Consider the following 288358-nt stretch of genomic DNA (forward strand, 5'->3'; position numbering starts at 1 on the left):
CCAGGTTTTCTAGGATTTTTCAATCTCGCTGCGAAGATGTGTCCTGCCGTTGAAAAAAAAACATTAAGTTGATATGAAATTAGTGCAAAATCTATTGCAGCCTAACAATTTTAGATAAAATATTTCTGGTCTTTCGTTAGTTAAACGTACCATTTTCGTCTACAGGTACAAACGCCTGATTTCATTACTCGCACGGCGTTCAAACCAAATCAAAGCTTTGTACTCTTCACCTCAGTTACATTCTTGCGTTCTTTTCTCAGTATAAATTGCGCAACGTTTTAGATTACTTTAGACAAGCTCATTGGCTGAGTGGTTATCGCCTTCGGCTCTGGGCTGGTAAATTTGAAATCGATTCCAGGTCGGGTCATACCGAAGACTTAAAAGCAGAGATGTACGTATACGCCGCAAATTCTACGCCGTAGACATGTGGCGTAGACTTTTTGTTTACGCTAACGCTTAATAAGGCCACATTTTTGGATAGTTGTCGCTTGAGGCTACGCCGTAAAGTTTTCGCGGTTTCTTAGCATATAGCGTCAACGCAAACTTTTTGTCTTAGCTGTTGTTTGCATTTTTAATGTTTTTTTCGCTACAATGTCAATACGCCAATCTTCCAGCGCTGCAGTTAAAAGAATGTTTTCAATTGGCAAAGACATATTGAAACCAAAACGCAGCAAAATGTCAGATGAACACTTTCAGATGCTTGTATTTCTTCGTGGAAATTCAAAATAAAACTTGTTTGTTTCGAGTGGTTTATACCGTGTGAATGTTTGACACTTAGCAAACAAAATGAGTTTACGCTAGTGTATGCGCTGACGCTGACGCCGCCAACTTTTTTTACAAGTTACCTTGACGCATACGGCGTATGGTTTTTCGAACGTTTGCGTTTACGCTGACGGCGTCAATATTTTTTGTATGCCCGTACATCACCGCTTAAAAGTGGTACCGATTGTGTTCTTTCTTGCATAACGCAGTGAGGATAAGCCGGGTAATAATGTGATGACATCGTAAACCTGATATAAAATTAAAAATGAGCCCTGTTCTCTAAAAGACCTCAGCAGTTGTAGAGCGACAGTAAATAAACAGGTATATCTCAGCAACAACACGACATTTAATATTGTAACACAAAAAATAAAACGAACGTTTTCGACAATACATATAGTTCTTTTCATCGCCAATAAATAAAACCATAATATTATTATTACATCACTTTAGGTGAGACTACTACTGAAGTGCAATCGACTACAATAACACACTTCGGCTTATTTTACCTGTTTTTGACTTATTCTGTCTTTTGTTAAATGCAATTGTAGTAAAAATACAATAAAGATAAAAACACCGTTTAAGCTACCACGTGGTTTAACATTGACAATTTCATACTCGTGACAAATTTTTCCAAAAATTGCTTGGTCACAATCTTAGAAATATAAAATCCGATAGCTTGATATTTATAGATATACATATTTTCTGATCTTTTCTTTAATTGGTAAAGCCTTAACTATTGTTTCATAAGTGTATCTACCCTAAGAAAGGATTAAATTTATCCACCCCTCTCAAAACATATTATAAAACATCAAATCTTAAATTATTTCTCTTACCTTGTAAAACAGTGAAAGTGAATCTATGATTTTCCCTTGGACCAAGGTTGATCTTATTTAAGTTTCCGGTGTTTGGGTCGATAACAAATATTGTCAGGGGTCTGCCGTGGTAGAAGTGCCATGTTTCGTCTGATTTGATGACGTGAAAGGCGGAAAAACTACTTTCCTAAAAAATCAAGTAAGCTAAGCCTATAAAAATACTAAATTATACTGTATTTTAGCAATCATTTTCATCATGGTCTAAACTAAATAAATATGAAGCTATAGGCTTACTTAGAACTGAGATGGACTGTTTATCATTTACCTTCATAAATCATCGGAGCCACGAGTTTAAAAACTTTTACAAAAAAACTTAAAATTCATTTTATGATTGAACTTTATCTGTGACTGTTTCTATTGCCACAGCATGGACGACTTGTTTCGCAATTTGTTTTGAAGTGAACATTGTTGCTTCTACTGCTGTATATTATGTAGGCTGTCATTTTATTGACTGTATTTAAGTAGGTTTATAAACTTATTGAGTGATTGTGTTAACAGTTAGAGCATGAAGTCATACACTATGATTAGGTCTAATTTTGGTGTTTTGCTCTGTCCCTTTATGCTAGCAGTTAACAGTTATTTTTTTTTTTACATAGGTACTTTTTTCTCATCCACTACTTTTGCAGAACATGATATTTTTTGATACTCAAATAAAACCATTGGACTTCACTTAACTATCGCAGTAAAAAAGTAAAGGGGGTCCCATACTTGATTCAAGTGTCGGGTATGAGAAGATAGGGTTCTCATTGTACTAAGCCTTCGGCACTATGGAGAGTAGGGTGGCCAGTTCCTTTCTCTCGGCCGCCTTTACTTCAGCAACTACGCCCACCCAATTTATTACACCCTGGGTAGAGGTGAGCGGTGTTTTCAACAACCAGCTGAAACCGGGAGTCGAACCAGGTTTGCATAATTGGAAAGCCAACGCCTTATCCGTTGCGCCATCCCACCGCTTGCGCCATCCCACCGCAGTAAACAACCTTATTTTTACTTTTACTAAACATCAGCTTATTTTTGTTTTAACGTAATTTACAGATGCTTGCTATTTTTTACAAAAGACACGGGCACTGGACGACTGATATGATGTTTCGCTGCTTCCTGTCTGTTGTCGAATCTAGATTGTTACGGTGCTATTTTATTCGTGTTGTTTATAATTATTGTATCGTACTATTCTCGCAACAGACGAAATAAAAGTTTTCTCTCTCTTATCATGACAACAACATTTATCAATATGAAATAACATTTAGACCTTACCGTGAGTAAAAAGTAAATAGCAGTCCCAAACGTTCTAGTTGTATTTCCAAATCTATCTGGAAGATCTCGAGTTGTTTCGCTGCTTCTATAAACTTCAGTAAAAAATCCGCCTTCCTCGTGACCGACCAAACCCAAGTGATCTTTCCAATAAGTAGCATTCTAGAATAGGTACATAAGACAATAGAATTTGTAAGAACAAATTTTTATTGGTTTGAATTTTAATTATATTTTATTGTGCCAACAGAATCTCTCAAAACTTGAACACTATTTTATTTCGTAAAAGCACGTTTTCTCTGTAGAACTTCTGTAAAACCTTCAGCGCAATTGTTTTTAATTTTGTGATCCCTGGTCTTTTATTCACCTTTTTTCCAACCAAAACGATCAAAGGTGGGTAGTAACTTGTTACAAAAGTAAAAAGGAAAAAAGTCCCAGAAGCAAAATATTTGAACCAAAAAAACAGCTATCCGGCTGATTTCTATTTTCAGCACAACATACTGTTGTGAGTCATCTTATTTCGTGATAAAATTTGTAAAGTCAAATATCGTTCAGTTTTGACAAATCAACACATGAAGGAACTGCTTCGAACTGCTTTAACATCATATCAGCCTAATTTCAAACATCTTACAGCCCAGGTGGAGACTCATAGTATCACCATACAGCACTAATATTAATCAATAGCTACACTTCGTTGTGAGTGAATAAATCGTATTTTTAATTGTGTTTGTGTTATGGCTCTCTATTAAAACTGAATTTTGTTACATGAGGATCGAACATGAAGCAGGTCTGGCCACCCCTGTTATAATCTATACTTTATTTTTCAAATATAAGTTGATATAAGTTGTTAAGTTCGACTACAGGCTAGACTTTCAAAAGCTGTAGGCTATTGTTTGCGATAGGTTTACTTCTAGTCAATATAATTATTTACACACGGTCCTTCAGCACAAGCGAGAACATATAAAGCCAGCGAAAGAATGGGAACTCCAATTTGACCGAAACCCAAGGGGCTTTCAGCCATTATTGTAGCCAGGGTCGTTGAGAGGCTATATTGGGCCCATGCTAATGAAATCGTTGAGCCCCAAGTCAAGACATTTATAAGAAAACTGCACTGTATCCAAAGAATACGTTGTGGTATCTTCATGTCTCCAGGCCCTTTGAAAAGGTTTGAAAAGGTTCTTTGAAAAGGTTCCCTAATATTGTCCCGGGTCCAAAAGTACCCCTTAGATCCCCCTGTCAAAGCTACTGATTGTAACCTATAGGTTTCAGTTTTTGCAAAAAAGACGACTGAGTAGGTATAGACTAAAGGTGATCTTAAACTCAGTGACTGAGTTTCGGGGAATGAGAAGATAATGTTATCATACAAGCATTCGGCACTTAGGCTGCGAGATCAGAGTGGCCAGTTCCTTTTTTGGGCACTTTTCCTTTAGCAACTTTCTCACCCATTTTAATACGTCTAAGGCACAGAGGCGTGGACGTCGTAGAGGTGAGCGGTGTTTATCAATGATCAAATTAATGCGCGTAGCGAACTAGGGTTGCATTATATTGGAAAGCCAACGGCTTACTTGCTACGGATAGGACTACGACAGTTTATCGAACGACAGTTTATCGAACGACAGTTTATCGAAACGACAGTTTATCGAACAACAATTAATCGAACGACAGTTTATCGAAACGACAGTTAATCAAACGACAATTTATCGAACGACAATTTATCGAACGACAGTTAATCGAAAACCTAACCCCTAACCTAAAACCTAACCCTAACCCTTAACCCTAACCCTTAACCCTAACCCCTAACCCCTAGCCCATAACCCCTAACCATTATCCCCTTGCCCCTAACCCTTAACCCCTAACCCCTGAGTATTCCATTGCATATGTGCTTCGTCGTTCGATAAACTGTCGTTTCGATAAACAGTCGTTCGATGAACTGTCGTTTCGATAAACTGTCGTTTCGATGAACTGTCGTTTCGATGAATTGTCGTTCGATGAACTGTCTTTCGATAAACTGTCTTTCGATAAATTGTCGCGTCACGCTTGCTACGCCATCCAAGATAGAACATAGCCTATTCGCAACTCGCAAGCCAATGCTAGCAGAAAATGGCGAAAAATATTAGGCCTGTCGTACTAGGGTGGCCCCTTTTGAGGCAATTTTTTTATTTCAACTTGCCTGGGTGATAAATTTTTGCCTTAGCCCAAAATATTATTAATTTCAAAATTTTTTTGAAATCTGACCTCGTTTAGATCCTGCCCCAACAGCATTTTTAAATTGAGCCCCTTAAATCACGTTTTTAATGATAAAATTAGTACTATTAGAGCTAGGTGTATGTTGTTGGTATTCATTTTTATTGCCTTTCGGAAAGGAAGACACTTGCATGCCTCAATTCAAGATTTGAACAACTTTTTATAAATTCATTTTATAGTATCAATGTAAATGCTTCTTAAATTGACCGATGAAGTGATATGACATCTTTCTGAGAGTTAGGCAAAAGACAAAGTGATAAAAGCAATAATAATTTATTAACCAAGAAGTAACAGCACATCGCATTTCATACGATAGAATCTATGTTTGCTTGGATTTTCTGGTGACACGATACTTTTTCCCCATCCTTGGCTTTTTTCTTTTATGGTGCACAAAGCTTCACCAATTTGTCGTTTTTGCCTGGCTATCCGTCCAGATGCTGCAGTTGTCAGTTTAACTCCACGTTCTACAGATTGAGTGTGACCTGGATAATTTAGATGAAGAAGATATTCCTCAAATTGCTTAACGTTAATGCATGATTTGGTCACGAAAGGTTTGTTTTTTTTGTCGTATCAGGCTTCCACTCGGTGGTTGAACATTTAGATCAAGTGGACGGGAAGGCAAGGAAGACAATCTTTGTGTCCACTTTCAGGCATGCCTTTAAGTGTCCTGCCAGAGACACAGCCGCATGCTCTTGAGCGGTGTCGAACCGGCGCCCTTCGTTTGCCATTCCAGGGCTCGCACCACTCGGCTATGAAGCCGACAGGGGTGGTTCCTTCAAGGGATAAATTCCTTTTTTGTTTGAGAGGTAGGATATTGTGGAGCACCCACTGCCATATGTGGTTATCATTTCTGTATAAGATGTTGCCTTAAAATTTAATTTGGGAAGGAGAAACTCTCGCACTGAAAAATTTTGTCATTGACCTTTATCATTGGTGGTGCGCCTAATTTTAGAGATTAGTTTGACTGCATCAGCACTGATGGTTTTGCTATCATCGTCCAGCATTGCCAAAAGCACATTTTCGGGATTTTTTTTGTAAGGTACATTTAATATATTTTATCCATGGATATGTAAACCCTTAGAACTTGTCATCCCAAACTCAGCCAGCGAGAATGGCACAGTGGACCAATTTTGTTATTAACTGTTAACTCCAGAGATGATCATGAAAGCTCTGAATTTGTTTATAACAAAATTGGTCCACTGTGTCATTCTCGCTGGCTGAGTTTGGGATGACAAGTTCTAATAGTTTACATATCCATGGATACCAAATGCACCTTACAAAAAAAATCAGCTTTCTCGGAAAATATGTTGTTGGCGTTTATTGGAAAAGTTACATTCAAGCTAAATATAAAAGTACTATCATGGATAAGCCAAAGAATCTTTTTCAAGAAGTGCATTGCAAAAGAATCTATTTAATGGCAATGAAGTGCTCCTAGTCATTCAACAGAGTGTTCAACAAAATTGCTTTTTTGCTCATCCCGAAAATGTGCTTTTGGCAATGCTGGGCGATGATAACAAAACCATCAATGCTAATACAGTCAAACTAATCTATAACATTTGGTGCACCACCAATGATGAAAGTCAATCGTAAAATTCTTCAGTGAGAGAGTTTCACTTTCCCAAATTAAATTTTGAGGCAACATCTTATACAAAAATGATAACCAAATATGGCAGTTGGTGCTCCACAATATCTTACCTCCTAAACAAAAAACTAATCCTTCCCTCAAACGAACCTCCCCTGGCCAAATCATGCATTAAAGTTAAGCAACTTGAGGAACATCTTCTTTATCTGATTTATCCAGGTCACACTCAATCTGTAGGACATGGAGTTAAACAGACAACAACAGCAACTGGGCGGATAGCCGGGCAAAAACGACAATTTGGTGAAGCTTTGTGCACCATAAAAGAAAAAAGCCAAGGATGGAGAAAAGTATCGTGTCACCAGAAAATCCAAGCAAACATAGATTCTATTGTGTGAAATGCGATGTGCTGTTACTTCTTGGTTAATAAATTAGTAGTGCTTTCATTACTTTGGCTTTTGCCTAACTCTCAAAAAAAAAATCATATCACTTCATCGGTTAATTTAAGAAGCATTTATACATTGATACTATCAAATGAATTTATAAAAAGTTGTTCAAATCTTGAATTGAGGCATGCAAGTGTCTTCCTTTCCAAAAAGCAATAAAAATGAATACCAATAACATATACCTAGCTCTAATAGTACTAATTTTATCATTAAAAACGTGATTTAAGGGGCTCGATTTAAAAATGCTGTTGGGGCAGGGTCTAAACGAGGTCAGATTTCAAAAATTTTTTGGATTTATTAATATTTTGGGCTAAGGCAAAAATTTATCACCCAGGCAAGTTGAAATGAAAAAATTGCCTCAAAAGGGGCCACCCTACTCTCGTACAGGTAGGTAAAATTTGTAACCGCTTTAGTTTATAAATGAATGCTTTTAAAAATGCTTAGACTGGCACAAGAGCAGAAATTGTCATATAGAACTTAAAGTGCTTACTAGCTTTTGAGGAGCTCTTCTCTTGTTGATAAATTTTTGCTTCCAACCGTTTAAATTGACACCTTGTCCATCGTTTGCAAAGAAGCAAAAGAGTAACACAAATTGCAAAACAACACTTTTGTTCATGATGTGTAGGGAACACGGTATGCTCTCGAAAAATTTTAATGATAGGCTACAGACTTTAGATTTGAATGATCGACCAAGCAGACTACCAATAACAGCTTATGTAGGTACACCTACTAAATGAGAGAACAAGCGATTTTATATCCTTTTATGTATTGCACGTTATTTGTTTGGGCGTTGAGCCGTAGATCTACTCTATTGCTTGAAAAAGATAAACTGCTATGAGTAGTTCTTTTTCTGTCGTTACTTTGTTTTATTTGACTTAACCCACGGACAAAGATTTACAAAAATTTCTTATAATGCCTGTTTATTCTTTTTTTACAACTAAAAATGTTAAATGGCTACAGGGCTCGACGATTGCTGTGACTCAAGAAGAGTGATAGAACAATCGTGAAAAAGCGCACGTTTGCGAATAGTCGCAGTGATGTTCAGTTGTGTTCACAACACGAACAGGCTTAGATGACCTCAGAGAAATGTTTTTTCAATGTAAATGTATTTTTGTATTGTACACTGTAGATATTTATACGTATTGAAACTGCTGTGTTGATCTAATACATTGTAAACTTTTATTGACCGGTACGGAATAGTTCAATGGTTGTCAAATGTTTTTCAGTACGATGCATTGGAAACGTTTAGTTGACCTTATGACCTTCCCACGGCATTTACATGTTCTTTATGCTAATTGCTGAATGCATACAGTAGCTTTGAAAGCTCGAAATGTCAACCTGTGCCAACAGATAGGTTACCGTAGCTAGTCTGGAGTGGAAGTTTGAGCATCTTTCTTTTTTGTGTGAAAGATATAGGCCTGGTTGGTTTTGAATCTTTATCGTCAGACTGACAAAGATTTTGATAGATAGTACTTTCGCATACTTGTGGAGACTTTTGACGCAGGGCCGGTTACCGAGATTGGCAGAGTGGAGTTTTCAAGTTGTTGTTGAAGTGTTGTTGCCGGGGAATTATTCATACACGATGTGCTACTAAATGGAGAGCAGTTCTGAAATGCGTTGCAAAAGCACACACCCCGAGAACTGAACCTGCGTCGGGTGATCATGAGTAGGACGCTTAACCATATGCTAGAAATGAGCTAACGGGGCGCTTAACCACCAAGTTATTTTAGGTGAATTGTCAAACTGTCATTGCTTAATAGTTCCAAAATAATCGCAACACGTATTACAAACAGTAGCCGCTTTAACGTAGGCTAACAATTTTTGTAAGAGCTTGTAAAGCATGAACCAATTAGAACATCTTCAACTGGCTACCGTCCAATTGTGACTCTTCCAGCCAAAGAGTTGATCAGTGTTTTAAACGTTGCTGGCAGGGATACCAGACTAGGAAATTTTCGACTAAAACGGAAAATTCACGTGATGTGCCAAAAAAAATGATCGTTTGCTGCGAGGCGCGTTTTTATCTGCTTTTTACAAAGAAATGAAGGCACAGCGTGGTATGCATTACACAAATAGTACTAACAAAATAACTAATTTGGCAGACGGCAGTTTTATTACAGCTTTAGAATATGTCTATAAAAAGTATATATGACTCAGCTAGCATAGACGGATGACGCTCAGGCTACAGCCAGTAACCCCACGCTTCAACTTACATCAGTCTAGTGAAATTGAATTATTCTTCAAAATGAAATTAATGATCGCTGTTTCCCAATATTTTTGTGATGTTGCACAAAAGTAATGTCAGATAGCCTACTTAATCTTGATTTTAAGGACATCACTGTAATAGCACATTACTTTTAAAAAAGTTGCAATCATGTTGAACACATGTTCTGTACCGGCATGCAAACCTGGCAACAAATCTACCAAGAAAAATGGCAAATATTCGATGTTCAATTTCCTAAAAATGAAATTTTGAAGCAAAAATGGGTTCGAGCAATTCCTCGTAAAACTAAAAATAAATTAAAAAATAAAACAATCAATCTCTAGTTATCAACAAACAGAACAACATGATGCACTGGAATCACAAGACCTCAAGCATAAAAGATTGTTGCCAATCCCTCGACCCTCTTTGATTGATTTATTGATTGCATTTTTATTCTAGGACTGGAAAAACTTCTTGCTCTTTTTTTATATGTAAGATGATGATTTACTATCCATACATGATAATCTACTATGTAAGTGGGTCCATTGTCAGTGCTGACTTTGTTTTTTATCATTCTCTTGAAGTAGATTAAGTATAAAATACAATTTAACATATATATTAATCTTTTAAATAACATTAACAATACTCAAATATGAATCTCTTTTTCTGCACTTAGCCTACTTACATGAAACATAGGCTACTTATAAACTAACATTCAATTTGTGTAAAATAACCACATAAAATAGCTCTCATTTGTTTATTTTTGGGACAGAGAAAAATATTTGCTGACATGTGTGGTGGAAAACTGAAACACAGCATTGATCATCCCACGAGGCCCTGCGAACACCTTTTTCTGATATTTGATTTTATACATTCCTTCAAAAACATTTTCAACAACTTTTTAAATAAAGAACGTTTGCAAGTACCAACAGCTGGTTATGAAGATATTACTGGAATGCTTGCAAAGGACATTTATCACATAGCCTATCAAGCACTTGTATGCCCTGGAGGAACATAAAACCTTAACCCTATCTGTAGCGATACGGGGCTTTATGAGGACGCCCCACTCTAGTAGTGAAATATTTCACAGAAGAAAATATGCTAGAAATTTTAAATTTCTTGGTTTTTAGGTTTTATTCTTTGCCAATTTTCTAAACCTATAGGCTACACTGGTCATTTTTCTACCTTCCTGCCCTTCACAAGAAGCATTTCATCTCAGATGGCTAGACATTTTCATGAAACTGCCTACATTATAGCTAGTGCTATAATGTAGTGCATTATAGCAATTATTGTTAGTTCAATTACTTTGAAATGTAAAAATGCCTTATATTTATGAGCAAAAGTAATTTTTTGTTTACTTTAGCATTACTCTTATAGGGGTTCCTAACCGGGGGACCGGGGTACTCGTACCCCTTGGAGGTACGAGATTAAACATCAAGGGGTACGAAAATCCTTGGGCCACAGAGCAGCTTTTCAAACAGATTTCACAGTACAGTTTTATTTTGGAATTGCAAATGATATCATGCCATTACGGTCTTTACTTTAAAAAAAATATCTACAAAATTTAATACATGTTGTTATTTAGTAGACTAAGAAGTCTCATTGTCTCATAACAATGTGTTTTTTACTTGCTGCTGCTGGAAATAAAACCCTTGCTAATTTTCCTTGTCTTGATCAAATTGCAAATAACTCTTTTTACAAAACGTCAAAAATGAAATTATTTCCCACTTAACGATGCTGGTTGATTCTGTCGATGGTTACTTTTTTGCTGGTGAATTGAATTATTTTCAGCATTGGATTATAAATCCATTTCTTTTTGATTTAACAAAAATGTCGGATGTGGACAAATTGAATCCATCGCTCTCCGTACGAACCAAATTTCAGCACTGTTGATCTTCTTTTCTATCTGCGGGCATATAGCCTACAGTAGTACAGGATTCACAGCCATATAGCAGAACTGACCAAACGTAGCCTACACATGTAAAATTCTTATTCTATAGTGTTTAGAGAGGTTGAGTTAGATTTCAGTATTTTGGCCATTTTGACGAAAGCTTGTTTAGATTATGTAATTCTTGAATTTACATCGTACTAGCATCGACCATTCGAAGTAACTATAGAACCAGATAGTTGAAACTATTTACATGTGAGACCACCGACCGGTGTATTCTGTATTTTGACTGTGCAGTGTGCATACCGCAGTTATTTCCTTTGATGAGATTGCCGAATGCAGAAGTCAGTCATGCAGAAGGTTTTCATCGACATTAAACAGGTTGTTTATTTATTGGAAACTAAACAAATCAAATTTCAGAAGGATAAGATCAAATCTGGACTGCTCGTTGAACGTGTTACAACCCCATTTTTGTTTAATTTTGTCTTGTCTTATTAATTTGTAGTTCTGCACAATAGACTACTGGGGTCATCACTTGTCATCTTGGTCAAAGACTAACTTAATTTTTTCTCCTAATTTTTATATTTTATGACGTAATAACAATTTTGAAACCTTGACCTTTCGCTAACATTACTGTAGGCCTACTATTGTGCATTTTTTCTCTTGTTTATTCAATTCGTTATCAGGCTTTGATTTACATTTAAACTAAGCTACGCCTACGTGAATATATCCTATCCATTTACCGCGCCAGTCCTAATTTTCTTTTCAAGCTGCATAATTTTCATCACCAGGTATTATTTTAACTCAATTCATTTGTTTTTATAGGCTACCACAGTTTTCACGAAAAGAAATAAGGTATATCAGGCACAGTACAGCCTAACGACATGCTAACTATCAGTAATTGTTAACAACACACAGTGGGAAATAGAATTTCTCCAAAGTCAAGGCAGGTTACCTGCGGAGTTCCCCAAAGACCACCATTAGGACCTCTCCTTTTTTTACTTCATATAAATGACGTACCAAATTCAACAAAAATGAATGTTAAGCTATTTGCAGATGACACCGACCTTACTATGAGCGACAAAATTAATGTGAATGTGCAAAAATTTAATGTGAAATGTGAATTCATTCACATTTAATGTTTCAGCACAATGTCAATAGGCTTCTGAAATGAAAAAAAGTTTACAACTGGATGAAGCATCGATAAATTTCTCAAAAAAGAAATTCATGCTAATAACAAAAAAAATAATAACAAAGTTTAACTTTAACATTGGTAACACATGCATTACCGTACTCAAAACGATCAAATAAACTATCTTGGCGTTTTCATTGATAACAAATTAACTTGGAAATATCACGTAAACAAAACAGCAATGCCGAAAAGTTGCAAAAGGTTCATGGGCGTTACTAAAACTCTGTCGGCTGCATAGCCGAGTGGTGAGAGCACTGGAACGGCAATCGAAAGAGCGCCGGTTTGACACCACTCAAGAGCATGCGGCCGTGTCTTTGGCAAGACACTTAAAGGCATGCCTGAAGGTGGATATGAAGATTGGCTTCCTTGCCTTCCCGTCCACTTAATCTAAATCTTCAACCACCGAGTGTAAGCCTGGATACGACGAACAAAACTAACACTCAGAAATTATGTGGATACAGACACTCTGAAAGCTGCTTATTATGCTTTAATTTATTCACACTTACAGCATTGTATATCAAGTTTGGAAAGACCTGTGACAGTGTCATGGATCCTTTGATAAAATTGCAAAAAAGTTATCAGAATAATCACTAAAAAATCACATTATGCTCACACTAACCCTTTATTTTTCAAATTGAACATTTTGAATCTAAATGACATATACATTATACAACATTGAAATAAAAAAACATATAGTACCGTACAAAGTTTATACGAATCAGTATCCCCCCACGTATTGTGATTTATTTTTTCAAATGCTTCGTCTATTCATCAGCATAGCACAAGATATCAGATCAGCTGTAACTATTTAATAAATAGATCAAGCACAGAATTTGGAAAAAAATCCATGCAGGTACTGGGACCAATTTTCTGGTAAGATGTTCCAAGCAGCTTAAAAAAATTATCTTTTCATTATTTAAAAAAAAGTTGAAAGCCCAAATTTCACAAAAGCTATGGAGAATCGTAAATTGTATGTTTTGGAAATTTAATCTCTGCTTATTTTTTGTAATTTTTGTAAACGTTATTTAAAATAAATGTTTGTTTTCCTTTTGGTGCGTAATTTAAAGCGAGGGAACATTGCATTTTTCTGTTACATTTTTTTTTATGTCTGAAGTAACAAAATTATCCTTTCTGTAGGGTGGCAGTTGACTAGTAGACCGTATGGTCTTTTCGTTGTCTCCCTGTCAGTATGGAAACTCGTACCACTTTTGCAATATATTGGCTATACAACTTGCATGTTTCGGTCACGTAGGCTACCCTACTGTTCCCGTTTCTAGCAAATAAACTATTGATTGATTGATTAGGCTACTCCTATGTTTCTGCACATTGTTGTCGAAAAGTACCGTCGACCCACCGTACACTGCAGCTAAACACCGAGGGCATCACGGTCAGCAAGCTCAACTTTTTCGAGCACCTGGCCACCAAGCATCAAGCCCTCATCATCCTCCTCCAGGAGACCCACCACTGGACAGTGCACATTTGTGGATAAGTTGGTACTAACCAACTTCACACTCGCAGGCACAACCTGTAGGACAAACACGGCCTCGCCACATTTGTCCATGACCGGCTGAGCTGGTCCTTAGTTGATCAATCCCAAGCTCAATCGGAGATCGAGTGGTTTTGTGCAAATGTAGCAGTCTACAACATCGTCAATGTCTAAAAGCCCCCACCTTCGCGGCTAGCATCAACAGCCATCCCAGTGTTCCCCCACCCCAGCCTCTACGCTGGCAATTTTAACTGCCACCACACTGACTGGGGCTACAACTCCATCAACAACGACGGAAAAAGTCTGGCCGCTTGGGAAACCAACAACAACCTCGCCCTCTTATACGATCCTAAGGGCGCAGCGAGCTTCCTCGCCTGTCGTTGGAGCACTGGAACGAACCCAGACCTGGCTTTCGCAAGTGATGACCCCGATTATTGCCAGCCGGACAGACGTGTGCTAGAGAAGCTCCCAAGGTCTCAACATCGACCCTCGCTTATCACGTCCCCTTGGCTCACCACACCTATTCCGAGCAATCATGTCAAGCGATGGAACTTCAGAAAGCCGATTGGGAACACTACAGCTTCCTCACAAACAAAGCTACGCAGTACCTCCCAATCCTCCCATCCCCACACACCATCAAAGTGGACGAATTCTACCAGGACTTCTGTGATGCAATCATATCTGCGGCAAAAAACTCAATCTCGCAAGGTCGACGGAAAAACTACATACCTTGCTGGGATGTGGAGTGCGACATGCTCTACCGCGACTTCTTTCGTTCCTCCCAGGGCACCGCCACCACCAACTCAGCAACAGCCCTGATGACAAGATTGGATTCAAAGAAGAAGGTGCGCTGGACAGAAATCATCGACTCAATCGACTTCACGCACTCGAGCCACACAGCATGGAGTACACTCAACAACCTGACTGGCAGATCACGTGCCTCTCGTCGCCAAAGCCCCATTTCAGCAAATGCCATCGCCTCACAATTTGTGAAAAATGGAGTGCACAACGAGAGATCGTAAATCAGACAAGTCCGTCCTCAAGGAAATGACGGACCTCTGGAAGGTCCCAACACCTGTCGAGGGCAACATCCCTGGTAAGTTTACCCCAGAGGAATTTGCCTTCGCCCTCCAGCACCTAAAGCCAGGCAAACCCCCGGGCCTTGACCACCTATGCCCGGAACGAATACTCCAACCTGCCCCCACTATGAGGTCCTGGTTAAAAGACTTTCTTTTCTGCTGCTTGTGTCACCTGCGCATCCCAAGAATCTGGAGAAGAGCCCTAGTGGTTGCAGTCCCAAAGCCGAAGAAGCCCCCAGGGGATCCGAAGAGCTACCTTTTCATCTCTCTGCTCTATATCCCTTTTAAGATACTCGAGAGACTTATCTACGCCCGTGTCGAACCGATAATAGACCCTCAGCTCCCTCGGGAACAAGCCGGCTTTTGCCACAGAAGATCAGCCGTAGACCAGATCACTCTGATGAACCAAGACATCGAGGACAGCTTCTCGGCAAAAAAGAAAGCTGGCGCCTTGTTTGTCGATCTCACGGATGCCTACGACACTGTATGGCACAGCGGCCTTACCTGCAAACTACTCCGTCTCCTTCCTGACAGGGACATGGCCCATATGATTATGGAACTTGTGCAAAACCGCAGCTTTTCTTATTCCACCGGTAGCGGCCGTCGAAGTAGACTACGTCGACTCAGGAACGGCGTCCCACAGGGCTCTGTCCTGGCTCCCCTCCTCTTTAACACTTACATCTATGACCTGCCTGACACCATCTTCAGGAAGAATGCTTACGCAGACGATCTGGCTCTCCTACATCCAGCCAGATATTGGCGGTCAATGGAGAGGAACCTAAGCCAGGACATGTCAACTATATCAACATATCTCCAGAAATGGACGCTACAGCTCAGCAAGGCAAAGACAATGTCGGCAGCCTTCCATCTAAACAACAAAGAAGCAAAACGTGAGATCAACATTACCACCGATAACGAACACCTGCCCTACTGCGTCGAACCTACCTACCTCGGCGTAACCCTGGACAGGTCACTCAAGTACCGACAACACCTGGAGTCACTGCGCAAAAAACTATCTGCGCGCGTTGCACTTTTCAGGCGGCTGGCGGGTTCCGCTGAGGAGCTGACGCGAAAACCCTTCGCACAGCTACCTTGGCCTTCGTCCATTCTACCGCCGAGTACTGCGCATCAGTGTGGTGCCTCCGTTCTCACACCAGCCACATTGACACCGCCATCAATGACGCACTACGCACTGTGACTGGATGCCTGCGTCCCACTCCAACGGACTACCTTCCCATCCTGCAGGCATCCAACCTGCTGAGCTTCGCCGTAAAGGAGCCATGATTTCCCTTGCTCGTTGCGCACTGGACCCCAACCACCTCCTCCACAGTACATTCCAGCGCCTACCTGCAGAACAGCAGCGACTGAAATCAAAAACGCCCATTTGTGCCCGCCGCACGACAGCTTTTGAACAACGTTGAAAATCTGGGAATAAGTGCGGCAACCTGGACGAACTACACATGGAACACGCAAAACAACACCTCCCGATTCCGTGATTTCCTACCCTACGTCGATCCCCACCCTCAGGGAATGTCCCTCGAAAGACTTGCGTGTGTCCGGCCCGCCTACAAACCGGCGTAGGTCGCTTTCGCTCAGATATGTGCAGATGGGGCCTGGCTCCCTCACCGACATGCGAGTGTGGTTCCACAGACCAGACAGTAGACCATGTCGTTCATGACTGCCCAATCCACCAACCATCACATGGAACGCTTGGATTGAAGGCCCTGGATGACGAGACTGTCAAGTGGCTGATGACTTCATGCCCAAACATAGTCTGGAAGAAGACAGCTCATGCGACGAAAAAGATTGGACTTCTTTGAGTTAGAAGAAATGTGATCTTTAAACATTGCATGTGTAAATAGAGTAGCCTACACTGCATATTGACTAATAGGATCAGTGGCGGCTCGTCCCCAAAAACTGCAAAACTGCAGCACCCTTGCACATTTCAGTATTTATTTTTTTATAATTTTACTTTTTTTCTTATTTTCTCTATAGATCTCTATAGATCCTATCGACTAGCAGTTTCATAATTTCTGGACTTTAAAAAGTTTTATGATTTTTTAAGTTTTATATTAGGAAACCCTGAACTGCAAGCTCTGCAGTTGCGATGTTATAAAAGAAGAACAGAGAGAAATTGTCACGTCACATTTTGGCTGAAGCTGCTTTAAAATTCCACAATTCCAAACTGCAAACTCTGCAGTTGCTGGTCAGACTAGCTACTGTTGCAAGTTACTAATTGCTTTGTTTTGATGATACTCACAGTCAGGGCCGGATTAAGGGTACTGTAGGCCTATGGCTGTTTACTAGAGAAGGGCCTAATTTTGCAAACCAAGCTACAAAAAGTAATAAGAATACATACATGAAGAATTGAAATTATTTAGTGCAAGATAACATAAACATAACAGAATAATGGCTAATGATGGCGTCTAATTGGTTTTAGAAACAAACGCAATTTTTTGTGTCAAATTTGAAGCAGATGGAAAAGATTTTGAAATGAAAGAAATGGATAGTAAGTACCTATGGTAATACTCTACCTAATGGCACTTTAGTCTAAACTACAGCTTTTCAACCTTGTATCCCACCACGACCTCCTCAGAGCAATCAATGTAGTCTCGCGATCCCCCATAAAAGTATTCAACAAAAGCACATTTAATGCAAAGTTTAATCAAATTTGATTCATGCCGACATCCAGTTATGTTTAGTTTTGCTGTTCCAACGTAAACTTTCGAAACGAAACATGATTTTTGCGATGTTATTACGGCTTTTGCCTACATTTCCTCCGATTGTTATTTTCATTTTCTATCAACCTTAGCTAGATAATAGGAGAAAAAATAATGAGAATAATCTACGCTTTCGCACCTTCACTGGTTGAATTTATTGCAATCTTTTATGGATTTATTTAAATCAATTTCAGGGAGATGGTTGGTGCTGCATATTTTTAACTATCAAGTTTGTCAATGCGTGCACCTGCTGCTGAATGAACTTTCAAACAAAATAGCCGACACTAATTTTTTTCAATGCCATTGACAACAATAGGCTACGGTACTGAGGAATCCATATTTTGCATAGGATTCTACATAATTTTGCTTTTTTACCATAGCGTGGTTGCTAGTTTCTTTAGTCTGAATAAGGCAGCGTACAAGGGTAAAAGATATCGAATGCTTTCCTATAGTTGTTCCAGACAATTGTTCACCTAATCAAACGTCATATAAAAACCGTTCAAGTCTACTGAATATTACGTCATGGAAGTTGCTAGAAAATGTGCCAAAATTGCACATCGTTCATAAGAATTGTGTCAAACCTGTTTAGGCCTGTTTCAGTTTGAAACCTGTTTAAACAGGAAACATTGGATTACCAGCTTTGAACACCTGTTTTGAATTGCGTGACAATGTTTGTCACTATTGCGTCACAGTACTGCATACGTGAATTTGAGATATTGATATCTATTCTGGTCATTCGTGAAATGGTTGCTTAAGAGTTAGTCGCACATTTAACTGTTTGCTTAGTGCTTGCTAGCTGGACAAAAATTCCGTCTTTAACTAAGTAGTTTGTTCTGTAGTGACAGTTTTTTAGAGGTGTACGGCGTTGCATCTCGATTTCGATAGCCGCGGGCTAATTTTACAGGAATACACTTTTTGAAAAGACGTTTCAAAAGAGTATTGTTTTTTCGGTATTACATTCAGACGAACGGATTCGGGAATCTTACGTTACAATTTTCCTACAAAGATATTATGGTTTACCGCTGTGACCAATAGTAAAAGCCTTTTGCAACGTCTGAAAGCTTAAACGATATAATAACCTCAAGTAGAGGAATGGTCGATTGCGAAAAAAACACAGTTTTTAATCTTATCTGGCAAAAATTTTAATCTTTTTTTTCTTCTCGCGACTCTCTGAAACACGGCTCGCGACCCCGAGGTTGAAAACCCCTGCTCTAAACTCAATTTCGGTGAAAGTGGCGCCTACATGGTTTTGGAAATGGGCTCTTCATATGTATTGACTCAACTCGGTCATTCGTTTTTAAGCAAAAACTGTACTGTAGCCTACTGGATCTGTATCATTATCAGCCTTACAAAACTTTAACCTTAAAAAAAATTGAAGGCCGAATTTTTCCAGGGCCTAAGGCTATAGCCTTATTAGCCTAATGGTTAATCCGGCCCTGCTCACAGCCATGCTTTGAAAATGTGAGTAGATAAATGACAATGCCTCCAAATAGATTTGACCAAACTGCGCATAAGCGATAGACCCTCTTTCTGCCCACGCTCTAGCGAGCTACGCATCCGTTTGTTTGTTTCAGGGTAATTACGGAGAAAGAAAAAGTTATGACAGGGGTGGGAATCAAACCCACGTCATCGAAAAGCATTCTTTAGCCCTAAACTTTATAAAAATATGCATACCCGGCTACACAGGAGCAGTTAGCAGCTATCACTTCTTTGGAGCCAACATTTACTTTAGTTTCAACATCATGTGGCTTTTCATGTCTTCTTTAGCTTCAGCAATATGCTACCTTGCATAAAACTCTCCATTTCCATTCACTTTTGTTGATAGACTACACCTTTTAAGTACTCCTGTATAAACAATTTATATCCACGGTTGAGGGCTTCTTGAAGAAGGTCCAATCCAGTTTGATAGGCTATATCTCCAACATTAAATGAAGGTCAAGATTCTAAGCAATTTGTCCAACAATCCATTTTGCACATTAATGTTTGTCACAATCAAGGTGCAATGCCTCGCGATGGCTTGCTTTGTATCTTCAACGAGCGTGTTGTTTTGGTTGTAGAATTCTGGTGCGATGTGTTATTATCGGTTATGACCTGAAGTAACCTCTGATTACGAAATCTGTATTATGTAAAGTGTATTTTCTGGAATCATTTTCCCTACGTGATGATCTAGAGACTTCTGTTGTTTACATTTAAATGCTGCTTGATAGAACAATGGTTCGTTATGATGTAACCTTACGTAACCTTCTCGAAGTTACTATACCGAGAACCCTTCTATAAATAGTGGTGTAGTTTGTGTAATAATTATTATGATGATTATTATGAGTTGATTATGAGAGTTGTGTTATGAGTTGTGGATTGGTAGTTGATGCAGAAATTATTGGTGATTGAGACTTGAAGTAATTGAATACAAGTAGATGAGAGTTGGTGCTGATATAAATTGTGTTTGAAATTAGAGTTATTTGAGAAGCCGTTCGTTAAAGTTCTTCAAGAAGTCAGATTATCATTTCACTAGTAGAATTAGTCAACATTTAATTGACTGCTTTTCGGTTTGACCCAACTACGTCATTGAACCTTTCCAAGTCTTTTTCCTGTTAAGAGATAGAAAGAAATCGTGACAATGTTAAAAAGTATACAAGTTTGTAGCCTAAAAGTTGTATTTGTTTACAAACCATATTAATCGGGTTAATTAATATTTAGTGCAAGTATAGCCTACAAGCGACACGATGTTTTCAGAAATACTGTGTAAGCAGAAAAATAATGTACAAACATTAGTCCTCTTATTGTAGTAATAAATAAGACAATAATTCTCACTTATCCTTAGCCTACTAAGATAGTAATGTAGGATGTAAATATTAATACAAAGTCTTTTAACTTAACCCATACATTATCTGCTTATAATCAACTCATTGAACGTCTTAACACTGCTAGTTTTTTAGGCATTTTACTGAATGAAAATTTGTCGTGGAAATCTCAGATGATTCACTTGCTGCAAAAAGTGCGACGAAATTTCGAAATAATCTGCAAGATTAAACCTTACTTAAACACCACAAACTTGATTTCTCTCTATCATTCACTTATTGAAAGCAATCTAAGATATTACATTAGTGCTTGAAAGCATGGTCATGTTGCCATTGTAAATAAACTGCAAAAAATTGCAACAATTTCATAAAAAATGATCACTAAGCATGAACCACAATACAATGTTGACAGTTTTTTCACAATTGATGACTTTTACACTATTGAAACTGACAAATTCATGTTTAGGCTAAACTGAAACATAATCAACTGCCAAAAAACTTTAATTCACTATTTCAACTTAACAGCAACTTGCATCACATATCAAACAGAAAAGCAATCGATTTTTTCTTCCCTATTAGGCTTACTCCAAAAAGTTAACCCAACAATCCATCCAATTCAGTGGAGTTAAAGTCTGGAACGATCTTCCCAAAAACGTTACTGAAATCGAAACATTTTCATTATTCTGCAGCAAACTGAAAACCCATCTGAGAACTGAAATTCAAGCTGATTAGCATGCGTCAACTTTTGTATATTTAATCTTTCAAGTACTACTGTTTGACACCAAGTATCTGCTTAGCTTATTTCAGCAGTCACTGTCGTGCGTCTGCCACCACCGCCTAAAATTATTCAATTTCAATAGCCTGCTATTTGATGTTAATATGTTACAACGCTTTAATATGTTACCAACGCAATACGCCCTTAATTAGCCGAACTACGTATATTGTAACTTACTTGTTCAAAGCTCTCTGTTACTTTGTTGTGTAGATTTGTTGTCAAGAACACGGTATTTCAACAATGAAGCTTCATCATTCTCCAGAAGTTTAGTTGGAAATTCATTTGAAAAACGCCAAGAAACTCCATCCCTCTCCAATACCGAAGTCACCCGCATGCCATCAAGACCATTTTCATATCTTCTTCACTACATTTTTCATCATTTATGATCATCACTTTAATATCATGTTCAAACAATAATCAACTTAGTGTAGGCTATATTCCTGAACACATCAGTTATCGATTCCTATTTTTAAACTGCACCATAGTCGTTTCTGCGAACACTTCATTTTATTTGAAAACGAGGCACTGTTGCAACTAATTTATCTATTTTAAACTGTTAGGTTTGGTGGCCGTGCTTAAATTTACTTTCATCGACGTATCCTTTAAATTTACATTGCAGACGCATGCACGTTTTAAACTTCCTTGGTTTTGCCGCCGTTTCCTTTTGTTGGTTTTATTCCCGTAAACTGTTGATAACTTTATCATTGCTGTTGTTTTCCGACAAAGAAAAACAAATTGAATTGAATTGAATTAGGCTACTTGTAAATCTATCGGAATTCTAAATCAACAGCATTTAGCTTACAACCCAACACACTATCAGCAGTATTTTCATTGCCTGAGTATGTGCAATTAGAAAGCTCATTATCATAATGTCACTTGGCCTGTTTTACTTATAAAAATAATATAAATGAAATATAACAGACAGTTCGTTGTTTTTCAACGTTGGTTCCACGTTTTTACGAAACCTTTGTTAGCCGTTTACCATCTATTTAAAATAGAATTTTTATGCGTGTTGATAATATCGGAGTTTACTTTATTTTACGTATTTTGCAAATTTTCTTTTTTACATGTGCTAGCTGAAGATGTTATTACTATAGCGAAATCGATTCTTTAAATCACACTGAGAGGCAGGGCCTTTGAGAGAAATTTTCACCAGGGGTACGAAGAGTCTTTCCGGGCCACCCTCTCACTCCGAGCCCCCTTTGTCATGGGCAAAACGCCTGATGTGCGTATTGCACACCATACAACATTTTGCTGCAGAGTTGGACATCTTTGCGAAATAATAGTATCAAGCTGCAATAAAATTATTATTTAGTGTTTTGTGCATATCATGTGATCTGTCCCAAGCCAATTTGTGTAGGCCTATCTTGCATTGAATTTGTGTGTCAGTATTGTTGTTGATGGTGCTGTTGAGATGTGTCGCTTGCACAGCTTTAATGAAAATGTTTCAAATTCATTTATTTATTTCTCTTAGATGTAGCCTACAATTGGATCGGAGTGTGTAGCCTCTACTTAGATGTAGCCTTTACGAAATCGGAGTGTAGGGAGCTGACTTTGTTCAGCTTCCATCTCTATGGAGATGCCTCAACACGGTGTAGACTAGAGGTGAACCCAGGCTAAAAACTAGGCTCATTTCTAGCAACTCCTGAGGCTAATAGACACACGTAAAAGTCCCCAACGGCAATCTCTTTTCGGCGGAAGAGGGCAGTGCATTATGGGAAGGCACTGTGTAAGGCAGGCCTCGATAAACAGAGCACCCGGCAGCCCGTTGCAACCAGTTCCCCTGAAGCTGCACGTTTCGATCTTATTGGACCGCAGTAAACATGGAGCTGGCCAAGAGTGTGTGCGTAGCCCTCGTGTAGTCACGACCATCTTAAACAACCGCACAAGCGAATGGCCTTTGTCTCAATTTGGACCTGGACCAAACAAATCCCAATGGCGATGATATCACGGGTAACGGGGGCAGGCTTGATAGAGTTGGAAGCCCCCAGCAGGGATATCTAGAGAAGGGGATACGAAGGCTTTTATTACGTCTGACAATAGAAGGGCTTCTGTTTATCTTGAATAATCTCTGTTTATGATAAAATGACAATTGGCACATATAGTAATTTAATGAACTTTGTCATGACAACCTACATTGCGCTATAAGCATCAGGCCTGGATATTCAATGAATGCTCATAATTACTTGTTAATTCAACTACCCGTATACTTGCTTTACACCTAGCCAACTGTAAAGGTTTTGTCAAGAAAACCGCTTACTGGTAACCTTTCAACTGTCTATTCCAGGGGTGGGCGCAGTTGTTCAAAGAAAGAGCCGCTTGCAGATAAACCATAAATACCAGTGAGCCGCAAAATCAGTTGACACAAAATAACATATAAGCAATAAAAATACAATGATTACTGATCCATATCAGTTTTGTACTTGACTTGCTAATCTCTAAAAATTTGGACGATAAGTTGTTAATGCTGTGCAAATTAAATCTTCCAAGTGTTCATTTGTCAAGGTTGCACGATGTTTTGATTTTACAAAGTTTATTACAAAGAATAAAGATTCACAACAATAAGTCGTAGATAAAATAGAAATGAGTCGTACAGTAGTCTTTTTTAGTTCTGGATTTTATTCTCTGGAACCTGTGGTAGAACTCAATGATAGAGTTGCACTGACTGAAATTTTTTAGAGCCACATCTTCTTGCATGTCAGTCAGTTCCATTTCTACAGCGGACATGTAAATGGCGAAAGGTTGGCGAATTGGACAGCCATCCTTGACTACATTAACGTTTAATGGATTGTTGAGACGGAGCGATCTTCCTGGCGTCAGCACTACCTGACTATACTCACTAGAACAGCGAGCCTTGTGTTTCGCTAACCATACCCGTGTAGCCTCCACACTAGCCATCAAGACTTTTCCCAAAAACATGTAGATGAGCCCAGCCTCATGGGCAAAACACGTGTCTATCGCTAAGTTCTTGCTACACTTGACTGCCGAGAAACACATGTTTTTGGAAAAAGCCTTGATGTTGAATTTTTTGAGTGTTGAATTTTTTTGCTATTTGTTTTTTAGGTTTTGTGGCCGTGCTAACTAATAACTATTGATCTACTACATGATTTTCCATTCAGGCATGTTTTAAACCTTTCAAGGTTTTGCCACCTTTTCCCATTCATTAACGTGCCGATAGGTCTAGGCTACATCGATTTTTGTAGTTAGGCCTATTATCTTTTTCGTCCCGGACGCGTTAATGACGAAAAATAAAATGATGATGATGATGAAAGGATTTACCAGGAATGCAATGCACGGCTTTAGCTCATGTAAATTTGCATCGTCACAATTCTATTGTTTAACAATGGCTACAGTAAAAGAAAGACTCCTTTTTGATCTTTGTAGCCTATTGTATTGGGCGCAAATTAGATTTTGAAAAAAGTGTCACAAATTTTAATTTTTACCAACCGATTTTTTACCAACCGATTTGCATTTATCGATTATCCTTTGGCATTGCACAACATTCTAACCTCTCAGCAAGGCCTATGAGAGAGGGGTACGGAAGGTACGGCGTATTCTTGAGGGCCCAGGCCTGTGTTTGTTGGGGGCCCGAAATTGTGATTTTATAGTTTACGCGCAAAAATGTTTGGTTAAAACCATCCTAAACGAACAGTTGAAGAAAAAAATCTTCTCACACCCTATGTTGGATTTATTTTTCTTGCAAAATGAAGTCATTTTGTTTCAGCAATTGGCCCGTGTGTAGGCTACCTTATACCACAGTTCAAAATTATGGCTTTGAATGTGTATTATGATGCAAGGCAAACGGCAGATTTATTAGCAACCGAAGATGAAAGAGATGCAAATTTTTTGTTGAATTGCCTTTATCTGATGGTGAAGGTGGTCTGCTAACATCTGACAAGAGTAGCGAAGATGATGTTGTGACCGTGAGACATAGGCAGTCCCAACGTCGTAGGAGCCATGCCGTCAATTCATTACATAGCGCCTTGGATGAGCAAAATTACCATACATTGCCTGACCAGGAAGAGGAGCGAATTTCGGTGGTTGTTGACCAAAGAAGTAGAGAAAAAGTTGTTTGGAGTACCAAGCAACCATCAATAAGAGGAAGACAAAATTCTGCTAATTTGGTGCACAGTTTACCAGGAGTAAAGCGCGATTATCAATATGCAACGACGTCGTATGATGCATGGCATTTCTTATTTACAGCAGAGATGATCTACATCATTGTTTCAAGCACCAGCACATGTATACGAGAGAGACGATCGCGAATATCGGAGGCTCAACAAACATCTTGGCATGCTTCACATTTTCAGCAAACTGATATCACGGAACTAGAAGCATTCATTGAATTGTGGTATATTAGAGGACTACTCAAGCGAACGTTTCACCGAATTAACATTGCTTTGAAATCCCATTTATATGGACTATGGACTTCCTATATTTAGTGCGACAATGTCGTTGAACCGATTCAAATTTCTGTCTGCAAATATTCGTTTTGATGATAAAGGCACAAGGGTCGATCGCTGGCAAAGTGGCCGATTTACAGCAATCAGAGAACTTTTCCAATATTTTACAGGAAATTGTGAAAAGATTTTAATACCAGAAGACTTCCTTTCACTGGATGAGGCTTTGTTTCCATCCCGCGTTGGTGTGTCCTTCAGGCAATAGGCTTCAGGCAAAAAATAAGCCTGCTAATATGATTTGTTGCTAAGAAGCATAAATAGTGCGCGTATGTCATTCACCTATATACCGCCATAGCTTATGCGGGTAAGCCAGTAGGTGAACCAGGACCACACTATCTGACTTCTATTATGGAATATGTGGAAACGTTGGTACACAATTTGGACAGAGTTTCTTCACTTCAAGGACGAAACATATCCCTTGATCGATGTTACACTCCACTTGATTAAGCAGAATGGCTTCGGAACAAAAACATAACTTTAGTTGGAACATGGCAAAGCAATAGAAAAGGGGTTGGCGAGTTAAAATTTTTCACTGATCGGGAAGTCTTCAATACCAAAATTTACTGGGAGGAGTCGAGAACCCACATTGCCGTTACGTCGTAAGTAGTAGAGTATGATCCTCTCGTTGTCCGCTGGCAGTGCTAAAAAGCAGTGCTCCGGCAGTGCTAAAAAGCAGAGTCTTGGCAGAGCAGTCTGGCAGAGTCTTAGCCTCTCTCCTGGCAGTACTTCTTGTTTGTTTATTTTATGAGAAAAGCAGTGCTCTGGCACTGCCCTGGTAGTTGTCTTGTTTGTTTATTTTATGAGGAAAACAGCCCCCTTACAATGCTATGTCTGCCAGTACAGAGCAAGAAGCAGTGTGGCAAAGCAGTGAAAACTGGGTATTATTTCTTGTTTGTTTATTTTATGTGAAGTTGCTATTATTTCTTGTTTGTTTTATTTAATGCGAAATTGTTATTATTTATTTCTTGTTTGTTTATTTTATGAGGAACACAAACCCCTTACAATGCTACGACTGGCACTACAAAGCAAGAAGTAGTGTGACAAAGCAGTGAAAGCTGAGTATTGTTTCTTGTTTGTTTATTTAATGTGAAGTTGGTATTATTTCTTGTTTGTTTTATTTTATGCGAAATTGTTATTATTTATTTCTTGTTTGTTTATTTTATGAGGAAAACAGTCCCCTTACAATGGTAGCCTACATCTGCCAGTACAGAGCAAGAAGCAGTGTGAAAAAACAGTGAAAGCTGGGTATCATTTCTTGTTTGTTTATTTTATGTGAAATTGATATTAATTCTTATTTGTTTATATGATGAGACAAGCTGAGTCCTAACAGAGCAAGAGTCCTGACAATGTCCTTAGCGTCTGGTAGCAGTGTAGAAAAGTAGTAAAAGCTGAGTATTATTTCTTGTTTGTGTATTTTATGTGAAATTGAAATGATTTATATCTTGTTTGTTTTATTTTGTGAGAAAGACAGTCACCATACAGTGCTACGTCTGGTAGCACACAGCAAGAAGCAGGGTAACTAAACAGAGCAGTGTAGCCAAACAGAGCAGTGTAGCCAAACAAAGCAGTGTCTTAAAAGCTGAGCAATGACATTATATTAGTTCCACCGCGTCATCGTTCATCGGTGTCACAACCGTTGCGTAATCTTAATTCGTCTGGAAAATTAAAAAAGAAGTCGGTACTTTCCCTACTCATAATTTTGTAGGAAATTTGTTGTTAATTACTTCCTTGCCTAGGTATGTTCACAGTTGCCACAAATTATATTACAATACTGATTTTAATTCATACTCTTTAACCTTAGAAGATTAGTTGAACTAAAGTTCTATTTTAGTTTTATAAAAAAATTATCATCTAAGGTACATTTGTTAGGTAACAGCTTTTTGGTTGGTTTAAGTTTATTGTAATCCAAGGTTTTAAAGGGTTCCTTAGTCACTTATCATTTAGTTTTGGGATTCATTATTATCTGTAACCTTTCGCAGTTGCCTCAAACTATATTGCAACTCTGATATTAATTCATACTCTAATTTTTATCCCTCTATGTCCAACAGTTTAACTCTTTCATATCTGGGCTTTTTGAGACGATGTTTTTCTGGGCAGGGGCACAAAGTGCCTTAAAGTTTAACCGCTTATAACTTCTTTCAGTTATGAACTAGAATCTTTTACTGCTGGAAAAACAATCGCAAGGCCTTTGAGCGTTGAATGATATTAACATGTTTGTAATACATATTATTAAAGTTTGTTAATAAACGTGTTTATGAACGCGGGTCAAATTTGAAAGCTGCCTGATTTTTATCATAAAGAAACAAATCTTCGTTTTTCCCACTCTCGTACATTGTACATGCATCGGATTCAGTATTAAATTACCTTTCCAGGGATGTGCATCAATAGACTGTTCCTACCATAGCATTATTGTTAGGTGGTTTAAAAGTTTATTTTCGTTACCGCTTGTCTTTTCAGATTATTGTGTGAAATTTTGAAGTAGGTTAATCGGGATGTTACAGGTCAATAAGCAGGGTAAATACATAGACTCTTGCTAGCAACAATATTAAATTAGTATAGGGTAGCAAAGGTCTACGAAATACGATACAAAACGACTGACTGTAGGCTATATGGTTATCAAAGTTTATCTTATCCAGCTATAAACAACCAACAGGGCTAGAAGAAGTTTGGCTTTTTATAACAGTGCAATGGAAAACAGTTCTGATAATTCAACCGTCGAGTATCTTGTGGAAATAATCGAAGATGAAGAATTTCAAAGTATTCCCATTTCAACGAGCGCGTCTACAGTGCAACGTGAATTTGGGTAAGAAAGCGTTTCAAAGGACCTCGCACCTCTAATTAAATTGTGCAGTTGTGTGTTGAAAGCTGAATAAAATTGTTTGGATACCTATTATCCGGTATTTTTGCAGATGTCACTTATTATGTCCGAAAACTTACAAAACCAACGGGGGATTGCGTTTTCATGTCAAGTCAAAGCACGCTGGAAACACATGCAATAACACCAGAAAATACTACAGTTCCGCATATTACCTGCCTGTAGACCGGCAAGACAACTTTATAGCCTGAATCGTCCATTTACACATTGTTTCTACGTCTGGCGACGACGGATCAACGTTAAAATCTGACTGCAGTCAGCCACTTGTGTGTAACAATTGCTGTGGTAGGCATATCCAGTCTGCCAAATTAAAACATATCACAAATATTGCATCTATTCAACACCTGCCTACGTCGAATCGACGTAAAAAGGGGAAATTGTTAGACCACATTCCAGACGTCAAAATAGCAAAATGAGGCTCCTAATTTCTTGAAACGGAGGCCCATACCCCTTCAGGTTGCAACTAAGACATCATATATCGCGTTTTCGTTTGTAGAGGGGCCATTGGTCCCCCTGACCCCCCTCTCTGGAGCCCTGATTCTACTGAATAGCGTCATTACACCAATATATAATGGAAACATAAGCTACCGGGACGCATCTTTTGAAAATGTACCATTACATAGGTGTATAGAGGGAATGGACCAATCAGAGGGTTAGGGAAAAGGATAGTAATAATAGGCTATAGTTGCTAAGATCGAGTTTTCGACCAACCAACATGGCGTAGAGAGTATGCTATTGGCCAGAAGACTGGAGGTCGTTGGTTTGAATCCTCTATTTTGGTTAAGATGTCTTTGATTTGGGAATTTGTAGACAAGTTTCCTTTTAGGAAACGTATTGTGGTACACTTTGAAAAGGTGCTACCGGGACATCCGCCACTACATGTAGTATTCATTACACACTTTGTATTTTTTTAGTGTCTGAATCATCAGTACAGAAGATGTGGTTACAAATTGGTGGTTCACTTGATAACTTCACTGATGCAGCTCTTCAATATTACATTCGTGCATTCGAATCCACCACAAATGGGAGCGAACTTTTTCACAAGTTTAGCTGTGATGCAATTGAAGTGATCCCAAGTTTATTTCACGGAAAACTTCAACGTATGGAAGCAGTGGAGCAAACAAGAAAATTGTTTGATGTGTTTCTGAGGTAAAAACCAAACATATAGTGGCATTTTCATTCTATACCGATGCTATAGCTTGTTTAACCAATGTAGCTTATCAACAGTGATTTACATTTATTTCAATCATGTCTGGTACGACGAACGACAGTTCTGCCAGATTTCAGAAACTGCCTTCAATGATTAATATGCTTATCCAGTGATCTCGTGGGATTGCTGTTGACTGAGCCAATCCCAATCTCTCCGTCTTATCTTCAAGTACGAAACTAGTCTTAATTCAGTCTGTATTTATTGGTCGATATCCAAAAACTTCATATAAAGTCGCCAAATAGATAACGCAATTGTCTATACCAGCCAGTAAATGAGACATAGGCTACTCAAGATGCATAAAACGGGGCAAGATGCATATTTTAACTTTGCCTACATTACCGTAAAAAATAGCACGAATTTACGATTTGTATACCATTAAATACTCTTGCCAGCATCTATGTTCAATACACAAACATTAACGTTTTGAAATTTACATTTCAGAGATGAAAATAGCAAAGTTTCACAACAACAACAAACGACTAATACGGTGCTTACAACTGATGAAATACACATAATAGAATATATTGGGGGATACGTGTTACGAAAATTGAAGCGCAGTACCACAGATGAACAACAAGGCATTTTGTCCAGTGTTGTACGTTGACGCCGTCAATTTGACGGCGTCACTTGACGGCGTCAACTTTTTGTTGACGCTGAAGCTAGCGCCGTCAATTTATTTTTCAGTTGACGGAAGTGATAGCGCCGTCAACTATTTTGCTAATTTTAAGCGTCAAGCGCTAAGCGTCATTTTTTGTTTTCATGGAAAATCTCGTTTCACAATAAGAGTTTCACAATGTATTCGGGCCAGCGCGACTCATCCGAATTACCGGCTTTTGCGTTGGTTGGAATGGTTCCCTGGAATACATACGGAAGAAGTTCGCCAAATGGTGATCACCCATGTATTGAAAACCAGGGATCAGAGACAGAAAGCGAAAAATCCATGAATGGCATCGCGGACGTTGAATATACTTTATTTCAAGAGCTCTATGCCCCTGAAAAGAGCGATGTTGGTGCAGTGGACCTCGTTAAAAGATTTATACATGCTAAACTATCACAGCACGCTTGGAACAGTGATACCTTTCCGACTAAACGTTTTCAACTTGTTTTTGAAATACAACACACCAACACCAACCATGCAGCGCTGCTGTGGAACGCATGTTTTCACTTGGAAAGGGCAATATGCGTAGGGGCGCCGGAAGCGGGGGGGAGCAGGGGGAGCGGATGCCCCCTGCCCTCAAGTTTCTGTGGATGGGGAAGGAAGAGGGGGCAATGGTGCCCTTTTAAGGTCATGTAAGCTACTGCATACTTTGCAATATAACAATGTATCCTATTCGCATTTAGCCTACTTATAATGTTCTATTTTTGTCTCAAAATAATATTCAGGACACAAAATTCTCCATCACAGTAAGTTATATTACATCATTATAAAATAGCATGATGCCCTTCCGTGCCATTGTTCTTTGTATAGCGGACACTTGTATCATTACTCGACAATGAGCTGATAGATGAGCATTATCGCTATATCCTATTTTTAAAAAAAAATTGGCTTTTCAGCAACAAAAGTGCCTTTTTTTCATACTCCTGCCCATCCAGTCAAAAATCGCTCCGGCGCCCCTGAATATGCGTCCCAAACGCAGCAGATCACGTTGTTACATCCAGGCGCAGTCTTCTGATGAGGCATGAAGTACCTCAGTCCACTGTGTTTTTAGACTTTTATGCATGTCTTGTCGTAGCTGTGAATTGTGCATGGGTGGTGCATTTTCCATTCGAATAAATGTATTTTTCAACAACTTTACGTTTGTTTACATCATTGACTTAAATTTGCTCAGTACAAGAAGGTGGTCATCGTATTGGCATATGGATCATCAGGACAGTGTCAACTTGAAATTGCAGGTTAAGTTTAACCAACGTTGCTCATCTACAACGATTAGTGCAAAATATGTATGGCCAACTGCGACGAAAAGTGCAAAGTGCGTTTGGCCAGCGTAGGTACCAACGATGAACTACGTTGGCAGTAGAGTTGGGATTACGTAGGCCCAAAGATTTTAAAATAAGTCGGCTCAACTGCGACGAATGGTGCAAAATACGTTGGGCCATCGTAGGGTACCGACGATGAACTACGTTGGGTGCAGAGTTGGGATAACGTTGGCCCAAACATTTTAAAGAAGTTGTCCCAACTGCGATGAATGGTGCAAAATACGTTGGGCCATCGTAGGGTACCAACGATGAACTACGTTGGGTGCAGAGTTGGGATAACGTTGGCCCAAACATTTTAAAGAAGTTGTCCCAACTGCGATGAATGGTGCAAAATACGTTGGGCCATCGTAGGGTACCAACGATGAACTACGTTGGGTGCAGAGTTGGGATAACGTTGGCCCAAACATTTTAAAGAAGTTGTCCCAACTGCGACGAATGGTGCAAGATACGTTGGGTCAACTTCGGCCACAACGTAGTGCCAACGGAGGAGCATTATTTTACCAACTGTCACACTACGTTGGGCCGAAGTACAATGTTTGCTGGGTTACCATTGACAGATTAAAACCTGCTTATATGGACACTTCCCCTGATGAGGATTTTTCAAGTCATGCCGAAACGTCACTGCCGTTTCGAGACGATACGTTCTTAACTTCTTCGACTTCTTCTATGCAGTACGTTCGTTCCCAGGATGATCCTAGGGTTTCCGATGAGCTCCCTGTCTCATCGACCGCTTCACACTACGTGACACGTACCGGCAGAGAAGTCAGGTTACCTACTCGTTTCCGGAAGTGATGAACCCTTGCCTTTACCGTACCTTTCTGCTGTACACAGTTCCTTTTTTTTACCTTACCTTGAGTCTAGGGATTCTGTGTTCGTGTCCCTTCGTTTCTCTGGTGAGTCTTGAACATCTTTGAGTATGAGTGTGATTCAAAATTTTTGACTTACTTTAGACACCTTCCTTATGAAGGACTCTTACTGCCTTGTATATACTTTGTAGATATTCACCTCCAACACTGCTGTAGACTGGGTGACACAACTTTGAAAGATCAGAAGAAATCTAAGGACTGATTGGACAATTACGGACATTATGTCATCGCGAGCAGGAATACTCTGCATGTCGATCGCTCACGCGATACTGCGGCCGTTCCGCGGGATTTTTATCACATCCGGATCGCTACTCGGAATGACCGTCATGCTAGAAGAACAACGATCATTCTTCTACGCCTGCTTCATGCCGTAACAACGACCATCAGCCGATTCACCCAGAACTACCAATATTTTGTCATTTTGTTTTGTATTCTTGTCGTGTGTTCGCATAACTTCGTACCCACTTAGAGGGGGAGCTATGTCGCGGTACTCCCCTCCATGGAACCCAAATAATAATGTGTTTTGTGCATCACTGGAGAGACAAGCTCGTAGTAGCACGTGATTGGTCCTCTATTCCACAGTTCTGGAATGTGACGTTAGATTTAGTGAGAGCGCAGTGTTTGTTTCTTCGTTATGAGAGATGCGCTCCTCTCTTGTAAGAAGCCATTTTTATTTCTGAAACTTGAAAAAGAAAGTTAGTTCGTTTTGGACGTCTGCTTAACGGTCGCTTATTACAGTCAAGCACTGGATATATGTTTAAATGCATAATCGATTTATTTCGGATCTTGTATCAAAGTAATGATTATATATTGGAGATACAACCCTCAACCTTTGGATGTACAGTAACGTGGAATAAACTACTGGACGCAGTGAACAGTGAACACGGTAATAAGTAGGCTACACAGTTATTGTTATACAGCTACACGGTCGCGTCGCCGAAGCGACTTCCATCACAGTTGCTTCGTAGACCGTGTGGCGCTTAGCAAAGGGCTAAGCTGGTGACCCCAACCCATCCATAAGCGGAAAGGCGACATCCTGAATAAAAAATATTTTAGATTATTTTAATCATGGCAGTCTTCAATAAAGGTCTCAATAATACATTGTGCAACCTTTCAATTTGATTTAAGGCAGACTTGTTTAATGATTATGCTTTATGACAGACTGTTACGAAAGTAAGGTGTTTGTTTAAGTTGTACTGTAGTTGAAAAGCACATTCTTTGAATATATTTTTTGTATAATACTATTGTGCTACATTTTTGCCACCGGCAACACGCAAAATGTTAACTTTAATGTTAACTAAATTTTTGTAATCGAGCTGAAATTCATGAGACGACTTGTAAACACTGGTGTGGTGTATGTCAAAAGTTTTGCAATTTCTTGAAAAGTAAACCAAAAGTTGGTATATATTATATATACACACTATGTTTGATCAATTTTGCTTATCATTGTATGCCAAGACTAGCATCTTATTAACAAAATATGAAGGCATACGGTAACTCATTTAAGTTTTAAGAAGTCCTTTGAAAAAATGATGTCTGCAAAAGCTGTAAGCTTCTTCGCGTTGCCAATGACTTCATCAGCCATAGTTTTGCAATTTACTCCATACTGTCTCGTAGTCAAGTTCTAAAACAAGGGTTGGCATTGGGCATCCTACGTGCAGCTTTTGTGAGGCCTATGACAACATTCAAAACTTAAAGAGAAGATTGTCTAGTCTTATATTATTGAATAAGCATTGTTGCGTTCATAGGCGTCGAAATAGGGTGGGCCGGATGGGCGGCGCCCACCATACAGTGAAACGAGGGTGGGCAAAATATGTTTTGCCCACCCTGTTTTCATGACACTTATGAAGTGTTTGTTTCAATTATTTATGTTTTTGTTAAACGCTCAATTATCTAACCAACTGCAGCGTAACTTCTTGTTTTACTCTATGTCTCTCGCTAGGTATGCAACAGAACAAAGCAATTCCGCAAAACCGCTGCGTTAAAAAAATGCGGTACTCACTGCACTGTTGTTAGTACGACAACTGCCACACGATGGCAATTCCTGGTGAGAGAAAGCCACGTTTGATCTTTTGTACAATTGGTCTCACTTTCGTTACGTCACAATCAAACTTCAGTTTCGGTTCAGCGTAAGGGAATATGACATCATAATGAACATGACAATAAAATAACCAATACAAACTAAAGACGTACTGAGACAATAGCTTTTTAAAAATCTTTCCTCACAAACTTGTTGCTGGGTATAAATTGGGGCACCGGCACTGCGCGATGTTGTCATTTCATTATTTAAAAGTTAAACATAAAGCAAAGTCAAACATCTATTTGCGCTTTCTTAAAACCAGCTTCCAAAAGGCATCGAGATGATAACGCTGAAGAAGCCACGTCCAGCACGAATGAACGTAGAGATGACATTAAATGAAGAAATGTTGTCTTTCTATATGTCATTCATTTGTTCTTGGGCTTTCTATTAGTGCTTTCGAGTATGTGCGCCTATTTCCAACAGGTTACATTTCTTTCCGTCTTGGTTTCGTTTGCTTTTTTGTATAATGTCACGCTGCATCATGTTTTCATTTCGGAAGTTCTGAATACATTTTCGCTAATCGTACAGTAAGCTAAGTAGCGTCATCAACTGAAAAATTATTTTGAATCTGAAAAAGTTGGTCGAATAAACCTTTTTCTGTTCAGGACTACTTTTTTGCTTTTTTGTATAATGTCACGCTGCATCTTGTTTCCATTTCGGAAGTTCTGAATACATTTTCGCCAATTGTACAGTAGGCTAAGTAGCGTGATCACTGATCAATTGAAAAATTATTTTGAATCTGAAAAAGTTGGTCAAATAAACCTTTTTCTGTTCAGGACTACTTTACAACTGAACTTGTGCTGAATGACCACATTGTATGTAAGCTTGGCGCGGTACAAAACTGCAATATCCGCACAGTCACCTGTCGGAACATTTTGCGGCAAATCCTAAGGCACCACTTTAAAGATAACAAGTCACTCGCTTCTTAAGTCACAAATAAAAACATAAAAGAAGTTTGTTTGTTTTAGCAGCGCTCATAAGATCGTAAGGCGCAAGAAAGCGAACATCAAACCTATTAAAGCTTAATTGCTGCAGCGATGCTAAACGCAGTCTTTGTGAGAAAGACTAACCATTGCGAATTTGTGAACATATACATTCAATGAAATCTTTTTGAAAACTCTCGCCCACCCAGAATTCCTCTCTTCTGAGAAAAAATCGTCGCCTATGGTTGCGTTCAGCTGCATTATCACTACTTCATTTGGCCCGCTCCTGTAAAATGGTTGCACATCCCTGTTCCAGGCCTCGAAATTCGTTTTTGTTTACGGCAGACAAACGTGTCCACGTCCGGTCTGAGCAGCTATCTCGGCAGACAAATTAAGTCTCACGGCGGACACACCAGTTTTAGCGTGGATCATCATGCTTAATCACTTTATCTCGATAATTCTTCACCATTTGAGAACTATAGCTACGCTTTAGAAGGCTTTTTAAAATTTCAGTGAAATCACTCTGAAAGGCTTTTATCAGACCAACGACGTGCGCTTGAAGAGTCAAAGCGCCATGTAGCTGCTCAGTGCTCAATACGCCGCATAACTGATTAACTTCTACCTACGAGGTCGTGTGGCATCTTGCGTCACAATGCTCTGGGCACGAGTTGGAAAACTTCTACACTAACGCTACTATTTTCTACTAAGTATATTTCTGCGTGTCATGTGAGCAAAAGTAAATTTTCTCTGGGCCATTTCTCTCTTACTGTAATACCAAAACTTAACAAATTTGCTGCATCTTGCTGTAATAGTCTACTCGTATAATCTAATTTGTAACCAACCTTGCCTTATCAATATTACTCGGAGATGAAAGCCAGACGTTGGGACGTAAAACTTGAACTAAGTTGCGTGTGATTAGTGTAGAAGTATCCATACTCCCATCGAGTCTTAGCGAAGAATTCACCTTTGTTACGGTGATTCAATGTCGTCAATGGATGAAGCAACGTAAAAATCGAAAGTTTTACTGTTTGAATAGAAGCTAAGGGATACAGTATTCACATTTTCTAGATGCGCGGGAAATTATATTGTCGCAACAAAAGTTGTTTGTGTTATGCAATGACGATTTGTATCGCTAGTTCCTGTGCTAATGTGCTATTTCTTGGCGGACAAATATGACCCATCTAGATGGTACTTCCCGCGGACATCACATGCTGTGACGGCGGATTGTCCGCCGTGAATTGTGTGGCCTGCTGTTCTTAAATATGCAAAAAAAAATTCAATTGCATAAATTTCAATCTATTTGCAAATTTTCTTTAACCATTTTTGAAACAGCATACCCACTTACACTAGTCAGTAACTTTTAGACTGCTACTACAGAGTTGTAGTCCAAAAGTTACAAGGGCAGCCAGATGCGTACCGTACTTAAACAATACTAGTACAGCTAAAATTTTGAAACTAGGTTTAATTAACTTGTTGCTCTCTAATTAATGCATAATTTTTCAGTCAAAATTAAACAATGGCTAATGTTTGCTGTGACTTGTTGTTGTTCCGAGTATAGCAACACAGAGGTTAGAACAAAAAAAGTACATATTCAAAAAAATCATTTTACAAAGCAATATTAAATAAAATAAACTGTTGTATTTTGACTATTCGACAGGAGCAATAGCGAAGTACCATAGACTACTTTTAATATATATCTATGAATTTTATTTCTGAACTTCTTTTGAAGGCTAATCAAAGTTTCAGCCAGAAACTTTATCAAAAAGCTGAAGCTGAATATACTTTCTTGATAGAAAAATGTAAAGACCTCGAGAGTGATGGGAAAATAAAAAGGTACAGTACAGCCTATGTCAAAGTAGGAAATACATCCAGTCCATAACTGGTGTAATAGTCCAGGAGTTACTGCGGTCCAGAAATTACTGCCAGACCAGAAATAACAAAATAAAGGTTAAAAATGATTGATTGGTTTATTTTGTTCCGAGAAAAAAGTACATATTCAGAAAAATCATTTTACAAAGCAATATTATATTGTATATATATATATATATATATAAAATAAACTGTTCTCTAGAATGCTTGGATATTGCAACAAACGGCTGGGAAGTCTTTGACTCAAGCAGCCACTTTCAGCTATGTTGAAAAAAAGTAAATTAAACATGAAAGAAGCGTGATTGTGAGCAGTGAGGTATCCCTGTCCCCGTGCTGATTGTGCGACCAGGCATGAAGAAAGCAAACAGATCCAATGTGGTACAAAGTTGATAAAAATGAAACATCAGTTTACAGTAGTTGCTTCAATGAAAGCAATTTGAGTCAGCTGAAAGGTTTCACTAGAATGTTGACAAATATGCAATATTGCATAGTATCACGTTAAACAGATACCCATTAAGAAATATATATAATGTGTAATGCCATCACCATTAGCATAATTAATACAATAGCATAACTTTTCCAAAAAAAACTTAATCAAATGTTTGGCAACCCTGATAACTTCTTGACCGCTGCACCGACATATTTGCATGAATGTACCAAGGATATATTGAAAGTTTTGTGGTACAATTTTATGCTTAATAATAGCACCGGTAATCATTTTATTTCGTGTTGTTAAGAAATAATAGTCTTATTTTTTGTGTCTTATTGAGTCTATTTTTTCTGCCTCATTAGCTCAGTGGTTAAGAGCCTGACTCAAGATCAAGCGGTGCTAGTTTGGTTTTTGGTGTGGGTGCTTGAGCAATACATATATTTAAGGACTGCTCTCCATTCAGCTGCACTAAGTACATGGAATATGGGAATAATTCCCTGGCAACAGCACTTCAACGACTATCGAAACCTTCACTCCGTCAAACGCGATGACTGTCCTTGCATCAATGGTTTTTTGGTTTAAAGCTTGCAGACTTGATGACCAGTTCGGTCCTTCTGCCACTCCCATCATCGTCAGCAAACATTAAAACAACCTAGTTCACATTGTAATCTTGTATTGTTTTTTCCACATGTGCTGTTGATGCAAATAAAAGAACTTCTCTCTCTCTTCTTTGACAAGTATGTGAAACTGCCTGGAATAACCTATCAGAGACTTTGTCAGTCTGAGGATAGAGATTCAAAACCAACCATGAAGCAAATCAGCAAAGTGTAAATCACATATATACTACATGTGACATGTCATAGCCTACACATGACCACAGCAGGCAGCTAGAAGAAGCAAACGCACTCATTTTTTGATAGCCTATACTGTTAAATGCCTTGTTCAATAATCATGGTCATGAACACTTACATAGTTGATCCAGAAACATGTGCCGTATTTATGATTGTTGTCCAAAATGTCAACTGTTGCGCTTGCACCCTCCGGCATTTCTTTGTTTCCTTGCATCTAATTGCCGTTGTGAAATCTGTGTTTGTTAGGAATTTGAAATGCTGGCTAGAATTTGAGCGTTTCCTTAGAATTTGTACCACTTATTAGCCTAGGGTTCGATATACATATATAGTTATATAAAACAATGAAAACTATCAATACTACAAAAAAGTGCTCAATGCTAAGCAAAAAAGCAAAGCAGAGCAAATTAAATCAAATATAGTTATTACTATCTGAAGCCTTTCCTTCTGATGATCTGTTAGGTGAAACAATTTGTAAAGGCTTCAGATAGTAATAACTATATTTGATTTATATAGTTATATACGTAGTTTTACGTTTCAGCGTTGTGCATCTGCCACATGCTGCACTGCTTGAAGCATTGTGATCACACTGAGCTTCCTTTAAATCAACCGCTTAGTGTTAAACAAACGTCAGTATGGTTTTTGTCAGTCAATTGGGTGATGGGTTGTTTTAGTCAGTTCACATTGGATTCTTTTCTTGGAAGTTCGGTGTCAGTTTAGTTGTGGGTATAGTTTCATTTTTATGTGTTGAATCGGTTCAATTCATTCTATTTGTAATCAAGGCATTATTTGGCTGCAACATTTTCGATCGGGTTGCTCGTTTCTTTCCTTGCAATAAATTCTTACTTGCAGAGAACCAAGGTATCTTTTCAAGATCATCCCCACAACCAAGTTGGTACTCGGGATATTGCTGACGTCAGAAGCATGCCTATTTTGGCTGTTTTCGTGATTAATTACATTGTATCAGCAATTTATTGATCACAAAGTTTGTTTCTTTTGCAAAAAAATAGAAGAATTACATATATATACTATCACGTCAAACTCAACAAAAATTAACTAAGAAAGTTATTTAACCAATAAATTAAACTTAATTTTACTTGCAGTTAATAATTTGATGAAACTAGAAATCTTTCTCACAAACTAAAAAGTTATTATATATGATATATTTGACCAATATATTAAACTTAGCTTTACATGCACTTAATAATTTCTGGAAACTAGAAATATTTTTCATCTTTTACTATTGCTTCTGGACTATATTATATGCAAATATCTTGATGGTTATATTTAGTAGCCTACCCACAAGTATAGAGCATTTTTGTCACACATTTAACACAGTGATCGCATTGTTGTACATGGTATTTGCATGCACCAAGCAAATTGACACTTGAGGCTTTGCCTCTCGTTTTCATTTTTCCACACTCAGTCAGTGGAGAGAGAAATTAGATCATGACTAAAGCTTGCACACTGCAGAGGTGGCAGGTTACAAGGCAAGGGGTGGTTACTCGGGGTCTGCTACTATTCGGTGAGTCCGATTCGATGAGTTCCTAACCTCGAACCCCTAACCCTAAAACGGCAATGATAATTAGGCTACGGTACCCGATAATATAAAAAAAATTGAAAAAATCCCACGTTAGGGGATCGGACTCACCGAAACGGGCCATTCCGGGTTACTCGAGGCAGGGACAAAAAATTGACATAAAAAGTCAGTAGGGAAGCTTATTTTTAATGCAAAATTTGGCCAGACGTTTATTTTACCCATGGTACAGTAGAACTGGGATAACTCGTCTTCGGAAAACTCGTCAGTTTGCCTAAGTCGTCAATGATTGCCAGGTCCCGGCAGAAAGCCTATCTTTTGTACACAATCAAGTTCAGTTAAGTGGTCATCGCATAATTCGTCAATTCGATTATGTCGTCAAGTTGTTTTCTTCCCCTGGGACGTAAAATTCGTTTAAGTTGTCATCCACCCAAATGCTGACGTGGCATTTACAGACTCTTTCGAGAAGAAATTACTGCGCTAAGACGTGTGCACGCACACACTCTATCGGGCCAGACGCACATGCATGGAGTATGTTGGTCTGGTCGATTGTGGGTGTGCGCGCACGTGCGTGGTTCATTTGCGACAATATACTGTTTCGTGTACCGTAAACAAAAGTTGCAGCAATGCAGGATGTCGAAGATTAAATTCTTTTCTCCCTTTCCTCTTTGTCTCACTTTACCACTATCGCATTTAATTAGGTCGCGGAGCACCATGAAATTAATACGAAGCGAAACAATGGCAAAATTTAGCTGTTTGCATTGGTCGTCAGTTCGCTTAAGTCGTCACTTTTTCTGTTCCCCCTGGGGTGACGAGTTATGCAAGTTCTACTGTAGTAACAATGCACTAAGTCTTCATCAAAGCAAAATTGTAAATTCATTGCCCCCTAACCACCAGTGTACCACTGGGTTTTAGTTTTCAAACTTTTTAATGCTGATTTTCTGTAGATGTTTAGCAGAAGCTTACAACAATCGTGGTCAAATCAAATATCTCCGTGTAGATTTCAGCGAAGCGATTGAAGATTACAATGAGGCATTACTTCATGCTGATGGAATGGAAGCAATATTATATAATAGAGGACTTATTCATTATCGATTAGGTAATCTTTTTCATCCATAAAACCAGGCAAATCTAGCCTACAACTGGAAGTAAGATAATATCACAATACAAGAATGAGATATTGTGATTGAACAAAACTGTTTGGATGTCATAACCCAATCTAACATGAAGGGGTTTGTGTTGAAATAAAAATTAGTTTTGTTTTGAACATCACTTCCATTACTTTTCAACAGTTTCTCAGTAATCTTCATACTCCCAGCGAACAGCATCTCATTGCACCAACACATCGCATCATAGGTTAATGTTATTTATCATACCGGTAGCTTGTTAAACATATATACAAATTAGAAATCTCAGGATAGAACGAAAAAGTTCACAATGCTCACCAAGTTGCTAGAAATGGTTGTCGAGTGGTAAGCCCCTCACTGGCCTTATTTTTAACAAGATGAAAACAGACTTGCGACATCAACCACTGCTTTGAATTTATGTTTAATGTTGGAAGCTTTTATCTAATTTAACGTGGAAAGTATCCGCTCACACATTTTTGGCCTAACTTTAAAATAATATGTGTTTCATTTTTTCTTGTCTTTAACCGCACTGCAGTATATATATTATATAACTTTGTAAATTTTATTTTGCATGTTATTTGCTCTGAGGATGCGCATTGTCATGGTGCGCAAAACGTCAGTGAAGCAATAAATCAATCTGTTTGTTGTTGAAAGTTGAACTTTACTTTCACTTTCATCAGATGAACGTTGCAACCAGTGCTAGAAACGATAATTGTCCTGATGAGCACCCAAGCTTTTCAGTATTCAAGTATCCATCTGATGCTTAGACAGTGGGTGTGCACTAGGGTGCATCATCTGCCCCTCATTTTTTTGTTTGGTTTTCTGCAGTGGATTAAAATGTTCCTTTTTATGATTGTTGAAGATGTGCAACTTTTCAAAAGAATTCATTAACATCTAGGGGTACCACAATTGGATTAAGTTATGTCATTTTTTGTTATTTTGGGGTCATTTCATGGCTACTGGTACGGTTGTGGAAGCATATGTCGCAGATTTCTATGAAATTTCATATGTAGAATCTGCGTGCAATTCTGAGAAAAGTAATACCAATTTTACCAAAATGGGTCCAGTACTTTTTGAGATATCGGCGTTTGAAATTTGGCCCTTTTTGTAATCGCTCATGCGTAAAAATTAGCTGCAAATTTTGTTTGACCTATTATGAAGGTGTTTCAAATGGTAACTTGAAAATTCCAATGCATATGAGTTATCCAAAGTAAGGAGATTCTGAAAAGATATATTTTTTGTTTGTTTTTATATCACTACAGGCCACCAAGTGGATAGTTTCACACATGACTATTAGTGATCAGTCATGCATGACGAAACTTTGATCGCTTATAGCAAAAAACGCTCTACTTCGATTTTTCTGCAACTTGGCTTAAATGAAAGGTAATCTTCTTCGCTTTTTAGCTTCCAAATATGAAGTGGGATATTTGAGAAGAAATGAGGTAGTTTGCTGCAGTAAGTGAACCATGTATTTTTGAAAGTGAAGGAAAGATGGGTAGCACAGTTTAAACAACTGACTGAGGGCTGACGTTAAAACCAATTCCGTGACCGGTTACAACGTCTTATACAACGTTACATTGGGATTCTCATGAATTAAACAAACAAAAACTGTATGGGTTCCAGAAGCTCCTGCCAAAACGCACCATTTTGGCCTTAATGTGCAAAATTTTGACAAACCGATCTTCATATCTAGTTGTCTCTTTTTAAACTCCTGATACAACTCATTTAGTGTCACCAAAACCAATCTTCCAAAACCTCAACCACGTCAACAAAGGGCTTTTCCTCAAGAGATTATTGATTCTGTGTTGAAGTTCTATGAAGATGATGAATTCAGTATAGGTTGCTTCCAGGTCAAAAGGATAAAGTGTCTGTGGGCAAAAAATGCTATCGACAAAAAAGATTGGTTTTGGTGACACTAAATGAGTTTTATTAGGAGTTTAAAAAGAGACAACCAGATAGGAAGATTGGTTTGTCAAAATTTTGCACATTAAGGCCAAAATGGTGCGTATTGACAGGAGCTTCCAGAACCCATCCAGTTTGTGTTTGTCTAATTCATGAGAATCCCAAGAACTTACTGATAGAGGCGGGAAACGTGGCAGAATATTACAGACTTGCTTTCTTTAATGGTCTGTGGTATTACCTCAAGAGAATGCATGTTTTGCAAGTGTGACCAATGTCCATCTTCAGAAGTTTTGAGAAGCCACCTTTACTCGCTGTTTGAGGATCATGATGAAGACATCACTTTTAAACAGTGGACGACAGTTGATAGAGCAGAAATTGTTACGATGATCACGAGTGTTTCAGATTTCATAGAAACCTTGATTGAGAAGCTGGTCTAACTTCTTCCACATAGTTATGTGTCCAAAGCACAATCAAATTATTACAAGTCCAGAAAAGAAAATTTGTAAGAAGGTGAAGTTTTGATTGAAATGGACTTTTCAGAGCATTATTCCTTTCATGTGCAAAATGAAATCCTGGGCTTTTACTGGATACACGCCCAAGCAACCGTGCATCCAGTACTTTGCTGTTACAAAAACACCGACTCTAACATGGTTGAACACTTATCCCTTTGCTTTCTATCAGACAGACGTGCAAATGGTGTATTACATTCAAATTGCAAAGTTTAAACGTCTTGTCAAATTTATCTTGTCATGCTATGGCTGGTACTGGTTTTTAGCACTGTGCCAAGTCAATGCACCAACAAACGACTTGCGCTTTATTGAAGTCTTACACCAGTCAAAGTCTTACACCAATACACCAATGAAGTCTTACACCATTGAAGTCTTACACTCAACAAAGAAGAAGACAAGCTGGTAGCAGAGGTAGCGCTCAAGGAATTCATGCTACACACATGGTACTTGTCTGGGGAACTTGCTCCCTTTGCCCTTTTCAACACCAAGACACTGCCAACTGAGAAAGCAGCAATGTCAAGAGCAATACTAAAGAAAATGAAAAGTTTCAGATAGCCATTAAAAAGATTTGTAGAAGGTATTGGAAAACCAAGGTTGATTCCAGTGTTGCCAGCCACCAAGTTGGCTGATCTAATCAATGAAGATTCCTGGTTCCTTTTTGCAGCAATAAAGCTTGGCCATTGTACAAGTTTCATGGATGAAGATGTTCTTCAGTGAGACAGTTGTCCTCCATATGCAGCTTGCTGCACAGCTGTAAGGCAGGATGCAGCTGAACGGGGCGTCAAGCTTGGATGCGACTATCTTTCATCGTCAAAGTCTAAACAGAGATTCCAAACTGTTCTGCAGACTGTTGAAGGCAGCTATCGGCAGTGTCCGAATTTACGGAAGAAGGAAATGAACAACAACGTTCAATGGATACTGCATATTTAGTTGAGCAGGAAACTTGTGCCTTTTCTAACTGTGTTATTTCAATTCGGAAAATACAGAATTTTGCAAATTCGGCAAAACCATGTGCATTTATTGGTGTTTTGTGACCGAAACAGTGAATGTTACAGTTTAGAGAGAAAAACCCTAAAACGAATGATTTAATGCTTTTGGACTAACTGTACATATGTGTACCACAGACATGCCATCTAAAACTAGGCTTTTTGCATTATTCGCTCGATGTCTATATGTCAAAAATTCATTCGCGATGTGGTACCCCTAGATCCAAATCATTTCGCATAAAACTTCACAGGTGTGTTTACTTTGATAAAAGAAACACTTCTGACAACTGCAAAACAAAATTTAAACGAAAAAGGGCAGATGATGCACCCTAGTGTGCACAAGTATTCATGTCAAAACGTAGAATTGATAAAAGCAACAAATCCTTAGCTTAAATCCAGTGCGTATAATATACAAAAACTTTAGTTTCAAATACTCACTAGTATGCCATCTGTTGCTATTCGGCGAGTTCCCTATTCGGCGACAGCCTTTTTCGGCGAGTTCCCTATTTGGCGATTTTTTGAAAATCCATTGACGCCTTCTGTAAATCCAACGATTGAATATTACATATTCAATATTCAGACATTGAATCAATGTAAATACGAATTGTTACGCTAATTGGGTTCTTTGAATAAATCGAATGGCTTTTGTAAATGTTTCTCAGGTACAACCTACACTCTCAGGTACAACAGTACATCCACCTTCTTTGCGTCATGTTTATGCCATTCGTCATGTCATTCATTTTTTAAATAAGCTATGTGTTGATTTTATATGATACCGTATTTCAAATATATTTTACATAAAAACGACCTTTTTCACAAAACGATGCTGTAACTCAAAACAGTCAAATAATTTTCAGTCCTCGAAATTAGCGGCGGCACACGGCAATTGCCGTGGTAAATGCCGCCGCAAACGTCATAATGGCCATTCTGCTACGGCAATAAAAATGCCGTCGCAAAATAAATCAGCATTTAATTCGGACAAAAATTGTTCAAAATTTTTTCCTGTTCGATTTACTCGCAGCGTGAGTTTAATCAGCAGAAACATCGCACCAAGACCTCACCTCGGACTATTTTACTTGCTGTGAGCACTCACGCAGTCTTCGAAATTAGGATATTTTTACTTCGCAAAAACGCTGACGAGGCCAAACGGCAAAAGTTGAAATTGCCTCGGCAATTGCTGTGAACGTTTATTTGTACCAAAACAATTAATTTGTACCGAAAAAATTGTACCAAAACATGTAAAACAAGAAGAGAAAAAAAATATTCGAATAGTCTATCACGACCGCACTGTTTGATTTGTTGTGATGTAATACAGTAATACCAAAAGTAGCGATAAAGCGAACAACGCGATACGCACGCTGTTACGGTGATTCGCGTTAAATAAGTCACAGGGGGGGAGGAAGTAAGTTAACTTTGGGTTGGTTCAACGTTCGAGTCAGCACAAATCGATTTAATTTTGCCAGTGGATTATAATGCGTAACAACAATGCCCAATAAGAAATTTATGTTTGTTTTACATTAATTCGACATCTAGCGACGTTGAACTATCATAAAATAACGTTGATTGCTCAATCAGGTACTGGTAACAAATCAATAGCTCCCTGCGAGAAGATTGCCTCAATTTACGTATACACTCACATATTTTCGGCACAATTAGGATACTGCGAGCAACACAAAGTCTGTTGGATAAAGAACTAGTCAGAGTCGAAATCATCGGAGGATGAGGTTGTCGCGTCGTCACTGAAATACTTGAAGACGCAAAACTGCCCTTTCATGAACGCGATGCCATATCATCGGAAGCATTACTTTTCTTTACTGCCAAAGAACCATTTATTCGATGAAAGAGTAACTTTTGCATAACAATTAAGCCAGTATTTGTAAGGTTGCAAACTTTTTACAGTTCACAAGAGCATTGTCAGCGCATAAAATACAGTAGCTTGCGTAATACTCTGGGCTACCGCCGTGTGACACGATGAAGTGCATGAAATTTCGTTTGATTAAAGCATACGGCAGTTGCCGCCGCAATTCAAGGTTTGTTGATTTGGCGACGGCAATGTTTTTGCCGTCGTAGATGGAAGCTAATTTCGAGGGCTGAATTTTAGATGTCACTACAACTTTTAAATGTAATGTAAAGGCAATTACATCGTTTTAATGTCGCCAGACGTTGAAAACGTGTACAAAAGGGAACTTTTGCTCACCAGGTACAAGTTGAACCCAATTCAAATAACCCAATTAGCCTAACAAGTTCGTATTTACATTGATTCAATTTCTGAATATTGAATAATATTCAATCGTTGGATTTTCAAAAAATCGCTGAATAGGTAACTCGCTGAAACGGGCCATTCCGCTCTGGGAACATGACAGCAAAACACAACTTGCTTTTATATTGTACAAGTTAAATAAAGCAGATTTGACACCTGGTTGATTTGCAGGGCGATACACAACTGCCATCCAAGATTTCACCGCATCATTGAAAATAAACCCAAACTTTCAGGACTCGATTCAAGGTTTAAAAGTGGCACACTTGGAACACAATCAAAAAGGAAATCGCTTTGATTGACGTATTGCAGGAAAATTTCACAAGTTTTGTACTTCAAATCTTATTTCATGTTATTACAGAACTCGGAATTAAACTATTTGTTAATTTCAAATGCCTTGCTAAAGACTTTTTAGTTGATTTTATGATGAGTATCGTATATTGCTTGTTCATTGCGATAGACTACATTTTATAAATTCAATAATTTTTAAATCACTGATTTTAGATATCTCAAGTTGTTGATTGAAATTAGGCTATTTGCCAGGGATCTTCATTGCATTGAACAATAATAATTGTTCTGCATTGTGTATTGTATCATAAAACAAAATAGCATAAATGTTCAATCGCAGTATCCCATTCACGTTTGCTATATGTACCGGTACTGTATGATACAAGTTTGTGTTTTTTTGTGCTACAATACAGCTATCTACTGTATTTAGCAAACTGGCTGATTCTTGCGCTTACGTTTTCATAAGTTTCTTGCATTCAACCAGTGTAATATTCCAATTTTTATCAGTCAACACATGGATATGATTTAAATACGTTTGTAGTAAGTCTATTGGTTTGTAGTACGAACTATATACATGTTCTAATGTTCTTTGTCGTTGAAACGATTTGTGCAATATGCACTACAGTACAAAAGCCTATACTTTTCAGAACTGTACATTTTCATTGTTCACTTTTGGAAGATTGAAATACATTTTTGAGAAATGAAGATTACGTTTCACTGACGATTACGTTCAACTCTCGAAGTTGGTTTTCATCAAATGATTTTAGTTTGTCTTATCACATATATATATAAATTTTATTTTGTAACAGTGGTGTTTAAACGTAGAGTGTGTTTTCACAACGTTAAATTGCAACGTTGACTACTTAATTTTACCGGGGATTTGGCACTTTGACTGCCTCTTGTAATCATGTCTATGTAATATTGATTGATATATAACAATAATATGAATGTGCTTTTGAGATTACATACTGTTGTTTTACAGAAGCACCCTTGATCGTTCAAATCTTGTTCAAATTAATTTTTAAGATATGCCATGAGGTCAGTGTCTTTTATTAATCACCTGTTAGTTAAGTTGCGTGGAAAGGTGACGCACAACTGCATTGCACTGGGAGACATCGACGATGATTCTTGCAATGAGCTTTTGGTTGCTACGTCAGGTGATCCTAAGATGTTCCTTGCAGTGGATAAAACTTCTTCAAATGTTAAAAATGTTTTGTACTTGATATCAAATCTTTACTTAACTTACATTTTTATTAGCACACGACTTAACATATTTACTTATAGCTTTGGTAGAGAGATACTTTTTGAATACCACAGACATATAATTGATAACAGGTTAACAGCTTTATAAGATTGAAATGCATAATTCAAAAAATAATACATAAAATAAAATAGCTACATAACTTCAAACGTTTTTGGCAAAACTTTCTGCCCTCGTCAGGAAAATACCTTAATTCATCTAAACAAAAACAAATATTCGTGAAATGTTAATTATAATAAATGACTGAAAAATAAAACTGCACTGACCTGCGTACATTTCGTACAACCAACAACTCACGGACAAACACAAAAGGTGGTAACAAGCTGTCATAAACTATGCGGGAGTGTGGTCATGTGACAAGATAGTGAGCGGAACAACATAAAGACTATTTATATATATAATACTATTTACTTGTTTCTAGCGATCCAAGAGGGGAAGTCTTGGAAACACTTCAGTTGGGTAACAATAAACTTTTCATGTTTTTGAAGGTGGGTATGTGCAAATCTTTAAAGGACAGTCCTTAAATCCGTGGTGGGAATTAAATGGAATGGGTGACGTTTCCTGTGTGAGCGTTGGTGATATTTGCAATCAAAGAAGAGATTCTATACTTGTTTTTACAAGGGATGGCCATTGTTCTATAATTGATATTTTTTCAAACACATCAAGGTACACCTTTCAGTCTTCATCTTTTCTCGCACTAATATTGTCGTAAAAATTCTTGACCACCGCTTACACAAGCCGTTTGCCTTTAAACCTTAATTGTATGAAAACAACTTGAAACATTTCTAAAGTAGCTTTTCATTTAACGACACTGTGCCATTTTTTTGTTACACCGTTTAAAAGTTAAACAGGGCAACAAAAAACTTTGCAAAAAACATAACATATTTAAACTTTAAATATTGCATGCTTTGTAAGTTCAAACATATTCGCTCATTCATTAAAGATGCAGAGGTAGCATGTAAAATTGACCATGCTCTTGTACATTTTTAAATAATGTACCGCATTTATTTTCAGTGCGCCAACTCACAACTTGAGATCGTCAGTTTTGATTGGAAACATTGATAGTGTGCTAATTGGAGATATCGACAATGATGGAAAACTAGAACTTGTTGTTTGCCATTCTGACGCTGCTGTAACAGCATATAGGTAGCCAACTGGTCGTATGTATGATGCTGCCAACTTGAGATGGAACTGATTAAATCACTCACTGCTTGTACAATACCAAGCTGTAATGACATTTAAAATTTTATTATTTTTTTTTTCAATTTTTCGATGAGGTACCAAATTGTTTGCCTGTCGAGTCTCTATCTTCTGATAGGCTTCTCTGCCTCTATTAATTGTTATCATATGCTCTGTTGAACTTCATATTCTCTTGTCAAAGCTTCTGCTCATGTAGCTCTATCTATTCTACAGCTTCTCAACCACGTTAATAAGGAGATCAAATACTTGATTAAAACTTTAAGACTTTGGCCCACAACTGTTTTCAGTATTCACCTGGCCTGGCACATTTGTAACAGGTTTGTTGTTTTCTAAAGGTGGAGTGATAAGAATAAAGGGTTTGATCTTCTACAGCGCTGGAAGCTACATCATCTCGCTGGAAACGCAACTCTCCATGTCAGTAAGGAAGGCCAGCGGCCGTTGCTGACAGTTTCACAGCCGGGCTGTTCATACGCTGTTCTTATGGTGATTCATAATTTTGTTGTTGAATATAATAATTTTCGATTGTTTGCTATCATGACAGTTGCAACCCGTCGCTGCTTACGACTTGATAGTGCTATCACACTTGTTGATTTTGATTTATGTACTATTTTATTATAGCTAAATGAAGATATTAAAAGCGATGAAGATGACTCTTCTGATTATGACAATGTTGACTACACCCAATTATCAAGGTAAGAGAATCGACTTTCACTTTATGTAATTACTGAACAAGTAAAACCGACTGGTTGTACCATCTACACTTGTTGGTGGAATTAAATTTATGGTTGTGGAAACATTTTGTTGACTTTATAAATGCATCCATTTGATTCTGTAATTAATGAAAGTTCAGCATTTACATTGTCGGCTACTTCAAAAGAGAAACATTGCTATGCTTACATCTTCTGGTTGGTTTTTCTTAACTTTCGGAATAAGGCCATCTGCAAACCTTGTTAGCTGTATGCTTGCGAACGTATGGTTCCTCAGCTGGATTTATCATGATTTAGTCCAGTCAAATTAGGTTTTGACCCAGAAAAAAATAGTACAAAGCTGAAATTTTGCCACAAGCATCAGTGCATGGTCTGAAACAAAATATCAAAAATCCGCAAAAATCCACCTTGGGCAAAACAAATTATGGCAATTTTGAAAAAACAAGGAAATTTATAAAAAAAATTATCAAAAATGACCGAATGGCAACATAGGCATGTGACATATCCACTATTTTTTACTGCTAATCCTGTTTCATTGATTCTAGGTTTCTCTTTCAATAAGATTGTTTTGAATAAGAGTAAGTTGAGTAATATTCTATTTGAGGTTTGATCTGTTAAATGTATACTGGAACTGCCAAGATTACGTCGCTAGAAGCTACAGGATCATCGTCTTGTCTTAGAATCACTGCAGTTACTGCTTCACTTGTCGCAACAAGGTACATCTTTAGACCAAAGCCACTTCACCTACAGTATAAAAAATTATTGTAAAGCACACGTCTTGAAGTTGTGCTTGTGCTTTTAAACCAGTTAAAACTTGTAAGTAGGCCTATGCCGTAATTTATAGAGAGTGCTCAAAAATGTTATTATATAGGCCTAACTATACACTACTTGAAATCTTTTCTTTTATGCAGGCTGTGATATGGCAGGCGCAATAAAGCAGAATGAGAAATGCATCATCTGTTTTCAAGGATTTGAGGAAGAGTGCCAAGAATATGGAAAACGGCAGCAAGTTGGAGATAAGGGTAAAAGGACCATGTTACATTTCGCTCATCTCCGCTGTGATGACAGAATGGTCGAAGAATTAGAGATAGAAACCGGTGTTCTTGTGCATGATAAATGCCGTCGAAACTACACTGACAGGAAAAGGATTAGAAGAATGACTGCATCTGATGAAGGAGGAACTTCCAAGAAATGGAGACGATCGCATACGTCTGGTTTTGATTGGAAGCGTGATTGCTTCTTTGGAAAAAGTGCTAACTACGATCGGAAGCATCCAGATCGTAACACTCAAGTTCATGAGGTAACAACTATTCCTTTTCGAAAGAGAATCCTTGAAGCATGTGAAAAGCGATCTGACCCATGGGCAGCAGAAGTTCAAATTCGCCTACATGATTGTTTAGATTTGGTTGCAGTAGAAGCCATTTACCATAATAATTGTCAGTTGAAGTTTTCTTGTGGAAAATCACCAGATGCAGCTTTTCAGTCACCTTCAGGTCGTCCAACTGATGTTGTAATGGTTGAGCACTTCAACGCTTTGTGTAACTGGCTTGAAAATTATGGGGATTCAGAACTATACACATTGGCAGAATTACGTGACAAAATGATTGAACTGGCGGGAAGCTCCAATGTGTATTCGGTTAAAAGACTCAAACAAAAATTTGAAGTACACTTCGGTAATCACATTTATTTTGCTGAGCTGGATGGAAAGGAAAATGTTGTTTGTTTTCGCAACATGGCCAATTACATCTTGCACCGTTCCTGGTATTCCGAGCAAAAGGAGAATATTGAAGATGGTGCAAGAAGAATTGTTAAAGCAGCTGCCAAATTAATTCGAGCACAACTTCAGAATACCACATATTATGCAGACATGTATCCAAGTGATGATGACATTCAGAACACTGAAAAGGGCTTGAAGCTACTTCCACCTCTGCTATTACTTACGCTGCAGGCCCTGGTTCCTAATGTCAAACAACAGATCAGTATAGGTCAGTGTATCATAAAAGCTGCAAAACCACGGTCATTTTTACCTCCTGTACTGTTTGGACTTGGTGTGGAGGCGGATCATATGTTTGGCTCCAGGTGGCTCATTGACGAACTCTTCAGACTGGGATTCTCCGTATCGTACAGTGAAGTTAACCGTTTCAAGCAAGCAGTTGTTCAAAGTGAGAACATTGAACAGCTATTACCTGAGGCATTTCCAGGAAGCTTCTCTCAGTGGGTGGCAGATAATGTTGACCATAATCTTGCTACGATTGATGGCTGCGGTTCCTTCCATGGAATGGGAGTCATGGTCATTTCAACTCCCACAAAAAATAGTACCGGCAGTGTGACCAGCCAAAAACCCATTAAAAGATTAACGACTGTCGGATCTAAGGATCTTACTGTAAATAAAGGAATTCCTATTAAATTTTACCAAGCCGGCTTGAAACCTGCTCTTTCCAGTTGTGTCATAAAACCAGCAGTGGAGCTTCAGATACCGTATACACTGACAGGGAAAGTGATCTCTGAAGATATTTGGCACTCCATTGCTGTGTTCGATGATTTGTCCCCAAGAAGACCATGTTGGTCTGGATTCATGCAGAGTTTGTCAGCCGGGAGTGACTTTTATAAATCTGAACCACTCTTCCTACCTCTCATTGACCTTAAGTCAACCGATGGAACGTGTATATATTCCACATTATCATTTGTCGAGGATCAAGCAAAGAAGTTGAATATAATAACACCATGTATCACGTTTGACCAACCATTGTGGGTAAAGGCAGTTGAAATTGTCCTTTCGAAAAACATGAATATTCTTTGCCGTCTTGGAGGTTTCCACACAGTAATGAGTTTTTTGGGTAGCGTTGGCAAACCGATGTCTATCTGGATCAGGTCTGTCTGAACTTTTGGAAACATGCTACGGCACTAATTCAGTCATTCAAATGATGAGTGGAAGAGCAGTTGCAAGAGCTCTTCGAGGGTACATACTTGTTGAATCTGCTTTAATGACTCAACTTCTACAAGCGATTGTTCCACAAAGCGTCAAAGATACTGATAATAATTTACAAACGGCATATTTATATGAAGACCCCGCTGCTCGGTGTTTGAAACAAGAAAATACTTCTCAATTTTTGAAATATGAGGACATTGAAATCATACACGAATGTTTGCAAAAACTTATGGAGGGTACGATCAGCATTGATGACGCTATTATGTGCATTGTGCACGTCATTCGACCGCTTGCAAAATGGAATTGAACTTTACAAGCAATATTTGTCAAATGTTTCGCGCACAGCTAAACTGTGGTTGCAATATTTGCAGTACATTTCCGTTTTGAAATTGTTTATTAGAGCAGAAAGAACTGGCGACTGGAACATGCACCTTGTAGCTACTACACAAATGATAAATCTGTTTGCAGCGACAGGCCACAGCAATTATGCCAAATCTAGTCGACTGTATCTACAACTAATGCACGATCTTCCTAAAAGTCATCCATGGCTGTACAATCAATTCATAGCTCATGGACATCATACTGTTAGAAGGTCTGACAAATTTTGGTGTGGCATCTCCACAGACCTTGCGATAGAACAGATCTTGATGAGAACCCTAAAAAGCCGAGGTGGACTGACACGGGGACGTGGATTTACAGAAGCGGTTAGGATTTTATGGATCTATAGTATGCACCGGTGTGCTGGAATCCATCATTCCATGAGCGATTTCACTGAACTGCACGTGGCCACCAGTGAACAACACGCCGAAATGGGAGTCAGCAGAATTAAACGTGATTCTGAAGACATTAGCAAAATGATCACGTGGTTACAGAATCACAACCCATTCGATGCCACTGACCCGGCTCTACGATCCTTGTCATCTGCACAAGCATCAGATGAGAAAGACGGCATTAATTGCGACATTGTGGAAGACGTTGGAATCATGATGCAGAAGAAAATGGACAACAAGTCTTACACGGAAATGTCCTTTAAGCGAGCTGACCAAGTAATGACTCTGGAGAATCTTCGAAAAGGAACAAAAATTGCAGATGACACCATACACATAGATCCGATGCTGCTATTTTCCAGATTGTTGATTCAAGTTGAAAGGATTGACAATATTAAGTCCCTTTTTGCTTATGAGTTAGCTCCTATACCAACTTCTCTGTTCAAGGATGACATGATGAGAAAAGGAAAGAAATCATCACTTGCCTCCGTTCTAAAAGAGGGTGTGCCACCAGTGGAGCTTTCCGAGATAACAGATGCCAAATTTGTTATAGATGGAGGCGCATTATTGCATCGTGTCTATTGGAAAGCAGCTTCTTCATACAAGGAAGTTGTAAGTCAGTATGTGGGATATATGAAAAATAATTATGGAGGGGGTTCTACTGTTGTCTTTGATGGATACGCAGCTTCAACGAAGGATCACGAGCACAGCTGTAGAGAAGGTGGACGAACAGCTGCTTACACAAAGATTGCAGAACATCTCATCGTTCCAGATAACCAGCAGGCTTTTCTAAAAAATGACTCAAACAAGACTCAGTTCATAGCAATGTTGATGAAAGGTCTGGAACAAGATGGTCATGATGTGTACCAAAGTGATAATGATGCAGACACCATGATAGCGAAACAAGCATTAACACTCTCTACTGCCGGACATAACACAGTAGTTGTTTCAGATGACACTGACATTCTTGTATTGCTCATTCACCACTGGGATGTGCAGGATATACTACATGATATATATTTTTTCTCACACGCAACAAAAAAGTCGAAGGTTGGTTTACAGATGTTCCGAATTCGTGACATTGCGGAAAGCATAGGTCAACAAATAGTAAAAAACATCTTATTTCTGCATGCATGGAGCGGTTGTGACACCACCTCGGCTACATTTGGACATGGCAAAGTGGCACTCCTGAAACATCTAAAAAGTAAAGAGGAAATCAGATCAATAAGCCAGCTTTTCTATTCAACAAACGCTAACGTAGAAGAAATTTCAACTGCAGGTCAGAAGTTGTTTGTCTTAATGTATGGTGGTAAGGACGAGAAACTCTGTGAGCTACGATACAATCGCTACATGTCTGCAGTCGCATCTTCAACTGTTGGTGTTCGTCCAGAGAAGTTACCGCCAACAGAATGTGCTGCCAAGTATCATGCACAGCGGGTGCATCTACAGGTCTTGCAATGGAGGCATCCTATCCCTGCTACGGTCATCAATCCTGAAAACTGGGGGTGGAAGATTGTATGTGGAAAATACTTTCCTATCATGACGGACATGGAACCAGCACCTCCAGAGTTGTTGAACATTATTAGGTGTAAATGCAAGAAAGGGTGCAATGCAGCATGTTCCTGCAAGAGGAATGGACTGAAGTGTGTTTCAGCCTGTACCTTTTGCACAGGAATGTGTAAAAATGTTGAGCCTCTTTCACTTGAATCAGAAGAATGCGAAAACACTACTACTCGTGTTGAAATACACAGAAATATATTTGATATCTTTAATGTGTAAGACGAAAATATTTGCTGGCCTATTAGTTTAATGCAGGGGTCACCAAACTACGGCCCGCGGGCCGAACCGGCCTGCGAACTGATTTCATCTGGCCCGCCACGTGCTGCGGAAACAACAGCTGCACTACAACTGTTAAGGTAAAAAGTTACCAAATTTTTTGTAAAGGACTAACGTTGCTGTTTATCATTAGGCCACCACAAATGGGGACAGCCTAGGCCAAATTTGGAAAGATGTAATGTTTTTTCAAGAGCACGATGCCCTGTAGTGTATCGCAGCAGGGGATAACTTTTCCAGCAACCTTTCGATTTTCATCACAACTTTGCTATTCCACCGCTGACTTTGTTATTTATTGTACTCAATTCAAGTCAATGGAGATTCTAAATAGTTGTATATCTTTTCGCAATTTGCATCCGGCCCGCAGTTGTTAATCTCGCAACAATCCGGCCCTCAGAGAAAAAAGTTTGGTAACCCCTGGTTTAATGTATAGGCTTTTTATGTTGAAAGGACCATAACTCGTTGAAATAACTTCATTTTGACCTAAATTTATCCGTATTGTATTTGCCTCATCATTAGCTTCAATTTCATATATCACTTGCCTATATTGTCATTCAGTCATTTTTGATAATTTTTTTTATAAATTTCGATTTTTTAAAAATTCCATAACTTTTTTTGCCCAAGGTGGATTTTTGCGGATTTTTGATATTTTGTTTCAGACCATGCACTGATGCTTGTGGCAAAATTTTAGCTTTGTACTATTTTTTTCCGGGTTTTCCAGTTTTTTTGGTTAATTTGACTGGACTATTAGGATCGAACATTCATATGTTGTGGTAATATGGTCTTGTTGTCTGTGACATGCTTTGTTGTCTTCAATGCATTAAAACCTACTTTTTGCTGTTAGCATTTTAGACTTTTTTCTAAGAATGGAATTGTTTGGGGCAAAATGATTATAAATTATATAAAAATTTTAAACCTTTGTTGTCACTTAAATATTATATGTAGAATTTTATACGTAGTCTACACAAGTTTGGCAAAAAAAGTGTTTTTATTAATCTCGTCTGTGTCTTTTCCAAGAGTGTGCTCATTGTGAACAGCCTACACTACCTTTTTTGCAGTTTATCAAGGCTGCAAAACCCTGATATTTTATGCAAAGTTTTGGGAAATATTACAAAAACTGGCGTTGAAACCTCCGGATACTTTGCATTGTGCACTCTAGATGGCACTTTGAAGCTGATTGAAGAAAATAAGATTTTATGGTCAGTTCAGGTAAGTAAGTTTTGGTTTTATTTCTTGAGCTGGGCTATTCATTTCGCTGCATCCGTTTTTTTATACTGTGTATATATGTAAATTTTCAAGGTTAAAACTTTAAAAAATTGTGCTCATGTACTTACAACAAGTTTAATTATGATGATATTGTTGTGTTCTTAAAAGTATTTTTCTAATCCCAGGTGTCGTGTAACAAGCATCAACTTTAAGGCTTTACTATATATAATTAGCTAGAAACTCATGTTACATCACCATGACCATTGACCAGTGTCTTAATTTTACTTTAGTATTCTACAATTGTGACTAAAATTTCAATAAAATAACAAAACAATTTTGTGTCATCACTACTCACTAGAGATGTGAGGTCGTTTTTTTGTGCTCGTTTTTTCAAAAAAAAGCTGTTACAAAAAAACGAATTGTTTTTTGCTCTAACAATCTGTCTAAAAATGAAATGTTATACAACGTTTGTACTTTTGCTTCTCTGAAATGGTTGTTCTGAAATAATCAAGACATTGATAAGTTTAAAGTTTATTAAATTTAAATTGAAAGAACTTAAATTTGTTAATGTAGTGTGGTACTGTCTACATTTTTATCGATAAGTTAACCTATATTAGTCGACTGGACTGTGGAAGTGGATTCACCAATTAGACTTTAAAGAACATCATAATATTTCATGTAGTGCTCATAGCAGGCTATATGCAATGAAAAAAATGACAGGAATAAAATAAATAAATAAACTAAAAAAAGAAATTAAGACAAGTAACAAAGGAGGTTGACTGTTAACATGGTCAGTTGGTCACCAGTTGGGACCGAGCAGTCCTCATCCTCATGATCTCATTATTGGTAGCACTTGAAGTTGGGTGGTTTTTTGGTACCATTTGCTGAGCATGCGGCCACACTTCTGGACTTACAGCTAACTTAGTTAAAACTGCAGCAAACTAGTAATATAAGAAGTTATTCAACAGGCAACAGCTATAATTCAACACTTTCTTTTATAGTTCTTTGTTATGATACAGTAAATTACAACAGTTGCTACTTCAAAAAATGTATAAAACGATTGGAAATAGTATAAAAAAAGAAAAAAAAATGAATAAACAAAAAAAAACGATTAAAACATATTTTTAACCATCCCTAGTCATCACCGATTTAAACACATGCAAAACGCTCCAATGCGCCACCTATTTACACCTGTAAAAACAGCTTGTGACATTATTCGAAGTCATAAAGATCACTTTTTATTTTGCACCAATTTCGACCACATCATGAAATTACAATTTTATACTAGGCTACCTATCAGTAGTCACAGATAGGATTAGGAATGACCTGTTTCAGAGAATACGATTGGGAGACATCTCAATTCGGAGACAGCCTTTTTCGCAGAAAACCAATTCGGTGGTGTCTTGAAAATCTAGCAACGGTTCTGTTTATCTAGAAAATTTGTAGGGATCATGTAGGTAGGCGTTCTTTTTTTGTTTACTTTTCAATACCCATGCAAAGCCCATGTAAACGAGACAGTTGATGTTGCAGTCCTAGGTAGAATTATCTTTTGTAAGTATTATATATATGGATTGGATATGAAACACTGTTTGAGTACTGTTTTTTTCTCTGAGACTCATTTTGCGACTTTGCGTAGAGGCTTTATTTGATTAACCTCTATTATGAGCTAATTCTTTTGAATAAACAAATGCCGCAGTGGGATGTTAGAAGTTTCCGAAAAAGGCGTACTCCGAATTATAATATCTCCGAATTGGCGTCTCCAAATAGTGGCATACCGGTAACAGGTGCAACACAATGAGACAGCTGGCGTCTTAGCAAATCATTCCTTGTTAAATCAATACCGGTACCACAAGAGGCCTGATTTGTTTGCTGGGTTGAAGCAGCGAAGTGCTCGAGTCAGCTGATTCCAGTTATTTTGATGTGACTCTTGCACTCTTAGTGTCTTGTTGCTGAGACACAACCCCGTGCTCTGGAGCAGCATCGAACCGATGTCCTTGCGAGTGTCGCGACAGCATTTGTACCGTTCAGTCATACACTATACAATTTACTAATAGCATAAAAATATTCCTCCAAGGTTGATCATCAATTATTTGCCATGAACAAGCTGGATGTGCTCGGAGACGGCCGCGAAGAAGTAATCGTGTGCGCATGGGACGGGATGACGTACATCGTGGACCATGACCACAACGTGGTGCGGTACCACTTCCAAGATAATGTCCAGGCATGTGCAATTGTGCATTTTGAACAGGCAATGTATTGGAGCTCGCTTATGTATTTATTGCCTGCGGACTGCGATAATGGAGATGGGTACTTTTATGTTGATTGTTTCAAAGGTAATGGTTGACTCACATATGACACATGAGTGGATTTACTCAATATAGGGAATTGTATTGTTCATTATTATTCATTATTAATAATGTATTAATGTTTATAGAGCGCTGGAAGCGCTTTACAAAGCAAACAGTGTCGGTAACTATCAGTGTTACTACTCTCTTTTTACGATATTCAGTTAATTATGTTAATTATGAAAACACATAAATTAACTGAACTTTTTTCTTTTCTGTTATCGTCTACCATCCTACGTAAGTCCTGAGAGAAGAGTTGTGTTGGTTCAAAAAGATTAGTTTTACCTCTGTGATAAGAATTATATTTTGTTGGCAGGCATTTCACGCAGGGAAATATTCGATCGACGAAAAAAACAATGTACCATGTTTAGTATACGTCGATTTCTACAACAAGCTTACACTCTATTATGACGTCAAGTTGCCTTTTCTGCGATCTACTGACCTTGTTACTTTAGCCGATTCCGATGACTATTTCGGAGAGGAATTCAGAAAGCAAGGTTTCACGACAATGGAGGTAATGAGCAAATATTCTAAAATTGTCGAGTTTAAGTTCAATAATTACAAACTCGAAAATACCTGCGACAATAGTTATATCCACAGTTAAGTGTGATTTGACCAAGCGAAAATAGTAGGGCTGTTTATCAATGAAAAAGCATGAACGGGTCCATGTGGTAGAACTTGAAATGATAATATGACGGGATTGTGATAACCTATTTGCATATACGTGATAATCATCATCAACCAATTTCGGTTATACAGGCCATGATTCTCATGTTGAGAGTGTGGCCTGTCGATGTAAATGTTTAATATCTAGTTCTAGTCTAGTCCCTTCGACGACTAAGCCACCAGGTTTCTTCAGTCGATTTGGAACTTGATAGATACAGCACATAACTAATCTTCAAGATGATGTTTCAAAAGAGTATTATCCGAGGGTGATCTTTCCTTTGTTAAATCCAACTCGTGTAAACCTATGTTGGTTTTGCACTTGCAGGTTATGACAAAATTCATTGTAAGAAATTTATCCTTGGGCTTGTAATAATTCTTTGAGAGCTTAACCCTGGCTGTTTCGCATACTTGTAGAATGTAGATGCTTTCAACCACTCGTCATCGTCGTGTGAGCGACGATGCCCAGTCACGAGAAAGCCGAGAACCACTGACGTAGGCCCAGTCACCGAGATTGTCAGAATAATGTTTCCACTTCTTGTTAAAGTGTTTTTGAAAATCAACCCTCTTCTGGATATGTTTTTGTAGGAAAAGGGAAAATTTCTACGAAGCTGTCTTGATGGTTCGTATGCAAACTAAGCATTTGAAAAAAAGAGAACGTGGTTATTTGAAGCAAACTGAGTATTGTACCACAAAGCCTCACAAGGAAAGTGAATGATCAGGAAAATACCATTTACGAAATGGTTGCCGGAATTCTCCAATAGAAGTCTTCACAGCGGAGAACTTTGAAGAAGCTTAGACGCTTCATTTCACCGTGTTTGCGAAAGTGTTTGAAGTGGATGCAATCAAAATCCATCGACTTTCATTAGAGATTCTACCAAGAGAAACAATCGGTGCTGTTCAAAGCGATCTCAATTACATTCATTCTGTGGTGATATCGCCAGCAAATAAGTAGCTAGCCGCCTTTAATAGTCGCATTAAGTACGGTATTCAATGTCTCCTTCTGCAGAGACATTCTATCTTCAATGTTGCGATGTTTTTCTTTGTGTTTGTGCAATATGTTGTCATCTATTGTACATGTTCTGTGTTTCAACACAATAATCTACACTGATAAAGCATCAATCATGCAAGGTGGAAGCTGATTTATAGACCGTATGGTCGTTTGTCTTTTCGGATACACTGAGATTGATATATAATTGTTTTCTCGGTTATTATTTTTCAGTATTTATATTTCTCAATCGAGATTGATTGATAACACTGGTCAACACAACTTTTCTTGCATGGAGTTTTTCAATGGATTTAGGGTAATTTTGGGGTGCTGAAACCGAATCTGACCTCAGATTTATATCAGGTTTGTGAGATATGATAACAGCAAATTGTTACTTTTGTCAAAAGTGGAAGATTTGACGTTGCGTTTCACATTGTGCTATATCCAGAAATCCAGGCCATGTAGTACATAAGTAGCTGAAATACACCCACCAACTATAATTTTGATACCAATTTGTTTTCTAAGCAACATTATTAACCATGCAGTAGTAACAAGCTAAAAGGGAGGCTAAAAGTATAACCGACCCCCGTCAACGTTTTGCATGAAACCACAAAGATTTAAACAGGTCTATGGCAATGCTTGTACAGTAACCTTATTTAAGCTGTTTTGGCCTGTCTAACACTAACCTTTCGTTATAGCACTGCATATGTTGGTGTTAAACGCAACGCCAAATCTTCCACTTTTGACAAAAGTAGCAATTTGCTGTTATCATATCTCACAAACCTGACGTGGTAGGATAAATCTGAGGTCAAATTCGGATTCAGCACCCCAAAGTTACCCTAAATCAGTTCTCAAAGCCCATGCAAGAAAAAAAAAAATTTTTTGTTGACCAGTGTAATATATCAATACAGGACTGACACATTTAGTTGTAGCATTGTAACATATTTAGTTATCTTATTGGTATTTTTAGTGATGTTGAATGATTTAAAGCAAGGGTCTCAAACTCAAATTGCTCTGAGAGCCAAATGAACACTTGTACATTAACCCAAGGCCGCAATACACAATAAGAAGGCAATAAACAAAATAACACAGTTAAAACGCTATAGAAAAGGTAGTAAGCACACGCCAAGAACGTCAGATCGCAAATGAAACGACGGACTCTAGCAATCAACTTTTCAAAGCACGGACAAGCTAAATCCTTTAAGAACTGGCTTCGGCAAATGCCAAGGTTACTATTGCGATAAGGACACAGTAAATGTTAGTAAATGTAATGTAACAATACGAGTTTCTCGCGCGCAATGACATGGCTGGACCAGTAAACGACATCTGGGCGAAACCCTCTTGGGTGAGACCATGTGGGCGATGATAGCGGCGTCTGCTACTATTCGGCTAGTCCGTTTCGGTTAGTTCCCTATTTGGCTACAGTCCGATTCGGCTAGTTCCCTATTCGGCTACAGTTTTGAATTGTATTTTGTATTTTATTCCACAATATCGTTTCTGGGGGATGTTTCCGGTGTCATAAATATGATTTAAGATCTCAGTGGTTAGGTCTAAACCCCACTCATCTAACCTCTTTACCAAAATTGTATTACCAAAATTGTACCACTCATCTAAAGCTTCGATAATTTCAACTATAAAAGAAACGATATTGTGGAATAAAATACAACATTTTCTAAATAAACAGAAGGCGTCGTTGGATTTGGAATTTTGTAGTAGTTGAGGATTCTAATATATTCTAAGTTTGCATACAGACGGTGACATAAGATACATGTCGATTTTATGTGAGCAAACATTTCAATTTAATAGTTCAAACATTTTGCGCTAAATTTCATTTCAATTTATTTGTCGGAATGCAAAAGAAACGATATTGTGGAATAAAATACAATTCAAAACTGTAGCCGAATAGGGAACTAGCCGAATCGGACCAGCCGAAACCGGCCATTCCGATGGTAGCGAAAGTTTAGCCATTCGGGATGGTGGTGACCTACATAATTTATCTAGTTGCTTTACGGCATCACGGCTTATCGTGAAGCTTTTATCGTTAACGTTCAGTAGCAGAGGACACAGCTTGTTGTACTAACCACACGCAAATCAGTAGCTACTTCTGCAGTAAATGATTTTATTTTAACTACCCACGTTAAAATTATGACGTCAACTACTGAATGTCAACTGATATTTTTTTAATTCGAATGCTCTAGTCTAGACGCTGCGTAAGCGCATCAGCAGTTTACAGAACATGTTGTGACGGACAGTCATTACATTTTAAGACTTGAAGTCACACGGAATCAGAACTTTTTTTGTTTGTTTGTTTGTTTGTTTTATTATCTTTATCCTGCATTGCGGGAAAGCGGACTTGAGCGCTATGCATCGGTGTACCCCTTCCGAGGTACACCTGACCCACGCTGCAGCCGACGGCAATGTCTGTTTCCGGTTGTCTACTCTACTTATGACTTAAATTTGGTACTACCCATTACTCGAAATCGATCACTGGGTAGAGGCAATTATCGTAAAGTTTCTTGCCCAGAGAAACAACAGCAAGTGCGGGTGGCTGGAGTCGAAGTGGTGGTGGCCGGATGATTCTGCTGCCTGTCGCTTGTACCGAAAAATGTTTCAACAGAATGCACCATCAGCATCGGTATTGCGACTGACAAGTTTCGATAACGGTTAGGGAGCGTTTATAACTGACATCAACCACTGTTTGGCCCTTCCTCTTTGGAGGTCTTCGTTTGTCTCTTTTCTGAGGAGTTTCTCTTCACGATAAACCGTGACTCCCCAAAGCAACTAGATAAATTATATAGATCACCACCGTCTTTTCGCTACCGTCGCCCAGATGGTCTCGCCCAAGAGGGTTTCGCCCAGATGTCGTGTACCGTGGCTGGACAGTAGTGCTAAAAAGTTTTGTGAAGTTTGATAGGCATCTTCAGATTGTTTGAGCAATTTTACAGTGCATTTTATCTTTATAAATTTATAAAAATATGTAGCCTACTGTGATTGTTACTTATTTCAAAGTTTATAAATGCATCGCGGGCCGCAATGTCCGCGATGCATTTTGAAAGTCTTCATGGGCTGCGTGTTTGAGACCCTTGAATTAAAGATACTTTTGTTTCCATTAAGTTAAGATTGTTTTTTTCACCTGATGTGCAAATTTTGTGAGAATCTGCCAGCACTGGTGTGGGTATCTGGGTTGCCAAATTAACAGTTGTCTTGTCAAATTCAACAAATCTGTCAGTTGTTCGCCTGTTAGGCAACTAAAACAACGGTTTGCCTGTATTTAAATTTTGAAAATCTGTTTATTATGTTTATTTCCAGGCTTGGCAATAGTTTCTATGAGCAAGTTTTGAATATTTTTTTAAATGTTGGTAAGGACAACGAAATCGCTCACAAGATAGGGTCATATCTAAATATCCTGTTTTTTTTTTGGCAGAATTTAGCAAATTTACTAGAGAGAAAAGTAGAAATAATTTTAAAACACTGGTCGGCAGTTGTTTGAACATGTAGTTGACAGTTTTTTGGATATGAATACTGTTTTGGCAGTAATTTAATCTGTTTTCTTGCAAACCTCATCGTGGTTGGTGTTAGTAGCCGAGCGGCTTTATGTAATGTTGGCCATAGTTTGTACGTGGTCTTTGAAGTGAAACGACTCAATGGAATTCATTGTTTTACTTTTGTCCAATATTACTAGCTTATTTTTCATGCTTTTCAGAACTATCTGAATACCTCACTAAGGGTGAAACAACTATTAAAGTCACAGAACAGTAGTCATTGTGATTTAATTTACTTCATTAGTACAATTGCGTCAGCAGAGTTTTGCTATAAAATTTACTTTGTTTGCTGAAAGATGGCTTATTATGGACAACAACAAGTAATATTATGAACTAGGTTATACAATATTACCTTTTGGATAGCCCACATTTCTTACAACTTTCTGAATACTTCTCCAGCATTACAGTACTTACGACTAAATCACTTGTCAATTATCACCTCACTTTTATTATTACAGTTAAAATGATAATTTTATTTTACAAAAATTAATTTTCTTGTATTTTTCACATTTTTAACTGCACTTACAAACTCCGGGTGACATGGAATGTTCTTGCATCAGTGATATTTGTTACAGATCAATATTGTCCAATACAAAGATGTCCATTCCAAATCATCCAGACTTATTACTTTTCAATCTGAACACTGAAAAGTTTGAGTTTTCATCAGGATAATTATCGTTTCTGGCAGTAGTGAACCTTTTAATTAAGTTTCCATCCATTTTGTGTACAGTATATTGTTGTTGTAGCCTGGTTTTGGAGCACCTCAAATTGACCCAGCTGTTGTAGCGTGGTTTCATTCGGTGGATGCAGACCGAAGTGGACAGATTTCAGCTCATGAACTACAGCAAGCTTTGACAAACAATGATTGGTCAAGATTCAAATTAGCGACATGTTATCAAATGATTGGTAAGTTATTGTGGTATGCAGATCACACTATGCAACAAAATAGTTTTATGTATTGGTTAGTACGCTTCCTGGGTAACTTTTCGCCGTTGATTCGGAGTCTGCATTTTTTTCTTTGTTTCTTTTTTCAGGAGCTTTTAAGATATTTTCTGTATGAAGTTTTTTGGAGACTGCCTTTTCATTACGGAAATTACTCCTATAATGCGTTGATGCTAAATAATAATAAAAGTTTAGAAAACGTTAGTTTTGTCAAAAAGCTTCTATGTAAAAGTGTCTTTCCCTTATGCCTGTGGAAGTATTGTATGGAGAAAAACGACTTATGTGAGAACGTTTTGCTCAAAAAAGCCTATTATCGTGCAATCTGTTAACCATGACTACCTTTATTTTCGTTGTGCTGTTGCTGATCGCCTCACTGGGATACATTTGAGCTGTTGAATTAGATTAGATTGTAACTCTTCAGAATGACGCTTGTTTGCAAATAGTTCAGCTAAAAGATAAGCCGTGTTGCTCCACAATGGCGACGAGCTTCCATAAGATTATGATGTGAAGGAAATGGAAAGAAAGAATATGTTGTCCAATGTCCACTTCTTTCACCAATAACTACTTTAGTTTGTGCCTTGTTACAATAAACTTAACACACTGGACACAGCCCACCGGTGGAAGATTTTACAAGTACGCATGCTTTTGCAGTATATTATTCTAATGCATTTCCTTTTATCAGCATTGTTCGATCGAGACTATTCTGGCACGATCAACATCAACGAATTCAGCTCACTTTGGAATTACATCAATCAATGGAGAAATGTATTTTCAGCATATGATCAAGACAGGTCTGGTGCTATTAATGAGCAAGAACTCCACACCGGTAAGTATAAATTTTAAGCATATTTGAGTGGTATGACTTTGTCACAACTTGAATTTTGCAGGTGTCTTCTAGTTTTCTGATTCGAAATAGATCCAGTAATTATTTATGTACGGTATTTCAATAAATTATTATTATAACACAAAGATAGTAATAATAGGGTGGGTTTGTATTGCGAAAGAGGTTTCCCTCAATTGTAACACGTCATTGAATGGCATTGGCTTCAATGTGTCATATAGTGAAAATACTTAATTAATGCTGATGAAGATATGACGTCGCTTCCAGGGCGTTGGGTTTACGTTGTTGTCGCGTGTAGCCCGCGGACCCAAGCTTTGCCCGCTTTAAAATCGACTCTGCAGTCTACTCTACAGTATTGACGGTTGGATAGTTATATAGTTAGCGTTTAAATCATGAGGCATGCATTGTCAAAATTCAACCATAAACCTTATTTTGGTTGCTAATATTTACTAGTGAGAACTTCAGTCCTTACTTTTAGCTTGCCAAGGAGAGGTTTAGGCTTTCCTCTAGTTCTGGAATTTTACTGGTGGACATCTTTTCCAAATAGAATAACTTTTTTAGTTGAGATGATTGTGAGGAAACAATCAATTTCTCAATACTTCGTTGTTTCTATCTGTCTTGTACTTGGGTTGAACTGTCTGACTCACATAAAAAACACTATTTACGATTCTAATATACACATGCACGGCAATGACAAAACATACCCTGTCATTTTGCATCAAGAGTGTAAAACTTGCTAGAATGAAAGGCTAAATTGCAAAATCTCCAGTTTTAAGAAAAATCTAGGTTTGAATTCATCACCCAAAAATGAGGCAGAAGCATGTGTCGGACTGTTGGTATCCATGCAACAAAACATGGGTTGCATTTACCAGTTTGAACTCACCAATCGAAAATTGTTATTTTTCAGCTTTTTCCCGAATGGGTTTCAATGTTTCACCGAATTTTGTCCGGACCGCAGTTTGGCGATACGATGTCACTGGTCGAAGGCAACTAACTTTTGAAGATTTTATCAACTGCTCTTTGGTTATGCAATCTTTAACCGCTACATTCAAGCAGAGAGATACTCAAATGAAAGGCAATGCACAAATTGGTTATGAAGATTTTATGAGTCTTGCTGTAGCAAGCGTCAAGCCTTGAATCTGAAAAACTTCGGGCTGTTGCTTTGACGATATTTTTTTCTTTTTGTATTTGGATTGTGACACACGAAGAAACAATGTTTCTTATAACTATTTAGATTGTTTCTTTTGCTTATATAATATACAATCAACATGATTGGAACTGTCATTATCTAATGCTAAAGTTTGAACACAATAACATTTTTTTGCAACTTGATGAGAAGCAACTATTTATTGTTGAATGGAATGATGATTGTGAGCTTCGTAAAGTGTCTTCTTGAAGAGGAAACGTAATTTCTGTTGCAGTAAAAAATATACCTAGATGCTTAAATTAAATTTGTTGAAGTGTTAGCAATATAATTAAGCTCCAGTTAACTTTAATTGACTTGTTAATGGGTTCGGTTCCTAGTCATGCAATCAATCGAAGAATATCAAACCACTTATATCATTGTTAGAAGTAAGTTAATAACCTAAGCAATAAACACGTTCAAAGATACAACATTGGTTGTAAAGCTGCGTAGGCCTACCTCTCAGCATACTGCTGCTACGAACATTAAGTTCATATCTAACATTGCTCGTTATTCTTTTCTTTTTTGCGAAATATAAAAATGGCTTTGCAAAGTTAAGGTGTTAAATGTGTTCATTTTGTTGGTTTCAACTTGCATGTTTTACTATTTGTCCATTGTGCATGAATCATAATGTGGTCAGTTGGATGTTCCGTCAAATTATTTGAATTACTTAATGCTTTAATAGTGAAAGACTGAATGGATAGCAGGACTTCTGATCTTCTGTGTTGACAGTATTTTAACGGCTGTTGTAGTAATTTTATCAAAAATCATGTAGTATTTTCGATGGTTATAAGTAAATTGTTCGTAAAACAATATTGTTCGTAAGCAGTTGTTCGTAAAATTAAATCCCTAAAACAATTCTTCGTAAAGCATTTCTTGGTATACATCAATTCTCAATTGCATGCACGAAGAAATGCTTTATGAAGAATTGTTTTCCGAAGAATTAATTTTACGAACAACTGTTTACGAAAAAACGTCGGACACCATTTTCGATTTGTTATTTCTTGACCATTCCACGTTTGGCTGCTGTTATGTTGCGAGTTTTTGTGGAAAGAGACGTGAAACGAAATACATTATCATCGGAAAATCACTGACCAAACTTGATGAGACTTTTAATTGACTTTTGTAAGACACATATCACATCAACTGTGGCTTAATGCAGTGGTTGCCACTAATTGCTTTGCACAGTAGGCAGCGAGTTCTAAAAGAATGCCTCGAGAAAGTCAATTCTAAAGTGATGTTGATGTTATTGATTTTTAAGATCACACAAAAAAGTTATTCTAACAAGGTTCGGCAACCTGCGGCTCCGGAACTGCATGCGGCTATATTTAGCTCCTCTGAAGCGGCTCTCTTAAGATTGGACAAACCTTGAATTTAAATTTGCGTTTACTTTTTATTATAATGGAAAATAAAACGGTCTCAAAGCCCTGTTGACTACTTCTGCAAGATAATGAAACAATGAACTCTCAGTGAGTGATACTCTTTCAGAAAATAATATGCTACATTTTTTTTTACAATTTTTACTATTCAAGTTTTGACTTAATCCGGTGAGTTTAAAGCTTTCTATCGGTAGCTCTACACAAATCAATAAAGAAAGGTTTTAGGCGAAAACGGAAGATTCAATCAGCATGGACAAATGAAGTTGCTTTGCATTTACCGTAATGCAAGTGATGTTGGCATCAGTTCAGTTTGTTTTTATTTCTGACCATCACAACGAAAAAACAATGTATGACATAGCAGTGCCGGTCTTTGGGGTGTGCAAAGCGTGCGATCGCACAGGGCCCGCAATTTACGTAGAAAATGCAGTAATTTTGTCATTTCCAATGGAAAAATTCAACAAAAGATATAGTAACAAGAAAACATAGAGACTCAACGGGTGCAACCTATTTCGTCCCCTGAAAAGATCGAGAAAACAAACAACAGAGCCGAAGTCGCTGATCGGAGTTGCCGTAAACATTTCAAAATTTCTCTCGAATTTTTCAGGGGACGAAATGGTCGAAATTCGATTTTGTTGACAGCGGACAGCACCATTTTACAGTAATCTTCATACCCCAATTTTTGTTGAACATGCTCTCAGAATGCCCCAAATTCACAGTAATTGTTCAAAATGTTCTGGGGGAAGTCACCTTAGACCCCCGCCGCTGGGTGTCACCTTCGGCGAACACGCCATCAGGCATCGCCCGCCGACCGTCAAACCACCCCCTCCCCTTTCAAAATACTTAGCTACGCTATTGAATTGGATCATTGTCATTGGGGCCCGCAAAGTATATTCCGCACAGGGCCCGAAATACCCTAAGACCGGCACTGGACATAGTAGCCTAGCTACCTATATGGTTAACATATGACGTCCGAAGACATTTTCAGAACAGGTATGGAGCATTTGCTTCAAGATAGGCTTAATCTATCAATAGGAGATGAGCGAAAGAAACCAGTATTGGAACTGATGTAAAAATGGAGCAGAGTAAGGAATCTTTTAATCAATGTAGGCTATGCTACTGTATGAAAGCCTCATGCCACACCAGTGCTGCTAGTTTTGTGGCAGCTCAAGAGATTCGGATGTGTGGAAAGCCGTTCACATGCAGAGATTACGGTAGGCCTGTATGAAAGAAGCGTTCCTTGAGGTGGGCTAGTAGATAAACTGTGTTCTGATCTATATTTACAGAAACGTACAATCAGCTTGACATCACATATTACAAAAATTTTACTACGCATTGTCATGAACCGAATCAAGAACAAAATCAACGATGAAATTGCTGAAGAACAGTACGGATTCATGCCAGACCGCGGCACAAGAAATGCTGTATTTGTATTAAAAAATATCGCTCAAAGATCAATTGAAATGAAGAAAGATCTGTACATCGCATTCATTGATTATAAGAAAGCTTTCGACCGAGTAAAACATACCAAATTACTGGAGATGCTAGATAACATTGGAATTGATGACAAGGATCTACGTATTATTCAAAACCTTTACTTTGATCAAATTGCAGCAATAAAGATAAATCACAATATCAGCGATTGGATATCCATCAAGAGAGGAGTTAGACAGGGATGCGTGCTCTCTCCAAGCCTTTTTTCATTATACAGTGAGATCATTCTCCGATGTCTTGATGATGAAGCTGGCGTAAATGTTGGGGGAAGTAACTTTAATAACCTGAGGTATGCTGATGACACTGTCTTGGTGGCTGATTCGGAAGCAAAACTACAAAATTTGTTGAACAAAGTAAATGAAAGAAGTAAAGAATTTGGAATGGAAATGAATGAAAAGAAAACGGAAACGATGGTAATCACAAAGAAAAAAGAAAATGAAATTCCAATTTGTCAAATTAAAATGAACGGAACAACTATAAAACAAGTAAAAAGCTTTCGATATCTTGGAACAACAATAAACTGGGACGCCAAAGATGATAAAGAGTTCAATATACGTATTGCTCAAGCAAAAGCCTCTTTCCAGCAAATGAAAACAATATTATGCAACAAGAACATATCTTTCGCAACCAGATTCAGAGTATTGAAGTGCTACATTTATCCAATTTTTAAATATAATTCAGAAACCTGGACAATTACCAAATCAATTAATAAAAGAATAAATGGGTTTGAAATGTGGGCATTCCGAAAAATGCAGAGGATTTCCTGGACTGACAGAAAAAGCAACCAAACTGTTTTAAATCAAGTCAAACAAACAAACAATCTTCTAAAAAATATCAAAGAAAAACAACTTCAATTTTTAGGACACGTACTGCGAAAAGGAAAGTTAGAACATCTCTCTCTCACAGGCAAAATTGAAGGGAAGCGTGCCCAAGGCAGACAAAGATTAACATACTTAAACCAACAAACCGACAAAACTAACACCAACATACACCTAATACACAAAGCAAACAACAGAGAATCCTGGAAACTTTTCATACACGAGGCAGTCAATGCTTGGAATCAAGTGCGACAATAAAAGAAGAAGAAGGCTATCTATCTAGCCTATAGGCTATTATGTTTTGTGGTTCTTTACTGATCATAATTCCATCGCGCTCATCATTCCCAATAAAGAGTCGTCAATCACAGGGAGCTATACCTCGCAGTAGCGGTAGCCAGGGCCTCCAAGAGCCCTGCCGGGCCCCGGTGCAGATGTTGCTGCTGGGCCCCCAGCGCGACATGTCGCGTGATATCTCACCAATCACAAGCAAAATTTGCAGTGCGCGTTCTTACAAAGGATAAATTAGGTTAAAGTATTAACACTCCATTATTTCACAAACAATGCAGTATGCAAATATAACTTTAAATTTACAGATACACACTAGTTATATACAAAAATAAAATGCTGTAAAATGACAAAACACTACATAGTGTAAATATGGCCTCAATAGCGTTGTCAGATATGGAATTCTGCCCTAATTTGAGGAAGAGTTTATAGCTGTTGAAAACAAAAACTTGTACAGAATTTTGGATATTTTTTTTAGTCCTGGGCAAAGATCAAAACCCTAACTTTTCCTAACTCTAACCGTTCCTAACTCTGGCAACACCTGATTGTAAAAATGGCATCTAGTGGGTAAAATCAGCCATTTCGAAGATAAAAATTGCAATACTATCCGACATGGCTGACATAGCATTGCATATGTGTGTTTCCAGCTTTACATTAACCATAGACTCATTAACATACAATACCATTTCTCACCTTGAAATCTGCAGAGACTAGAGCAGCAAACTTAGGACGAATGCATTGCTATTGTTCATGACATTAAGAAATACCAACTTCAATATAAGAAATACCAACTTCATATAAGAAATACCAACTTCAAAATATTAAAAATTTTTTATGCAAAATTGACCTTAACACGCAAATTTAAACATTTTATTGGCCCCCTGAATGCAAAAAAATGAAAATATTGTTGTTCTAAAAAAGGGCATACCCATGAGGGGACCCATTCAAAATACAAAACTAATATTCATATAAAAAACAATATTTTATGCAAAATCGACCTGAGCACGCAAATTTAAACATTTTGTCGGGCCCACCTAATCTCAAAAAATTAAAAATTCTGTAATTTTAAAAAAGGGCATAGCCTAGGCTACACATAAGGGGTCCCATTCTACATACGGAACTAATATAAAAACAATATTTTATGCATAATCGTTGAAATCAATTTTTTTATCGCGTGAATTTAGACATTTTGTCGGGCCCCCTTGAACTCATCGGGCCCCGGTGCAATGCACCGGTTGTCCCCCCCTCTTGTGGGCCCTGGCGGTAGCCTACTAGCCACCCTCCCCCCTACTAACACGGCTGTCCATCGTTTATTGGACATTATTCTGCAATATCTAGGCCTACATTTCACGCAGTATTTTTAAACATTACAATAATAGGCTACATGATATTGCTTTATCGTCTCGTTTTGTTCGTTAGTACATTGAGAGGAGACGCACGTGCAAAGATATTCGGCTTGGTAAGACAAGCACGCACGATAAGGCTTTATTTTGAGATTAGCCTACTCACAGCGGTCAAGTTTTTCAGCTTGCAGAAGCCGTCGCAAGACAGCTTCAAAACAAGAATATCTCTGCTTCTTCAGCTTAAGAATCCATCACCATTCTCCGCCAACGGATCAAAAATCTCAGAAAAGATGAATCCGTTTCCAACCTTATGGAAGCAGCGAACGTCTTTGCGTCTGCCAATAACCTAAAGACGCCAAAGGACCCCGAGTGTACAAAACTCCAGCAAGATTTCGAAATAGAGAGGAATCAGTAATCGAAATTTAAATTCAAGGTTTGTCCAATCTTCAGGGAGCCGCTTTGTCGTCTGCGGGAGAAGGAGAGTGGAAACGGCAATAGGCCTACCGGTAGGCCTACATCAAAACCCTTGATTTTGTTCAAGCTGAGCTTGATTGAAGATTCAACCAGGCGGATCTGCTTACAACAGCCAACAGAGAGAAGGCCTTTCTGAGCTGTGCAAACGGCAAGGAAAGATCTGATACTGAGATCAGCTTACCCGATGTCATCAGAAAAGATCGCCTAAAAACGGAACTTACCTTGCTCAGCAATGTTGTAAGTGGAAAAACCGCAAACTTCGTTCAAAGGTTGCTGAGATACTATCGCAACTAAACCCTCAAACACTAGATCTTTTCAAAGAAACGCAGAAATTCGTGGAGAAATTCTTTGTCTCCCAGTTTCAGTTAGATCACCAGAACGTTCTTTTTCTGCTCTAGTCTATGACGCCTGAAAACGTGGTTGAGAAGCTCAATGACACAAAAAATACTTAGCTTAGCCTACTCATCTTGCATTGATGCATGCCATCAAAACATTTTGGACACTGTCGATGTCACAATGAACTTATGACACAGTTCATAGAGAAAAGCAATCTTCGGAAGCGTGTCAGAACTCATTTCACTAAACTGTCGTTTTCATATCACTTTCTGATTTGTTTGTTTTCATTTAATTTCCTGAACAACTGCTTTGTTGTTGCTGTTCTTCATTTGTTTCAATTTACAATGTGTGTTTGCTTGGCGTCGTATTTTTTACTCAGGGAGAGGGATCGAATGCTTACTGCCAGTTTTAAATGCTCTCCCAAACAATGGGGGTCTGGGGGGCGAAGCCCCCCAGAAGGTGACAACACTACGGCAGCCAAGGCCTATAAGAGGGGGGTACGGAGGGTACGACGTACCCTTGAGGGCCCAGGCCTGTGTTTGTTGGGGGGCCCGAAATTGTGGTTTTATAGTTCACGCGCAAAAATGTTTGGTTAAAACCGTCCTAAACGACTGATTTCAAGCATAAAAGTTGTTATTCTTTAGTCCTGGGGGGCCCGTAATCTAGCAAAAGGGCCCAGAAAGATAATCGAGTGCTTTGCGAGCAAATTAGGGGCCCAAAGTGGTAATTTGATGCTTTAAGTGCAAAAATGTTCTGTTAAAAGCACCCTAAATTTAATCATAAAAGTTAGTTATTCTCCTGTCCTGGGGGGGGGAGGGGCATAGTGTAGCAAAAACAGGTTTGAGAAAAACCCGGGCTAAAAGCCCGGGTGTTTTTTTGTTTTTTAAAAACTATTTGACAAAGGTAGTTTCACGCTTATTTCACTTTAAAATGAATTTCGGAGTTAGAGCAGGAACCGGAGAATACTTTTGGAGCCGGAGTCAAAAAAAAGTCACTTCTCTCGTTCACCTCTGCTAGTGCTGGGCATGTGGTGAATGCAAAAGTTAATGAAGAAAGGTTAGGATTGGTCAGATGATTAACTTGATTATGTTTTAACAAGATGTTATGTTTGAGCCTTGGTAGAGAGCTTGGCTTGTACCAGATAGTCAGATACATATAACACTCAGTAACGTTATCGGATTTAACATTAAACACACAAAAAAAACACAAAAAAACTACTAAATCCAACGTTTTCGACACCACATAATGTCTTCTTCAGAAATAATTATAAGTTACATCTAAGGGAAATAAAAAAATGAATTTAAAAATTTTACATTAAAGATGTAGCCTACAATAAGCGACACCTCTCAACAGCACCATCAACAACTGACACACGAATTCAATGCAGGATACACAAATTGGCGAGGGACAGATCACATGATATGCACAACACAAAATAATAGTTTTATTGCAGCCTGATACTATTATTGCGCACAGATGTCCAATTCTGCAGTAAAATGTTGTGTGGTGTGCAATACGCCTAAGCAAACATCACACTTTTTGCCCAAGACAAAGGGGGCCCGGATTGAGAGGGGGGCCCGGAATGACTCTTTGTACCCCTAGTGAAAATTTCTCTCAGAGGCCCTGACGGCAGCTTCAGCCCCCACTAGAGAAAAGTAGTTCCCGCGCCACTGAATCAACTGCTACAGCATGATGTGTTACAGTGTGTGCTTCATAGCAATGAAATGTAGTGAAACTGTGTATAATAATCAGATAATTGTAGGCTACCTGCGGACAGACAAAAGAAACAAAAGGCAAGATTCAGTGATTCAGTCAAGATAATGCTTTCTCTGGATGAACAGCTCTCAAACAATCGTCAGAATGGAGTATGGCTTGTATACTCGAAAATAATGGAAGAAAACATTGTGGAAGGGAGATCTTGATGCCTATTGAGGATCTTAGTAGGCTACTCTCCAAACGTCGAATGGTAGGCTATTCCGGATGTACCAAAAAACACCACAGACATGCAGAGTGGTAGGCTACAATGCTCAAGTGGACTACATGAGTGAGTACAACAGAGGACATAATGATACCATCACTACGAATGGTTGCATGTATTGTGTGCACCGTCAAAGGCTTTAGGAAAGTTAGCCTATATGCAGTGGTGGGCACTAGTTACTTTCAAAGTAACTGAGTTACAGTTACAGTTACTTCGCTCAAAAAGTAACTAGTTTCAGTTACAGTTACCGTTTTTTAAAAAGTAACTAGTTACAGTTACAGTTACTAGTTACAGTTACTTTTCAAAGAAAATGGTTGCATATGAGTACTGATCTACAACTACTCTTCTTTGCATGAAGTATAATACAAGTTGAAAAATACATGATAAAGGGCAAAATGATACTTTGTTCGTAGCTGTTGCCTAACTACAAAACAGCGACCACTCTTCTAGCTGTCCACATAGGCTACTATACGGTAATGCTTCTAAGATTCCATAATCTAACTCCAAAACGCCCGCCTACCAAATTTGAAACAATAAATAATTGAAAAAATAACATGCACACTGCACAGGACCAGTGCCGGTCTTAGGGTATTTCGAGCCCTGTGCGGAATATGCTTTGCGGGCCCCAATGACACTTATCCAAATCATCCAATTCTGTAGCGTAGCTAGGTATTTTGAAAGGAGAGAGGGGGTTGACGGCCGGCGTGCGAAGGCTGACGGCGTGTTTGCCGAAGGTGACCCCCAGCGGCAGAGGGTCTGGGGGGCCTCCCTCAGAAAATTTTGAAAAGTTACTTTGAATTTGGTGCAATTGGAGAGCATGTTCAACAAAAATTTGGGTATGAATATTACTGTAAAATGATGCTGTCCGGTGGCATAGCAAAAGGATAAGATCATGTTTTCTTTGGCATTTTTCGGAAATAAAGCTGAGTCTCTATGTTTTCTGCATTTTCTAAATTGCGGGCCACCTAATTTGCTGGCTATCCACCTAAATTGGGCCGGGCCACCTAAATTGCGGGCCACCCTGTGCTATCGCACAGTTTGCACACTCCAAAGACCGGCACTGCACTGGACATTCCGTGATAAGCAGTAGGGGGTGTCAATATTTTTATACAGGTACGTATAACGTATCTAAAATGAACGAAGAGGCACAACATCAATTTCTTTTTACAAACATCAGTATTTCAAAATGTTGATTGCTAAGTCCAGCTTGCTTTGGCTTTAAAATGTCCTTTCCAAGGGAGAGCAGTCTTTCAACAGCAGCACTGGAGGGGATAGGGGTATTGTATCGCAATAACAAACGCCTCATGGCGTCATTGGGAAATGCATCAGACGTAACCGCCTTTGTTGGGTTACGTTCGAGAAATTCATTTAAAATTTTTGCCGCACTCGCTTTCTTTTTTGTGTTTTCAAATAACGAAGCAAAAAAGTCATCTGCTTCATTCCTGTCAACATCAGTGTCACGGTTACTTGTTGCATCGTCGATGTTGAAATTGCTATGGTTCTGTAATAAGTTAACAATTTTGAGATGTAGAGCCGTCTTAATTTCTTCACCCTTGTAAAGCCAAGACAGTCGGAATTGTGGGTGAAACGCAGCAGCTAACTGGCAGTCGCTATCATCAAAGACATGGCCAAATCTGTTTTGCAAAGATTCCAACAATCGGGTAAGTAATGGCAGCCAAACAGCCACCTTGTTGCAGTTTCGAATTTCTTGTAGTCTTTTCCGCGTCATGCCCAAGGTTGGTAGCAGTATACCCATATATGCCTTCTCTTCTGATTGCAGAATATCCAGAGATTGGCATATTAGTCGCATAACCAGTGGGGTTTGTTTCAGTCTCGGATACTTTAGACAGAAACTTATCCATTTCGACTTTCGTCTACTGAGTACTGACTATTTCGTCTACCTGTGCTCAAAGCTATATAACCACAATCTACAAAAAAAGAATCGCTTTACAAAAAAGGAGAACCTGAAATTTCTAAAAACAGACAGCTTAGTGGGGGAACAAACAAAGGATTGTGGCGTCACAGACATCAATCCTTATAGAACACTGCGAAATCTTACCTCGCAGTTTACGCGACCTTCTTTTTGTCGATCGTACACCGCAAAATTCTATGTTGCAGTTTACACAGCTCCTTTCTGTACACAACCTCGCTGCTTGTCTCGAATGCCTATAATCTCTTCCAAACAAATAATTTGACCACTACAAAAAAACTGCCATAAACTGAAAAACAAACGACCAATTTTTGTTTGGGAAATCAAGTAACTGTAACTAGTAACTGTTGAAAAACGCTAAAATAGTAGCTAGTTACTGCTTAGTGCTTATCGTTACTTTTTCAAAAAAGTAACGAAGTTACAGTTACAGTTACTCAAAAAGTAACTAGTTATGTAACTAGTTACTTTTTTAACTAGTTACTGCCCACCTTTGCATGTCATGGCTGGGTTGGCCAAAATCCTCTGCAAACAAAACTAGAAATAACATGCAGCTATCAGACACAAAGTGTAGCCTATACAAAACAAGTGAACTGTGTATGCAGTAGGCCTACTGTTAGGCTATATGGCCTACGCACAACAACACATGTTGAGTCTTTAGACTTTAGAGAATTGGTCATCCAGAATAAATGCCTGCTGAATAAGAGAATCTGCAGCGGCCTGAAAAAGAGCGGATATATTTCCTCGCACTGGTCCTAATGTAGTTCCTACTACAGGCCCGCAGACAGTTTCCGGTCTTACATGATAATGTGTTCCGCGGCCACGGTCGGTCGCAATCCCCCACTACTTGCTCACTACGTCGAATAATAGTGAGTGATAGTTATTCTTTAGTTCTTTTCTTTTCATCATTTTTAGCTTTTGGTTTCTAGTCAAGTGATAAGCATTAGGCCTAAGCATGTTATGTTCCGTCATAAAGGGCCTTTTCATTTGTTTTTGTCTCTTGCTTGAATCTTCTTCAGTCTCAAGCCTTGCCTCAAGCGCAAGTCGGAAAAGTAGATCAAGGTGAAATAATTAAAAGCGAAACGGACACAAATAATAGTGATCGTTAGCTTTTCTTTAGTTTTTTGTTGTCTTTGTGTTTTAATTTTTTTATTTTCGGTTAAAGTTGAATTAAGAATTTACAATAATTTTTTACCCAAGGTACCTGCAGCTACTAAGGCCCGCTAATTTTCAAACCTCAATATTTTTCTAAATACTGCATAATTTTGAACGAAAGTTGGAATGAGGATACTTTGGGTCTATCTAAGCAACATATCTGTGAAACAAGTTTCTAAGTAAAAGGAGTTGTTAATATCAAAAAAAAAAAAAAAAAAATCTCAATCGGGCCTTATTAGATGCATGTGTTGTGAATAAGGCCCGGTTTGAATTTGCACCAAAAGGGATAGAAAAGGTGTATTTTCACAATAACAACACCAAAAAACAACTTCTAATCGACAACACAGGCACCGAACTAATACAGTAGAATTCGCCTATAGTGACTTTGGCTATAGTGACACTTCGCCTATAGTAACACCTGTTGCGAAGTCCCGTTTGCAAACCATATGTTTTGCATAGAAATGACTTCGCCTATAGTGACTTCGTGTATAAGAACACTTTGCTTACAGTGACACTACATTTCTGTCCCTTGGGCTCAAAAATTTCCGTATAAGGACACTTTACGTTGTATTTCCAGTTTAAGTTGGAATCATATTTTGTCATCAGCATTCGCCAGTTCCCAGCCAGCAAAACCATCTTTTTACATTGATTTAACGTATGCAGAGGTTGAACCATAAAGGATTGATTTGCTGACTGGGTTTGAATTAAACCAACATGGGATGCGCATGCGCAGATACTGCACAGGTGAAGTTATCAATGACGTCATCATTCGTCTATAGTGACACTTCGCTTATAGTGACACTTTTTCCGCGGTCCTTCAGGTGTCACTATAGGCGAATTCTACTGTAATTAAATACGCAAAGACAACTATTCTCTCCCCCATGCTCCATTCTTTTTTCAAAGTCTCATGGTGTTTTTAGATATGGTAGGGATGGTAAAGTATTTTGATACTAAAATTATGATATTTCCATTGCTATAACAAATTGGATTGACGGTGTAACAAGAATTGTTTGGGTCACTTAAATCTTTAGCCCTGACATTCTTAACCAACGGTGCACAACGGTACAATTTTCTTACCCTTAGGGGGCCATCGGCCTTATTACCAACATTAGCCTAGTCTGATCATCATTATCAGTCTTAGTTTAGTTAAAAAAAGATCAAATTTATTGGTTTTACTGCATCGGCATGCACATATCTTTTACATAGAATGCAAAAAAACGGAAGTCAAAGAGGTTTGTTAACTGCAGAGCAGTCTAAAATATGTGAAAATTAATAAAACCACTCAATTTCAGTCCCCCCCAAATTTCAACGTTCCGTAACTCAAAAAGTTCTGAACTTTAGGCTGTGAAATTTTACCAGTTGGTCTCAATTCACCATAGCAGAAATCAGAGCTTCCAATTTTGTTTAAAAGATTTGTAACAACGGAGATCCCGGGGGTAGGCCTTATCACTGGCCGGGCCCTATTAGCTGCAGGTACCTCATGACTTTTGCCAAGAGACGTAAACGTAAAGTTGACAAGGAGTTTTGCAAATTTAACAAAGATTGGATGCCCAAGTACTTTTTCTCACAAGTCGGTAAGAAAGCGGTATGTTTGCTGTGCAATGAAAGTGTTGATGTGTTTAAAGAGTACAACTTTAGCCACCAGTATGTGACAAAACATGCAGGCTATGGCAGTAGGCTACTGTTATCAGCAGCTGAACGGTAAACAAGTTCAGTTCAGTTTATGTTTTTTTTGCTGGCAAATAAACAAACATATAGCCTACACAACACAATAAACAAAAATAATTCGCACAGCAAGGATAGCAGCGAAAAACCAAAAGGTCACCAAAGTCTGCTGCCACCCTAACATATTACAGTACAGTATAAGCAAAGCACAAAAATTAAGGAACATACAGTAGGCTAATGCCGGTACTTAACATAGCCTACAGTGAAATAACAAAAACAAAGCTACATAAAAACTATGTGCTAGGACAAGGGCGGGCAACTTTGGAAGATGGCGGGCCTAGTATGGAAAAATGAAGTCCTTGAAGGGCTGGCCAAAGTAAAGAATAATTAACAATCACTATTCTTTGTGTCTGTTCCCGCCTTTAAATATTACACTAATCTGCCAAATTTCACTTTGGTATATGTTTCCGGATTGCGCTTGAGACTGAAAAAGATTCAAAGCCCTTTAGCTTTATGACAAACATAACATCTTTGTCAAATGATGAAAAACCAAAAACAAAGAATCAATCCTCACAAAGAAAACAAACTAACAATCACTATTATTTGACGTAGTAAGCAAGTAGTGGGGATTGCGGCAGACTGTGGCCGCGGGCCACATGATCATGTAAGACCGGAAGCTGTCTGCGGGCCGGATCCGGCCCGCGGGCCGTATGTTGTCCGCCTCTGTGCTAGGTGATAAGCATATGATATGTTTTAGGAGTGATTACTGTACAATTTTTTTAAAGAAATATTAGCCTATTGCAAGATGTTTCTTTTAGTTCTTTTGGTATTTGATTCCATAGTAACACCCTATTGAAACATTACATCTTCTTACCATAGTTTGATTTTATAGGTGGCAAGCATAAGTCATTATTTTTGTTTTAACGGGTGCTATACTGGTGAATTTCATTTCACAAGCATTGCATATGCAAAGCAGCCAGCAAAGGCCCGTGGCAGCATTTTGTGCACATACTTGTAGGCCTACATGAAATGTGCAATCTCTAATTTAATAATATTTTTAATTCTGGGCACAATAAATTTATGATAATAGGCCTAGTTGTAGGCCTACTGGTTGACCTTGGCAAAAACAGACAAGATCGTAGAATTTTCAAATGCTCAGTTTATAACCGAGTATTGAATTTTTAATGAAACAAAGCATAATACCGTATATAGTTTGTGGTATTGTTAATGGGGCAATGTATCTTAGCTTAAATGCTATACCACAGACATTTGCAAGCTGCTTTTTAAGATTAATGATATGACTATTCCATTGCAATCGTTTATCCAAAGTTACACCAAGATAGATCAGATTTTTCTTCCCTTCAATACTTTGGCCACTGATTGACAAACTAAAATTTTCTGCTGCACTTTGTTTACTGCATAGAATCATATAAAAAGTTCTACTATAAGCTACTGTAAGTTAATGACAGCTTATTGGATTTCATCCACACGTCAATGTTTTCTATTTCTCTATTGACATTTTTTTATAGAGATGACAGACATTATTATGTATTATTATGTATATACATTATTATGGACAGACATATTTATCTGACATAATTATGTAAGTTTGAATCATCACCAAAGAGTGTAGTTGAGAAATAGGATGCATTTAAAAGATCATTCACACATAGAAGAAAAAGCAAAGGTCCATGGATTGAACCCTATGAGCAGTGTTGGGCGCGATAACTCACTTTTCAGTTAAGCGATAACGATACTCGATAAACGAAAAATGCCTAAAGCGATAACGATAAACGATAAATCAAAAAAAAGTTAAGCGATAACGATAAACGATAAATTATCGCCGATAATGTCCGATAACAATAATTTTTTTTTTCTTGATTAGCGCTGCCCCATCCCATGCAGCACGAACTGTTTTCATCAACATGCCGAAAAATCGAATATAATATACTGTAAAGGGACAAAACTTTTTGTAAGTTATGCGTAAATAGAATCGCAATAGCGGCAGTGGGTATCGAATCTTCAACCTCTTGATCCAGAATCAAACCACTGAGGTAACCGCCGTGCTTACAATTATACCTTCAGATACCAGTTGGATGCTTTTATCAATTGAGTTACACTGCCGCTTATAGGCTACGTGCAGTAGGCAAAATAATTAAATCAAATGAAAATACAGTACCAAAAAAAATTCCAAACTTTGTATTTTGCTTTCTGCTTAAAGGGCTGTTTACAGCAAAGTCAGCAATAATTGAAAAAAGTCCCAAAAACGCAAAATGCTTGAAAATTTATCAGTAATCTTAAGCGTTATTGGTAGTAAAAATGTGCATACTGTGAAATCCATCAAGCTTGTCAAATTAGTCGTGTTTGTTTTAGAACAATAACATAATTATCGTAATTTACTGATAATTTCAGATAATTTTTTTTTGTTTTCTTTGTGAACACCATCATTAAAGCAATGGCAGAACGCTGAGTTGTTGAGATACGAATTACAATGTAGGCACTGTATTAGTGGGAATAAAAATATTTGATTGAGGTAGGCTATGTCGCATAGGTAGGCTACAGTAAATGAGAAAGGTTATACTGTATTTAGCATAATTTTACTATGCAACTCGATCCGCCTATTGTCATGCAAAAACTACTACAAGATGCAAAAAATGTAAAGTCGGTCTGCATGTTAAATGCTTCAAGCAATATCATATTCCGCAATGACTTGTTTCAGTGATGTTGTGTTACTTTGCTAATTTTCATCTTCATATTTTTTGAACTTTCATTTCAATAAAATGCTCGATGACAATAATGACAAGACAAGACATGAAGAAGACATTTCCCATTTATCACTTTGAGCGATAAGCAGGTCCGGAACGCCGCTCCGGAAGCTCGATCAAAAAGTTGACTTGTCCGGAACGGCGTTCCGGAAGCTCAAATATTTTATGTTTTTATAATGCTTTGCCCTGTTCAGAGTAGCGTTAAGACAGTGTTGTAGTTTGTATCACTGATTTGATCCGTTATTGTGCAACATTGAGGCAGCTTGGCTGTCCTAGCGCCACACCTTGACATTTACACTCCGCTTTTTTATTGAGCCACCTTATTACGTCACAATCAGTTTTTCCTGTATTTTTCCATTTTTGTTACTAATTAGTAGCCTTGTATGTCTGAGCAGTCGTGGTACCAACTGGAAAGAGTAGCAATAAAAACAGTCTTATTCCGCAACCTAGTGGTCAAGATCCCCACAAAAGTACACCGTGGAAGTTCAGTGCGTCAAAGTCTTGAACCTCAGAACAAAGTCTTTGAGCAATGTCCAGTGTCGAAAGTTTTACGACTTGGCTTCGGCTTCTTATAATTCTTTCAATGGTGGACGGCTAAGTGTTGTCTATAAAAATAGCAGAGAATTGGGTAAATGTGCAGCGGCTGCTGAAGTGCAGTTGTTGAAAATCGGAAGGGTAGGTTACTGGACACACGTTGGGTAGCCTCGGCCCTCAAGTTTCCGCACAGTTAATGCCGCCTGGAACGAATTTCCAGTACTTGTCGAACATTTCATAAAGGGAGCTATTAGCGACAGGAACGTGCGAAATATCAAGGACTCTTGTCGAAAATAACATTCACGGATTTCTTGTTGGACTGAGCTTTGATGTGCGGTTCCTTGCAAGAGTTATCCGAAGTAGGCCTCGAACTGCAAAACAGAGCATGTACTATTTGGAATGCAGATAACAAAATTAATAATCTTACAAAATTATTTAAAATAAGTAAGAACGAACTAGGGCGACATTATCGCATTGCCATGGATGCTGAAGAAAACTTAGAGTCCAAAAATGTGGAATTGCATTTATACAATAGCCCGCCAATCAATCCCCACATCTTCTATCATCACCTGGGAAATTCCATCCAAGATCGCTTGTTGAACTCAACAGACTCGTCGTTTATTAATGCCTGCAAAATACTTGATCCAACAACTTGGCCAAAACTAACCCAAAACTTGGAAAAGTCACCATTGCACGATAAGAATTTGGAACAAAGCGTTGTTGAACATTGAAGATCAATCAATTCTTATTTGCAAAGATCATCGTCAGCAGCACTTTCTAACTTGGCTTTAAAGGGATGAGTTATCCAAAAAGCAGTAGGCTACTGTTAAAACTTTCACCTTCGAAATAACCGTCAAAGTTCTTTTTTAAGGCCGCAGCCCGCAAGGTGCTGGCATATTTCGACATCGAGGTCAGAAATCTCGTTGCGACTTCTACTGACTTTCCAATCATCAAATGTTGGAAAATTTGCGTAAATTCCTTTTTGAACTTTTCTACTCCACAGATCTAATTTTGTCTGAAAACCCTGAATTTTATCATGTACTGTACATCTATAATGGTAACACTTTTTCCTTGCATTTGAATATTGAGCTGGTTCAAACTTGAAAAAATGTTTGTCAAGTAAATGCCAGCAAAGTGCTTACTCAACGGGGATTTGCGTTCTCGAAGAAAAATCTCGGTTTCACCAGTTCGAAAACTCGAGACAAAACAAGACCCCGAGAGAGCCACCGAACTTTGGTGTGATAAAGGAGAACAGAGTGTTCTGAACAGAGTGTTCTGTTCAGATAACTGAAAAAAATGAAGTTTGCTTTAATTTATAATTCAGTAAATTTACCCCCTCGGTAGGTGAAATTTACTCCTAGGGGGTAAATTTACCCCCGGTTAAGAACCCCTGTGTTAAAACTAAGTTATTTGTAAGTTAAATAAATGTAAAATATAGGCCTATTGTTATAATACTCAGCCCAGTTGTATTGTTGTGTCTTATTCATACCTAATCTGTAAGCAAAATTTATAAATGAGGAGCACACAAAAACTTCATTTTTAGTGGCGGGTTTGGGGGGGGGGCTTGATCTCCCTTAGCCCCATGCTGGGTGCGCTACAGACTGTGATCGACCACATTCGTCTCATTGACTTCAGCAGCTATTGGAGTAGGCCTACATTAATAAATTCATTAATCCATATCCTCCTAGCGTCAGTTTAATCTGAGGGTGCAAAAGAAGAGTTGCAATCATACTGATGTCGAAGTAAACTGACGCTCGGAACAGGGGGTACAGGTAAAACTCGATTTCTTTAATGAGCAAAGTAGACAGTATCACACTAAACGAAGTCAGGCAAAGGATAGAAGCTGCAAAACGTGGATACCAGTTTTATAGTTAAAAGTTCTCTTTAGACAAAATTTTAATAGATTTGCTTTTTCTACGTGTTTATGATCATCTTATTGTCTTATTTATTGGCCTACAGCAGTGATTCCCAACCGGGGTGCCGCGGCACTCTGGAGTGCCAATTGCAATGCTCAAGGGTGCCGCGAGATATTGCAATACTGCGGCCCATTCTTTATTTTAACTTTAACCCGTTTAATGCGTAATTTATTTATTTCTAACCGAGTTTCAGTGCGTATTAAGTTGCGCGTCTCGCAGTTATTCCCAGCTCCTTTCTGGAGGGTCGCTTAGTGGGAAAGTCGCTGGCGGTAAGTAGATAATAATCCGCGGTAAGCCTTTGTTTTCTCGCCCAGGAAAAACAGGGTGAAAGAGATTTTGACTCGTTGCTGTTCTTTCCATAAAAACGTTTGAAACGCATCATTATTGCCAGGTTTCATAATTTTATTTTGCGAAGAATTCGAAAAATTCAGTTTTACTGGACTCTCATATTGTTTTGAATCTTAAAGAAGAATTAATTGACATTCGTAACGATGGAAATTTTAAGTTTATGCACAAGCAGATGCCTCTCCACGACTTCTGTATAAATATTCAAAATGAATATCCTTGCGTTGGAAAGAAAGCTTTTGTGCTTTTGCTGCAGTTTTCCACGTCATAGCCTACCTAGTACCTATGTGAGAGTGGATTTTCCGTAACGAACTAAAAAACGAGAACGACTGCTAATAGTCGAGGAAGAAATGCGAGTGTCTTTATCGTATGTGCCCCTACATATTAAGGGACTTTGTGCAAGAAGTCAAGCCAAAATTTTACACTGACTTTTGAATAACAACATTTATTTTCTCGCGCTATAGGCCTACTGTACAACTCATTCTGTGTTATTTCATACAGTTATTTGAAATGCAGAAACCTCATAGAATTGATCCAGTTTTGCCAGGGTGCCGCAAACTATTTATCTCTTTGATAGGGTGCCGCAAGGTCTAAAAGGTTGGGAACCACTGGGCCTTTTTTCTATGATTTTTTCATATTACCTACTTTAAAATCTTTTAACACTTTAATTAAATTTTATAATCATCTCAATAGTATTGCATTATTTATTATTTGTTGCAGACTATACTGAAGAAGCCAGACTTGTGTGGCGAAAGCTCTATAAATAAATTGATTTTTCTGATAATGTGACAGCCTACTGTCTACTTTGTTTCAAATATTTTATCACACTACGCATCCTATTGGATCATCAGTTAAGTCATAAGAAGATTTGATGAAAAGTTAACGAAGTTTTGTTTTGGAATCGTCAAATGATGACGTCATAAAGCGACAGTAAATTTTGACTATTTGCAAACATTTCAGTAGTTTCTTTGCAATTGAAAGCAGGTGCAGATTCTAAATTGACCCATTGTAAATTACCATTTGCAATCAACAAAGTTATTTTGTTAGACATGAATTTTTTGGGGGTATAGGCTGGGCTTAGGCTATTAGGCCTATTTAAACAAGAATTTGGTGAAAATGTTTAACTAACGTTATTTTTATTTGTTAATGATGTCTTTTGATTGTTATCTGAATCTAAACTATTGACATTTTTGTTTGTTGGCTTATTTGTAGCAAAAAAGAGTTTATATTTTAGCATAGAACAAAATTAAAGTAACACGATTTTGCATTGTTTTACCTATATTTTTCTGCTCCTAGCGTCAGTTTAAACTGACAGCAGTACAACCATTCCTATTTTACAAATAAATACAGATTAAAAAAAAAAACATTTTAAATAAAGTAAACAATATCACACCAAATCAGAAGAATCGGTTTATTTAAATACATTATATTTGTATATAAATATTTGTATATAAATATTATTATATAAATATATATATATTTTGTAAAACAATGAAAACTATTAATACTACAAAAAGTGCTCAATACCAAGCAAAAAGGCAAAGCAGAGCGAATTAAATCAAATGTAGTTATTACTATCTGAAGCCTTTACAAATTGTTTCACCTAACGGATCATCAGAAGGTCTTATTCAAATAGAATCTTTTTTGAATAGATTCTATTTGAATAAGACCTTCTGATGATCCGTTAGGTGAAACAATTTGTAAAGGCTTCAGATAGTAATAACTACATTTGATTTATATATTTTGTATATATATCGCTTGCATTGCAAATATATTTGTATGTAAATACATTATATTTGTATTTAAATAAACCGATTCTTCTGATTTGGTGTGATATTGTTTACTTTATTTAAAATGTTTTGTCACACCGTGCATCCCAGTGGATCATCAGTTGAATAATAGGAAAATTTGATGAAAAGTTTAGGAACGAAGTTTTGTTTTGGAATTTAAAAAAAAAACATTCATTTTTTTCGAGTTACCCCTATCTAAGGCTTCCTTGAAAATATGAACAAAAAACTCGGATTCAGCAAGATATGAGTTAAATACTGCTTTTAGTCTGTATGATTTAAACTTAAAGTTTGCATTAACACGATTTGTTCCTTGTACAGGTGGATAATACGCGATTGATGTATCGATTCAGAAATTCGACCCGCCAACCTACTTCATTTTTCCATATTAGGCCCGCTGACTGGAGAAGTTGCACGCCCCTGCTTTGAAGTGTCGCAAATTAAAAAGAATTCAATCTGGAAATTGTATTAGCTCGCCAACATTAATCGTTCGTGAGGAACGAAGATGTAATGATGTCAAATTCATCACAATAGCCTAATCTGAAGTTATTGTTATATCATTAAGGGAGAAATACTACGTCACAGTTAACAAAAAACGTATCCAAGCAACTGAATTTAAGTGGAAAATATGCGTGTCTTGGATAATGAAACCTGAAATTGAAGATTGGCTGCTCTCTGGTAGCCTTCCAGTAGGCTATTGTCTAGGAACATCGTAAACCTCGGATTTCAAAAAAGATATGCAGTCGGCCCCAGTAACTTAAACGACGAAGAAGTAAGAATTCATACCGGTACTCCAATTTGTTTGTTTATCAAAGACGCGGATAGAGCAATTCATTCAATTTGGATAAAGAAGCTTTTGTAAATCCGAGGATAAAAGATTTCCACAATCTATCAAGTATGAAAGCTTACTAGAAACATAAGTAAGCTAAGCAGATTGCCGTGTAGCCTTCATGTTGGACTTGAATTACTCGGTACTTTTTGAAAATTTTTTTTTCGGAAATCAAACGTTCTCTGGGACCACATACCATGCCCTTCGTACGAATATTCGTCATTCGTAAGCCTTTCGTGTTCAAAACTGTTTTCAGCCAGCCTAGTAATCGAATAAGTTATAGGAACAGTGAAAATGGCTTTTCAAAAAAACAATATATATCCTACGGGCTTGTCTTGTCGGTCACAAATGTGAGTTTTTAACTTTTGTTTATGTATTTCTCATATTTCTACATTGCAATATCTTTCACCACGAAAAAATATGCTAATAAAAAAATATGAGTAACCTCTCAAGCAGCCTATATTATGTAGCTCCACATGAAGAGAAACATACAGGACTTTTGACTCTGTTTATTTTATTAAAAATAATATCTAAAAAGACATTGTAAGATGGAAACATTGGCCCTTGTAGAAAGTTCACAATGTCTATTCAGACACTATTTTAAATAAGTTAAACAAAAAGTCATGTAATTTTCACTTTGTGTGGAGCTAGCCGATATGTACTTGAGTAGACTAGTTAGGCTACTGATATTTTTTTATTCACTTGTTGATTTATGCGTGTCAGTTTGTATCCTCTGTAGATGCTTCTCTTGTATCATGGACCAATCCTATAGAATATAGATGTTTGCTGGTACACCTCTTCGTTTCCTTTGAATTTTAAGAACAGGCCATTCGGAGTATTTTCTGTATGAATATTTTCCATTCAGGATACTTTCTGTATTCCATTCGGGATATTTTCCGTATAGATTTTTTTCTTTACAAATTCTGGATTTTTACCGACTAGGCTACCTATATTAACTTAGGCCAGGCTATATCTTTCCTTCTTTGATATCGTAAAAACTGTAATGAAGTCAAGCAAAGCAAGCATGCTTGGGTCTAGCTTAACCCATTTATGCCTAGCGTCCTATATGTAGGACCAGGCCCGGATTTAGGGGGGGCAGAGGGGGCAGTTGCCCCGGGCCCCCCGACTTTTGAAGGGCCCCCCTAGGTGGAAAAAAATGTGATTTTGTGTTATTTTTTTCCTTTTGGCCTTTTAAAGTTTCTGCAAAATGCTGTGCAGTACTGGACTGATGCTGCTGTAGACGTAGAGATGGTTTTTTGCGCGCCGTAGGCGCGAAAAAAATTTTTTGCACGGGGCCCCCGATCTAAAAGTGCCCCGGGCCCCCCATCAGCTAAATCCGGCCCTGTGTAGGACACCTAATCAAATCAAATTTTTTTTTTGCACGTTCAGTTTTTAGATTTAGATGAAGTCAAAATACATTTATGAGTGTTTTTGTAGCATATATCACAACTTTTTCGAAAATTGCTTGTTTTGTTGAGACTTGACATCATTTTCAATTTTCCCGATTTTGCTAAATCTGAAATTTTGAAGATGCGTGTCGAATTATATTAATAAATCCGCATATGCAAATAAGCTTCCAAAAATATTTATCTTTGTCTTTATTCGTTATGCATCAACATATTTTACAGCAAATGTTTAAATTTAATTGGCAGCAAAATTTTCGAGAAAATTGGTTCAAAAGATTGGTGTCCTATATATAGGTCGCCAGGCACACGTGTTAGCAAAATGAAGCAAAAGCGACAATTGATTCCCACTCATCAAGTGATATCAAACACCGATTCCCTATGATTTCTACTCTGTATAACAAAGTAGTTGTGTTTGTTTTTAGAACAATAACATAATTATCGTAATTTACTGAAATTTTTGATAATTTTTTAGTTTTCTCTTTGCGTTTTTACATGGAGGGCATCTTGACGTAGGCGAATTCGGCCTCAAAGCGATTTCGATCCGCTAAATGACTCATTTCAGTGATGTGTTGCTTTGCTAATTTTCATCTTCGTATTTTGTGAACTTTCGTTTCAATAAAATGCTCGATGGCAAGAGATTTCCCATTTATCACTTTGAGCGATAACGATTAGGCCTACGCATTACAAACAAGAAACTTGCAAAATTTGATAGCGGATTTGTCTAGCGTCCTATATGTAGGACGGTCTTTTTCTCGTCCGGTACTAACATAATTAAAAAAAATTAATTGTGAAATGTTTTTTAGGTCATGATTATGCAATACTTAAATTTTCAAATTTTTTTTTAAGTATTTTCACTTTCGGCACAAATGGGTTAACTTTACATGTAAAAAATCTTGAAAGCTACAGATGGTGACTGCTTGTGATAATTCACGAAAAAAGGACTCCTACAAAAATTTTTTAACATTTATTTTATTTTTTTATTTCTACAGTATGTTACACTCATCTGAATTCCATTGGTAGACATAATACATAATGTCGTGCTGCAACAAAAACTGTTTTTCACATCTTTTCTTTGTGATGGGCATGTGCTCATGTTTGGTCTCTGTTACAACAGAACGATGGGCTGAGGTAAAGTACATTTCCAAAAACCGTGATATCAATCCAAAAGCGAGTCATGGGCTATTGTGGTATTGTCAGCATGGTGAATGTCACCCTTGGGGTAAGTCAGCAATTAAGCAACTTGTAGCCTAAGCCAGCGCTCCACAAGCGCTGTGCCTCAAGATGATACCCCAGATGTCTTGCGGTAATTAATCTGAACATTTTTTAGATAATCTAAACTTCTAAACTTAAACAGTCGCAATTGAAAGGCAGAATAATCACTAAAATGGCTGTCAGTGTCTTAATGTATTTTCAGAAGTTTTTAGCACACATCAAACCCTATTTGTAATTTCTGCAAAATAGACGATACGTAGAAAGTTTTATTTGAGTTTATTTTTTCGCATTGCTGTATCGTATGCAAAAAGTGAAATGTAATTAATGCCGTGAAGTTTTAAAATTGATGTTGATGTTCTGAGAAATAATGCAGTATTCCAAGGTGATAGAGCTTTGGTAGAGAGTTCGCTTTGTTGAATCCTAGACAGAAAGTAACTTTAACACAGTAACTTTTACGGGTAAATTTAACATAATTAAAATAAACTCTAACGCTTTCGACACGTACTTGTGTCCTCATCAGGAAATACAAACCTGCAATATATATTAAATGAAAATTATAAGATAAATCTGAACATGCAGTATAGCTGTTACAACACTCCGAACTGAAAAGCATGGGCTAAACTTAACAAGTGATTCAAAAATCATTACGAGTAAACAACATGACGAAAAACAGATCACATGAAGCGTAAGATACTGTGACAAGACAACAATTACAACACACACAGAAGGAAAGACGAGCCACAGGCAAATAATTGCCTGTTGAGAGACAAATTATTACGTTTGATTTTTAGGCCTTCCATGATCTTGGTCTGATATTCAGATTGCGAAAAAATACTTTATTAAATTATTACATTTAACCGCAGAAGGTAGCCTATGTTCTTGTACAACCACAGCTTGTTTCAACAGATAGATGGCGTCACCATGGTTCCCCATTAGGCCCAACACTGGCAAATTTCTTTTTGGCACATATTGAAAGAAAAATATTTGAACTTTATCATGTTATCCCAAACTGTATTTACATTATGTCGATGACATTATTGCCATTTTTGATTATGATGAGTCATGATCAAAATTTTTGAACCTCTCAAACTCCCAGCATAAAAATATCAAATTCACCATTGAAAAATCTAATGATAGGCTACTATCGCTTTATTAGATGTTGAAATTAAAATTAAAAACAATTCTTTTGACACCTGGATTTGGTAAAAACCTACTAACAGTGGCTTGCTTTTGAATTATAACGCTCTCGTATATGCCCTTACAAATGGAAATCTGGTTTAATCTTATGTTTGTTATCTCGTGCCGGTTTGGTGTGTTCTGGTGATCAGTTGTTTCAAAAAGAAATCAAAAAATTGAAAAACATGTTTTATTTATATGGTTAATCATTCGCTATCTCCGCTTGCAGCAGATTGCGCATCAACATGGGTTACTTGACAGGGCTCCATGTGATTTTATGAGCCGTAGGGCAAAGGCAGGTTAGTTGATACAATTTTCACATTTAGTGAGATTTTACTAAAACTGTTGGATATAGAAACACCATTTATGGTGCTAAAGAAACTTCGTTTGTTGGGCTAACTTTCCCCCAAGTTTAGTCTGTTTGATGTCACTGGTTATTAGTTCAGACTCATTCAAACATACATCTCCGGTTTGTATCAACTAACCTTCCAAGAAGGTTAGTTGATACACCTATGAGGTTAGTTGATACATGGAACTTCTAGTTGATACGATCAAAATACGCCTCAATTATACTGAGAATACAACATATTTTATAGGCTACTTTTGAAATTTATACTCAAACTACTGTAGTGTAGATAGTAGAACCATATTGCCAGGTCAGAGTTAACCAAAATCCATGACAGTGCTGCAGTCTTATAGTGTTATCTAGTGTAAAATGTGATAAAGATATTTTACATCCGGATGTTCTTCCTAACGCCAACCTGTTATACAGATTTGGAAATTGATATAATTGTCAATTCTTATGACAGCCAGGTTTTACGTAGGCCTACAACGTACAGTAAGAGAGTCTTCAGTTGATCTGTAGCATCCAGTGGCGTAGCCAAGGGGGGGGGGAGGTTTGGGGGTTACAACCCCCTTTGGCACTCGCGTGACGTCACGATATTGAGAATGATGCTTTCAGTTTCTATGTCTCTACAACAAAGTTTGCCTAATTTTAAACAAAACTGCATCAAAAGAGCGAGTTTTACCAATACCAAACATTCAAATATCTCAGCCAGGAATTAACAAGAAAACAAAGAGACAGCTTTATTACCAAGAAAACATGATCTTATCTTTTTGCTATGCCACCGGACAGCACCATTTTACAGGAATATTTATACCCACATCTTTGTTGAAAATGCTCTCAAAATGCACCAAATTCAAAGTAATTTTTTCAAATTTTCTGGGGGAGGCCCCCCAGACCCCGCCGCTGGGTGTCGCCTTTAGCGAAGACGCCGTCAAAACCCCCTCTTTTCAAAATTCCTGGTTACGCCACTGCATCGATCAGTTTTTCTTTTATAAAACCGGGGCATGTTGTCAAAGAGGCCTTATTACTTCTGTGATGTTGTCAAGTTCACAGGTTCTGCAGCTTCATTTACACACATCTTAAAAGTTCAACAACTAATTCCAAACCAATTTACAGAGTTTCACATGTAGGCCTATTTTACCTGAAAATATGGTTGAAATATTGCAGGTTACTGAATGTATGAATGCAGGTTAGTTGATACAGTGTATCAACTACCCAGGTAGCAATAGTCGGCGTGCAGCTGGCGTCATCAAGGCGGCGAGCGCTCACATTGGCGACATCGAAAATCGTTAGCTGTAGGACAGCGCCTCACTGGCGAATATCGTCATGATTTTTTTTTCTTTAAAGTCATGACAATATTCGCCAGTGAGGCGCTGTCCTACAGCTAACGACTTTCGATGTCGCCAATGTGAGCGTTTTCTGCTAGCTCTGCGCCGTCGACTTTCGAGCGAGAGACGCGCTTTCGATTTTCGCTCGCTTTCCGCTGGCAACGCGCAGTCGAGTTTCGTCAGATGGTGTTGGTTTCCTACGAAAGGCCGAGCTTCGCGCTTGATTAGAAAAATTTCGTCATCATACTGTGTAGTTGCGCTTGATTGAAGTCACGTGCCATTTCAAACACGCGGTTGATTTGATTTGAAGAGCCTGTTTGTCTGATTAATTGTCTTTTCACTCTTTTGCGCTTGCTCAGTTATTGGGTAGACTGCTGTACAATAAAGCTTACTTTGCACTTATTTTGCTGTACCCGGTTACGCCTACAGCATGTAAGAAAGTGTCGAAAGAGGGAACTGTGTCCTAGTTTATTGTGTTTTAACCTTAATTACATGAAGATTTAAGCAAGCTAACAAACGCTTTCTTTTTGATCTGGAAGAAAAGTTAGAAGCAGATGCGGATGTTTTGGCAGCTATTGTACAGTAAGTCACTGTACTCATTTGTTATACACTTTTATGCCACAAGCTACATGTGTGGTAGGCCATGTCGGAATAGGTACATGCAATCATATTCCGACATGGCTACACCAGCCTTATGTCATGCAACAACCGATCAGTTAAATTCTAACATGACGTGTTGACAAAATATTTGTTATTGCACCTATAAAGTAACTGTTGTCATATTATGTTTCTCGGCAGCCGATTTGGTTGGCGAATCGCAGTTGCTCGCTGTACTAGTGAGTGCTCAGCCTTGTGCTGATAGCCGGGAAGAACGCCCCTTTCTTCACAACGTTGTCATATTAGTTACATGTTTGTTTTCGCTTTGCAGGTGGTAACTACAGTAAATCATACTCAAAAAAGATTAGAACCTCCCAGACAGCAAAACCCGTCATTTTTACATTGATGTGACGTCTGCGGACATTGAACCAATGTAAAAATGACAGATTTTGCTGTCTGGGCTTTTAATTATTCAACTGCTCAGTTTCAATTTTTAAAACTTGTTTGTTTTGCTCTAAATGCTTCCACATACATTTTGTGTGCAGAAATAATTTAGTTTGTAAAATAGAATCATGTTTATTAAACCAATTTATGATGATTTTTAAAGAATAACCTAACAATTAATCAATATATAGAACATGTAGTTGTTTTAGCTTGTTTGGTTTGAGTTCACGATCTAGACTTCGCTTGTTACCTTGTTCAGTTTTAAACTGACTATTGAGTAACGTGTGGATGTTCATTTAACAGCAATGAAAAATAACAACGGTTAGAGGAAATGATTGTACGGAAACTGTGTGGAGAGTTATGCGACTTTTAATTAATGACTATCTGGCCGCTCATTTTATGGAGTGGAAAAAACGAAAAAACTGCTTTTCTTGATCTGAAAATAAAAAAGTGTTATTTGGTAAGTTTGTATTTATATAATTGTATATTTAAGTAGTTTTACGAGCTACCGTCAGTAATCAGTGCTGCAATGCTATTGCTAACACCATGCATACTACAGTAGGCTACGATGGTAGAAAATGCCAGGCTTCTTTGTTTTTATGAATGGAAGTTAAATATAAATCAAATCAACTGAGGATTGACAAATTGGAAGATTTATCAAGGAATGGAATATTTTTCTGTAATATAAACGTTAAAATGTGACAACGTCCTGTAATATATCAGTTTCTACTATTTAGCCATGCCTTCCCAATATCACATGCGTGATTGTTGTTGCAGGATAAAACACTGGTTTCAGCAGCACCTTATCACAAAAGATATTTCAATAATGCTGAGTATTATCACTGATGAATTATATTAAACCCTCTCCCCCACCGATGTGACGCTAACGTAACGCTTTACATACCCCCCCCCCCCCGTCGCAGGCGTTACGTAATATTTGAACGTTCCCTAATTACAAATTTTGTTTTATTACTACCCGTCTTGCTACGTCATAGGGGGGTTTATACAGTACATTTAATTGTAATGAACCCCGCCTATGTCCTCATGCAGGTTAAGGACACTTGCCATCGGTTCGATCCCTAATAATGAGTTAGTAGTGTAATTAAGTTGTTGTTGTGAGCGAAATTGTTTTCACAGAGAGCTCATATTGTATTATTACAGATGTGATTCGAAGGCAAGCCAAGGCGACGGACAAAGTTTTCAAATCTGCAGTGAAGCGGTATTTGAAGGCGGCTGGTGACAGAAATGAAAAAAAAAGAACCGGGCAAACAAAACTTCCGGCGCAGATAAAAATTCGGACGATACATGAACGCTATCTGTTTTTTGATTGTCTGTTGACCTTTTAGTGTTCTCTTTTAACATCTTGCTGCGAATTATTATTTTTGCGTGCCTCTTAATTCGGTTTGCTTCCTTCGTACAGTAGTTGTATTTGGGAAAATCTTATCCCGACAAGCTATTGCCAAACACTGTTGTGCCGTCTATGCACTAATATTAATTCTTGTGGTGAAGTCGAGTTTAATGTTATTAATCATTTAATTAATATTTTTAATGTTGTTATTCAAACGTGTTTTCGAAGGGGTGTTTTGCCGCCATTCCTAATCCCTAACATTACCCCGAACCAAAGCTCTTTGGCGTCAAAACGACCTGTTCCCATTTTTTTTATATTTACCTAATGGATGTCGGAACGCAATAATCACTCATAATTGTTGGTATACTGCATGTATCCTACGTGGATGTTTGAATTTTGTACTATCTGGCTTTGAAGGTTGCCAGCATGACAGCCACAACAGATGTGCAAACGAAAATGCGTTATGGTCGTCGTTCAGGTGGCCCTTCCCTATAATTGTGGTTGCCGTGCTGGCAACCCTCAAAGCCAGATAGCACAAAAAACTCATTAATTTGAATTTCCCTGCTGGCTACGTATTAATCTTTATTACATCATAGAGTACAGTGGAAGCAATAGTAGTGTTCTTGATGTTGCTGTGTATTTTCTTCCAGTGCTGTGATTTTGACGTATTGCAATACCTATCATATAATTATGCTTATATAATTATGATACTGTCGTATGTAGTACACAATTGGTTTCTAACCGGGAGTAAATTTTACTCACCCCTACCCTAGGCCTAAGGTAAATCTTGCAAGCAAACATTTTAATCAAACTCATTATAGTTTGGAAAACCAAGAAAGTTTTTTTTAATAGAATTTTTTGCTTAAAAATTATTGTTTCGCGAAAACTGTCAAAATTCACTTAACAGCTGCTGGGCTTTTACAAATAATCTCATGTTTATAGTCTTTAGCTTTGCTCTCACATGGCTTGGACTTGTAAATTGTTCTGTTATTTGTATTACAAATGATCAGAAAAACCGCCATTCATTATTACTGAAACATTTTTTAGCATTGTGTTACGAAAATGGAGCTGTGGTAAGACAGTGTATTAAAAATCTTCATTGTTTTCGTTGTTTTACATTCTTGAATTGCGTCTCGCTTTAACCACAAAAAGACAATTAATACACGAAGTGCTTCAAAAAGTTTTAGTGTTTTGTTTTGGTAATTTCGCAAACAACAGCTGCTGCTGGTGGCCGAAAAAAAAAAGGGCTTCAGCAGGGCGACATTCGTCAGTCCAGCGACAGCGCGCGCAGCCGCAAAAACGTGCCAGTAAGTTTAGCGAAATTCGTTGGCGTACAGACAGCGCGCCGTTAACTAACTTGAGCGACTTTCGCAATCGAGGCGCTTGCGCACAGCCGACTTTGTTGTCGAATTTCGCCAGCGTTACGCCGGCTATGCGATGAGCAGATCGGTGGCGGCTGGCTGGCGATTATCGCTGGCGCGTCGCCAATAACTTCGCTAGCGTGGAGCTGGCTAGACGCCAATCTTTGCTACTTGGGTAGCCTGGGCTAAAATGTATCAACTAACCTTTTCCTTACTTTTATCAAAAATGTGTCTTCCATCAATCTAACTAAGTCGGTTAAAATGATTTGATTTATGCAATGATACTATACACCTATGTACTGCCTGTCGCCAATAAGTTAATCTTTTACCGTTTTTCAAACACTCAAGAATTAACTGAATTGTAAATTTGAAAAAATTTACAAAAAAACTCAATTTTTGAACATTTCGCATTATTTTACAAACTTGAAATTGGATAACAGCGAAATCATCATGTCACCACTCAATCATTATTCTTCACCAGTTGGTGGCGGTATTTGTACAAAATCCGTTTTCTGGAATCCGTTTTTAGTGGTGTATCAACTAACCTTCTGTATCAACTAACCTGCCTTTGCCCTACTGATTCCATGCTGGCTCAAGGCAGATTGGAAGAGGGTGATATGTCACCAGATTATCACCCGATTTATCCTCACTGCGTTATGCAAGAAAGAACATGCTTATTGCTTATCCTTCTAATATTTTCAATAAAGTTTTAAACACCTTCATGGTAGATAATCCGAAAGACACGTCTGAACAAGTAGATCTTAGTTATTTTATTAGTACATACCCTTTATAGGAAAACATTCAACAAGGTTTGCAAAAAATCTAGCTAAACTTGTAAAAGTATGTGACATTCATCCTGTATAAAATATTTAAAGTGCACCAATATTTTCAACTAAATTTTCCAACCCCTTTGCTCTTTCTTCGAATGTTTTCTATACTGTAAATTTAATTGTTTGCGTGACACAAACCAGACATACAGTGCATTGGTAGTCAACCCGAAATTTGTTGACGAGGGTCGGCAAGCACCTAAACACAAATTTAACAACCAAAAGTGCAATTAAGAGCACATCGCCCCTTGTGTAACGTTGTCACAATCAATGTGCGAAATCTCGCGTCGGGCTGCTTTGTATCGTGACACAACGTGCTGTTTTAATTATGAAATTTTTCAGCGATGTGTTATTATCGGTTACTGACCTGAAGTAACCTTTGATTGCGAGATCTCTATTATGTAATGTGTTTTCAGAGCATTCGAGACATTCATTCAGAACAAATCTGGAATAATTCAGCAAACAAACGTTTCGAAAACTATGCTGTCTTCATCTTCAGTGTTATAAATGTAACATTTATAACATTTATAACACTGAAGATGAAGACAGTATAGTTTTCGAAACGTTTGTTTGCTGAACATGAGTTTGGTATCTACATTTTGGGCTCTTTATTTTTTGATTAGATTAACCAGGCGTTCCAACCATTTTGCTCCTTAATCTGGAATGTTCTGTTGTTTTTCACAATTGCCGAGTGACGTTTGTCATGTCGTCATAAGGATGTTTCCCAGTAGATCTGTGATTGCGAAATCTTTATTATGTAACGTGTTTTCTAGAACCTTCTACTTCTACGTGCAGATCTAGAAGCTTCTTTAAACCTGCTATAAGTAGTGGTGTAAATTGATGGATTATTATTATGAGTTGATGATTGCGATATTGAGCTGATTATATGAGAGTTGTGGATTAGTAAAAGGTGCAGAAATTATTGTGGATTGAGATTTGAAGTATATAATTGAATACCAGATGAGAATTGGTGCTGACATAAATTGTGTTCGAAAGTAGACTTATTTGAGAAGCCGTTCGTTAAAGTCCTTCAAGAATTTTCATTATCATTTCACCAGTAGAAATATTCGACATTTAATTGACTGCTTTTCGGTTATACCCATTACACTACGTCATTGAACCTTTCCAAGTCTTTTTCCTGGTAAGAGATAGAAAGAAACTGTGACATTCTGGGGGCTCGTCTGGAAACAACCGAAAAATAATATATTAACCGAAAGAACAATATATCAAAAACAAGCTGTCAAAATGGCGGATGCTGTCAAAATGGCGGATCATGTCAAAAATGAGATGATCGAAAACTTACAGAGCATGGCTGAACGAATGGGGCTGAGTGGCAATGAGAGGTCTCAGTTTGTGATGGAAGAGTATCACAAGATAATGGACCAAAAAGCTCAGTAAGAAGCTGACGAAATACAAGAAAGAAGAGCTGCTCGTGAAATAAGGAAAGCAGAACTTGAAGCTGAAGCTGAAGAGAAACGAGCACAACGAGAAGCTGAGGAGAAGCGGGCACAGCGCGAAGCTGAAGCTGAAGAGAAACGGGCGCAGCGGGAAACAGAAGCTAAAGAAAGAAGAGCGCAATATGAATTGGAAAAGTTAAGGCTTCTTCTTTGTCGTATGAGCTGTTCTTCCGGATTATATGTTTTGGCATAATGTCATCAGCCACTCGACAGTCTCGTCATCCAGGGCCTTCAATTCAAGCGTTCCATGTGGTGGTTGATGGATTGGGCAGTCATGCACGACATGGTCTACTGTCTGGTCTGTGGCGCCACACTCGCATCCCGGTGAGGGAGCCAGGCCCAATCTGCACATGTCTGAACGAAAGCGACCGACGCCGGTTCGTAAGAGGTTAAGCCGGACCCACGCAAGTCTTGCGAGGGACATTTTCGGAGGGTGGGGATCGACATCGGGTAGGAAATCACGGAGTCGGGAGGTGTTGTTTTGCGTGTTCCATGTGTAGTTCGTCCAGTGTGCCGCACTAATTCCAAGATCTTCAACGTTGTTCAGAAGCTGTCGTGCAGCGGGCACAAATGGGCGTCTTGATTTCAGTCGCTGCTGTTCTCCAGGTAGGCGCTGGAATGTACTGTGGAGGAGGTGGTCCAGTGCGCGACGAGCAAGGGATATCATGGCTCCTTTACGGCGAAGCTCAGCTGGTTGGATGCCTGCAAGGATGGGAAGGCAGTAGGTTGGAGTGGGACGCAGGCATCCAGTCACAGTGCGTAGTGCGTCATTGATGGCGGTGTCAATGTGACGGTGTGGGAGCTGCGGCACCACACTGGTGCGCAGTACTCGGCGGTAGAATGGACGAAGGCCAAGGTAGCTGTGCGAAAGGTTTTCGCATCAGCTCCCCAGTCGGAACCCGCCAGTCGCCTGAAAAGTGCAACTCGCGCAGATAGTTTTTTGCGCAGTGACTCCAGGTGTCGTCGGTACTTGAGTGATCTGTCCAGGGTTACGCCGAGGTAGGTGGGTTCGGCGCAGTAGGGCAGGTGTTCGTCATCGGTGGAAATGTTGATCTCACGTTTTGCTTCCTTGTTGTTTAGATGGAAGGCCGCCGACACTGTCTTTGCCTTGCTGAGCTGTAGCTTCCATTTCTGGAGATATGTTGATATAGTTGACATGTCCTGGCTTAGGTTCCTCTCCATTGACTGCCAATCTCCGGCTGGATGCAGGATAACCATATCGTCTGCGTAAGCATACTTCATGGAGATGGTGTCAGAAAGGTCATAGATGTAAGTGTTAAAGAGGAGGGGAGCCAGGACAGAGCCTGTGGGACGCCGTTCCTGAGTCGACGTAGTCTACTTCGTCGGCCGCTACCGGTGGAAAGAGTAAAGCTGCGGTTTTGCACAAGTTCCATAATCATATGGACCATGTGCCTGTCAGGAAGGAGACGGAGGCTTGATTCAGAAAGAAAAAAACTGGACATTGGTGAGCGGTCTAATTCTACTAACGATAATGTTCAAGATGTTATTGTGGCGCAAGTTAGACGTCCGGATTTGCCACATTTGCTGAGGAAAAAGATAATTTAGATAGTTATTTGTTAAGATTTGAACGATATGCTACAACAGCCAAATTGGAGAAGACAGCGTGGGCTACTCAATTAAGCATGTTGTTGTCGGGGCAAGCCCTTGATGTATATTCAAGACTTTCACAAGAAGATGCGATGGACTACGACAGATTGAAGTTAGCTTTGTTAAAGCGATACAATTTTACCGAGCATGAATACCGTCAAAGATTTCCTGAGGCAAAGGCTGAACGACACGAAAGCCCAGGTCAATTTATTGAACGTTTAAGAAACCTTTTGTTAAAATGGTTTGACCTTTCGGGGGCCGAACAATCATTGGACGGATTGGCAAACCTTATAGTTAAGGAACAATTCACAGATTCATGCTCAAAAGATCTGTCTGTTTATTTTTAATGGAGAGGAGTCCAAAGACTCTAGAAGACATAGCCAGTGTGGCGGAACAATATTTAGTTGCCCATAATGAGAAGTTGTCGACCGAAGAGATGTTGTCATTCGATAATGACGAGGAGCAAACAAATAATTTTGAAGGAGGTGCTGTTCCAAGAGAAGTACATTGTTTTAATTGTAATGGCTTAGGTCATAAGGCAGTTAACTGCAGGAGGAAGACTAACAGAAATCATCAGGAATCGAGGAAGTGGTGCAATTGTTGCAATAGGCAAGGACACGAAGCAAAGGAATGCAAGGACAAGTCGTTTTCCCTATCCAATCAGTCTGGAAAGAATGGAAAAGACACGACGTTCATCGATGCGGTTGTGCAATAATGATTTATGAACCAGCGTCTGAGGAGGAGGAAAACGGTAAAGAAGACAAAAAAGATGCTTGCGAAAAAATAATACCTGAAGATTACCTGCCAGTAGTGAATGGAACAGTTGGAAACAAAAAAGTAAAAGTTTTACGTGATTCTGGTTCTACGGGTATAATGGTGACGAGAGATTTAGTAAAAAAACAGTCAGTTAACGGGAAAAACTGGCCGTGTGATGTCGATAAATAACACTTCAATCCAAGGACCGTTAGCGAAGATATATATCGAAACTCCGTATTGTAGTGGGACTGTGAAAGCGTTATGTTTACAAAACCCTTTAGTTGATCCATGGTTGATCTTATAATCGGAAATGTTACTGAGAGAGATTCTGAAGTTACTTGTTATTCTTGTGGCAAGAATGGCCACTTTGGTCGAGATTGTTCTGCAGATAATCAGCGACGATCTCACGATCACGGATACTACGGGCGCGAAGAACCGAGCAGAGGAGACAGGCGACGACCATTTGGAGTTTGCTATAGATGCAGTAGACGCGGACACTTCGCCAGGGAGTGCGTTGCTGACGGCGGACATTCGGAAAACAGACGTTGCCGTGACAACCACTGCTACCGATGTGGGGAGATTGGACACATAGCAAGGAGCTGCCCTTTTGATGAAAAGGCTTGCTACAACTGTCACAGAGAAGGTCATCTGGCCAAGGACTGTCCGGAGAGGAAGTGTTTCCGATGTAAGAAAATGAGTCATCTTGCTCGCCGGTGCACTGAAGACATTAAGGACGGTGAAAACTTTCACAGTAAACGTAATGATCGTTGTTTTGAGAAACGCTGTCCTTGGTAGATCATGCAACGATGGACTAATGAGAACTGTTTTATTAAGTAATTAATTGTTTTTGTAATGTGTTTTGTATTGATTGTGCGGTTATATTGTTTGCAACAATATTCTAAGGGGGGGGGGGGGGCGTATGTCACAATCAATGTGCGAGGTCTCGCGTCGGGCTGCTTTGTATCTTGACAGAACGTGCTGTTTTAATTATGGAATTTTTGAGCGATGTGTTATCGTCGGTTACTGACCTGAAGTAACCTTTGATTGCGATATCTCTATTATGTAATCTGTTTCCAGAGCATTCGGAACAAATCTGGAATGTTCTGTTGTTTTTTACAATTGCCGAGTGACGTTTGTCATGTCGTCATAAGGATGTTTCCCAGTAGATCTGTGATTGCGAAATCTTTATTATGTAACGTGTTTTCTAGAACCTTCTACTTCTACGTGCAGATCTAGAAGCTTCTTTAAACCTGCTATAAGTAGTGGTGTAAATTGATGGATTATTATTATAAGTTGATGATTGCGATATTGAGTTGATCATATGAGAGTTGTGCTATGAGTTGTGGATTAGTAAAAGGTGCAGAAATTATTGTGGATTGAGATTTGAAGTAATTGAATACAAGAAGATGAGAATTGGTGCTGACATAAATTGTGTTCGAAAGTAGAGTTATTTGAGAAGCCGTTCGTTAAAGTCTTTCAAGAATTTTCATTATCATTTCACAAGTAAAAATATTCGACATTTAATTGACTGCTTTTCGGTTATACCCATTAAACTACGTCATTGAACCTTTCCAAGTCTTTTTCCTGGTAAGAGATAGAAAGAAACTGTGACAAACGTGCACTGACAATGTCTCGATCGACCAATTCAAAATCATCTCTCGAGGCAGATTTAAATACCAGACCAAGATCATGGAAACACTAAGAATCTAACATAATAATAATCCGTTTGTCAACAGGTAATTATTTGCCTGTGGCTCGTCTTTCCTTTTGTGTGTGTTCTAATTGTTGTCACATGCTTGCATTTTGCACTTCATGTGATCTGTTTTCCGCCGTGTATTTATTAGTTAGTTAGGGCAATATATGGTTTGACCCCAAAAAAATTGCAACAAAAGATTTTTCAACTGATTTGATTAGTTTTGGGTGTCAGTATTGACATATTCAAAATCTTAAGCGATCCAACTTCCGGAAAGTGGTTATTTTCAAGATGGCCGCCAAACCATTAAAATAACAGTAAATTGACCAAAACTCGGTCATCATATGACCAAAACATGGAGTTTTGGTGTCTATATCTAGGTTTTTATACCCTGTGAAGTCAATGAGACCATTTTCAGAATTGTTAATTATCTGATAGCCTATAAATTCAATATGGCAATCCAAGATGGCCGCCAAATCAATAAAATAACAGTAAATTGACCATAACTCGGTCATAATATGACCAAAACATGTAGTTTTGGTGTCTATACCTAGGTATTTGTACCCTGTGAAGTCAATCAGACCATTCTCAGAATTGTTGAATTATCTGAGAGCCTTTAAATTCAATATGGCAATCCAAGATGGCCGCCAAACCAACAAAATAACAGTAAATTGACCATAACTCGGTCATCATATGACTAAAACATGTAGTTTTGGTGTCTATATCTAGGTTTTTATACCCTGTGAAGTCAATGAGACCATTCTCAGAATTGTTGAATTATCTGATAGCTTATAAATTCAATATATAGCAATCCAAGATGGCCGCCAAACCAATAAAATAACAGTAAATTGACCATAACTCGGTCATCATATGTTTAAAACGTGTAGTTTTGGTGTCTATATCTAAGTTTTTATACCCTGTGAAGTCAATGAGACCATTCTCAGAATTTTTAAATTATCTGATAGCCTATAAATTCAATATGGCAATCCAAGATGGCTGCCAAAACAATTAAAAATGAACAATAACAATGTAGGGGAAGGGAAGGTAATTTGATACGGAAGGTAATTTGATACACCTCCCCTATAGAAATGTACAAAAAATATTAGTCAAAAATATTGTCATTAGGTGGAAGATCTGTGAAAATAATGCCTACAAAATTTGCACCATGCAGCTAACTCGTGCTTTTATGGCATAAAATTGTAAAAGTGTGTTTTTTGAGTATTTTCGTAAAATTTTTAACTCATGATTATTTTCGTCTGGAAAATTAAAGAAAAGTTCCTGAAAGATGAAACCAAACTCATTTGACAGTTCATTGATAAGGCTTCAAAGGGCATGTCACGTTTTTTCTGCAATGTGCATCCAAGCATACAAAAATCAGAATTTTATAACTTTTTTTGAAAAAGGTAAATTGATACATGTGGAGAAGGTAAATTGATACAGTATATTAAATTATTTTTTGTGACTGTAATAAATGTTGCCATTGATCTAGTTGATTTAAATAAGTTATTCTTTATTAACAAGACCTGCTACTTTGGGAAACAACTATTATATGCGCTTTCATAGGCCTACACGCTATCTGTTGTCAAAAAATGAGAAAAGCGCAAAGCTCCCCCCTTGAATAAGAACTCCAGTCAATGATCCTTCCCATGTCCATCCCGCTGCAGAAGCTTCTTCGCACACATAGGCCTCAACAGTCATCTTTGCACCCAAGCACGCCAACCACATATAAAAATTTTCATTTATTGCTTTGTTGTCAAAGGGGATTTCTGTATTAGTTTTACTGTATCAAATTACCTTCCGGGTGTATCAATTTACCTTCCGTGGAAGGTAAATTGATACATTTGAGTGACGTTTTTAAAATTTCAATTAAAAAAAAGTAACAAAAATAGAAAAGTGAAAATGTTTTTAAAAAGTGTGTAAGGGATCAGACTTTCATTTCAGCTTAAAATCAATAGTTTGTGTCACGTAATTTTCAGTTAACAGGCAAAAATGTTAAAAGTGTATCAAACTACCTTCCCTTCCCCTATTGGTTATTAAAAACCGATGAATTTCTATACATATTTGAGTAAACTAAGCAGGCATAAAGAGTTCATACGATGTGGTCATGTACATCAGTAGACTCTTGACATAATCAGCGTAAAGAAAGCACATGGATCAAGTATTACTAAATCTCATCGCTGTCACTCTCCATGTCATCGTCTGTAATTATGTGATTGCTGTATGGGTTGACACATGAACCAGTTTGGCATGGTCCACATTCAGCATGACATGGTAGCCCATATCTCCGGCAACTGCAGTGAGGTGGACACGATTCGCAATTGCTGTGTATCATTTTCAGTAGGTTGTACGGGGGAAGCTTTCATGTCCGTCATGGTTGGAATCATCTGATTATTGTCTACTTTCCATCCCCAGTCTAGAGCATCCATACCATCGTCAGTAGCCTACCCATCCAGACCATAATCTGGTAGTAAACTCTGAGGCAGTGGAATTTGGTAGAGGATGGTGTAGGTGGCAAATGTTCAGGGTGAACAAAGGACTTGGATGTTGTAATTTTCTTGACCAATGTATTGCAGCGCTGTGTTTCCAGGTTACTACTGCCATCGTTGCCAAACATAACGGTCATAGCTTTGTTTCCAAGATCCTTAATCAAACAGGTGATCTCTCCATGCAGGAAGTGATGAAGCACGAGCTCAGTACATGCCAACCCGCCTTGTTTGAAGCTAGACATTTTTTCCGAGAAGCCGATAAGTCTCAAATAGCTCCCGCCACCACAGAACATGCCAGCAGTGTGACGTCAGGCGATTATGAAGTAGTGAAAAAATCTGCCCCGAAAACCGATCACTACGTTCTTGATGGGGGGTTCTTGTTGCATCGAGTGCTATGGAAAGCTGGAGACAGTTGTGGGTCTATTGTACAGTCGTATGCAGATTATACCATTCGTCATTATCGCTTAGCAACGGTGGTCTTTGATGGATATGGTGGTCCGTCTATCAAAGACAATACCCATCAAAGACGCGGCATGAACGTCCACCGGGTTGTTCACTTTACTGCAGACACCAAGTTCATTGGAAAGAAGGAGCAGTTCTTGTCTCGAGCGTCCAACAAGGAAGGATTAATTTCGCTAATTTCTGCTCAACTGAGAAATAAAAGCTGCAATGTGATCAACGCACCAGGTGATGCAGATGTTGACATCGTCAAGACGGCAGATGGACAGCCCTCATAGACATGGTACGACTTTAATTGGTGAAGACACGACTCTTTTAATATTGTTACTATACTATGCTAACACTGACCCACACATTAAAGACCTTTACTTCCGCTCCGACAAAGCTTACTCAACCAAGATACACGACATCAACAAACTGAAAGCAATCACCGGGCCAGATATAGCCTATGCTCATTGCAAACAGCTCCTCTTCATTCATGCATTCACCGGTTGTGATTCAACGTCAAGAATATTTGGTATCGTGTCCACTTCACTGTAGTTGCCGGAGATATGGGCTATCATGCCATACTGGATGTGGACCATGCCAAACTGGTTCATGTGTCAACCCATACAGCAATCACATAATTACAGACGATGACATCAAGAGTGACAGCGATGAGCTTTAGTAATACTTGATCCATATGCTTTCTTTACGCTGATTATGTCAAGAGTCTACTGTACATAACCACATCGTATGAACTCTTTATGCTTGCTTAGTTTACTCAAATATATATAGAAATTCACCGTTTTTTTAATAACCATTACCAATACATTGTTATTGTTTATTATTAATTGCTTTGGCAGCCATCTTGGATTGCCATATTGAATTTATAGGCTATCAGATAATTTAACAATTCTAAGAATGGTCTCATTGACTTCACGGGGTATAAAAACCTGGATATAGACACCAAAACTGCATGTTTTGGTCATATGATGACCGAGTTATGGTCAATTTACTGTTATTTTATTGGTTTGGCGGCCATCTTGGATTGCCATAATGAATTTAAAGGCTATCAGATAATTCAAAAATTCTGAGAATGGTCTCATTGACTTCACAGGGTATAAAAACCTAGATATAGACACCAAAACTACATGTTTTGGTCATATGATGACCGAGTTATGGTCAATTTACTGTTATTTTATTGGTTTGGCGGCCATCTTGAATTGCCATATTGAATTTACAGGCTATCAGATAATTCAACAATTCTAAGAACTGTTTCATTGACTTCACAGGGTACAAAAACCTAGATATAGACACCAAAACTGCATGTTTTAGTCATGTGATGACCGAGTTATGGTCAATTTACTGTTATTTTATTGGTTTGGCGGCCATCTTGGATTGCCATATTGAATTTATAGGCTATCAGATAATTCAACAAATCTGAGAATGGTCTCATTGACTTCACAGGGTATAAAAACCTAGATATAGACACCAAAACTACATGTTTTGGTCATATTATGACCGAGTTATGGTCAATTTACTGTTACTGTATTTTAACGGTTTGGCGGCCATCTTGGAAGCCATCTTGAAAATAACCACTTTCCGGAAGTTGGATCGCTTAAGATTTTGAATATGTCAATACTGACACCCAATACTAATCAAATCAGTTGAAAAACCTTTTGTTGCAATTTTTTTGGGGTAAGGTCATATATTGTCATATATTGCCCTAACTAAGTAGTCATTCTTAAATCACTTGTTAAGATCAAGTGTCGTTACAGTTGTAGTGCACAGACAGATTTATCTTATAATTTTCATTTTATGCTTGTTGCAGATTTGTAATTTCTGATGAGGACACAAGTAGGCTACATGTCGAAAACGTTAGAGTTTTTTTTATTATGCTAAATTTGTGTGTGTGTAATACATTTGTTAAACCCGTTAAAGTTACTTTGTTTCGTCTGTCTATTCCAGGGTACCGTAAACTATTTTAAATGGTACCGTAAACTGAGTATTTTCTGCTTCTGATTACACAAATGTTTAATTAACTGCTGAAATGTCGCCTATCAGTGCATTAAACGTACAGTACGCTTGACCTGAACGCCTTATTACTATAGGCTACCGGTAGCCTATAAGTAATTTAGCATGGTGATTTTTCCATTTGTGGTAGGCAAGGAACCACATTTGGATACTTTCACCCACCTTGCCAGAGAGCTCAAACTGCCGGAGCGGTGAGCTATGCGCATTGCGCAATGCAGCAGCAAGATGTCTGCTAGCAAATCACTCAATTGGCAAACTTTTTTAGCAATTAAATTTGTATAGATGCAAGCGCAAAAACGCTTTTGCAATTATTTAATTACAGTCTCATAGTAAATTTGATTTCTTTTCATAACCTTTTCATTCACTTCAGTTATGTAGAGCTTTTGTACTTGTATTAGCCTAATTCTGACCAATTTTTTCAAGGTTGGTTCCCTACGATTAGCGTTCCAAAAGAAATCTTTGTCACCAGAATGATCATGCTTCTAGCTATGATTGTGGTGGCGATCTCAGCTAGGACGAAAGTTCGCATTGCCAGCAGAAAAGATTCTCAAAACAACAACACAATTGTTTTTTCTGGATGTGTAGAATTCCTCTCAGGTATCGTACTCTTTTACAATAGTGTAAGGAACAGGGTTAATTTTGAATTTAATTTTCAGGGTATTTGAGAAATATATGATGCGGATTGAAATTAACAAACTTAGAAAATACACGTTCTTCGAAGAATAAAACTCCAGTTGAAATTTGTGTCTTGAGTTGAAGGAAAATAATTCTTCATATTATCATTCGACTAGGACTAGGTTATTACGTATGCAAATGTGCTTCTATAAGTAGCCAGAACCTCTAAGAGAAATTTTCATTAGGGGTACGAAGAGTCATTCTAGGCCCCCCTCCCACTCCGAGCCCCTTTGTCTTGGGCAAAACGCGTGATGTTTACTTAGACGTATTGCACACCATACAAAATTTTACTGCAGAATTGGGACATCTGTGCGTAATAATAATATCAGGCTGCAATAAAACTATTATTTAATTTTAATAGGCTATGCACAATAATACTGAATATGAAAGAGGATAAATATGTCACTTACCTCATATGATACAGGTCTATCCTGCCCTGCTGCCAGATAACATTTGGCTGAGCATCATAAAATTAAAATACAAGTTTATAAATAAAATACAATACAAGCTACCTGTAGGCGGTAGCCTACTGTAAGTTACGTTAACATTGCATCTCGAAGCAAAAGAACATATTAAATAGGCTACTCGTTGTAGGGGTTTGATTTTACTTTAAAGTAGAAATAAGTAGGTCAAAGATAATACAATCTCTACAAACTCTGTCATCATCTCACGAAATTTAATCTGTGTCTTGTTTGAAACACCTCTAACTGAAAGTAATCAAAATAAATACTTATTATGAAAGCCAGAGCAGTGAGCATGTTTTGCTTCATGACGCTTTTTGCCCTGTAAGATCATCATGCATTCGCATTTTATATTTACTTCAAGTGCATAAAAAATCAAACTGCTACGATCTCAAAATGGAAGAAGACAAAATAATTTACTGTCAAAATGAAATAAAATATTGTTTAAAAAGCGTTTCAATGCAAAACTCAAGTCGCCCATGCCCCAATAAACGGTAGAAACTGTTGCCCCATTAAATATTATGCTAGTCACCAGCGAAAACTGACTGTTAATATCCTACTTAAAACGAAATAAAAGGGATAAAAGTTTTGAAAATATCAAGCTCAAAAGCACTTTGTTAACCAATATTAATAATCTGATTTTATTATGACTTTTCAGGATTTCTAGTTTGGAGTGGAGCTGCAGCTTATGCCACATTAGTTCATGTACTTCACCCAATGTATTCATCAATGTATCACTATGGCTTCTATATGGCTTGTGTTTCTGGCGCACTATTCTTGTTAAGTGGCGTATTAACTATTATCAACAGAAAAACATTGCAAGTATCTCCTTATGGAGATCTGCTGGTGGTAGAGGCTCCCGAACAAGAATAATATTTTAGACATTTTATACACGGTGTGGTGGCATTGCGTGATGATGAGCATCGAAATAATACTGACACATGACTTTTGTAGTAAATGATAAAAAAACAGCTATTGGTCGTTGTGACATACTCGATTAGGCCTACTTGTGAAGTTGTGACTCACTTCTATGCAATAAAAGGTTCTCAGGTGTGCCGCGGAACTATTTAGAATTTTGAAAAATATCCTAAATACGAAAGGCCTATTTGTATTTTAAATAGGCATGCAGTCAAGTATATGAGGCTTGAATGCCCATACTATCAATTAATTAGACCGGTGTAATTCTGTTTTTTAAGCCATGGAACACTTTATGCATTAAAATAATCTTACAAACACCGCAAACTTTACAGTGATGCATTACAATAAACCACACAACAATTTATTCACTTTCAGTTTCTCTCTGTGTGATGTGTGGGCCTGTTTGGATGAGCTCAAAGTTGATATTCGGGAAAGAATTGGGAAAAGACAAATTTAAAACTCTTGTGATTTTCGACCGGTCTTTAGCAAGACCAGTGTTTTCTATAAGGTGCGCAGTAACGCAAAACCACTTGCGCGATGTGATTCAAGTTTAAGTGCAATTGCAACGCTTCAAACTTAAAATAATAGATATTTCTGAAAGATTAATACGTGTGCAGGGCCTGATTTAAAAAAACAGAGGCCTCTATAGGCTATTCATTTTCAGGTCTTCAGCCTCTACCCTAACAGCCACAGGATATCATATTTGAAAAAACCATTGATCTACCCCAATAAATTATTAGTGATGGAATATGCACGTAAGCGTTGACATTAACCATTTAAAGATAACCAAAGTTTGTAACTAAATTAATTGTAAACATTTTGTGAAATAATACTGTAAATTAAGTTAGTCAAACAAAACGATTGTAGTCTACTTTGTTGCTAATGTTGTGTAATTTAAAGAAACATTGAACTTACGAATTTTATATTGCCTGTATGAAAAATGCCAATAACAAGTTTATAACCGTAACTTACTTGTGCTAGGCTACTTGATAACAACAGTGATCACACAATGCATAGATTATGCTTTCTACCATATATGTTCTCACTAAATAGTCTGGTTTAACAGACTTAAGGAATAAACAGTTCATCAAAAATATTTCGACTGACCAAAAAAAATTTTTTTTTAGCTTTCCATGTATGGTAGCAAAATCCCATCACAAGTTAGTTGTCTCTGTCACTTTTAATACTGCAGTCAAACTACTTAGTGCACATAATCTGACTTGAGCCATTGCGGACTCTACAATACTTCAAAGCTTCATCTCCGACGCTGACCCCCACCCAATTGGAATGCTTTTGCCCAGAAAGGCCTGGATGCGGCTCAATCGCCTGCACATTGGTGTCAAATTGTTTCGCTCAAATAATGGAAGATAGCACCATCCGCAATCTGTTGGTGCGGCAAGGAGAAAGGCATTGCAAACCACACCATGTGCATCTGTGCTTTCTACTGTAGGCCTATCATGTGCAAAATGGTGTGCTTGAACTGGATGACAAATCAATCCAATGGCTGCTCGACACCTACCTAAACATTTAGTCCGAGTCACCGTCTCTACTCAAGGGTGATATAAGGCAAAGCCCATTGACCCTTGGAGTGGCAAAGGAAACAAAACGTTCAAACGAGGGAAAAAAGCGGATCTGGACTCATTTTGAATTTTTTCGTGTCTTGAAAAAAAAAACTCTTTCTTGAGCAGCTGATGGTCATTAAGCCAAGAAATAGCTGAATAAGTTAATTGATTTACATTTGGGAAGGCCATCTGCAATGTTTAGCTTGTATATGATTTGATAACGGTCCGTAGCCTACGAGCAGTAGCGTTGACAGGGGAGTCTATAGGGGGTAGGGCCCGGAATTTTTCAAAACGCCGCGTGCTAAATATTAATATTGCACTGTGACAATAGAAAGCCTATAACATTAGTCTTGTAAGTATATTTAGATGCTATTCATGTTACTTTTGATTAATCTTTTGTTAAACCATGTCCTTCTGAAAAACAAAACGCAAAAGAGCTTTTAGTTCAAGGTAGCTCTAAATAGGTGTAACTTGAAAAGAGTAGGCCTAAATGTTTTTTTCGAGAGAATTTTTTTTTTGTGAAATTTGAGTGATTTTAGTTCAGTCAGTTCGAACTGTAGCTAGAAGCAGAAAAGTGCAGGTGAAATAATGCAAGATTGCATCACTTTAATTAATATACAGTAGGGTGGAGTGAAAATAACTTTTTCGCGAAATTCAAAAACATAGCCCCCTAAAAAGTTGCTTTTGTTCATGAAAAACACATTTGTGAAAAAAAAAATAAAAAATAATGTCTTGATGAAGCTCAATCCACAAATCAAAGATGGCCGCCAACTTTGCTTGAAAATACAGTAAATTCACCATAACTTTGCCTATACTTGCCCAATTTTCATCATATTTCAACAAGCTTTCCTCGTTCATGTCATAAAACACTAGAAATACATATGATGACAGCGTGAGCAAATTATGACGTCACCAAATCCAATATGGCTACCAAATTCAGTTTTTTACATTTCATATCCATGTTACACACTTCTTTTTCGAATTGCTCCAACGTTTGACAGTTATATGGTTATGCTGTCTTCTGTCGTGGGTACGATTGTTCCTCTTGATAATAGTAAAATACAGATGGAAGCTTTATTTAGTATAGTAATTTATTCATCTAGAAATTAAAAATACCTTTAATAATTGCAACAGATTAGGATAGACGTTTAGCCGTTATGCCCGTAGAATTAACGTTTCCAGTTCACGCCACGTGGAGGCAGTCCTACATGTGAACCTTTTAGGGGACAAACCGGGGATGGAATATGTTTTTCGCCCAAGGGCATACTGGGAAGTCCAAGGGATATGAATTTCACCCCAGAATGACCTATTCAATGTAACCTTCACTGAAATTCTAATCTTTGAAATCAGCCTTGCTTTCAAACTTTGGCATTTTGAGTCTGCTCTCTAATCGAGCCCTGATGAAACCATCTCTGTTATCTTCTCCACAAACGGAGCCTAAAGCCTCTGTCACAAGCTTAACATGACGTTCCACAGCCTGGTTATGACAGGGGAAACTTTCAACTGTGGGAGGACTCATCGTGAATGATTTGTTTTCATCATATTAATCAAATCTTCATTTCTAAGGTTTTTGGTGTGGGAAGGTTCAGTGATATCTTCGGTCTGCCAGTCAATTATTTGTATATAATTCCTAGCGTGAAGGTTCAAGGTTGGGACTCTAAAAACTCGCACTGTACTGCTGCTCTTGCGTTCTCTGGACTTCAGTATTCGCCTGAGAGCCATTTCTCTGATACTGATGTTGTCGTCTGCCAACATTGCCGGCAGAAAGTTTTCAGGGTGCGCAAAAAAGGCATTTCTCTGGATAGCATTCATAACAACTTCCTTAAGCTCATCCTCAAGATATCTGGCCTTGTCTACCATGTTGTAGACATGTTTTGCTCCATCTGTACACAAAGATGCCTTTTTAATAGAGCACCACGTCGGTGCATACACTTTCAAAATAAAGGTGACAACAATCTTCAATTCTATGGATGGTGCTTCTGTTGAAATATACAACCGCAATATGCGATTTGCTAAAGTCAGCCATCTTGCTTGATTAATTGTACCAGGGCATTTGAGTGAAAGGTCCAAGGAGCAACAACCTTTGCTAATAGCCAGAAAGATTTCAAACAGATACTTCTGATCGGTGCTCAAGTCTTTGGGTTGCAGTATGTGCTGTAAATCATAAGGTATTTGTCAAAATTTACCAGTGGTTGACGGTCACAGGTATGAACGGCTTTGCCGATTGGTCCTGCAAATCCATGGGGGCCAGTAATTGGACCATTCATCTTCTGAAAAAGATACCTGAGAGGAATCTTATTTGCATGCAACAGGCAGATACACCATTGTAATGGTCTACCTAGTGACTCTTCAATTAATCGAATGACTCCCTTCTTTACACCAGTATTGACGACTGTTCCATCAGTACCAATTGCATTGAGATCATTTGTATCTACCCCCCTTTTTTCTAAATAATCTAACTACTTTGAAGCTATCTCAGCCCCTGTCCCGTTACTTGCACAAACATGCCCGAAGTAGGCTAAGATGATCCTGGTTCTGCTATAATTGTTATGTGATCCTCTGATATTATTTTACGGTGAAATTTGCCATCAATCTCTTTTGCATTAAACATTGTCTTATCTTTTCAGCCATCAAAATATAAACCTGTAATCTTTGTGCTGGCTTCACCTGACAAAACTGTGCGTTTCTTCATCCTTTCCCTGCGAACTTTGCTTCTGTCAATCACAAAGGAGTTGCCGCCTTGAACATCAGCAAGAACAGAACTCGCTATGGCTGCTGCTGCCCTATCTGAGACTCCATATCTGTCAGAAATGGTTGCCATTGTTTGCGAAGATTTGGGGAAGACCTTTCTCTTCTTTGGACAGGAAGCATTTATATATGTACCACTATTGTTAGGACATTCTGTGTCACTGTTACTGTCACTATGATAAACCTGAGATGATGCAGACGACTGAGTTGCACAACTTCTTGGGGTCATTTCACAATGCTTTAACAATGTTCCTTTTGTTTCTTTTTTCTAGCTTCTGTGTTTCTGCTTTATCAATACTACCAATAATCATTTGCCTGGCATTTCTTTGATCTATCAGAAATTCTACGACACATTGCAATATAGGCTAACTGAAAAACATGGCTTGAGTCAATTTATATGGACACGATTGTAACTATTTCTGGTATAAGATGAACACTTTTGAACAGGTCTGCAATACGCAATCATACCCATTGAAGAAGAGAACGTAGCCTATATAACTATAAAAAAATGAAAGAAGAAATAGTAAAAATGGAAAAAATGCAAAAAAAAAATAATTTGGCGGCCATATTGGATTTGGTGACGTCATAATTTTCTCACGCTGTCATCATATGTATTTCTAGTGTTTTATGATATGTACGAGGAAAGCTTGCTAAAATATGATGAAAATTGGGCAAGTATTGGCAAAGTTATGGTGAATTTACTGTATTTTCAAGCAAAGTTGGCGGCCATTTTTGATTTGTAGATTGAGCTTCATCAAGACAATATTTTTTTTTTTTTTTTTTTTACAAATGTGTTTTTCATGAACAAAAGCAACTTTTTAGAGGGCTATGTTTTTGAATTTCGCAAAAAAGTTATTTTCACTCCACCCTAATATACAGTATGTTCAAATCATAGACACGAAAGAAAAGTTTTATATTTTCACTTTGTTTTCTAAGTTTGGTGGCTGTGCATTTTTAAGATACGGTAGCTTATGTGTTTTCCAAACATTCGGTATTGTCATCTTTTCGTTTTGTTGGTGTAAATTCGTAATTGAATTGAATTGACACCGTAAATAAAAGGACTACCGGTAGTAGGCTACCTGCCATGCTCGGTATTTGGAACTTGGGTCCTAAATCCAAAATAGGCTATGGTATAAATTATTCATAAAACTTTGTTTTCGGTGTGATTTATAGGGTTTTGAGGGGCAAGGATTCCATTTTTCACACTTGTTTTGTTCTAAGATGTCAATAAAAGGTTTTTTGAAGCTTATTAGTCACAAAAATTTCATATCTCATATCACAAACCTGTTTCCAACTTGTGCAGTTGGGTAGAATTATGTTTCTAACTATGGCAGTAGGAAAATTAGTTGACAGGCAAAACCTTTCTTTATCAATTAGAACAAGACACTGGAGTACAGAAACATGAACTATCAAATTTGAAGAGGGCAAGGATGCTTTAGGATTTAATTTATTTTTCACATAGCATTGCTTCAATAAGATATTTTTTAGTTGCGTGTGGGATTTAATTTATTCTTATTTACAGATGTTGGACAGCGGTTAATTTTTAGAACAATGCAAAAAAACATATTTTTTTAAGTTTGGGCTGCTGCAATTATCGAGATAGCTGTTAACTTAGCATCAAAAGGACAACTACAGCAGCTGGACTCTTCATTATTTGGATTAACCCGAAAACTGGATTTCAATCGGCATCAACATGCTTGCAACTCTTCTTTTTGTGCAGTCAGTTTAAACTGACGCTAGGAGGAAATGCATTAAAGTCTTTCTGATTTAAGACGTTTTGTCAACAAAAGTTCCTAGTAGGTCTTAGCCTGGGTGAAGTAGTCAATTCTGAAATTTGTGAGTCAGTAGTGTCAAAAGCTTCATGGAGCATATAAAGATTAAACCACAAGATTTTGAAGTTGTTTCAAAGTAAAAAAATATTTGGACTACATGAAACAACTTATTTGAAGTGTTGTTTTATAAGGAGTGTGGGTTAAAACAAACATTATTAGCCTATAGCAGTATTACGTTGGGAAAGAGGGGAATAAAAGCCAAGAGATGTATCGCATGTTTAAACGTGGCACCATTATAGCCTATTTAAGTAGCCTTCAATGCTTATACTGGCTTCTAGACGAACTGCAGATATTGTTTTCAAAACTTATTCTTGAAGAACTAGACCACAATACCTCATCCAATTTTCATCCAACTGCATTTTTTGAATATGCTAAAATACAAAGTTTAAAAAAGGAAAGGATTTATTATTACGTTAAATATTAGCTGTTTATTTGTGTTTTTTTGAAGACGCATTTTCAGGCCTTAGACATATGGTACGGTAGGCTACACACAGCACCATTCAACCGGATAGGCTATTAGTGTTGTATCATGAGAAAAAGTCCCTCTCCAAATTATTTCTTGCTGACGTGAATCCACCATTGTAACTGCATTATTTTTAGAAATCATTGACCCACAAAGAATTTTAATTATTTGGATTCAGGTATTCATGATTGATCATGCGTTGTCCAGTTCCTCATATGCTTGATTGCACAAAGTAGCTATACGACTAAGTTATATGCATGCGTGAAGCAAGACTAAATCCGTTACATGAAAATAATTCACAGGAAAACAGTGATCTTTTAACAAAACTGTAATTTCAACGGCACAGATAGTAGCAAACTATGTTGACTGATTTTAATGTGTAGAAAATTATTAAAAAAATGTGTTGTTAATTCTAACAGTCATACAGTTAGTTGTAACATCACCGAAAAATAAACTTGTCAATCAAAAGAAAAAAAAAGTTTTTGGTTGCTTTCTATGAGATCCCTTTAAGCCTATTTCTTAATGTATGTTGCTCATTTTTTTTTTTTTTTTTTTTTTTAGTTACAAGCTAAGAGAGAAGTTTGCTAGTAGGTCGTGCTAAAGCAATAACATCATAGTGCTTAATTCTACTGTATAAATAACTTCGTTGAATTTCACGTGCGTTTTTTTTTAAATTGTACCTACTTTTAGACCGTGGCCACTCAAAGTGTTACAGTGTGGCTACAGCATAGATTTTTTTGTGGGAGGTTCATATTTTTATCTTCTGTAAGCCTATGTATTCATTTTGCTTAGAAGAAGCATGTTAAATCAAAACAAGTAAAATTAATACTGTAGCCCTGGCAAGTTAGGCTAGTGATCAGACCACCAGCTGTCACCGCTTCCAAACGATTTTGCTGACATCTTAAAGATTAACTTTATTTGTAACTATTCATTTGAGGTGGTGACTTCTGAAACACAAAGTGTTTGGAGTGCTTAGCCATAGTGCTAAAATGTATTTAAGCAAACTTTTCTCTTTCCAAGTGATGGCAATCTATCTTGCAAAGCTGTTGACAGAAAACACACACATGACAAACGGAATATTTTAGAGGGACAAATTTTCATGGTTAAAAAAATAATACTGTTTGAAAAATAAGACGCATTTTTCAAACAACTGTTATTCGTCGTCGTCGTGTGAGCCTCTGGGGCCGAGGGTCTATCCTTTTACCGCCCCAGATTTACGATGTTCCCGGACTACACTATGGAAGGCTACTAGAGAGCAGCCAGTCTTTGGTTTCATCATCCATGACACGCAGACCTTCTGCTCCATTAGGTGGCTTGAAGATTGAGCAGTCATTGATGATGTGGTCTGCGGTCTGTTCCTCGGCACCACATTCACAGGAGGAGGAAGAGGCCATTCTCCATTGGTGCATGGTTGAGCGGAAAATCCCGACGCCGTACGGAGACAGTTGAGGCGCACCCTTACATGTCTTGGTAGTGTTAGACCGATGGGGCGTGTGTCGGCGTCGGGGATGAACGAATAGAGTCTGGTGGCGGTTGACTTTCATTCAGAACTCCATTGATGGTCCGCCCAAGCAGCCGCAGAGATGTCCTGTACATCAGCTTTGTTGATAAGAAATTGAGCGGCTGGCACAAATAGGTGTCTTGATTTCAGTCGACAGAAGTGCTCGTTTGGGAGAGCAGAGATCTTGTGGTGGAGAAGATGGCCAGGCTCCAGTGCCCGTCGACCTAAGGACAGAGTGGCTTTTTCGCGACGAAGCTCAGTGGGTTGGATGCCAGCAAGAATGGGGAGATTGTTCAATGGCGTGGGACGCAGGCATCCGGTCACTGTGCGCAGGGCGCTGTTTATGGCATTGTCGATGTTATGGCAGTGAGCACTACGGCACCAAACAGGTGCACAGTACTCTGCTGAAGAGTAGACAAGGACTAAGGCTGCTATACGCAAAGTGTCAGCCCTCGCCCCCCAGCTAGAACCTGCCAGACGCTTGAGTAGCGCAGCGCGGGATGTGAGTTTCTTGCGCAGTGACATCAAATGGTGGGGTTGTTCGGCCTTAAGTCCATATTTTTTTGGAGAAAATTTCCGTTTTCCTCGATAATTTTACCAGTAAACTATTTCCTTTCCTTGCTTCTTTAAAGTGTTTTTCTTTAGCTGTGTCTTGTTGTAGGGGTCAAGGTTTGTCATTGTTGCCGAAACTAAATTAACCTTTCAATGGCTCTAGGAATGCCCATTCCCGGTGAAAATCATCGGGCCCATGTTGATAAAACATGCACTACCCTGTTTTTCTAAGCTGGTTGTAACAAGTTCTTGAGATTGAGCAACGCATTTCAAAGACTGCTCTTCATTCTCAATTTTGGTACAGGTGACTTTCTCCATATAGACAGATAAAACCAAGCAACCACATGGCATTTAACATCATACATTAGAGTGAACATAAAACTATAAACTACAAACGTTTTCGGCCATACTCAAGTTAGCCCTTCTCAAGTAACGAAAATAACCGGTTTTACAATTAGCCTACATCTACATTGAAAATAACTGATCGACACAATGAATTTAAAAACGAAGTACACAAGAATGAAACTGCAAAGCTGAAGAGAAAGGCACATCACATGGCGGTTAATTACGCGAGGCAAAAAAGTGCATCATACAACAAATTAAGACAAAGCGTTCAGGGGATAGAAAGCACCTGCGGCAAACAAGTGCGTATTGAGACGAGGATTGCAGGATTTTCTGAGCAAAGCCTCGTGGATTTTCGTACCAAATTCGGTGGAACATTTAAGCACAACTCTAAAATACTCCAAGGATGGTTTGTTGTTTGAACAGGTTTGGCAATCGAATATATTGTCTTTAATTGCACTTTTTCTGTTCAAATTAGTTAAATCTAAGTGCTCCCTCACTCTTGTGGCCAAATGCCGCTTGGACATACCAATGTATGTACACTTGTACAGTTCGCTTCATGCGAACAAGTGAATTTGTACACGAAATTTGAACACAAGCAGGAGGGAGTCCTAGATTTAAGCTGAAAATAATAACCAACTTCTAATGTATTGAATACCGGAATAATATCAACGTTGAAATTCATTTTAATAAAACTTGACATATTGCTGACAAAACGTTTCGATGCTTTACCAATAAAGGGAAGTGTTAGAAAGTTTTTTTACTTCACGTTCGTCCGCTTGCGTAGAACGTGAATCCAAAAACCCTCTGAGCACCCTATTAAAAAAACATGTGGGGTAGATATTCGCAATAAAATGAGAACGTAATCGTTGACTTCATTATTGAAACTATCAAAATTAGAGCAAATATCTTGTGCCCGCTTGAGCAGGCACTTAATTAATCCAGATTTGTAGGTAGAAGGACATATAGCATTAAAATTGAGATGCAGGTTGGTATTGGTTGGTTTTCGCCAAACCCCAGTGTCACATTTGTTGCTATTAGCCTAATTTTAATTTCGACATCGAGAAAGACGACATTTCGACATCGTCACCTGCAATCCTCGTCTCAATACGCACTTGTTTGCCGCAGGTGCTTCCTATCCCCTGAACGCTTTGTCTTAATTTGTTGTATGATGCACTTTTTTGCCTCGCGTAATTAACCGCAATGTGATGTGCCTTTCCCTTCTACTTTGCAGTTTCATTCTTGTGCATTTCGTTTTTCAATTCATTGTGTAGATCAGTTATTTTCAATGTAGATGTAGGCTAATTGTAAAATCAGTTATTTTCGTACTTGAGAAGGGCTAACTTGAGTATGGCCGAAAACGTTTGTAGTTTATAGTTTTATGTTCACTCTCATGTATGATGTAAAATGCCATGTGGTTGCTTGATTTTATCTGTCAATGCTCTTCATTCAGCGGCTACAAGTGGATGGAATAATTCACAGAGAACATCACTTCAAAAATCGGACGATTCACTCTGGCAAACTCGGTAACCGGCCTGAGTCAGTGGTTCAAAGCCTCTACAAACAGTGGTTTTCAATCGGGAGTCCGCGGACCCCAAGAGATCGGCGAAGCAATTTCATGAGGTCTGTGAAAGTTTCCGAGTTAGCAACATGATTGATAAATTACGAAATTTAGAAATTGCTTGTGCATAACCTAGGTGTAAAATTTGAAATGACATTGCACAAAGGTTTGGTTTCCCAATCAAAAAAAACATCATATAATATCTTAAATGAGTTAAATCTTTTAATGAGGCTATGTTTAATTTAAGTTGTTTTGAGACAGCGATATGTTGATCAATGCTTAACTTAGAAATGCAAACGTTAGTCATCAGTCTATCAGCACTCACAGTTTTCCCATGACTGTGGTTACAACGACATATTGATTACAAATGTAAATATAGATAAGTTCTTTGCAACGGTCTGAAAAATTCTATTATATTTTTTATATAATCTATAAATCTTTTTTTATAAATTTGTAAAATCTTCTAAGTGTGTCGCTTCAAAACGTATGAAATATTTGATTCCTTTAGGAGATGCTATAGCTGATATAGGAAAATTTCAGATAATTTTTTTTTAGAGGTCCGCAATCGCTTCGAATACACCAAAAGGGGTCCGCCATGGCCACCTAAAGATACGGCCTGATTTGTCACATTTTGCAGAAATTTTCTGGTTTTTCTAACTTTGGGCGAACGTTTAAATAAATTGTTCTAAAAATTAGATTTTTACGCTTTTTTTATTCTTTTCCCCAGATGACACAATAGGTTTTAACATCTTCACATGTTGAAAAACAAAGAAAATTTGATTTCGAAGATTTTAGTCAGACTGTTAATTTTCAATAACAGTCTGATTTTGCGTTTTTCAACTTACTTTTTCTCATTTGCTACTGCTTCCCCAAGGCAACAAAAAATTTTTATGTCATTAGGAAACCGCAAGAAGTAACAACATTTCAAAAAATAACAGTCAAACACTAACAGTAGCTGTAATCAAAATCTGCAAAATGTGACAAATCAGGCCACATCTCCAGGTGGCCATGGGTCCGCCAAGACAAAAATGTTGAAAACCACTGCTATACAAGTATGTGAAACTGACAGGATTGCGCTTACAAATAAGCTTTCTCAGTACAAGGATAAATATTCAATCAGGCAGGGGTCAGTAAACAAAAGTTTTTTGACACATAAGGCAAAAGTATTTTAATCAAGCCTGGTGCAAGTTATAAAATCTTGTTAACATTTTCCAACCAGTGCTTGATCAACCACTGATTCAGATAAGTTTCAATATTACGGTAAACCGTTATTGGTTTTGTCTTCCAAGGCAGGCCATGTTGCTCGATCTTACATGCAACCACTAGTCGTTATTCAGTAGCCTACTTTACGCTGATTAAAGTTTTCACTGTATAAAATTTTTGCAAGTTCATTTTATTGTAGATTATGAATATGCTCATTTTATATGGAGTTTTATTATCCTCTCTTTGGCTTACATTTTCATCTGGACAATGGCCTTTGGATGCTTCAGTTTCATCACAACCATTGGAAGAAAAAGTCACTGAACTTATGCGCTCATCCTTACGTCATGATGATATGCAAGTTAGTAGTATAAGTGTAGTGTTGTGGGTTTAATCAGAATAATTACCATTAATCAATTATATTATATTTTCAATGTGAAGAGTAACACTTCATGGAAACTGTTTTTGAAATTATAACTTTTAAGTAAGCAAAACTGCTAAGACCCACAGACAATTTCAAAATTTTATTCAAGATTTAAATCTTGAAGATAAACCTAAAGCAATGTCTGATTTTACTGCAATTTAAGGTGTAAGCAATTGGTATTTTTCTTGAAGAAAAAAAACAAATCATATTCCTACTGGAAGATGATATGTCAAAGCAAGATTTTATTATAGTGATACATGCATGACGTTCATGGGGCCATTGGGTCTTGTAGTCTTGGGGGACCTTCCTAGTCAGTTTACGCACTTATTTTATATATTGAACCTACTATATTTGATGCAATGACGTTTTCAGTTTGTTAAATAGAGCAGTTTCAATGTTTTAAAGTAAGCGCGTAAAAAACGATTAGAGCGGCCTCAAGTGAGAGGTTTATTGCGTCTGATTTTCTTTTAATTTGTTAAAAAATTCTTAGTCGGCAAACATTTCTAATCTGTCTTTGCTGTTTTGTTGCCAGGGTTTACATAAAAAAAATTTCAACAAACTAAAAAACAGTCGCCTCAATCTTCTTCTTGCCCCTTCCCCCCAGTCAGTTAACGCGCTTACTTTACTTACTTACAAATTCAATACATTGGAACTACTCTATTTAATAAAGTAACTTTTTCAGATTGTGAAATAGAGTAGACCTAATTCTAATGCAACCAGTAATTGCGGAATATTGACCTAGGGAGCTCCAAGAAGATGTCAATCATGTCTTCTTTTTTGGGAAATTGTCTATTTGTGTTATTACAGATAAAAGTTATTGAACGTAGTTAGGCCTACATGGGCAGTTGTTTGTTGTAAAGCAAATTCATCAACCAAGTGACCAGACATGACATAGAATTTGACGATAATATGTAATTATCGATTTTTGAAATGCGCCCTTCTTATAAACTTTGCGTTGGGCTCTTACCCCAAATATAAATCTAAGTTATCACTGATTGACAGAAGGGTGCAGGACTGCAGGTGTTACATTAAGACCCTGTCTCGAAATGATTTAAAAGTTCCGGTGTCCGTCTACTAAGGGGCCCGGAGACTTGAAGAAACTAATGCTTAATTTTAAAGTATAGTTGTTTGCAAAGTAATGCGTTATATGAGTATTTTGATTTGGAAGCCTAGGAATCTCGATAATGGGCTACCTGCCTCTGGACAGGCCTGATTGAATTTACCTCGATTGTACTAAGCAAAAGGCAACGCGTAGCTTGTCTGCGATAGGTCAGGTAGCCTACCGTACTGCATAGAAACCGAGCAACGAATTATAACTGTTTCAAGTTAGCCCATTATCTAAGTCGTTCAATGCGCCATTTCAAAGTTCAATTGTTTTAAGACATTTAAAATAAGTTTTATAATAACTTTACAATTAATATCTAGAATTACTACGACTCGTTGGCTTTCGTTAAAAAACAAGTCGATGGACAATCTCTGTTGGATGAGGTTTGTTATGCGTTTATGATTTTTGTCTTCTGTATTGTAGGCTGTAGCTTACATGCTTTATGTTAATTTTTTGTTGTTAGTTCGTACAATCTGCATGGAAAATGCAGGGCCTTCTGATAAACGTGTAGTAAATCAAACTTTTTTTTAACTGTGCTGTCTATAGTGTCTATATATTAGATTTACACTGCAAGGTCTTACAATGAAGTTGTGTTTCAGTTGTCCAATCAAATAAGCAACAGATTTGCTGAAAGGGTTCAAGCCATCAAACTATTGCGAGAAAAAGTTACTGCTCAGGCCGACGCTCAGACATACAAACGATGCTGCCAGTTGGTTGATTCCGACATTTCTTTTGACTCGAGATTTTCTCAAAAGGTTGGAAGTTTGGAAATCATTGTTTTCACAGTATTCTTGATTGTTAAATCCAGCGTTCATTTGAAACATAATTCCATAACCTATTATGCAAATAAACGGATCAAAACTTGTGTCAAAGAGCAAAATAAACATTTGTAGCAATTGTCTACTACAGTGACTTGTATCTAAAAGTTCCATTAGTAAAGGCTGCAGGCTATTCTCTGTTATTAGCGCTGTTTGATCAACGTAAGTTAAAGCCACGATGTCACTCAACATTGTGAGCTACTATGATGTAAAATTTGTCGTTCTATAGTGGATAATGCCATAAAAAAAATTAAAAAACCTATCAATTTCTTCTATGCAGGTATTAAAAGACCAATTCTGTCTTCGGATTTCTTGCAATACTCCAGCAAATTACTCTGTGCTTCCTGATGATTTTCGTCTAGCATGTATCGAAAATCTAAACAGGTTTGCAAGCTTTAGTAGCTTTTAAAACTCAGTGTTTTTTCCTCCAATAGAGATTAATTAAACAAATAAAGTTTATTTTCGTAATTATTTCGGTAAGCTTATTTAGATATTTACGTTAGGGCTACAGTCATGTTTTACGATTTACGCGATTGTCATTACTGTAATAAGTTTCAACTGACTGTTGGCTTGTTGATATTATAAAATATCTAGTAGGCTATACAGGTCAGGAAAAGATCTTAATGATTCAAAAACAGCTTAATAATAAGATGTAGAGAAAGTGGAATAAATATTGCCCAATTTTAGATATTTGACTTTGACGATTCTATTGTTGAACATTTCCAAATAAGCTTTATTGCACATAATAAGTTACGTAGGCTACAAGTCGTCTGGTAAAGTCACAATATAGGCTATAATAGCCTACATATTATGTCAAAAGTCAACGACATAACTGCATTACTCAACTGCGTTTAATAGGCACTATTTACTATTGATGATGTCATGAGTTACTTTTTTGGTAGGCCATAAGTTATATCAACGCAAAACTTTAAAAAACATCATTAAAAGTCTATATTTTAGTCATATTCAGGGCATATTGATTTGATAACATATTTGCGTAACTTATATGAGTTTTTGTCTTTGAGGCTACAAGCTTTACCCCGAGAATAAGTAATGAAAAATTTGGTCGTGTGAATTCAAAACATCACTTTGTTGGCAGCTCTTTTTGTGCAGACAGTTATTACAGGTTCTCCCCACAATAAGTACAATGCGGTCTGATGTGATATTGCCCTTGCTCTTTTTTACATGAAATGCGAACCAAACACCAAATCCTTTCAATTTTCTCATAAACTTAATTTCATGAGTCCTGTCTTTTATCACTTCACTTTTCCTAAATGGCTGGCACTTGCTAGATTTAGTAGTTGTCAGTTGTGTATTTTACCAATACAAACATTCTGCAGTTATACTGCAACTGGTGTTATATGGAGCAATCAGAAGCCAATGTTGCTTTTAATAGTTCTACCTTTGTAAGGAGTGTGAGCTGAATGGGAACTCGTTCTATGTTGGGCGTCTTTGTACAGGACATCCGAGGCTTGGTGACTGTTTATTTCATCCTTTCTCAAACCGTTGCTTTTCTGGCGTATGAGCTGAAACAGCATATTCCTGTTTACATCAGTTAGATTGGTAATGGTAATAGTCTACTTGCTTTGAAGTTACACAGAACGTTGATAGTTGTGGCATTTCGAGTTGACAGTAGTGGCGCTGTGGTTGGAGGGGTTATAGACTGGTTGCCCTCCTCTAATAACCAACACTGATTTTGCAGATAAAGGCAGTAATGTAGCCAGAAGGGGGTTACCAACTTCAAATTACTTTTATAGATGTGTTTGAAGTCTCGATAGTTGAATCCATAATGCCAAACAATGTCATTGTGTTTATTACTACAGTATTGGTATTTACTTAATTGTTATAACTGCGCGAAACTTCTCAAAATTGGACTATATGTAGTTCAAAAACTCTACTCTGGCTGCATTACTGGATAGAGATGGTTAATATGTAACACTTATGATCACTTTTAGCACTACAAATATACGAACTCACGGATACACAATTTACTTTTCATCCCAGACAAAAGTTAATATTTTTGCTGATGGCTTGATCAACATAAAGTGCAATATCAGAGAATTACAAAAAAAAAGTTACACTATAATCAAAAATCAAAAAAGTATTTTTTTAATCCGTAATTTCAGCTACAAACAACGGTAGCCTATTGTGTTCAATCGAGAAAATTGTGAAGGTTGAAAATCATCATTTGCCAGTAGCCTAAGTCTGGAAAATTAAAAAAAAAATCCCAGATGGCCTACCAAATCACTGCTTGTTTTCAGAAAAATGGCGATTCTAGCACTATTTCTTCTGTAAAAGTAAGTTTAACACTACTTAGGCTACCCTATTTTTCCAAAAGATTTATTTAAAGTTCTAGACACATAAGTTATGATAAGAGCTGAATAATCATTGTCTCATGAATGACCGTTTGACATGATGTTGTGTTAGCATCTCTCTAGATTTACAGATTTCATTTTAGGGTTCCTCTCCTTAAATGGCAATACTATGGGACAGAAGAAGGCGTAACATCACAATTTCCAGGTCTTCCTGTAGGAGATTGCAGTGATTGCAGCTTCGATAACAGATTAAGGTAAGTGAAACTTCAAGTATAAAAAATGTAAGCTTTCATACGGTATTCTACGGTAGCCTACAAAATACAATCTACGTCTATTCTGACATTTGATTCAGATATGTTTGTTAGGTTATGTTCTGAACATGATTTGAGTATTTGCCTTTTGGGCTCTTTAATTTTTGGTTAGATAATATGTTTGTTTTTACAAAGCTACATTAGGCAATTAACAGCTACTTTTACCTATCATTTGCTCAATCGTCCGCAATACCTACTGCAGGTATATGACTATACGCAGGGTTGGAAGTAACGACTAGTTGTCACCAGTGGTGAGGCCAGAAAAAAAAAATTTTGGGGGGCCAATGATTTGATAAATTGAAGAGAACAATAAAGTGTTTGATTTAAGCGCCATCGCCACTTGATGTGCAGTGGCGTATCCTGGTGGGTTGAGCAAGGGAAGCAATAAAACTGGCGGTGGGTTAGAGCGTCCTCAAGGCACGCGTATTGTAGGGGGGTCCGGGGGCATGCTCCCCCGGAAAAATTTTGCAAAATTACACTCAAATAATGGATTATAACGTTTTCTGGAAACACTTTTAGGGTAATATTTGTATAAATGTTTTAGCAGATAAACAGCTATTAACTTATTAAACGTAGCTCTTACACACAAACGGGCAAAAACTGCGGCTAAAATTAGAAAACACCAAAAACTCAGCTACACAAAAACCCAGCAGAGTAAGCCATTCTGAAATTGCTTCCACAAATTAGTTCAAAGAAACGTAAATCGCATTTTGCGCGATTTACGATTTGCAAAATTTATTGGTGTCTCTCTGTGTGTCTAAAACAAGTCCTGGGGGGTATTAATTGCCAGGCGTCTTGGAAAACGATATAAATTTCTACAAATTTTATTACATTTTCAACAAAGGGCTCAACTTCGGAATCCAACCTTGGAAAATTTGGGGGGGCATGGCCCCTTTCGCCATGGCCCCTTTCGCCATGGCCCCTTTCGCCCCCCCCTGGCTACGCCTAAGGTTGTCAATTTTCGATAGCGTTATTCGTTGCTTTCTGAATATCAAATGCTTATACCCATTCATTTTAAAAATAAATATCGAATGCGCGTTATTTACTGCTTTTTTATGCAAGCAACGAAATCATTATTCGTTTTTCACTAATCGATATTTAGGAGAACTGCTGAATCATTTTTTGTTGTTCACTTACTTTGTCGTCAAAGCGAATTTACAAGATTTTGTTTTTGGATGACTATCCGACCTAGTCCCTTTCCGGTTTTCGAACTTTAAAGGATTAAGAAAAATTTTGCGGCAACACAGTTCAGAGAAATCATGCCAGTGAGAGTCGTTGACAGTGTTGCCAACTTTGCGGTTGGTCCACGTTTTTAAGCCGTATCTGGTTTGCATGGTGTGATACAAATGAGGATCTGCCAAAACAATTACAACCACCATTTATCGACTTCAATACCACGATACCCTCTTCTGCTCCGGTAGAAAGATTTTTTTCACTTTGAAAAAGAGTAATGAGCAATAAGCTACTCGGACTAAAATATCAGCCTCAAACTTTGAGAAAGTGGTGATGCTGGCGAATGGCAACTAGGGTTCCAGTCGCCACTCGTCAGCATCACCAAATTCCTGTCCTGGGATTTCCCGGACTTTTTTCGATCCTGAATGCAGGGAAAATATTTTGGGAATCGCGAGAAATTTGAAGTGTGTATATTTATGTATTTATAGACCAAAGGCATACATTTTTGTCCATTCATTTAATTTCACTGTTCGGTCAAGATACAGTAATGAGCTAGCATAGATCGCATAACTTTTATTTGAATAAGATTCCAAAATTTTTGTTCGGTTAAGCTATATAACTGTTAACAAAATATTTTGTTTACCTCGTGTTAAAATTTGTCTGTCTTGGCCGATTTCATTAGATTACATCATTGTGTTTTTTGTACTCTGGTTATTCTTTAAATTACTGATTAATTTATATGTAGTGTCTGGAATGAATAATAATTTCCACAATGTTCATATATATTTGCTATTCAAATCTTGTGTTCGCTAACTTCGGGCGAAAAAGATTTCTAATTTGCTGTAAACTTGTTAGAACTTTTGATAGCTTTCGATTTTTGCGTCTCATGATCGGTACACTGCAAGCCACTGCATAATACTGTTGATCTTACCGTCTGATAGGTCATTTTACTTATGAGGCTTTTGGTTTTATTCAATGCCGTTGTAACCTTTTAGTGAAATATGGAAATGACTAAGAATTAACTAATAAGGGATATTTTTATTATTTCTGTTCTTAATAAAGTTAAACTGGTAGTTTTGATTCATCTGTGCTGTTAGTAATTATAATTATTCATTATTTTAATTTTTTTAATAATTGCCATTCATTGCTTTTTTTAAGTATCGATAGCTGTAAGTCATTGCTTTTTGACTAGCGACTTCCAACCCTGAGCATACGACTATTGTACCATCAGGCCAGTCAGTCATGCTGGTTTACAAATCTTTGGACAAAAAGCAAGATTTTTCCAAATATAAATGTTTTTTTTAATAGACCCTGGTACGTCCAAGCAAATATAGCTCGAGCCCAACAGGTTGTGATTGTGATCGACCAAAGCTCCCAGATTGCAGCCAATTTTGATCTTGCAAAACAAGTTGCCACTGTTCTTGTTGACAGCGCCAACCCGAGAGATAAAGTAAGCTGTTTGAAACAGAGATGCTGTTCACCAGGCATTTTGATAAATAAAATAACTTGCCTTCTTCAAGTGACTATATGCTACTAGATTACCTCCTGATGTTAACGATGGTACGTAGCTTCTATTACCGACGTTCCTCAGTCACGACGGTAATAAAAGCTAGACATCATCCTTAACATCAGGAGGTAACCTAGTAGCCTATAGTCACCAGAAAAACACAAGTCATTTTATTTATGTAAGTTGTTTGTTTAATATTTTGTAGGCTGCATAATTATACACTAGCCTCGAGAATGTTTCGCCAATGTTTTTAACCACTAATAAATAAAAAACATAAATAAATGAAAGCAGGAGGTATCCTACATCAAAAACAACGCGTTCATTCAACATACGGTAGCCAACTGTATAAGCAGCGCACATAACACAACATAAAACCAATAATAGGTTACTCAGGGCCGTAGCAACATAGAACGTGGCCCCTTCCGAACATAAGTCCGGGGCCCCTTCCAGCACAGAAACTGGAATGTGGTATTTATTTTACACAACATGCAGGGTTCATATTATGTATACACAGTAGAGGGCACAGTTCCGCTAACAGCTAATTAGCGAAGCTAACGCTTTGGTTAGCAGATTAGCATTCTAGCTAATATTTAGAAATTTTAGCGGACTCGTTAGCGAAAGCAAATTTATTGGAAATCCGCTGATTTCTTTGTTGAAAGCTAACTTTTACATTAGCTGTGCCCACCACTGTGTATACATAGGTCTACAGTGACAGTGTGGACATATATTCCATAATTACGCAAAGCGCTTCTTTCGAGCCTTGTTCTGCGCAAATTGTAATTTGCGTAATTTGCAAATTTGCAAATTGTAATTTAGTAATTTAAGTAATTTAGTAATTTGCAAATTGTAATTGTTCTGCGCAAATTGTCAGAGTCCAGGGATTTGACAATCTTGTTTTCGATGGTAATTGCAAGAGCAGAAAGCCTGTCATCTGCCACGGTTAAGCGCAGGATATTCTTGATCAGTTTCATTCTGCTGATGGTTCTTTCAGCACTGGCGACAGTAACTGGTGTGGTCGGTCAGAAGAATTCTGGTGCGAATGCAAGGATTCGGATATATATGTCCTGAAGGCTGTTCTTGTAGCCTACGTTAAAAAAATGCTTGCCGTGACAAGTCCTCTCTCTTTCTCAATGACATAAATAAAACGATTCGATTCTATTATTAGTTCGTTGACATCAATGTCTCCCATTCTTCTTTTAATTTTTTGCAGTGATTGTCCAGTTCCATTGTCCGCCCCATTAGCTCAGTGGTCACGTGCCTGCTCAAGATCACACTGCGCAAGTTCGACTGTCGGGGTGTGCGCTTGAGCAGCGCATTTCGGGACTGCTCTCCCATTCAGCGGCACCTAGTGAATAGAATAACTTTACGGCAACAACAGTTCAATAATTGGAAAACTTCACTCTGCCAATCTCGGTAACCGGCCCTGTGTCAAGAGCCTCTACAAGTATGCGAAACTACCAGGAATAACCAATCAAGACTTTGTCGGTCCGAGGATAAAGATTCAAAACCAACCAACCCAACCATTTTCTCTGAGACACTTCTTCAGGCTGCTATCGTTGTACAGAAATTCAAACAACTTGTACCACTCCACGAGTTGGTCAAAGCGCAAAAAAACAGAAGACATGGCCTGATCAGTGAGAACAAGAAAATATTGCGATTTGAATTTTTCTTCAGCAGAAAGACGACTCGAATCATCAGCACATTCGTAACCAAACATTCTCTTCCTACGTCGTACCGTGTTTTTTTAAAACACGTGCTCAATACCTATAAGCTCTGCTATATCGATTGCGTTTGTGACCACGTGGTTAGCTTATATCCTGTATTTCGATAGTCTTCCAAAAACTTCGGCGGAGGGGCTCTCATTCCTTGCGGGGCCCCCTCTGATCGGAAGGTTCGGAGGGCGGTTGCTACGCCTCTGAGTTTACTAAAGCTGCTAATAGCCATTGAGAGGATAGAAGAGCAAAGGGCAAACGAAACCTAGACATGAAAAATAGTATAAATGCCTTCCTTCGTTTCATTATATTTTGTGTTAAAACTATGGCATCATTTGAATTAAATATGTAAATATCTTTTAAGAGAAAAATCTACTAAAAATAACCTATGACATAATTTAGTTGCAGGCTAGTTTGGTTCTGAACGCTATAAAACGACATAGGACAACGATGGGAGCCAATTCAAACATAAATGTGGTAATGAGGCTATTCTAAAAGTATCAAGGCACGATACTTAAAACTACTGATGAAGCCAAATGACGTTTAGACTAGTTTAGTTCACGAAAGAATAAGCAGTTTTCTCAAATGAACAACTGAAAAAAAAAGTTCAAGAAACGTTTTTTTTTCAGATAGTTGTCGTTGGCTTTAATGATGACATAACAAAACCAGTTGACTTGGATATCTGTTTCAAAGATTCCCTAGCTCAAGCTATCACTTCCAACAAAAGAACTCTGGCCAGCTTCATCCAACAACTTCCACGAAGAGGTCAAGTTTGACACATTAGCCTAGTAGGCTACTACTTTATAAAAATGTTAATATTGATAGCCCCTATCATTATAGGCTACATTAATTTGAAGACAAAATACCTAAAAGCTGTTTTTCTCTCGTGTTTTGAGTAAATATCAGAGCATTCGTCGGTTAGTGACTGTCTGGAATCGTAAATAAAGGCTGTTGATGGAGTCTTTCTGAATATAATAGGTGTCTACAACTGAAGTGCAAGGAGGTTTAGTGCCATAGCCCCCACTTTGAGACTAGGGGGATATTTACACTAAGTGTACGGTAGCCTACAAAAGACACAAATTAAATGCTAAATGAGCATTGAATATTCCGAATACAGATTATATTAATCAACATAACCAACTATTTTTGTCTTTTTGGTTATAATCTTTAATATACTTTTATTAGTTTGGTTTTAGTCTTCTCCTCCTTCATCCTTGGACAGAGAAAAATTCTTTGAGAGCTTAATCCTGGCAGTTTTGCATACTTGCACAGGCTTTGAATCATTGATGCAGGCCCGTCACGAAGTTTGACAGAGTGAAGTTTCCTATTGTTAATGTGTTGTTGACTGTGAATTATTCCATCCACAAGGTGCCATTGAAGGGAGAGCAATCCTTGATATCTACGTTGCTCAAGCGCACACCCAGAGAGTCGCATTACTTGATCTTGAAGTTTCTTTATTCGCAAAGGCAGGCGCTTAACTAACTGAGCTATCAGGGCGTAACCTCGAAAAGTAACCTATCTACCAAAACTGCAGGCTAAATCAAAATACAACCTTTCAAAATTGCTCCGAACAAACTGTAGGCTAACTAAGCTAATTTTATTATTTTACGTTTGTGCGGTAAGTAGTGATTTCTTTTAGTTTTTACTGGCTTTTTTCGGCAGTCTATCCTTCATAATTTTTGGACTTTGTAAAGTAAACGTCTGGTTAAAAACATTGGATTAATTCAGTTCATATAGGCTTACTCAACAGCAAACGTGGTGCATGCTTCCAAGCCTTGTTATTCCCATGCCCAACTACAATTTTTGGATGAACTTTTATGAACCCCAGAGGGGGGAGATATATTTAATTTCAACTTCAGACCTGATTTTAAGATACAGTAGGCTATATTTTTAGACCTCTGGTATAATTTTTTTGAAATTTTCGTTAAAATCTATTTCGAAACTTTCACGGAGTTTTTGCTCTTTCATGCTGTGAAGTGTGTGAATATTTTTGTATTATTTACCTGCAAATACATGCAACAGCTGCTCCAGGCTAATGTTCGTAAAGGTACAGTAACATGTTATTGTTTATAATAGGCCTTGCCTATACAGCCCATTCTTCCATGACAGAAACAGCCTACTTTCGGACGGATAAGAATTTCCCTCGCAACAAACCTCGCATCTGGAAGGTTTTTCAAAAACTACAGCCATTAGATCATGCTGTATGTTGTAACATAAAACTACTTTTTAGACACTGTGACAAGTTTAATGACAAAGTCCTATGTAAGCCTAATGTATGTAAATTAGTGTAACCATTACTAGTTGTAACTTACAGTACAACTATTGCTAGAAAAGTTAGTGATGGCAATCGCCTACATATAATTATAAAACAAGTCAAATGTACATCTATGTATATAGGGTCCAGCTGGTAAATACCCATATCTGGCTCTGGCTGGGTTATGGATATAGTGTCAAGCTGGCTGGTCTTCCACACGCTTGCATGTGAACCAAATGCCGTAAAGCCAAAGCTCTCAGTAGGCTATGTGGCTTTTGAGTCAAAAAACAATCGAGAAAATACGGTAGGTTTAAAAAAAAATCAGGTCATTTATGGATGTTGCCTGGTGTCCTTTTGATAGGGCTTTCTCGGAAATTACTAACTTGGTAGTAAATTTAATTTTTTTTGCCAAGGTTCTTAGAATATAGCCTACTGTTGTATCCTAAAATCAGTGCTAAAGTTGAATTTCAAAAAAAGTCGATTAACCCCCCTTAAAACTACTCTTTGTTATAGTGCACATGGGTTGAATGACTGCCTAAACCACGATTTCCCAAACTGTGGTCCGCGGACCATTGGTTGTCTGCGACGACTGCACAGGTGGTTCGTGGCGATATGACAAGAAATTAAAAAGTCACACATATACGTTGTACAGTACCAGTGGCGTAGCCAGAAAAAAAATTTGGGGGGGGCCAATGATTTGATGAATGGAAGAGAACGACAAAATGATTGATTTAAGACATCACCACCTGATGTGCAGTGGCGCATCCTGGTGGGTTAAGCAAGGGAAGCAATAAAGCTGGTGGGGGTTAGAGCGTGCCGAAGGCACGCGTATTCTAGGGGGGTCCGGGGGCATGCTCCCCCGGGAAATTTTTGCAAAATTACACTTAAATAATGGATTATAACGCTTTCTGGAAACACTTTCAGGGTAATATTTGTATGAAACTTATTAGCAGATAAACAGCTATTAACTTATTAAAGGTAGCTCTTATCTACACACAAACGGGCAAAAACTGCGGCTAAAATTAGAGAACACAAAAAACTCAGCTACACAAAAACCCTACAGAGTAAGCGATTCTGAAATTGCTTCCACAGATTAGTTAAAAGAAGCGTAAATCGCGTAAACTTTGCGCGATTTACGATTTGCAAAATTTATTGGTGTTTTTTAGTGTGTCTAAAACAAGTCCTGGGGGGTGTTAATAGCCAGATGTCTTGGAAAACAATATAAATTTATACAAATTATATTATATTTTCAACAAAGGGTTCAACTTCGGAATCCAAACTTTGAAAATTTGGGGGGGGGCCATGGCCCCGTTCGCCCCCCTGGCTACGCCTATGTACAGTACTTACCCTGTCAAAGATAATTGCCGCAGTTCTTTACAACTTAAATGATTTCGGAAGCTTTTGCTATCCAGTATCGTAAATCTTACTTGTTGCATCTTAGTTGCAGTTGAAAAATTGTTTACGAAAAATTAGTGGTCCGTGGGCCAAAAAAGTTTGGGAAACCCTAGCCTAAACTTTCAGTTTCTAGTTACATAGACGCTTTATCATTTAGAATAGGTGTCTATTATGGCGATTTTAGAATCTGAAAGCTATATTTATTGTATATATCTTATCCAGGAAAAGCAAACTACACCTTGGCACTTGAAGCAGCGTTTGGTTACTTCAGTCAGTCGCTCATCGCTGATACTGGTGAGTAACTTTGCAGCAACAAGATAATTGTAATTAGGTGCTACATTAAAAGTAAACAATTAACTGAAAGTGTAGGCGTGGCTACCGTGAAAGTTCGGTAAAGAAAGTAGCCTAGACTGTGATGCTAGTTATAAATATTATATAAACATTATAACGAGAGCAAGAACCTGCCCACTTCACTCTCGAGTTCCGAAGGCTTGGTACAATGAGAACCTCATATCTAACACTTGAATCAAGTATGGGACCACCTTTATTTTTAACTAAGGTTTCAAAAACTTGCTTTAAAACAAGTTTTGAGAAGTTTTTGTTTTGCACATTTTCTGAGTCTTTTCATCAAAGAAAATTATGATTATACGCAAATTTGTTGTTTACTGATACATTCTATCAAGAAATCAAAACCTAATTTAAAAAAATACCACTCATTTATTACCTCTGCTGCAGTAGTATGAGGTGCTTAACTTATTTCTGATTACTTCTATCCACTCATTTCTGAAAAAAAGGTTCTTAGATGACAGGACTTTCTACTTTCGTGTGAGACAGAACTGTTTAGATTTCAGGGCAGATGATGGAAATTAGCCACGTGAGTGTAGCTTCGTTCAGTTCTGCCATGCCATGCATTCTATATGGCGCCTTGTAAATGAGACGTTCAAGAACGACATGGTCAGCAGTTTTTCCCCACGCCGCACTCGCAGGCTGATGAGGAAACCAGACTCCACTTGTACACATAGGGATAGAAGCGGCCGACTCCTGTTCGAATTCTATTGAGCTTGGCCCAAGTCTGCAGCGCACTTCCATACCAGGGGGCTGGGCGCCACCGGTTGAAGTATAAAACCATGGAGTTTGGTATCGGTGGTACACAATGTTGTACTGTTCCAAGTGTCTTACATATAATGTGCGTCACTGGTGGTATGATCACTAAATTGTTGTAATAATTCAAGGGCAGCTAGTACAAAGGGAGTCTGGAGTTTAATTGCCGAGAAGATTCCTGAAGTGGGACGCTGAGTTTTGCGTAGAGCAAGATTATTGGTTAGAATTTATGCAGGTCGAGCTAGGTATAATGGCTCCCTTTCGGCTAAGCTCAGCAGATTGAATGCCTGCAAGGATTAATAAATACTCTGTTGTAGTACTGTAGGTAACAGGCATCCAGTCGCACTACGCAATGCGTCGTTGATAGGAAGGTCGACGAGGCGGTGTGAGCACTGCGGCACCAGGCAGGGACGCAGTATTCAACGGTAGAATTGACCAAAGCCAGAGTTGCAGTGCGCAAGGTGTCAGCATCTGCAACACAGGTTGTGTCAAACGTCTCAGCAAAGCGACGCGAGATGTTGGTTTTTGCGTAGTGACTGTCATATGATGTTATATGAGTGACCTGTCGAGTGTTACTCCGAGGTATATAGGCTCTGGGCAACAGGGCAAGATTTTGCCGTTCATGGTCACTGTATGGTCACATTTTGCCTGCCTGCTGTTGAGATGGAAGGTTGTCGTCATGGTTTTACTTTCACTGAGCTACAGTTTCCATTTTTGTTTGTCGTATCCAGGCTTACACCTGGTGGTTGAAGATTTAAATTAAGTGGACGGGAAGGCATTTGATGGAGAAGGCATTGATGGAAAGGCATGGAATGGAGGAGGTATCCTGATATAAACGTCATGTCTTGGCTCAACGTAGTTTCTGATGGTTGCCTGTTTTTTGCAGAGTGCAAAATTGCCAGGTCATCAGCGTATGCATATTTTTCAGATGTTGTAGATGGTAGGTCGTGCATATAGACGTTGAAAAAGAGGGTTGCCAAGACTGATCCCTGACAAGAGGTTTGACCCTTCTTTGATCACAAAACGGTCTGAGGTACGATCACACGACTTACATGTCCTGTTTTTTATTATCTGCGATGCGATCGTGTTAGCAAGTATGAGACATTGTCTGAGTGATATTTTAAATCGACCGTGAGGTTATGAGTGTGCTCCACGCTGTACGTCTTAAGTGCGGAAGATCGATAGGTTGGATAGGGTCTGTTCAAGTCCAGGATCCTTTTCGTTTTGTATCGAGTCTTTCCAGAAGTCTTGGCGGCTGACGATTTTGTTTGACATCTGGAAAGCTAAGAAAAGATTAGTAGAAGCGGGCTCACTTTGCATCCCAACACGGAGTGTAGTACATTCTACGACCGCGAGTGATAGCTTGTTTGGCAGATGTTAAGATATTGTTGTAAAAGCGATGTTAAGCCTCGACCACATTATGAGAGATAGGTAGATGTAACTCGATCGTGAACTTGTTGGGAAGGAGGCTAAAACGATTCTAGCCGGCTTTACAAAAGTCCTACTGCTTGACTGGTTCACTTGGAATTGGTATCTTGTGAGGTATTGAGGTAATGAAGCAATGTCTGTGTTGGGACCGAGGAAACTTTTGTGGCACATGTCAAAACGAAAACTGATTATCATGGCCAGTGCTGGCAAAGACCATGTCTGGATTTGTTCCAGTGCCCCATCGCCCAGATGTGGAGCTGGCTACGTCTTTAGGGTTGTACATTACAATGGGACATAGTTGTTGTTTGATGTCCCGTTAGCCAAACATGCACCAGAAAAGCTGGTGATGTGTAACCCCAGCAGACGTGCTGGAAATTAAAATCACCAGCATATAGGCAGGAGTGAGGGTACACTGGAATGGCAATTGGAGTAAATGGTGAAGGAGGTGGCTTGTAGATGATGATTTTGTAGCCGTTGACGTCCACGCTTAGCCATTTCATCTCTGAGTCTGGAGAGTGTTGTTCAACCAGACTCCAGTTCAGCTTCTCATGGGAAAGTGTAGCCAGGTCGTGTGTCCTGCTTAGGAATGATCCAGATAGTAATTTGGAATCACTGGTCTGTCTGCGCTGTGGCAGTGGGATTCCTGGAGGATCATAATGAGGGTCTTTTGTTGAACTATTTTTTGTAATCGGTCGACTTTAGCTGTTGTAAGGTGGATAAGCTGTAAAATGGGACTTCTGGCTTCTTTCTTCGTTTTCTGGTGTCGAAAGTTTATCCTTTTTCCACTCTAAAGATACCCTGATGCGTTTTTGTTTGCTGTCATTATCCTGATATTTTCAGTTACCGGGACTCACCACGAAGCAGTTGACAACATGAGTCAACATGAGACATAATTATATTTGGCGACGAGTTTTAAAATTTCAAGTACATTTGCTTGGTTTTCTGATTTTTGTGGAATTTTCAGGACGGCCGCAAACACAAAATAATACATTGAAAAGTAACGATATCAATTACCAATCTTTCAAGAATTTTTTTCCTTGTCCATGATATTCTGACCCTCTGTGACTTGTTTGACTAACATGAAATTACAATACAAACTTATTGCATTTACCGACGCAATTTTTATGACGTCTTTCGTTTTTATGATATTTTTTGTCATAAGCTACGTTTTACAACACTTCATGTACCGGCAACCTAACAAAATATACACTCTTGACACGTAGGCTACAACAAAACTGAAAGAGTAGCTAGTAGCTGATCAATGGTCATATCCAGAACAATGATCGATGCACGCGACTTTGATGTTGTCTTGTTTTGACAATTTCAAGTCTTAGTAGTAGGCCAGGCCATATTTATCTTCCCCCACGAACTTACTGCCCTTTGGATATAGGCTATACAGTATACACGCAGTCCAGTGGGTAGCTGCACCACTGGTTAGGGTGTGTTAGGATATTGAAGGCAAGTTTTGTATGGTAAATAAAAACATTCTAAAATTTTGAATAAATTTTATGATTTTCAGACGCTGTGATAGCTTTCATCAGTAGCAGTCCTCCAACAGACAGCAAACCCGCAATATTTCAAACTCTTGTAACCGAAAATTCTCGGCTTGAAAACGAAGTTTTTATAATGACTTTGGGAATTGGAAACTCTGCAGGTAACTGCAAATAATTAAAAGTATTTTTTTTATTGCAAGTGTTTATGCCTGCTTCAATTCAATGTAGGATAGTTAACTTTGTAACACAATTTAAGCAAAACTTGTCAGAAGTTTTTCTTGTAGTCTTGTATTCAGTGTTGGGCGCGATAACTCATTTTTCAGTTAAGCGATAACGATAATCGATAAACGAAAAATGCCTAAAGCGATAACGATAAACGATAAATCAAAAAAAAGTTAAGCGATAACGATAAACGATAAATTATCGCCGATAATGTCCGATAACGATAATTTTTTTTTTTTCTTGATTAGCGCTGCCCCATCCCATGCAGCACGAACTGTTTTCACCAACATGACGAAAAATCGAACATAATATACTGTAAAGGGACAAAACTTTTTGTAAGTTATGCATGAATAGAATCGCAACAATGGCAGTAGGTACCTATCGAATCTTCAACCTCTTGATCCAGAATCAAACCACTGAGGTAACCGCCGTGCTTATAATTATACCTTCAGATACCAGTTGGATGCTTTTATCAATTGAGTTACACTGCCGCTTACGTGCAGTAGGCAAAATAAATAAATCAAATGAAAATACCATAAAAAATTTCAAACTTTGTATTTTGCTTTTTACGAGCTGTTTACAGCAAAGTCAGCAATAATTGAAAAAATTCCAAAAAACGCAAAATGCTTGAAAATTTATCAGTAATCTTAAGCGTTATTGGTAGTAAAAATGTGCATACTGTGAAATCCATCAAGCTTGTCAAATTAGTCGTGTTTGTTCAAGAACAATAACATAATTATCGTAATTTACTGATAATTTCAGATAAATTTTACTGTTTTCTTTGTGAACACCATCGTTAAAGCAATGGCAGAACGCTGAGTTGTTGAGATAAGAATTACAATATAGGCACTGTATTATTAGTGGGAATAAAAATATTTGATTGAGCGTTGGCTATGTCGCATAGGTAAATCTTCGTCGTATTCAGGCTTACGCCCGGTGGTTGAAGATTTAGATCAAGTGGACGGGAAGGCAAGGAAGCCAATCTTCATGTCCACTTTCAGGCATGCCTTTAAGTGTCCTGCGAAAGGCAGTGTCCTGCCCTTTCGATTGCCGTTCCAGCGCTCTCACCACTCGGCTATGCAGCATAGGTAAATGAGAAAGGTTATACTGTATTTAGCATAATTTTACCACGCAATTCGATGCGCCTATTGTCATGCAAAAACTACTACAAGATGCAAAAAGTGTGATGCCGGTCTGCATGTCAAATGCTTCAACCAATATCATATTCTGCAATGACTTGTTTCAGTGATGGTGGCGCGAAAGACCATGTTTCCGATGTGGAAGCGGCCTCGTATTGCGACAGTTTCATAAACCACTTGTCAATTTCTTTCGTTTCGCTTCAAAAGAATCTGTACCGCCTGTGCGCTTACATTTTAATTGTAAAATTCACTCGCGATTGCCGATTGCAGCAAAACAACAAGAGACTTGTTGCATGCATTTCATTGCATTGCAATTTGCAACTCTAAAAATTATTGTGTTGTCAGGGCCGTCGCTGCATGGGGCGTGCCCCTCCCATGACAACGACCTGTGCACACAACTGAAGAAGAACTGGTTTTAATTTTAGTTTCATGAACTAGGTGGCTAGTAAACATATTACTTTTCATGGTCTTTCCACTTAAAATTTATCGGCGATTAATTATCGGCGATAATCAAATATTGCCTTTGGCGATAACGATAAACGATAACTGAAAAAATAATTAAGCGATAACGATAAGCGATAAAAATTTATCGCCGATAATGCCCATCACTGCTTGTATTCATCTAGATTGTAATTCAACAGTGTTAGGAAGTAAATTAACATCAGACAACTTAAACTTCAATTAAATTAGTTTGTTATGTACCGTACTGTTGTATTAATAGTGATATTGAAGTATTGAATAGGTATGATATATTGATATCAGAAAAAAAATATTCTTCTTTCAGATTCTTAAAAAATCATTACAAACAGTACAACAGCTATTCAGGCCGCTGGTATAGAGATCAACAGAAAACTAAAACATGTTAGCCTACATGGTGTATCCAGTGCAATGATGTCAACTGGTCTATTGGTTGATTTGTAGCGACATAAACTGAACTTTGTATTGGTTAAAATTTGTTTATTGTTTCAGAAAAGTATACAGAAAGCTTAAGCATTATACTAAAGCATGTAAAAGTTGTTAGAAAAGGACAAATTTAGAAAAGATTCAAACAATAGATAAAAAATCCTGAAGACTCAAACGACTTCTTAAGCCGTTTTAGTCACAGCAATACTGGATCATGTAAAGAAAGAGACTAGTAAGAATGGTATAGTTTGTTATTGTCGGTCAACAACACCTATAGTGTCTTTTAATAACAGTACAGTTTAGATTAATCTTTTTCAATTTTGTACCATATTTTAGATATCATGCCATTACTACCGGTTTTTTTCTCACAATATTAGGCAAGAAATAACACAATCGATATCTTTCTGACTGCCTTTGATCTCCCCAAAGACCGAGTTGAACCAGATCTGCCAGCAATAAACAACCATTCAGCCACTGAGCTGGTACCTACATGTGAAATGTTTTGTTAAAATCAGTTGTTTTTTTTATATCGCGCAACGCTCAGAGTTCAAGATGAATACCACTATATCTTGCAGGTTTACAATTTTCCATATAAAATCGATTTGTTCTCTGTCTCCTCATTGTTGCGTCCGCTCCGGGAGCCGTTCGCACACCCAAACACTCAGCAGACACACCATACTTACATGAAAGATACCTACCAGGGAGGCGAAGGACTTAGGCCACTCTGACCGAAGGGATCCACCGCGGTAGATGGTATTCTGTGGATGTAAAAATGATGGTTATTGGCTGCCTCAAGCTGAACTGCCTATCTCGACTTTCCTCTTGCTAATGTTAGAACAGACTAGGAGATGACTGGTCAAGCTCGAGAACTAGCGCGTTTTGGTAGAGAATTGATTTTAATTTAATTTGAGTTTGTTTGTGTGTGTGTTTCTTCTTGCTGCCCACTTAATGTGGAAAATGGGCCACTACAGTCTGACATTTCATTTGGCAGAGATGCCAGAGAGGGGCGGCCAGAGGAAGGGCAGCTTTCGTTGACCCCAGAGTCTTCTTGGGATGGGCCGCTGCAATCCTGTCATCCCAGGGCGAGTGAGATAACGGAGAGGTACGGTTAAAGATTTCTCGCTGCAATCACTCTTCAGGCATTGGGCCGTTTCAGATGACTGAGAGGGACAGGTTAAAGATTGGTTGTTACGCCCTTGGATGTTTAAACTTCTTCAAAGATGTTCTACGACCGTACTGTGCTAGTGAAACCCACCGCTGCAATCAGTCGTCCCTACCATCGAGGACGGCTGAGAGGAGCTGTTGAAGAGTTAGTCTCGACTGGTGAAAAGAAAAGAATGGTTTAAAATCAGTGTTTTTTTGTTTTTTCTGTTTTTTTTTAATCAGTGAAAAGTTTTGTTTTTGCATTTGTGTTAGGCTACTATAGCTAATTTTATACTTGTGTGTCTGTTTAGTAATTTTGATTGTGGTAACAATAAATGAGTTATTTGCTACAGCGTGGTAATTTTTATTCTAATTAATAAAATAATCGTTTTAGTTGCGCGATGCAATTAATGCCTTCTATTGCATCATATACGGACGTTGAAAGATTGTATGCATGTACGCTCTCTTTAATCCCTTTAAAAATTTAAATGTTGGTCAATAATTTTCAGAAGCAAGAATGTATCCCACAAATGCTCGATAGAATTAAAACAATGTATTTTGAAATACAGCATGTTTCTGCTTTTGTTTTTTTTAAACCTATTCCAATAGATTCTATTTGAATAAGGATGTTTTGATGAACCCCAGTCAGGATGAAACAGACTGTGGAGTGTAGAGGATTTAGAAAATAGTAACTGATATTGATGCAATTTTCTCTGCTTGGCTTTTTTGCTTGGCATTGAGCACTTATTATAGGCCTAGTATTAATAGCACTGATTGTTTAAACTCGTTATGTGGCTTTTCTCTTGCATAAAAAATTAGTGGGCCATAGAAGTTTTGTATACAAAAATGGGCCACGAAAGCAAAAAGGTTGAGAACCTCCGGATTAGATAATCAAAATGAAAAAACGAGAGTACGTTGTTAAAAGACAATAGCCTATGAAGTGCCGGATTTATCACTAGACCTGAAAGGCTGAAGTCTAAAGGCCTTAAAATTTAGAGGCCTCAAAATTTGAGATGTCCCATGTATGTTTAAAAATGTTTAAACATATATTTGTAGGAACGTCACCTGGAAATCACATGACATTTTCTGGCAACCAGTTCTAATAACGCTGGTGTTCATAAACAGGTCGTAATGCAAATTAAATATCTGATGTGTTTGGATTTACATTAATTTTTGATGACAGAAAAGAAAAAGAACAATGTGTATTATGTTATAAAGTTCTTAGTCATCATTCATTGAGGCCATCAAAACTGAAACTTCACCTGGAAAAAATTCAAGCAAATTACAAGGATAAAGATATGAACTTTTTTAAACGAAAAGAAGATAGTGTAAAAGGTCGGCGCGTGGATTCATAGAGAGATTCCAGCAACATTCCAAAGGCAATATTGGAGCCTCTTATGTGGTTAGTTTTATGATCGCAAAGCAATGTAAACCGCACACAATGGGCGAGACTCCTAATAAATCTTGTGCTTTAGCAATGGCTAAAATTGTAGCTTCCTTGGTAAAAAGAACAAAATAAAATTGCTTGAATTCCTCTTTCAAACGATATTGTACAGCGGAGAATTGCTGATTTGTCTAACAATATAAAAGAGCAGGTAAGTACAGAAATAATAAAAATTCACAATTCGGATTCTTTTCCATTCAACTTGATGAAATTACCGACATTGCATCTTGCTCCCAGCTCATGGTGTTTTACAGACACATGTCAAAAAAGACATAAAAGATAATTTCCCGTTTTGCTCTGCATTAGAGACCAGACGAGAGCTGTTGATTTGATGGAAAGATGGCATGTTTTTTTAACAAGAAGAACTCGGCTGGAAAAATGTTTGTGGTGTATGCACTGATAGTGCTCCTGCCATGTTAGGAGCTAGAAGTGGCCTGCAAACATTAGTTTGTAGTCATTCACCTCATGCCGTCTCAATGCATTGCATGATACATAGACAAGTCCTTGTAACGAAAAATCTCTTTGAGAATATCTTCAAATTTTTCTGAAACCACATTTATCAAGACGGTAAGCTTTCTCAATAATGGAGCATTAAACACACGACTAGTCAGAAAATTAAGCTCGAAGATGAATGGTGAACACTTAAATTTACTTTACTATACTCGAGTCCGTTGGCTGTCCAAGGGCAATGTCTTAACAAGAGTTTTTGAACTACTGGAAGAATTAAAAGTTCAAACTCGTTCAAACTCGAAACTGTTCAAACTCGAAACTGTTCAAACTCGAAACTTCAAAATTAATGCACAAATATGAAAACAATTCACTACCATGTACTTTTTCTAATTATTTTAAAAAAGCAAAAAATGTACATTCTCGCAATACCAGAAATGCAATTGACAAGGATAATTTTTATGTTCCTTAATATTCATCTTCAAAACTTCAACGTAGTTTCAAGTATACAGGAGTGGAAATTTGGAATTCAATCCCATTGGAAATAAGAAAAAAATCACCTTATTCATTTAAAAAAATTTATAAAAATTTACTACTATCATTTTACCAATGATGATGGCTTCAGGACTATGTAGAACTTATATTACATGATGTATTTTGTGTTCATTCAAGCAATTATACCGTAAATTTATGTTTTAGATTCTTTTGCCTCGCTTCATTGATGTTTAATTTGTTACTTTTTCTTTTGTTGAGGGTGGCTGCTCGACTAGAAGACCTTCCAGGTCACTTCGCAGCCACCCGTTGCAGTATCCACACATAATACATTTTACGTTATCGTTTGTTTTATCCGATTTTGTTGAATATGTGTGTTTATACTCGCAACAAATAAAATGTCAATCAAAGCATTTTTGAACGTGCAGGGAAGTTACTTCTTACTTTATCGGTAGGCTATAGTACCTTCACGTCTAAACTTGCTTATCTACTGTAGTTGATATTTTTGACCAATCGAACCGCTTAAATCTCAAGCTACGAAAAAGGAATACAACTGCACTTGACTTTATCGACGCTCTAAATGCGTTTGTGCTAAAGCTTGAAAATTGGAAACGAAAAGCTTAGAAGGGAAGTTTTGCAATGTTTGAAATCCTTTCATCTGTGATTGAAGATAATTTGGACATGAATTTATCGTCTGAAATGTAGCTACATCTTGTCAATCTCCATAAAGAATTTTCAAACTACTTTCCTAAAATATCTGCTGTTGATTTAGAGCTGATGAAAAGCCTTTTTGCATTAACAAAAGAAAAAGTTTCTGATGACTTACAAGATGAGCTCATTGACTTGAGAAACAACTCTACTTGTAAAGACATGTTTGAGACCTTATCAATCTGCAAGTTTTTGGGCAAGGGTGCTTCTTATGAGCGTATCGGTAAAGAATGCATCAAATGCTGCTACTTTTCAGCAGTGCCGGTACGTATTTATGTGAAGCAGGGTTTTCCACTTTGGTGCAGATGATAATCGAAGGCTCGTAACCGAATTGAAGTGGAAGATGGTAGCCTATGCGTTGCGCGTTATCTTCAACCCTTCCAAAAATTGATATATTTGTTAATGATGTTCAGGAGCAAGCATCTCACTAATTGTAAGTTAAATAAATAATCTGTTTTGAAATATATTCTGCTGCTTTTTGTTGATAATCCTATTACGTAGTTTTTTTTCTTGCATAAAAGCTTAACCCTTTGAAGGTTGGGGGGTGCTGTCAATTCAACTTTTTTGTATCAACAGTTGTATCTCTAAAACCACTGAGGCTGCGACTACGAGATTTCTTGACTTTTCCTAACTTTTATTCACCTCTATTGAGCTGAAATTTTGAGCGAATAAAGGTTATAAATTGAGAGATATAAGGCATTTCTCAGCACATCCTCTGAAATATTTCATATTTTATTGTTTCAAATTTTCCCACCAGCTGGATGAAAGTAATTAATTTGGCCCATGTCTCGTTCATCCTAACTGTTTCACAGCGTGAAGGGAATTGGCTGTATGTAAAATTATGTAAAAAAAATTTAATCACAACATTGCAATGCATGTTCTTCATTACTCTACCAAAAAATAATGTGTAAACTCACGCTACAATACAGTCATAAGTCACCTCAACATTTCAACGTATATGAGCAGTTTTAAAATTTACATAGTTTTAATTTTTGGACATGCTCAGCGTGAATAATTTTACAAAGTTATCTCAAATTTTGAAACCGTGCCTAAAAAATAACAGAGATATCACTCCTAAAGCATAAGAAGAATCGACAGCCCCCCCTCCCCAAACTGAGCAAAACTCCAGGAGTCCAACCTTCTAAGGGTTAATGGGCCACAGAATTTTTATGCAAAGAAAATGAGCCACGAAAGAAAAACGGTTGAGAACCACTGATATAGGCAATAAAAAATGTGTAAGTTTGATGTTTCTTTGAACAACATAACACAAACAACAAAGTAGGCTACAACCAATGTTGCACTCTGGATTTTCTGAGAGGGGGAGGGGAGGGCATTCGAAATGCATGACGGAACAAAATGAAAACAAATTGAAAAACTCCCATTTGCTACTGGGCTAATAATCAGGAAGTTATATTGCATAAATGTAGCCTATCGTACTCAGCTTAAATAGACATTGTTCAGTTTGCTTCAGTTGGTTTACTCATTTGAATAGATTTTAAATTGAAAACAAACAATATGATATAATATTCTTGACGTCGCACACAGTATAATATTTTATGTAGACGACGTAGTTGGTTTTCTCAACCCAATGAACCACGAGTATTGAGGGTGGTACGTTCAGTGGCGTAGCCTATATGCAGGTTTTGTTACAGGAGAGGAGAGCATTCGGTATAATTGCCCAATGGCCTTCCCTTTGAGTATAGGTACGCTACTGGCTACAATTAGTTTGTTGATTAAAATCTCTTATTTTACAGTAATATGTCACAAAATGTTGCAATTAAAGTACAAGCTTTGATTATTTTCAAATGGTTAATTTCAAAACTTGCGTGCATATTTCTTCATCACTAATAATTCACTGTGATAAACCTGTGGTTATTTAAAATACTATTCTCTGTGGCTGTAAGGGTAAAGGTTGAGGGCCTAAAAAGAGAATAATCTATGGGCTTCTGTTTATCTACAGTAACTCGGGCCTTGAGCCGAGGTATCTTGATACTTAAGACTTGATGCAACTACAGATAGTAACACTGCATGAGACTGGTAACAATCACATAGATAAAACATCATTAACATAAATACATACAGCACACACTTCTTTCGAATCGTCAATTAAAACTTAGAGAACAAATCAGTTAGTCACTGCCTGATATCGTCGTCAACGGACATTTGGCCCTCCAAGCGACTGGCTGGTTTCTATATAGCGTGCAGTCCTTGATTATATGGCCTGCTGTCTGCACCCCACCGTACTTACAGAGTCACAGGCAACCAACTTCCAACGCAAGAAAAGTTGTCTGCACCAAAGTTCCAACACTTGTGAGAGGACGGTCGCATCTTGATGAGATAAGTCGCAGCTCTACAGCACGTGAGGGATAACATAATTTCCCGGGGAGTGCCTTTCGTCTAATTGTTTCGGCAAACATTCCATTATTAATGCACAAAGAAATGGGCTCAGAGCTGAACTCTGATAAATACCTACGGTGGTAAGGGAAATCTCGCATTGCCGTTGCTCGTGCGTACTGCTTCTGCCCCTGTACATATCTCGGACAAGTTGTAGTAAGTTATGTGTAGTTTTGGTTCTGCGTTTAGGTTCTTAACAGCAGCTCCACACCTCCAATCTTGACACTCGATGGTATGCGTTCTCAAGGTTGATGGACACACAGTGTAGATTTTGTTGACCTTTATTTATTGGTTTCAAGGCGTTAGCTGAGAGCAAAGATGTCACCTGCTGTAGCCTACATACTTTTTCCCAGCATAAAATCAACACTGTTCTTTCCCGTTATTGACCATAGCATAGATAATCCAGAGCTATTATCAGTCGTATCTAGGTAGGTGGGAGAGATCTTGGCACTCAAACAAGCAAAACTTGGATCCGAAAAATTCAAGTTGCTTATGGTTATTAGATGTTTACTGTCACAGTTCTTTCTAGTTTTTACAAGAAAAGAGACTTTGGAAAGGTTGATGACGTAGTTTATTGGGATATAAAACGATAAACAGTCAGATAAATGGCGAAATATTTCTTCTTGTGAGATGATGGATGAAATGCTTGAACTGACTGATGGTTTACCATTTTTAACTCATAAAGAAATCAAATTCTGAACAGCAAACGTCTTCGTCGATTTCAAACAAAACATATACTACTAACTGCTTGCAAAGGTTACTTTACAATAGGCAATAACTTCCACTTTTACAATCTATTCAATACCGGCTAGAACTCTGCAATCGTTTTCAATACACTTTTCATTACAACTTCTAATCTCCATAATACACAACTCATAAAACAACTCTCAACACAACTCTAATAATAATCATGCTAAAATCACGTGGGTTTTTGTAACAGGTTTGCTTGGAACAGAAGCTTCCAGAGACTAGAGTAATATTTTATCACAAATCATTGTTCTGATCAACAGGTCAAAGAAGTTTTGATAATAATTAATCGCACGTATGCAGAAAGTTTCTAGAAGCACATGTCACTAGAAAACATTGCGTAACTTAAGGTTACTCTCAGTCAGTAATCGTCAAAACACCGCAACAGAATTACATAATAAAATAGCTTACCTATTGTAGAATAAAAATGTACCCTACCGCGGGATTACGCGTATTGATTGTGACATTTAGCCTACAAATATTAAAAAGATTCACTTGCTCGCCGGTATTTGATTGCCAGATAACAGAAAAAGTTTAGGCAAAACGAGATGAAACGCACGGTCTTGATGGATAAACTTGTGCACAGATCGAATGGAAATCTAAAAAGTCTTCTCAAGCAATGTCCAGCGCTTTACCTCAAGGAAAGAATAAGCAAGGTTAAAATAAATAATAGAAGAAACCGCCCACATGTCAACCATCCAAGTCCAAAAAGAATGCTACATCATTGAAACCCTTTTGTCAAGATAAAATCATCATCATTAAGTTCCTTCCTCTCGTCGAGGGTTGGAGGCAATGATACGCCAAGTTTCTCTGTTGTGAGATTCTTTTACTGCAGTTTTGTAATTAAGTCCTGACCAGTCTTCAATATCATTAGTCCAAATTCTTGATGGTCTGCTTCTATTTCGTTTGCCGTTCATTTTTCCTTCTAGTAGTTGTCTTTGAATAGAATTATTGCAAATCATGTGACCAAACTATTTCAATTTTCTTGATTTAATTGTTTGTAGAATTTCCATGTTGGTTTGTATTCTGGACAGTACATCTTTGTTTGTGATTTCATCCTTCCATGAAATTTTAAGCATTCTTCTATAAATCCACATTTCAAATGCCTCAAGTCGTTTAACCATTTGTGATGATAGTGTCCATGTTTCTGCATTGTAAAGTAACGTAGTCCATATATAACATTTCATAATTCGTTTTCGAGTGTTGATGTTAATTTTGCGTGTTGTTAATGTCTTTTTCATTTTTACGAAGTTGTTTCTTGCTATTTCTATTCGTCTCAATATTTCCGTATCCCATCTGCTATTTTCAGTTATTGTGTGTCCCAGATAGGTAAAGCTTTTGAATTGATCGACCAGCACTCCATCAATAGTAATATTTACACTTGGTACATTTTCTTTTCTTGTAATAATCATCGTTTTCGTCTTGTTTGTGTTGATTTTCATGTTATATTCCTTTCCAATATTGTTCACTTTTTCTATTATTGTTTGGAGAGCTTCTGCTGATTCCGCCAATAAAACAGTATCGTCTGCATACTGTAGGTTGAATATATTCATACCTTCTATGTTGTGTTATGTTGTGTTAGTCTCAAATGAATCACAAAAACCTCAGTCATCGCTCACGTAGCAGTCCTTGCGTCGCCCAACGGCAGGTACGCGCACAGTGCTGCGTAATTACCATTGCGTGGCGTCTCAGGGCATAACATGTATTATGCCTTTACACTACATTTCCGCCCAAGCATCGAGGTACTGTAAAGACACCATACAGAAACAGGTGTATAACCACACACTGCAAATACAGTACAATAAACAGAATAAGTTTTCACACGGTTCATGGGAAGATAATAGGGTAGGGTATCAAATAAGATCAGTTAAGCTTCTGTGAGCAAGTCTCATGTATACAAGTTAAACAATCATGAAACTTCGCGGAACGTTGTCAACTTTCCTATCGTGAGACACTTTCAAGGAAATATGGTAAATAAAACAATATGCACTAGTAAGACACAACTATAGTCCTACATTATCTCCCCCTCCAAAAAAAACACAAGTACAGAACAAGACGTAAGCAGTTAATATGACAAGCGTTCAGGTGGTTTTGAGATCCTGCCGGATCTTGTTCTTGTAAATTGGACGTCGCTGGTCTCCGTATTTGCTTCGTTGTTAACTAAGTGATTGTCAATAGAATGAGAGATTTCACATTTCACGCTAGGCCTGCTACTTATATCAAATTCACCAGCCTGTGGTATTTTCATCAATGCGCTGCGGTTTCTACGAACTGATGTTCCTTGATTGGTGTCTATGATGTATAACCGTTTGGCGTCATACTCGTTTCTCACGACCCCCTTCTGCGTGGCACTGTTGTCTCTAACAAACACCTCATCAGCTGGATGGAGGGTGGGTAGCGGTCTCGCTCCATGGTGACGGTCAAAGTCTTTTTTTTGTTTGATTTGATCCTCAAGGTCAAGCTTACGGACAAGTGCAAAATCTGGCCAATTTGGCAGCAAGTTGTCGGGAAAACATGGAAGTTTTGTCCGGAGCTTGCGGCCCATCATCAACTCTGATGGAGAAAATCCATTCCTCAATGGCGATAAGCCAACATTGCCAAGTACGGATCTTTACATTTGTCGAGAAATGTCTTCATGGTTCTGACGGCTCTTTCGGCTTCGCCATTAGATTGTGGATATCTAGGACTAGACGTAACATGAGTTATGCTAAAATTTTCTACAAAGGTTGAAAAGTCTCGGCTCTTATACTGCGGGCCGTTGTCAGAAACTAGTATCTCGGGAATGCCATAACGAGAAAACATAGACTTCATGTGATTAATGACGGAAGAAGTTGTTGTACTCGATAACAAGGATAATTCGATCCATCTCGAAAAATAGTCTATCAGTAAAAAATCCTTCTTACCTTTGAACTCAAATAGATCACTCGCTATTTTTTGCCATGGTCTGCTCGGTCTTTCCACGGGAAGCATTGGTTCACACCGATTGCGGGAATGTTCCGCGCAACAAACACAACTCCTCACCATTTCCTCGACTTGTTTACTCATTCCTGGCCACCAAATTGCATCGCGAGCTCGTTGGCGACACTTGACGATTCCCATGTAGCCTTCGTGGATTTTCTCCAGAATATCCAATCGTAATGAAACGGGAATCATTAGTCTTGTTCCTCGAAGTAGCAATCCATCGTGTACGGACAATTCGCTTCTAAAGGGATAAAATACTTTTAGTTTTGGGCCTAACTTATTTAAGGTCGGCTATTCATTTGTGCAATAATGCATAATCTCACAGCACACTGAGTCTTCAGCCAGACGTTCTTTGATTTGTTGTAGACGACTCTCCGTAGCTGGCAGCGATTCAACAAGAGAACAGACGAAAGCGTGGACCTGCTGACAGTCATCTTCGTCTGTTTTGGAAGGTGGCTCTACCGGAGCTCTAGAGAGTGCGTCTGCAAGGATTAGGTCATTTCCTGGAATGTGCATTACAGAATACAAAAACGCATTAGGCGAATCCGAAACCGTTGCAGTCGTGGCGTCAATTCTGCTAACGACTTTGCCCCTAAGATTGCAACTAATGGCTTGTGATCAGTTTGGACAACAAACTTCAGTCCTATGACGTAATCAGAAAACCTCTCACATGCCCAAGTGACACCTAGGGCCTCCTTTTCGATTTGAGCATAGTTCTGTTCTGTGGTACTCAAAGAACGCGAAGCAAAGCATACAGGGCGCCAATCACCATTCTGTTGTTTCTGAAGCAAAACTAGCATCCAAATGAACTAGCATCTGCTGAAACAATTGTTTCTCTTGTTGGATCGTAAAAACACAATACTTTTGTGGAACAACATAACTGCTTCACGTTAACAAAGGACTTCTCTTGCTCCTCTTTCCAAGCCCACACAGAATTCTAGGTGAGTAATTCTCTCAGAGGCTTAGCTGCTTCTGATATTTCTGAGGAAAACTTCCCTAATTGATTGACCATACCGAGGAATCTTCGAACTTCGCTTACGTTGTTTGGAGCACCCATATCGCGTATGGCTTTCACCTTGTCTGGATCGGCACGGATTCCTTCGCTGTCGATGACGTGACCTAGAAACTTTATCGACGTTTTACAAACCTCGCATTTTTCGTTTAATGTTAATCCACACTTTTGTATCTACTCATTATTTTGCGCAGCCTGTCGTCATGTTCGTTCTTGGTGGTTCCAAAAACTAAAATATCGTCCATTTCACAAACCACTCCCTCAATACCTCCAACGATTTGGGACATTCGTCGTTGGAAATACTCTGGGGCACTTGATATCCCGAATGGCAAACGATTAAAGCAGAATCGTCCGAACGGTATAATAAACGTTGTCAACAGTTTTGACTGCGTTGATAGTTTGATTTGCCAGAAACCCGATTTTGCATCTAACTTAGAAAAATATTTTGCACCTGCCAGTTGGCCTAAAACTTGATCTACACAGGGCAACGGGTGTTTTTCACGTTTCACACATTTGTTGAGTTGAGTGTAATCGACACATATGCGTAGTTTGCCGTTTTTCTTTGGGACGACGACCATCCCTGAACACCAATCTGTTGGTTCATTAACTTCCGATATGACACCATCTTTTACCATTTGATCAATTTCACCTTTAACTTTTGGAAGTAGCGGGATAGCGACTCTTCTCGCTACGGACACTTGGTAAGGTTCGGCATTGTCAGAAAGTTTTATGTTGTACTCCCCCTCGAGATATCCCAATTTTCCGAACAAGTATGGGAATGCCTTTTTGTATTTATCTGACTCTAGGTCGAGATTATCCACAAATTTAACTACATTTAATTCCTCTATGGCAGGTTTTCCGAGCAAGGCTCTGCTACCTGAATATGTAACATAAATTTTTGCCATGCCGCACGTTTTTTGTAGGATACGTAGTAGTCGAAGTATCCGACAATGTTCAATGTTTGTCCATCGGGTCCTTCTAACCTTTGGTCAGGTTTTATCAACTGAAGCTTTTGGAAATCTTTAATTAAGGTTTTTGGTATAACTGTAACATCCGCTCCTGTATCTACTTTAAAATCAATTACGTCGTTGTAAATTTTAATAGGCACGGTCCAATTACTCGTTGAAGACTCATTTATTTCACCTAAGTAAGACGTCTTTTCCTCTTCGTAACTAGTTACGACTTTATCAGCTGATATCGACGAGACTTTCTGGTATTTATTGCTGCGGCATTGTCTTGCAAAGTGGCCTATCTTTGAACATTTAAAAGAAGTAATGAATTCAGCTGGACATTTTTCGTTTTCGTAATGTTTATTTCTACCACATCGTTGGCAGCATTCTCGCTTCGGGAAGAACTTATTGCGACGTTTTCTTTCAACCCGTCCACGTAGTCGAAATTTTTCCCCGCTCTACCTTGAAGTTCACCTTGTTGCTCTGCAATGTTTTCTGCGTGTCGTGCGGCGTCGATAGCTTTTTGTAAAGTTAACTCTGGGTCCATTTGCATGCGTTCGGACAGCGACTTATTTGTAATTCCTACGACGAGTCTGTCTTGCAGTAGCTCAGGGGTTCCCAACCGGTGGTACGCGTACCACTAGTGGTACGCGGGAGCTTTTCAGGTGGTACGCGAGCAGCTCTCCGTTGCATGCGATATGTAGTAGTATTGTCAAATAAAGTAGGCCTATTGCAACAATTATTTAATTTTGAGTTTCTAAAACATGCGAACACTTTTATTTCTTTCCGTACTAAATTCTCTGCACTCAGTGAGCTACTTTTGTCGATCTTGCTCCCTGCTGTCATTGTTATTAATGCAATGCTGCTGTGCGAACTTAATGGTGTCTGTGACGAAACTATTACGTGTGCAATGTGGTCTGTGTAATTGCAGAATTGCATTTATTCTGATGTTGGTTTTCCGACGTGTAGTGGCTGAATCCTGAACAGCATTACATTTTTGTCTAAATGTTTGAAAATGTCGAAGCGAAAGTATAGGGCAGATTATATTAAGTATGGCTTCATTGCTATTCAACATCGTGGAGATAGCTTACCTCAGTGCGTGATCTGTATGAAAACCTTTCAAATGCAGCTTTGAAACCAAGTTTGCTTAAGCGGCATCTTGAGTCCAATCATGCAGATAAGATGAATCGAGATAAGAGTTATTTTGAGCGACTTGGGGAGAACGTGAAGCGACAGCGCATGGATCACACAGGCCAACTTTACCGAAATAATGCCGGAATTGTGAAGGCATCCTATGAAGTATCTCTTCTGGTGGCCCAAAACAAAAAAGCTCATGTCATTGCGGAGTCACTTGTTTTGCCAGCAGCAAAGATATTAGTCAGAAATTTGATTGGAGAAGATTCAGTGGCAAAGTTGGATAGTGTATCGCTTTCTAACAATACTGTGAAACGACGCATCGAGGAAATGTCAGATGATATCACTGACCAAGTGGTTGCAGGAGTAAGAGATTCGAATTTTGGATTTGCCTTACAACTTGATGAATCCACAGATGTCACAAACTGCTGCCAACTGCTTGTCAACGTCCGCTTTACACAGAACGATGCTGTAAAAACAGAATTATTGTTGAATCATGAGGTGTCCACTACATCAAATGGAGAAGATATTTTCAACTCTTTGGATAATTTTTTCAAGGCAAATGAACTGGATTGGGGAAATCTTGTCGGATGTATGACAGATGGGGCTCCCTCTATGCTCGGTAGAAAGTCTGGATTTCAAGCCCATGTCAAAGCTGTGTCACCTCGCGTCATAAGTGTTCACTGTTTCATACACAGGTTTGCTCTTTGCACAAAGGTTCTTCCTGCAAAGTTGTTAATGTGCTTGAACAGGGTAGTCAAAATCGTAAATTTTGTTAAAACATCAGCTTTAAATACTCGATTGTTTAAGGTTCTTTTTGAAGATCTCGGCTCAGACCACACTTGCCTCCTCTATCACACAGAAGTGCGCTGGCTCTCTCGAGGAAATACAACTAATCGTCTTTCTGAAATGAGGAATGAATTACTTTTATTTTTCCAACAGAAAGACCATGAATTTCCAAACGATCTGGAGAACGAGGAATTCATCGCAAGATTGGCTTATTTGTCAGATATATTTGAAGCTTTCAATCATTTGAATATGTCATTTCAAGGGCAAAACTGCACTGTCGTAGACTTTGTTTCAAAACTGGGAGCTTTTATCCGAAAGCTGGAATTATGGAGGAAAAATGTGGAAAACAAGCGCTATGGTATGTTTAAATTTTTGTCAGCCCTTGAAATGGAAATCAGTGATGACTTTTCCAGAGAAATTACCCAGCACCTCTCGCTGCTAACTGCTGAATTGCAGCATTACTTTCCAGATACCCCAAGCTGCCCAGTGCCCATACATCACAGACCCTTTCTCAGTGGACCCAGCCGACCTACCTGTCGGTACAGGGGGAACAAGAGGAACTGATAGACATGCAGGAGGATCAAACAGCAAAAAAACAACGCAAAGAATGTTCTGCAATAAACTTCTGGCTTAATATGGCTTCTTCATACCCAACGCTAGCTTCCCACGCTGTTCCACAACTACTGATTTTTCCTTCTACTTGGGAATGCGAGCAGGGATTTTCTATTCTTATGAACATCAAATCAAAAAATCGAAACTGACTAAGTGCCCCTGGACGTGACTTCAGATGTGCTATTAGCAAAGTTATGCCATGCATCGATCAACTGGTGAAAGATAAACAAAAAGACAAATCTCATTAAATTTAGTTTTGTCTTTTTCTTTGTTATTCTGATGCGTTCTGTGCTGTGTGGTGTAATGGACTCTGTGATGTTTTGTTGGTAATTTTTCTACTTTCGCTGACTTTACATCCAGATTCCTTATCTTGCAAATAATTTAATATTGGATCAAAGTAGTTGTTTTGAAAAATAGTGGTACGTGTTGAAAATCCGTGGTGGCTAAGTGGTACGAGAACATAAAAAGGTTGGAAACCCCTGCAGTAGCTGATCAGACATAGCGCCATACTGACACTTTTCTATCATGCCACACAGAGAAGTAACATAGTCATTAAAGCGCTCGCATGGCAGTTGATCTCGGTGGTTGAATACTGCTCTTTCGAAAATTACGTTATTGCGCAGTTTGAAATGGTTGTTGAAGCGTTCCTTGACTACGTCGTAGTTGATCGAATCGGCCTCTGATAACTTAAATGAAGAAAACACATCCTCGCCTTTGCTTCCTAGCAAATAGACTAGAGAGTTGGCTTGCACTTTTTCAGGTTTCGACGCTAATTGGGATGCTTGCCTATATCGTTCGAATCTTTTAATCCACTGGCCCCACTCGTTATGTTGCCAGTTAAACGCATCTGGTAACATTATCTGATGCGACATTTTATCTCACTTCTGACACCATGTTGTGTTAGTCTCAAATAATAATAATAATGTTATGGTTTTAGTAATTGTCGCTCTACAACAGCTAAGGTCTTTTAGCGACAGGGCTCATTTTTAATTTATATCAGGTTTACGATGTTATCACATTATTACCCAACTCATTCTCACTGCGATTTGCAGGATAGAACACAATCGGTACCGTTATTAAAGTCTTCAGTTTGACCCGACCTGGAATCGATCTCAGATCTACCAGCGCCAGAGCCGAAGGCGAAACCACTCGGCCACTTAGCTGGTGTTAGTCTCAAATGAATCACAAAAACCTCAGTCATCGCTCACGTAGCAGTCCTTGCGTCGCCCAACGGCAGGTACGCGCACAGTGCTGCGTAATTACCATTGCGTGACGTCTCAGGGCATAACACGTATTATACCTTTACACTACAGATACCCTCCATTCCATCAATCTGTCTGAAAATCATTTCAGTATACAGGTTGAATAGACATGGAGATAGTAGGCCTATACATCCCTGGCAAACTCCACGTTTTATGTCCATTGCACCAGATAAACCATCTTCCATCTGAATAAACGCCTTTTGCGTCCAATATAGATTAGCTATTAGTCGCAGGTCTTTTCCATTTAAACCTATATTAGTCAAACATTGCATCAATTTTTCATGTTTAACTCGGTCAAAGGCCTTTTCATAGTCTATAAAGCAGGTATAAACATCTTTATTGATTTGGTTGTAACGTTCACATATAGTTCTCATATTGAAAATTCCTTCCCGTGTTCCCTTTCCCGGCATAAAACCACTTTGAGTTTCATTAATTTCATTTTCGATGATTTTTCTATTTCTTCTGAGAACAACTCTCAGCAAAATTTTTAGTATATGACTCATCAGACTAAGGGTTCTAAATTCTGTACACTGTGTGGCTTTTGTTTTTTTCGGCAGTTTGACAAGAATGGATTCATTCATTTCTAGTGGTATATGGTCATTCATGTTGATGTTATTACATAAGTTATAAATATGTTTTAGTCCTTCACAATCCAGAGCTCTTATCATTTCCCTTGTTATTTGATTTTTACCAGGAGCTTTATGGCTTTTCAATTCATTTATGGCTTCATCAAATTCAGATTCCAGTATTGGTTCACCTTCTTCATTATTAATAACAGGAATATTTCCTCTCTCATCTCCATACAGGTCGCTATTATACTCTTCCCATCTTCGCGTCACCAGATCTCGGTCGAAAATCATTTTTCAGTCTTTATTCTTGATGCAATTGGTTTGTCTTGCTTTTGACTTTCTATTACCAGTCATTTCTTTAACTTTTTGATGCATATCTCGTGACTTGTGCGTAGCTTCTAATTGTTCTATAGTTTCACACTGTTCATCCCACCACTTTTGTTTTGCTGTTTGGCACTTTTGATTTATTTCTTTATGTAGCTTAAAATACTGGATGTTATTGTCTTTGTTTCTTTTTCTTTCTATCATCAAGTCTAGAATCTCTTGATTCATCCATGGTTGCTTAGAGGCTTTTTTCTTTTGCTGTAAAACTTTTTTGCTTGCATCATTCAAGTTCTTCTGTATTTCATGCCATTTCATGCCAAGATAAAATAGCTTTAGATAAATCGGAAAACACATAACCCACACGACACCTGCGTGGGTCGCATTCAAACTGCAATGTTCACCATTGACAAGCCAAATCACGTACACATGTTGCATTAAGATTTTGTGTGCCTCCAGAATACCACACATATAGAAACCGAGATTTTCCAGTGTATAAAAATATACCGCTTCCAAGATTATCAATTAAATTGGCTGTAGAAGTCTGATCATAGAAATAAGAGGACTACAGTTTGAATGTATATGACAGTTCATTCATAATTAAAATCAATCAGGTTAACCTGACACATGTAGTTATCAACTGCACGTAATTCTGATAGAAATGAATTACAAAGCGCAACAACCATTCCATATTTTAATATAAGAAGTAAACAAAATCAGTCAGGTTTGGAAACTTGTATAATTAATTGGTAAAGTTTTCGTCACTGCAAAGGCGGCTTCTTCAGTATCTTATTCTATTTAAATAAGATACTGAAGAAGCCGCCTTCACGGTGGCAAAAGCTTTATCGATAAACTATGAAAGTTTCCAAACCTGAGTAATTTTGTTTACTTACGGTACTGTATATATCGTTCATATATTTTGTTCGGTTGTATTGTAAATGAAGAATCCTTGCATAACTTTTCATCCTCAATAACATCGAGGAACCAGAACAGAGATTGAGAAACATCAGCATTTATTTCTGTAACTATATTTAAATGCTTAGCCTTCTTTTAGTTTAAAAATATCACCAATATAACACCTTTAAACCAATGATTTATCATTAACTTATGTAGGCTACTGTAAGTAAACTATTAGCACATCTTAGATGGTTTGTTACCCAAAAAGGAATACCGGATGATTTATCGTAGGCTATGTGGGAATTTGTGCCTACAGGCCTACCTACATAGCTTGCAGACCTAGCAGAGTTAGAGAAATGTGATTGTGTTAGTTACTGCAACTAATTATTCTTAACTCTTCAAAAAATTCAAAACCAAAACCTTCAAAACCACAAATTGAAATCAAGCTAGGCTACCAAATCTCCGAGAAAATTTAGAAATTAAAAGCATTATTGTTTCTGATGATTTGTGGTTTAAGTAACCTACAGTATTACTGCCAATAAGCCTATATTGTTTTGTTTCAGATTTTGATCTTCTTCATCAGATGGCTATTCAAGATGGTTCATCTTTTGGAATTGATAAATCTCCAAATATTGAAGTAAAGATTTAATTCGGCCTAGTTCTCATTTTAATCAGCTAAGACGCGAGCTTAAAGCAGTGATTTCTAAGTTATGGATAATTGCCTCAAAAAGAGTAATTAGACATTTTATGAGAATAATTTTTCATTGCTTTTTGCCAAAGTTATAACAACATATTTTCTATACTAGATATCAGGCTAGATATATTTATTTTTGTGTGTGTCTACATGCCTCTTTGTTTTACTTTACATCATGTTTTGTGTGAAAATCACAGTGGGTGATCTTAAAAGCCTAGGTGTCTGTGTATGGTAGACATTAAATTTAGTAGGCCTACTGCAGTAGCTACAGTATAGTGAAAGCTATACTTATGGTAAGTTGCAGTGGTCTAGTCGTAATATACATATTGTAGTTAAGAAACATACATATTGTAGTTAAGGTCTAGTTATAATATAGGCTACATATTGAAAGTTAAGAACTTTTAAAATGAGTCCGAAAAAACGAAGCTACTTAAAGGCTTTTCTGAGGTTCATTGTTACAAGTGCCAGTGAAACTTCAATGCTTGATTTGTCTTGAAGTATCGACTAAAGACAATATAAAACTGAGCAAACTCAACGCTCTTCAGCCCTAATCGTACACAGGGCTGGATTAAAGTAATGATGTTTTTTTTACTTGAGTAATAAGTAGACCGAGAACCTTGGAAACTTTTCATACAAAGGGACAGTCAATTCTTAGAATCAAGTGCGATAACGAGAGAAGAATAAGTAAAGATTAAAACATTACTTAAGTTATGAAGTAATAGAAAATCTGCAATGTATCCTAGCATAAACAATTCAAGCTGTAGAAAAAATAGGCCCACATGCATATTTGTAATGTTCCCATCATGATACTTTTTGCCGTTTTCGTATTGACAAGATGGGTAGTTGCTATATCACGTTCACTTGGTAATAATGAAGTTAAAACAAAAGGAATCAGTCAAAGGAAAATAGAGACATCAAATAGTTATAATAAACAAAAATATAAGGCCCTATAGCCATAACAGTCTCCCAGTTGGATTGTTGTTGTATCTCTCTCACTGGCTCAGAAAGCAGCGAGAATCAATCGCACTACCACAAAGAGAAGACCTGAGTAGACAAATAGTCCATCTGCAAGAAAGCATTATCCTCAACCCCGCGACCTAAATGGTGGAGCTCCCTCTCGGGTGCATTGCTGCTCCAAAATTACGCCATGGGGTGTGTTGTAGATCCAAATAAAACAGTTTTTCACTATAGTGAGAGAAAGGCATAAGACAAGATTTTAGATTTTCAATAGCTTTGGAATACTTTTTGGTGGCTTTGTAAAAAGTTCATTCCTTTTTCATATGAGCCAAGATTTTTCTTGAACTGGATACGAAAGGAATTTGTAGCTTTTTGTAAAGCCAGTAGCCTACCACTTTCACAATTTACAAAAGTGCAAAGGCGCGAATTATAAAAAGGTGACAAAACACAACCTAGGTGCAAGGGGCCAACTTATAAATCTTCCGTTTTATTTTCTTATTTAAATTAATGTATTTCAAAATTTCAAGTAATTGAAAATTACTTAAGTAAGTAACAAGTAAATGTTTACTTACTGGAATCCAGCCCTAATCGTAGAGAATAATATGAAAAGCGCTTTTTTGGCAAGCATTTAAAAAATCTATGTTTTATGAAATGTAGGCAGCGTTCGGCGAATTTTATTAGCAGTTTGCAGCGGTTTAACATGAGCAGTTTATGTAATAATAGCGAAACAGTATAGCAACATTGCTCAATCGAAAAAATCCGCGTATTCGGCAAAAAACTATTGAAATTCTGTACAATTGAAGCAACGAAATAAAGTATATTTAGATATCAGGAAACCAGCAGTAGACAACAAAATATATTTCGCTTTCAAACAATACAAACAAAAAGTACACATGTGAAACAAATCATTTGTTGTCGCAAGTGGTGGAAGATTTAGGGTTTACTTGTTATTTGTCTATTTCCTTGCTTACTGCGGTAATTTGATGTGTTTTGAAAAGAGGTTAATTAAAATCATTCAAGTTCTTTTCATGGGTGCCGAAAATAAAAAAATGATAAGAATCACAGGATAAGAGGCTTTTATATCGGAATGGCCCGATTCGGTGAGTCCGATTCGGTGAGTCCGATCCCTTAACGGGGGATTTTTTCAATTTTTTTTTTAATTATCGGGTACCGTGGCCTAATTATCATTGCCGTTTTAGGGTTAGGGGTTAGGAGTTAGGGTTAGGGGTTAGAGGTTAGGAACTCACCGAATCAAACTCACCGAATCCGACTCACCGAATAGTAGCAGACCCTTTTATATAATGCTGTTTTTCTTTTTTCTCTTCTTACCACATGATACCAAACAAGACGTGTTTTACCAGTCTTCATATAACCTACCATATAGGATATCTTAATCGTTCGCCACACTCTGAATCAATTGTTTACTGTTTATTAATACTGTTCCTAGATTTTTAATGGCATCTGTATTTTTTGCCGTAGCAATGAATCCTTTTTTTTGTAAGTAATGGCGTAAACCCATTTTAAGTATAAATATGGACAAAGTAGAGACTTTCCTGTGATGTGGTTTCGCATACACTAATCTTATGTTTATTGTTGACTATATCTGTTATTGAAAATTAAAAGATTTGTGTCTTGAGTAAATCACCTCACCCTGTCACATCAAAATTCAAACAATAGCAGTAATATTAGATAAATAAAGATTTTATCCACATTTTTGCATTATAATTTCACCTTGTTTATTTAGAAAGCACCAATCTTCAAGTTACAGGTTTCATAAAATTAAAATATAGGCTACAATAAAAAGGAAAAAGTGAGTCCCATGCTTGCTCCAAGCATCCGTGCTGAGAAGATAAGGTTCTCATTATACTAAGACTTTGGCACTAATGAGAGTAAGGTGACCGGTTCCTTTCTCTCGGCCGCCTTTACTTCAGCAACTACGCCCACCCAATTTATTACACCCTGGGCAGAAGGTGAGCAGTGTTTTTCAACAACCAGTCTAAGCCAGGAGTCGAACCAGGATTGCATGATTGTAAAGATAACGCCTTCTCCTCTGCGCCCTCTCAATATACACAATAGCGTGTGTTAAATGTGGTATGGTAGCAATAAGATACTTTATTACATTGTTCAGCTAATGTTAAAATTTCAGGAAGGATTATTTGCACAAATTGTTAACGAAGATAACCTTCGAAGCCAAATGACGTCGTACTTTCGTCACTTTTCACAAAGAAGCAACGTCGATGAGCCCAGATGGACAGTTCCTTATTTGGATATTTGGGGTTTAGGTAGCACACGAATTTTTTCGTCAATTACTGGCTTGAATCATTCTGTTTTTTAGAACGAAGTGAATTGGTTAAGGTTACAAATTAGCGCTTATTAAATCATTTGACAATGCACAATCCATCTGGTTTAATTCAACAGGTGTGGTTACATCGGGAACGCTTCCAGTTTATTCTTCGTCAGGAGATATAACGGGAGTGGTCGCAGTGGATGTTACGCTTGACGAACTTCTAGCTGAGTCCACCTTTTTTAGACCAACTGAATCTTCTTATTCATTCATCATTGACAAGTTTGGTAGGTAACATACATTAGTCTGTTAGTAAAAACTAAAATGAGCTGTAGTGATCGTGCTACCGCTGTTTCTAATCAATTTTGTGTAGCTAACATACAGTTGTAGCCTAAGCTACATTTACATGCAGTATAAAACGTAACCTAAAGAACTTTACATCGTGATATTGTTCACAAATGTAAAGACATTGTGTTATCTATTTGCATGTTCTGATTTTTTTCATATCTCCTATTTACCATAAGCCATGTTTTAATGGAATTCTTAATCATGCCAAGAGTAGGGTTATTTAACCACAAGCGACTTTCAAAAACCTGCATTGTTCAACGCGCTTGCAATATCTAACGGTACAGTCAAAAATTATTCTTTCGTAAAAACCAAAAATTACTCTATTTTAGCCTAATGTTTTTTGTCTAAAGTACGAAAGAAAAATCGCGGTAACTTATTGGTTTGTTTACTTCTCCATCAATTTGTTTGATATTTTTCACGAAAGCATGCATTTTTTTCTTACCAAATGTATTAACAGATGTGTGAATGTGAGTAATATATAACTTCTGCGCAAACAATTTGTTATTACTAATTTATTTTATTGGGGCCACAACGGGTTCCAATTATGCTGAAGAAGGACCATGCTCACGGTGGCATTACCGAGTTTATTTTTTTCCTGCACCACGACCGAGGGTTTATAATTTTATCACCCTAGAACAGGGCTTCCCGATTCGTTTATCACCTCACACCCCATGGGAGTGATGAAGCCAGTCTCGCACCCTCTGTTTTGAAGCGGAGTGGTTTTGAGAAAAAAATTCAAAATACGTACGAAAACAACGCAATAAAGCAGCTCACCGGCCTTTATACGACTAACGAAGAGGAAAAAGGGCAGCCTTCAACAACGCAATCACACAAAATGAAAAAGCAAATAAATAAAGAAATAACACAAACTGAGAACATAATGGCGTTAATCAAGATCTTTGACTTTTCTCCTGCCTCTTCTTTGCAATTATCTGTTCGAAACGTGAAACCTTGTGGGACAATGCAATGCGCAGATCATTTTCGGGGTCCAAGGCGTTGCGGTATTTATTCTTCATATAAAGTAGAGATGAAAATCCCGATTCACACAGCCAAGTGGTAGCAAATGGAACCAGAACTTGTAATGCTTTCTTAGCCAGAGTTGGATGGATATCCAGTTTGAACGCTGCACCAGAAAGTTTCGAGTGAACTAGACTCATAAAGCAACTTTGTCGATTGGCATACTTGCATATCTATCAGATGTTCCCTATCTTCATTCTCATCTCCCATCTTCTCTAATTTGAAGGCAAAGGGATTGATAATCCAAGTTTCCGGTTCTTCCAGATCTCCTGGGGAGAAATATCCGCCAAATGACTCTCTCAGACTTTCCAAGTGCTGACTGATTTCTGCCTTGACACTTTCTTCCAAGTCCAAGTTGCTGTGTTCCAAGATGACTTTCTCTAGCAAGGAAAAATTAGCGAAATTCTGCTGTAGGATACGCAGACTAAACAACGGCAGTTTCTGTCTGAAAGCACGCAACAAGCCACAAGCGGTCACAATATTCACTTTTTTTCTCTGTATCGAACAATTTAGGTCATTTAGATGTTGGAAAACGTCCGCCAGGTATGCCAACATAGGAGCAAAGTTAGGAGATTCGAAAGTATGCACAAGAGCACTTTTTCGTTCTCGCAGAAATTGTTCAATTTTCATTCTGCGCTCAAAAAATAAATTGCCAACAATGAGCAAATTGCTGACACAATATTATCGCATTATCATGCCACCAATCACGTGACGTTCGGACCACGGCCTTTCTGTTATCAGTAACTTGTCGGGTGGTATTTTCTTGTTGTCGTGCATTGTGCTGTACAGGCTAACATAGAATGCTCTGAGAGATAATCACTTGTGATGAAACATTTATTAACCAATTGAGGCTTTTATTCACTGAAATATAGAAACACAAAACAATAAGAACTAAAGACAAACTAATAGCAATAGGTAACGTAGTAGGCATACAACACAAACTTCCACTGTAACATAATAGTTTCAAACATAAGACTGCGACGCTCTGGCAAAGCAGTTGAAAGGAAAGGTTGCTTGCGGTGCCAGAGGCATCGCGCTTCATAATCAAGCAGCACTGCAGCAGATGAGTCACAAATTCCAGACGTTGTCAAGACGTAAATACCACATTCTTCCCTCCTTATCTTCGGAATATCATCTTCGAATAAAACAATAACAAAACGATACAATAATAAACAGATACATTTCATACATGATAAATCTAAATGCATTACCTACAGGCACCTCAAACGTCTTATATATTGTGACCATATCTTTCAGGTGGTCTAGTTACTCTAGTCTAGAGTCTAGAAGAACGTCTCGGGTGTGTAGAAGTAGTTAAGGGAGATTCAGTCATTTCATGATTAGTTTCTGAAGAAGTATGAGTATCTGCATCAATATCCGGTGTAAGATTTTGCTGTGTACCTACGGTTTCTGGTGAAGAGTTTCGTTGTGTACATGGAGGTTCTGATGTAAGATTTTGTTGTGTAAGTGAAGTTTGAAAGGGAGATTCAGTAGGAGTAGAAACCATGTTATCATTGTTTGATCCATTTCTAGGTGTTGGAGCAAGATCGTTGGTTGAGACGGAAGATTCTTGACCATTGGGAAATCGCACATGGGCGAAACTTAGGTTTGCGTCCAATAGCTCGACCTCTTCCACAAGCGGATCGCTTTTATTTCGGACAAAACGTCGGAGTAGGACTGGTCCTGGCTGGATAAGCCAGCTAGGAAGAGATTGACCGAACATACTTCGACGACTAAACCCCAGAAATCGTTCGTGGGAGTGGTGTTGGTTGCAGTGCATAAGAGAGATCGTACTGCGTGCAGAGCTTCGGGTAGAACTGCCTCCCAGCAGCCCTCGGGCTGTTCATATGTTCTTAACAAGAGTTTGACAGTTCTCCAAACAGTTTGGTTAATTCTTTCACATTGAGAGTTGCCGGTAGGGTGGTATGGTGTACTCCTGCTACTCGCAATTCCTCTGTCTGAAAGATATTGCTTGAAATCTTGAGACATGAATGAAGAGCCTCGGTCGCTGTGGATATACTGTAGAAGGGATGACCAAATAAAGAAAAGAGTTGACCAAGGCAACGAATAACAGTGGGCGAAGTCATGTCTTTACATGCAAATGCGAAAGGATAGCGACTATATTCATCAACAACAATCAACATATACTTATTCCTGCCATCGAGGGGTCCTTTAAAGTCAATGCTGAGTCTTTCCCATGGCCTCATCGATTTAATTAACAATTTGGGTGGTTTACGATAAAATCGAGGTTTTAATTCAGCGCAGACTTTGCAGTGCAAACAAACATTTTTGACATCTTCCATAGAAAAGGGCAGATTTTTGGTGCGAATGAAATGGGATAAACGTGAAATGCCAGGGTGCCCAAGTTTTTCATGGATTTTGGTAAGATCGGGCGAGTTAGAAGATAGTGTACACGCTCTGGATAACGCATTTGGAACTACATTGCTCTTACCGGGTCGATGCAAGATGTCGTAATCGAAATTTCCCAATTCGGCACGCCACAGCTGGATTTTGTTGTTTTTAATTTTACCTAGTCGTTTTGGGTCAAACATGAAGAAAACGGCCCTTTGATCTGTCAGAAGTGTAAACTTGCGGCCATGTAATAAATGGCTCCACTTTCTAACCGCATCCATGATAGCCGAAGCTTCTTTTTCTACAGTTGAATAGTTTGCTTCGCAACGAGAAAAGGTTCTAGAGTGAAAGGCAACAGGTTGCCCTCCCTGATTTAAAGTGGCAGCTAAGGTATGCTCCGAAGCGTCGCACTCCACTAAAAATGGAATTCCTTCTTTGACACTGGTGAGGCAAGCAGATGCAAGACCTTCACGCAAAGTTTCGAAGCTTTTAATAGCGTCAGAGGGTAGAGAAAAAGAAGATGATAGATTGGATTGTACTAAAGGTCTGACCTTTTCAGAGAAATCAGGTACCCATTTGGCATAATAAGAAAACATTCCCAAAACCCGTTGTAATTCCGGTTTAGATTTCGGAAAGGTAAGTTCGAGCAAGGGTTGAAGGCGTTCAGGGTCAGGTTTGATTTTACGGTGTGAAAGTCTATAACCCAGTAAGTCAATCTCATTACGAGCAAAAACACATTTCGATTCATTAAAAGCTAAGCCCTCGGCTTTAGCTGCAGCAAACAAGGCGTTTAATTTCGCGTCATGATCTGCTCGATCATTGCCACACGCAGTTATATTGTCAAGATAGGCATAGGTGTCAGTCAAACTATGCTTTTCGATCAGTTTGTCAACAATTCGTTGAAAAAACGACACACCATTAGTAACACCAAATGGTAAGCGCGTGAATTGAAATAATTTTCCTTCGGCTTCAAAAGCCGTAAATGGGCGGTCTGCAGGACAAAGCGAAATTTGATAATAGGCGGATTTTAAATCTAAAGTGCTAAACACAGATCCTTCTGCGATTTTCGCAATTTGGTCACTTATTTTAGGCAGCGGATAAGCATCAAGTAACGTAAATGTATTTATAGTTTGTGAATAGTCAACAACCATTCTTGGTTTATGTCGTCCATCTCTTGCAACCAGCACTTGTGCTCGCCAAGGTGAATGAAAAGGTTCGATAATTTTCTCGGACAAAAGTTTGCTCACCTCCTCCCGGATTAATTCACGATCTTCTTGATTGAAGTTCCGAGACTTAGTAGCGATGGGCTTTGAGTTAGATTCCAAACTTTGGAATAAACGAGGAGATTCCATGGTTGAGGCAGATACCCTGCAGTAAGAGTCTCCGATCACTAACTTTCTTTGTGATCCATCAAGTTTGAACACAACTTCTTCATGCTGGTTCAGAAAACCTTGGCCTAGTATGATGTCGGCACAAAGTTTTGGTACTACTCCAAAGACGACGTTGGTATACTTTCTCTCTTGAAGTTTGATGTCAGTACACACTTCCCCAGCACTTGTGCAGTGAGTTGGTCCGAAGCCATTGAAACTTTAGATGGCTTGCCTTGAGGTTGCAGTTTAATAAATTTTGCAGCTTTGGCACTCATGAAGTTGTCGGATGCACCTGTGTCCAGCAAGCAATCGAAATCCACCCCTTTTATTTGTATACGTATTGTGGTTTTGTTTAAGCATTCTGGGACTGTACCAAGAACAGAATACAAGTGAGATTTTTCAGCATCACCATGGGCTGTGTTGTCATCATCAAGTGGGGACTTGTGGCCTGCAAATGGTATTGCAGCTGCTTTCCGAAGGTTGTTTTGGCAAACACGTTGGAAATGACCAATCTTGCCACAAGCATTGCAAAGCTTGTCTTTCGCTGGACAAAAGTATCTGCCACCGGCATGGAGATTACCTCCACAAAAAAAAAACACTTGCGCTTTGTGCATCGGTTAGAAACTGTAGGTTTCATTGTTGCCGTTTTCGCATCGCTGCTGGATTGGTTAGAAATGGATGAAGCACGCTGGGGTGAATTAGTTAAATAAGAATTTGAGTGTTTTTTGCTTGGTCTAGCGTTTGAGCTTTTCTAATGGCAGTTGGTAAATCCAATTTTTGCTCTTCAAGTAATCTCTGTCGAATTGTATTGGAGTTGATGCCATTAATAAAAGCATCTCTTGTAATTTCGTCCTTGTAGGTCTCCGCGTCTACGTTTTCGAATTCGCATTCTCTTGCTAGTTGACGTAATGCGTGAATGTATTCATCGATAGTCTCTTCAGGATTTTGAACTCTGGTCATTAACAAATGTCTAGCAAACACAACATTTTTCTTTTTATAATAAGCATTGTCGAGCGCTGTCCTTTCCCTGCATCTGCGATGAAGGCGTAGGTTCTGTGTGAGAGTGAGATTGCTAGTAACCACAGCTTGTCGATGTTCTCTGGATTTCCTTCGTTTCTTTCAACTGCAGTTAGGAAAGTTTCAAAAGTTTTTTTTCCAGTGACCGTATATTTTCTTTGCTTCGGGATCTTCTGGAAGGATCTCCAGTCTGTTGGGTCGCAGCAACATGTCCATTAATACAAGTGAATAAAATTGTGATGAAACATTTAATAACCAATTGAGGCTTTTATTCACTGAAATATAGAAACACAAAACAATAAGAACTAAAGACAAACTAATAGCAATAGGTAACGTAGTAGGCATACAACACAAACTTCTACTGTAACATAATAGTTTCAAACATAAGATAATAATAATGTTATGGTTTTGGGACTCACCCTGTAGAGGTTGACAATATGAGTCCCTCCAATTGCGCTAATGGGCGCATGTTATTTGTCTTGTCTACTTTTAACGTTGTCCAATTTTGCTGCTTTGTTGTTAACTTTAACTGAAGCTGAAATTACTAATAGGCTACGCATGTTTGTTGACTCTGCTACGGATTCCGAAAGAGAATAAAAGAAACGCAAACCATTCGGTGTCAGGTTATGAACCGCACATCTTTGAGAATATTTATAATACCTCTGTTTAATTATGTAGCTGTATCATCGGTACTCAACACGGATAACGATGTTGTAACTTGCTCGAGGCGCACTTTTAAAGTTCAAAACTCTTTCAGGTCAACAAACAAACAAAACGTTGCCAATTATGTTTACTGAACACTTTTTCGTTATGTGGTACCGAATGCAATAGCCTACCTGCACTCATCGAATGCAATAGCCTACCTGCACTCATCAAATGCAATAGCCTACCTGCACTCATCGAATGCAATAGCCTACCTGCACTCATTGAATGCAGCAAGTCTCATTTGTGTTTAGTTTTCTTCGGTGATTGAAGTTGACTAGGCGGCTAGGCCGATTGTTAAGTTTATGTAGGCTACTATACTCCTAAAGCAGAGGTGCACAACCTTTTTGCTATTGCCGGCCGCATTCAGATTAATTCTACAAAGCACAACCGCTAGGGAGTTTTAAATGATTTTTTTTTAATTTGCGTTATTTAAGAGAAGAACTTATTCGTTAATATCTACTAAACTGATCATACTTATACCTAATAGTGCCATGAAATATCAAACACTTTTTGAAATGAATTTATTCTGTCTGCGACATTGCAATTAGTGACTCCCTCGATTTTGCATACGAGCAGATAAAATTGCTAAGTTGGGAGCCTTGCGAGATACAATCTTAGTTGAGACTCCAGGTTTCCGTCCAACAATCGCATTTGGTAGGCTACTCGTTTTTCAGGTACTTCTTTTGTGAAAAGGCAGACTCGCATACGTAAGTGCTTCGGAAAAGAACAAGAGTTTCTCTTGCCAATTCTTGCAACATTGGATAATCAAGTGCACTTTTCCACATTTTCGACACAGATTTTCCTCGACTCGCTTTCTAATTTTGCGTAATTGTGTGACATATGACGACGAAAATACAGCTTTGCATTATCTCCTTTAACAGTTTTAACTACTTGACTGCATATTAGACACATCATAGTATGCGCTGCCGTCTCGATCATGAAATAATCCAACTCCCATTTGGAATTGAATACCCTTTTCTCCTCTGATAGTGTTCTTTTTCTTTTTAAGGACATACGGTAATGCAATGTAGGCTACCGTTACAATGAAATTGGGCAGAGGAAAAAGTTTTGTCTCTAAACGATTTTACAGTCTAGCTTACAAAAACTTATGATGAAAATGTTTTTCAAGCTCTAAAATTTGAAATGTTATATATAATTACAAGCATAGCCTATTCAGTGGTTCTAGATATCTCTGTAGCCTATAATATTTAAAATACATTTCATTTTTTTAATGAAATAACTTTTTCATTTCAACAACAGGGCACGGCCGCCAACACATGCTTATTAAATACATGTTAACGGCCGCATAATTATTCATCGACGGCCGCAGGTTGAACACCGTTGTCCTAAAGGAACGTTGTTGATTCAAGAAAATGTTTTATTAAAAGTTTCTTCTTTGTATCCAGAAAGTCAGTGACTGAGAACTGACTCGCAAGAATAGCCCTAATAATTAATCATTCGCTTTCTCCGCTTGCAGCAGACTGCACATCAACATGGGTTACTTAACAGGGTTCCATGTGATTTTATGAGCCGTACTGCTTCCATGCCGGCTCAAGGCAGATTGGAAGAGAGTGATATGTTACCAGATTATTACCCGATTTATCCTCACTGCGTTAGTGCGTTATGCAAGAAAGAACACAATCGGTAGGCCTACCCTTTTTGTTTGTTTGTTTGTTTTTCATATGTTTACCCTGCATTGCGGGAAAGCGGACTTGAGCGCTATGCATCGGTGTACGCCTTCCGACGTACACCTGACCCACGCTGCAGCCGACGGCAATGTCTGTTTCCGGTTGTCTACTCTACTTATTACTGAAATTTGGTACTACCCATTACTCGAAATCGATCACTGGGTAGAGGCAATTATCGTAAAGTTTCTTGCCCAGAGAAACAACAGCAAGTGCGGGTGGCTGGAGTCGAACATGCAGGCTCTTGACTGCGAGCCCAACGCGCTAACCACTCAGCAATTGCTGCCGACTTTTTAAAGTCTTTGTTATGACCCGACCTGGAATCGAACCCAGGGCTACCAGCACCAGAGCCGAAGGCGATAACCACTGATCCAAGGGTGCTAATTTGTGTAATAATAGCCCTAGTGAAAGGTTATTTCCAACAAATGTAAACTGCTTTGTGTGTTCAAAGCCCCAACAGTTCTGTCATGCTGAAAAAATTAAGCTGCTGGAGAAGCTCGCTTATTCCAAAGGATAAATACTGTATTTCATCATTCGGTTTTATTTACTGCTGTCATCAACTATCAGCAACGTTAATATTTACGATTTGATGAAAGACTAGTTACGCTTCGTTATCGGTTTCTTTTTTTTTTAATAGTTGGTTACGGTACTTTTCGAAAATTATGGGACAAGCGAATCAGTGTTGAGTTGATGTTTATTTACTTTCCAAAATATGACCAAACATGGACTGTTTGGTCCAATTCTGTAAGTAAATACTATTGAAACTGTTTCAACAGATCTGACGTATGGTCAATAACCAAAGGTTTAACCCATTTACGACAGGTGTCCTTTTAAAAGGACATCGTTTTAAAGGACTCAGTATTGCATCATCCTATTTTGATTGAATCATTTTGGGCTTGCTAGTAGTTGTTTAGGGTCTGTTTTGGAAGATAAATATTTGAGAACAGCGTACTTTTTCTGGATTTTGTGAAAGTTTGAAGATTGTTGAAAAATGAGAAGAGCCGGAAGAGGTGAAGTGAGGAGGAACATGCAAGTTTCATTGCCTATTACTAATAGATATGAATTATGTCTCTTCATGGTTTGACACTCTATAATATTGTGCTTCCTACTACACTCTAATTTGTGTAAGGTTTTGCTTCTTTTGTTTGTTTACTTTGTTTTATATTTATTGTTGCCTTTTAAAAGGATACCGGCCACATGGCCAAATGTTTTTGGCTGATTTTTACCCTGTCAAAGGATATTGAACAACGTATAAAAGTAGCACATTGTGCCTATGGAAGACTTAACCATCGTGTTTTCAACAACCATGCTATATCTATCTGCACAAAAATTATGGTCCTCTGGCTAGTCGTTCTATCCACCCTTCTCTATGCTTGTGAAACCTGGACATTATACTGTCATGACATCAAACTTATTGAAAATTTCCAGCAGAGGAAACTGATTCAAATGCTAGGCACTCTTGGGAAGATTGTTTCACCAACAAGGCAATCCTTGATTGCGCCAGGTTGCCCAGTTCAGAAGCCACCATATTGCAACACAGCCTTTGTTGGACAGGACATGTTATGCGAATGGACCCAACGAGGCTTCTACGAATAATGCTTTATGGTGAACTAGAGACAGGAAAAAGTCCCCCCGGAAGATCAAAAATGAGATACAAAGATCAGCTGAAAATCTCCCTCAACTATGCAAACATTAATCTGGATTCATGGGAACAACTTGCTAGTGACAGATCACTCTGGAGAAAAAGATCTAGGAAAGGCACGGAGATTTTCGAAGAAAAAAAACAAGATACAAAAAGCTTAAGAAAAACGAAACACTAGAAAAGCTAAAACTACCACGTCTTCCACCGTCGATACAATGTGATTTTTCCCACGTTTGTTCCATCATAAACTGGGCCTCCAAAGCTACATACGACATCACTATCCAAAGCCAAATTCGATTTGACGACCAAACCAACGCTCGTACACGAGTTGGAACCGACGACGACGACTGTCAGTGGCGTATAGCTAGGGTTTGTGTTGCCGGGGAGGACCATGATTTTTCCATCTCTGATTGCGTGAAGTAGGAGCCAGCAAATAGAATTCGAGCCAAATCCATTTCAAAAACGATTTTTACTATGCTTTTTCGTTTACAATTCAACATTCTGCAGCCCAAAAGCTTCCAAACGGGGGAGGGACTGCCTACTGGAGGGGGACCGACTTCCCATTAGCTACGCCAATTGTTACCGTGAATATAATACGTTTATACAATAATTTTAAAACGTCCTTCAAGAAAGATCTCACAAATTTCTACCGAAACAAACACCTGCTTCTGTTAAGGTATCGCGAGATTTATATTTGACCATGTGGCCGGTGTCCTTTTAAAATGCAAACAAAAAAAAATGCATCAAAAAAGCAAAAATCACCAGATTTTTTTGATCTAATTAAAAAGTTATGACAATACAACTTTGTGGCTGAAATATCACCTAAAAAGAGCAACGGGAACTTGTGGCGGCTTTTAATGGGTTAATAAAGTTTGATTCCACATTATGGTTAGCCAAAAACTTTTCATTAAATAAAACATTTCAAATAAATCATTTTGAACCTTTTGTTTCCAAATCTTCAATTTTTTTTTATAAACGCATCAATTTTAGATTTCAATGAAAAACATTGATGTTATCTCCTGGGAGTGACAAACTAAATTTGTTCAGTTTTTCAAGCAAAACTGACATTTGGCATAATTTCAAAAGTTATTTGTCATTGTGAAAATGATGGACCAAGTCTGAATTTTAATCTGTTAGAAAAATTACGACTACATTTTTCAACATTAATAGCGTTTTCAAAGCTTTGACTTTTAAAAGCTACCTCACTTCACAATGCAGTGAAAGGGTTTTAAAATTCGATTCCATTTCACCCCATAAACTTACAAAAATAACATTGAGTGCGCAACTCAATAAAGTTAATAACTTTCCCAGCGTCTTGCACACAATATGCTGTACTTTGTGTCAAATTAGTATACTCCATGCCAGGTGCGTATCTTCAATGGAAGCAAGGGAAGCTTTGCTTCCCCTATCAAAATTTTAAAAAAGAGAAGATGGTATTTTTCAGTAAAACAATTTCGTAATTTCTTTACTTTAATACGAATTTGAACAGTTCCTAACTCATGTCCCCGTATGATTTCAGCTCGGTTTTAATTTTAAAAAAGTTGAAAGCTTAGGGAAGCAAAGATTCGTATCGCACCCCTTGTCTCATGTTTTTGCTATAAGAAGAAACAAAGGAAAAAAAGCAGCACAAAGGATTGCGCGATTTACGTTTCTTTTAACTAATCTGTGGAAGCAAATTTTAAATTGCTTACTTTGTCGGAGGGTTGCCAGATTAGCCAAATTCCTCGAATTAGGTTTTTTTTTAATTAACTCTTCGAAATACATAATAAAATAATAATCAATATTTCTAAAATATTGTAACTTTACCAGATGAAATCAAATTTACCATTGTTTAATACATGTTCTACAGTATACTTGTTTAATACTCGTAATGTGGCGCTACAGTCCTTTTATACTTGCTATTTTTCGGGCTGCTTTCAGAATTATTTTTGCTACAATTTATTAAAATCCCCTAAAAGTCATAAAATATATGTACATTTTATTATTTTTAATAGAAACAGGTAAATATATCCATTTGGCTTTTTTTGTCTAATATTTTCCTTGTTTTGGCCTTTTTTTGTATTATTTTAGCTTTAAGACCTTTTCATAGTCTGTCAACTCTGCTCTGTTGGATATTGTGCCAGTGGGCTACGTAATGAGAAAATCTAAAGCGCTGTTATGGTTACAATATCGGCCTAGTAAGCAAAAGTTTAAGCCGAATGTTGGCTTTACACTGTTATCCTGGGTGGATAGACTTTAGCATAAGACAGGATATGTGAGATCTAGGCTAGACTTGACTTGACTTAAATGAATTCTGGCTTGAGCTATCCTACAGCAGTAGGTGCGCTGTAGCTGAGGTTTTGATGTTCACTACTGTAGTTTTAGTCGCATTTTTGCCCGTTCGTGTGTAAGAGCTACCTTTAATAAGTTAATTGCTGTTTATCTGCTAATAAATTTCATACAAATATTACCATAAAAGTGTTTCCATAAGGCACTATCATCCATTATTTGAGTGTAATTTTGAAAACATTTTACGGGGGGCATTCCCCCGGACCCCCTAGAAAACACGTGCCTTCGGTACGCTCTAATCCCCCACGAGTTTTATTGCTTCAGTTTTCGAAGCCCTGGTGTAGGCTACTCTAAATCCTTATAATATAATGTGGTCAGTGCTTTGAACAAAAGTAATGCTCACTAGAAGTACAAAACTATACAGGTTTGGGTGTTATATCTGAGTACGTAAATGTCCACTAAACTTTTAATAAACATGCTTGTCTCAAGACCATACTTTTCTATACCTTCATTTGTTTCTGATAATCGTGTTGGTAGCTTGTAGCCTACTCAATGCCCATTGGTTCTTCATTTTTGTAAACCTTTTCCACAGGGAAAGATATTGATGATAATGATGAGAGAAGGTAATGGCAAGAAACAAAATGAACCTAACAAAACGAGGCTGTACTTCTGCACTTCAGTTTTATCTTTTTCTGACAGGTCTTATCATCAATCATCCGTTGTTTCCATATGTTGATGACACACAACCTTTTTTCGTTGAAGCCACAGTTTACGAACGGGACGAAGAGTTTCAACAAATTCTTGAAAAGATGCTGAGGTACCTATACAATTTTTAGATAGCTTAGTTTAGTTTCTCAACCTTTCATAGTTCGTGCCCTTGTTAAAGTAATACTCAAAACCCGTGATCCCCTACTCACCAACAAAGAATGTAGATAACATAAACTTTCAAAACTAGCCAAAAAGTTTTAACGCTATCAATGCGAAACTTGTTGTTTGTCGAAGTAACGAAACGAAATCAAAATAAAAACTAAACGAATCAAAGTTAAAGAGTTTTACAATTTTGAGTGCCTTAATATTATTAACGATCATTCTGCTTAAACAGAAACTCAATCTATTGCATTAATGGGACAATTATCACAATATTTGCTCTTGGAATTATCTGACTTTTATAAATGTGCTCCTCCAATTGGACAGGAGATGCCTGAAAATACTGTACTGTACTTCTTCAATAATGAAGAGTTATAGAAACTACATCCACTACCCAACTTTATCTCCAATATCATTATTAATATTTTACCCATTTCTTGAGTCAGTATTCTTTTTTTCTGTTCTACCTTCCTTTTCATTCTTCTTTGTTGTGTCAAACTGCCATTTAAAAGCGCAATAGGCCTACTTGCTTTCGTATAAGCTAACTGTTTGAAAGAGAGAGTGCAGACTCGACGACCTAACGACCAAAAGCCTAATGATGGATATTTTGAAATTGAAGGTAATTCAAAACGTGGAGTATTCCATTAACATGAGTCGAATGATTTGGCACGAGATTTGGGACTAGGAAAAAAATCTTCGGTACTCTTAGCATCCAGACTAAATGAGAAATTTACTTGGAAAAGGAGCGAAGGTATCGTACTTTCGATCTAGAGAAAGTGTGATTTCCCCGTACTTTCGAAGTGACAGTAACTTTGTGTATAGGTATAATATACAAGGTTTACTGGAGGAGTTTGGAATTCCGATCTACAACTCAATTGAATGGCGAATGTTCATTCACAGTTCAAAGAGGAGCTTAAAGTGCGTCCTTCTCCATAATGGCAATTTATACAGTGCAGTACCAATTGCACATTCAGTTAGTGTTCGTGAAGAATACGGAAACATTAAAAGAGTCATTGAATTGTTGCAATATCACAAGCATAATTGGATCATATGTGTTGACCGTAAAATAGTATGTTTTCTTCTTGGTCAGCAACACGGATACACAAAATACCCCTGCTACTTGTATATGTGGGACAGCAGAGCTCGAGATCAGCACTGGTGGAGAGGAACTGGACTCTGAGATCTGACTTTAAACCTGGTGATCCTAATATTCTACATAAGCCACTTGTTGACAGAGAGAAAATTATTTTCCCACCTCTGCATATAATGCTCGGCCTAATGGAGCAATTCTTTAAAGCATTGTCAAGTGAAAGCATACTGTTTCAATTACCTCGTTTTCGCTTTTCATGGCCTGCCAATACAAAAAATTAAGGCTGGTGTATTTGATGGTCCACAAATTCGGCAACTAATCAAAGATGAATGCTTCAGTGGTTCAATGTCAGAATTAGAAGAAAATGCGTGGTTGCCATTTAAAAACCTTGTCAAGGGATTTATTGGAAATACACAGGCAGAGAATTATATAGAAAGAATTATCGAATTATATTGTTCAGAAGCTATTGGAAAGCTACAAAGAACTCGGCTGCAACATGAACATCAAGATGCATTTTTTTGCATAGCCATCTTGCTACTTTCCCGGAAAACCTTGCTGCGGTCAGCGATGAGCAAAGAGAAAATTCCACCAAGATCTGAAGGTGATGGAGGAAAGATGTCAGGGAAGATGAGACTTAGCCTACATATGCTGGCTGACTATTGCTGGAGTACTAAGCAAGACTGCCCACAGCTTGAAAATGCCAGGAAAAACTGCAAGCGTACATTTTTTCCCTAAAACTCGCATTTTATTTGTCCTTCAGAAGCAATGTCCGTTTTAAGGAACAGAATGAGCTGTACAAATGTTTATTCGAAAACCACTGAGTTACTTTCGGTTGCTTGTAGTTCTTAAAAACAATTTATACAATAAACGCAGATGTCTTAAATGTTATATTTGTTTGTGGGTGATGAGACAAAGTGGTGGGTGCTTAACTCAAAAACTTGACGTGGTAGAAAAAACTGATGGCATTTTTGGATTCAGCACCCAAAAGTTACTCAAGAACCATTGTTAGATCGAAGTCAACAAAAATTGTGTTCCCTTTATTATCTTTGAAAGCAACAAGTTGATTTGAAATCATGAGATTAGTTGGAGATAGTAACTTAAAATTGCGAGGAGAGAAAAAATATTCCAGCTGACTTTTCAGCATTAAACACCATATTATGCTTTCAGCAAAATTTTTCACCCACGGCGAAAAGCAGCAAATGTCATAAAAAAAAACACAATGTGATTCAAAAGCTCAAAACCTGTACATCCAGCATTGACTTTATTCAATTGAATATACACAGTATACTACAGTACCGTACTACAGTATATAGTTTTTTCAATTGAATTTATATTTTTTTTAATTGAATATATATAATCCCAGCAAACATTGTACTTTGGCCCAACGTAGTGTGACAGTTGGTAAAATAATGCTCCTCCGTTGGCACTACGTTGTGGCCGAAGTTGACCCAACGTATCTTGCACCATTCGTCGCAGTTGGGACAACTTCTTTAAAATGTTTGGGCCAACGTTATCCCAACTCTGCACCCAACGTAGTTAATCGTTGGTACCCTACGATGGCCCAACGTATTTTACACCATTCATCCCAGTTGGGCCGACTTATTTTAAAATGTTTGGGCCAACGGTATCCCAACTCTACACCCAACGTAATTCATCGTTGGTACCCTACGATGGCCCAACGTATTTTGCACCATTCATCGCAGTTGGGACAACTTATTTTAAAATCTTTGGGCCAACGTTATCCCAACTCTACACCCAACATAGTTTATCGTTGGTACCCTACGATGGCCCAACGTATTTTGCACCATTCGTCGCAGTTGAGCCGACTTATTTTAAAATCTTTGGGCCTACGTAATCCCAACTCTACTGCCAACGTAGTTCATCGTTGGTACCTACGATGGCCAAACGCACTTTGCACCTTTCGTCGCAGTTGGCCATACATATTTTGTACTAATCGTTGTAGTTGAGCAACGTTAGTTAAAGTTAACCTGCAATTTCAAGTTGACACTCTCCTGATGATCCATATGCCAATACGATGACCATCTTCTTATACTGAGCAAATTTAAGTCAATGATGTAAACAAACGTAAAGTTGTTAAAAAATACATTTATTCGAATGGTAAAATGCACCACCCATGCACAATTCACAGCTACGACAAGACATGCATAAAAGTCTAAAAACACAGTGGACTGAGGTACTTCATGCCTCATCAGAAGACTGCACCTGGATGTAACTACGTGATCTGTGGCGGCCTCAAGCGCAAGTACCTATAAAACAATATGCAACATATGTAAAGAAAATATACTGTACAGTGCAAATTAGATCGTGTTTACAGCACCGTGAAAGAACAGACTCTAATTGCTACATATCCCATGGATATGTGTATGCAACACCCGGTTATTTTACAATAACAAGCATTTTTTTAATACATCCTAACATTCCTCAGTATGTTCTTCGTCGTATGAGCTGTTCTTCCGGACTATATGTTTGGGCATGATGTCATCAGCCACTCGACAGTTTCGTCATCCAGGGCCTTCAGTCCAAGCGTTCCATGTGGTGGTTGATGGATTGGGCAGTCATGGACGACATGATCTACTGTTTGGTCTGTGGCGCCACACTCGCATCGCGGTGAGGGAGCCAGACCCCATCTGCACATGTCTGAACGAAAGCGACCGACGCCGGTTCGTAGGCGGTTAAGCCGGACCCACGCAAGTCTTGCGAGGGACATTCCCGGAGGGTGGGGATCGACGTCGGGTAGGAAATCACGGAGTCGGGAGGTGTTATTTTGCCACTCCATGTTCCATGTGTAGTTCGTCCAGTGTGCCGCACTTATTCCAAGATCTTCAACGTTGTTCAGAAGCTGTCGTGCGGCGGGCACAAATGGGCGTCTTGATTTCAGTCGCTGCTGTCTTCCAGGTAGGCGCTGGAGTGTACTGTGGAGGAGGTGGTCGGGGTCCAGTGCGCGACGAGCAAGGGAAATCATGGCTCCTTTACGGCGAAGCTCAGCAGGTTGGATGCCTGCAAGGATGGGAAGGCAGTCCGTTGGAGTGGGACGCAGGCATCCAGTCACAGTGCGTAGTGCGTCATTGATGGCGGTGTCAATGTGGCGGGTGTGAGAGCTGCGGCACCACACTGGTGCGCAGTACTCAGCGGTAGAATGGACGAGGGCCAAGGTAGCTGTGCGAAGGGTTTTCGCATCAGCTCCCCAGCCGGAACCCGCCAGCCGCCTCAAAAGTGCAACGCGCGCAGATAGTTTTTTGCGCAGTGACTCCAGGTGTCGTCGGTACGTGAGTGACCTGTCCAGGGTTACGCCGAGGTAGGTAGGTTCGGCGCAGTAGGGGAGGTGTTCGTCATCGGTGGTAACGTTGATCTCACGTTTTGCTTCCTTGTTGTTTAAATGGAAGGCCGCCGACACTGTCTTTGCCTTGCTGAGCTGTAGCTTCCATTTCTGGAGATATGTTGATATAGTTGACATGTCCTGGCTTAGGTTCCTCTCCATTGACTGCCAATCTCCGGCTGGATGCAGGAGAGCCAGATCGTCTGCATAAGCATACTTCCTGGAATGGTGTCAGGCAGGTCGTAGATGTAAGTGTTAAAGAGGAGGGGAGCCAGGACAGAGCCCTGTGGGACGCCGTTCCTGAGTCGACGAAGTCTACTTCGTCGGCCGCTACCGGTGGAAAGGGTAAAACTGCGGTTTTGCACAAGTTCCATAATCATATGGACCATGTGCCTGTCAGGAAGGAGACGGAGTAGTTTGCAGGTAAGGCCGCTGTGCCATACAGTGTCGTAGGCAGCCGTGAGATCGACAAACACGGCGCCAGCCTTCTTTTTTGCCGAGAAGCTGTCCTCGATGTCTTGGGTCATCAAAGTGACCTGGTCTACGGTTGATCTTCCGTGGCGAAAGCCGGCTTGTTCCCGAGGGAGCTGAGGGTCTATTATCGGTTCGACACGGGCGTAGATAAGTCTCTCGAGTATCTTGAAGGGGATACAGAGCAGAGAGATGGGGCGGTAGCTCTTCGGATCCCCTGGGGGCTTCTTCGGCTTTGGGACTGCAACCACTAGGGCTCTTCTCCAGATTCTTGGGATGCGCAGGTGACGCAAGCAGCAGGAAAGGAAGTCTTTTAACCAGGACCTCATAGAGGGGGCAGCTTGGAGTATTAGTTCCGGGCATAGGTGGTCAAGGCCCGGGGATTTGCCTGGCTTTAGGTGCTGGAGGGCGGAGGCAAATTCTTCTGGGGTGAACTCACCAGAGATGTTGCCCTCGACAGGTGTTGGGACCTTCCAGAGGTCCGTCATTTCCTTGAGGACGGACTTGTCTAATTCACGGTCTCTCGTTCTGTGCACTCCATTTTTCACAAGTTGTGAGGCGATGGAATTTGCTGAGATGGGGCATTGGCGACGAGAGACACGTGATCTGCCAGTGAGGTTGTTGAGTGTACTCCATGCTGTGCGGCTGGAGTGCGTGAAGTCGATTGAGTCTATGGCTTCTGTCCAGCGCTTCTTCCTCTTTGAATCCAGTCTTGCCAGCAGGGCTGTTGCTGAGTTGGTGGTGGCGGTGCCCTGGGGGGAACGGAGGAAGTCGTGGTAGAGCCTGTCGCACTCCACATCCCAGCAAGGTATGTAGTTTTTCCGTCGACCTCGCGGGATGGAGTCTTTTGCCGCAGATATGATTGCATCACAGAAGTCCTGGTAGGCTTCATCCACTTTGATGGTGTGTGGGGATGGGAGGTACTGCGTAGCTTCGTTTGTGAGGAAGCTGTAGTATTCCCAATCGGCCTTTCTGAAGTTCCATCGCTTGACAGGCTTGCTCGGAATAGGTGTGGCGAGCAAGGGGGCCGTGATTAGCGAGGGTCGGTGTTGAGACCTTGGGAACTTCTCTAGCACACGTCTGTCCGGCTGGCGATCATCGGGGTCATCACTTGCGAAAGCCAGGTCTGGGTTCGTGCCAGTGTTCCAACGACCGGAGTGGAAGCTCGGTGTGCCCTTGGGATCGTATAAGAGGGCGAGGTTGTTGTTGGTTGCCCAAGCGGCCAGACTTTCTCCGTCGTTGTTGATGGAGTTGTAGCCCCAGTCAGTGTGGTGGCAGTTAAAATCGCCAGCGTAGAGGCTGGGGTGGGGGAACACTGGGATGGCTGTTGATGTTATCCGCGAAGGTGGGGGCTTGTAGACATTGACGATGTTGTAGCCTGCTACATCTACACAAAGCCACTCGATCTCCGATTGAGCTTGGGATTGGTCAACCAAGGACCAGCTCAGCCGGTCATGGACAAACGTGGCGAGGCCGTGTTTCCTGCTGCATGTTGCGCCTGCGAGTGTGAAGTTGGTTATTACCAACTTATCCACAGATGTATGTTCTAAGTATGTTCTAATTCTGTAATTCGTAGCCTATACGATGGGGTGGGGAATGGGTATACCGTTATGTTCTATCAACCTCTAACATTAATGCACATTCGTTAATCGTGTTAATGCGGTTTGCCTTCTCTAACCAGTGCAAATTATTATTGTTATCGTTTGATAGATCTTCGAAGTCAAGTCTTAAAATGTGTGCATATTTCTTGAAGTTCTGCTCCAGTAATAAACTAATCGCTGGTTTAGTAAATAAAAATGCTTTTATTGCCCTTATTGAGAGAATAGTAACGATTTGTCAGTGACGGAGAGAACAAATGAACATACCCGCAGTACTTTAAGCCGGCCCCCATCGCGGTCTTCCCACGTCTTAAACCAGTCGCCCAGTTTGTGGTCGATTTCTTGTAAAGTGCATGATTTCGTATTGTTCTGGACAACATCTATAAGTAAAGCAGTTTTGTAAACAAATAATGTTACATCGATTTTTATTTTTACACAATCATTTACAGCAGTGGCTAGCCGCTCTTAACCTGTGGGTAATTACTCAATCTGGGGAAGTTTGAGGTCTTCCAGAGGGCAATGAGCAGGACAGTGCAAATTATTACCAATTTTTAATCAAACTTAATTCTTTGTTGGGTTTGGCTTTGGCTATTCCATTCAATTGATTGCCAAAGACTAATAAAATTGATACGAATGGAATTAATTTTATGCTGCTGTTTGGAAGTCTTCACGAGAAGATGCAGAACAATGTGTTCTTGTCGAAGGTTTCTTATTTGTGCGACTTTTTCTCTGACATAAACGCCTTGAACTGCTTGCAGGGCAAATGGACAAGGTTATGGGATTTAATAGACAAATAATAGATTTAAGATGCCCAACATGCTTAATTGCTTAAGTGCGGTAACGGGTCAGAAAAGGTTAAGAAAGTTGCTCTACAGTCTGTTTCACGTGCGTGGCACGATCATCAGGAGAGCTGTACTGAAAATAAAAGCGAGGACATCACCATAAGCATAGCCGCCGAACCCAGGAAGGTCGGCCTTCCCAATCTTTTCGCAGAGAAGGCCACCCTTCCCTGCGAAATCGGCCAGATCAACTTTCTAATCTCATCTTTTTTATTGCACACGAGTAAACAGTAGATGTTTTTCAACTGGATCTAGACTCAGGCATTAATCAGGGATAGTAAAGCAGCAAATTGACAAAAAAGATTACGATAAAGGTAAACTTCAGATGCTGCAAAACGTACGTTATATCCAACTCCAAGGTTGTTATTTCATTGAAAATTAATCATGAACAGTAAGTATTCTTTCTGGAGACGATATCATACCAACAAAAGGTGAATACAAAACTTAAACAAACTACTTACCTACGACCATGTTCTTTAAGTTTTGCATGGAATCAAAAGAAAACTTTTTCTCTCCACTTAATTTATTTTTCCCCTTCCCGGTCCGCGAGACGTAACTTGCGACTTCGTTTAACATCACCTGAGGCATCATTCGATTAACCGTGTCGTATAGGCTTCTTCCTCCTATACGACACAGTTGTTTGAACTGCAATAGAACAGATGGATGTTGAAATGCATAAGCCGAGATCGTTAAAACAGCATAGAAAGCAGTCCCACCAAACAGTCTCGGTGCGTACCAGGCTACCAAGTCAAGTCAAGTCAATTTATTTTGTTTTGACAACGCCATATATTAACAAACAATCAGAGTAAAATGTAATTGTCAAAACAATGCATTGTACAACTGTTGGTTAGATTATGGCGCAATCAGGATGGTAGCGAAAGACCATAAGCAGTCATCTAGTCAGCCACCACCCCATCACAGTAAATCTAACGACACATTCATACACACTAGTGTGCAGAGGCAGGCACACTACTTCATTGAATAAAAGGGTTCGCCACTGAGATTGAAAAACAACTGTTGTTGGTTTGAATCTGCATTCTCAAACTGAGTAAGCCGAGGATGAAGATTCAAACCAGCAACCAAGAATTAACCAACGACCAATAAGTGATCGTGTGCTATAATAGGCTACAGCACTTGCGAAAGTTTTCCTGAAACGTACAATAGCATGAATTTGTTGTAAATTGGTGTGTACCATGTGGTTATGTGCGTTGAATTGTGCAATTAGCCTGTTGAGGCAGACATTAAATGGTTTAGAATTCATTCATTCAAGTTTAAACTCATTTTAGGCTAAATGGAAGAATTAACTCTCCACACATAAAACTCATGTATTACCTTACCAAAAAATGTGGGTGACTTTAGATAGGTAATGCGCAGTAAGAACTAAGAACATATCGTGTTCACTAACCACAATCTGATAGGTCTCCTCATTCTCCAGCATGCTGTTTATGGTTTTTAATTCCGCTATGGTTGTAGCAGGAAGAGGAACATCCTCAGGAATTGGAGCCAATTCTAGGAATTTATCTGAGATAATCCCTCCCTTCTCTCTCAGCATAATTTCGATTCACAGAGCCGTTTGTTCATTTGACGTTGCTCTGTCAGAATTGTTTGAAGATAAGTGAACACTTTTACAATACCCCAGTATGTCAATGAAAAGTTGACATGACCACAAAAATCTGTCCGCCCCATTTGCTCAGTGGTTAAGCACCCGACTAAGACCAAGCGGCGCTGATTCGACTCTCGGGATGTGTTATTGAGCAACACATCGAAAGGAGAACTCTCCTTTCAGCAGAACCTAGTGGATGCTGCGGGGTGCAACCTAATTCGTACCATGAACAATTCGTCCTTCAGTTACTTTGAAAAGATCAAGAGAAAAAACTAAAAAAGCTGTAGTTGCTGATCGTAATTTCCGCAAACATTTTAAAAGGATTAGGGTATCGATTAGCTAGACATCGGTATCCGCAAACAAACAAACTGAAAAGATCGAGAGAACAAAATAGAACATTGCTGATCGCAGTTTCCGTTTTTCCGCAAACATTTTAAAATTTCCGGTAATGCAAACATTTTAAAGTTTCCGGTAATGATCCTAAGAGTTTGCCGAAGTCGCTGATTGCAGTTTCCGCAAACATTTTAAAAGGGTTAGGTATGATCGGAGTTTCCGCAAACATTTTAAAAGGGTTAAGGTTTAGGGTGTTTCCGCAAACAAACAAACTGAAAAGATCGAGTGAAAAAAAATAGAACAAAGCCGAAGTTGCTGATCGCAGTTTCCATTTTTTCCACAGTTTCCATTTTTTCCGCAGTTTCCGCAAACATTTTAAAATTTCTGGTAATGATCCTAAGAGTTTGTCGAAGTCGCTGTTCGCACTCGCAGTTTCCGCAAACATTTTAATAGGGGTACCTCTAAATACCCATTGTCAGGCATTGTAGGCATTGTCAGGCATTGTCGGGCATTAGACAAATCCTAGACAATGCCTTGAAATTACCGACAATGCCTGAAAGTAGCTACTCTACAATGCCTGACAACCCCTGAAAATGCTATAATGCCTAACAAACCCGTCAACCACTGATAATGATCGACAATGCCTGGAAATCCTAGACAATGCCTGGAAATTCCCAACAATGCCTGAAAGTAGTTAGCCTACTCCACAATACCTGACAACCCCTGAAAATGCTCGACAACCCCAGAAAATGCTCCACAACATCCCAAAAATCCGACTATGCCTGACAATACCCGACAATGCCTGACAATGGGTATTTAGAGGTACCGTTTTAAAAGGGTTAGGCTTGATTGGAGTTTCCGCAAACATTTTAAAAGGGTTCGGGGTTAGGGTTGATCAGAGTTTCCGCAAACATTTAAAAATTTCTTTAAATGATCCAAAGAGTTTTTGTTTGTTAGCGGAAAAATTTTAAAATATTTGCAGAAACTGTGATCAGCAACTTTGGCTTTTTTTAATTTTTTTCTCGATCTTTTCAAGGTACGAACTGACGGTACGAATTGTTCATGGTACGAATTAGGTTGCATCCGATGATGCGCAATCTACTTCATAAAAAAATCTGCAAAAAACTCGTGGTATATACATAATGCGGTGATAGTAGCAACACTCGAATCCTGATAAAAGTACTTCTCGTTGACATAATAGTCATTTTTATGCCACTTGAAAGTGAAGATACCACTTTTTGAAAAAATCGAGTAGGCTACTTCTAAAAATGTTACTTCAAAACCAATAAACAGGTCGCGTAGTTGCCGTAAAAAGTATTAGCCTAAATAGTTTACCCTGAAGAATAGATCTGAGTCAACTGAAATAAACCGTACCTGAGTTTCATGATGATCGTTCATTTGGGCAGTGCTCTTATAAATGAAAACCTGAAAGTCCCCAAAGCTACGTCTAAAAATTCCTAGATTACATCAAAGTTCCCTAAATCATTATTACATTCGAACAGTTTCACGTTCTGAAACAAAAAGCAAGAGTTAAGCGGTTTAAACAACAACACTAGCAAAAACCATTCTACATGACTTTGTTGTATTAGTGGGCTAAGTCTCACAGCAAAAAGCAGTACGGTATGTTAAATTACAGTGATGTTTAACATTACAGGGATACAGTGAAGATTTACCAATGCTTATCACATGCTAAAAATGACATAAACTGTGCACGACTATCGACTTATTCATGAGAGCTAATTTGACTAGCAATTAGTTGATTAGTTCATGTGCTTCAGCATCTGTAGCTGAACTCTTCATGAACCCTTGCCAACTTCAACAATTTAGCTCGATCCCTTAAACCCAGTTTGTCAGCTGACTTCATACCTTGGGTGTGTAGCAAACCAACTAAATTTTCTCACTTTAAACTGTTCCTGTAGTCAGTTTTAATGTTCTTCAAGCTACCCGTACTAAGAAGTCATTCAACTGGGGCATTTAAACATGGCAGGGACATTAGGCAAGTGACTACTTTGCTATGAACTCAAATACGGAAGAAAACTTCACAAATAAACCTCCATTCATTCTGTAAGCGAACAAGACAAAACTGCTAAAATCCCTTAATCATCAAATTCCCTAAACTTGTCCCTAAAAGTGGTTAAAAGTCCCGATTTTAAGGACAAATTCCGGTAAAATGAGAGCACTGGATGTGGGCTACTTGCGTTTTCCTGCACTACGCTGCCAGCCAAGCTAATGCAAATGTCAGCCAATGCAAATGAAATGTTGTCACGCCGCCAGCTATGAAGCTAATGCAAATTGCAAATGTCATCCATTTGGGTTTTCGCGCGTTTTTTACGATTTCACGTCACCGATAACGTAGCTTCTGATTGGCTCGAGGTTTTTAACAACTGATGGACTGCGCATCGTCATCTCTCTTTTGCAATTTTTGAAGAAAGCACGTTCAGATGTCCGCCATTGCTATGGTTATAGTGTACCAATTCCGCGCGTTTGTCTTTGTCAATGCTTTAGATATGGCGTGCTGTGCATATGGATGTAGTAAACGAAAAAAATACAATTCAGATGATAAAAGGAGTAAATATTATTCCAAGATATTTACTAATCTCTCGGATCATGTGTTTGAATGCACCGTTACCAATAATCATATTTTTACACTAGTCAAAACTGTGTCCAAATGTTATTTAAAAATTAGGTTTTACCGCATTGGTAAGGAAACCTGCAAGCAAATACAAGCTAAATTGGTTCGTAAAACGCTTAACAAAAATTCTGTCTTAACAAAAATTCTTAACAAACGTCTGCAGACGTTGAATCAGTTAAAAATGACAGATTTTTTGTATGGGTTGGCTGTAACAGCGCAGCTTTCACGCAAATTTGAGACACTATAATGGCGAACGCCTTTTTTTAATTTCTTCAATCGAGATGCGAGAAGCGCTGTCTAGTTGTTATAAGACAGTGGTTCCCAAACTTTTTTGAGCGCGACCCAAATATGAGTTTGGTGAACATCTCGCGACCCAAGACGCAGAAAATCTGTATAAACAATTTCAGCAGTCTATACTGTTTTTGCAATATTTGCCTGCTTCTTCTTCTCTCGTTTGACTTGTAGTAGCTTAGATTGGCAATGCCTCATCGTGTAGCTATGATACGGTAGTTGGGTCCGGTTGTCAAATACGGTACCAATGTTTCCACTTGGAGGCCGTAAGATGGGACATTCGTGGAATATGTGTAGCATTGTTTGTTCTACCGCTCCGCAGACACATATCGGCGTATTGTGCAACCCCCACCTAAACAGATTAGCTCCAGTGCAGCCAACGTCACATCTGATCCTGTTCAATGTGACCCATGCCTTTCTTGAGAGGTCTGCTCCAGGAGGGATGGAGAGTGCTGGTATAACTGAAAACTGGGGAGGGATATGTGGCAGCTCGTTCCATTCCTGGGCCCATGTCTCCATGCAGCTGAAGTTCTTATCCACAAGCGGTGTAGCATATCGATGAAATGGTTGATGACAGGCGTTGAAGCCTGACTGGTCCATATCTTTGGGAGTGACTGTGGAGAAGGTGTTGAGGATCGAGTCTTGCATGCAAAGCCAGTTTGTGAGAGGCTTCTTCCCTACGGACATGAGCAGGAGAAATGCCAGCCAAAGTTGGTAGATAAGCAGTAGGTGTGGGGCGGAGACAGCCAGTGATGATGCGCAAGGTGTCGTTAATGCATACATCCATCTTTTTTGTGTTTCTGCTACGGCTCCACACAGCTGTGGCATATTTGGCTGAGCTGTAGACCAAGGCTAGTGCACTTGTACGCAAGGTTGATGCTCGGGCTCCCCATCCTGTTCCTGCAAGGCTTCTCAAGAAGTTATTTCTCGAGGTAACCTTGGCACGGAGTGACTCCATGTGGGGTCTGTAGGCCAACTGCCGGTCAAGTTTTACTCCAAGGTAAGTTGGGTTTGCAGTATAATATGGTAAAGGATTTCCGTTTAGCGAGACAGACATTTGACGCTGGGATTCCCGATTATTTAAATGCCTGCTATAAACAAGACACAGACAACCAGTTGTAGAGTGGTGTAGCCTACTGTAGCTCGTCTTGCTCAGAGAGTAAGTAAAAGTGCTGGATTCGTTGTAGAGTCAAACCGGTTTGGCTTCAGTGCCTCTTCTTGGTGCTTAAAAATAGCCTACGCACATTTTTTTGCACATGTCGGATGTCTCTTCTTGTTCTTCTTTGTATTCGTTTGACAACATTTTATAACACAGCCTACGTAGCGGCTTCCCTGCAACCAGGGTCGCAGATAAAAATTAACTTCAAATTAAAAAAATAGTTCAGAAATCTTAAATTGTCAACTCAGAGAGTAATCTACGTTTAACGTGATTTGTTGAAGGAAGTGACTTGAATGCCGGTAAAACTGTTGGCCATAATTGATTGATAGAAGACAAGCCAAATAAAAGTGTAGGATGCAATGATACTGTCGATGTTGGGATTAAAACAACTCAATAGAAGAAAAAAAAGTTTCTTTATAAATTAATTTACAACAGTCCTATTTTGGCAGATTTAGACCGTCTCTGCACGACCCATTTTCTGACCCTTCGCGACCCATGTTTGGGTCGCGACCCATACTTTGGGAACCACTGTTATAAGATGTCTATGGTTAAAGTACTTGCCTACGAACACATGGTACAGGAAACTGTTGTCCAATTATTCAGCTCAGTGTTGTCATATTTTTTTTCAAAAATAAAATGAAAACTTCGAAAACAAAAATGAACGGAGCACGTAAAAATTGCGAGATGAAACTACAGCCCTGGTCAATTTTAAGAAGGCAAAGTAGAGTTATATAGAGCCATAGTAGAACACTAAAAAACTAGCTGCTGCTAACAAACTTGAAAAACTGCAGCTAAATTTGCGAATTAATGTTTTTTTTTCACAATTAGTGATCCTCATAGTGATGCATGATTTAGAAAAACATTTCAAGTTTTTTTTTTACTTATAGCAATAACGTAAAAAAATTGAGGGGTTACCGTAGTTCGCCCGCAAATAATGACGTTGGCCCAACGTTCTGTACATTTACAACTGCACACCAACATTGGAAAGAACGACTTCCTAATTCTACGTTTTTTTGCATTTTCATTGTCCCATTACAATTGTAAAGGGAATACCATAAAGCAAACTTAAACAATTCTTCGAAGGTATCTTCAATTAATATATTTCAAAAGTTGGCAAAACTACACTACCCTCAGCCAACCCGAACAACCGTCAGCCAACGTTGGGCCAAGGAAAAATGTTTACCGGTATAGTTTTTTCATTTCTATTTAGGGAAACTGCTGGACAACAAACATTTTCTGCTACTCGAGTATTGTCTCGTGGCGATGGAAGAACCTATGGAGTCAACACCATACAAGTTTCTTCATCTTATCATTGGAAACCGGTATGCGGAAGAAAACGACTTGTTTGGCTGCGTGATGGTATTAATCCCGTAATCAGTCTGCATTAAATAGTTTAGCCTACCGGTACGTTATAAATTTGACTGTTGTTTTCAATTTGTAGATTCCCAATACTCCTTTTATAATCTGCGTTGTTATTGCAACTGAAGAGATGCAAATATCGACTCCATCAATCGTTTCATCACCGTTTCTATATCATCGATTCGATATTACGCAGCCACCGCAGCCTTGCTCTCATTTTGATAAGTATTATTGTGCAAGTAAGAATCTTACTAAAGCTTTGGTGTCAATCTCGGTAACTTGACTAATTTCTGACTGACACTGCTATTTTACTCCAGTGTTTTTAAATATGAGCAAACTGACTGTCAAAGAGAAGGTAATATAATTTTCCTACTCAAGGGACGCCTACTTTATATCCATACCGAGTGTGTTCCATCTTCACAACATCTATGGTAGAACTGGTAGATTAAAGCCTAGTGCTGAGAAATCGAACAATTGCAAGAATAAGAATTTTAGCCTTTTTCATCAGAACAAATTATGGTGATAATTTAAAATAACAACAAAAGTTAAACTCAGCAATCGCTTTTGGAAATCCTAATCAATTCTAATTGTCCACAGGTTTTGATGTATTTGTAATCAATAAAATACCTTAAAGTACGCAACAATTTGCAACAAAAACAAAATCAAATCGCAACTGAACGCATTTTTTAAACAATAGTTAATTAAAGTTATAGCAATGGTTAGGCTAGTTAAATTATTAACTAAAGTTGTGGTGAACGTAATTTCAGAATATGCAAGCAATAATTACATCATCCACTGTTCTTTTTCTACTTTCTTATCAAAAGACGAAAAAAATATATGCTAAAGCAGCACTTATGTTTATGCAGGAAATAGGAGTTCTGTAGCATTTGGAGCAAGGAGTTATGAAATTCCAGAGGAATACTTACTTCAAAATGAAGATCAGGAAAGTGTTTCTACACTTAAAAATTATATGGAAGGTCGAGGAACCAAACCATCAAACTTAAGGGTAAGCTTGATAGTTATACCGACGTATATAACGTAAGGCTTTTCAATTTAGAGAAGCTATAACTGCAATAACACCATACTGCACGACAATAAAATTTATTTGACACACAAGCTGAGCGTTTTAAGGATATTCTGTGATATGCTTAGGGTACGGTAGCCTACTCTGAATGTGACATAGCCTTTGTTTTTCTGAATTAGCTTTGTCAGCTTTTTTTCTTGCTCGGTCCTTAAAGAAAAGATGAAAAGAGATGATATAGTTCAATCATTTTATTAATAGTTTAAATGAACTCTACGGTTTTGATGCCAAACGTCAATGTGTGGATGAAATCGTAGAGCTGTAAAATTTTAGCATGTTACTCATCAATAATATTCCCACCTCCTTTTTCGCTACGGCGCGAAATCGCTTCTCGTTTCTTTTTGTGGTTATTAGAGTCCACAAAAATAACAGTGAGCATTGATTACAGTACAACACAAACGAACATTAAATTTTTGTTTGGCTTTGTAATAAAATATTCTGCAACAGTTAACATTTATAATTATTTTATACTACTATATACTTATTGATAATCTTGATACTGTAAGAAGAAGTGTAGCCTAAGTATCAACTATCCAATATAAGGGAAAGCGAGTATACCTCTGCACGAAGAGATAGCACTGATTTTTTGATTTGAGCGTTTTAGGTACAAACATAGCAAACACATTAATAAAAATTGAAATTGTTAAGAAATCTGGCGTTGGCTTGGCTGTTAATGACAAACAAAATTTTCTTCGTGCACACCTGCAAATACAGGTATTCTCATCTACCAGTTAGTTGAACAATTTACTGGTAACTGTATAGTTAATTATCGAGAATCAAGTAGTTAATGAGATAACGATTAGTTCTATTGCATTTTTTAAGAGAAAAATTTTGACATTAATTAGGGTTATTTACTTATTTAGCAATGTCTGCAATTGTCATGAATAAGGAAATGTTAGCGATGTACCACACAATACTATTTTGATACCCAGTCAGCAATTCAGTCGCTTTTTACATGGATATTTTTAATTTTTGCTTTTAATTTTTACAATTTACCTTTTACCCTTTACTCTTTACCCTTTACTTTTTAATTTTTACCTTTTACCTTTTTACTTTTTGCCCTTTAACCTTGAATTTTTACCTTTTACTTTCTTTTACGTCTGTAGACGTGGAATCAACACAACAAAAACTCTTGATTTGCTATGGGGGTAAAATCGCTTGACTCTGATAGTATTTCAAATACTTCAAGATCACGTCTCGAGCTGCTTCTAATGTATATATTCACTTAGAACGAAATTAAAGACGTGGTTTCTTTGACGTATAATGCTGACACTTTGTGGTCATCGATTGATCAAGAAAATAAATTGGAACAAAATATCTTATTTCGCTACATTGGCACAAGAGAGGGTGTTTTTCGAAGCTTTCCTGGAGCTCAAGTTCCTCAGAACTTTGATCCTGTAACAAGACCATGGTAACAAGCTGCCGTATTTGTTTTTCAAATCATTTTGTTTTAACCTATTGTTATTTAATTTTGTTTCGAAGTGAGTTATGATAAAAGATCACCAAACTAACAAGATTCTTGGGTTATCTTCATTACGCTCTAAATAATTAGCTACTTTAATGCATTTTAAAGACTATTTATGTAAAGTTTTAACAACGTAGTTGCATTTTTGCAGAGCTGTTTTTGTGCTACTATTAAGCCACATATATACTTTGAAAGGTACGTACAAGCATTGGGGAACAAGGGTCAAATCAGCTTTACACCGGCCTATCGAGATATCGAAACTGCTGGGTTGGTTGTGAGTTTGAGTCAAGTGTTATATGTTGGAAAGTAAGTGTTTTTGCAAGCATTGCGTATGCAATAAATTATTGTCGCTGGCTTGGCCTACATGTATGTTACAGTACGTTAGCACACATTTATCAATTAACTTGCATGTAATCGTGTTACGTATAATAGCCTACTGGAGTGTGGGTTGATAGGAACAGGGTTTAACTTTAACCTCTAGCACATCTTTTCTTAAGAGTCTTGAATGAATCATAACCAAAGTAGTCACGACTTTGAGTTTGCCACTACGTATTTTTTTTAGTACTATTGTTTTCTTTGAAGGTGTCTTGTTCGGGCGGCCAAAACTTAAATGGTCCGGCTCTATGGTCCCGGGTTCAAATTATAATTAAAGAATAATTATTCTTTGAATGGGCCTGGTTACTATTGTTGGCTCTGCTGCCAATCGTTGAGAAATTTTGATTATGAGTGCTGCAACCCAGTCCAGGGGTAGCTTCCAATTTATGTACTTGCAATAAAGTATCTCATTTTTCTATGTTTGAAAATGTGTAGAGTGATGCTTGGACTGTAGAAGTGTGAACACTGGATATCGTTTCCTGGGCATGGAGTAAGATGCTTAATCTTCTTGTCCCTTGCGTCTCTGTCAGTTTATCGTACAAATAACAAATAGGCAACGTTTTAACTTACTAATCTGTATTGCTAACAAAACACTACGTCATCATTTTTGCAAACAAAGGTCCGGAGGAAGTCACGATGCGTCTGATGATGTTCACGGGGTCATGGGAATCGATTTGCTGTTAAAACAACTTGGTGACATGATATTGGATCTTTATCCCATTTGCAAACAAACTAACATTTATAAGTAAGTCGCAAACTGAAATATGTTTGCCATCAATCATATAAAATACGAAGCTAATTTACTATCGTGCGTTGTCTACAATTTGTTCATTATTCCATGGCAAAGGATCTGATACGGCTTAACAATAGTAACCACACATTACATACAATCTGCTTATTTTAAAAGTCGAAATAAAGATAAGTTGTCATTCAAAAATCAACATTTAGACTTGTTTCGGAATTGTAAAGCAAATAGGAGGCGCATCACCGCAGAGAAACCTTAAGTTAAAGCATAAATTAGTTCAAATGTAATATCGTATTTGACATTTCCCTTTTCCGATATATTTAGTGTACAAAACTGACTTGTGAATTGTGAATGTGTCTGAGGCATTTATTGACCATATTTTGTTTTTGTTTATGCAACAAATGTTTGTGAAAAGAAAACGCTCATAGGCTACATATTGTGTAATGTACTACTATATTGACCTATCCTTTCAATTTTTATGAAATGCTTCACAGGTGTCTGCTAGTAGACCAAGGTGGATACACAATTTGGTCTGACAATTTAATGCAGTCTCCAAGCCTCCTTGGCCAGCCGTTACCTAAACTTGAAGAGGAAATTGCAAACTCTCTTTTCCATGCAAAGTTGTTGGTTGCACAAAGTTGCGCAATAATCGATGACAGATCAATATTTCATTCTTACAGAGTAAGTTGATATTTTCCACAAAGACTTTTCAGTTTCAGGTGATAATATTCCTAATAAATTTTGAGAGAAAATGCTTGTACAGAGATAGAAATCAGTAGAATAGTTATAATGCTTGACAGAAAAAAGTTTCTTTTAAACTGCTTACATTTATTTGTATAATTCCATACCATAACACTGGTCTACAAAAAAAAGATTTTTTTTCTGCTGTTTGGACTTTGAAAACTAATTCAATATAATTTTGATGTGCTGAATACGAATCTGAACTCAGATTTTTACTGTCACATCAGATTTTTGAGATATGGTAACAAAAATACTTTACTTTTGCCAAAAGTGGAAGATTAGACGTTGCGTTTACCACCAACATAATATAGTGCCATAGCGAAAGATTAGTGTTATATACTAGACAGGTCAAAATTGCTTAAATAAGGTTACTGGACAAGCATCGCCATTAGTCTGCTTAAATCTTTGTTATTTCGTGCAAAAACATTGACAGGTGTAGGTCAATTATACTTTTAGCTTCACCTTTAGCTTGATATTACTGATTTGTTAATAATGTTGCTTCCAAAACAAAGTAGTATCAAAATTGTACTTTGTGGGTGTATTTCAGCTGTTTATGCACCCCATGGCCTGGATTTCTGGATGTAGCACAATGTGTATGTGTATTAAACGCCACGTCAAATCTTCCACTTTGGCAAAAGTAACAATTTGCTTCTATTATAACTCACAAACCTGACGTGATAGGGTGAATATGAGGACAGATTCGGATTCAGCACCCCAAGATTATTCTAAATAAGTCTCCAAAAAGTTCATAGAGCAAAACTCGTGTAGACCAGTGAGTCCACAAAAGAGACGAATAAAATAACAGTAGGCTAATCCAATGTTGCAGTTTTTCAGTGTATGGAAGAAATTCTTCCTTGCCACACAACAAATTTATTCTTCCAATTTGCAGCAGTTCTCTTCAATTTCCATTCATTGCTTTTGTGGCTAACGAACAAATCACAATAAACATTTCATTCCAACTCAGCTCGAGCATGCCTTCTTTGTTGTTCCATGCATTCGAGTTTAGACACTTCCAGTCTGTTTGTCTGTTTCACCGGTGGTCGTCTTTTCTTGCAAAACAACATCTTTTCTTAACGTTGTAGTTTCATCATACTAATCTGACAGATGCTCGAATTCAATAAGCCTTATCCTGTGCAATTTTGTCATTTTATCAGTTCATCGCAGTATCTTATTCCTTCTACAGTCTAGTGAATAAAATGCTTGTTTGTTTGTCAAAAACAGATACTTAAAAATGACTATGTAGGCCTACCCATTTTATGCTGCATAAACATTGCAACTTCAATTGTTAGATTGATTGTAGGCTTAAATATGAAACATGTTACTGTCAGAGATGGGCACGGTACAATTTAAAAGTACCGCGGTACCGGTACTCGGTACTGGTCAAAAATAGTACCGCGGTACCGGTACCGGTACTATTTTCAAAAAGTACCGCGGTATCGGTACGGTACTCGGTACGGTACTTTTTTTAATACAAGTTACAAGACTTAGAATGATGATTTTTTTTTTGTGATTGTAATCGAAATAATCTTACATTTAAAACCACAAATGCGATTCATCTCCATCCCAATTATATTAACAAGTAACAGCAACGCGCCATGACAATGTTCATATTCTACACAAAAAAAAAAGACTGCTCAACCAGCCCTTTGGTAGGCACGCAAAGCTGAATGGAACAGATCGGAAAGTAAAGTCACAAATCTCTTGATTTTGCTCAGTATAAATGCATAAATTTAAGGTAGGCATATTAATACTTGTTAGTTTATAGACTTATAGTTAAGGGCCAACCCAACATGCCGTATAGAAAGCTATTGGAAGTAAAGGCCATTCAACATCAGAGGTGTAAAGTAATGAAAGTAGTGTTACTTAAGTAGCAATAAAACAAAAAAACTGGTATCCATCTAAAATGGACTGGCTTGCACTTGGCATAAAAATTAGCATAAACATAAAAGCAACTTGCAAAAAATAAAAGATAGTGACACTATTATTCCTTTTTACTTTTATGTTAAGTAGCAATGTTCAGTAACTAATACTTTTTGAGTAGTTTTAGTTTTCATTACTTTCTACTTTCACTTGTTTAGTTTTATGCCAAAGTAACGTTAGTCGAGTAATTTTATATTTTGTCAAGTAGAAAGTTGTAGGCTAACTTTGATAAAAATCTGTTAAAAAGGTATCATTTCTAAGATAAAAGAATATTTTAAAGAGAAATTGTTAAAAATAAAAGTTTTGTTAAAAAGAATTGTTAAAACAAAAAGTTTATCCTTCTAAGACCTAAATGATTCATTAAAAATTAAACTATTAAGTAAGATATTTTATGACTAAAATTATTGGAATTTTGAAATATTTTTTCAAAACTTGATGAAATTTGTCAAAAATGTTTGTTTTTTGACTGCAAAATTTACTAATTCTACTTGAGTAATTATAAGGATCAGTACTTTTTTACTTCTACTTGAGTGATAATGTGCTCTGGTACTTTCTATTTGTAATTGTAACGAATTAGAATTGACCTTCAGTAACTGTACTTTTACTTGACTATTTAAATGGACTACTTTTTACACCTCTGTTCAACATTTATCTCTGAAGATTAAACAGGGGCCCATAACATTTGAAAAGCAGTAATTATGCCACATACGGAGCAAACCGCAAAACAACGAATCCTCATTGGACTCCTATTCACACACAATTCAAAGCAAAAGAGTACTAAAAAATTTTAGGAATTGCAGTATAGTCCCCAACACTTTATAAAAAAAAATTGATAAGACCCTAAAGTTATAGGCCTATCAGTTTATAACTAATTGGGTATTTAGTAAAAGTTTGGGGCAAGCCTGTTCTAGGCATTCGCTTTCAAAAACAGTAGCATCTCAAAATGAGTGTCACTTAATCCAGCTCGTTTCGGCCTCAAAATGTCTTTAGCCTCAAAAGTTTTCTTCGCGCCATTTTCGTTCATGGATTAAATCGTTACGGAGTTAACATTGTTGAAAAAAAGTACCGATAAAAGTACCGGGTATTTTAACCAAAAAAGTACTGGGTATTTAGGCAACCGGTACAAATTTCAAAAATTACCGCGGTACAGTGCCGCGGTACAATTGTACTCGGTACTGCCCACCTCTGGTTACTGTAGGCCTATTTTTCGTACCATAGATCTAAACATGAAACATTTTCTCAATTACCCATTGTAAAACTGAAAGAACTTAAAGTACAAGAACAAGCGTTCGCAGTGTTCCACTCCCTGGGGTGATAGCGGGCACCAAACTAAAATGTCTTACGTAAGAACAACAGGAGAGCCTCGAAAACACCTGTCGTTAACAACTCTCAAATAAAATAAAAAACGTGATGTCTCAAATTGGCAAAAATTATAGTCTAAGCTTTCAATTGGTTTGTCTAGGAGTATTTTGTCAGGTTGGAAGAAGTAAACCTGACACAATTTATTTTTATTTTTATTTTATTTACAGTAGGCTACAATGCACTGACTAAGATAGCTTACCAGTACTCTGACGTATAAACATATGGTTTGTTCTTAGATTACAGCTGATACCAGATACAACGGCATAACAAATGGAGGTACGGATGGTTTTTGCTTCAACTTCACTCTGTTTCCAATTGGAGGCATGTCAGCTTTTCTTATTGTTAGTGGAGAACCAACCGCGTCTAACCCCGGGACTTGTAATTCTCAATCTAAAAGATGTTCTTGCTTAAACTTGGTCAGTATTGTGTTTTCAAGTAATTTTTTAAATGCAAATTATCACACTTGATTTTTACGCTAAGCGTCGCACTCGCATGTTTGCATGGCGATGTGGAAACCATACACGCAGTGACGTCAGCAGTATTTTTTTTGAATGCGCTGAAACTTTATTAGAGTTAGATTAATTATTAACTTTTTTGTTTTTGAAAAGTGCTCAATTTATTTTTTGCCAAACTGTTGTATCACATTGTCTCATATGCCGATAAAAGTTGACATATTTGGAATCAAAATGAAGGACTTCTTTTGGATCCAAACCGGTCTCAATCCGTCTTCTAGATTGTGCGTTAAGAAAATGGCTGGGTGTGCAGTTGATGTTCTTCTGCTTGAAAGCCTATTTATGTAAAGTTTTAACTATGCTAGATTATAGGCTATTCATCGGAGCAGGAGAGGCTCACAAAACTTACATGGAACGCATAACACGAAGTTGAACGATAATTCTTGGAATCATTTACATGTCAACTGAGTTTACTTATAGAGATAGCAGACACTCAAAGAGCTATCAAACTTTAGAAGTCTTTAAGATTTACAGGCTGTCAGAGAATGGCTTTATAGCTTCTAAGGTTTCGTTGAACTTCGGTAGATGTTCTTTGTTTTCAGTCACAAGGTGATATAACCTGAATTTTAGCTTTATTCGATTTGTCGATAATTCAAATTGTAAAAAGCCTATATACAAGGCGCAGGAAAGGATGGTACTGATGTCAAGAAATATCTATTCGCTGGTGGTAGATAGACACCAACAACCAATTATCTTCTGCTCTTTATAGAAATAGACATATGGTATGCGTATTTGTAATCTGCAAATTGTTGTAGCAGATGAAGATTATTGACCAATCAGAAGATAAGATTTAACCCAGCTGAGAACAATTTCGTTGGGAAGAATTTAAGAGATCAAATACGAAATTTCTTTCAACCGCATTAAATCTTGCCTTTTAAATCGCCCCATCTGCTGCAGCAACCTGCAAATTGCAAATACGCTTTCGAATCGCTTAAGGTAGCCTATATGCTATACAAGGATGAAATCACTAAACAACAATAAATCATTAAGTTTTTTTTTATTTATTGCAACAATACGAGAGTTTATTCAAAGAAATATTTTTGGTCGAAACGAAATTCCAAGAGTTCCAAATGAAATCAAAACAAAAAACAAAACTGTTTTGTGCGGAACATTCTTAAACTAAAATTTCTGGCAACGCGTTGTGTTTCAAAATCACAAAGAAATACAATTGCTCTTTTTTCTCAAACTAAATAAAAAGAAAGATTTTGTTCCAAAAGGAAACAAACAGTTTGCAAAGTTTCACTGAGCCAGTGAACTCTACGAAACCTCGATGGTGCACTTTATAAACTATTTGATAAACTTTGACTTTGTAAAGAACTTTAAGAAATTTTTGACTTTTCTTCGACAAGGCAACAAACATGATTGCCGAAATGAAAATAATCTTTCCTAGGCAGGTCAAATTTTTAAGATCTGCAGCTATACAAGATTTATTAAATTCTTTATAAAATAATATATTTATATAATTATATAATATATAATAAATAAAATTTTCAGGCTGAGGACAAATGTAGTAATGCTGGTGTACGTCTTGAAGATTCATGCGCCTGTCCATGTGAAACCTCAAATCCGGACTACAATCCTTGCAACAACACTTACACCATTCAACAGTATGAAACATGTATTGGTCAAAAACGAAAACACAGCTCTCTGCTAAGTTTACCCAGATTCGATTATTTATGTAAAGCAAGTAGGCAGTGGCGTAGCTACGGGGGGGGGGGGGGGCACGTCTGGGGGCAGCACTTTCAGACAGGACTTTTTTGTTATTGTTGATAATGCAAAAGTACACGAAAAATAAAAGCAAACAGAATGGCAACGTTGAAAACATAGAATAATTCCACGTTAAGTCAATTAAGAAAATGAAATTATCTATTGCACATGTCTTGAAACTACAAGGGTTTTTTTATTGCAAACTGACTAAATTAACTTAGTCTCTATAATGGCTTCATGACCTCATGGACGCCATGTCAAGTCGGGGTCACATTCATTGTTTTTCTTCGCCTGCGGAATTTATAAATTTAGCATCGTCGAGTGCGTGTTTGTTTTTTTTGCTGCCGTCGTTTGTCGCGTGCCAAGAAATCGCTGAATGAGAGCACAGATGCTCCCTTCGCTGTGCTTAATCCCCTACAAAAACAAGTCAGAAAATCTTTGAATTCTATACGCGAAACTATAATCTTTTCGCTATGTATTAAGTTAGACTGGTTTTGCAGAGCTCTACAGTGCATTTTTGAAAAAAGCACGTTTTTAATATGTTTTTAATACGTTACAAAATTCCTACTAGCCTTTATTAAGCAGAGGCGGAAACATGCTCTTCAAATTTGGGTAGCCTTGTAAAAGGTTACAAATTGATTATTTTAATTCTGCAGCAGTTTGTGTGCTATTGCATTTAGTACATTACTAAATTATAATGGCAGGGGAAGGGGAGGTAATTTGATACGGAAGGTAATTTGATACAACCCCTCTACAGAAATGTATAAATAATATTAGACAAAAATATTGTCAATAGGTGGAAGATCTGTGAAAATAATGCCTACAAAATTGCACCATGCAGCTAACTTGTGCGTTTATCCCTTTATGGCATAAAATTGTAAAAGTGTGTTTTTTGAGTAGCTATTTTCGTAAAACTTTTAACTCAAGATTATTTTTGTCTGGAAAATTAAAGAAAAGTTCCTGAAAGATGAAACCAAACTCACTTGGCAGTTCATTGATAAGGCTTCAAGGGCATGCCACGTTTTTTCTGCAATGTGCATCCAAATATACAAAAATCAGAATTTTATAACTTTTTTTGAAAAAGGTAAATTGATACATGTGGAGAAAGTAAATTGATACAGTATATTAAATTATTTTTTGTGACTGTAATAAATGTGGTCATTGATCTAGTTGATTTAATTGAGTTATTCTTTATTAACAAGACATGCTACTTTGGGAAACAACTATTATATAGGCTTTCGTAGGCCTACACGCTATCTGTTGTGAAAAAATGAGAAAAGCGCAAAGCACCCCCCTTAAATAAGAACTCTATCCAATGATCCTTCCCATGTCCATCCCGCTGCAGAAGCTTCGCCGCGCACATGGGCCTCAACAGTCATCTTAGCACCCAAGTACGCCATCCACATATTACATTTTTATTTATTACTTTGCTGTCAAAGGGATTTCTGTATTAGCTAGCCGAAGTGGTGAGAACGTCTGCGCGACGTTCGAAAGGACGTGGGTTCGACACCGCTCCAGAGCACGCGGCTGTGTCTGGGCAAAGACACTCAATGTCAAACCAAAATAAGGGGATCAGCTGACTCGAAGACTATATGTCACTTCGCTGGTTCCTGTCGTCTGTTCATTCTCCGAATGGAGGCGTGGGTTTGAATCCCACTTCTGACACCATGTAATGTTTCGCACACTTCGACAACTTCGAATCAACTTCTGACACCATGTAATGTTTCGCGGACTCCTTGACGTCTAACTCTTTCGGACGAACTCTCATAGACAAACAGATAACTTTATTTAAATCTCAAACATAAAGTGGCAACGTAAACGCCCACATAGCTGCGGCACTAAAAACGATTGACTTGTTATTTAAACTCGAGTTGGAAAATGCCGCATCGCTGTCAGGAAAGCGTATTTAACAGCGGCCAATCAAGAGGTCATGGAAAACGCGTAAGTCAAAAGGCGAAACACAAGGTACAAACTTAAAAGGCAAGTTCTCAAATAAATTAAAAGTTTAAAGGCACGTTTCCAATATTACAGTATCGCATCTGTGATCAAATTACCTTCCGGGTGTATCAAATTACCTTCCCTTCCCCTACGTTCGTCTGACTTTACACCGCAAATTGAAAAAAGCACGTTGCGTATTGCAGTGCCGATAAAGAAACGCATTTCATTTTCACATGCTTTTTCTTGAAGGGGCGGCAAAATCTGAATCCGCCCCGGGCGGCACATTCCCAAGCTACGCCACTGCAAGTAGGCCAAGATGTTGACAAACTAGGCTATGCATATCAATATCATAGATATTACCATTGTTAGCCCACTAGAATTAGTCTTGTAGTCTTAAAGTCTTGTAGAATACAACATACAACAATACTGTATTAAAGGCCCTATTGATTGAAATATTAAAAGTTATTGCTGAAATTGAAAGTTTTTTTTTATTGTGTATCCTACTTTTAATTTCATTTAAATCGTTTCAGGGGTTCACCTTATCCTTGTATTGTAAACTCAAATGCACCTTTATCTCAAGTTTCGCAATTGTCGTTGGAAGGTTTACAAAGCTGTATCGCAGGTATGATCTATAATTAAATAGAGACTATTTGAAAATGTTCACATTTCAGATCTAAAAGAAAACCCATACTTGTCTATTTGTTTTGAATTGCTCTATGTGTAATGTTTTGCTTGGAACCCAGAATAGCATTTTAAATGGTTCAGCCAATTTTGCTTATCGGCATATTCCTTTGTTGCAACGGAAACTCAATCGTATTTTAATTGCATTGTGTCTGCCGCATTCACAGAATTGTTTCGTAAAAAATGCAGTCACTTTAAATGGCTCTCATGAATTAAAAGTTTCCGAACGATTGCATGTTCAAAATCATCAGAAATTTGTCACCGGACTCTGGTTTAACTTACTGTAAATGAAACTTTCCCTTAGTTTGAAGAACACAGACAACATTTCCAACATTCCACTAACAACCCTAACCCCGGCAGCACATTTCAATGATACGCTTGCAAGCCCAGACTTCATGAAACCTATTCCAACGAGTAGGCTACAGATGACTAAGCATGCTACACAGTTTCATCTTGGTAACGTTTGAATAAGTATCTTATTCCGTGATTTGGTTCTAACGATTATCAACGCTGATGATAATTTAATGGTCATCACCGCATAAAAAAATATTTAGATAGAAAATCAGCATACTCATGCTCCGATAGGCAGATAGGGCCAACGTCTTGCTGTTACGAAAGCTTTTGACGGAAAGAATAGCTTTGGTAGAGCGATATTTTTGTATACAATAGACAGATAATAATTGCTAGTTACCTGATGGGATTGAATTGCATAATTCATGAACAATGCATAAAATAAATGATAACTACAAAATTCAAACGTTTTCGGCAAAAGTTTCTGCCCTCATCAGAAAAATAACTTACCTCATCTAAAAAACAAAAAACAACAACAAATATTCGTGAAATGTTTATTTATCATTAATGTTTTAGGAGGTTTATTGCCTGAGCCAGCTACCACAACACTTTCTGGTGGGGTCATTGCCGCTATAGTCATCTGTGGCTTGCTGTCGATCGCGTTCATTATTGCAGCGGTTATAATCTACAAACGGAAGAAAAACACACCGAATCCGACTCCCGAAGTATGTTATCTAAATCTGCAAAAGTTTTTGGGATAATCACGAGTGCTTGTAGACCAAATTAAGCTTTTGTATTAGTGATAGAGGTTCATGAAACGTGAGGAAATGAAATAATTATTATAGAGCGAGATTGGACGGTGATTTGGTTAATATACAATTGAAAAGTAACTCCCTATTTTAAAAAAACTATAATTTATTTTTAAAATATAATTTCTACAATTAATGAATATGAGAAGGAAGTATAATGCATGGGCTTTTATTGAAAATTCGATATGGGCGCCTTTATTTGCCACCAGCTTCTCAAGTCGACCAGGAATCACATCAACTGATTTCGCAAGAAACTCTTGCGGGATGGAAATCATAACTTCTCGTATTCGCCCTTCAAGTTCTTCCAAATTTCTTGGTTTGGTTGAGTAGACTTCCTCTTTCAGCCAACCCCAGAGAAAAAAGTCGCAGGGTGTTAAGTCAGGACTTCTGGCCGGCCATTCGTGTGAACCGCGACGACCCATCCATCTTCCAGGAAATTGAGCATTTAGCCATTCACGAACAACAATAGCAAAGTGTGGAGGAGCTCCATCTTGCATGAAAATCAAATCTTCAATATTTTCCCAAGCACTGATAATTGGCCAAATTTCATCTTTCAACATAGCGAGGTACCTTTCGGCATTCATGGTATCGCGAAGAATGAAAGGACCCACAATCCTATCAAAAGTCATTCCACACAATACCGTTACTTTGGGTCGATTTTGCATTTTTTCACAGGTAACACGAGGGTCTTCTTCCGCCCAGTAGTGGCAGTTATGACGGTTCACAAATCCACCTATGTGGAATACAGCTTCATCACTCCATAGAATATTTTTAAAGAGGTTGGGCCATGGCCACCTGGAGATGCGGCCTGATTTGTCACATTTTGCAGATTTTGATTACAGCTACTGCTAGTGCTTGACTGACATTTTTTGAGATGTTTTTACTTTTTGCGGTTTCCTAATGACATAAAACTTTTTTGTTGCCTTGGGGAAGCAGTAGCAAATGAGAAAAAGTAAGTTAAAAAACGCAAAATCAGACTGTTATTGAAAATTAACAGTCTGACTAAAATCTTCGAAATCAAATTTTCTTTGTTTTTCAACATGTGAGAATGTTAAAACCTATTGTGTCATCTGGGGAAAAGAATAAAGAAAGCGTCAAAATCTAATTTTTAGAAAAATATATTTAAACGTTCGCCCAAAGTTAGAAAAACCTGGAAATTTATGCAAAATGTGACAAATCAGGCCGTATCTTTAGGTGGCCATGGTTGGGCCAATCTCTAAACCAAGCCAACATTCAAGCCAAGCCAACGTTCCTGTAGAGTAAGACGTCCAGCCATTTTTGTAGGGTTTTGAAATAAAATAAATTTGAAAAGATTGAAATTGAACAATATTTAAACAAATCTGAAAGGAAAACAAGAACATAAATTAAATTGCCATACATTAAGTAATATATACACAAAAATTGAGAAACATGATATAGCATTTGAATAAATTGTATTTATTTTAAAATAGGGAGTTACTTTTCAATCACCCTGTATTTGTCGTTATTTCCCATAATACAATATATGTTTTGATATTGGCCATAACTTAGAGGGAAGGTAAAATTTTAACTAGCGTTTATAAGCAAGATTGAGTTATTTCGGGCTACCAACACGTTGCGATTTGGCAGGTTGGGTAGACGTTATATGGAGTCGCAGTGCTACATGAACTCTGGTAGAATATTGTCAGGTTCTTGGGCTTTGCCATATTCCAGATATTTGATTGCATATATTTAGGAGTAGTGTTAATTGTTAAAAAACTACTTGGGTCTTTTGTTAACACTATTTTTGCATCAGTTCTTACTGAGACACAACTTGTAGTTTGAAAGCAAAGACTGTGATATTTCCTTGTCGAAAAAAAAACTTAGATGAATCTGACAGAGTAGATGATATCAAAAATTCCTCAATTTAGGATCTTCTAAGATTTTTTTAACGAAAACAAATTTTAAATTTAAAGGAAAGCTTTTATCATTAAGTCACAGTAAATCAGCTCATAAAGGTGCAAACAGTTGTTGGTTCTAAAGTAATAGGAAATAAATGAGAAATTAAGTTAGTCATGTCAAGATTTCAGGAATATTAATTTTGTTAATGGTAGGTCTACAGATAAATATGTCATAGTAAAAAGCGATTCTGTAGGTCTGTGGCTTCAAAAAGTATTTACATTGATTCCTGAGTCTATGTTACTAATTGATATTTTCAACTGATGTGGTTTTACAAAATTGCCCTTTAGTTCGTGCTATGTTGAATTGTTGGTGTTAATTATTTTATTTTCTGCATGCGGAGAATAAGATAGTGAGTAGTTATTTTTGACAATCAGTAAGCTATAAGTTGATATGAGCCTAACTAAAGGTTACAAAAATTAATAGCCGGGATTCCACAGCTTTGTTCATAGGTTACCTTATATAACTGTATTTCAGTTGGAGAAAACACCCGTTCCATACACACTTCCAGATTCTAGTGAAGATTATGCATGTCCAAATGGAACAGTGGTGGGGATATATGAAGACTTGGAACCCGATGGAAGGAACATGATGAACTAAACTTTAGTAGTCTATCACAAATGCATGACATTGAAGCTATACAATTGTGATCATTTCTTGGCTTGCTTGTGGTAAAATTTGTTAAAATTGACCAACGCCAAAGGCTGTAATAAAAAGAAAAACTTATGTAATACATTTTTCATTTTTTGTGGACTGCTTTTGTTGCTGCTTTCCTTTAAAGTCAGGTATCAGTCTAAGTATCAACCATGATCTATTCACGATTGGTTTCGAAATAAATCGCATCAACCTTGGTGCTCGACATGGTTTGTCATTTTGGAACTAATTGTTAAAACGTCTGTTACCTAATTTGGAATGGCTCGTACATGTGTTAATCCAAATAGATTATTGAAAAAATTTGGATATTCATCAGAGTTATGATCTTTTCTATTAATAGTTGCAAATGTTATCAGATCAGAGTTGGATCAGTTACACGTTTTCAGCTCAATTCCATTATAATTAAACTATCAAAAGTTTTAATTGCACTACAATTACATTGATTTGAAATTTTCAACTTGCAATTACAAGTTTTAATTACAAAAAATGAATATTTCAATATGTATGTTCATCGATGATTTTTATGGTTTAAGTTTATCAAAATAAGTAGAACTGCATTTGGAAAAGATTAGGTTGCAAAGTACTGTAGAAGTCCCTTACCTCAACTTGCGGCTCAATAAAAGTAGCCTACTGATACCATGCGTGCAACTTACCAAATATAGCCTAATTATTATTTGAACCAAAAATTTTTGAAGTTACATTTACACAACAACAAAAAGTCTCAATTACAATTAGGCCTACTGTACTGTATAATTACAATTACATTTATTGAGTTCCATTACCTCTATCTTAATACGAGCTGTTTGAGTGCGCGGAAAGCACGTCACATGCTATCTTAGCCCCGTGCTAATTAATCGCTATTGACGGGAGTTTTGAAAATCACAGAACCAAAATATTTTTGTAAATAATAGCCATGTGTATTGCGCCTATAGAAATTGAATTTTTAACTAACAAATTTATTGAAATGAAATGTTTGAGATGAAAAGACGTCAGAAAGTCTGTGTTTATTCTAATTTTACGACAATAGCTTCTAAATTGAAATTTTTGAATTAAAGCATAAAGTAATGCTAAAATAAACTAAAAATTACTTTTTCTCATAAATATAAGCCATTTTGGACTTTTTTACATTTCAAAGTAATTGCACTAACATTTATATTGCACTAACATTAACATTATATATATAACTATATATATAATGTCATAATATAAAAGAATATATACCTAGCATTGCACGAAAATGTCTAGTCACCTGAGACGAAATGCTTATTGTGAAGGGCAGGAAGGTAGAAAAATGACCAGTGTATGTTTAAAAAATTCGAAAAGAACAAAAACTAAAAGTCAAGAAATTTCACATTTCTAGCATATTTCCTTGTGAGAAATATTTCACTACTAGGGTGGGGCGTCCTCATAAAATCCCGTGTCGCTACAGATAGGGTTAAGGATAGGGGATCTCCTAATTACATGAACATGTGTATTTAATTGCATTTAATTACCATTATAATTGATTCAGCTCTGTAACTGATGAATGCGAAAGTAAAAGCAGATGCATATGCGTCATTTCATTGCTTCATGCTTATCAAACATGAACACTTGAACAGGCTTCATGCCTGTTTTGACACAGTTGGAAACTGTAGTGTGCGCTTGAGCAACGTATTTTTATAGACTGCACTCAATTTTGCGGCACGTAGTAGGCTAGATGGAATAAATTCATACAACAAACCTTCAACACCAAGCAGAAAATTAACTTTGTCAATCTCGGTGACCAGGCCTGTGTCTGTGGTTCAAAGTCTCTACATTGTAGAGTCTAGGCTACAAACTTCCAGGATTAATCCTTAGAAGGTTGGGCTCCTGGAGTTTTGCTCAATTTGTGGGGGGGGGGGCTGTCGATTCTTCTTATGCTTTAGGAGTGATATCTTTGTTATTTTTTAAGGCACGGTTTCAAAACTTGGGATTCACTTTGTAAAATTATTCACGCTGAGCATATTCAAAATTAAAACTATGTAAGTTTTAGAACTGCTCATATGCCTTGAAATGTTGAGGTGACATACGACTGTAATTGTAGCGTGAGTTTGCACATTATTTTTTGGTAGAGTAATGAAAAACATGCATTGCAATGTTGTGATTAAAATTTTTACAGCCAATTCCCTTCACGCTGTGAAACAGTTAGGAGGGCCAAATTAATTACTTTCATCCAGCTGGTGGGAAAATTTTAAACAATAGAATATGAAATATTTCAGAGGATGTGCTGAGAAATGCCTTATATCTCTCAATTTATAACCTTTATTTGCTCAAAATTTCAGCTCAATAGAGGTGAACAAAAGTTAGGAAAAGTCAAGAAATCTCGTAGTTGCAGCCTCAGTGGTTTTAGAGATACAACTGTTGACACAAAAAGTTGAATTGACAGCCCCCCCTCCAATCTTCAAAGGGTTAACTATCAAAGAAGTTTTCTCACTTTGAGCATAAGTAGGCCTATCCAAAATCAACCAACCAATTCTTTGTCTGCAACAAATTAGCAATAATAGCTATGAAAAACTCATTAATAGGCCGCATAGCTCTGCCGTGATTTTGGTAAACCTAATATCCGCCACAGACATATACAACCAAGCAACCACACGGCATTTAACATGATCCATTAAAACTGAACATAAACTATAAGCTGCAAAGGTTTTCGGCCATACACACGTTAGCCTTTATCAAGTAACACAAAAAAAAATAACTGCTTATCATATCTACAATGAAAATAAATAACTGATCTAAACACTGAATTGAAAAACGAAATGCAAAATGAAACGGCAGAGCATAGGAGAAAGGCACATCACATGGCGTTTAAATTACGCGAGGCAAAGACGCATCAAATGACGTATCAAGAAAAGACGTTGAGTAAATAAGAAGCACCTGAGGCAAACAACTGTGTATTGAGGCGAGGATTGTATGATTTTATTAGCAAAGCCTCGCGATTTTATTAGCAAAGCTTTCTCGATGTCGAAATTAAAATTAATAAAAACAAATTTGACACTTGGGTTTGGCGAAAACCAACCAATACCAACCTCCTTCTCAATTTTAATGCTGTATGTCCTTCTACCTACAAATCTGGATTAATTAAATGCCTGCTCAAGCGAGCACAAGATATTTGCTCTAATTTTGATAATTTTACTATTGAAGTCAGTCGTTTACGGTCTTATTTTATTGCGAACAACTACCCCACATGGTTTTTCAATAAGGTGCTGAGGGTTTTTTTGGATTCACGTTCTACCAGTGGCGTATATTCAGGGTGTTCAAGGTGTGCACTGAACACCCCAAGAAACCCAGAAAAAAAAAATTTCCATCGGTTGTCAATGTTCTTTACTTTCATGATATTCTAACATCTTGCTGCATGCTGATTGCTTTCTTTTCAATTGCAAAACTCGTCCCCTTCTAATTTTAATACTCCAACGTTTGAGGTCATTGCCTTTAATTTTTTTCGGTCATTACCTTTAAGCTGGGTGTGCACTGACAGCTTGGCAAGTGCTATTTAAAATAAACAATTAAGAAAAATGACGTCACAAGGCAGCGAAAACAGCAATGGTTTTAGGTCAGCCAGGCTGTGCACTCGCTGATCTGCACACCTTGGTGCGTCATTGGGGGAATCCCAGGCAATAGCAAGTTTTAGCTTGTTGGATTAGAGTTTGAGGTGATGAGAGTTGGAAACAAGATAAGATAAAATGTTTTTTATGCACCAAGTGCCAGTAAATTAGGACTAGCTTGTCTGAATCTGCAACAAAGCTTATGGCAACAGCCAATATCATTGATGCACCATTCTAAAACAACACATCTAATCGTTTTGTAATTAGAGTGTTTGTATGTTACTGGTATTGTACCTTATTGCTGAAACACCCTAATTATGTAGCAGGTGCCAGCTGACTCAAAGTGGCTTTCTGTGTCTCCTGGTTTGTATATATATATTAAAATGTGAAGCCAATGAACAAAATGATACCGGTACTGATAATAAAAAAATTGGCTAGTGGCTAAAGCTTGTTTATTATCGAGTTGCTTTGCTATTGTTTTTTGTTTTAACTTTCACTTGTATGTTTTTAATTTGCTTGTAGGCTACATTTCTCAAGGTGTTGCGACCGTGCCTAATCCTTGCATGAAGTAAATCATTTCCATCTCGAGCACGCTTTAACTTTCGCGTTTTTTCAAACTCCTGCTGTGTTATGGCAAGTACCTACGGTAATATTGTTCGTTTTGATGGTCGGAAATAAAAACTGAACTGAAGTATGTGACTTTAGAAATGCAACTTAATGTTTGATATTATTAAGTCTTTCATTCAATAGGCGCTGTCAAATAAATATCTATTTTGTATTCTTCTCCATTCCGACAACATTATTTTTGTCAGTTCTGTTCATGTTCAGAATTTGTGCTGAAAATGCTCTCAGAACGCACCAAATTCAATGTTAATTTTAAACATTTTCTGGGGGAGGCCCCCCAGACCCACCGCTGTTGCTTTGCCGTCACTGAACACCCTGTCGAAGTGGTCACGGTACGCCACTGCGTTCTACGCACTCTCAAGCGGACGAACGTGAATGGAAAAACTGTCTTACAGTTCCCTTTGTGGGTAAAGCATCGAGACGCTTTGTCAGTAATATGTCAAGTTTTATCAAAATGAAGTTCAACGTGGATATTGTTCCTGTGTATAAAACGTTCAAAGTTGGCTATTATTTTCAGCTTAAATCTAGGACTCTCTTCTACTTGTGTTCAAATGTCGTGTAGAAGTTCACTTGTTCGCATACCGCGAATTGTACATACATCGGTACGTCTACGCGGCATTTGGCCACGAGAGTGAGAGAGCACTTAGATTTAACTAATTTGGACAAGCAAAGTGCCATTAAAGATCACATATTCGATTGTCAAACATGTTCAAATAACAAACCATCATTGGAGTCGTTCAGAATTATGCGTAAATGTTCCACCGAATTCGACACTAAAAATCCACGAAGTATTGCTAATAAAGCTTTGGTAGAGAGTTTGCTTTGTTGAACTATAGAGAAATAAAACAACGTAACTTCAGCGGGTTTAACATGATGTATTACATACACAAATATAACATAATTAAAAAAAACTCAAACGTTTTTACCTTACAATTTTCATTTTATTTGTATTGCAGATATGTAATTCCTGATGAGGACACATGTACGTGTCGAAAAGCTTTGCTAATAAAATCATACAATCCTCGCCTCAATACACAGTTGTTTGCCTCAAGTGCTTCTTATTTTCTTAAAGTCTTTTCTTGATACGTCATTTGATGCGTCTTTGCCTCGCGTAATTTAAACGCCATGTGATGTGCCTTTCTCCTATGCTCTGCCGTTTCATTTTGCATTTCGTTTTTCAATTTAGTGTTTACATCAGTTATTCATTTTCATTGTAGATATGTGTTGTATAAAGTAGACTCAAGATTATCCTAACATAAGGCTTTATTCACTTAAAACGAAACATCTGAAAACATAAAGTACAATACAATAAGATACTCTTTACGTATAGCTTACACCAAACCACAACCATCTTCACAGCTGACAACACTAACTGAAAGAGCGTCTACAACAAAAGAGAGAGAAACTAAATTAGGACGTTTGCCTTTAGCAGAAGTCGTGAACAGCAAACGGCAAGGAAAGGAGTTGATGCTCAAGGCAGAAACTGTAACAAGAGTTGTTCCTCTCATCACATTCATCCTCCCTAAAATATTACCATAAACACTTGCAAACAGGTTTATGCACAAACAGGTTCAAACGTATGGAACACATTCATAACAATCTACAGGTTTTCTTATACGCGTGGATCTCCTTAAGGTAGTTGGAGGAGTCGGAGAGGAATCAACAGGAGAAGGTACATTAGATTCACATGAAAGGTCAAGATCGCGATCAGTATTATCACAGTTATCAGGAACATCACGTGAAATTTCAGTAGGAACATCAACGTCATGTCTCTGCAATGAGTCCGTTGACTCTGGCAGTTCTGCGTCCATCGAAACACTCTGCTCACATGAAGACTGCCCTATCGGTGCAATATCTCTAACCGATACTGTTGTTTCCCTCGCTGTAGGAAATCGAATGCGGGCATAGTTTGGAGTGGCATGAACAAGCTCCTTTTCCTCAACAAGTGGATCGTATTCAGTAGAGCGACTATGAGACTTCAAATACACATTGCCAGGTGTACTCAACTACGTAGGCACGGAAACACCAAAGGATGAGCGACGGTTAAATGAAAATAGCCGTTCGTGGGGTGTTTCATTTGTAGCAGTACACAACAGTGACCGAATTGAATGCAAAGCATCAGACAATACAAGTTCCCACTGCGATATGTCAAGTTTACGTGATTTCAAAGCAAGCTTCACTGCGGACCATATGATTCCATTATACCGCTCACACTGACCATTACCAGGAGCATTGTATACAGATGTGCGGCTACACGCAATTCCTCTGCTATGCAAGTAAGTGATGAGTTCACGCGAGAGGAATGCAGAGCCCCTATCGGAATGAACATAGGCAGGCATTCCAAACATAAAGAACAATTTGTTCAAACAAGAAATTACAGATTGTGCATCCGTACTGCGACAAGGAAACGCAAATGGAAAGCGTGAAAATTCATCAACAATTGTCAGTACAAATCGATTTTTAGTTGAGGATGGCAAGGGACCCTTAAAATCTAAACTTATACGTTCGAACGGTTGTGTAGCTTTTATAACTTGCGCTGGAGGAGGCTTGTAAAATTTGGGTTTTACTTCGGCACATATACTACAACTTTGTACAACGTTACGAACTTCATCGAGAGAATATGGTAAATTTTTCGCCCGAACAAAATGGTACAAACGAGTACCGCCAGGATGACATTGTCACAATCAATGTGTAAGGCGTCGCGTCGGGCTGCTTTGCGTTTTGACAGAATGTGCTGTTTTCATTATAAAATTCTTGAGCGGTATGTTATTATCGGTCAATGACCAGTAGTAACCTCTAATTGTGAAGTCGTTGTTCTGCAACGTAATTCTAAATCATTCTGTATCTGGAACGTTCTGTTGTTTTCACAATTGCCAATATCGTTTGTCATGATGTCACAAGGTTGTTTACGAATGGACCTCTGATTATGAAATCTGTATTATGTAACAGTCCTCTACTCCTACGTGACATTCTTTAGACTTCTTTAAACTTGCTTGTTTATGCCGCTCAATGCTACGTGACCGACGATGAGTTCGTGTGATGCAACACTACGTAACCTTCTCGAAGTTACTAGACCGAACAAACCTTTTATAAATAGTGGTGTAATTTGCGTAATGGATTATTATGATGATTATTATTGAGTTGGTTATGAGAGTTGTGTTATGAGTTGTGGATTGGTAGTTGATGCAGAAATTATTGGTGATTGAGACTTGAAGTAAGTGAATACAAGTAGATGAGAATTGGTGCTGATATAAATTGTGTTCGAATTTAGAGTTATTTGAGAAGCCGTTCGTTAAAGTTCTTCAAGAAGTCAGATTCTCATTTCACTAGTAGAATTATTCGACATTTAATTGACTGCTTTTCGGTTTGACCCATTAAACTACGTCATTGAATCTTTCCAAGTCTTTTTCCTGGTAAGAGATAGAAAGAAATCGTGACAGACATAATGAATCGTGAACTTTATACAAGGCGTTGCTATGCGTAGTGGCGCAATAAACCCGAGAAAGTGCATCGGGGGCAGCGTTATAGTGTCCAGCACGGTATGCTATGTCAAAATCATATTCGCCAAGACTCATGCGCCAACGCAAAGTTTTGTCATTCTTGATTTTACCATAGTTCTTTGAGTTGTACATGAATGTTACTGACCTTTGATCCGTAATTATGGTAAATGTCTACCTGCCAGGAAATACGACCATTTCCGTACAGCCTCCACAATGGCTAAGGCCTCCTTTTCAACACTGGACTGATGACGTTCATTCTTATTGAGCATTCTTGAGAAGAAGGCCACAGGGCGACCTTGGTTTAGGGTTGCTGAGATAACATTGTCTGAGGCATCAGTTTCTAGCACAAAAGGAAGCTGCTCATCAATAACTCCAAGTGCAGCTGCTGAGAGATCCTCTTTTAATGCCTTGATTGCTTGCAGTGCTTCGTCGTCGAGTGGAAATCTTCGTGCCGCAACTAAAGGTTTAATTTTCTTGGAGTACCCCTGTACCCATTGCGCATAGTAGGCGAACATTCCTACCATGCGTTGGCACGTTTTGGGCTTGTTGGGATTGGCATGTCAAGGACAGGTGTAACACGGTCAGGGTCGGGTTTCATTACTCCATGTGATATGCAGTACTCCAACAATGTTATGGTCTCTGTACCATAAACACATTTGTCTTTATTTAAGGTTAACCTACATTCTTTGGCTGCATCCAAAAACGTCTTCAAATTTTCGTCGTGTTCCTCGCGCGTATTGCCACATACGGTGACGTCATCGAGGTAAGCGTAGGTTCCTTTGCATTTGTATGTGGAAATAATATCGCTTATAACCTGTTGGAAGCAGGGTACTGCATTTTTCAGTTCGAATGGAATCCGCTTGAACTGAAACAACCGTCCATTAGCTTCGAAAGCTGTATAATTGCGTTCTTCTGGTTGAAGAGGGATCTGATGATAGGCGCTCCGTAAATCCAAAGTGGAGAAATACTTGTACTGTGAGACATTATGGATAATACTCTGCATACTGGGAAGGGGATACGCATCCAGATGTGTAAATTGATTTACGGTCTGGCTGTAGTCCACACACATTCTCTTTTTGGGGTTTTCGTTTTTGACAACAACCAGCTGCGCCCGCCATGGTGAAGAACTGGGTTCTATGATATCGTCCTTAAGGAGTTGAGTAACTTGACTTTCAATGAACTCCTGATCAGCTTTTGAATAGCGTCTAGATTTTGAAGCAACTGGACGACAATCCGAGGTCAAATTTTCGAATAATTGCACTGGTTTGACCGCTCTTAACGCATCCAGAACACCTAAGTGTAAAGAGTTATCAGGTCCCCCAAAGTTAAAATTGACACTACGGTGTTGCTTTAGGAACTCACGTCCGAGAATCACATCCCAAAGCAAATCATCCATCACTGAGAATTCGATATCTCGATAGCTCCGATCTAATAGATCCACTGAGGCAGAACAAGACCCAAAAGTATTGACAGATGCGCCTTCAACTGCCAAGTTAATTTTCTCCGTGTTTCTTTTGACAACAATAAGTTTAGCGAGGCGAGCAACGTCCATCTTGATGTGGTTACGGGTAGCACCTGTGTCGATGAGCCCTCTTCCAGAAACACCATTGATTGTGACAGCAACATTAACTTTGTCGTCATCAGAATTTTGCATAGGACACAAGACAGCAAGATTTGTTGACTCGTCACAAGCAGCTGCTGTAAGTTTCGGCGTTTCCTTGGAACCCCTCTTCATTCGACAAACTGTAGCGAAATGCCCCTTCTTTTGGCAGTTAAAACAAATGCAATCTTTCGCTGGACAGTTTTCCCGAGAGTGCCGTTTAGCACCACAAAAGAAACACATCTCTAGCTTCATGGCAGCACACTCACTTTTATAAGGCGTCCTTGCGGTAGAAACGTTTTCAGCAAGAGGGCAAGCGATAACATCCTGAGCATCCGGTGTATGGTACGACTCGGCATTTAACCGGGCATCGTTGAGTGCTCGAGCTTTGTCGAATGCTTTCTAAAATTGCAGCACATTGTCTTCCAGCAGTCTTTGACGAATATACGCAGAGTCAATTCCAGCAATAAAAGCATCTCGAACGGCTGCTTTTTGTTTTCCTAAAGACTAACGGCTTTAAAATTGTAGTCGGTACTAAGTTTCTGCAGCCTTTAAAAAAAATCTTCGAGAGGCTCACCCAGCTTTTTCCGACATGTATTAAGCTTGTGTCTAGCGAAGACCTCGTTTACTGGCTTCAGATACATCCCTTCAAGACGTGCCAGGACATCGTCATAGGTTGTGGCTTCACTGATGAGCGAGTACACGGAAGTATTTAGAAGGTTGATCAGAACGGCCAGTTTGTCATCGTCGGTAGCGTCGTCGATTCTCCTGACGTAGTTTTGAAAAGTAAGTTTCCAGTGTTCCCACTTCCTAGCAGCTTCAGGTCCATTTGGATCAACATCAAATTCTTTTGGCCACAAATGCTTATTCATGTTATTAAGTGAATAAATTGTTGTATAAAGTAGACTCAAGATTAACCTAACATAAGGCTTTATTCACTTAAAACGAAACATCTGAAAACATAAAGTACAATACAATAAGATACTCTTTACGTATAGCTTACACCAAACCACAACCATCTTCACAGCTGACAACACTAACTGAAAGAGCGTCTACAACAAAAGAGAGAGAAACTAAATTAGGACGTTTGCCTTTAGCAGAAGTCGTGAACAGCAAACGGCAAGGAAAGGAGTTGATGCTCAAGGCAGAAACTGTAACAAGAGTTGTTCCTCTCATCACATTTGATGTGTCTTTGCCTCGCGTAATTTAAACGCCATGTGATGTGCCTTTCTCCTATGCTATGCCGTTTCATTTTGCATTTCGTTTTTCAATTCAGTGTTTACATCAGTCATTCATTTTCATTGTAGATATGATAAGCAGTTATTTTTTTTGTGTTACTTGTTAAGGGCTAACGTGTGTATGGCCGAAAACCTTTGTAGCTTATAGTTTATGTTCAATTTTAATGGATCATGTTAAATGCCGTGTGGTTGCTTGGTTGTATATGTCTGTGGTTGAAGAAAGTGACCTCTTTACCAAAATTGTAATATCCGCCATGTTGCCAAAAATGACTTTTTTACATTTTTCTACGTTTAAAGGCTTCATGCATCTCCTGACAAAATTTGTGCCCCAATGTAGTATGGCTTTCGAGACAACTGGTGTGTAAAACCTAACATATTCTAATCTGTGCAAGAATAATTTTCTGAAACCTAACATACTCGTCTACTCCAATCACGTAGCAGGATATCGTCACATGACAGGCAAAATTTCAGCAGCATTGCAGCAAGCTACTTCACCACATCTTACATCTCTTGAGCTGCGTGAAGCGGATTTAAAAGCGTTCGATAAAGTAGATTGGGCTAAAATGTTGTTAAGCACTAATTAAGCTTAATTAAGTTATGTAGGCTAGCCTAAAATTGTCCGTCCGAACACACTATCCTAGATTTTCTTTTCATCAAATGCCGTATCATTTAGGCCTACATCTCGTCGATCAGTTTGACTTTTCGTAGCCTACTTGTATATTGATGGCTTAGTTGGCTTTACGGTACGCTAAATAACTTAGCTTGCATACGATTATTAAGCTTTTAAAGCATAGGCCCGGGAGTAAGCTACTTGCAGTGTGTTTGGTCATTTCTAATCAACCGTACCAGATGCTGTGTAGCATACGTTAGCCTTAAATGAAGGCATGGTAATCAAGTAGGCAGTAGGCTAACAGCAACTGATTTTAAATCGGCGACAGCCTTTAACCTAACAGGCTTATCTACAGATTACAGTGACAAAATGATACGCAGTTCTGGGAGAAATCCAGAGGCTTACTTTAGGTTTGATTTAGGCTTACAAAGCCAACACTTAGCTTATATTGGGTTTTACCATACAAATGCATAACATTAAATAAGCTAATAAGGCGGTTAAAGCCAACATAGAGAATATACATTAAGTTTTTTCACACAAACCTAATGCATTTTTTATACCTAGTTATCTGGCAAAACCAAATATACGCCATGTTTTAATAAACAAACAAAAACCTGGTTCAAATTTTATTCTTAAAAATTTTGTTTGGTTGTCCGTTCTAGCCTTACAGAAATCAACTTCGAGTGTTTTACCTTGGTAACTTTACAGATTTAAACACAAAAAGTCGTTTATCTGGAAAACGTGAAAATGGCGGATATTAGGTTCACCCAAATCACAGCAGAGCTGCACTCTACAATATTACACCGCTGTTATTGTGTTGTCTATTCTGGCTAGCAGGCTCGGTACCAAACAACATTATCATCAAGCGGAATCAATTACTTTTTGTTGTTGCTTGAAGAGCTTTAGTTATGAACTGTACGAAACCCCAACAGTAGGCTACGCAGTTTTTTCGCTCTATGAATTTGTACAGAGCCATACTTATTGAGGCCAAAGCTGATTTAGTGGAATCAAAAAAGTTATTATTTTTGACAATTTATGCTTCAATTTGTCGCTATGTAGTTTCTTCCATTTTTTCACTGCCATGTAGCCTAAGTTACACAACCAATACTCGTAAACTCTTAGGTAAAAACATAAAAAAGCTTCTGAAGAAATACAGTATAAGCGATCGTGTTTGTTACGGTACTAGTGTTGCGTTGCATTACTCTTGTAGAATAGGCCTACTGTAGTTGTGCATCGCCTGTGTAGTTGTATTAGAACTACAAGTAACTAGACTATTTTTGTAACTATATCGTAACAAAAGCAGTACTTTACATGGTTAGAATATATGTTTATATCAATTTTTTTCAAACGTCTATGTTTAGCAATGAGAAGAAAACTGGCCGCAAACTAAAGCTTACAATAAGGTAAACTGGGGTAAAATTGTTAACCTTGGTCAGTCCGGTTGGAGGAAACGAAGATAAGATGCTACGTTCTACGTATAACTACGCTATCACTAATAACTTAAAGAACGTCAAAGTTATTTTGCGTTAACTGTGTCGATCTGTGTACATCAGTCTCATTCAGAGAGAAGATGCAACAGAATTATCAAATATGCGTACTCATAAATGTTTACTCTCTATCTACTTAAGCTACCTTGTGGTTGGTAGTCTGATAAACCTGTGGATTCCAAACTGCGCTTCGCGGCTCGCCAGTAGGCCCTATACATTTTTTAAACTTTTTTGGAGCGTTGCACAAAGCCAAATAAATTTGTTAGCTTGCTAAGCTGTATAACAGCTGATCGCATACAAGGTAGGCTATGTAAGTTGTTCACCAATGATGATGATGATGGCGTATGAGCGATCTTTCCAGGCTAGATTGGAGGGCAGGAAATCTTCAGCCACTCAGCAGTATCGTCGTCCAGGACCCTCAGACCATGCGCACCGTGTGGAGGCCGGTGGGTTAGGCAGTGGTGGATGACATGGTCTGCGGTCTGTTCCGTGGCACCACACTCGCATTCTGATGAAGGAGCCAGGCCCCACTTGTGCATGTCCGAACGAAAGCGGCCGACGCCAGTTCGCAGGCGGTTAAGCCTGACCCACGCAAGCCTTGCGAGGGACATCGCTGGTGGACGGGGATCGGCGTCGGGTATAAAGTCACGGAGCGTGGAGGTGTGGTTTTGCCACTCCGTGTTCCACATGTGGTTCGTCCAGTGTGCCGCACTTAAACCAAGTTCTTCTGCGTTCTTAAGGAGTTGTTGTGCTGCAGGCACAAAGGGGCGTCTTGATTTCAACCGACCGCTACCAATGAGAGATATTTGGCTCTTCTAGAAGTTTTTCCGAACTAAGTTTCATAAGATTTTAATCCGTGTTAACCCTATCTTAATACGAGCTGTTTTCGTACGCGGAAACAGCGTCACGGCTATCTTAGCCCCGTGCTAATTAATTGCTAATAACGGGAGCTATGAAAATCACAGAACCAAAATATTTTACAAGGTAATAGTCATGTGTATTGTGCGTATAGAAATTGAATTTTTACCAACAAATTTATTGAAATCATTTTTTAAGATGAAAAGACGTTAGAGAGTCGGTTTTTATTCTAATTTCACGAAAATAGCTTCAAAATTGAAATTTTTGAATTATAACACAAAGTAATGCTAAACTAAACAAAAAATACTTTTTCTCATAAATATAGCCTAAGCCATTTTTAGGCGTTTTTACATTTCAAAGTAATTGCACTAACATTAACATATATATATTATACAACTAGCATTACACGAAAATGTCTAGCCACCTGAGACGAAATGCTTATTGTGAAGGGCAGGAAGGCAGAAAAATGACCAGTTTAGGTTTAGAAAATTTGCAAAGAATAAAAACTAAAACTCAAGAAATTTCACATTTCTAGCATATTTCCCTCTGTGAAATATTTCACTACTAGAGTGGGGCGTCCTCATAAAGCCCCGTGTCGCTACAGATAAGGTTAAAAGCATAATTTTATGAGGTGTGAGCAGAGTATGGGATGGAATGGAAGACATATTTCCATCTTCCATCCTGAGATTTTCTTCCATCCCATTCTCATTCCATTATAGAAATATTCCACTCCATCTCCAAAATGTCTTCCATCTGCAAAACTTATGCTTTCTGCGTGCATGCTATGTGCCACACGTAAATCCACAAGCTATAGGCTAAAATTTCACTGCAGTAGTTCTTTTAAGAACCGCGTACCGTTGTTAGAAATTAGAACTACTGAAGAAAACCTATACCTGGTGTCTTGAAAGTGGTGCAACTTGAAATTTCGATGCAACTTGTGTGTGGGGCGCTTCAACACTTGTGCGGGAGGTGCAGCAATATTGTATGCGCCTTTTTTGTTTTTTAGTCGATTCATGTAAATGCAACACATCTGGAGGCATCTGACTAAGATAAAAATGTTCTGCTTTTTTCGATGCCTCAAGATGTATATCGTCAAACTGTTTTTTCGGAAAATTGAATAAGACTGTTTACCAGGTGAAACGTGAAAGCGGCTGCTTTTTAGTGTTTTGTCCCGCTTGTATTTGGAGTTTATAGCGGGGCGTTAACTCTCCCTTTTTCCGCTTGAGCTTTTTAAACAATTTTGAGGCACCTTGATGTAGGTAGCCGCATGTTTTTTTTTCGGTACCTTTACAGTGTAGCTTTCATACAAATAAAAATTACATGTTTGTTATGTTACTTTTGTACAATGTACCTGACTGTTTGATTGAATGAACAATCTTCAGCAGTGTTCACACAAATGCAATCCTGCAAGAGCGATGTAACGAATAGAATTAACTAACAAAAGTAGATGACACCATTTTAAAGGCTTTAATGAACTAAATAAGCACTGCGTCTGAAAAAACATAGCAGAACATAAATATACCTTCACGTAACAGCAACAGAAAACTGTACTAGCACCACCCTACTTCAACACAAGCAACGTGTCAATGGTAACTCAACAAAGACGTAAAGAAAGATGTGACCTTACATGTGAGCGGCGCCGCCGCAATCAACACAAAGCCTCAAGCAGCAGAACAGAACTTCACGACAGTGCATTCAAATGAGATATGAATGTTGTAGACTTCTCGCTCTGGAAGAGTCGTTCCTAGCAGCAGTAATGCTGGTTTAATACAAACCAACAAGTCCGATTGTTTCAGCTTAAGAAACGTTATCAATCGGAAATTTTGCTCACTTTATTTTACAAATTTTGTTGCCAATGTCTTAATACCGTGTTGAAAAGTTTATGATAAAATTGGAATGGAATGATGGAAGATTGAATTCATCCCATCTTCCAAATCTTCCATTCTTTTTCATCCTTGACATTTTCCATCTTCTATCCCAAAATGTACCTTTTTTGCATCTTCCATTTCATTCCCTGTGTGTGAGGAAAGAAATTGTTTTTTGTAGGTAATTTCTTCACGGTGTCTATTAGGCCTTCGTTGCTTTCAATATTCAAATATCGAATTCTCGATTGAATGTCATTCGAGAAACGCTTGCTGTTCCATATGCTCGTATTTTTACATTTTTAATTATGTTTGCTTTGTTTCAAAACTGCATCACTTATTGCTATGCCAAAAAATGTCTTTCTTCTACTTCGATTAAAGCTTATAAAACGTTTGCAAGAGATGCTAATCCAAGTAGCCAAAGTGGAACACTAGATTACATTTTCTTTTATTCACAGATTTTTTCTTCTTAAGCATTTGTTAGATTCTTAGCAGAGTTTGATTTGTAAATGACCTTTAACAACACGAAAATGACGTTTCTTAATTTTAATGTTTACACCTGCCGAATTGCTGGAAAGCACGTATAAATTAATGAAATTATGATATGATGTTTCACCAAATTTTTACAAATTATACTAAAAACCCTCAGCAACCATTTTTGGTTTAATATCTTCTTCTTCAATTGCCTTGCCTGAACCAGGCATCGACGGCCTCAGATGAATAATTAGACCAACTATTCCTACTATACTGTATGTTGCATGGCTGATTGTTTCTGTCTTGTTGTTAAATTGTTTCAAATGTGTTTGTCTTTGTCTGTCAGATGCCCGCTTTCCAAAAATTTTACCAGTTAAGAGAGATGCTCCAGTTTTTGCTTTCTTATTACATGGCCGAGAAATTTACATTGTCTGGTTTTCATACTTTTTAACAAAGTTCTGGTTTGGTTCACTTGATGTAAAAAATTTTTATTTGTTTTCTTTGCCAGCCATGAAACGCGTTGCATTCTACGGAAACACCACATTTAAAAAGTAATCAAGAAAATGAAGTATTTTCTGACAGGTGTCAAACACACAACAATGCTTGATATGAACGACTCGGTTACATGTCTTGTAATGCCAAGAAATTTATTTTCACACGAGTCAGTTCAATCATGTATAGCTAAAAATCGATTTCGATCAGCTAGAAGCTAGATCATCTCAGTTAAGCTGAAAGCAAACAGCACAAATATCAAATGATGAAAGTGCGAAGGAATGAAAAAACGTATTAACGTTAAAACGTTGTTTTAATAAATTTTGAATGATTCTTAGATCTTTGTCGTCAATTCCAATTCGTTCGAGCATGCATAACATTTCATTGTGTTGAACTCTATGCGCTTCTATATGTGCTGGTTTAATATGCTGCTGATCTATGCTGGTTTAATATGCGAACGTTAATTATGCAATATCATGAAGTAGTGCTTGAAGTTAAGGTGAAACTATATTTTGAGTCAAATCTTTTATTTTTAAGGTCAAAATTTACTTGCTCTACTTAATACATGCAGTATGCATTGTGACATATGAATGAAACAATACAATCATTCACAATGGTGAAACAACATGATTCCTTTGCAATATTTGGCATATATTTGGTATTTCTTTTCAACGCATGTTAGCCGAATATTTAATTTTATACAGCAACTGCTATTTGTTGTCGTATGGCCAGGCGGTAAAAATATTGTAACTATGTTTTTTATAAAGGTACATCTGGTTTCCCTGCTTTGCTTTATTTTAGGATTGAGCACATTTACTATATCTTTTGTTACTCCAAGGTGGTATTGGTTAGACGTAGTAAAAGCAACCAACATGGCGGATGGAACAATTGGATATATTACCTTTTCATATAGCTATGGACTTTACAGCTATTGCTTTTTGCCTATAAAATGTGCAAATTTGGGTAAGTGATTTAAGCTTCAATTACTGTCACGGTAAATCTAATCTATATCAAGAGGATACTGAAAATTTAAATTGTATCACGAATTTAGAAAAGTTGTAGATATAGGCTAATCAATAAATTCAACCTTCTCTGCTAAGAAAAATATATTTCCTCGACGCTTAGGCAACGAATTTCGATGTTAATTTTTATGTTAGGCTATTTACAGTTACACAGTAACATTTTATAATATTAAATACCGATTTATTCTTTACCTGGAAGGATGTAATTCAGTAGGCCTACATTGAAATTTTCTATAGTTTGGGTTTTTTATACGCCACTCAAAACAAGAAAAATTATCGAGATATACAGCGCCGGGTTCACATAAAGAAAAGCTCTACTAGGCTATTCCCCTTTTGAGGCTCCAACCTCTACCCAACAGCCATAGGGACAAGTATTTCAAAAAGCCACTGATACCATAGGCTAGTGAATTAATGGTGATGGAAAAATATGCACGCAAAGTGTAGAAAATAATCATTTGAGCATAACCAAAGTTTGTAATTTGATTGTAAGCATTTTGAGAAATATTACTTTAAAGCAGGAAATGTTAGTCAAACAAAATAATTGTACTTTATTGTCAATATTATGTTCTTTAAAAAAATATCGAACTTATTCATTTTATACTTCATGTACGAAAAATGCTAATGACAAGATAATTAGCTTATAGACTACCGTACATGTACTTAACAACAACAGTGATCACATGAACTACTGTATTATCAAATACTTAGATTGACTAAAAAGTTTATTTTTCTAGCCTTCCTTGTAGCAGAATCTCATCATAATTTATTTGCCTCACTTTGTCACTTTTGATACACAGAATACTTAGTGCGGATAACCTGTCTTAAGACATTGTGGACTCCTCAAGACTGCAAAGCTTCATCTCCGACATTGGCCCCTACCTAACCAGAATGCTTTTGCCAAGAAAGGTTTGGGTGGGGCTCAATCGCTTTAGGGTTTGCACTAACGTGCACCATGGCCACCTGGAGATGCGGCCTGATTTGTCACATTTTGCAGATTTTGATTACAGCTACTGCTAGTGCTTGACTGACATTTTTTGAGATGGTTATACTTTTTACGGTTTCCTTATGACAAAAAACTTTTTTGTTGCCTTGGGGAAGCAGTAGCTGATGAGAAAAATTAAGTTGAAAAACGCAAAATCAGACTGTTATTTAAAATTAACAGTCTAAGTAAAATCTACAAAATCAAAGTTTCTTTGTTTTTCAACATGTGAGGATGTTAAAACCTATTGTGTCATCTGGGGAAAAGAATAAAGAAAGCGTAAAAATCTAATTTTTAGAAAAATTTATTTAAACGTTCGCCCAAAGTTAGAAAAACTTGGAAATTTCTGCAAAATGTGACAAATCAGGCCGTATCTTTAGGTGGCCATGCGTGCACAAATAGAGGATGGCACCATCTGCGATCTGTGAATGCGCAAAAACATCGCATACCAGCACCATCTGCAACTGTGCTATACATCATGCACCAAATGGTGTGCGTAGTCTGCTTGAACTACATGACCAATCGATTCAATATCTGCTGGACACCTGCCCAAATGTCCTGACCGAGTCACTGCCACTGCTGAAGAGTGATAAAAAGCAGAGCCCCTTGTCCCTTGGAGTAGCAAAGAAAAACAAATCATTCAAATAAAGAAGTCGATCTTAATTCAATTTTTATTCTTTTAAGTCTTGAAAAGGACCTATTTCCTGAGCATCTGGAACCCATAAGCTAAGAAATAGCCGAATGATTAAGTCTACATTTTGGAAGGCAATTTGAATTGCTTTTCTTGTATATAGACCTAATTTGATAAAGGTTCGTAGTCGATGAAGCAAAACGTGCTCTTCTGTAGGCTAGCAGTATAGTTTTGTCTCATGTAAGTTGCAACGCGCGAATTTGTCCACAACTAGTAAAGGACTAAAGGTGTGCAAAAATAACGGTTTGCTAAAAATTAGCAGATAATTTTATCAATGACTATTGCCAGTTAAGTCATTACAAATGAACAGTTAAAATGCATAAACTGTGTTGTATCATATTTCCTTTCCATAAAAAATAAACACTCCAGAAATTTAATGTGCATTGGAAATAGTTGCCAGAAAATTTTAAAGTTATTACCAGGTGAATTGTTTTACAAATATATCTTTAAACGTTTTTAAACATACGTGATACATCTTAAACTTTGAGGCCTTTCAATCCTGAGGCACCAGGCTTCAGCCTTTTCAGTTTCGTGTTAAATCCACCACTGGAGATATATGATACAGGTAACAAGAAGAATGTATCCGAAATGTTTTAAAGCTAATATGCTCTACTATTTGTAATTGAAATTTTCAAAAACCATTTTACATCATAGGTCGTCTACTTGGTACTTGAGCCATTCTTCCAGGTTTTAATTTCAAATACTAAAACTCAGTTTTAACTAGTAAAACCAGCTTTCAGCCTGTGAAAAAAGCTATTTATTTGTATAATCTAAAAAATGTAAAGAGTAATATAAAATATTAATAATAAATATTAATAATGATAATGCTCTAATTTTATTCAATTGTGCAGTGGACAAATTTTGTTTTCCAGAATGGGATTTCAGTTCAGATTTGCATAAGCTCATTCTTATGACGAGAATCTTTATGATTGTTGCAAGTTGTATATTGTCCATATCTTTATGTTCCAAAATCGGTGTTACCTGTGGAAAAAGTTATTACACCAAAATACATTTGGCAAGTTCAGGCGTGCTAACAATAGTTTCAGGTAAATGACACTGGTGATGTAGTGTGTCGATAAAGCTCAGAAAATTCAAAATAAGCCAAATTTATTTTTACAAAATTACCTTATAGTAGTTAAAACTTTTAGTATTGCAACAACGGAGGTCTTGGGGGTGGGCCTTATTACTGGCCTGGCCTTATTAGCTGAAAGTAATTAGCCCTTACCTGTAAATAAACAAGACCTATTAAAGCATTCTAATCTCATTCCTTTTACGTTGTTTTAATTAACTTAGTCTGAACTTGCAAAACATCTCATGTTAAATTATATTAGATAAATTAATGTTTAAAGTTGTAGTTTTTTTATTGTTTTTTTTTAAGTGCTGTAAGAAGGTATAATGAAATTTTATAAAAATGTTTTCATTGTTTTCTTTGTTTTCATTTTTTGTTTGCAAATCAGGGCTGCTCCAAAATATATGGTTGACCTATACATCGTAACTGACTGCCTAATGCTGTAGTCAGTGACATGCACCATGACAGCCTTCATATGAAGATCATTTAAGTAACCATCGGTAGGCTGCAGTGTATATTATTTCTTTAGCTTTGAATCCATGATGATATGTTTCATTATTTCCAGGAATTTTCGTTCTCCTGTCGAATCTCACATCCTTGCTATTGTTTTCAACTTTGAAGTTCAACCAATTCCGTTACGATTACTGCTTTTACTTAGCGTGTGGATCTGGTTTGGCTTTTTTATGCAGTGGAATATTAACTTTGCATGAAGGAGGCTTAGTTGCAAAACATTTAAAACAAGCACAGCTTGTGGAATTTAAAAAAGATCAATTTAGCTTGTTATCAGAGTGAAAGCAAATCTTGTGTATGTTTTCACATAAAATAAAACTGATGATAAGCAAACTGCAAAGTCTTTTTTGTGTGCATGTATTACTTTCGCCAAGAGAAAGTGAATGAACGCACTTTCCTATACGATTTGTTGAAGAGTTTATGTAGATAGCTCATGTGTCAAAACTTCCATCTTAAAAAGAAAGGTATCCCACCAAAGGTTCACGATTCATTTGCAAAGTATTTATGTCCGTATTATGCATGTTTTTAAAATCAACGGATTTCCACATTTAACTATATTTTTTTGTTCAAATATAGTTAAAAAAAATGGATAAAAGAAATAAAACAATCAAAATACCAGATGAGCTATGCAAAAAAAATTAATATTTGAAAATATTAATATTTGCAAGATTGGGATGGAAATGTTATCGTGTCTGCATAACTCTTCCAAAAACGAAAAATGCACAAAAGTTTGAGGAAAATCAAAATCTATTCCATCATTATTTTAGACACATTGCAACACAAAACAAATGTAAAGAAGTGATTCGGCTTTTAAAAGACAAGAAACGAAAGGGGTTAAAGTAGTTCAAAGAGTAGTTTGAAAACTTAACAATGCACGTCAAAACAAAAAATATTTGCATGGATTTGCCAACTATAACTTTTTTTAAAATGAAGTAGACTAGATAAACATCTTGAATAGGCTGAAAACTCAAGGGTATCGACTAATACAAGAATTTTGGACTACGCTATACTCGTATACACAAAAGAGCAAAGAAAAATGATTAGCACAGTCTAAATCTTTCAGCGCTTAAAGAAACGGAATGCATATTTGCTGCCAGTTCACTCTACTTTTTATATTAGTTTTTTTATTGGGCACTGTTGTAATTATTCATCTATGAATGATGGGAGATGAGGTAACCACTTAATTGTTGCCGTATAACTAGTTATAGGCTACAGGAGTCGCTTTAAGTTCCACTTTGAAAGATTCGGTTGACTGTGGTGTAGACACCTGTTAACTACGGTACACTTCATTCTCACTGACTATGCCTTAAAAGAATGTTTGGGTATGGACTGAAAGTACTGTACTCTTTTTCTGTTTACTTCAGTAGTTTATATGGAGACCTAGCACTCCCAGGAGGATGGAACTTATTGGAAACATATGTCAGTAAATTCTAGATGGGGCTTTTGTATGAAGCTTGGTTGGCTACAGTCAAAGCGTTTTCTTCTCTAATTTGCGCAATATTTCCGATGCGCAACAAAAATCGATTAGCAAATCAACTTCTTTTAAAGTGTGACGTGAAGAAACATTTCTTGTGAAGTGATAAAAGAACACAATCGGTATAGAACTCATTATTTTCTTGTTGAAATAATTAAAATTTGAATCGCATTTCTGCAAGTACATAGCACCCCATGGAAAGACTAAGTAATCCCAGCAAAACGTAAACCTTCATTAGAAGACATACTGATGTACTAAGGGCAAATCCTGTAAAGAGTCCTAAGGCTCCCCAGAAGTTCCATAAGCTGAAAGCCGCCGAGGTATTATTAGCAAAATAATAAGCATACGTACCTGAAAACAAGATAAATATAAACAATAGGCTTTGATTATTGTTGAAATGCTATTTAGTCTACAGCAGTATAATTCCACTAAAACATTTGAGGACTTGGTTTTATCTTCAAAGCACAGTAATTTAAATAATACTTTAATACAAAATGGCAGCACTTCAAAACAAAAATTGTACTTCAGAGTCACGTCATCTGCAGGCTCACCTATGACTAAGAAGACCAATTTCCTTTACTCGCAGAGTAATATGTAAAGTGGGTGTCTGGGATGGCGGTCCATTTTTTTTATATTACCCAACTACCAAAAACGTAGCTGCTACTATACAGAGTTTTATATAAAATTAAAAAAGTTAGTGGTGCATTTTACAAAAAAACAAACTTAAAACCTCACTGTTTATTAGTGGTTCCCAAAGACCAGCGTTAAATCCAAAAGCAATTGCCATTATATGTACGGCGTAAAATGTATTGGTGGAAGGTTTCCAAATAAAATTACTGTAACAAATATAATACCAAAGAAATGTTTATAAACAATTCCGTACATTTTCTATAATATGTGTTGAACCAGTTCTTAGAATTTATTTTAAGTCTGTAAATAAACCTTAACCCTATCTGTAGCGACACGGGGTTTTATGAGGTCGCCCCACTCTAGTAGTGAAATATTTTATAAATGGAAATATGCTAGAATCGTGAAATTTCTTGACTTTTAGTTTTTATTCTTTGCGAATTTTCTAAACCTACACTGGTCATTTTTCTACCTTCCTGCCCTTCACAATAAGCATTTCGTCTTCGGTGGCTAGGCATTTTCGTGCAATGCTAGTTATATATATGTTAATGTTAGTGCAATGTAAATGTTAGTGCAATTACTTTGAAATGTAAAAACGTCCAAAAATGCCTTATATTTATGAAGAAAAGTATTTTTTGTTTAGTTTAGCATTACTCTATGTTATAATTCAAAAAATTTCAATTTTGAAGCTATTTTCGGAAAATTAGAATAAAAACCGACTTTCTGACGTTTTTCGTCTTAAACACTTTATTTCAATAAATTTTTTGAATAAAAATTCAATTTCTTTAGGCACAACACACATGGCTATTATCTTGTAAAATATTTAGGTTTTGTGATTTTTATAGCTCCCGTTATTAGCAATTAATTAGCACGGGGCTAAGATAGCCCATAACGTACTTTCCGCGTACGAAAACAGCTCGTACTAAGATAGGATTAATCCTGAGATGAATACATTTGATCAACACTTACCTGATATAGCAAGATATGTCAACAATAACAGCAAGGATGTAAAGTGGATTTCGCCCAAATTTTGAGATAAACTTTCCAAAAATCAAGGCAGATGCCATGCTTGATGCACCAAATAACATCATCACCAGGCCAACCTGTTTAAAAAGTGTGTAAGAAAATAAATTTTCTTGGACTTGAAAGTAATAACATAATATATGTGGTAGATCTGTTCTAAAAGTTTAGAATAGACGTAAAACCTTTTTCATGCTTTTCATCATTTGAAACAGTTAGGTTTGATTTTACAGTTAACCAAATTTCAGTTCGTTCATTGAAGAGCATACTCAAGCACACTTATTTTAGCACAAACAGCATTGACGCGGTGTAGTGAGACAATTATTACATTTTCTACTCCGATTGGACAAGATATGAATGCTCTAGTAAACTCTGACAGAGAGTAGGAAAGAAAAAGCCCAAAATATATTGCAATCGGGGATGCTAAAATTTGCTGCAAAGAAGCCATCTGACGGAAGACATCTTTCAAGCTAATAACAGTTTTGTTCCAACATCCATCAGCTGTATCTCCACTATCTAAACAATAAATAGCTTACTATCAATACTACAATATCAATAACAATCGTAGCAACTTTTAATATTGGATTAAGTAAATATTGCGTCGTATTTTGTTAATTTGGTGTTTAGTTATCGTTACTGTATATCATAGTTGGCTTCATAACACAGAGGAAAACGTAGGCTATTTATTTTCATGTTATGCAACACCCAACCTGTAAGTTACAGAGATAGCATTTATTATTTTGTATATTTAGCATCTCACTTGCATTTACTTCATACCGAAAGCGATTTTGATTTCACGTAGTCCACTATTCCAAAAATAAAAGGGTCAGTGGCGTATGCAAAGGGGGGGATTGTGACATGTTCCTTTTCCCCTTCAAAAACGTTTATTTTTTTAGGGTTGTTGTGATTGTGTAGTGCAAATAGGTGATTGTTTAAGTGTGATGTTGGGTAGCATAACCCCCCTCGTACACGGATGTTTAGGGGGACACGGCTGTTTAGGGGCCCACTCATTTCAGATTTTTTAATGTTTTTTTTTTTGGCTATTTGAAATGAAAACATGTTGTAAATTAATATTGCTGCAGAAGCTCTATATTCATTAGCTTAAATCACGCAAGGCCCTATTTACCGTTTCCAAACCCTCCGTTAGTGGGCCCACTTGTCTGTTTAGGGGCCCATGTTAATTTATATTTAGTTGGTGCAGCGTTTTTCGGCAATTTCAAATAAAAAATACGACAATACTACCACAAAAACTTGACATTTTATAGATTAGGATGCACTCATCGGTTTTGTATTGTTGATCATTGTTGATCATTTGAAATGACTATTTTAAATCAAAATTTAAAATGACTATTTTAAATCAGTCTGAAAATGATGGTGATGAAAATCTTTTAGTTATTTTAGTTAAATTCCATAGCCCTTTACATAATTATGTAGTCAAAGATGGAGTCCCAACAGATTGTGGAGTCAGTCTGGTGTTTTTTATCCAAACTTGTTTGAAAAACATTTTAGGCACCTTTTCTGAAAATTAGGCCCACTAGTGTATTTCCGAAGGGGGAACAAGAACGTGCTCATACGGCCCTTCATTTTCATTGTACTGTATATATTTTGAATGCAATAAGTTTTGTTCAAAGTACCGTTATAAATTGCATTTGATATTTAAACTTTTACAGAGAGGTCATATTTATGCTTTAACCTGAAGACATTGCCTGCTGTTATCGAAGTATTTCTGTTTTTGCTTATCCGTTTAAGCCTGATATCATGCTTTTCGTATTCGTATATCTAATAATTCAATCTAAACGTACAGTGACATACGTAAAGACCGTGAGAGTTTATAGTTCACCAACAGATAGCCTCGGCTGCCTTAAACCTTGGTCAGACAATAAAGTAGCATTAGGTTACTCTTGATAAAAAAAATGTCAAATTATATCGAAAGCTCTCTTCTCCCAGTGAAAAAATCCTGTGCACACCACTGAACGTACCCACAATACGCGTGGTTCATTGGGTTGAGTAAGTAACTTACAGGCGTCTACGTAAAACATTATATGCGACGTCAAGAGTGTCATGTATCACTTTTTTTTTCAATACGAAATCTATCCAAATAAGTAAACTAGTTGCTCTAAATTAAAAAAAATACTGTCAATTCAAGCTGAGGATGGTAGGCTAATTTAACGCAATATGACTTGCCGGTACTGGTTATTATTAGATTCGAAAAAAAAAATTCGAATGCCTTCCTTCCTTGAGAAAACTTTTCATACGCCACTGGAAAAGGGTTGTTTGCTTAAGTGACAAATCAGAGAATCACATGCTAGTTTATAGCCTACGCTGTATTCTTGTAAGTTTATTTAAAATCAGTGCAGACTTTATGAAATAAACAAACTAGAAACAAAAAATGAAGCACGCTTCATAACAGAAAATAGGTTTATCAGGAAAGAGGCTAGTAATTATGCACTCATAAAAATTGAATTAATAAATTACTAATTTACTATGGCATTATGTGATTTTCTTAACTACCTTCGCGCTTGATGAATATGTCATCCAATAAGAAATAGTGTATTGCTATGGCAATAACATGCATGGAAACAAAGACACTCAATAAGAGATTAACAGACAATGTACTCTGTGCAGTGTATCTTCTTAATTGGAATTCCGACATCGTTTTAAGCCTTACCTGTGAAACAAGAGATCCTTATTTTTGAGTTAATTGTATCAACATTCATCGTTTCGAAAGTTTACTCTAGAAACTGTGTTACTGAGCCTTTTGTAACCTCATATGGTGTGACACCACATATTCAAAGTAAACTTCAATTTATTCAAATGCGATGTCGTTCTTGTTAACATGCTGTGCTAATAAGTGTTGATATTATTTTGTACGGTTAGATCAAGAAGATGCAGACTAAGCTACGACTAACCGCACAATCATTGATTCCACAAAACGTTAGGTCTAACGTCGAAGCATTTCTTGCAGAAGTCTCGTTACTCTCAAAAGAAAGTAAATTTGAAGAATTATCGACATTCGCAAACGCTAAACTTGAAGTTTCTGTCACATTTCCATCCTCAAATAGATTCAGAATTGCCTTAGAACCAAACAAAGCAACGTAGGATAACAAATTCCCAATAACCTATGAAAATCAATACGAAAATTATTTTTCAAGACGTTTTACACTTCCAAAGAAACTAATTAACGGGTTTACCAAAATTTCAATAAAAACAATTTTTTGCAGCCAAATAATTACGTAAGTGATTACGAGGGATATGAACTTGTTTCAACAAGTCTAACAAAGTCGGCAATATATAACTAGGATGTTTAACATTTTTAAAGCTAATGAAAATACCATTTACCGCGATTTAAACATGCTTTTCTGTTCACTCAAGCTGTAAACTATTGCACAAAACATGGCATTTAGTTCAACTGTGTTCAAACCTCCATTCAGTATTTTCGTTAAAAACTGCACTATATATTGGATCCGATTTTTCTTTGTCGTCAATAGACTAAGTATTTTTTTTATAATATGATTTCTTACAGAACCTTCTCAGAACGTTTTACGGAGTTGTCTGAACAAGTTTTCAACGGGTTCCACCATAAGGTTACCTGATAGACTTAGGCTATTGAAAAAGCCTTTTGAAGATAGTAGTCAAAACTAGAAAACGACAAGAGCATTGCAATTACATCAAATTTATACTCACTTGCCCACCTTTTACGATGGTGAAATACCGCCCAAAAAAAAAACCTACAATACCATCTTTGCTTTGCAAATTTTTCTTTATTTTTCTGTTTGATCCTTTTATCAGTCGGTTTTGTTCCTGCTGTGGTGACAACGATGTTTCTTCATAGTTTTCTCTAAAAGTAGGAGCTATAGAGTTGCTTCCAGAATGTATCTCTGGATTAGCGGGATATTTTTCTGTCATTTGCTGATTCAGCAAAAAGTATTGCTCTCCATAATAAGTTACCAACACTGACATGCTCGACCAACAGCAAGCTTCTCCAAATCCAAGTACGACTGACCCAGGAATTAAAGTAAGAAAATCTGTATGATGCAATGAAAAATATTGATGTTTTTCTTTGAAAAGCAGACTACAGCATCCTTTTTTTTAGGCTTTCAATAGTTTAATTTTTTACTTCTTGCATCATAACACACACTGTTATAGTTTGTAACAACTTTAGCAATCTATTTACCCAGTGTTGTGGCCAACATCGAGTGGTGAGATCCCGTTCGACGGTGGATAGTGCGCCGGTTCGACACCGCTCAAGAGCATGAGGTTGTGTCTTTGGCAAGACACCTAAAGGAATATCTTCAATTGCGAGTGGCGCCCTTTTGACTATGCACGTTGATTTCTTCAATGATTGTAAACAATATGGTGCTCTAAAGAAAAATCCCTACAACCCTTCTTATGGCTATGGTCTGCTAAACTGCAGCCAGGGCCATAGCTAGGTTCTTACCAATCTACTGTAAAGCAAATGAGTACATTTGAAAACTGGTTAAATGGAAAAAAACAACTGAACAATTGTTGTCTTTTCAAAGTAAAATTCATTGTTTGGATTGTTTCCATATGGGCATCACTGGCATATTAGCGGTTTATTTTTCGTCCTATGCCATTGATTCATACCTGGATAAAAATTGGCAGCACAATAAACGATGTACGTTGCTTCGCTGATAATCAAAGCTAATCTCGGTCCTAAGTGGTCAATGGCAAGTGGACTCAAAAGAAGAGCCCAAAAAACTGATGCGATGTAACCTGTAGTCAATCCAATGGTTCCCAATGCATCTCTGATGTTCAAACTGCTTTGCAAATTTATCAGACCTGAAAATATAACTGTTTAGAATTTAAACATTATTTATTGTATTTCAGACAGTATGTAACATTATCATTGCAGCAACAGGACTGTCGTCAAAAACAAACAATAATGAATAATTGCAGTTCGGAAAACTGAACATTAATGCACTGTAGTTGTAGAAGTGCCCTTCAATAAAGCCGGCTGATGAGCGGGTTGCTTAACATTTAGCTTAGCCTACGCATTATTTCAAAATGGATAAAGACTATGAGAAGGACACTTTTCTTCTTCAATATATTAATTTCTCTCATCGGATGTCCACTAAACAAAAACTCTACTGGATAACTACAAACCCTGCATCTTCAAAGTACGAATAGATGATAATTATATTGTCTACTTCTACTTGCTACACTTAAAGTTACAGATGGAGGAGAATTAAATTATTAGCCTATTTTTTGCAGCATTCTGTAGACTAAATGCAAATTATAATAATTTATCAAACAAAGTGTTAGGTTATTCGTTAGCAAAACATCTCGCATAATAAACTGTATCAACCAATTACGTACATTTCATCACTAGCCTTCAAATAAAGTAGTTACATTGCACTAATCGATTCTGTTAAAAGATGTAGGCCTATGTTTCTGAATTACCGTAATATGCTGAAACATTAATTAGAACTCCAACAGACGAAATATGAAGTTGATGAAGTAATTTTTGCTGTTGACTTTTGTTTTTGAAGCAAATTTCTTCAAAACAATTCAACATTGTTGCTGAATTTTCTTTTTCATCGCTCTGAAATGATGGGGAACGTGGACCTTTAAAATTGTTTTAATTTAAATGAAATAATCAACTGCCAAGCGATGAATGTCCTGAAAAAAAAATGTAATAGTAAGCCTATTAGGCTGTCTAGATGCGAGAAAACGTTAGTGTGAGTGAGAATAAACTTTGTGTGGCAGCCTACAATGGCAATTGCATAGGCAACGCTTGGGGATGTCGATACAATTTGTTGATCTCTAAAATTTCTCCCAAGTTTCCTTGCTTTTAAAAAAGTTTTTTTTAGTCGTTATTTCTTTTAATCGTTTTTTTACGTTTAATATTTTTACACTACTATTATACATTTTTGCAATAAACTTGTTCGACACGTAGAAATTCGTCTACACGACTGAAACAAATTTGTCAGGGATAGGGATTGTGAGCTGATGCTTAACTGAATTTAAATTAGTTAACACTAGGATTATCAAGGTGTCCTTTCAAAGACACCGGTTGTTGTTGTTTCTACAGTAATTCTTTCAATGCCTATTATTATGTATGCCTTCATATTTCTTCAATTTTCCTAAATATTAGTCAAGCTGATTTTTTGCAAGTTTTTTTTTTTTTAAATTTACTAGTAATTGTTTTTTTTTAATTTGACGGTCTAGGCCAGTGGTTCTTAACCGGAGGGGCGTGGAGCATCTCTCAGGGGGGGCGCGAGCTCTACAATAATTTCAACTTTTTTAACTATTTTAATGTCCTAGAACCTATACTGTTCGTCATATTTTGTATTTTATCTTATTTTATGTTTTATTCAGTAATTCTTGCTTTATTAGTTAGACCAGAACTTTACAAAAAGTCGCAATATTTTTGGAATCACGACAGAAGGCGGAACTTTTGGCCAAGTTTCAATCCGAACGCTTTCAAGTAGCACTAGCGTAGGCTACCTCGTGGACATCTTCGAAGCATTGAATACTCTCAACCTTAAGCTTCAAGGGAAAGACATCAACATCATTAAGCATCATGACATTATTCGAACTTTTATAGCCAAACTCGACCTCCGGAAGAGTCGAATTGAACAAGGAAATCCAGCGAGCTTCAGTAACTTGAATTCTGCTCTCAAAAATGGTATCTTTGATTTTGAGTTGAAGAAACAAATAGAAACCCATCTTAATGAATTGAAAGCGGAGTTCATCAAATCCTTTCCAGATCTGGATGAGAAGCGTGAAACCTGGAAGTTCGTCAGAAACCCGTTTCAATGCGAAGTAGAACCTCTACGAAATCGGAGTGTCTAGGGAGCTGACTTTGTTCAGCCCCCATCTTATGGAGATGCCTCAACGTGGTGTAGAGGTGAACCCAGGCTGAAAACTAGGCTAATCCCTAGCAACTCCTGGGGCTAATAGACACACGTAAAAGTCCCCAACGGCAATCTCTTTATGGCGGAAGAGGGCAGTGTCTGACGGGCAGGCATCCTGTAAGGCGGGCCTCAATGAACAAAGCACCCGGCAGCCCGTTGCAACCGGTTCCCCTGAATCTGCACGTTCCGATCTTATTGGACCGCAGTGGACATGGAGCTGGCCAAGAGTGTGTGCGTAACCCTCGCGTAGTCACGACCACCTTAAACAACCACACAAGCGAATGGCCTTTGTCTCAATTTGGACCAGGACCAAAACAAAGCCCAATGGCGATGATATTATGGGTAACGGGGGCAGGCTTGGTAGAGCTGGAAGCCTCCAGCCCGGTCTCACACATTGGCGGCGGATCTATGATGATCGTCTCCCAATGAACTGCGGTGACATTGGGTTCCGGTAGCAAGACCCGTGTCTGGGCTGGCCTATCTAGGATTTCCCGCAGCCCACCCCACATGGGGAAGCCCCTAGAAAAGGTGGGGTAAACATCGGACACCGCAAATCTCATCTGGCCAGCTTACCGCGGCTGGCGGATTACCCAAATAGCGGTCGACCTACACATATACCTATGAATACTAAGCTACCCTTCACATTGGGTGCTTGGAACGTCCGTACACTACAAGACAAAAGCAACAATGACCGACCAGAACGTCGCACAGCTTTGGTATGTAAAGAACTTGCACGCTTCAACATCGATGTGGCAGCTCTCAGCGAGACCAGATTTGCTGGAGAGGGCAGGATAAGAGAAGATAGATCTGGCTATACCATCTTTTGGAAAGGAAAGAGCACTGACGAGCCGCGCATTCATGGTGTAGGTTTTGCTATACGTTCCCAGATTGTAAACCAACACAACCTTGTCCCAAGTATAATCAATGAACGGATGATGACGATAAGAATTCCACTCACCAAGAAATGCTACCTCACCCTGATCTCAGTCTATGCTCCAACACTCACATCTGAAGATGAAGATAAGATCTCATTTTATAACCAGCTCACACATACTATCCAAAAAGTTCCTTATCTAGACAAAGTTGTCGTGCTAGGTGACTTCAATGCCAGAGTTGGCAGGGACCATCACATGTGGAAGGGTGTCATAGGCCATCATGGTATTGGGAAATGCAATGCAAACGGAGAACTTCTGTTGGGTCTTTGTGCTGAACAAAATCTAATCGTAACAAACACTCTTTTCCAATTACCTCACCTTCGTAAGACTACATGGAGACACCCTCGCTCCAAGAAATGGCACACCCTTGACTATGTCCTCACAAGAACAAAAGACCGAGAAGATGTGAAACTCACACGTTCTATGCCAGGAGCAGATGACTGCTGGACAGATCATCGCCTTCTGATATGCCGCCTGAACATTCAGATCCGTAGACCAACTAGACGCATCTCGGCAAACATTTCCCATCGTCGTTTTGACTGTAGCAAGCTTCATGATCCCAACACCTTGCAATCCTTCCAAGAAGCTATTGATAAAAACCTGCATGATTTAAACCTTCTAGATAACGCCACAGTTGAAGACCAATGGACTACACTCCGAGACGCGATGTCCGCTGCAGCTAAAGCAACAATTGGTTACAAACACAAAAAAAAGCAGGACTGGTTTGATGAAAACGACGAAGAAATCACCAACCTTATTAAAAGTAAACGATGTGCACGACTCACTTTTGAAAATAATCCTTCTCCAACCAACAAACTAAAACATCGACAAGCTGCCACAGCATGCCAAAAAGGAATTCGTAAGGCGCAAAACAAGTGGTGGCAACAGAAAGCTGAAGATCTGCAAAAATATGCCGACCAACGAGATATGCGCAGCTTTTACGCTGCGACGAAAGAAATCTTTGGACCGACTAAGTCATCAGTGGGGGGTTTAAAAGACGCAGCTGGCTCAAACATTATCACTGACACCGAAGGAATCATTGATCGTTGGAAGTCGCATTTTGAAACATTGCTAAATAACCACTCATCTCCTCACAGTGACCTTCTCCGCAATACTCCACAATATCCCACCCGCGATTGGATGTCCACACCACCTACACTAAATGAACTCAATAAGGCTATCAAACACATGAAGAAAAACAAAGCTCCGGGACCAGACAACATTCCGCTAGAGCTTCTTCTTTACGGAGGACCCCAGGTACAGGACCGCCTAATGCAGCTGATTCTTATGATATGGGAAACAAAAACACTTCCAAGCGACTTTAGAGATGCGAATATAGTTACAGTGTTTAAGAAAGGAGATAGAGAAGATTGTAACAACTACCGTGGTATCTCACTCCTCAGCATCACTAGCAAGATCTTTGCCCGCATTCTCCTTGATCGTCTTATCACGCTAGCAGAGGACGTACTCCCAGAGTCCCAATGTGGCTTTAGACCTTCTCGCGGCACTGTAGATATGATCTTTTGTGCTCGACAACTCCAAGAAAAGTGTCAAGAACAACAACAACCTCTTTCATTTATCTTTTGGGACCTGAAGAAGGCATTTGATAAAGTTCCTCGACCTGCTATGTGGTCTGTTCTTGCTCGGTTTGGATGCCCTGACGACTTTATTACCCTGATCCGTGCTCTCCATGATGGCATGCTTGGCAGAGTCTGTTACCAAAACACCCTCTCCGACCCATTCCCCGTTACAGGTGGACTCAAACAAGGATGCGTTCTTGCACCTACATGTTTTTCACTCTATGTGGCTGCAATGCTTAACGAGGTCCCACAAACCTCCCCTGGTATCAACATGCGCTGTCGCATGGACGGAGGGCTCTTCAATCTTGCTCGCTTCCGTGCTAAGTCGAAAACCTCTGCTCATACAATTCATGAGTTACAGTTTGCCGATGACAATGCCACACCTGCTTTTACTCCTGATGATCTCCAAACGTTAGCCACCCTCTACAACAATTCTTATGAACATTTTGGAATGGAAGTTAACACTGATAAAACTAGGATACTCAACCAAACGCCACCTGACCACACCTCCCCAGAGATCAATATCAACGCAACACCTTTAGGTGAAGTAGACTACTTCTCTTACCTTGGTAGCATAACTTTCAACAGCACCAACATGTGCAAAGGATATTGAGCAACGTATAAAAGCAGCTCACTGTGCCTATGGAAGACTTAACCATCGTGTCTTCAACAACCATGCTATATCCATCCGCACAAAAATTATGGTCTTCCGGGCAGTCGTTCTATCTACCCTTCTCTATGCTTGTGAAACCTGGACATTATACCGCCGTGACATCAAACGTCTTGAGAATTTCCAGCAGAGGAAGCTGAGGCAAATGCTAGGTACTCGTTGGGAAGATTATCTTACCAACGATGCAATCCTTGATCGCGCTAGGTTGCCCAGTTTAGAAGCCACCATATTGAAACACCGCCTTCGCTGGACAGGGCATGTCATACGAATGGACCCAATGAGGCTTCCACGAATAATGCTTTATGGTGAACTAGAGACAGGAAAGAGACCCCCCGGAAGACCAAAAATGAGATACAAAGATCAGCTGAAAGTGTCCCTCAACCATGCAAATATTGATCTGGATTCATGGGAACTACTTGCTAGCGACAGATTACTTTGGAGAAAAAGAACTAGGGAAGGCACGGAAAGTTTTGAAAAAAACAGGATACAAAAAGCCCAAGAAAAACGAAACACTAGAAAAGAAAAGCTAAAACTACCACGCCCCTCACCCTCCATACAATGTGACTTTTGCCCACGTCTTTTCCATCATAGACTGGGCCTCCAAAGCCACATACGACATCACCATCCAAAACCAAATTCAATTTGAAGACAAAACCAATGCTCGGATACGAGCTGGAGCCGACGACGAGTTGATATTTTCGAAGAAGGACAAGAGGAGTTTCTTGAGATGAAGTTCAACTCCACAGCAAAAGAAGACTTCAAAGAACTGGACCTTGAGACGTTCTGGGCCAATTACCTTCCTGTTTACCCTCTTATCGCAACTCGGGCTTTTCGAATTCTAACAATGTTTAAGAACCACTAGGTCTAGGTTAAGAACCACTGGTCTAGGCCCTAGATTGCAAATAAGTAATCAGGTTGGTGAAATAGGTCTAAAAGCAGTTGGCTATGAATTTGCTACCGATACCAACTGCATTTGTATAGACTGAGTCATGGCCACCTAAAGATACGGCCTGATTTGTCACATTTTGCAGAAATTTCCAGGTTTTCCTAACTTTGGGCGAACGTTTAAATAAATTTTTCTAAAATTTAGATTTTTACGCTTTCTTTATTCTTTTCCCCAGATAACACAATAGGTTTCAACATCCTCACATGTTGAAAAACAAAGAAAATTTGATTTCGAAGATTTTAGTCAGACTATTAATTTTCAATAACAGTCTGATTTTGTGTTTTTCAACTTACTTTTTCTCAATTTCGTACTGCTTCCCCAAGGCAACAAAAAAGTTTTATGTCATTAGGAAACCGCAAAAAGTAAAAACATTTCAAAAAATGTCAGTCAAGCACTAGCAGTAGCTGTAATCAAAATCTGCAAAATGTGACAAATATTCCACATCTCCAGGTGGCCATGACTGAACATTTACTTGAAGAACATTTTTAGTCAATTTCTTGTCATGATTTTTTGCTGTTTCATTCTGAAAATTGCTATGTTGTTCGAGTGAAACCTGTCAAATGAAAGTGCAGTAAATGCAGCTATACAAACAGTGGAATTTCCAGTCAAATAATAAGATTTTGAAAAGTAGGAATAAATAAACTTTTAAAGGCAATAGTTCAGTAAAGAAGATCAACTGCACGTGGTACGTATAGTAGGCTGTATAATTCATTTATCCTTTCATGTTAACATATCTTTACTGAACTATTGCCTTTAAAAGTTTATTTATTTCTACTTTTCAAAATGTTATTATTTGACTGGCAATTCCACTGTTTGTATAGCTGCATTTACTGCACTTTCATTTGACAAGTTTCACTCGATATTGTAACTTCTCTATTTGTTAGGTTCGCTTTTCATATAAAAAGCAGCAGCTGCAAAATATAGGCTACAGTGAATTTCCTCTTGGGACACTAATAATGAACTAACTCATGGAAAAGAAAATACAACGCTATCTCAACGTAGTGAAATGGTAAGCACTTGATTGATGAGCAAATAAATGATCAATAAAAATAAAGCATCAATTTTTGTTGTTCTTTTATAACGTTAATGCCAAATATGCCCGATAAGTATAGATAAAGGTGTTATCCGATGTCAAACGAAATATGCTGCAGACATTATTCTGTACCTTGGCACCCAAGAATGAGAACAGTGTGGATATGTACCACTTGCAGAATCATCAGTGACAAAGCTAACTGAAAAAATTACTAAGAAGATATACAATGTGTGATTCGACAACTTTTTACCTCACCACCAATAGTTTTGAAGCTAGACAGAAGCTAATACAAACTAACCGCACTTGGTACTATGAGGTATTGCAGGCTACTAGATTGACGATGTACGGGGAAACATATTAGATATACAGTAGCTACAATTAACGCTCACATATTGTTTATGAACTCAACTGGGACTAAGTAAATAGGAAGACGAAAATTTTTTTTGCAGTTGATTGAATGCCTACATGATCAGGTGCAAACTTGTATTTACGATAACGTCGGCATGGCGGATGTACTGTATATGCAAATAAAACAAGAAAATGCAAAAGTGTCATACTAGCCAATTGTAACAATCTTACTGCCTTTATTTGTTTGTGAAGTAAACTTCAATTTGTGGAAAGTGCTCTAAAGATAATTCAAGGTGCAGTAATTTATATCAAGTGCATTACTGTTTTTATTGTTGACGTAAATGTTAAATAAGTCCATGTTTAGTTAAAACTGACATTTGTGTAAGTTTGGTGAAAAAATTGAATGACGTAAAATAATAACCTTGTGGCGATGTAAAGCAAAATTCAGGAAAAAGTGGAATGTGTTCTTTGGAACACCGTGGTAAAAATCGGTTGTGAAAAAATCTGGTAATCCTAAGATCAATGTAGTTTCGACGTGGTTTTTGTATATCAGAAGTATAGCCGTATGCTCAGAAAGTGACACCAAACTTCTCAACTTCACGTGCTACCCCTGATGAGGACTGTTCGGGTGATGAACTCTGGAAAATTTTGTCCCGATGGTGAACATGTTAACAGTCAAAATCCTTTGTTGTTTTTAGTCTTAATTTATTTTATTAATTTTTTTATTTTTTTCAATGATTTTATCCATTTTAATTCATCACATGCTGTGTATATATTATGAGTAAATGTTCTTTAAAATCTATTTAGTGCATCTGCATCCTAGTCAACCGATCCTAGTTAACTCATCGATGTCTTGGTTGTTTAAATTTTGTTTTAGCCCTTTAATTTCACACAAATTGTTTGCTCAAAACAAACGATTAGTCTTTCTTTTTCGTTTTTTTTAAATGTTTCTTTTAAAACAAAACGAGCGCAAAAAACAACTCACGTCTGAAATTTTAAGGTGTTAAAATCGTTAAATCTGCCGTTAAATCTGAAATTAAGTTAGGGTTTAAATCTGAAATTTTCTGAGCAGTGGCGTACGCAAGGCGGGAGTTCTCTTTTTTTTTTTTTTGTATTTTATAATCTGCTATTTAATATGTTACGATAACCACAAAAACAATAAATTTATAATGAGCCAACCTATAGGTTACCTCAAAACTTGCACAGGCTTTCAGGTATTAAACTGTTACTCTTTATCAAAAATGTAGAATTGAATTGAATGACTTCCGTTACAAAATCTTATTCCACTGGTAGTGAGGATATATCTCATGCACCTGTTTTATTGAAGCCTAGCGTTTGCTAGGCGGCATTGAATTGTTGCATTGCAATAAACCTACGTAACAAATGTTTGTAACCAATTTACTTTACAGAGGTTAGCATAAATCATCAACACTTAGAATAGTTCTGGGATTCTGCTTGGCTTAATTTCCGAATGTAATAGCCAAAATGACAGCTACAAAATCAAAAGTTATAAACGATCAGTTATAATCTAAAATTAAGCTATTCCTCATGTCTGTCACACATTTAAATAGCTATATTTTACAAACTTACGTATATCTTCTGTTAAATCCAGTTTTTGAGATGTATGATTCAAATTCCAACAACTATCAAACATGGTTTCTGAAGTTTGAGACAAATATTTTTGTAATGTTTTATCCGGTTCACTAATTAATCGACTTACTAAAAGTTCCTTTGTACTTAATACTGTGACGTATCAAGTAACACAATACATCCTCGGTTGAAATATACAAAAAATAATAGAAAAACGATTCAAGATAAAAATTGTCATGTTACATTCATAGGTTAAAACTTTTTAATGACTTTATTTTAATAGTAGACGAATGTGCTTGTAGGGCTGTTGTTATTTCTCATTCTAATTTTGTATAAAGATATTATGTTTTTAAAAGTGAATTCATCAACTTCAATATGAGTAGTTTTAGTTTTGTTTATTTTTGAAGCTAAAAAAGAATAACAAAAATGTGATTTAAAATCACACATTTGGCCTTCAATAACCAAGATCATTTTTTCTTTAAAAATTTTGCTTTGTGATATAACAATAGAAGGAATTGTGCTTTAAAGAAACTTCAAGATAATCTCACAGCATTTTTAAATGAGGCCAGCTTGGTAAATTTAAGTAAGAAATGTATTACTTACTGTAGGCTGATACAGGTCGTAGTCATAAAAAGGCAATTGGCCGCAAAAATTTAATCCGTGCTCCTCCAAAAGTAGCCTTCCAGTGTAGTCCGGGAACATCGTGAATCTAGGGTGGTAAAACGATAGACTCTCGGCCCCAGACGCTCACACGACGACGACGACGACGACGACGAACGTCTTCTGTTCTCGTATTGAGAGGGTTGGTGACCAACAATCTTCTATTCTGTGATAGAATTACTCCATTCCACAGGCCCCAAGGGTCGACTGAGATGAGATCTGCGGTTTTGCAAACCGCAGATCTTCTCCAATGTAGACGAGTCAACGCTTCTTAGGACACCTTCAAAGGTTATTTCCATATGGACGATAAAAAACTAAATTTTCTTTGACCAAGCGCCTTCTACCATGCGTTGCACGTGTCCGTACCAACGTAGCCCTCTCCATCTCATGCCATCTTCAAGCTGATAGATGCAAATCCTGGATCTCAGCTCTTCCATCGTCACTCGGTCAGAAAGACACTTGGAATATATCCATCGTTCCATGGAAACTTTCATTGCAACATGGCCAATTTCACTTTTCAAGAGTGATAGATCAAGTCTTATGTGCTGCAGTAGAACATTCCTTAAACACATAATGCATATAACCTTGACCACCATAGAAAATGTTCTTGTCCATAAGAATAAGGATGAGCTCACGAAAACTCTTTCATGCCAATTGCACCCTCACTGCCATGGCATACATACAGCCTGCCAATTGTCCAATCATGTCACCAAGATAGCAAAAAGCAGGGACGACGTCAAATTCTGCTTAGCAATTGTCAGTAACTCCGAAACTGTATTTACCTTGTTAGTTATTTAAAAAATGCAAATAGTTTCTCCGTGGTGTGGTGGTGAAGCAACAAGCTCACTAGCTCAGCAACGTTTTTGCTGTTTGTGATGGCATTAAATCGTGGTGTGTATTGGTGCTGACTACTAATCGCATGTCAAGGATCGAATCAATGTTTGTTTTTATATTGGAAGCAGGCAAGAATATCCTGATTTCCTAATTATTTTTTTTCAACAAACCCAAAATATTCATGCTCCACCTAAGAACAGCTCTCGCATCTCAAAGGGGTGCGAGCACCCCCGGTTAAGAGACCCTGAGCTTGCAACTGGCCTATTGCTTGTGATATGCGATCAAACGAATATCTAGATACTTTTTAAATGTGCTTTATTTAGCTCGTTTTTGCGAGAGGCGACCAGCAATAGTGGGGAGCAAGCAACAATTTACGAAAAAATGGTGAACGTCATCTTGTGTTTAATATAATCCAGTTCAGTTTGTTTTCATTTTTGACAACAACAAGAAAACAATACATACCAAACATCGCAGAGGTCTAGAAAAAAGTAAACGAAACAAAACTCGAACCATATAGCATGCGTGTAAACGGAACAAGATAATCAGTTCATTACAGTATATGGCACGATCGCAATGCCTTGGAAAATGAAATATAGTTGAACTGAAAAAATGCGCTACGGTACCTATTTTAATAGCAAGAAACTAAAATTTTTAATATGAAATAAAATATCGATAACTAAGAGTTAATAATGTTAATATCAGCTGATCTGTTATACAACCCAACTCAGCCAAAATTTCATTTCTGCTAATCAAAACATGGTTAACATTTTTTTTTTGCAAGTGTTGTGTTTTTTTCCCAACATACCACATGGAGATGATGAAGTAGAGTTCGAATGTGATAGACATCGGGTTTTGTCAGCTTATGCATCATGGGTGCGAAGTACAGTCTTCTATAGATAGCATTCCATTATACCACGCTGCGCCGAATAAAATTAGAAAGTGTGCCAGCAGGCTACATCATCATGCAGTGTTTTGTTTAGAATGATATTTTGCTAAAGCCTTTAACAATATTTCCAACTTAAACATATTTGCCCCTTTAAAATTTCTATTCTGGATGATGGACAATAGACCTTTTGCACATTCAAAATCACCAGAGCGTGACGTTTGAGTTACGCGGAGTCTGAGGGTTGAGAATCGCTTGTTTGTTACGGTTTATGAAGGCGTTTCTTGTTATTGCAAGCAAGCGTGAGGTCGATGGCAGGTGAAAGTAAATTTTTTGTGTTTATGAATTGTTGTAGGTTATCGGTAGGCTACACTTCAATTCTTGTTCGTTTTAATCATAGTGTTGGCTAACAGACTAGGAAAGGCAATTTAGGACGGCCATTGTGAAGCGTGTGCATTTTGACCGGGAATTATGGACCACGATAGTGGCACCTTGTCTTGCAACATTTTATTTTCATTCTGCATAACATAATATGCAACGAACCAACCACACTTCATTGATGATACCAAGCATAGTCACTGGTATTTTCCTATCGAAGATGTGAAATTGACGAATTTTTTTATGGTCCTCTCTATATGAATGAGATGGCGTGCAATACTTCGTTTATTCAACACTTCGTCCTCACTCATTTGAGGCCTTTTACCTAGGAACGGTGAGATATTCAAATGTAGACCAATACCATGTAGGCTAAGTCTTTTTCTATAAGAAACCCTTTATCGGCCATAACAGCATCATGAAGTGCAGTTCATTAGCAGCTATTTTTTGCTTCAAAAGGTGAAAAAATCTACTTTTCTGACATATTTCTTTGTCACTCATATTACCAGTGTACAACTGAAATACAAACATATTAGGCTACCCCTATTTGGATCAACTCCCACTAATGACTAATGCCTTTGCAGTGTTCGTACTTTTATAGTTCGTTTGAGACGTACTTCAGTGCAGTCGATGATGATCATGGTGCTTGGGTAGTCCTTTTTGAAGTCTGGCTTCATGGTTGCTATGATAACGTCACGATGAGGGAATAAGTTCAAACTAATCAACCTTAAATACATGAGGTGCATTGTACAGTACGAATGCAGAACTAATACCAAACCTTGTGCTTTAAGTCTGTATAAATCAAACCCAGGCGAAGCTTCAACACCAGCAAAAATTCAATCTTCCACCGCTAATCTATGTAGATGCAGTGCTCCTGTAGCATTTTGAGGTATTTCGAAAATAGCCTCGTCATTAAGTTCTGCATCAGTATTTTGATGTGCATGCTTAGCTTTTGAAGCTGTATAATGCAAGAAATTCTTCCTATCTTTGCCTGGCAAGATCGCTTCCAATACAGCAAAGAACTGGTCGAAGGTTGACACTTCTGTAGCCTAAGTTTACAACTCAAGAGTTTTTTTTTTCTGGCACATTATACTGAAACACTGATACACGCCTGTAAAGACCACAAAACAACAGCTCAAGCAAACGTTAAACAATTTATTCGCCTGCAAACTACACCACTAACCCTATCCCACAGCATTGTAAACAGCGGCTAGTCGTTCACGACTCCAACGTCACGCTCTGTTGGTTTGTTATGCAAAAGGTCTATTGGACAGTATGTGCATTATTTCAAGTTGTTGAAGAATCACCTGTAATTTTCATTTTTCTATTGAAAGTTTATCCAGGAAAAAGGAACCTATTCCGAATACAGAATAAAAGGCCAAAGCGCGGTGGTTTGGACTGAAACTCTAAATCAATGAAAATGGTATGTTTGAACGTGATTAATACATGTACAGTATTAGATTGAAGGCTGAACCTCAAGGTTCGACTCTGCGGTGTGCGCTTGTGCAAAGCATTATATGTACAGTAATCCATTTAGCGGTACCTAGTGTATGCCATAATTAACAGACAACAGCATTTAAACAATAAGCCTAAACTTCACTATGTCAAAGTCGGTAACCTGACCTGGGTCAGTGGTTCAAAATTTCAAGAAGTATACGAACATGCCAAGATAAAGCTATCATAGAAGCTTTCACAGTCCGGAGATAGATTCCCACAATCAATTAAACCCGATATTGGCTAATGGTTCGTGATTAACCTACTGTACTTGTCAAAGCGCCCAAACCACTTTGAGCATAATTTCTCCGGCAGGCTTTATTTGGAATAGATTTGCTAACCATTTCAAAATTTATCCGACAATTTTATTGTACCGGTACTGTAAAAAAAATCAACGCATTGCCATTACAAATGACTTTGAGCTGAAACAGTAGGCCTATTTCCAATTATCCTTTGTTGGCTTGCTTACAAATTAAAGCCAACAAAAATATTTGGCACTGGCTGTTAGATTGCTTTTTTTACAATTAACTATCTGCATGATTTTACTTAAAGTAACTGATTACATTTGATGAATAGTGTAATACTGTAGTATTGTAGGCTATAGTGTAATGTAGAGTGTAATAGTAATAAATAGTATTGAACTTGTTTACTCTAAAAGGAAAGTTTTTCCATTCGGTTCATGAATCTGATGCATTCATCGCTGTTTTATTTGTGTTTTATCCGCTTTGTGCCGTGGCTGGAAATGTTCAAACATGCCAAGGCATTCTCTTGGGGGGGAAATGCTGCTTTTTACAACTTGGAATTGCCGGGTAAAAGATTTTCAATCCGATTTCACTTCTTTTTTTTCACAGGAGATCGACGTCCCCACGTTCGACTATTGGATGGTGCTAGAGCAGACAATCCAGCGCGGGATTGCGATGTGCCAGTGTAACCGGAATAAAAATCTGCAATTTAAAATTTGATTATTTGTTTGATTTTCACGCTGACATCACATCAAAGTCTTGACTTTCCTGACAATGCAATTTTTCAAAAGTGATATGCTTTGCGAAATTTGTCATCCCAATTTTGTACAAATTATGAGCATTACAAAGGAAGGTTGACATTTCGGACAGTCATATATAATACAAGCCTAATATTGTCTGGTTTGCAAAAAGAAACGAGACAAAATCGTTATAAAAAGCATCGGTCAACACGACTTTTCATGTATGGGGTTGGAAGAGACAGCACGTCCATACCAGGTGACTTAGCAAGAAATGTGTCATGATTTTCTGACATGATGTTGTAAGGACGACAACGTTATAGTATAAAAGTAGTCTTGTGACTTTGAATTAACCTTTCAGGGCTCGTTAGTTAATCATCTACAAAACCATAAGTAATGTTTAGTAAAAGACAGTCTTTTAAATGTAGAGATGGATCTGGAATTACAAAACCTAAAGAAACATTTTTTTCACCAATTTTAGAAATATGATCCAATAAATCACACTACCTAAGGGCAGAGATGGGCGTGATCTTGATCTTGATGATCACTTTTTTGGTGATCTTGATCTTGATCTAAGATCACTTTTTTTTGTGTGATCTTGATCTTGAAGAACAATAAGATCAAGATCACTTTAAAATTGAAGTTCACTCACTAGAAAGAGGCATTTTTTTAGAACTCGTACTGTACAAAGTAGTTAGTGGCAACTACTAACAATAAGCCACTGTAAATATGATATGTGTCCAACAAAAGATGATTTAAAGTTCATCTAATCTGGTCAGTGTTGCCATTTCAAATTGAAAGAAGTTTTCTGTGTTGGTCATAATAAAGAAGTCAACTTCCGTGTATGGTACTTTATGTTGACTTATAATAAAAATGATTTAACTTTGTTCACAATTTTTACGTATGAATTTTAAAGAAATGTTTGCTTTCTTTGACTCAATTTTAGATGTTTCAAAAGTCTTGACTGGCGGTGTTAAAAAAATCTGGACTCTAGCCGACTTTGGTCATGTAAAGTGGTTTATTGCAGCAAATCAACCAGACCAGGACTTGTTTAGGGTCTGAGTATGAAGCGGTTTGTCTGACCGCAAACCTCTGAACTTTTTTGATAGCAGACAACAGTATCAAGGTTGCCAGATGGGTAAATGGTGCAATAAACATTGACATGATACAGTGAAAATTAAAACTACTTAGTAACACGAATAAAAACTCCCACACGGACCAGACAAAAATTTGGTAAAAAATGATGCAGTTCAAAATTTATTTTCATTTATTTATTATAAACAAAAACTATAAAACTAATTGCAAATTTTGTGACTTTTTCAGTACTACTGTAATTAACCTCGGCCTTGGGTGTGACGTTGCGATTTTACGCAAACTACGTCAACAATTAATAGGCCAAATAGCAACAGTCACTAACTGATTACAATTCTAAGGCCAGCGATCGAGTAGTTAAAAGTAAAAGTTAGCAACACCAACTATATACCTTTACCCAGGTTGCTTATAGTAATTATTTTATGCAACATCATTGATCAAAAACTTGATTTTTTTCAAGTACACAAAAAGTGATCTTGAAAGTGATCTTGATCTTCAAGATCACGATCTTGATCTTGATCTTCAAGATCACATAGTTTGGTGATCTTGATCTTGATCTTCAAGATCACCTATTCTTGGTGATCTTGATCTTGATCTTCAAGATCACCAATACTGGTGATCTTGCCCATCTCTGCTTAAGGGTACTATAGATGACAAATAAAGTTTAACAATCAATCACACAGTTTAATGACTGCATTAGCATTCTAAGCAACAGATACAGTCGTACACCCCCTACTTAACATTCTATCTATCTATCTATCTACAGGAGTTTTTGGAATCTTCTTTTATTAAATCTATTGAATCTTAAAAACAATTATTCATTCTCTTTCACAAAACCTTTTTTACAAAGTCTTTTGTGTGACTCGACCGAAAATAGGACCAATAGCCTACCTACTGTAACGATGTTACATGTAAAAAGTCTGATAAGGGAAGCCTGTATAATTCAACTTCTGAGAAGAAAATGATAATATTTCCACGAAATTAATTTGAATTATTTTCAACACAAGTAATAGGCTAATTATGTACCCAGTAGCCTAATCTTTCAATTTAACATAGCCTATAGCCTAACTTTATTGGTTGAAGCTGCAGCATACGGTATAGTCGCTTATCTTAAACCCTCGAGATACATTTTAGTGGTAACACAAACCTGAACAAATCTGTCACATTATATACCGAGGGTAGTCTATGCTTAGAATAATTGTGGTGGAATTTTGCAAAACCAACGTATTTGTAGTGCGTTTGTCTACAAAGATCTAAAGAAAATAAGAACTTTTGCTCAGATCTACTGTATCTTGTAATGCACAGTGTAAAGTTGTGTCAAATAGCACTTGCTGAGGCAAAACCAAGATAAGTAACTCGCTCTCCAACATTGGAATCTCTAGTAAAGATTCATAGCTGGAATTTCCACTAAAGATTGAAACTCATCGCAATGGAGTAAAAATATTGATTTGTCAAAGACCGTGGTATTGATAACAAAAAACAGATTACCAAGAACTACATGGTGTAAGAAATAAGCTTTTTCTTATTCTATCTTATGCCACTCTGCAAACAAAAAATCTGAACAGCAGGAATGTTTGGAAAAAAACTATTAGAAAGCCTTCAACAAAAATGTCAATTTATTTTCAACAATGAAATATTAAATTTACTCATCAATGAAAGTTTCACACAAAACAATATGCCAGAAGGAAATTTTTTATTGTTATTCTATAACATCCAAATCACAACAAACTTCCTCTAAAAAAAATATTCCTTCGTCCGAATTGTCACTTCTTATAATCCTTCTGGTGAACAGACAAACTTTGAAGTCATGTTATTGAATTTATATCGTACTGATAATGATTTCACCATGGAAGTCAACAGGTTATTGCACCATTGGCCACATTGACCTCCTCGTGGTCAATCAAATTATTAAAGGCTGGTAAGAACAAAAAAATAAATAGCACAACTTCTAAATATACTGCAACGTAAATGGACTACTTAATGTACGGTTACTTGGTCTTATGGAACGAGAATCAAGGGTCACAAAAAATGTTTTGAGTGGGCTATTTTTAATTGCTGTTTGCAAATCGATTGTACTGAACATGCTTTATTGCCTCTGTTTTTACTATGTAATTTCCCTAGAAGCCTGCGATGCATTTCTATTTATGCATATGGGAGCCAATTTTGGGAGCCAATTTTTACTGGAACCATTATGTGCGACATTTATCACATTCGGTTTAATAACTGTAACTTAATTGCTAAGACATTTACAGAATTTGTTTCCACGATTAGACAAAGGATAGCTAAGGCAAAGTTAAGGAATATTTATACATTTTTGAAAACCCCGGCAACCACTGTTATTTAACAAAGTTGGGATGGACCTATCTTTCTTTGACTTACACTAAAGAAGGCCTAATATTCTTAAACATTATGGTATGTTATTCCACAAATATGTGGTTTCATCGTCAGTATGGCTAGTGTCGAAATCAATATCAATGTGGTATATTGCTTGAAGATACCTAGTTCAGTTAATTTTCCTAAGCACAACTTAAGTAAACTTTGAAAATAACCTGCTCATTTATCATCTATCCCCGTTTAGTATATCACGGCTTTTCGCGTATGATTGAAAGATCGTGAAATAAAACAAGCCTTTGTAAGATCTTGTCCGTTGTAAAATAATGTTACTTTTTCTTATTGTTATTGCCTATTGTTACTTTTTCTGCCTTTTCATTGACTAATCCTACATTTGTTGTCTTGATATCAGCAATAGATAAAAAAAATTGTTAGCCTATAGCTACACTGTACGAGTGTAGCCTACGTATGATATTTGTTTTGGCAATGTGTACGTGATGACAGTTTTTGCGCAGTGAGATTAGGCTATGACACTATATATAAGTGATGTATTTATTTCATTGCAAAATATCTTGATTTAGACGGAAAAAGGCCGGTTTTCCGTTGATCTCAATTAACTTATTCTTAGTTTCCTAATTGAGCAAATGAATGGCTGCTTCTGCCGCATTGGCTGCATTAAGCTTTAGTCGCCTTTTCTGGAGATAAAGTGACATTTCTACCTCAAAATATCTTCCTCAATTTCTTGCAAACTTGATTGATCAGAGATAGCCAGATTATTTGCATCACAACATCTCGCAAAAACGACTTGATTACTTGGTAAGTTGTTCAGCAAAAATTTTGCAAAGCACAGAAGCTGATGCCGACAAGGTTTAGATCATATGATAGACCAGACATTTTTCTGTCTGGAAGCAAGCAAAGAGGCTTACAAGCAAGGCCTCCGTAGCATTCAGTGTTGTAGTCAGTTTCAAGATACAATAAGATGGGGCCAGCCTTCTAAGCTTTTAATTATTCCTTGGATCAGGAAGGTAGCATACCTTGATTCACAAAGTAAGCCAGCTTGCTTTAAACGGAGTAGATCAATGATCGGCTGGAAGCAACCTAGATGATACGTTAAAAATGAGATTGTTGTAGTTCAGAAATTGCAACTACTCAAGCTCTCCAAGTGTTTTGGTTAAAAAGGTGGTTCATGGCGAAACTCAGAAATCTGTGCATAGGCTACAGATCTTAACAAGAAGGTCAGCATAGGATACAAGTTTCTGACAGATATTTCATCATAGAGTGGTGGAAAACGTTTCTAATTAAAAGTTTTCTGAGATTTTCTGTTTTGTGGAGGCTTACTTTCTGTGGTTACAAGTTGGGATACTTTAAGTTCTTGCATTGTTTCGGACCTAAATTTAACTTAGGTTGTAGGCTTTGTAGCCACTAAATGTGAAGCAACCGTGTTTACAGGTTGGTCACGCTGCTGACGAAAGTTTGCTACCTTCGCTGAGCACTCAGTGAGTTGTTGATGAAAACCCGTGTTTTGCTATTTGGGAAAAGCCAATGATTTGGACAGCTTCGTTTCACCCCTTAAATTAGGTAGTGGCATATTCGAAGTGCCAATTGTGGCACTTATATAAAGGGGATATAGCTTCTCATATCCGCAGCTCGTCACGTGGAGCTAATAAATCGACAAACGCAACCTAAGACGAAATGCTTAATGTGAAGGACACAAAGGTAGAAAAATGACCAGTGCAAGTTTAGAAAATTCGCTAAAAGTCAAGAAATTTCAGATTTCTAGCATATTTCCTTTTGTGAAATATTTCTCTACTAGTGGGGCGTCCTCATAAAGCCACGTGTCGCTACTGATAAGGTTAAAAACGCTTCACTACTGATATGCTATTATGAAATGAACTGAGTTTACCGTCGGACATACGATGAACAATAGCTTTAGCAGTATTGAGAGATCCTGGATAGTGAATTGCCTTTTTCCAAGCCTCACATTCGTTAAAAGTCGGACCACGTCTGTTAGAATTTGAATCCGAAATTACAGCTGAAAACAATTCAAGATATTCAAAACAATACATCCTTGCACTAGTGTTTACTGTTTTATGCCTATACCAAACTATCTGGACTTTTCTCAGATTTTCTTTTCCGACATTCTAATTTAAATATCTTTAGCATTTGTTTTTAAACTGAAAACAAGAAATAGTTAAAAAAAATTATAGTCAGTTTGACAGCCTAAAACAAAAATCGTTTTGGTTTCAACGACATCGAAACATATAAAAAAAAACTTTCAAACATCTTGGAACAAAAATGGTTGTTTAGCGGCATGATCTTTACGAAATCCTTGGGACATCTCACACTGCTGCATCATTTATTATTAGTACATTGATAAAGTAGAAGTTGATTTCCTTAAACCTCAGTTCGAATTACTCGATGTCATAGAAAACTAGTCACAATTATAAGTTATATAAAGGTACATCAACTAGAAGCAAGCAAATGATTGAACGAGTCAAATAAATAAAGCTAGCCAGAAAAATTAGCAGATTTTAGTTACTTGATACGTTAGAAATAGGTTATTCCGATCACTTTTGTAGATAAGAACAAAGTAGTCTATCTAAGTGTTTGTACAGTACATTATAATAGCATATTATAGTAGTACGTAGATTCATTTCCTCTATGATATCGGAGTGTCTAGGGAGCTGATTTTTTTTCGCCCCATTTCTATAGAGATGCCTCAACGTGGTGTAGAGGTGAACTCAGGCTGAAAACTACAGGCCCATTTCTATAGCAACTCCTGAGGCTAATAGGCACACGGAAAAGTCCCAAACGGCAATCTCTTTTTGGCGGAAGAGGGCAGTGTTTGACGGACAGACATCATGTAAGGACAGCCTCGATGAACATAGCACCCAAAGGTCCGTTGGAGTCAGTTCCCCTGAAACTGCACGTTTCGACCTTGTTGGACCGCAGTGGACATGGAGCGCTGACCACGAGTGTGTGTGTAGCCATGACCGCCCTAAACAATCATACAAGCGAATAACTTTTTTCAATTTGGACCTGGACCAAACAAAATCCAATGGCGATGATATCACTGGTAACGGGAGCAGGTTTGGTAGAGTTGGAAGCATCCAGCTGGGTTCCACAAATTGGCCGAAGATCTATGATTATTGTCTCCCAATGAACTGCGGTGACACTGGTTCCAGTAGCAAGACCCATGTCTGGGCAGGCCTATCTAGGATTCAACGCAGCCCACACCACATGGGAAAGCCTAGAAAAGGTGGAATAAACATCGGACATCGCAATTTTCATCTAGCCAGGTTGCCGTGGCTGGCAGATTACCCACTTAGCGTTGGATCTACACATATATCTAGGAATACTTAGCTACCCGTCACATTGGGTGCTTGGAACTTCCGCACACTACAAGACAAAAGCAATAATGACCCACCAAAACGTCGCACAGCTTTGGTATGTAAAGAACTTGCACGCTGCAACAACGATGTAGCAGCTCTAAGCGAGACCAGACTTGCTGAAGAGGGCAGGATAAAAGAAAATGGATCTGATTATACCATTTTCTGAAAAGGAAAGAGCACTGACGAGCAGCGCATTTATGGTGTGGGCTTTGCAATCCATTCCCAGCTTGTAGACCAACACAATTTTTTCCAAGAATAATCAATGACCGAATGATGACAAGAATTCTACTCCAAAGGAAACGCTATTTCACTCTAATCTCAGTCTATGCTCCAACACTCACATTAAAAAATAAAGATAGGGTCTTCATATATAACCAGCTCACACATACTATCCTAATATTCCCTGATCTAGACAAAGTTGTTATGTTTGATGATTTCAAAGTCAGAGTTGGCAGGGACCATCGTATGTGGAAGAGTGTCAAAGGCCATCACGGTATTTTGAAACAGAAAACTTCTGCTGAGTCCTTGTGCTAAACAAAACCTAATTATAACAAACACTCTTTTTCAACTACCTCACCGTCGTACGAGTACATGGAAACATATTCGCTCTAAGCAATATCACACCTCTCCAGAGATCAATATCAACAAAAGACCTCGTGAGCTTCTCCTACCTTAGCACCACCATGTGCAAAAGATACCAAACATCGCATGAAAGCAGCACATTGTGCCTAAGGAAGACTTAATCATCGTGTTTTCCACAACCATGCTATTGCTGTATCTATTTGAACAAAACTTGTGGTCTTCCGGGCAATCGTTCTCTCCACACTTCTCTACTCTTGTGAATTCTTGACATTATACCGCCGTGACTTTAAACGTCTTGAAAACTTCCAGCAGACAAAACTGAGGCAAATGCTGGGCACTCGTTGAGAGAATCGTCTCACGAACGATGCAATCCTCGATCGTGCTAAGTTTTCCAGCCTAGACGCCACTATAACACTGCCTCCGCTGGACAGAACATGTCATGCAGATGGATCCAACGAAGCTTCCTCGATTAATGCTCTATGGGAAACTGGAGACAGGGAAAAGACAGAGCAAACAACAGAGCTGAAAGCCTCTCTCAACCAAGCAAACATCGGCCTGGATTCATGGGAACAACTTGCTAGTAACTATAGACAACCTAGAGAAAGAGAAGTAGGGAAGGCACTGATTTTTTCAAAGAAAACAGAAACATAAAGCTCAGGAAAAACGAAACATTAGAAAAGAAAATCTAAAACAACCACGTTCTCTACCATCCATATAATGTGAGTTTCGCCCACGTCTTTTCCATATAGCCTGGGCCTCCAAAAGCCCCATCCGCCATCATCATCCAAAGCCAAATCCAACTTGAAAACAAAACCAATGCTCGGACACGAGCTGGAGCCGACGAGACTGACTTAATATGAGATAAAAGGAAGTTGGCAAATAGGAAATAAATAGTAAATAAACTAACGCATTCACACGTAATATATCTCACTGTTATTGCAAATTCCTAAAAACGTAAAATTTCATGTTTTAAGCAATGGGATCACTGTTGGAAATATAATTGGTTCTACTGTATAACAATAATTTGAATAAATCCAATTACTACTCTGTGTGCATACAAGAAACCCTATGAAAAAATTGACATTTAAAAAAATTTGAAACATCATTTTGTAAGTACCTTTACTTCCACTCAAACATACTCTTCCTATTTTTTCTTTTTTGTCTTTATTTTTGCCAGTTACTTCTAAAACAACATACTTTTCAGCAAGCTCTTCCGCTGAAAATCCATGAAGTTTAAAAACGTGATGATATCTGCAAAAAATGATTTTATGATTACTAGATGTTCACATCAATACGTGAAAGTTGTAGTTACACCAAATTCAAGCACAATCAAAGTATCTTATTGTAAATGAAGTAAATGAAAAATGCGCTGCTCTAAAGAACCGAAAGTGTGCGTCCCACAACATTGAACAACGTCTCCATTCTTTCTGGCTTCCAACCAGCTGAGCTTCGTCGAAAAGTCATCATGTCAACGAGCTTTGAAGTGCAAAATATATTCTCAAACTGATATGTGAGTATGATGTTATTATATGAAACTATTTTAGTTCGTAGATGTCATAGCCTACATAAGCCTCGTCTGTAGTTTGATTGGATTAGGTTAGTCTTGAATAATTTACATAACAAACTTGCTACTATAATCCAACACTTCTGGTTCTCTACACCTTATTAATTAAAATGTGACGTAGGTACCGGTATATTGTATATTAAAACGTTTTTTGTAACAAAATTGTTCTTTGCCTAATAGTTTACATTCAGAACTACGTAAAAAAGCATGTACTCAATAAAACGTGTAGAAACCGTCTTAATTTCCAAGAACTGAGGATTTAATGATACTTAGGCGCTTAGCTAACAAATACCATTGTTGTCATGATAGTACCAGATCTACCAAAGATTATAGCTTTTTAATCGATACAATTTATAGTTAGAAATATTACTGCAAGTTTGACACATTTTGTGCGTCTTCAAAGTAACTAATATTTCAAAATCAACTCACATACCTTGCCGTCCCTCTCATGTTGACGTACGTAGCTCGTGTTTTTAATTTGTTTCCTGTTTGCCTGCTCTTGGGGAACAGCATACATTTGATTGTACACGTCTTATACTTGCTCTTGTCATTCCCAAGCCAATTGAGTAAATATTTTGCTTTTGTGATAGTTATTAGCATTTCTGACTTTTCTTCACTGAAACTCTTTCTGCCATGTGTAGAACTCGGCTCGAAAATATCATATTCACTTGTTGCATCGTTTTCACTCGTCGATACTCCTGAGGCTCTTTAAAAAAGAAAAGCAATTGTAAAGCAAGGATACGCATAATGTCATGGGCAGTGGCGTACTCAGGGGATCGTTAGGCCCTCTCTTCCCTATTTTAAATTTTGACAAATTTAAAATTTTAGGCTCTTTGCATTGGCTGTGAGCCCTTAAACTCATCCAGGGCCTGGGTTCACAAATACCCTCTTGACTCCCTATCAACGCTACTGGCTTTATGTGTCTGTGGTGCAACTACTGTAATCAAACTCCCTATCGAAATTTATTAAACAAGAGATTAGAGTAATATTGGATTCGTATTATTTTATTTTTTTGTCATTAACCGATTCGGAACGAAAAATATACCCTGCTACTAGCTACACTAGTTGATATAGCCCACCAGCAGTCAGCACGTCAATAAACGGGAAAAAGGCGGCAAAACCTTGAAACGTTTAAGACGTGCCTGAATAGTAGTTTATGTAGTAGCCTACGAATACATGTATGCACTTAACACGTTCAAAAAAAACAGATAGGATAAATTTTCATTAAAAGTTAACTTTTAAACCGATTGCATTGCAAGTTAATTTTTGGTTTTATGCAACAAGCTTTTAACGGTTTATGAAGTGATAAGAACTCGCTTTCGATTAAGTTTTGCAGAAATTTGATCAATAGTCTAACTCTAGTTCAAAGCTAGCAATAACTTTCTTTTGAGCTAAGTTAAAAAATACCGATATTGTTATAAAAATTTATAGAATATCTTGTAAAAGTTTTGTTCAACGCACAATATTTTCAGAACCAAGAAGGCGTAATTTACTTTTTCATTTGGCCTACGGTACGCTCAAAATTTCTTTAACGAAGCCAGTACGATTACCAGAAAAAATGAAAAGAGAAAAGGTATATTAGGTAGTCTTGGCTGATCAACATTTGCAAACAGCTTTGCGTGACCTCAGAAAGTGCTTCCAATCACAATCAAAGGGGTTCTGAGGCTTTGTCATGCAAGCAAAATAAGAATCGTGAAAGAGTAAATTCCGAGTTGTTGAGGTTTGACAATATTTGTCGTCGATACAGGTATGTATCAGCATTTTGGCAAATCGCGTGCTCTTCTTCTCACATCTACGCATCGATGCTTTTTGCTTTTCTCTCCTTGTCATGAAAAACTAACCTTAATCATAATTTTTGCACATCCACCTTTAACTTTTGTTTGTCTATCGTTATGTTTCGCGTTAGCCCTGGGTTCGATTCCAGGTCGGGTCATACCAAAGACGTTAAAAAGAGTACCGATTGTGTTCTTTCTTGCATATCGCAGTGAGGATAAATCGGGTAATAACCTGGTGACGTATCACCCTCTTCCAATCTGCCTTGAGCCAGCATGGAAGCAGCACGGCTCACAAAATCACATGGAACCCTGTCAAGTAAACCATGTTGATGCGCAATCTGCTGCAAGCGGAGATATCGAATGATTATTAGCCTATGTTTCGCGTATTTTTTCAGCAAGAACAAATGGCACGCCATGTGGTGCCACAGCCTTGCTACCCGAAAGTCGAACTGTATAAGCAAATTAGACTAACTTATATCAAGAAATCATTATGTTAAGATTCTCAATTTTTCCATGGTCACTGAGTATCAACTTTGATTTTAACCCAGGAGCTAGAGAGCTTTGCCCTTAGTGAAAGGTTGCTCATTTTTATTAATGCTTTGAGGTTTGAAAAAATGCGAATATTGAGGATCTGGGAGTGTGTCTGGCGTGCTGATTGTGGTCAATTTGGTGCATGGATTTGGATTATATAATTCTTACTGACCCAAAAACTAAGCAAGATTATTAACATAATCACAGGGCCTTGCTACCTTCTATGCAAAAGATTTTACTTCTATGTGAGCTAGATGAGTGCCAAACAGGTATATGACAGGCATTCTGACAGTCTTGCTAGTGGAGGACTGCTGACAGACAACTTTTAGTGTCCACCATCAATCAGACATAATCGTTCACTGAATATAATTTGCGTTTTGTCAGCATTAGCACCGTGGCTTTAATTAGTTAGAAAAGAGGTTTTTTCTACCTTAGGAAATATATTTATTTGTATGCTTTTTGACATACTCTCATACAACTTATTGCAGAGGTAAAATAAAAAAAATTATTTTGCTATAATCTACAAATTTATTTATGCAGTCGTTTCACAGAGTATTGCTGTTATTGGAGCTAAATGCAACTAAAATGGAGAAACACTTCACTGAGATACCAAGCCTTTACTTATCTTTAAAACAAAAGAATAATTTTAGTGAAATATCAAAGCTTGTAGAGAATTACCTTCTTATGCTACTTTCATATGACTCATAGGAACCTTCGCTTAAGAAATCGTCTTGCCTCGTTGAGTTGTATTGGATTTGCACTTCTATCTGTGGTGGTTGAGATAAAAAAAATACGTTTATGAAATATAGCCTACTCCTATGTTTATTCAGTCCAACTTATATCAGTCATCATCATTGACAAAAAATAAACGTGTTTTTTTGGAATTTTTATTTTGTTTTCATGTTTTGGCTTTTAAAACCTTTACAAACAACAGCGAAATGTCCAAGAGTCTTAATTTATACCAAATAGTTGCATCTTTTATTTATAAATCAAGCTTATTATACCTTCAACTTTCTTTCTTCTTCAGAAATTTTCTTTTCTATAGCTATTTCATCGATTCTTTTGTAATAAGAATCAAGAAAAGAATCATCTTCATAAAACCCAAACGATTCTTTCAAGGCGATCTCTTTGTCTTTTACTCGGGTTTTCCATTTTTCTGAGCAGTTTTGACGGTAGCTAATTGCCTTTTCTAACAAAGTAGACTCCGAAGGAGCCATATCATTTTCACTTTTTTCTTCAAACAAAGTCTCAACAGCATCATCATAATAATGAACGTTTTTCCAGGACATCATGCAACGCATTAAAAGGTTCAACTAACTACAAATGAGTATTATTTCTGACCACAATAGCTGCCTTTCTCGATAAGCGTCAGCGCTGTGCTGTCAATCACTATCACGCGATAAAACGTGTTTTCGTAATTATCTCCGAGTTTTTGTTTTCTTTGCCGTCTCTCTCCATCAATTCATCAAGCTTTTTATGTGTGAAATCATTTCTTTTTTTACTAGAATATTTCATTCACTGGGCCTAATGCTTTGACATAATTGGACACGTCGTTACAAAATTAAACGTTGCCCTTTTTGTATTTAAATAAGATTTGCCAATTGTAGGATGTTTGAACATTTTGTCGTGATTCGTATAAACGAAGTCACTATTGACCTCAATTCAGGCTTTTTCTCGATTTGGGTTACATTATTATTTAAAATTTAATATCATCACAATAAACAGGCCAGGAAATCATATTTTTTATTTCTCTGCAGAACTCCATTCATGAGGAAGTGATTGTCAAAAATGTAGTCAAAATGGAAAGAAAATTGAACTGTAAAGTAGGCTATCCTATCAATTAATTTTCACCTATAGCTTCGTTAATTTTAACCCTCTGACACAATTTTATCACTAGTTCCTGTAAGGCTACAAGATAGCATGTAACAAGAACGTTTTAGAACGTTAACGTGACTTTTAAAAAATTGAAGTCTTGTTTTTTTTGCGAAAGCAAAACGGTAGTTTATTAATTCATAAAGCGGAAGAGATTATAAATTTTGGCTAATGCCAGTGATTTGAGAGGATTTGCTTCTGCCAATACTTTTGCAAGCTTCAACAAAAATGATGGAACACTTCATAACAAAACAAAACCTTCAAAAAGGGCTGATGATTTACGTCAACACAATCAGAACTCCAACACTTTCATCGACGAGCTCAATGTCTGTGAAAATTATCCCTGTGTCTAGCCTAGAGTTATGAATGATAGACTACGAAACTTGTGTTTTATGACGTCACAATTTATTGCAATAGGTCTGTAATAAATTTTAACATTGATGCCAATTTCAACAAACATCTAGATTTTTCAAATTACTCAAAACAACTCTAACCTGTTTCGCGTTAGACATCGAAGCAAGCTTTAAAGTGTTCATTTTCGCAATTAGTTCATTAAATTCTATTATTATCGAAACGTCTCACTCATCTCTAAGAGAGCTTGAGCTTTATGAATCTTGTCTGTGCCACTGCTTTTGTGGACGTGCTCTCTTTCACGGCTTGTTTTCATCTCATCTCAACAATGTTATTTGTACATGTTAGTGTATGATATTCTAACATACAATTTAAAGATTTCGAAATGTTTTCCTTTCGAGATAAAAGTATTTGTTTAAATTTCGTATTATTTCCACTACAAAAACTTCGCTTCGAAAAGATTTAATCTACACAAGTTTTATTAGGTCCTTGTTCATTTAAAATGTTTTGCATAGGCAGTTGTTCTTTTTCACAATCTACAGTAGAGAAACTTTGAAACTTTGAAAGATTTGAACGCAAGCAATAATAATGGTTCAGTTGAGTCAAAGCAACAAATATGTCATAGCGAATCAATCACGACAAACGTGACCACAATCTCCCAACGTTCTATTAATATTATGAGACATCAATGTTTGGGCATATCTTATTCAGAAAAAGTAGCAATTTTACTCATTAATACTCTTAAACAAACTATTATCTAGAAGTCATTTGCAAATAAATGTTGAAAATTGTCTTTTTTAGTTTTTGAATACGGTCCAAAAGAGAACTGACAATTCCATAAGGAGAAAATTAGCAAGGCTACTAATTCTTGCATTTGTTTTCATAGGGTTGCAACAGATTTATGAAATGAATGCTTCTGAAAAGAAGACAATAAAACTTCCAATAATTCTTAGCTAAAATGTTAGAAAGCGATCGGAATATTGGTGGCTATATGCACAGATTTACACTTTGTGTTGATTCATGCTATTATATTCAGTTTAAAGCTGTTTTGTAGGCTCAGCGCACGTACAGCAACACCGTGTGAGGTTTATGAAAATAATCGTTTCTTGGCTTTCATACTCATTGAAAAAAATCAAAATCTGAATTCTCTAGAACAGGAGGAAGAAGAAGATGAATTTAAACAACATCAACAACTTAATCTATGGAAGAAAATACTAAATGAAGGTTATCGTAAGGAAAATGACAAAAGAACATTTGATGACTTTTGATATTGAAAGGATTATTCTAAACGCATATGTTTTTTTAGAAGATTTCAATGAATGAACTCGGCGGAATTTATCATCTTATCCCTCATATTTCACATCAGATTTTGCTCCAATCAATAACATAGGCTCCGGGTGGAAATAAAAGTGTTGGTAAAATTAACTTTAAGTTGAAATACTTAGGTACAAAACAATTTAACAACATCAGCAAATCCTATCTGGAATCAAAAATAATAATCTTAATCTTCTTGACGTAGCCTACTCACCAACCCATTTGCAACATGATCATTGGCGTATGCAGGATTTTCTCAAGAAGGGGAGGGGACATTCGAATTTTTTTTCGAATTGAAACTAAAACGAATTGAATAAATGCTCATTTGCTAATAATAACCAATAAGTCATATTGTGTAAGATTAGACTACTATACTCAGCTTGCATAAACGATAATTTTTTTTAGTTTGCAGCAACTAGTTTACTCATTTCGATAGATTCTGTATTGAAAACAAAAAATGTGATATAACGCACTTCACTTGACGTCGCATATAATGTTTTAGGTAGACGACGTTGTAAGCTTACTCAACCGAGTGAACCACTCATATTGAGGGTACGTCCAATGGCGTACGCAGGATTTCTTATTGGGAGAGGGAAGCGTTCGATAAAATTTGACTTTTTTTATCAAGAGTTTCCTAATGCTACTTTACAGTATAGTCTGACCAAAACTTAAGGCAGCCGAGGCTATTTGTTGGTGAAATATAAACTCTCGCGGTCTTTGCGTGTCACTGTATTATTGGATTGAATTATTAGATATGTGAATATGAAAAGCATGATATTAGGCCTAAAAAACAGGTAAAAATATAATAGTTTGATTAATAGGCAATGTACTTAGATTAAAGTGTTGGCCTAAATATCGAATGCAATTTATTACAGTAACGGTACTTTAAACAAAAATTATCGCACTCTGAACATATATAACAAAAAAGTGGCCTTACAGTATTGTGTCAGCACCATCTCGTCGCCCCTCCCTCCAACTAGTGGGCCTCATTGGAAACGATATGACCTTGCAATCATTCAAATAATATATGCCCCAACAGCGCTCAGCTCACGAAAAGATATTGAGGACTTTTATGATGATTTGCAAAAAAACGTTAGACCGTCAAACAACCCATTTTTTGTAAGAATAGGAGATTTCAACTCAAATATTGGTAAAGGAAAAGAAAGTTGCCTTGGTAAATATTCATATGAAACCAGAAACGAATGTGGAGAAAAATAAAATCAATTTTTGCTTGAGCAACAACTTTAACATCACCATCACCGTGTTCACAAAAACCCAGCAGAAGTGAACGTGGAAAAGTCCAAACCATGAAATAGGCTACACAATGACATAGACTACATACGTACTAACAAACCTGAAAATCTTCGAATCATTCAAGCGATGAACTAAGTAAACACTGGTAGCGACCATAACATTCTAAGAAGCACGATTACACTGGAGCCATGGCCAGCTTAAGATACGGCCTGATTTGTCACATTTTGCAGAAATTTCCAGGTTTTTTTTAACTTTGGGCAAACGTTTAAATAAATTTTTCTAAAAATTAGATTTGTACGCTTTCTTTACTCTTTTCCCCAGATGACACAATAGGTTTTAACATCCTCACATGTTGAAAAACAAAGAAAATTTGATTTCGAAGATTTTAGTCAGACTGTTAATTTTTCAATAACAGTCTGATTTAGCGTTTTTCAACTTACTTTTTCTCATTTGCTACTGCTTCCCCAAGGCAACAAAAAAGTTTTATGTCATTAGGAAACCGCAAAAAGTAAAAACATCTCAAAAACTGTCAGTCAAGCACTAGCAGTAGCTGTAATCAAAATCTGCAAAATGTGACAAATCAGGCCGCATCTCCAGGTGGCCATGACTGGGCCTTTAAAAAGAAGAAGGAAGTTAATCCGAACCTAAAACAAAAGGTTGCGAACAGATCTTCATTACAAATTGTCATTTCAGTTGGAAAAAACAATTTCAAACCTTGGAGAATCTTCCATCAACAAGAAATACAATTGAAGATTTAAATATCAACATTTCATTCAATCTCATCAAAACAGCGCAGAGGGATGAAGAACTAAAACCAAAAAATGAATCAAATGAATCAAAACTCTCAACTGAAACTCTAAATCTCATGACGAAGCGCAGAAATCTGGCGCAACCAAAGTCCTTGTTTTTGGTAACTTGTTTTTAGCCACCTTCGATTCTTGTACTTGGATCTTCATTGTTCATAGTTGCTACATCGTAATATGTTCAATAGGCGTGCACTGTATAACAGGTAGGGTATTCTATTTTCATATCTACAGTTCTACACTCCTACAGTCAGTGCCGTGTTAACCGCTCCCGGTGCCCTCCGGCCAGAGGTGGGGAAAGAGTCACGGCTGTTTGGGGGCCCACTCATTTTCATACTATGTTTAATGTTTTTTAAACGTTTAAAAAAAAGTTGCTACAAAAGTTTGATAATCATCGCTAAACAGCTTTAACCATGCAAGGTGCTTAATGCTTCCCAAACCCGGCTAGAGGTTCATCTCCGTCTACGGGTTCGGGCACATTTAGTTTGTGCAGCGTTTTCCGGCTTGCAATTTTATATGCACGGTAGCATTGCACATGTAATTTTTTTTTCCATTTTTGCAAAATTTTCTGGTTTGCTTTGTTTGCTCAAGCACATTTTCTTCACTTAACTATCGACCTTAGACATGCATAGTTTTGTAAGTGGATTAAGGGAGTGAAATTTTTTTGTGTCCTACAAAAAACTAACAAGATAATGCAATATTTCGAAGTAAACACTGCTCTCTCAAATAGCTTCATTAATTCAAAAAATATATTATTGAAATCCTTCTGTGGTAGTGAATGATGTTTTTTGAATAATATACCCATATGTAATTTTAATTCGACGAATGTGGTTACATACAAAGTGCGCATCCTGAGAAAAAAACATTATTGTGCAGAAGGTATAACCAAAGCAAGGTTACATTGGTCAAAACGCTCTGGGGGCAGCCCCCACACTCTCTATCCGACTTTACGTTTTCGGACATTAAGTTTGGCATTGTCTATTTATCTTATAAATTTTGCTTTACTGTATTAAAAATCTGGTTCTTCTCCAATTTTTTTCCAGATCCGCTACTGCATTGTCGGTCTATATTTACTATTTATGAAATCTTAGAGTTGTTTACTCATTGCTAAAATGATTAGGCCTAATGAGAATTTTTTCTCTACGAGTTCGTGGCTATAATTTAACACTCTCTTGTCCTATTTTTAAGAGCCATCAGTAAACATCATTTTACCTTGTCACTCAAAGATCATTTTAAGCTAACCACTTGTTTTAAACAGTAAACCGAACAGACAACTGACTTACAATGTATGGCAGCTCTAGCTATTTTAAAATCTTTCGCAGAGTAGTCTACTGGACACTTGTTAAATGTCAAAGTGCTCATTTTCATGTGTCAAGCTGCATTTCATTGCTCACTGCGAATGGTGACAGGATGTCTGCGTGCCACATTACTGAACATTCTTCCTATTCCTGCGCCCATCCAACCCGCAAATTTTCTTCTTAAAGAAGGCACTCTTGGTTGGCTGGAACTGGAGCAAAAGTGCCTCTTCCATACAAAACTTATACGTTTCAAAACATACAATCGGGTCTACGGAAATCAAGACACCCATTCCAGCCAGACATCCAACTTCTCGTAAGTGGAGCGTAATAATTAAGCACTTTTACGGCAAATTGATCAGACTATAAATGAAAATCAGAATGAAGACATGAAGATTAAAACCAACCAGCTTTCATTCATCCGTCACTTCAGGGCTTTTCCAATTCGTCTGTCCCTGTCGATATGTATAGGTGCACCTAACTGCCTTCACATGGCATGTAGACTTTTACACTAAATTAACCAGGTGCCAATTATAGAGAGTGACATATAGTTTGGTTTTTTTGTACTTTTTGCCCAAACAACAGACTGCAGATCAACGATAGTAGCCTACTATTCTCCTTATTTTGAATAGAACAAAGCATGCTGACATTTTTCAGAAATGATCAGTTTTATTGTCCAGCTCCGTTCCATCTACTGTAGCCTACTTCAAAGCTGCGTCCAGAGAAAAATTGAAACTTGAAAAATTACTTGTGAAAGCAACAAATACCTTGATTAAACTTAAGTTTTAATTCTCAGTTTTCCCGTCACAAAAAGCATTTTTTGTCTATAGCTTAAAAATACTTTAGTCTCTTCCGAAGCAGGCTTGCTAAATTAATAAACTCACATACGATGCATTTTTTTTAAATTTCAAGTTCTTGTTTGCAATCCTGAGTCATACCGCTAATTAATTTTGTTACAAATATTATCATTCAAACAGAATCACAACTATCATATTACTGTAATTAACATGAAAAGTTGACAGTCATTTGGCTTGTTTGTTGGCGTCTTTGAAGTAGGACAGTATAATTTAATAACCAACTGAACACTCAAGTAATAAACATTTCATACAAAATTGCATTTTGCAACTGCATCTTCATAAGTTTGTGACTATGATGTAAACTAAACTTCCTTGGCTGGCTAAATTAGTAAGAACAAACTAGATAAATGACAACTAAAGATAATAAAATTACAAAACTGGTAAATAAAAATGAAGCGCATGAAAATGCGTAACATTTTTTTAAGAAAAAGATATCTGAAATGTGAAATGCGTAAAGTTTTCATGAAGTGGAATAAATATTGAAAAATGGTTTATTTTACTGTATACTGGTCAGCAACAGATGGCCACTCATCGCATTCTATTAACTACGTCATAAAAACAAGTGTCTTACTTGGGTTTGAAGTTCGCTATTCGCTATTCGCTATAGAATAACGCTATTCGTTAGCGTTATTCTAGATAACGCTTTCTTGTTTAGGCCTTTGAGTCTGAAGGTATGAGCATATTAGTATTCATTTTTAACTCTTTACTGCCATTAGTGACGAAAATGTGATTTGCGTTTTCCACCTAACCAATTTGAACAGAATTTGTCATTGAGCTCTCTTTTATGGTATGAGAGTATTGTTTCGGGCTCTGGCTTATTGCAATACTACCACCAGATGGCAGTGACGTATCAATTTAAGTGATTTGATTGTAGGCTATCATTTTTCCGTAACATATCTAAACTTTCATCAGTTCAAACAACTAACAAAAGATATACAAACACGTTCCAAATACTTTTCTCAATCAGATCTCTGGGGATGTTTTGGCATGTTAGAAATCTTCCTTCTTTATTTGTCCGCAACCTGCACACAATTTTGAAAAATTTTTTTGTTTTGGAAGAATGTAAAAAAATTGTTTAAGAGGCTACTTTTTCACTTTTACTTCAATGTAGCCATTTTTTTAGGCTACGTTTGTCATACTTTTTTCCAGGATATGTTTTTATGTTAAGGTTATATCTTCATCCCACAGGCTTCATCACTAGGGTGGGCCGTTTTTGACCTTTTTTCGAAATTCAAAAACGGCTAGTCATAAAAAGTGGCACATGCATGAAAAAATTACGTGTGCAAAATTTCATCAGTTTGAGGGTGCATCTTCTGCCCCCGCAGGGGGGTCAAACTTTCAATTTTTTGGAAAAAAATGGGAAATTTCACTTTCCGTTTTAAGATAATTTTTTTTTATAATTTTTCTACTGGCTAGTTATAAATTGTAAGTGGGATGTACCCAGAACTTTCCCATGTAAAGGCATGTTCGAAGCTTAAGGTTTACTGCCCCCGCATCGACGACCAAAATGCTGAATTTTCACCAATTTGAGATGCTATTTTGTCATTGCTCAATAAACAAACTTGTCGCAAAAGGGCGAGATGGTGTTAACGCTGTACGCTCATTTATGTTTTGTCCATTAACTTTGCAGGATGATACGAATGAGGTACGAACATCAGTACATATTTATGATAAAGCGATACAAAAAAATGAATAACGTTTTGAAGTCAAATTTTAGAGGTGGGCCTAAATTTCAGCAAAATTTGGACCAAATGAATGAATCTGCAAAGCAAAAATATTTGAAATCGGTTGTTGTAGCCTGAGTGCTCCAATTTTCTGCAATGTACTTGCCCGCAGGAAAATCGTGTCCCTGTTACAGAACAACAGTTCCTTCTTGATCAAAGAACAACTCGCATAATGGTGATTGATAAACATGATAAATCGGCCACAAAATCTAATTTTAAACGCACTTACAATGGAGTCACAATCAGCAAAGCTCTTGATATTGTCAACAAAATCGAGATCAACATGCGGTGCTGGTGTTACAAGTAGGCAATTAAACTACCACTTAGCATATTAAAATCAAACATACAAAGTCCATAAATCTTGTAATTTTTTGTAGTTGTAAGTTTGAAGCGTATCCTGGTGAGATAGACTTGTGCAGCATGACCACTTTATAGCAATAAAGTTAATTTCCCGTCCATCTTGCTTTATGAACAACGTCACACTTCAAAAACTTTAAATGGCCTTTAAAATTAGCTTCCAATGTAGGCTTCATCAAATTTAACAGTCCCTTGTAATTTTCTCTTTGGTAAGCCTGAGCTTCCTGGATGATTTCTATTAATAGGCCTACCTCAAGCTTGTTTGATCCTGCAATGGCAAAATTTCACAGTTCGTTTGGGTCTCTAGTGCGCATCGAAACGAGGCGGTTTGAAAACCTTTATCTCGAAATGTTTGTTTGTCTAATACTTTTTTCAACATAATGTGCCGAGTAGGAGTACTTTTTCTGTTTTGGATTTACCAATTTCCTTTTAACTTACTTACTGTGGTTGTATGTGATGTGATGTTTACAACAGTAGTTGGATGTAACAACAAAAATTACAGTAGGCAGTGAGATATGGCCGTCAACTACATCACAATAACGTTTTTTATTAGTAAATGAACGGAAATTTTCAAGATCTCATGGACTGAAAGTTTTCGCTTTCACTTGTTTTATGGAGTAGAAGAAACTCCCCTGCTTCACCAACTCAGTAAACGTCAAAATCTTTGGTCAGAGTTGAAGTTGAAAGACAAAAGTTAGTCAGAAGTGAGAAGTTGAAATCGTGGCTTCTGCTGCAGCATTTTTCCCTTTGTTTTCTTCATTATTAACCCCTAATATGTTCATAACTACAGCCGTATTTTCTGTTTGTTTGGCCACATCTTTTCACTTTTTTTCCTGACACACCTTTTTCCTTTCAATCTGTGAGGGGTTCATTAATGTTGTGGTGTGTTGTGAAATTCGGCCATTCGTTATATGGTACTTCAAAAAACATCAAACCATCTTCAATAGTTTTTTTTACTTGAGGTTTTCCTTTTTTACTCTTTTCCATCTTTTTTGATCGTCAATGGGACAAAATGGCATTTAATTTTTTACATCTTTTGCTGTCTTATCTTCTCTCTGGTTTAGTCTACATGGTTTTACATTGCGAAGTGGCGGGTCTTTGACTATAGTCCTTGATTTCTCTCATGATTATGAGTGACAGTACGATGCTCTACTGTGGAGACAAGTGCTTACAGCCTTTCTTATGGGTTTGGCTTACTGAACTGTACTTTAAATAAATTGCTGTATTTTGAGTAAAACTTGAGCAGCTGAATTGACATCTTAGCACATTGACTGAATCATAGTTTAACAAGTGACAAAAACAACTTTATCCTCTGAATACTGAAACGCTTGGGTGTTCATCAGGACAACTATCGTTTCTAGCACAAATATTGCGTGTTTTATTTTTTCTTGCCTTCAATCGCACTGCAGTATATAACTTGGTGAAATTTTATTTTGTATGTTATTCGCTCTGAGGATGCGCATTGTCATGGTGCGCGAAATGTCAGTGAAGCAATAAACTATCTTGTTTGTTGTTAATTTTACTTTCAATTTCATCAGATGAACATAGCAACTAGTGCTAGAAACAACTTTATCCTCTTTCCAAATGTTTGAAAGATTCTGATCGATTGCATTATCTTTTTTGGTGGGAATTCAGTTTAATTTTAAGATATAGGAATTTTATTATTACATTAGATTTGTAAAAAAAGTGAGCAAAGGTAATGCTGTACAATCAAACCACTATGGTGTTATACTTGGTGAAAGTAGGTACAGTAGATTACAGCACTCTATAGAATCAATTCACTTGATTTGATGAAGAAAATGTTTCGTTGCCCTCTAGTAACAGTATTACATTGTACCAATGCCAAAAACAAACCCTCATACCATTAAAGGGGGCAAAGCCAAATTATGTTCGAATCAGTTGAGTAGGCCTAGTTGCAAAGAAAACGCAAATTACACCTTTACCACTAATGGCAGTAAAGAGCTAAAAATGAACATTTGTATGCCCAATCAGGGAAAACTTTATTCAAATTGTTTAAACTAAGGGGCATTTTTTAAAGTTCATTTCAGCGCCCACTAGTGGCACAAAAATTAATTTTTTCACAAAATGGGGCACAAAAACTACCCCTGTGGATGGGCAAATGTTGATGAATTTTTTTCAGACTTTGGATTTATGATCAATATCCACTAACACAAAAACAAAAAAGTCAAGCCATTTATAAAAAGGTCGGGACGTGTGCAACACCCTATAATGCCGAGGTTACAAAAATCAATGTTTACAAGAAAACGGCAATCGTGCAAGTCAGCAACAAAACAGTTATCTTCTCACGATTTCAGATCATTTGTGGTTAAAACGTGATACAAATGACTCCTTTGGTTGGTGAGGATCGTATCACCATAGAAAATTGTCACGTCCTCACTTAGTGACGACTATTAATGCAATCCATTTCAACGTCACGTTTTTCTCGCTGACAAATCTACATTATACATGTAACAAACATTATACTAATTCATTCGCGTATTGTATGATTTTGACTGATAAGTCAAAAGTTGCACTAAATAGGCTAACAAGTGAAGTTTTGCAATGTTTTTGATTAATTGAATGTCAAAAACACTGTACAATATGTCCGTGAACTGAAAAATCTTTTTGTAAAACTTAGTCATGGGAATTTTTCACACGTGGTGAGAAGGTATGGGCAGTTGTCATGCCACTTGTTACTGTCTGTTTGTCATATCTTTATCCTGCATTGTGGGAAAGCGGACTTGAGCGCTATGCATTGGTGTACGCCTTTACTGGTCCCATGCAAAAAAATAAACTATTTTTATGGAAGATTTTATGTAGGGTTAGATTCAATTCATTTACTTATTTGCCATCTTTTTACTCCCAGTCCGTCGAAATAACTTTTCACCCACCTTGAACCGACCCCCAATGAGAAAAAGTTGTCCTGAGATAATAAATTGAAAACGTAGCTTCAATTTATCACGATTGAAAGCACATACTTTCCATTTGGAGTAAAAGTGTTATTACAAACTTCTCCAAATACAAGTTATTTCATGGATAAGAGAGATTTCCTTAATTTGTTCAGCCAAATTTTACTCTCCGATAATTGAATTGTTGTAGACTGTAACCTACATATCTGAGAATGTGGAGACTCAGATTTGATCAAGACAAAACCATGGGAACACCATTCAACTTTATCTGCATCCCTTTTAAAATCTTCGAACGTGAACAACAGGAAAGCCAAATGTCATTTGTCTGTCCACCTCAACGGCAACCCACTTCCACACAAAATAACACCCACCTACGTTGAAGTGAAGTTAGATCGTACATACCAAAAACATATTGCAGATCTTCGCGCCAAACTACCAACACAAAATAATCTGCTAAAATGCCTGACTGGATCGTCATTGGGTACTTGCACTGCCGCACTTCATACAAGTGCTCTTGCCCACGTTTATAACACAGTCGAATATTCTGCTCCGCTTGGTGTAGCAGTGTACATGCTACCAAGATTGATGTTACCTTCAATGACACTACGAGGATGACCACCGGTTGCCTTCGCTCCATCCTACTGATTTCCTACTTGCACTGTTAGAGGTTGCCCCAGCCAACCTGGGGAGAAAGAAATTGGTGCACCAGCTAACAAAACGAGCTGTATTGGATAAACATCATCCCATGAATAAGTTGGTTTTCAAGGAACAAATTTTAGAGCCTCAACGCTTTAAATCTCGCAGTCTCTTCTCTCGTCATACTAAAGATCTCTATGACTTTAACCTCTAAAGATTGCAGAAAACGTTTAAATGAGATTACTAGACTAGAGCAGTTGACTGTGCCTCCAAACACTTTACTCTCACAAGGTTCAGAGAATCAGAATTACTCGTAAAGATTGGGAAAAGCTTAATAATCCTCGCATTGGATTGGAACGTTTTGATTGCAATATCTTTCAATTCTTCCAACGCTCATTGTATGTAAATTTGTAACAGTAGATAGCCTATTTAGTGAGCTTTTAAACCGACGACATCCAAAGTGGCTCTCTGGGAACCTTTGTGCATTTGCAGTTTGTGTATTATTTCGTTGTTTTGTTTTGGATATGGACAGCTTTGTCTGATTCAAATAAATAATAATAATAATAATGGGGTTTGCTATGTTTCAATCGTCATCCTGCACAATTTCGTGCAGGATGACGAAAATTGTGCAGATGAAAGGCACAATTTCGTCAATCGAAATTGTGCCTTTCTCGATTTAATTACGGGTATGATGGTACACATGTTTGTCACGACGACAGCAATTTTGCTGCGTTTTTGTTATAGCATAGATCAACTTGCCAGGTAGAAAGTGTTAACTGACAACATTTTGAAGACTCGATTCAAAAGAACTATACAAATGTGTGCAACCTATCTCAAAATCGAACTATTTCAACTGAACATTGAATTCATTTTGATTTTTTCTTCAATTTAGCAAAAAGTACAGTATTCATTGAAGAGCGATCGATGGAAGACACTATTCTGTAGTTCAGAGTTGATTGCATTTATGTGAATTATTTGAAACTTTAGGACAAGCAGAATTACTTGTGACTTTGAATAGTTCTAGTCCTCCTTTTAAGCTTTCTGTAGGCTAGGGTTTTCATTAAACTAAATGTAGACTATATATTTGCATTTTTGTGCTCTACGTTTATTCTTAGGCTATGTTTGGTATGTTTGAGCTTACTTACTACTAGTATGCTTAAAGTCAAGAGCTTTTTAGGTGAAACCGAATTATGTTTATTGTCACATCTTCTATTACAAATCACTTGGCTTTGCAACTTTTTTGAAACCATATTACTTAATTGTGATATTCCTTTCAGCGAAATTGACTTGAGCGGCGTGAACTATCTTTGATCCTACTCTGCTCAGTTCAATTCAGTTTGGTTTGATTTTATTTCTGACCGTCACAGTGAAAACGTGTCATGACACAGGTCAAGAAAAATATGGAGACGGCTGGATAGCAGATTCCTTGGTCCATCATCAAAATCGAATAATAATCATTACATAAATTTCTTCATGACAGACAATCATACAGACGCCATGCGCAGACACCGTGCCCTTATGTCAACCAAGGACTAATCAAGCGTCATTTGATCGCAACATTACAAAACTATTTGCTGATGCTTCTTGAAACAATGCCATTTGTAACAGAAACACGATCTGTAGTGAATGACATTTTTATGACCTGTCTTTTAAATTAGTTTTTTAATCCAAAAAAAATCTTTTCTCACAAAAAAAGAAATGGCATTTTATGAAGGAAATAAAGAATGCCCTAGAGCTTTAAAAATTGAAATTCTGCATTAATTCTCTCCCACCTTTTCAGTAGATTATACTGTAAAAGATGCTTCAAAGCTTCTGGACTATTGGATATATAGTAGTTGAGTATGTGTGAGTTGTAACAATTGTGATGTTCTTTGACGTTTTAAGCCTAGATGTCATTTACTAAGTTTGCTTGAATTACGGTTACATAATCTGTTGAAAACTAATACCGTTCTTCAACAATAAAACTCCGTAACTTAAACTGCTACTCTGGGATGACAAGAATGTGTAGAGTAGTTGTTTGCTTTACAAGATTAGATTATGAGCAAATCTGGATAAATCAGAAATCAAACAAGGACTGAGTCAATGGATCATTCCGAGTGTTGATTTTCCTTGACCTACATATCACATTACAGTTGAAGATAAGAACCAATACTGATTTTTATTTTTAATCTATGTTTTCTTTTATCCAATAGCATGAAGGCTACGGATCTTTGATCAGTTGGAACGAAACAAAATGGCTCTATTTGCGTACATCTTCCACGATGGGGGCTATCTCGTTCTCCAAGACCGGGTAATGTGGTTCGCCACTGATAGTATACAGTAGGCTAATATTAATATAAGCATGCAACTATTTATACATTTTGAGGTAATATTTCACGATCACGTTTCATGAAATTGTGGTGTAAAACTGTCGTGTGTGTGAATTGTTTCAAATTATGTCACAAACGTAACCTAAGGTCAAACAGACACAACGGTTTTGTTTTTTCTTGTCATAAGATCCCGATATAATCCTTCTGTCACGTGCTTATTGTAGATAGAAGAGCAAACCTTCCATAATTGTTTAATAACTAAATAAATTTCAACGTTTTTATCGACTGAGATGATCAGTTAAACGTATTACATATAATGTTTGAATAAGTTTGATTTATAGCGACAAAAATATACAGACTTGCCAACGTGCAAACCTATAATCATGACGTCCTACTACGCTCCACTCCTACCCTAGTCGGGCTAATCTAGCGCTCCGCTGAAGACAAGCTTTTTATGAAATAAAATCACCACAAAAGGGAGAAACTACAATTTTCTCACTCAACTCGCCAGAATGTGTTATGTAATATAAAAAAATACAATTCACTTGGTAATATGAGTTATATTAAGTACAAGGGAGAGAAGAGAGAAGTTCTTTTATTTGCATCAACAGCACATGTGGAAAAAACAATACAAGATTACAATGTGAACTAGGTTGTTTTAATGTTTGCTGACGATGATGGGAGTGGCAGAAGGACCGAACTGGTCATCAAGTCTGCCACACCCGTGTGGTGTCATATAGCTTATTTGACATGGAACGGTGTCGGAGTTGAACGCAAATATATATTGTATACATTACAAAATAAAAAAAACAATACACACACGAAATTTAACAGTACAATATAAAACAGGAATACAAGAAGCGATGCAGAAATACAAAATGGCATAGGCTATACATACAACACAGCATAGGCTACTGGTAAGGAAAAAGCGAATATACAGTAATTAGCGAGATACAGTGAGAATAAGTAAAAACAGTTTGATGGCACTATATCAGTTACTTAATTTATACCCAGACATTAAGTGCAGTTTTAATTTTTTAGAAAACATACTAATTGTTTGAATTTTTCTTAGCTGTTCCGGTAATTTGTTCCAAGTGTTTGTTCCAAGAAATTTAATTGAGCGTTGACCAAGCTTTGTATGCATTCTTGGTTTAAAAAGTATATCTTTCTTAGCACCTCTGGTATTATAGTTATGAGTTTCATTACAAGGACGAAAGTACTCAGAAAAAATTGCTGGTAGATGTCCTTTATTGCTTTTATAAACAAACTTACATACTTCTATTATGCAAGGGATGTGGAGTCGGGCAAAAAATGTTCGACTTCTCGGTTCATAACTGGCTGACTGCGATTCCGGACACGCCAAAATATCTCAGACTTCGACTCCACGTCCCATGACTCGGACTTTAACGGTAGGCACACATGAAGATATCCAAATCAATCATAAAGCTACGCTATTCATGACGTCTCAAGGTTGTGTTTTTTGGAAGAATAAAGAGAAAATGCAAATCTAAATTAGCTTAATTAAGTCACCGGTTTGCCATCGGCTGACTTGGCGCAGAAAGTTAGGGCGATGGTAGCCATTTAATTGACGTGGATTTGAATCCCACCACTGCCATTGCTCTTTTTTCTTCTGTAATTGCCAAACAAAGTTCAAAGTGATAATAATCAACTCTCTGGCTGAATGCTGGAATGGTCACAATTGTCCTGTAGCCACCAAAAACATGTTCTGATTCACACATCACGGACAACGTAACATCTGATTGGTTCGTGTTTGAATGGGATATCTTCATGTTAAAGTGTCTATCGAAAGAAATCTTGTCATAAACGCAACGGATAAGGTGTTGGCTTTCCAATTATGCAAACTTGGTTCGATTCCCGGCTTCAGCTGGTTGTTGAAAAACAACGCTCACCTCTACCCAGGGTGTAACAAATTGGGTGGGCGTAGTTACTGAAGTAAAGGCGGCCGAGAACAAGGAACTGGCCACCCTACTCTCCTTAGTGCCGAAAGCTTAGTATAATGAGAACCTTATTTTCTCATTCCCCAAAGCTCAGTAGCTCAGTATCTGAGTACCTTTACCTTTACCTTTACTGCGATAACATGCAGTACACTGATATCACAGATGCGATACAACAGACGACAGGAAGCAGCGAAGTGACATATAGTCTTCGAGTCAGCTGCTTCCCTTATTTTGGCTTGCCATTATGTGTCTTTGTCGAGACACAGCCGCGTGCACTGGAGCGGTGTCGAACCCACGTCCTTTCGAACGCCGAGACGTTCTCACCACTCGGCAACGCAGCCCTAAGATTTCTGCTTCTTCAAAGTTGATCTTGTAGTCTGCATTTCTGAATACGAAGGTCATGAAGTTTATAAGAAAGTATACAGCCATGCTTGTCATAAACATTTAATTCGCTTAAACTGGAGAAAAATGGGTTAGACAAAACTTAAAGATGTTTTTAGAGCTGTTTTATCGTTAATCCTAAAACTCCAAGAGTCGATTTAGCTTGCTTTACACTAAGCATTAGAAACACACAGGGTAGGCCTGTATACAATAGTGTTTTAATCGTTTCATCAGAGAACCGTTGTCAGCACGAACCTAGCATCGCACAACTTTATCTTTTTTTAATTCAAATAAGTTATGCATAAAAGAAGAGCAGCATGTTTTGTGATAAAGCATGATAGGGCATTGTTGTAAACTATCAACACGTTGGCTTGCTAGAAATAGGCTAACCTAGAAAAGCTACAAACAATTAAAACCAAACATGGACATAAACAAAATTTTGCTTCGGTGGCTCATGATTCATCCCGGGAAAATCTCACGCAAAGTTTGTGGCTCTATCACAGCAGTAGAAAAACAAAGCGTTTTGTGCGTGCAAATGCAATAAAATAACTTAAATTTTTCCTGCAACACTCAGTCAGTGAGCTTTGGGGAATGAGAAGAGAAGATTCTCACTATACTCAGCCTTCTGAACTACAAAGAACAGGGTGGCCGGTTCCTTTTCCTCGGGGTCACCTTTCCTTCAGCAACCATGCCCACCCAATTTATTACACCCTGGGTAGAAGGTGAGCGGTGTTTTTCAACAACCAGCTAAAACCGAGAGTCGAATCAAGATATTCGCTGCGCCATGCCATCTCACTGGTTTAGTAGTAGAGGATTTTGATTGAAATAAAATAATCGTCTCTAATGACTAAATCGTCTCTTGTGACTATTCAAGACAAATTTTTACTCGAAAGAAAACAAAACGTAATTGTTAACATGGTAATTTACTTCGAATTGATACAAAAAAAAATTCTAAATATTTTAAACGTATTTTGAATCCTCAGCCTTTTTTAACACTCCAACGTGATAACGGGATAGGTACACGCAAACAGTACAGTATACCCCAGTGATTTTCAACCGTGTTCCGCGGAACACTAGTGTTGTTCACACATGTTCAAAACGTGATACCATGTTTTGATTTCTATTACGCTATCTCTTTTCTCAAAGTACAATAATTTTTGCCGTCATCTTTTTCTTTTATGGTAGGCCTACACATGGGCGTGTAGTAGGCTATATTCATACACATAGCTTTAGTTTTTGCGCCATTTGCAAATAATTTTTGAAATTTAAAACCTTAACTTTTACCTGAATAGGGTATAATTATGAGTAATTATTGTACAGTACAGCTTTTAGCACTGCTGAATCACAACTTTCAGTAGCTAAACAGTAGCCAGTTTCGATCTCAACCCGTATACAGAGAGACAGTGTCTACGCATCATGTTTTTGCGAACCCCTTTTCTAAGGATTTTATGGAATATTTAAACAAAATTTTATTAAAAGTTAATCTTTTTATCATATCATATCTAAGCTAATCTCATCAAAGTAAGCAATTTTCCGAAATAATGTAAAATTCTCTAAAAATGAGCATTGTAGGCTACAATTGTATAGGCTACTTATCGTAATATAAAAAAAAAAGTATTTCAAAGTTTATACTTTTTCAACTGCATATTTCTTATTGGAAATTGTCAAATAGCGTTGATTCTCTATTTGACGTTTTGGCACACTTGCCGTACATTTGGAAATTGATAAGTCAATGTCAAGGTCAATTCATTTAGCAATCCAGGTAACTTACTTCTTGCGGTTAAGCTCTTCTTCAAAACCTTAATAGCGTAGATGAACGGATCTGTTTATAGATCTTGGGCCACCTTCATGTGCATGGTTCTAATTGTCAAGCACGAAAACACAAAACCATACTTTTTCACCTCGCTTCGTACTCTTCATATTAAAAATGGCCCTGAACTAGTGGTGCAATACAGATGAGCCCAACACGTGGGCGAAATACATGTCTATCGCTGTCCACTCTTGCTGCAATCGCTTGCAGAGAAACACAAAATATTCTGTATTCTCATACTGCGATTTCTGTTGTAATTAAATTTTATAGAATTTGTCGCAATCAAAACGTACATTTTTGGTGCTATTCGAGATTCTGGTGCGTTTCATTTCGAATAACGAACAAAATAACTTGAAATTCTAAACGAGAAGGAACACAATTTTCAGTAAAAATATTATTGCGAAACAAAAAAACGATAAATAATTTCGCTTCGAAACCAAAACAGGTTTTCGAGGTCAAAACAGAAACCAAAAGTTTCGAAATATTTTCAAACATTTCTACAGCCTCCACCTCAAGTGATTCAAAAAGTGGTTATAGATTATGCGGAAGGCGAAATGAAAAGGTCAATCAACGATGATTTGGTTCTAGGTATGCAGAGTTTAACAATGTTTCACTTCCACAGCACCTTGTGGATGGAATGATTTGAAAACAACATCAAGAGGAAACTCATTTAAGGTGTCAGTGGTTCATAACCCTTACAGTACAAGTATGGAAAATTGCCAAGATTAAGGGGCTTTCTCAATCTGGATGAGGATTCTTACAAATCAATCAATGCACATTTGAAGGCTAATGGTCGGTACTTTTTCGAGCCATTTTACAAAAGATACATAAATATCCCATTTAAATGAATACTACAACGTTTCTCCAATTTCAGCTTAAAGCCTTTCTTTAATAACAATTTTAAAATAACAGGTATCTTACGTTTTGCGAAATGTGATTTGTAATATTTTACATTTTCTTTTCAATATCAGTTAGAGTTGATGATTTGATTGCATAAATAAATTTGGTTGGTAAAAATCCCCTTATGTTTTAAATAAACTGCTGCTTCATTATTAAAAAAATGACGAAATGTCACCAAGCTTTATACCCATGCCTTGATGAAACGATAAAGCTAGGCCTACTTACCTTGAAATGTTAATTTGCTTTTTCCGGTTACAAAAAATTGGTTTACTGTAAAAAAGTAATTTGCAAAATGCCCAGCTGGATTTAATTCGAAAATAATAACAGTTTTAAAAAAGCAAAAAGTATGCTTTCAAGTGGAAAATTTGTTTTTTATTTTGTTTGTTTCAAGTAAAGGTTATGTGATCTTGCATGTGGTGTTACATACAGTGTAGGCCTATTATAGGTTTAGACCAGAGGTCACCAAACTACGGCCCGCGGGCCGGAACCGGCCGCCACGTGCTGCGGAAATAACAGTTGCACTGCAACAGTTAAGGAAAAAAGTTACTAAACTTTTTGTAAAGGACTGACGTTGCTGTTGAGCTACCATCACATTGCACCTTTATCATAAGGCCACCTCAAATGGGGACAGCCTAAGCCAAATTTGGAAAGATGTAATGTTTTTTCAAAAGCACGATGTCCTGTAGTGTATCACAGCAAGGGATAGCTTTTCCAGCAACCTTTCGATTTTCATCACAACTTTGCTATTCCACCGCTGACTTTGTTATTTATTGTGCTCAATTCAAGTCAATGGAGATTCTAAATAGTTGTATATATATCTTTTCGCAATTTGCATCCGGCCCGCAGCTGTTTATCTTGCAGCAATCCGGCCCTCAGAGAAAAAGTTTGGTGATCCCTGGTTAAGACAAAGCCTATTTAAATCATGCGCTCAAACGAATTTTTTAAACCCAACTTAAACAATTAAAATCATAGCCTGCTTGGTCTATAGCTTATTACTGCTGGGTTTTCAAAGACGTGCATAACATGTGATGTACTCAGTGCATAATATGAAACCAATGACGTCATCCAGCCTGACTTTTCATGTGTTGATGTGGCAGACCTACATCTAAAACAACAACTAAAAGTTTTACTTTCTCAAAACGAGGTAACAAAATAAATTCTAAATGTTCATGTAAAATCGGATTGTCGGCTGATTTAAGTTTTTGGTTGGTTGGTTTTGAATCTTTATCCTAGGACTGACAAAGCCTTGATTGGTTATTCCTGGTAGTTTCGCATGCTTGCAGAGGCTTTTTGACGCAGGGCCGGTTACCGAGATTGGGAGAGTGAAATTTCCGATTGTTGAAGTGTTGTTGCCGAGGAATTAGTCTATCCGTTAGGTATCGCTGAATGGAGAACAGTCCTTATCACTTCAGCTACCAGCCTTTTGAAAGAATAAGAGGAGTTCTCCTCTTGCTCTTGTAACTCAACGCAAACAACAGTTTCTCTTTCTACAATTCATGACAGTATTGAATTGAAAGTCATTTCCCGCTGCTATCCCCTTTAAGGTTTTGTACATATTGGGCACAATCCGGTCATAGTAAGCTAAGGCGTAACTAATAGCTTCCTTCCAAACTTGAACCTGTTCAGTTCAAACAATTAATAAGAAGAAAATTTATATGCAGAAGCTTTCTATTCGAAATAATTTAGATCTTTGCATACATTTATTAAAATTTTTCAAACTAAATCGCGTGAGCCCTTTTTTTATTAAAAGCTGTCATTAAACATGACTTGGAACGAATATATAGTTATCTCATCTGCATGAAGGAGTCAAAATATGACATAGCTCGTAAGTTTTCATCTCAACTGCGTTCAAATCAATTTTCTTTTCAAGAGAGTGTCATGATAAGGTCATGGCATGACAAATAAATGACAAATGAAAACGTATTTGCCAACTACAGATCGTACTATTTCTTGCCAGAGTAATGGAATAAAAAACATGCATATAAATGAAAAAAAAAATATTAATATTATTCGTTAGATGGAAGAAAAGCCTAAACTGCGTTCTTCTATTGTATACGCTGAAATTTCGAAGACTGACAGCAAAAGAATAGAAAAATATGCAATTAATTTGCTGTTAAGTCAGAACAGGTGAAATGAATTGGAAAATTGTGAACTTCAATTAACACCTCGCTAAGCTCGAAAATCATCAACACCAAATTTTAAGGAAACAGAGTGATATCTATATCATGATTTATGTTATTTTCAACAATCCTTTTAATGCCACTTTTGAGTGTGAAACCCTTTCAAAAGTAGCCTATGTTTCAGAGCAGCATGCGTATTGTTGTTATTGATGGTCTACTTTCTGCCCTATTCAAGGGTCTGCACGTAGTATAGAAATTCCAACAAACATTGTCGAGTCATAAAGCTGTCCAAACTACTCAGGTGAAAGCCTTTGTGATAAGTTTGTAATACAGTCTGAGCTAGTGAAAACTGAACAATAAACATGCTGTTGATATTACTCGAGACAAAACCTTGCAGAGTTGAAGGTGTATTGTCTGATAAAATGAGTTGGTTAGAGTTCTTATTTCTAAACGTAGAAAGTACTTTGGGCGCCTATTTTTTTGTTATTGTCTTCTAGACTTCTATAAAGATGCTCATGCAAAATTTGGAATTTTTTTTCTTTTGCTATTCAACATCAACACTAATGTGTCCTCCCCATTAGCTCAGTGGTTACGCGCCCGACTCAAGATCACGCAGCGCTAGTTCGACTCTTGGGATGTGCGCTTGAGCAACGCATTCCAGGACTGCTCTCCATTTAGTGGCATCTAATGGATGGAATAATTCCCCGCAACAACACTTCAACAATCGGAAAACTTCATTCTGCAAATCTCGGTAACCGGCTCTGCGTCAAGAGCCTCTACAAGTATGCGAAACTACCAGGAATAACCAATCAAGGCTTTGTCAGTCAGAGGATAAAAATTCAAAACCGACCAACCAATCAACTAATATGCTAGATACAAGACAGGCCTAGCCTACTTAGTTCAGATCTAGAAATAGCAGAGTTCTGTCAGTGTAACACATAGAATCTCTCGCTGGTCTCATTCTGACACCGAGTACTGAGTGACCTATAGCCAAAAATACTCGGTATTTTTGATAATCTAATGTAGGTAGTCCCAGTAATGTACGGTACCGTCTTTGGACCATGGGAAGGGGGAAGTGCCTCCCAATTAGCTGCAAAGTTGCAAGCAATTTGAAGTTGCAAAATTAATGCAATTAATATTAAAAAAATATTTTCATAAAGTTTTTGTTGAACATTTTACTTTTTGAAATAAATTTATAAAATAGTCTATCAGGGGTGAGGGATAGGGGGTCACGTAAACTGCGCAAATACTAAAGGTTTTTGAAAACTCGAATACAAATTAATCAAAAGCAATGACATTCCCAGAATACGTCATTAATGAATTTCTGCTTTAAAAATCATGTTAAGAACACGTATTTTCAAACGTGTTTATGACATCATTATCGTATTACGGCTGCTGGTCAAGGTCATTAAGTTCAAAATTAGGCAAGCTTGGCTATTTTATCACGCACACTACAGACTCTATGATTTTTTGTGAGTTTCTACATTCCTGTGTAAAAGTAGGTTGGGAAATGATGCATATAATTTTGTTTTACGAGACGCGAACGTGCGTTACATAAAAACAATACAGAATGTACAGAATATAACAGAATGCTCTGCTTTTTTGGTTGGTTCTCCAACAACAAGAGAATAAGTCCAATCTCAATACTATGCCAACTGTTCGGATCGAGAGAAAATGGCACAGTAGCAAGAATGGCATAGTGACGAATAGCCTAGGAATCTCCTTGGTCTTGAAAGCACATCAGGGTCTCTTGACATTGTCTATCGCCAGAAAAGTGAACTTCTCGCTTCCGCTCATGTTTTTTAGACTAGAAGAGTGATCCTTTGCTTGCTTTTCTATTCTCCAATGCACCGCTCTCCTGTGAAAATCACGCGGTCTTGTTCGGAAGCAACTCCCAAAATAGTCCAGTCTCGTCCAGGTTGAAGACGTCGTCTGCGGAGAACTGCCTGAGTAAGGGTTGAAGAACCTGTGTAGCCATTCACGAAGGGATTGCGAATCCACCGCTCTTATAAAGTGATTACACAATCTGAAACTTACAGTATTGAATGCCATTAAAAGTGTTCATGTTGGCTAATTTGAGAGTAAACTCTTACGAGAGAATAATGCCTGCGAGAGTGCAAGCAGAGATGGGCAAGATCACTAGTATTGGTGATCTTGAAGATCAAGATCAAGATCACCAAGAATAGGTGATATTGAAGATCAAGATCAAGATCACCAAACTATGTGATCTTGAAGATCAAGATCAAGATCTTCAAGATCAAGATCACTTTCAGATCCATCCATAGTCTTTACCTGTCCTTATTCATTCTGCTGTATCTCCTAAAGCATTGCGCGCAGAAACGAAGTAAAATTTTTCTCATGTGCAGAGTTGTTTTGACATTCGATTAAACTACATATATTTTCATATTATTGTATCATGCTTGGGCAGCAAAGATTATAATGAAGTATACTTTTCTGCCAATTTTTAATTTTTTTAGAAATTAGACAAAATACCGTTTGAAAAGTTGCTAGTTGTACATTGAATGTTTTAAATTTTATTGCAAAGCTTTGCATTTTCGGGTAGCTGAAGATGTATGCTTTCATTTGATGTCAAGATTGTGCGTCTACGTTGATCACATGAGATGTTATTACGGCGTATATACAACAGATTTTTGTGAAAAATGTCTGGTTATTTAGATTAAACGTCGTGATCTCGGTGGTTGCGAAAGAGTTTACTACTCGATCGCTGGCCTAAGAATTGTAGGCTAATAAGTTGGTGCCTGTTGCTATTTGGCCTATCAATTGTTGACGTAGTTGCGTAGAATTGCAACGTCACACCCACGGCCGAGGTTAATTACAG

General features: G+C 37.7%; 9 protein-coding genes and 1 pseudogene across 13 annotated transcripts in view; 7 read left to right on the plus strand and 3 right to left on the minus strand.

Moving 5' to 3' along the window:
* Window positions 1-3900, minus strand: part of LOC145771003 (uncharacterized) — a 4030-nt gene extending 130 nt beyond the window's left edge. Inside the window, exons 1-4 of the mRNA XM_082582743.1 lie at window positions 3811-3900; window positions 2886-3044; window positions 1596-1761; window positions 1-43 (exon numbers count right to left, since the gene is read on the minus strand). The exon at window positions 1-43 is cut by the window's left edge and continues 130 nt beyond it. Coding sequence (XP_082438869.1) covers window positions 1-43; window positions 1596-1761; window positions 2886-3044; window positions 3811-3900 — 458 coding nt within the window. The remainder of the gene's footprint in view (window positions 44-1595; window positions 1762-2885; window positions 3045-3810) is intronic.
* A 24533-nt stretch (window positions 3901-28433) lies between these two features.
* Window positions 28434-30435, plus strand: LOC145771004 (uncharacterized). Its single transcript, XM_082582744.1, has 3 exons — window positions 28434-28539; window positions 29536-29770; window positions 30273-30435. The coding sequence occupies exons 1-3, from the start codon at window positions 28434-28436 to the stop codon at window positions 30433-30435; spliced, it is 504 nt and encodes a 167-aa protein (XP_082438870.1).
* A 6905-nt stretch (window positions 30436-37340) lies between these two features.
* Window positions 37341-61424, plus strand: LOC145769873 (KICSTOR complex protein ITFG2-like). Of its 2 annotated transcripts, XR_014289108.1 has the most exons (11): window positions 37341-37510; window positions 41309-41460; window positions 47317-48587; window positions 49180-49357; window positions 49706-49837; window positions 50227-50374; window positions 50510-50583; window positions 57186-57336; window positions 59408-59666; window positions 59995-60192; window positions 60930-61424. XR_014289108.1 is itself a non-coding variant. In XM_082581415.1 (10 exons), the coding sequence occupies exons 2-10, from the start codon at window positions 48464-48466 to the stop codon at window positions 60978-60980; spliced, it is 1203 nt and encodes a 400-aa protein (XP_082437541.1). In that variant the 5' UTR covers window positions 40843-41460; window positions 47317-48463; the 3' UTR covers window positions 60981-61424. The 2 variants fall into 2 exon arrangements, 1 of the variants encoding a protein (XP_082437541.1); XM_082581415.1 differs by lacking the exon at window positions 37341-37510 and having other exon boundaries at window positions 40843-41460; window positions 59408-59554.
* LOC145769874 (peflin-like) lies at window positions 61416-69064 on the plus strand. Its single transcript, XM_082581416.1, has 4 exons — window positions 61416-65191; window positions 65618-65777; window positions 66496-66639; window positions 67562-69064. The coding sequence occupies exons 1-4, from the start codon at window positions 65168-65170 to the stop codon at window positions 67789-67791; spliced, it is 558 nt and encodes a 185-aa protein (XP_082437542.1). The 5' UTR covers window positions 61416-65167; the 3' UTR covers window positions 67792-69064.
* Window positions 69065-88680: 19616 nt separating this feature from the next.
* On the plus strand, window positions 88681-111783 carry LOC145771298 (uncharacterized). Of its 3 annotated transcripts, none has more exons than XM_082583038.1 (4): window positions 88681-89214; window positions 91260-91489; window positions 109808-109981; window positions 111179-111783. In XM_082583038.1, the coding sequence occupies exons 2-4, from the start codon at window positions 91303-91305 to the stop codon at window positions 111391-111393; spliced, it is 576 nt and encodes a 191-aa protein (XP_082439164.1). In that variant the 5' UTR covers window positions 88681-89214; window positions 91260-91302; the 3' UTR covers window positions 111394-111783. The 3 variants fall into 3 exon arrangements, with proteins under 3 accessions (XP_082439164.1, XP_082439163.1, XP_082439165.1); XM_082583037.1 differs by having other exon boundaries at window positions 88681-88930; XM_082583039.1 differs by having other exon boundaries at window positions 88766-88807.
* Window positions 111784-123409: 11626 nt separating this feature from the next.
* LOC145770284 (VWFA and cache domain-containing protein 1-like) lies at window positions 123410-209652 on the plus strand. Its single transcript, XM_082581881.1, has 25 exons — window positions 123410-123560; window positions 125049-125111; window positions 125328-125483; window positions 125827-125930; window positions 128005-128115; window positions 130654-130795; window positions 133194-133329; window positions 136436-136507; window positions 140262-140396; window positions 160945-161018; window positions 164179-164314; window positions 164451-164603; window positions 177420-177537; window positions 192151-192262; window positions 192382-192538; window positions 193166-193305; window positions 194610-194791; window positions 195041-195151; window positions 195840-195965; window positions 196460-196646; window positions 200225-200404; window positions 201995-202107; window positions 204676-204767; window positions 205694-205842; window positions 208321-209652. The coding sequence occupies exons 1-25, from the start codon at window positions 123411-123413 to the stop codon at window positions 208441-208443; spliced, it is 3222 nt and encodes a 1073-aa protein (XP_082438007.1). The 5' UTR covers window position 123410; the 3' UTR covers window positions 208444-209652.
* LOC145770115 (zinc finger BED domain-containing protein 5-like) lies at window positions 155813-157284 on the plus strand (annotated as a pseudogene).
* Window positions 209653-225464: 15812 nt separating the features above from the next.
* LOC145771334 (uncharacterized) lies at window positions 225465-229410 on the plus strand. The gene is made up of 3 exons (XM_082583082.1): window positions 225465-225768; window positions 228370-228543; window positions 229132-229410. The coding sequence occupies exons 1-3, from the start codon at window positions 225558-225560 to the stop codon at window positions 229356-229358; spliced, it is 612 nt and encodes a 203-aa protein (XP_082439208.1). The 5' UTR covers window positions 225465-225557; the 3' UTR covers window positions 229359-229410.
* A 1212-nt stretch (window positions 229411-230622) lies between these two features.
* LOC145770784 (protein unc-93 homolog A-like) lies at window positions 230623-246610 on the minus strand. Of its 2 annotated transcripts, none has more exons than XM_082582502.1 (10): window positions 246178-246610; window positions 237619-237783; window positions 236803-236997; window positions 235882-236222; window positions 235107-235316; window positions 234709-234865; window positions 232526-232713; window positions 232147-232280; window positions 231286-231386; window positions 230623-230901 (listed from the first exon to the last, which is right to left on the minus strand). In XM_082582502.1, exons 1-10 carry the CDS (start codon window positions 246239-246241, stop codon window positions 230705-230707), a joined length of 1752 nt encoding a protein of 583 aa, XP_082438628.1. In that variant the 5' UTR covers window positions 246242-246610; the 3' UTR covers window positions 230623-230704. The 2 variants fall into 2 exon arrangements, with proteins under 2 accessions (XP_082438628.1, XP_082438629.1); XM_082582503.1 differs by having other exon boundaries at window positions 237619-237837.
* A 4316-nt stretch (window positions 246611-250926) lies between these two features.
* On the minus strand, window positions 250927-263886 carry LOC145771005 (uncharacterized). The gene is made up of 5 exons (XM_082582746.1): window positions 263674-263886; window positions 263348-263436; window positions 259917-260050; window positions 256729-256857; window positions 250927-251367 (listed from the first exon to the last, which is right to left on the minus strand). Exons 1-5 carry the CDS (start codon window positions 263884-263886, stop codon window positions 251255-251257), a joined length of 678 nt encoding a protein of 225 aa, XP_082438872.1. The 3' UTR covers window positions 250927-251254.
* Window positions 263887-288358: the final 24472 nt, after the last annotated feature.

This window comes from Aplidium turbinatum, chromosome 5 (genome assembly GCF_918807975.1).
Source record: "Aplidium turbinatum chromosome 5, kaAplTurb1.1, whole genome shotgun sequence".
Classification (NCBI taxonomy): Eukaryota; Metazoa; Chordata; class Ascidiacea; order Aplousobranchia; family Polyclinidae; genus Aplidium; species Aplidium turbinatum.

What these genes read in the sequence shown, in the direction of transcription:
- LOC145769874 (XM_082581416.1), top strand. Translation starts at nt 65,168, where the DNA reads ATGGCTTATTATGGACAACAACAA. An exon ending in CTTATTATGGACAACAACAA is followed by an intron (nt 65,192 to 65,617) that starts GTAATATTATGA and finishes TTGTTGTTGTAG; the next exon opens with CCTGGTTTTGGAGCACCTCA. An exon ending in GACATGTTATCAAATGATTG is followed by an intron (nt 65,778 to 66,495) that starts GTAAGTTATTGT and finishes TCCTTTTATCAG; the next exon opens with CATTGTTCGATCGAGACTAT.
- LOC145771005 (XM_082582746.1), bottom strand. Translation starts at nt 263,886, where the DNA reads ATGGCTCCTTCGGAGTCTACTTTGTTAGAAAAGGCAATTAGCTACCGT. An exon ending in TATGAAAGTAGCATAAGAAG is followed by an intron (nt 260,051 to 263,347) that starts GTAATTCTCTAC and finishes CATTTTTTGCAG; the next exon opens with ATATCATCACGTTTTTAAAC. An exon ending in TGTTCATCGTATGTCCGACG is followed by an intron (nt 251,368 to 256,728) that starts GTAAACTCAGTT and finishes TTTAAATTGCAG; the next exon opens with ATTTTTATTCCGGTTACACT.
- LOC145771334 (XM_082583082.1), top strand. Translation starts at nt 225,558, where the DNA reads ATGTTTTTTATAAAGGTACATCTGGTTTCCCTGCTTTGCTTTATTTTA. An exon ending in TATAAAATGTGCAAATTTGG is followed by an intron (nt 225,769 to 228,369) that starts GTAAGTGATTTA and finishes TTTGTTTTCCAG; the next exon opens with AATGGGATTTCAGTTCAGAT. An exon ending in CGTGCTAACAATAGTTTCAG is followed by an intron (nt 228,544 to 229,131) that starts GTAAATGACACT and finishes CATTATTTCCAG; the next exon opens with GAATTTTCGTTCTCCTGTCG.
- LOC145770784 (XM_082582502.1), bottom strand. Translation starts at nt 246,241, where the DNA reads ATGTTTGATAGTTGTTGGAATTTGAATCATACATCTCAAAAACTGGAT. An exon ending in TAATGTTTCAGCATATTACG is followed by an intron (nt 236,998 to 237,618) that starts GTAATTCAGAAA and finishes TTATATTTTCAG; the next exon opens with GTCTGATAAATTTGCAAAGC. An exon ending in CATATTCATCAAGCGCGAAG is followed by an intron (nt 232,714 to 234,708) that starts GTAGTTAAGAAA and finishes TTTATTGTTTAG; the next exon opens with ATAGTGGAGATACAGCTGAT.
- LOC145769873 (XM_082581415.1), top strand. Translation starts at nt 48,464, where the DNA reads ATGAGGTCAGTGTCTTTTATTAATCACCTGTTAGTTAAGTTGCGTGGA. An exon ending in GTTCATACGCTGTTCTTATG is followed by an intron (nt 50,375 to 50,509) that starts GTGATTCATAAT and finishes ATTTTATTATAG; the next exon opens with CTAAATGAAGATATTAAAAG. An exon ending in GACTACACCCAATTATCAAG is followed by an intron (nt 50,584 to 57,185) that starts GTAAGAGAATCG and finishes CCTTTTTTGCAG; the next exon opens with TTTATCAAGGCTGCAAAACC.
- LOC145770284 (XM_082581881.1), top strand. Translation starts at nt 123,411, where the DNA reads ATGCTCATTTTATATGGAGTTTTATTATCCTCTCTTTGGCTTACATTT. An exon ending in TTTGGATATTTGGGGTTTAG is followed by an intron (nt 164,315 to 164,450) that starts GTAGCACACGAA and finishes TTAATTCAACAG; the next exon opens with GTGTGGTTACATCGGGAACG. An exon ending in AAACAAACTAACATTTATAA is followed by an intron (nt 195,966 to 196,459) that starts GTAAGTCGCAAA and finishes AATGCTTCACAG; the next exon opens with GTGTCTGCTAGTAGACCAAG.
- LOC145771004 (XM_082582744.1), top strand. Translation starts at nt 28,434, where the DNA reads ATGGAAAACAGTTCTGATAATTCAACCGTCGAGTATCTTGTGGAAATA. An exon ending in GAGCGCGTCTACAGTGCAAC is followed by an intron (nt 28,540 to 29,535) that starts GTGAATTTGGGT and finishes GTATTTTTTTAG; the next exon opens with TGTCTGAATCATCAGTACAG. An exon ending in TTGTTTGATGTGTTTCTGAG is followed by an intron (nt 29,771 to 30,272) that starts GTAAAAACCAAA and finishes TTTACATTTCAG; the next exon opens with AGATGAAAATAGCAAAGTTT.
- LOC145771298 (XM_082583038.1), top strand. Translation starts at nt 91,303, where the DNA reads ATGTCGTGCTGCAACAAAAACTGTTTTTCACATCTTTTCTTTGTGATG. An exon ending in TGGTGAATGTCACCCTTGGG is followed by an intron (nt 91,490 to 109,807) that starts GTAAGTCAGCAA and finishes AATTTTTTCAAG; the next exon opens with GTTGGTTCCCTACGATTAGC. An exon ending in ATGTGTAGAATTCCTCTCAG is followed by an intron (nt 109,982 to 111,178) that starts GTATCGTACTCT and finishes ATGACTTTTCAG; the next exon opens with GATTTCTAGTTTGGAGTGGA.